General features: G+C 32.5%; 6 protein-coding genes across 8 annotated transcripts; 4 read left to right on the forward strand and 2 right to left on the reverse strand.

The window, feature by feature from the left end:
• The first annotated feature begins 20,971 nt into the window (after window positions 1–20,971).
• LOC124540719 (limbic system-associated membrane protein-like) lies at window positions 20,972–188,077 on the forward strand. Of its 2 annotated transcripts, none has more exons than XM_047118401.1 (14): window positions 20,972–21,102; window positions 49,282–49,474; window positions 176,252–176,353; window positions 178,960–179,073; window positions 180,574–180,682; window positions 181,403–181,539; window positions 182,227–182,342; window positions 183,662–183,809; window positions 184,349–184,439; window positions 185,134–185,272; window positions 185,663–185,818; window positions 186,510–186,681; window positions 186,808–186,840; window positions 187,846–188,077. In XM_047118401.1, the coding sequence occupies exons 2-14, from the start codon at window positions 49,408–49,410 to the stop codon at window positions 187,926–187,928; spliced, it is 1,467 nt and encodes a 488-aa protein (XP_046974357.1). In that variant the 5' UTR covers window positions 20,972–21,102; window positions 49,282–49,407; the 3' UTR covers window positions 187,929–188,077. The 2 variants fall into 2 exon arrangements, with proteins under 2 accessions (XP_046974357.1, XP_046974358.1); XM_047118402.1 differs by lacking the exon at window positions 20,972–21,102 and adding an exon at window positions 21,187–21,316.
• A 3,986-nt stretch (window positions 188,078–192,063) lies between these two features.
• Window positions 192,064–201,033, forward strand: LOC124540673 (proton-coupled amino acid transporter-like protein pathetic). The gene is made up of 9 exons (XM_047118342.1): window positions 192,064–192,096; window positions 192,323–192,438; window positions 192,921–193,065; window positions 193,918–194,048; window positions 195,127–195,362; window positions 195,705–195,905; window positions 196,245–196,350; window positions 197,234–197,450; window positions 200,641–201,033. The coding sequence occupies exons 1-9, from the start codon at window positions 192,064–192,066 to the stop codon at window positions 200,836–200,838; spliced, it is 1,383 nt and encodes a 460-aa protein (XP_046974298.1). The 3' UTR covers window positions 200,839–201,033.
• A 5,022-nt stretch (window positions 201,034–206,055) lies between these two features.
• On the forward strand, window positions 206,056–213,411 carry LOC124540674 (proton-coupled amino acid transporter-like protein pathetic). Its single transcript, XM_047118343.1, has 6 exons — window positions 206,056–206,135; window positions 206,848–207,083; window positions 207,460–207,660; window positions 212,137–212,242; window positions 212,614–212,830; window positions 213,112–213,411. The coding sequence occupies exons 1-6, from the start codon at window positions 206,056–206,058 to the stop codon at window positions 213,307–213,309; spliced, it is 1,038 nt and encodes a 345-aa protein (XP_046974299.1). The 3' UTR covers window positions 213,310–213,411.
• Window positions 213,412–214,685: 1,274 nt separating this feature from the next.
• Window positions 214,686–221,236, reverse strand: LOC124540770 (probable beta-hexosaminidase fdl). Of its 2 annotated transcripts, XM_047118478.1 has the most exons (6): window positions 220,717–221,236; window positions 219,182–219,354; window positions 218,721–218,932; window positions 217,888–218,187; window positions 216,702–216,845; window positions 216,495–216,635 (listed from the first exon to the last, which is right to left on the reverse strand). In XM_047118478.1, the coding sequence occupies exons 1-5, from the start codon at window positions 220,792–220,794 to the stop codon at window positions 216,817–216,819; spliced, it is 792 nt and encodes a 263-aa protein (XP_046974434.1). In that variant the 5' UTR covers window positions 220,795–221,236; the 3' UTR covers window positions 216,495–216,635; window positions 216,702–216,816. The 2 variants fall into 2 exon arrangements, with proteins under 2 accessions (XP_046974433.1, XP_046974434.1); XM_047118477.1 differs by lacking the exons at window positions 217,888–218,187; window positions 218,721–218,932; window positions 219,182–219,354; window positions 220,717–221,236 and adding an exon at window positions 214,686–214,885 and having other exon boundaries at window positions 215,295–216,635; window positions 216,702–216,818.
• Window positions 221,237–233,064: 11,828 nt separating this feature from the next.
• LOC124540675 lies at window positions 233,065–233,715 on the reverse strand. Its single transcript, XM_047118344.1, has one exon. It carries the CDS (start codon window positions 233,713–233,715, stop codon window positions 233,065–233,067), a length of 651 nt encoding a protein of 216 aa, XP_046974300.1.
• Window positions 233,716–257,956: 24,241 nt separating this feature from the next.
• LOC124540746 (GTP cyclohydrolase 1) lies at window positions 257,957–274,807 on the forward strand. Its single transcript, XM_047118447.1, has 7 exons — window positions 257,957–258,106; window positions 268,382–268,659; window positions 269,914–270,021; window positions 271,574–271,675; window positions 272,261–272,426; window positions 273,401–273,517; window positions 274,229–274,807. Exons 2-7 carry the CDS (start codon window positions 268,401–268,403, stop codon window positions 274,356–274,358), a joined length of 882 nt encoding a protein of 293 aa, XP_046974403.1. The 5' UTR covers window positions 257,957–258,106; window positions 268,382–268,400; the 3' UTR covers window positions 274,359–274,807.
• The last annotated feature ends 5,154 nt before the right edge of the window (window positions 274,808–279,961 follow it).

A 279,961-nucleotide genomic window follows, 5' to 3' on the forward strand; every position in this document is an offset into this window, starting at 1 on the left:
CCCTTCAGCGTCGTACTGAAATAACCGAGAACATTAATAGAAATGGCATAAAAAATAAAACATATGCACCTGATCAACGAATCTATGTCAGAAATCCCCTAGCTAATAGACAGAAATTAGCTGCCCGCTATACGAACGATACGGTTGTAACAGATTTACCTATACATATTTATACAAAGAGAAAGAGAGGACCCGTACCCAAGTCGCGCCTGAAACGGGTACCTAATCTCCGGAAATTTAGATTATACGGACGCACTAAAGAACGAAAATGCCATTGCTATTCTACAAAAGAACGAAAATAACTTAGCCATTGAAATAAATCATCAAATAAGTTTAAGCAAGCAGTGGGCATCTCAGAGTTCAAATGTTACAGATAGGATAGTAGAAAACCAGAGGAAAATAGAGAACATTATTAAAACCATCTTAGATAATGATGTTAGGAAAGAAGAAGATGCAATTAAGTATTTTCATTTAGCCCAGCTACTTACAATACTAGGTGATGACATAGACAATTTGTCACAAGAGTTGTCAAAACTACAGAATCTATTGGCATTCATAAGAGCTAAAAGCATCCATTATTCCGTTCTCGATTACGACACTTATATAGTTATGTTAAATAAACTAAAAGGTTTATACAATTCAAATGTAGTGCTAGATATTAATTTTAGGGAATATTTAGATCTATTAAGATTAGGATATTATTATAAAGATAATGATATAATCTTGGTAATTAAGTTTCCAATCATGAATCCCAATAACTACATCCTTTACAAATTGTCCTTAGCCCCTAATAGTAATGATAAAATTATAATCCCTACCTATCCATACGTAGCAATTCACGAGAAAGATCTACTGTATATAGAGACAGAATGTCCGAAGTACAGTCACGGTCATCTTTGCGAGGACAACTTAAACCGACACTATGGAGAGCAAACGAGCTGCATTCAACATCTTATACTCCAGCAACATATCCATGAAACCTGTCGGGTTACTCCAGTAATCTTATCTTCTCAAGCCATGGAACAATTGGATGATCGTCACTATGTTCTGAGCTTTCCCAACTTAACGAAAGTTCATTTAACCTGTTCTCAAGATCAATACAAAAACCTTCTCGGAAGCTATCTAGCTGAAATACCTAAAGGGTGTGCTCTACAAACGTCCATCTTCACCATCACTAACCACCATGATCAAGTAAAAGGACAAGTTTTGAAAATGTTGAATATAGAATATAGTAATGAAGATCCATACAAAGCGACAGCGAAGAACATCTTGAAATTGAACAGTATAGATTTGACTCACTTACATTCAACCAATACCAGGATTGCCTCTCAAGAACCAGTGACTTTGGAATTGTCGAACTTAGACACGCTCTATCACACGACTATACCTGTCTACCTACTCATCGGTGCATCAGTACTCACTATTAGCATCGTCCTCATTCGTCGCAAATGTATGCATTTAAGAAATACCAACCAGAAGGACAATGAGGCAACCAGAACACAAGAAGTCCAGGACAGCCCCAGAGATCCTATGTCTCTATCAGCACTATTTTCGACAAAAGTCTCCAAATAGCTGCTGATCCTGCGGAGGGAGTTGTTAAGAAATAATCGCAAGACCTCCCGAACATCGAGCGCTACCAAGAATTACCATACCGTGAGAAATAATCACACCATGCATTCCTTGAAGCTACCACCTGTTGCCAGCGTCGCTGCTTTGTTTCGCAAGACCTCCCGAACATCGAGCGCTACCAAGAATCACCATACCGTGGGGACCATTCAGTGATTTACCGATTTCGTATATAAATATGTAATTCAGACTACAGAACTTCACTTTTTGTTCTAACATCGAACAGACTGTCACGTATATTATAAATTAGAAATAATTAATTGTTAAATTAAATTATTTAAATAAACGTATAAGTTAAATTCGTTCGGTTTCATTCTGCATCCTCAACGGCAGCCCTACGTAATTTTCGCGATCTCAATGTGTCAACTACGAATCTCCCGCCTTTTTTTTTAAAAGGGAAGTTGTGTGACTTGACGCTGATATTGCTTGATTATTCCAACAATATCATAAATAGTAAAGGCAACTTTGTTTCAATGGGAGACTTACAACATATTGCTTATAATATATTTTTCAATTGTTCAAATATTGGACGATAAACGTACTTTATTTATTTTGCCATATAGGCTCCAAATCCGTGTGCCCGTATTGTAAGGCTGCAATAATAATAATATACACAATAGTTTATTTCAAATGAAGTCTTATATTCCGTCAAAGATGCAAACATGTAGCCATAGATAGGGTATCTATCTATTCGTCATCTCCTCGAACACCCGATATCTATTTTTATGGATTTTACTTTGATAACTTTTGAAGTTACATCTTGTAGACATTGTGATTTGCAATTGATACGCGTTGCATGTCAAAAATATTCACATCGATAGCATTTCTTTTGTACGAAAGGCAGACAAGCAAAACGGTAAGTGATCACCTCAGATGTGATGATCATACTATCACTGCAAAAAATATAAAAAATTCCAGTAGAGTGACGGGTTAAGTGCAGTGCTCCGGTCTTGCTTTGGTGGAGTTCTTCTCAAGGGGCGAAAGTGATTTCGCTGTAGGAGGTCTGAGACGATGCCTTCCTTTCCGACGGTCTTACAGAAGTATGCTACGACCCTACACGTCGGTTCCGATTTGTCCAAGATGGACCAGGATCTATCTCTCTTGATTCTACGCAGCGTACGATACGTATCTCCCTTCGTGTCCGATCTTATACAGTTATTCTCCAAAGCGTAAGGATTTTTTCAATTTCTTAAATCGTCAATGCGCCTCGAATCTCGGGAATTAAGATCTTACACCCTTGTGCCTGTACTTGCAGGTTTCAAGGGGAGTTAACCATCACCCTTTATATCAGAAAACAACAAAACAAAGTCTTGCTTTTTTGCGGTGGAATGAATAGTTGGTACCTATCCAGAGGGTCTTGCACGAAGTCCTATCACAAAGTGTCCAACGTGTGATCTAAGACTTGGATATAATTTGTGCCTCATATAGCTCACCTGCCTTTCTACTTAAAATCTGTGATATCGATTTTTTGCTTGTTTTATTAAAATTATCTCTTAAATAAAAATCATGATTTTAACTTATTTTCTATAAGCAATGGATGTGTCACCGTAAAATTGTAAATACCGTTAGATTATAATCAATCTCGCAAGGTTGTAAACCGTAACATACTGCTTACAATTTAACGCATTATTATTCGGCAGTTTATAATCTATCGAAGTAAATTTCAGATAAATTATATAAATTCTAAGCTAACCGATATATTATGAACTATGGAAATTGTATGTTTTACTGTAAGTTAAATAAACGTTCACAATCTTTCGACAAATTACAATTGCGCGAAATAGATTATAATCTAACGGTTTTTGTTTACAATTTTACAGCGATATATGTACATTTATATCTAGGAATAAAAGGAGTGAATGAATTAATTACTTTGTAAAGTGATGTACACATCCGATCGATACTACAATTCGTAATTAGAATGGTTTTTCGATTAGTATTATCGTCACGTTCTCGTACGGGACGTTGGACCAAAAATGCGTTGCGTGTTTAGAGCGTTAAATGTGTAACTAGCGTGAGTCAGATCATGGTGTCACCATTTTATAGCGATGATTAAGGTACAACAGATGACTATTTATTTTAATAGCCTATTTAAGGTTTTATTGTTGCTATCTCAAAAAATCATCATGTTTTTTTCCGGCGCGTAATTGTCGGTGATATCTTTTTTTTTAAATCGAATTTCGAAAACGTTCTTGCTTTTTTTTTATGTCCGTTTAGGCTTAGGCAGAGTTTTTTCGGGTCATGTCAAGATTTTTTACAATGTTGAAAATATAATAGTGGCTGTTTTATATGATTATGTAACAATTACGAAACGATACTTTTGAATATCAGGAAATAACTGAAATTAACGTCGTCGTTAAACAAATCACGTAACAGGATATGGGTATATATGTAAAAAAAGTGTCCACGTTTAGTTTATTATGGTCGCTCTACACTTTTTGCTAATTCACCGATCGATTCGTGACATCATCGAGGAAGCCAAATCACGATACTTTCTTAGACATCAAAGCGGTCTAGGTTTATTTGGCATGAAAATAGACGACCTGAATGGAAGGACGTCACTTAAAAATGGAACAAATAATTTGTATATTTTATTAATAGATTTTTAGGACAGTCCGCCGTGACAAAAATATTTTAGCTCTAGCAATTTCACTTGTGCTTCAATTATTCTCTTTTTTTTACTGAGCTAGTGTATTGCATTGATATACTCGTATTATACCTTTTTTTGCTGGTAAAGCTGGTTGGTACTTAGTTACTTACTGAAAAAATATTGATTCCCTCTCACTTACGAGGTCGCGGGATTGTTTGTAAATGCTATCATGGCGCCGAAAAGATGGTCCGCTTAGGCCGTCTCCAATTACGAAGTGGGTGTTCAGGATACGAGATAAGCTCCCTTGCCGTGACGCTTATGGCGGGGGCAGAACACATAGCGACGATGTCTTTCTCTCAGTCTGTGGGATATAGTAAAGATTGTAAACAGGGGCAGTATTATTTATTAATATCGGTAACTTTTTAATTCTAGATATCTGTTTACTCCTCGAAATCACTGTTGCATGCCCCTCTCATGTAAAGGCCCCAGGGCAGTTGCCCCGTTTGCTCTCCCATAAATCCGGCCCTCCTTATACATATTAGCATAGCACTATTGTTCGATAGTTTTTTGCCATCATCTCCGCTTAAACGGTTCCATAGTAACTGGGATGCTTTAATCCAAACGAGTGGCCAAATTACTCAATATTATTATTTTCTCAAACCATGATGGTATGTACAAAAAGGTGGGCCTAGCGTTATAGATACGTTTTCATTGAATATTTTGACTTGAATCTTAGGGAAAGCAAATATTCACATCATCCTCCTGCCCTTACCACAATTTTATTTGGGGTCGCCGCAGATGTCTTCTCCTTCCACACTTCATCTCACGAGTAACATTCTTTCTAACCATATTGCCTTTACAGCAAGTAGGGAAAGCAAATATTCACATTGGCGATAAATGTGTGAAATGTAAAAGAGGATATTGATATATACTATGTATATATGAAGCTTAATAGCCTTTGTAACAAATTCGTTGAAGATATGTTGTTGCTCATACTTGATTGGACATTACCGATAAATACGGTTTCTTCAAATTATGACGTTTTCCAATTCACTTTCAGATAGAGGAAGAGATTTTAATTCCAGCCTCGGAGTATCTGAGACGTAATATATTAGTGGTAAAGAAAAAAAAGCTTGAGCATTCCTCAAATTTCTCGGTCTCTTTTTCTAGGCTAGAAAGCTGATTTGGCGCCTCTAAGCCACGTTCTACATAATAAGTACACTGTCCATTGTTTGGTGAGTAATAAATCAATCGTAAAACACGTCAATATGGATACAAGCTCCATTTTTATTATGTAGCACAAGGAATGTGTTATTAGGTTAACATAGAAAATGTTTTACCGTTTAATTTAGTTTTCAACTAGCGGCCAATCCTGGCTTCGCACAGATAAAACCCTGGTGGCTTGATTTTTCCGACATGTTTAACATTTGTCGTTCTATTTCAGCTTGCTTTCTCAAAAACCTTATATACAACAACAACAACATCGGCCTGTAAATTCCAATTGCTGGGCTAAAGGCCTCCTCTCCTTTTGAGGAGAAGGTTTGGAACATATTCCACCACGCTGTTCCAATGCGGGTTGGTGGAATACACATGTGGCAGAATTTCTATGAAATTTGTCACATGCAGGTTTCCTCACGATGTTTTCCTTCACCGCTGAGCACGAGATGAATTATAAAGACAAATTAAGCACATGAATCAGCGGTGCTTGCCTGGGTTTGAACCCGCAATCATTGGTTAAGATGCACGCGTTCTAACCACTGGGCCATGACGACTCACTGAACTAATAAACTAAACCTTATATATTTTATCCTTAATAAATAATACGCCTAAACCTTTCGCATGAATCCCTCCGTCCATTAGTGAAAACCGCATGAAAGTCCATTCAGTAGTTTTGGAGTTTATCGTGAAAATACAGACAAACAGACGCAGTTGGGGGACTTTGTTTTATAATAAGTAGTTGATATTGATAAGAATTAAAAATCTAATGATTTCTTTTAACGTTTCGATGTCCATAATTTGTGGTTAATGAGAGTAGACAGATTAGTAATAGCTATAATCTTCAAGTTAAGGAATGTAATGTAGTAAATACTTAGCGGACCGCAATTACAATAGTTACCTTGGTTAAAACTTCCGTTTAAACTACGTTTAAAATTTATTGCGTATTTTCAAAATGAACAAAGTGATTTTAGATTTTCTATATATTTTTTATGTTTTTTGCGATTTGATTTGAGATTATTGAGATATTTTATGTATAATGCATGCATATTATAACAGGGAAAAGTCAAGAATTCCAAGACGTGGATGGATATAGAAGAAGAGACGATCGAAGAAAAGATAGATAGATTGTGTGAATGACGATATGGCTGGAAATAGTGTGACTTGTGAGATGACGTCAGAGAGAGAGAGAGAGAAGTATGGAAGACGAAGACATCTGCGTTGACAAAATTGGTATAAGAGCAGGACGGTTAATTTAAATAATTGTTTTAACTAACATGACTTTGTATTTTTTAAATGTTGAAAAAGAGTAACTACCGAGTGTCATGCCGGTTCGGTAGAATCTACTTTCCGAACTATTGGTAGGTCCACTTAATTGTAAAATGACGATTCAAAAGTGCTTGTAAAAGCGTACTTGAATAAAGTTTTTTTTTATTTCGAAAAAGAATGATGGTGATATTTTTGCGGAAACGAGTGGACTTTGAAGTCCGAATTAGTGTTCCTTTATAAAGTCTAGTTGCTATGTCTAAATAATCACATCAATTACAATAATTATTGGCGCCATATTGATAGTACGTGATGGTTTTAGCATACATGAAGAATGAATTGTCATACAATTTTGGTAGTCATTTGCACATTCAAACATCAATCGAGAGCCGCTTTATTTTTATTTGACATCAAATAAATATTATTTAGTGTTGTTTCGATTGATATGACATTTATAACTGCAACTTTATAGTTGTGGTTTCTTGTGATTATTTCTTATGGTTTTATTTCTAATGAGGAAAACTTATAGGAATATGTTGTTTGTTCTTTAATGAAACACTGATGCCAATACTTAACTCACAATAAACTAATATTAACAAAAATCTATACATATTTTGTAAGCTGAGCCGTTTGTTCAGACTATTAGAGCAAAAGTATAAACTCCAGTAAGAAATTGCCTAGGCTGAAAAGGGATTTTTTGGAAATTACAAATTTGAGGGGAATCATAAGAAGTAAGAGATCGGGATGGACAATTAGTTCACTACATAATACATATTATACCCATGGGAACAGAATTAATAACGTTTTAAGGCGGAGTTGCCAGTTTTTAATATTAATTACCCTAGATAGTCTTTTCAGAGACCTGTAACCTAACAAAGCGAAGTAAATTACAAGTATGTAAATGTACCACAGTTGAGCTAAGACCTCTTGCTTAGTGGAAAAGTTATGGAGCTTATTCTTGCATGTTGTTCTAATGCAGATAAGTGAATATACTGCCTGCAGGTTTCCTCCCAATGTCTTCCTTCACCGCGAGAATCATAAACACAAATTAACCACAGGATAATTCTTGCTTGCCACCAAATATTAAAATCCAGCTAGTGAGTCAAATATTATTTAGAATGCAAGTGTCTACAACCGGGCCTCGACCTATTCACGCTCATATTTATGGGTTTGAGTGGAACCGCGCGGATCAGCTTGTTATACGAATAACAATAATTGAACAATACAATACAATGCGATAGGGAAATATGAATGAAACGTTTAAATGAATGTTGAGGTCACCGGAGTCGATGTAATTAGATCATTCATGAAACGACCATAATATAGTGCGCGTCTTGTGTTGCGCAACACTTGGTTTTATCAGCAAACTACGAATGTTTACCCAGCTTTACTTTCTATCTGATGATGTCTTAAGTTTCGCGGGATGTATGTCGAGATAAATCAGGCCCATTTAAAATCTTGGGAAGGAATAAGCAATGATCAAATGTCAAAAATATTGCACAATTTATTAAACTCTTTTTAGTTTGAATTTGAAATTTATAGAAACGATAGGTTATTAGGGAAAAGCAGCTATGTGAGTGTGTGGCTCTTTCCGGCTCTTTCCGGTAGTCGGAATAATATATTGATAATTTCAAAATGCCTTATTGTAAATATGTTTTGGTTACCGCTACCGCTCGTTTAGTTTATTTTGGTTATTTTCATAGTATTATGTCATATGGCATATTACTTTGGAGTAACGCTGCAGATATTGAATCTGTCTTTATTTTACAAAAGAGAGCAATCCGGTTTATTTATAATCTTGGAGCTAGAGACTCTCTTCGGGATGTTTTTAACAGAGTAGGAATACTCACTGTTGCGTCGCAATATATTTACAACAATATCATGTATATTCACAGTAACATTGATCACTTTGTTAAAATCAGTGATAATCATTGTATATGCACTAGAAGTAAAGATAAGCTTATAACGCCAAGTTTCCGACTCCGCAAAGTCAATAAAGCTTTCTTGGGGCACGGTATCCATTTCTATAATAAAATTCCGCAGACATTTTAAACTTTGCCGTCTTGTACACTCAAATCGTTTATAAAAAATACATTGGGAAAAAAGGCGTATTATTCGATACAAGATTTTGTAGATGATAAAAAGCGTGGAATTAATACCTGTTGACTTCCAGGCAGGATATATTAATTTAAATAATTGTATTAACTAACATGACTGTATTTTTTTTTAAATGAGTTACTACTGAGTTTCTTCTCGTTAGAATCTACTTTCCGAACCGGTGGTAGCTTCACTTAATTGTTATATGACGAATCAAAAGTGCTTGAAGAAGCCCACTTGAATCAAAATATACTTTATATTTTGATTGATTTTGATTTTGATGATTATGATTTGATATTAGGTATACATATTATTTATATAAAGCTGCCACCAGTTCGATTTGTACAGTAGCTGTTTAAATTTGAATTTGAAATTTAAAATTTCACATTTTCATTAATATATTATAATTTATTACGGCCCCAAATAATAAAATAAAAACATCGTTTTCTTTCATTCTTAATAAATTGTTTCACATCTCAATTTCAAATTAAAAATATTAAAAATATATTTAGTTGGTTAGACATAAATTTGCACAGTTTTGCTATTAATAATAATATATTAATGAAAATGTGAAATTTAAAATTTCACATTTTCATTAATATATTATAATTTATTACGGCCCCAAATAATAAAATAAAAACAACGTTTTCTTTCATTCTTAATAAATTGTTTCACATCTCAATTTCAAATTAAAAATATTAAAAATATATTTAGTTGGTTAGACATAAATTTGCACAGTTTTGCTATTAATGCTTAAAAAGTTCTTTATTGGTGTATATTTTTTTAGTTTTTTTTATATAAACACAGATAAAAAATATATTTAGTCTATATGGGTTACGCCCCAGGTAAAATACTATACTACAAAATACAGATAAAAAATTAAAACGAACTAAAAATACAGAAAAAAAACGCGCGAATGCAAGTGTCAACTTTTTAGTTTGTTGTCTATTTTTTATGGTGTATATATTCGTGGCTGATTGTTAAGTCAATTGCAGTAAGGTCACGAGAGATAACATTACCAGAATTAAATGTAGGAAATGCAGTATCATTTTCAACTTCAATGATATTGTATTTTAAGTGCGTCATTGTTGGAATAGACAATATGGCGACCGTCTAGTAAAATGGCGTGTATTTTTTTTTATATTTTGCTTTTAGTGTACAAGAAATGTTTGTGAGTGAGTGAGTCGAGATGGCCCAGTGGTTAGAACGCGTGCATCTTAACCGATGGCAAACATTAGGTTCAAGCCCAGAAAAGCACCGCTGATTCACGTGCTTAATTTGCCTTTATAATTCATTTCGTGCTATGCGGTGAAGGAAAACATCGTGAGGAAACCTGCGTGAGACAAATTTTATAGAAATTCTGCCACATGTGTATTCCACCAACCCGCATAGGAACAGTGGGAATTTACAGGCTGTTGTTGTTGTTGTTGTTGAGTACAACAACAACTCTCACCTCTGGGCGGGTGCTCCCCAGTACCAGCTCCTTCCATTTGACCGCATCCAACGTAGAGCGGCTCGAGTTATCGACGATCAAGCCCTTTCCGATCTCCTTGATCCTTTGGCTTTGCGTAGAGATGTTGGATCACTCTGCATCTTCTACCGAATTTTTCACGGGGAATGTTCCGAGGAATTGTTCGGATTAATCCCGGCTGCTGAATTTCACCTTCGGACATCTCGTCAAAATTCTAAGTTTCACCCGCACCACCTTGATGTCCGAAAATCCACAACAGCGCGATTTCTTAGACATTTTTTGCCTCGCACAACCACTCTGTGGAACCAGCTGTCGCCGGCGGTTTTTCCGAACCGATACGACATGGGAACCTTCAAGAAAAGAGCCTACTCCTTTCTCAAAGGCCGGCAACGCACCTGCAAGCCCCCCTGGTGTTGCAGATGTCAGTGGGCGGTGGTAGTCACTTTCCATCAGGTGAGCCTCCTGCTCGTTTGCCACCTATTCCATAAAAAAAAAATAACTAATACAGCTTCATGTTTATACAGAGAATTCATTAAATTATTGTATGTTTTGTATTGCTGTAGATAGAGTTTCAAGGCCGAGTAAGTTTGTGTGTAAATACACACACACAAGGACAGACACAAGATATATATTATTTAATATTAAAGCGCATTGATTGTTTAAGAAGTTCGATATTTAATTCCTGTGCAGGCAGTTCCGACACAATGCAAATTGAGTCCAGCTTTTGAATTTTACGGTATGGCAACTCTATTCTACCGTACTCATAGGATAAATCACGTGACCCCACTTGATGGTAGGTGCTCATCAAAGCATAGTTATAATAATAACTATCATTTGCATCGCCTAAGGGCCACCAACCATGGAAATTATGACATTATTTCATTCAAAGTCAAATTAGTCTATACACGAACTTTTTAAATTTTTATGTTTATTTTTTACGATTAATTAAACGTTAATAAACACATATCAGTTCGTAACAAATGTTTATGTCTGAACGACAACAAAATAATCAGTCTTGCAATGTAGAACAAACAAACGCAGAATTATTCACGGAATCATTGCATTTTATGTATATAGCTATTGCTTGCATACAAATATTGCATCTTATAAATAAATATTACACAGCAAGTGATACAATGTTTTCATCACGGTGGAAATATTTTTACTTTTATTGATTAGTCATTGAATAAGTTCTAATGCTTCGGACACACTTACGCTTAAGTCAACGGAAGTAGCGGCCTTGCTTTCAATAAATCTATACTTAAATTATAAATGTGAAAGTAACTCTGTCTATCTGTCTCTTTCTCACTACCAAACCAATGAACTGAATTTGATGAAATTTGTTATGAAGAAATGTATGCTTGTAAATTTCCCACTGCTGGGCTGAGACCTCCTCTTCCATTTAGGAGAGGGCTTGGAACATATTCCACCACGCTGTTCCAATGCGGGTTAGTGGAATGCACATGTGGCAGAATTTCGATAAAATTAGACACATGCTGATTTCCTCACGATGTTTTCCATCAACGCCGAGCACGAGGTGAATTATAAACACAAATTAAGCACATATATATAGTGACGCTTGCATGCATCGATTAAGATGCCCGAGTTCTAACCACTGGGCCACCTCAGCTCTAGCTCAAGGAAGGACATAGGTTACTTTTTTGCCTAACACGTGACAAACAACCCCTAAAACTCGAACGAAGCTGCGGGCAACAACTAGTCGAACATATGGGTCGATCGATAATGGATCAAATTTAAAAATTCTTCGTTATAACTTGTTTCGAAATCATTTGTCTGTAGGTTTAAAGACAAGGACTTGAATAAACACTTGATAAAACATAGTTTTTGTGACATGACCGACGATTTAGAGAGAGCATAATATATTCCAAGAACAACACAAACGGTTAATTATAGAGGATTAACCGTAAAGTAACAGCCTGTAAATTTCCCACTGCTGGGCTAAGGCCTCCTCTACCTTAGAGGAGAACGCTAGGACCATATTTGACCACGCTGCTTCAATACGTTGGTGGAATACACATGTGGCAGAATTTCTATGAAATTGGTTTCATCATGATGTTTTCCTTCATTGACGAGCTCGAGATGAAAAATACAGACGAATTGATAACCTCCTCCTTTTGGAAGTCGGTTGATTATAAACAAATTAAACGCATGAAAATTAATTGATGCTTGCCTGGGTTTGAACCCGAAATCATAGGTTAAGATTAACAATTGAAGAGAGGAGATATAGATTATTCTACTTTTTTTTTGTCATACGTGTAAACGATCAGGAGGCTCACCTGATGGAAAGTGACTACCACCGCCCATGGACATCTGCAACATCAGTGTGGCAGGTGCGTTGCTGGCCTTTAAAAAAGGAGTACGCTCTTTTCTTGAAGGTTCCCATGTCGTATCGGTTCGGAAAAACCGTCGGCGAAAGATATTTATTGATAATTTAAAAATCAAACTGGAATGTTACCAAGAAGGTTGTATAACTTTCTGTGATAACACACATACAAAGCTCTACGTGGTTTTTCATACATAGACAATTTGCTAACCCGATAATCGTGGTGATTGACAACTATTTGAGTATAAGTAAACAACTGGACTGAAGGGCTATTTAAAGTATTCAATATAAACAATGGAATTCGAAAACATAAGAAAGTCGTTTGCCGGGGATTCCCCACATAACCTGTATCTAATGCCAACTGTGTTGTGCTTATGGCTCTAAATCCGGGCTCTGATTATACATAAATGAGTCACGTTGCTGACCTTAGGATCCTTTGATCCAAGGGATCATCATCGTGAATCATTTATTGATGTCATACGAATGTAATGTTAGATACATGATCCAGCTCCATGTTGCAGAACGTATACAAGACCGGTTTTTTATATGGAGGGATTGCGATTTGGTAGTCGATAATGTTGCCAGATTGAACCTGCGAATTACCTCTGAAAACACAATTTTTTTTTAAATGTTAAAATGAGTAACTTCTGAGTTTCTTGCCCGTTCTTCTCGGTAGAATCTATTTTCCGAACCGGTGGTAGCTTCACTTTATTGTAAAATGACGATTCAAAAGTGCTTGTAAAAGCCTACTTGAATAAAGTTTATTTTGATTTTGATTTATAATATTAATATATAGATATCTTATATTAGGGTAACACTATTTTGACATAGTTCAGTTTGAAAATAGATCAGGAAGTAAGACCAATGTGTCATGCTGTTTTACATAAAATGTGAGCGGTCGATAGCGTCTCGATATTACATTGATTAAAATTTACGCAAAAAAAATTATTGCTATTTTGTAAACAAAGGTTTCTAAATTTGCATATTTATGTATACACGGTAAATACACCATAATATTTTTTTTTTTACAATTTTTGTCTGTCTGTCTTCCTGTCTATTTGTTCTGGTTGTTTAGAGCGATTTTGACAGGATTTTCAACAACACTTATAATCCATACAAATAAACAAAATCGGTGTGTCTGTTTGTAATATTAAAATAACCGCTTTCTGCTACATGCATTTGTCTTTATATACGGTACACATACCAAAACACACATTTTTAGAATTTTTGTCTGTCTGTCTGGCTGTGTGTCTGTCTGTCTGTTTGTTCCGGGTAATCTCTGGAACGGTTGGGCCGATTTGAACAGGACTTTCATTGGCGGGTAGGTAATGTACTAAGGCGTAACTTAGGCTACTTTTTTTACGCAAATAATACAAAGTTTTGGAAATATAATGCCCAACTTAAGTTGCGCTCTTTCTGATATGGTTGTCGATATGAATTGGGGGTTAGCTTATACTGGTACTTGATCGGGTGTATGTTGCTTTGCGTTTTGCAAATTTCCCACGCTACGCGGACGTCGTCGTCTGTTTGTAATTTTTCTACTACGTGCACATGAATGTATATACGGTACACATGCCAAAACGTATAATTGTAGAAGTTTATAATGAGATGTCGTAAGCAAACAAATTCTGTAGTATGTTTAGTATCAGTATTGCACCTGTGCGAAGACGGGGCGGGTCGCTAGTAAAAAAAAATGTTAAATTCAAACGCTTACAAGTTCGCGGGCATAGCTAGTTCAATACATATATAGTTTCAAGATTTTGAATTCCAACACACGACACTTATATAAATAACATTCTTAATAAGTATGACATAATTCTTATTTTTATTTTCAGCTCAAGCTATGACTTACCTAAAGGGAAAAACCTGGATTTCTTAAAACCTAGACCACAATGACAGAACAGCTAAAATCGGGTTACTTAAAGTGAATGAATATTTATGCGGTTGTGGTCTCAATTGTATTATGAGAATATTTTCTTGAATGTTCGAATAAATAGTGATGAAATAATTTTAAAAATCGAATATATCGGTTTATTAAATTTATAATATGTTTTTGTAGACATTAATATTTCATATTCTGAATTATTTGTTAGTATATATATATAACATATGATTCATTATTTCGTTCTAATACACAAAGAGCTGTAAAGAATAAGACCTCTGTCACAAATTTTAGTCATTTTGAAAAAAAAATATAAGCAGATTTTGAATTGAATTAAGAACACTCAATACATTTTAATTTTCAATGTAGACAAAGTTTACAAGAAATTGTAATCATCATCATATCCAATGAACATTTTATCTATTTTAAAGAACCAATAACTATTAATAAATATTTCATAAAATCAAAAATCAAAATGAACTTTCTTCAAGTAGGCTTTTACAAGTACTTTTGAATCGTCATTTTACAATTAAGGGAAGTTACCACAGGTTCCGAAACTAGATTCTACCGAGAAGAATCGGCAAGAAACTTAGTAGTTACCCTTTTTTAACATTTAAAAAATACAAAGTCAAGTTAGTTAAATACAATTATTTAAATTAATATATCCTGCTTGGAAGTCAACAGGTATTAACTCCACGCTTATTTATCATCTATAAAATCATGTATCGAACTGAAAGTAACTCTGTCTGTCTGTCGCTCTTTCACGACCAAACCGCTGAACCGAAATTGATGAAATTTGGTGTGAAGCAAACTTGAACTCCGAGAAAGGACATAGACTACTTTTTTGCCTGACACATGACAACCAACACCCTAAAACACAAGCGAAGCCGCGGGTGATTAATAGTATATAAGATATAATCTTAATAATTGTATATTGACTGTTTTCTAACGTGATATTTCCCAGAGATAAATCGTTTTCCTACTACGTCTAGACATAAAAGTATTTATCCTTGGAATTAGAATTGTATAAAATATATTATGTTATGATATTAAATTAACAATTCTTGAGTATATATTTTATATTTATATCAATTTATTTCGTGTTCTCGAAATATTATATGTACAGATTTTATATGAAGCGATCCGCCCCGGCTTCGCACGGGTGCAATGATATGACATCACAGTAGAAACTTCTAAAATTATCTGTGTTTCTTCACTAAATTGTCCATGTATTATATATAAAACTCTTATTCTCAAATCAGTCTATCTATAAAAAAAACGCATCAAAATCCGTTGCGTAGTTTTAAAGATTTAAGCATACATAGGGATATAGGGACAGTGAAAGCGACTTTATTTTATACTATACTACTGATCCGCCCCGCTTTCGCACGGGTGCAATACTGATACTAAATATACTACAGAGTTTGTTTATTTACGACATCACATTACTAACTTAGTAAATTATTATCAGTGATTTTTTACTCTATTGCTATATGTTATTTACAAAAACCTTCTTCTCGAATCACTCTATCTATTAAAAAAAACCACATCGAAATTCGTTGCGTAGTTTTAAAGATTTAATCATACATAGGGATATAGGGACAGAGAAAGCGACTTTGTTTTATGCATGTAGTGATAAAAGATTATCAATTAGATGTCGTCTTTTATAAAATCAGATGAGCCGGGACAAACAGACCGACAAAAATTGTAAAATATAGTGTATGTACCGTTTATACATACATATATATGCATTGATTAAAAAGGGCTATTTTAATATTACAAACAGACACTCCAATTTTATTATATGTAAAGATATGTTACCGTGGTAAATCTATAATATATGACATCTGATCGATTTACACTTTCAATCATATTAATCAGAAAAAGATTATCTAGCGACATATATACGTGGTTTTTTGATATTTAGTTTTGGAAATACTGAGCTGAGATGGCCCAGTGGTTAGAAAGCGTGCATCATAACTGATGATTGCCGGTTCAAACCCAGGCAAGCACCAATGATTTTTCGCTCATGATCGGCGATGAAGCAATACATCGTTAGGAAGCCGGCTTATGTCTAATTTCAATGAAATTCTGACTACATGTGACGACATGTGACTAACCTAACCTAACCTAACCTTCTCAAAGGGAAATGAGGCCTTAGCCTAGCAGGGATATTTATAGGCTACACATGTATATTACCTGTCCTGGATTACTATGGATAGAATACATGGCATATATATTATGCTTATGTCATTAGGTATATAATTAGTATTGTTTGAACTTGGCGCACTCCAGTGAAACGCCTAGTCAGCATGATTTTTCTGATATCTATAATCGTCGTTATATTAAATATATCATCATTACATAGTTCAAAACATAGTCACTTACCGCTGTCTGTCCCTGTGTTTTTGATCTATGTAATTACACTACGGATTTTGATGCGGTTTTTTTCAACAGATAGATTGATTCAAGAGGAAGGTTTATACGTTTAAGACATGCACAATATAGTAGAGAAACACTGATAATTTTAGAAGTTTCTAATCTAAATAAATATTTTTTATGTGTTTACATAGCTAAGTCTGGCTGAACCATACGAGATAAATCAAAATAATGTACTACAGTATTGTACAACTTAAAAAGTTCTTCAAAAGCCCAGAATGCTATATGTCTGTCTGTTATGGATAACCCGCAATAATCATTTTTATCTTTTACTTTTTACAATAGATAATGACTTACTTTTGTAGCAATACTATAATCAAAATTAAAATTCGAACGTTTTTTTAAAGTTTATTGTGTTCACTCAAATATAGTCGTTGGGGTTGCTTTATTTTATAAATAATGTATAATGTAATATACATACACAATAAATCTGAACATTTTCTTATTATATGTCGAAGCACCAAAAAGTTTAATGAGGATTTATTTATTTTTAAACGTAGATACTGGCGACGTCAGTATGACGTAGAACACACGACAGCGAAAAAGGGGACATTTAAAAAAAATATATAAAAAAGAAAGATATTACGAACGTGAAGGATAAGACTTATATTTGTAATGTCATCATATCGGATAACGAATATATACCTGACTCGTTATATATATTAATGACTCAGCTAGGAAAGCTATAAATTGGCGCCATTTTTTAAAAAAGGAATGTTTGTAAAAAAGTTCTTGACGACTTCCCGAACTGCTAGATTCTTATCAGTCAGTAAATATGTCGCATTCGATCTCGCCTTTTATAATTCATGTAATTTCGATTTTATCTAAGAATAATTTGAAATGAATGTTATTTTATGTAATTTTAATTGATTTGGCCGTGAAACAAACTTTTTTTATATATAATAAATTAAACATTTAAATGTATTAAGAAACTAAATTTTATGTAAAGAGATTAATTGGTGTTGCCAGTTGTAATTATTTGAACATTATTTATTTCTGTTTTATTGATTTTAGGAATTAATTATTATGGAAATATATGATGTGATGGATTTAAATCAGTTATTATTTTTGAGATTAATGGATTGAGGACTGTTCAAAGTATTACAGGTGTTAAGAATTGTTATAGGGTTTTATCACAATACTTAACTAAAATTACGCATGTAGAAATCAAGATTAAGTAGGATTTTGCAAGCTCTTTTGAATCGTCATTTAACCAGTATATTTAGTGAAGCTATCACCGGTTCGGAAAGTATATTCTAACAAGAGTTACCGCCAAGAAACTCAGTAGTTACTCTTTTCCAACATTTAAAAATGCAGTCATTTTGTTAAGTAAAGTAAACGCAGTTATTAGTACACAATTAATTCAATATTATCTCCATGATAAGCAGAGAGTTTTTTTTAAATAGGTAGGCATATTTCATCACATTCGGTTCAATGATTTGGTAGTGAAAGACTGACAGACAAACAGACAAAGTTACTTTAACATTTATAATATTAGTATAGAAGCATAGATAGCACTAGATATTAAAATAATATCAGATATATCCCCAACTAAACTCAGTAAAGTAAAACGAAACGCTTCGCCCTTGGAGTAGTGGTGCAAAAAGCTTCATCAAAAGTATAACACCTCGCCTCATTGCCTCCACTGGTGACAGGAGGCTGGTTCGTTTGTGCCCAGAGGATCGGAATTGCGATTCAACGGGGAAATGCTGCTATGCATTCTTGCCACCATTCCACGCGGCCAAGATTTTTACAGTAAGTAGTTTTAATTCATATTTGTATAAATTTAAGCATTTAATGTTGTTAATTCTTATGTTAATAAAAAGCACCGCAAACCTCACTGGGGGGGTGGGGATGATATGTCAATATATAAATCATTCTTACAGTTTGTATCTTGTCTAGAAACAAACATATAAGATATATCACCCACTATAGGCAAGGGTTTAAGGGTAATTTATTAACCTTTCATTTCTATTCCTGTATTTATTGTGTATTTGGGGACTGTAGTTAAAATAACGCATTGTTATACGTTCGGTAAAGCTGAGCTTAGGATGTATACGTACATTTTTGAATGCGACTTTAACAATTAGGATGCTAAATTATTAAAGTCAACTGAGAGACTGTAATATAAAAAAGTCAATTTTGATCCTTTCAGTCATTCTGTTCTGAGTATCAAATCAGCCATCAATCCATATTTTTATATCGCTATATCTCAACTTGAACTTGTACCTGTTGGACCCAGAGCCCTTTGCGATTCGATTCTTTCAGGACTTTTTAACAATATATAAAACTAGCTGATACCCCCGGTTTTGCTCGGGTACAATAGGGTATATATATTTAAAAGTTAACTTAAAATATTACGTTGATGATTTGTATACAAAGAGGTCTTACCCCTTTGTTTTAGACTATTTGTGTAGTAGTAATTTGGCGTGAGATCGAGGCATATAGACAGACGAAGTTACTTTCGCATTTATAATATTAGTATGGGTTGTTGCTTTGCATCATATATATGTAATGAAAAACGGATAAAACAACAACAAAACTTAGAATAAAAAAAACTAAAATAACTCAATAGGCTTCTAAAAAAACCGTTTCAAAAAATTAGCAGACATCTATTAAATAATTTTGTTTTGTTCTCGACCGAATCTTACGAGATAAACGTTACTCATCTTACAAAACAGATAGCCTATATAAAAGTTATACGATAAGGCACAAGACAATAAAAATTGCTGTAATCTGTAGTCTGAAGTCATACGTCACCTACATTTAGAGACGTGCAAGGTATTATACACTTTATCGTCGAGGCATAAGTTTCAAAATGCATTCGTAAATGACTGAAGCTTTAAAGCTCTAGTTACTCAGTGTTTATGTGTGCGTGTTCAGCAAATTTGTATGTGTATTATGGGATAGTGTTCCAAAATAGGGATGGCAGGATTATTTGTCGACATTATTTGTATTTTTATTAATTTTTACGTATCTATCATGTAATATAGCTTAAATAGCTTATAAAGTAAATAATTAATACATTTGTTTGTTTAAAAGTAATACATTTTTTATGGATTATTTAATTTACAAGTATGTTGAAATTATTTTTAAACTCAATTACGAAAGGAAAACACTCTAGGTAATAAAAACATGTATAATAAATTATGTAAGCAGTATCCAGTCGAAGAAAAAGGAAAATAGACACGTATTGACGTACAAGCGATAAACACTAAGAAACTGCTTGGAAATTAAATAAAGATTTTTTTTTAAATTTACCATAACCGGTAGAGATTGATGCAATCCCGTTAAGTAGATGCTACCTATTTATTTCTTATTCTATGACTACACACGACTACTTAGTATTGTTGTAATCCGATTTGAAAGACGAGTAAGCCGGTGTTATTACAGGTCAAGGGTTATCTTTGTTTCTCAGGTATCGTATAAGCACACATAAATATATCCTGTAGATATTTGATTATATTACATTAAATACTTTTTGGATACATATTATACCTCTTCTGTGATCTAAAATATTAGGAGATTTGTTTATTCCATTACACTGCAAGTGGCAGGTATTTAAAGTATCAATTTATAATAACGTTAGATATTTTGACACAGTAAAATACACTTTATATTCATATACAAATGGTGCCAAGTCGAGTGTCATTGCGTTCGTATACTATTTACGTTTTATCCATTTAAGCTAGAACTTTACAAACCTATGGGAGAAAAATAAAAATACATTTTGCTTCCTCTATTATAAAAATATATAAGAGTTTGAGTATCTAATTAATTTTGTACTGGATTTTATTTAACCACGACACAAACAAATGCAGTTTAATCATAATATTTACAACGACGTTGTATTATAATCGTATACAATATTATTATAGTACTGAGTTATCGTGCTATTGATAACAAATGCATTTATCTATTATTACATTAAAAACGTTATAAAACAGACTGATTCGTACCATGTCTGCTAACGAAGTTATACATTTATCGATATTATCTATCGATACAGCTATCGTCCTTCACTAATCGTACCCACACAGTAACAATGTACTGTGAGATGCTATACAGTATATTCGGAACGCTCAGAAAGTAAAGCGTCGGAAATCGGGAGTTTGAAAGTAGTCTCAGTACTGTTTGCGAGCGCGGCGGAACAGTCGTGTGACAATCGCCCGGTAGGTGCCCGCCAACCTTTAAATTAAAAAAAGTTATAAATGCGTTCCAATTTTGAATAAGAAAAATTTGTGGAGATATAAAACCTTTTTTTATTTAATTTTATTTCTTGTGTCAAGTGCTGTGTTATATAGTTTATCTGTGCATTTTGTGTTGGATGTTTAGATATATAGTTTGAGTTGGTTTTATTGCGAAAACGAAAATAACTTCGGTGCGGTAAGAAATTATTTTAGAATAGATGCAGCGGCCGCGTACGAAAATATTTTATGGCCAGAGATGGTTTATTACTTACAATGAAATGCTATAGTAATAAAATATTTTTATGATAGACATATACGATAATATATTAAACCTATAAATTATAAACTTCGGATAGCCTTCTAATATGTTGTTGCTAGATAAATGCCTCAATAAGAAATTTTTATTATTATTTTTTTTTAAATTTATTTACTAGCAATGGTCAGTATACTAAGCTAAGTTAAAATTAAAAAAAAAAAAACTTTATATAATTTTATCTGGCGTGGGTATTTTTTTTTGTGGTTTTCAGATGACCTAAAAAAACTAGATATTTATTTTAGATCGAGATAAGCCGTGATTTCTGTGTGAAAGTTTTTTATCGTTAGTCTGAAAATTTCTTTATTTGAGCACTAAGATGCTATCTATCCATCCTAAATTTCACTAATCAGATAACAGTCCTGAAGTGTTTGACTTGGTGATTTAAAAAAAAAAATGTAAACTCATACAATATTACACTGCCAATTTTTTGTATTCATTTTGATTTTGATAAAACTTTAGTACTTATTCAGTAACAAAATTATTTGTGAGGTATGAACAACTATAGAATTATTGTATAAGTTATTTAAGTATGTTAAAATAAATTATTATTTAAACAATTTTATTTGTTACCCCGAGGATGAATTAAGTTAAACCATAGCCTATATAGCATTAAAAAGTAATATCTTCAAATGACATTACTTCTGTTGACATTTATTCGGCTTTTATTTTTTTTATCAGCTTTTACGAACTATTTTCTTTTTAATAAATTAGAAATTAGAATAGAATAGAAATGCTTGATTTACCAGACACTATGTGAAGTATAAGAAAAAAAAATAATAGAGCCTCATTCTTCCACGTGCTCTTCAAATCTTCGCAAAGCTTCTCCACTATATTAAGTTTTTAATTTTAATTAATACATATATAGTAAATAGTTATGGATTGAAAGAAAAAGTTTCCATTGTTCTTTTACTTCTTTTGAAAATCCACATAGAGACTTAAGTCGTTAAACTTTTATTATATATTATATATGTATACATAATCAAGGTTATGTACCATATGGCTCTGCCTGACTAATATCTTGACCGGAATTTTAGATTAAACTTACGATAAGAGCTCTGAAATAACATTAAGAGTTATTCAAAATAACTTTATTACTATTAAAATAAACTAGAGTCCCTCAGGCGAAAATTTTATTCAAAAGATTTTTAGGACACTCGTACCTTTTTTTCTCTATCTAAAATTAATTATTTGTTAAACTGTAATAATTAAGTAAAGTTCAGTGTAGTGCAATCATGACTCTTCTTTAATCCTCCAGTTCTTCAAAATGAGACCGTAACCGATTCTTGATGTGTAGCTATCGTATTATAATTACTAATAAGATATCCAGTACGAGTTCGAGACTTATTTCATAAAGTAATAGTAATTTTATTGTATGAAAATAAAAAATAAAACAATATTGAATATCGTATTACACTATTGACTTCTATAGACTAGAACTGTCTTACATCTCACTCCAATTTTTCCTGTCTTGAGCGAATTCTTAAGAGTGAGATTATTCCAGCCTTCTATAGACTAGAACTGTCCTTATATCTCACTGCACTTTTTCCTGTCTTGAGCTAATTCTTAAGAGTGAGAAGGAGAAGACCTCTATCGAGAGGTCCTTATATATAAAGAACACAAAGATATTATTATTATCACTAAGGAATTAAAGAGGCTTAAATAAATGAAAATAGACTACACTGACAGGATAACATTGACATTAAAAACTCTTTGGTTGAAAAAATGTGCGTACGCTAAAAGTTATACTTCTGCCTACTAGAGTTTTCCACCAACCCGCATTGGAACAGCGAGGTGGAATATGTTCCAAACCTTCTCCTCAAAGGGAAAGAAGGCCAGCAGTGGGAATTTACAGGCTGTTGTTGTTGTTGTTGTTGTTGTTGTAATAGAGTTCGATGCGTAACTATAAAGTACTTTTAGTATTCATTTAGCTTTCTTTCGTGGCTAACTTCGTAGTATTGTTCGAAAATAAACAATTTATCGTTGTTAACACAAATTTCTATAAAAAAAAATATCCCGCTGTGTTTCTTCCCCGTTCTTTTCAGTTTATAATCAATAAGAAAGTGTAATACTTTAACGTAAAATAAAAGTATTAGCTTGTCATTTCCGTTTCACGGTAAAATTAATACAAAACTAATAAAAAAAAACTGCCCACGTTTCAGTCCACTATAAAGTTTCGAATAAAATAAAATGTATTGTTAAAAAAATACATTATTATTTTAATGAAGGCGTTTTAAATTTTTATAATAATTAAATTTATCATTGAATTTTACCTACTCTGAAAAAAAACGTGGTCTTATCTTCAAAGCTTACGCGGAAAGATAAAACAGAACTAATTAAGAAAAAATTTAATTTAAATAATTTTACCGAATTTTATACATTGACGTAACCAGTTATAAAAGAAATGATTAGGTCATTTCTAGTATTTCCGTGTCTGTGGGTTTTTATGAATGGAATCGAATGACTGTTTCATTCACAATGTCATTCGTGTTAAATGAAATGATTGATTGAATTTAAAATTCACTGCGAGTGATTCTTTTCATGACATGACATTTCTTTTTTTTAAATTTTTTATTTAGTCTGCCTAGGATATATCAAATTGTACCTACGCGTTTTTGTCAAATGACAATTCAAAGGTGTAAGAGGTGATTGACTTTTTCATTTCTTGTTAGTCTAGTATATTTGATATCAAAATAATAACGTAAGAAAATGTACATTGTTAAAATGTCTCCACAGTACGATATATATACCTATGTAGAGCGATAGATATTTTTATTTAATTAAATGTGACTTTATCTTCACTATGACTAAAGGAGTTTTACTCTATGACGTTTCAATTTCGATTTGATAACATAAATAATTATAATCAATTTATGTAACGGTTATAAATTAATTTTAAAGCCAGTAAAATGTCCAGGTGTTGATATATTTTTTTACAATGGCAACACCATAAAACGTTAAAAAAATACCTCGTTGTGCGTACGTGAATAAGATCACGTGAAACCGTAAATCCGATCTTCAATCAAAATTTATCAGATGCGTAAAATTATCTTCAAAATATGCAAGATATGTCCTAAGATGTCACAATCTTTGATGGGGATATTTGTAGTTATTTTTTGGTTACTTATATCTAATGTATACCCTATATTAATGTAGAATTTCATCCAAATCCATTCAGCTGTTTTTTCGTGAAAGAGTAACAAACATACTTACGTCCATCACCACAATATTTAGCATTTACAATATTATTAGGATGTAGGATTTGTTCCTAAGTTAAAAAAGGCAATATACATGAGTTATTAGTTAACTAAATTTAAAAAATATATTGTATACATAAAAAAAAAGTAGAATAATATGAAACCTCTTTAGTAATTTATATCTATAGGAACATGCAAATACACGCGTCCATATTACGCAATTAGCAGATTATGTGCATTTATTTGCATAATTCCTCGCCTTGACATTCAATATTACTCAAGCTCTATGAGTAATAGCATCATTGTTTTATTAACTAACCAAATGCCATAAATCAATACTCCTCACGTAATATGGAATACGTTTCGAGTAAAACTATTTTTCGAACGAAATGTCAGATGCATAAAATTTTGCCACCATTTTATTTGTCAAAGTGACATTTATATTTTTAAACAAATATCGAATGGGAAGTTTTTTTTTTTAGAAATACACAATATAATATAATAGCACTGATCTAGTGCTCTTATTCCCAAATATATGTCAATCATAATCGTACGCAGTCGTTTTTGAGTAATCGATATTCTTATCGCAATCTCATTGATAAGTATTAGATTGACTATGGAAATCAATTTGTGACTTGTAGATAGTAACGTTAGTTCTTCGTTCTATTTTATATTCGCCTTATTGTTACACAAAAATCATTATCTATTTTACAAAATTTTTCTCAACTCAAAGAAATCAATTACAATTATTTTTTTTATTTTTAGTTCATTACTCATTTTATGCTGTTTGTAAGTTATATTAAACATGGACAAAAAATATTGACAAAAAAATACACCTGCACCGTAACAAAAAGGGTACATCCATAATTTAATAATCTGTGCCGCCCACAGACGCAAAAAGAGGCAATTTGGCCGCAAGATCATTTCTTTTGCCTGGTATTTGAATATGATTAAAAATAAGAAAAAGTAATGATATAGTAATACGATTATTATTATAAATAAACATTTATAATTTATTTAATGGAGATAATAAGTTTATAATAAATTCTCAACCTTGCTTGATCCTATAAAATAACAATACGTGAAATTACCCTTAAATATGACAGGCCACATTATCTTCTGAATGATTAAGCAATAATTATTATTATTCAAATTCCGATCATAATGGGACCCCTTTTTCAAGGTCCCATCTTCCCCTCTATTTAATTTTGACACCTTTATATTTTTTGTCATTTTCCATTGTTTTCAACCCTTGTTTGCTAAATTCGTTTTCATATTGAATATCAAGGTTAAAAGCTTTTATGTCCCACGGTTGTGAGATATATTTATATATCCTACAAGCTGCTTTGATTAGATTTTATTGAATTATTTTTTGTGCATTTCCCCTGGGAACCCTAAAACTGCAAGGTATTCAATTATCAAACGTCAAAATGGCCTTATGGAAATGACGTATTACGAATGAAAACTGGTTCAAACCGGAATTAGCACTGACATCTACTTAATAGATGAGAAGGTATTGCCCCAGTGACAACTCACTAACCTAAAATTGCGCTATTATATATCAATCAAGATACGTTTCAAGGTATCAAGTACGTCTGTGCAAATAAAGATTAGTACAAACAAATAGGCATACGTCGAAACATTTGCAATGTTCATAATTTTGCTTACAAAAACAAGGATCAATATAGTACGTCACAACTTAGATGTAGCATCGACAACCGTAAAACCGATCACATCCGAATTAAGTACGCTATCCCAAATCGTCAATTTTCTTATGTGAATATGATCTTTACACAAACGTAACAACTTGTAATATTATATGACCTAATATATTTAATTTGACACGTCGATTTAAATGCACTTGCTTTCTCGGGTCGAACTGACGTGAGAATATATAGCGACGAATAGCTTGGAATAGCGCGATAGGGGGCTGTTTCTATTGGTTGTGTAAATCGGCAGTAATCGGTTTTATTGAATTTGCTAATGCTACATCTAAACTGTGTCGTACTATACATAAATATAAGCCAATTCACTTGACATATTAAGTAAATTAAATATTATTACGTCGAAATCAAAAGTGATTGTCTTAAAGGTACCAAGTAACTCTTTGTGTTGTATCTGAATGTGTTATTGTGAGTGCATTCGCTATGTATCTTCAAATCTGTATTACACGATGTGCTAACATAATCTTGTTTGCGAACTAATCGTTCGAGTCACGACAACACATATCAGGAATATAAATAAATATAATTGATAGCCCAGTAGCTAGAACGCGTACATCTTAACTGATGATTGCGGGTTCAAACCTAATCTAGCACCGAATTTTTACGAACTTAATATGCGTTTATAATTCATCTCGAGCTTAGCGGTGCAGGCAAACATCGTAAGGTAACCTGCATGTGTCTAATTTCATTTTTTTGGCACTATGCAGTTCTGCCTTTGTGCAATAAATATAAAAAATATATTTGAAGTTTGACAGCAATTATAAATATATAATACAGCCTAATGGTTTAAGTAGTCATATTAGTATGTAAAATGTTTGTTTTATTATTATAATATTGATAATGATATAAATATTATATTTATACCGTAATCTACATAAATTGTTGACATTAAACAGATGTTTTGCAATGTTTTGTTTAACCGATTAGAATGTAGTAAATATGTATAAACATTATAAACAATCACCAATTAAAATACAAATGTAATCTATTAGGTATATACAAATTTAAAGTTCGAACTAGGTTATTACAATACTTATTACAGCTATAATCATCATCATCAATCAGCATCAGCTAGAAATGGTTGGATAATCACTCCCTGAGAGGGTTTGTGTGAGAGAGAGATAGCAGGTAGAGCATTGTATCGTCTCTTTTTGAGAAAAAGATTTCGAGGTTATTCCAAAGCGCTGTCAAAGTGACACTTTGGATGTCATGACAGTGACATTTCAAGGTCATTTCTTTTGACATTCATTCTCAAACGAGATACGCGTTGAGTAGTTGCGTTTGCGTGAATAACTGGATTAGTCTGTCCTTGTCTATGTATTAACATTAAAAGTTGAAACATCATCATTATGCAAGCAGCATTTAAATATACAAGTACTTTGCATTTCAAATACGAAACTCATATATAGTTTTTTATACTTTTAAATTAGTTTATAAGTAAATTGCGACTCGTCCCGTATCCACACGGGTGCTGACAGTAAATATACTACAGAATGTCTTACAACGTCAACAGTTTTTCAGTGTTTTTTAACTATATTGTCCATATATTATATACAGAAACCTTTTTCTCGAGTCACTCTATCTAATAAAAAAAACCGCATCAAAATCCGCTGTGTAACTTTAAAGATCTAAGTAAAAATATGGACCAACAGCGGTAAGCGACTTTGTTTTATACTATGTGATGACAATTTATTTTAGTCAAGTTTATATCCATTTTAATCCAGTTCGAAATCTGGAATATACTAGTTTGATCCAGACTTAATTGACTATTTTTCAGACACTCTATTTCGTCTGCGAGGCTAATATAGATGTAGCTAATGTTGATTTATCGATGTTTCAAATATAGAATGTGAAGAAAAATAAATATGTTTATACAGTTTTAGCTGCTATGAAGGTGGTTTGCCCTCCTTGGTTTTAGGGTAATGTTATTTAATTGTGTGAATATTTAACGACAAAATAATTTATCAAATCTTACTGTTGATATATGTGCGTTCTCACAAACACACAAAAGATATTCTTTAGCTTTATATATTAATTAGATTATAAAAACAAAATAGTTTGGAAATGTAAGATTAGATTTGATTTTAAAAGTCTATGTGAGGAAAATATATGTTTAATTTCATATTATATACCTTATGAATGTATTTTAGTAACATCAATCAATGTAGTTTTAATACACACTAACAAATGATGTTAATAAGCTTAAAAGTCGTGAGGCAACCTTCATTTGTCAATATCAATGTGATATAAAAAGGGTTTACAAATTGAAAACAATAAAACTGCAACAAAAACCGGTTCAATAAACGAAAATATTTTAGGTTAAAGGCTGTAAGGAGTGAAACTTGCAAAAATTCACTTTCCAGAGACTAAAAAGTAATGACAGACATACCGACATTTCATTGTATTTTAATTGTGCCCAAGTAATTGTTGAGAACGATTTTAATCGACGGAACTGATAGGTATGAAGGATACGACACATTCAGATGTTAACTTGCGTCAAATATGTCTTAGGACTATAAACCTTTATGAATAACTACATGAATTTGCGACTTTACTCACAAAATAATTATAAAACACAAACTTCCAAGCCCCGTCTTACTCCCTTAGGGGTGGATGATAATTTAGTAAAATTCCTTGGCAGATGTCTATACCCTATAAGGAATCTACCTACAATATTACAAATTTGTAAGTGTTGTAGTTTCCGAGATTTCTTAATTAATAAGTAAGCGGTCTTTCAGTTTTCTATATATATAGATATTGTGCAGTTTCCCGATAGACCGAGATGGCCCAGAGGTGAGGACGCACCATAAGTGCACAAGCACAAGCACCACTGAATAATCATGTGCTTAATTTGTGTTTATAATTGATCTCATACTCGGCGGCGAAGGAGAACATCGTGAGGAAACTTGCATGTGTCTAATTTCATAGAAATTCTGCCACATTCATATTACAACCGGCATTGGAACAGCAAACCAAACCTTCTCCTTAAAGGGACAGGTGACCTTAGCTAAGCAGTGGGACGTTTACAGGCTGTTTTTGTTGTTGTCGTTACGATAGACCCGATCGTTAAGATATAAGTGTAATGTAATAGTTATCGCAAGTCTGCTCTTATCTGGACGTAACGATTAGGCTTTTTCTGAAAAAAAATCTAAAATGCAAACAAGATTAAAAGTTAATCGTGTCGAATAACGGTGAACGCGATCGTGAGCGAATCGAAGTACGCACCAAAAAGTTTTCGTAACGGTCGAACAACTCTTGAAGGCATTTTAATACCGTCGATAATTAACTTCATAATCTGGTTTAATACCAAAGACTGGTAGTTCGGTAGACGCATAACGTGAACCTTTAATTAAGATCGCGTCTCTATACTTTATTCTTTTATTGTACACCACACAGAGAAAGTTCAAATAAATGCAACATAGATTTGGCTTAATAAAACATGTGTACAATTTTGGCGACCTTATCGCTACATAGCGATCTTCCAGGCAATTATTTTATTTCAACGCGTCTTATTTTGTTTATGAAATGTCCAATTGATAAGAGGACGCGAATCTATGATTGTGGATTAATAATGGATTACACAGTGACTTAACATTTTGCCAATTAACACTAATATTATAAACGCGAAATGAAGTTTGTCTATCTATGTGTTGCTTTTCATGACCAAACCCTTGAACCGAATTTAATTGGAACTTTGGTTACTTTTATGCATAATATTTGACGACCATCCTCTCAAACTGGATTGAAGCCGCCGGTGACAAGTAATCTATATATTACATAATAGCAAAATACCACTCAATGATTGATTACGAAATGTCAGTAATAATAACAACTACAAACTTGATGTTCACCCTTAAGGGGTAAAACGGTGGTTAGAAGTTGTTTTATAAAATTCGGGTAAAGCCGCAGGTTCGGCTAATATCTTATACTATGATACGACATGGGAACCTTCAAGAAAAGAGAACTCCTTCCTTAAAGGTAATGCACCTGCAAACCCCCGGTGTTGTATATTGGCAGTGGTAATCACTTTCCATAAGGTGAGCTTCCTGCTCGTTTGTTCATCACATAATAAAAGTTATCCTTTTGGGGGTCAAACAAAATTGCTTACTTTTATATTAGATACGACTATCGATTACTGATAACGATAATCTATTAATAATCGAATAATTGTTACACTGTAGGTGGTCAATTGACCTATTCTCGTGTTATTAAATCGTCCTTGACAATCTATCGACTAGGAGATGTAACGAGATAAGAATTTATTGGACATATGTTTGAAATACATAAAATTATATGCTAGAATATGAATACAAAATATTTTTATTTTAATTACAATACAATGTAAAATTTTAAAAAAGGAATGTAATATATTAATTATAAGAATAAAAACTCTTTTGTGTGTTTTGATGAATTAAAAAAAAAGCATTCTTAGGAGGTAAAAACAAGTCTGGCGAAAAAATACATGTCACTGTTTCATTTAAGTTTTTTTTTTAAATATTGAAAGCGTTCTTAATGTTCATTTATTTCCGTTTTACTTATTAAGCATACCTAGCATGACAATGAAATATTAAAAAAAATACAGTTGACAAATTCGAAAAATGTAATCGATTCGAAATCGATTCGACCTATATTATTCGATGTCGTGTATACAAAAACTTGTCCAATACTTCCTGTACACGTTTAACAATTTTAGCGAGTTCAAAGAAAATCGGATGCCTCATTCAGACGGCATTACCATAACCACTCGTACCGGTAGAACGAGATGAAGTAGCGTCAGCACAAAAAAAAACATATTTTTTATATTTAAGAAATGTTTAAGTAAATCCTATGGAACTTTAGTTTATCTCTTGACAAAACTAGACAAGAATTCGTTCAATCATAAAACAATCTATTATATAAATAGTTATCTATAAGTAGTACAATTAATAGCTTATATACACACATCAACATTGTCTAGGGATATTTTGAATTTACTCAATTATTTCAAAATTTATTAAAGATAACATGCAACATGTTTATATTTTTATAAAGCCCATTTATCTGACTATACTCCAGAATAAAAAATAAATCATATTATTTTGCGTAAAAAATTTTATCCTTAAATAAAGAAAAATCGTAAAATAATGGTAAAACTAACAATTAATGTTTGTCTCAAGAAAATGTGAAAAATGTAGAAAAGTTATTGTTTTTAACAGTCATATGAAAAATCAGTAGTCTGTAAAACTATCCAGGACATTTATATATAACGTCCTGCAACAATTTTTCATACTTTGGATTAAGTTATCCAAGTCTTGCTGCGGTATATTGTCCCAGGTCCGACTAAGATGCAAAAAAGTGGCTCATCCGTCGCAATATTTGCAGGAAAATTCCTCGAAGCCCTTCTTTGGAGTATGGCCCACGCGTGCTCTATGGGGTTTAGGTCAGGTGATTGAGTGGGACAGCCTAAGACCGATACGTCTTGTTCCTACAACCATTTCGTCACCACTCCCGCTGTGTGCGGACGGGTGCTATCGTGCATGAGCGTGAATTCTTGGCCCATTTTTAGTCTATGGGGCTAAATTATTGGCACAAGCATCTCGTTACGACATTTTTTGGCCGCCATGGTGTTTCTGATCCAAACGAGGTCTGTTCTTCCACCAAGATAAATTCTCGCCCAAACCATAATTATGCCGCCGTGGTATGAATGGACTTTCTGAAGATGTTGCAGACGGCTATCATGACCAGGGGATCGCCAAACACATACGCTACGTGTATCGGGATGGAAACCCAACCGGGATATATCGGTAAACAGCACTACAGACCACTGGTTATCATCCGAGAGCAAATTTACACGAACCCACTCTAGTCGTCGTCCACGATTTCCTCGGCGTAGTGCTGGAGTACGAAACGGCCTGCGAGTATGAAGGTTAGCTTGATGCAGCCTTCTCCTTACAGTTTGGTCACTCACAAGCAACTGGCCCTCTGGCTGGAGCCTCTGAACCAATTGAAGTGCCGTAACATTTGGTTCTCTTTTCGCGGCAACTTGCAAATATCGGTCTTGTCGTTGATCGGTTATGCGCTTCCCACCTGGATATCTTTCAGTCACTTCACCAGTAGCACGGTAGCGTGACCATAACCTAGATATGACGTTTTATCTTGTTCCAATCTCCTCAGCAATTCTCTGTTGAGTAGCCCCAGCTTGGAGCATGCCTCTTGCCCTTAGCATTTCTTCTCTCGTTAAATGGCACCGCTGCATGATGCACACAATAGGTTTAACTCGAAATTAATCGATAACTTGTTATAAAACTTAAATTTGACACAAAAAAATATCTTAATATGACGGTAGGTAAACGTAACCTTCGGCCATCGCTACCATTATGTCACGTAAAAATTTTATTTTTATTTATTTTTTTCAAATTCAAATTTAGAATCGTCCAAGAAGGTTTACAAAATAGTCTTTCATCAAAAGATTTTAAAACCGGATATGATTTTTTGAGTTTAAGAATTTTATACAAAATATCCCTAGACGGTGTTGATGTGTATATTATCTGAAATAAAGCTAGATTACAAAGTTAACATTGTAGACTTCATATCAGATATTATAAAAAAATATTTTACTTTGGACATCTAGTTTCTACATTAATTTATTAACGTTGACAATTCCGTAATATCGTTCCAAGTATAAATTAGTGATTTTTAAAAATAGCATGTTTTTTCTGACGCTACAATATTCACGGCAAAAACTTGACTTATAAGCCTTAAATTTTTTTTCTCTCGCTTTTTATTTATGCGAACGTCGAATATATACAACCTGCTTAATATATGCATTTCTGCAAACAGAATAACTAAACATAAGTTCTGTATAAAAACCTGAGATAATTAAGTTTTTTTTAATAGTATTTTCCCTTAGCCCTCCTAACTAAATTACATTCGAAGGAATTGATTGGAATACATAATGATTTTATACTTTTTTATTATTTTACTAGCGACCCGGCTACTCACGGGTGCAATACTGATCCTAAATATAACAGTTTAATTTAAATGCCTTACTCAAAATTCCAATTTGAACACATAGTACACTATAGCATAGTAGTACTATAGCATCTGTGGCGGATTTACAAATCTGCCGCTAGTAGGCTAGTAGGCTATTCAATTTTTGTAGCCCCTACCTTTCTTTGCAACATTTATGATTTGTGTTCTATCGTCCTCATTACATCGGTATTTTCCGTTATTAGTATGATTAAAAACTAGGTGATATTTCTGTCAGTTACTAGATCATTTTTCCAACCCGCTATGTAGTGACGGGTATACGGATGTGATATGTATACATATAAGTAGTTTTTTTTTTAAATTTCTGTAAGAAATAGCAGATTTGGGCTAAATTTGCCGCCCCTCTAAATCTTCCGCCCTAGGCTCCAGCCTACTTAGGCTATTGATAAATGTGCCACTGCGTAGCATTCCTTAGAATATATTTCCACAGTAACTTTTTTAAGGGGGATAAAATATTGGAACCGAAATAGCATGATTAGAAGATGATTGCGGGTTCAAATCCAGGCAAGCACCTTTGAATTATCATGAGTAAACTTGCATGTATCTATTAATCCACAATTCTTCTTGATTGTGAGATATTAGCCCAGCAGTGGGAAATATACAGACTGTTAAGGTACGTTACTTTACGTGAATATTTCTGCTATATTACGAGCGTTTCAGTATTATTCGCACTGACAGCGCGATTACTTTGTACGGTATCGATACGTTATCACTATTGCGTCAATGCCACGCTATAATAGAGCTGATTGACCAGCGGTGTAGTGGTTGATTATTCAAGAGTCTACAGTTCGATTACCGCTCTGTTTTTTTATGATCATAAACTTTAACTCGTATTAAGATTATGACAATTGTCTAATTATATCAGAAATTATTAAGGCTTCCTGATTAAGTTTACCTAGATAGCATAAGAAAATCTAAGCATAAGAAAGTATGTACGTCTGTTGCTTTTTCACTACTAAACCGCTGAACCAAATTTGTTGAAATTTGGTGTGAAGCAAGCTTAAACACCAAGAAAGTAGATAGGCTACTTTTTTGCCTGGCACATGACAACCAACATTCTAAAACGCGGGCGAAACCACGGGTACTGATTACAAATAATTATGATAAGATACGCAGATTTGAACTTATGATCTCCAGTTAAAATCTATTCGTTGAGTCATTGCGTTCTTACATAGTTATGGGTTGTGTATAAATATTAATTATCACATATACATATATAATTACGTTGAATGACTATATTTAGTCTTATCTTTTTATCGTTAAACTATTTTAAGCTTCAAAGTTGATTATATAAATGTCCATTTAAGATTTCCAATACTATTCAGCAAAAAACACTATGTACATCACTTTTAAAACGTCGTAAGTCGACTAGGTAGCATGCAATTTTGATACGTATATCCTTTTAATGCTATTATTATTATAGTCAGTGTCGTATATCACTTTATGACATTTCTTCATTGACTTCAGCGATGAATTTAGAGGTTGTTCTAGAAGAATCTCTGTTGACTTAATAGATTGTAAAAAAACCATAATATAATCTTAACATTATTTTCAATGCATTTATACACAACTATATGAAAATCCGGCTTCTCTAGGATAAAATTAATAAAACTAAACAAATACCGTAGCCCTGTACGAAATTATTATTTGGAATACAATTTTTGAACGCACCCGTAAAAATCAAACATGGTCGTCCGTTGAACTGTCATGCCATTGATGTTCATGGATTTGATATAAAAATATCTCGATTATACGAATTTTGCTCATATATATTATCTATATCTTTAATTATAGATTTCGCTCGGGTCTATCGTAGATCTGAAATTATTAATATCATAATTATAGCAGTTTTTTTGTATATCGATGAAACAAAACTTGTAAGTAGACATACTGGAAGTTTCGATAGTTTGTCATCATTTTACAGATTAAAAATCACAGCTGACTGCATCACTACAATAAAAAACCGAAATAATAGTTTTCTAAGGTAAAAAGCCGTGACACAATGAGTGACAACTTACCGGCGTCGGATTATACTTATTCAAATATCGAACACTGCCACCCTAACGTTCAAAATTAATTACGCCCTGCCCATAAGGTGCGTGATAGACCTCAATTCACTCCCTCACGGTGTCCTAACGAGCGTCTATACCCTTGGGATTAGCATAGACATTGGGCATTTCTGATACCTATATTCTATCTCATCATACTTTTGAAATCATTTTCAAGATCACTAAAACCAACAGCTTAATATATGATTTGAATGTATGTAAATAGAACTATCATCAAATAACTAAGTGTTAAATTATAAATGCCCATTGTGAGGTCTTTGATTTGGAGGTGAAGGTACCTTTAACGTATGTGTCAGATTTACATCCGACACATGCAGGTTTCCTCACGACGATCATGTCAAAGCTGAGCACGAGATGAATTATGGATATATATGTGTATATAAAACTTTACCTATAGAACACAAACCATCCCCACTTTTTATCGAGGGGTAAATTAAAAAACCTAAACATTAAACAACCTGCATACCAAATTTAATCGAAATCGGTTTAATCTTAAGCGTGCAGAGGTCAAATCAATCAGACTACAGTTGATCTTTAATATATAAATTACATAAATATAAGTAGGTCTATTATCTAAAGTAGTTGTAATAACTATGTACTATAAAGTATATGAGAATTATTTCAATTATAAAGATGTTTCCACACTATTTAATACGTGTGGATGTTTTTCTATAATTTACTTCGTGAAATGACTGTACTGTGACACGTTATTTTGATACTTGTATCAACTACATTTTATGAGTATAAAAGTCTGTGTCGTATTTTACATTCTGAAATTTGATGCCATTCTTCTGTGTTTTGTGGTGAGTGCTAGTGTTACTGAATGTCTACAGATTCTAAATCAATGTTTAAATTGAGTTCTTTGATTATATTTATACTAGCGACACGCCACAGCATCGCACGGGTGCAATATATTAGTAATAGGTGATCTGACCAACAAGCAGAATCCGTTGCATAATTTTAATGATATTATAATGATATACCTACACAGGGACAGACAGCGGTAAGCGACTTTGTTTTATACTATGTAATGATACATTTATATGAACATACTTAAATATCAATATGGATTATGGATACATTAAGATAAAAAGACTTCGATAACAAAATTTACTTCTAAAGCTGATTTTTTGAGAATCTCTTCAGACGACTTATTTCGTGTGCAATTAAGTAAAAAACACACAAACACACGAACGTTCCCATGTATATTTTTAACGATAAAGTATTTTTTAATCAAAATTCAATAACTTGTTACTAATCAAAAACATTTGTTATGAAAATACCTTAAGAGAAATGACGCCCTAAATTATATGATCAAAGATGAATATTGGAAATGGTATCATCGTTACGTTAATATAAAGTCGACAATGAGATTGCATGTTTGTTACGTTGTAACGTCCTAACTAGGACAAAAAAAATAGAATTTATAAAATATACATGAATTTATGTAATAAAATAGTAAAATTTAAACATTCGCAAAAAGTGTTTTTTTTTAAATAGAATTACTTTTATTAACTTAGAAATCTTATTTATTTATTCATAGACAGACAAAAAGAATACAATCACAATATACATTAATTACCCAGTTTGGAGCTAGATTATATATCTAAGAATGTACAACAGTAAAATACTATAAATTAAAATTAAAACTATTAAAATATTCTTATGCTTATTTTGTATATTTTTTTAAAGTATTATTTTTTAAGTATAGATTTTCTTACGAATACCACTTCCATTATTAACAATTCCGTGGTAAAAGTAATTGTGAAACAGTAGCCTCAGGTCAGTATTACTCGATATCGAGATAGAGAGCTCTTTGAGAAAATAACTGATTCATCTCGTATTGATTGAAATAATTATATGATGAATTGACTTTATTCATTAACTAGTTATTCGTATGCCTTTGAGCGTGTAACGCCCTCTGTCTTTTTTAATTTTGAGATATTAGGCAAATGTGTACGATTATACAGCCATACTCGATTTGTTTGTCGTTTTTTTTTTGTTTAACCGTCAACGATAATACAACGTATTAATGTGTGTTACATTAACTGTGAAATGAATGGGAGAGTCTATATTTCATTTATAACATATATTATAAATAACATTCAATAGTATTAAATAAATGAAGTAGCTACATGTTTTTAGTTGTCCGCCATTTTGAGTTTTGATGATGTTCCAATATATGTACATATTACAAATATCACTTTTAGTAACATTAAAACATTTTAGTTCTGAGTTGTATACTAAAAAATATTAAATTAAATTGATTTAGAATAAATTTTATTATACAAAGTAAAAAAGGCATTTTGATAACGTTTTAGCGTAACACATTTAAAGCATGTCAAAATCAACATCCTTGAGTTAACGTGAATTCGTTGTACAAATAATGGTTAGCACACCGCGTCGACCAGTCAACAGCTTTGTTGTGACCATGATAACTATATTTTTAAACCTTATATAAAAGCATCTTTGACAGATGTTTGTTTATAAAAAAAAAAAACTAAAATCACTTTTGGCGGTAAATCGAAAACCACAATGACATTTATAAGATACTGATTGATTAATTAATATTGAAATAATGCTGAAAGAATAACTATATTGTTGTTTAAAATAATCTTAATTTTGAGGTTTAATTAATTATAATGAGACTTTGAATAGTGTATGACTTTCTATTGTTTTCATTTTTATTAATTTATAATTTAATTCAAATACGTATATCTTTCCATATTTTTTTTTCACATATTATATACTAGTTATATGCAGCTTCTCTCGTGTTTAAGGGTGTGTAAGGCAAAAAAATAGGCTATGTCCATTCTTGGGGCTCAAGTTTGCTTATTACCAAATTTTACCAAATTCGGTTGAGCGGTTTGGTCGTGAAAGAGCGACAGAAAAACATAGTTAATTTCACATTTATACTATTAGTAAAAATTATTTATATACTTAGATTTCTCAATTTATTTAATCCTTAACATTTTATGGTTTTCCTACAACATGCAAACTGTCAGGCGAACAAACAACGCCTTCGCTTTCTATTAGAACGAGACAAACAATGAAAGAACGAGACAGCATGACGACAATGACTCATTCTGTTGCTATCGCGAATTTTGTGTCACTGTCATGTAGAAGAGCCGAGATGGCCCAGTGGTTAGAACGTTTGTACCCGCAATCATCTTAACCGATGATTGCGGGTACAAACCCAGGCAAACAACGCTGTTTCATGTGCTTAATTTGTCTTTATAATTCATCTCGTGTTCAGCGGTGAAGGAAAACATCGTGAGGAAACCTGCATGTGACAAATTTCATAGAAATTCTGCCACATGTGCATTCCACTAACCCGCATTAGAACAGCGTGGTGAAATATGTTCAAAACGTTCTCGTAATAGGGAGAGGAGGCCTTTAGCCCAGCAATGGGAATTTACAGGCTGTTGTTGTTATTTTGTTGTTGTTTGTCATGTAGAAGACCGTTGACAGGAGAGATGGTTCAGTGAGTAAAATGTGTCAGTCCTTAGTTTAAGATAGCAAGTCAACGTTTTAAGAAGTTTTCCCGACCATTTAATTTATTTTAATCCGAGTCTGCCATATGTTTATCCACGATACCGTGTTAGAGATGCATGACGGCATAAGCTCTTGCTAACAGCTGTTTGACATTTAAACAGTTAATTTTTTTTGTGGGAATCATTTTAGACGACGACTGAAAATCTAAATATTCTTTATTCAATTAGACTTATAAAAAGCTTTAAAATCGTCATGCATTAAATACAAATATGCTACCGGTTCGAAAGGTAGATTCTTGCGAGAAAAATCGGTAAGAAACTTATAAACTTGTGAAATGAAACGCTACTATTTCATAATGGTTACTTAACTTACACTAAATATATAGAATCTAAGTAGAATTAATAATAATTGAGTTCTTGGCTCAAATAAACTCAAATAACATTACAAATGGCGTTCGTAACTCCGCTCTCCAAGGTTGAAATAAACATTCGGTTGTGTATTACAATTGTAATTCACAATTTCAATTGCCAGATGGCTGGCAATCGTATTATATTACCGGATCAATGTATCGAATTATATATATCAAGATTAATACTAGCATCGAATGAATTTATTTTTAAAGTTTTGTAATAATGAGGTTTTATATAATTGAAAAATATGAAAGTATTTTTTGAATTTCGAATGTGTCACTAATTTTGATCGATGAAACTGTTATATGAATTTTGGAAGTAAAAATTAAAGTGGATATAAGTAGTTAAGTGTAATAGTGTTGTATTATGAATAAAGATATATTAATCATATCTTAGTAGTGCACAATATAGCTGAGTTATTAGCAAATCGCATGAAATACGTAAATGTAAGGGTTGTTTACCTTTTTTCCTACTTTCATTAGAATAGAGTATACTTTCATTCCTTATAAACGTACCTATCGATTTATCAACAAGAACAACAACAACAGCCTGTAAATTTCCCACTGCTGGGCTAAGGCCTCCCTTTAATGCATATGTGGCATAATTTTTATGAAATTAGACACATGCAGGTTTCCTCACGATGTTTTCCTCGGTGACCACGAAATGTATTATAAACACAAATTAAGCACATGACAATTCAGTGGTACTTGCCTGGGCTTGAACCCGCAATCATCGATTATCGATTTATCGAACTCAAATCTATACATATAATAAAATTGTAGTGTCTGTTTGTAATATTAAAATAGCCCTTTTTACTCAATGCATATGTACACACTACATATAACAAAATAACATTTTTTACAATTTTCGTCGGTCTGTCTGTCTGTTTGTTCCGGTTAATCTCTGGAACGGCTGGACCGATTTTGTCGGGATTTTTACTGGCAGATAACTGATATAATAGCTACAATAACTTAACTTTAGTAACTTAGGCTACAATATTTTGTTTGCGGGCACCGCTAGTTCCTTAATAAAATATCATTTGTAACCAATTATAAAACTATGCGATCTTGTGTGAAATCTATAAGAATAATTTTCGAAACGACAGCTATAAATTCGAAGAGTCTTAACAAAATCAACTCGCTTACAAATACGTTATTTATTGACGTGCTATCACGAACCTCCCTATCAACTAGGGTAGCTTTGAAATCTAAATTAACTGCTATTGTTAGGGAACGAAGTGTTGTATTATTGTATAACATAACACCTGATAGTATACCACCGTCCATAGACAATAGCTCTGTGGGCATTAACCATTTTACATTGCCAATGCGCCAATCTTTGGGAACTAAGTTACGTCCCTTGTACGTGAATTTACACTGGCTCACTCACAATTCAAATTGAAACACAACAATGCTACTGTGGTAGATTATTATCTAAGGTACAACCCTACGACCAAGTAAATAATAATTGTTACATTAGTTTCTCGAGTTGATTGATATAACTCACCCTTAATTAAAATTAATTTAGTTAATTTCTTAACGCGGCTGTACCTTAAGTTTAGATTCACCCCAAGCCAAGACTATATTATAGTTTGAAATGCTCTGATAGTGAGCCATTCAGGACATTGCCTTTTTATATGTTACTATGTGTATATCGAGCCTGATGTCATTCAGTCTATTTTATCTCGCGATAACTGTTATCATGTTTTCAACTTCTAGGAGTGCTATTACTGTGAATACTACAATATATAGTTCATATATTCGTCTATAAGCCATTGACGGAATTTAACATTCATTTAGTTAATTATATGTTTCTGAAAAAAATGTCATGTTTTTTTATATAATCTGTTCCGCGCCGTTTATAGTCTTTTAAAATAATTCCCCCAAACAGTGTGTAGCCTAATGTTGTCAATTGATGGGCTATCCAGAAATGAGTATATTCCAAATCTATAATAGTCTACTAGAGTCTGAGTCACTTTTCTGGTTTAAAGTTCAAATTAATCTAATAATTATTAATAAAACTTTGTTAGTGTATTGTGTGTGTGTGTTTTACAACAGACGCTTTTTTTGAGTCGTAGTCATATAGTAAACAATTAGCTCATCACTATTAAAATCTAGAAGATATTTCTTTACACAATTACTTTCAGATCTGATCGTTTCAACTGCGAATAGCTCAAGGATATCATTTGAAATCAGAATCATATAGTTTTAATATAACTTATAATTAACATTTCGTATGTGTGCGTTTTATAATGCAAGATTGCTATGATTATCGCTATGGTTTCACACATTGAAAAAAATTATAGTTACACACATAACTCTTATGCGAGTTAGCGTGTGTGTGTATTGTGAGTATGGTACGGTATATGTTAAAAAACCAACGCATGTTATAGATAAGATAACAAAGATTTACCTTTAGGAAAATGAATACAAAAATTTATGAAGTTATATATTTGATATACCTACTTGATTAATAACTTCTTTGTTAAACGCATTCCTTACATCGCCATTATTATATTATTATTATTATATTTTTATATATTTAATTACAAGATTTCTTTTACTGTATTGCAATCATAAGGATATTCCGTCGTATTGGCATAGGAAAAAATCGTTCAAACCAAGTCAAATATCACACATAGTTTCTTATCATGAAATGTTATAAATGTATAACCTTGAAACATGTTTTATTATTCCATTATTTAAAAAATATGCCATCAATGTCATATCAAAGTCTACGTAATTCATTCAGACTTTTACAAGCACTTTTGAAACGTCGTTTTATAATGTCTTAAATACTAGTTGCTAGTCTTGACTTCTATCGGCTTTATTTCTGGCATACAACGAGTTTAACTCCTTTTGATAGCTGATGATGTATAGCCTGTAGCTCTCCTCAATAAGTGGGCTATAAAATGTTAAAGGAATTTTTCAAATCGGACTAATAAGTCTTGATATTAGCTTTCAACCAAACAAATAATAGCTTCAATTTAACATAATATTAGAATATTATAAAAGGATGTAATCACTTCGGATTATGAAAGAGCACTTGGGTTTGCGTACATACTTGATTTCAATGTTTCCTGCGCAATTGGCAATTTCCATCAATAATAATAATAGAATAATATAAAAGTTAACAGTCTGTAAATTTCCCACAGCTGGGCTAAGGATTCCCATCCTTTTGAGGAGAAGCGTATTTTACTAAAATACAAACCTCCTCAAAAGGAGTTCGTTTGCTGGAATATTTGTAATATTAAATTATTTATAGAACTATTGATTTTTCTGCGAATACTCGTAGGTAATTGCTGCACTTAAGTAAATTGCATGCATACTTGATTTAAGTACATAATACATTTAATTATATATAAAGACCCGTGTGTGAATTTGTTCATAAAATTAAGCGTTTGGGGACTTATTTTGCACAACAGGGTATTTCAGAAAATGCTATAAAGTTAATACTAATTTTATGTAAAACTATTTGTTTAGTATTATTGTAATGGTAATCTAGCCTCAAGATTTCTCAACGAATGGGCTATAAAAAGCAAAAGTCACAATATTAAATCTCGAAATTAGCTCAGTCAAAAAAACAAAACCTTGACATAAAAGGCGTAAAAGCTTTCTTTCTGTCTGTTTGTGACTAGTTTATTTGAAAAGGAGTTCTTTTCAAATAAACTATATAGAAGTTATATATATATGTATATCTATGATACTTAAACTAGAGGTGATATATAACAATATGTATTCCAACCTAAGCTGAGGAGTCACACGTTTGATCCTCATTTGCTTTACCATCGATAATTATAATAATAAAGGATGATTACATTTTTATATGTTTTCAAAAATTCAATAATTAATATTGAGCCAAGGCCCGTTTCAATATTCTTTATTGTTTATATATAGCTTGGATTTTATTAACGGCCTGTTGAAAAATACTTATAAACATTCTGTATAAGTACATAATATTGTACATATGACATGACAATTTCCAAGCTAAGCCACTTAACACGAGGTTATGTATCATAGCGTCAATGTTAGATGATTATCGTGTTTATAGGTCAATGGGTGAGGTCCTGACCTTGGTAACGTCTGCCTGTTCACACCTGTTCTCCTGGTACATGTTGGTTAATTAAATAAAGCATGTCCTATTAATTTACGAGATCTGTAATCTTTTACTGGGGTAAACACTTGACAAATGATTTATTTTGCTGATAGGTATTTAAAATTATAAAATAATTTATTTGATATAAATGTACTTCCCCGTTTTCAAGGAAATGTTAGTAACATTACATAAAAGGACATTACTAGGTTAATAGTCCAACCAAAACCTTACAACTGTAGATTACAGTCATCTAGTAACAAATATGAGACAACATCACATACATTACACTGATCCAAATGTAAGAAGCTAAAGCACTTGTGTTAAAAAATCAGAAGTAACGACGGTACCACAAACCAGAGCCAAGACAACATAGAAAACTAATGATAATCTACGTCGATTCGTCCAGGAATCGAACTCGGGATCTCGCAGTGGCGTACCCATGAAAACCGGTGTACATATTACCCTACCACAGTCTACAATCATCTGCATTGGAAATCTTAATTGAAATCTTAATATAAATATTTTGACTGATTTGATTGTTCATAACTTCTAGGGACTGCAGACCTCAGTTTTTGGTATTAGTTTCATCTTCTGAGGTTAAGGATCTTAACTGGCTGATAGACAGACAGATGGACAACGAAGAGATCTTATAAGGGTTCCTTTTTTGCTTAAGACGTAGATACCATATAGTATAAAAGTGTCAGGATTAGACGTATTAAGAAAATCAAAATCAAATAAAATCAAAATACCCTTTATTGTACACCAATAAAGTAGCGATCTCTTTCAGGCAACCTTAAAGCAAATGAAAATTTATCAATGTTTGGACTCGAAACAGCACCCTTTGATTGTTCTAGCCACTGAACCATCGTTCTGATCAAATGTTAGATAAATCAAATAAAAGGCATTCGATACCTCGTTATATGATAGATTACGTATTAGAAAACAATGGGTTATTTGATTACTTAAAAGAATATTGGGTTAAGATTGGGCAACACTTTGCAACCTTCACTATATCAAATAACTGTTAAAAATATAATACCTCCTTTTACAGAAACTCATTCTCTTAAAATTTGAGACGTACATTCGAATTAAGAAATACTTATATGTTACCTTGGCCCTTAAGGAATGATTATTGTTCGCACTTAGTCACTTATTTATGTGAGGTTAAAGTTTATTTCGGAGATAATTAATGGGATGCTTTATGTATTGCAGGTGTTACCACATCGTGGTGGACATATATGTAGTATATATTAACATATGAAATGCTTAAATATATACAAATATGAATTAAAAATATTTACTGTATAAATCTTGACCGCGTGGAATGGTGGCAAGAATGCTAGCAGCATTTCCCCGTTGAATCGCAATTCCGATCCTCTGGGCAAAAAACGAAATATCCCTCCTGTCACCAGTGGAGGCAATGAAGCGAGGCGTTATACTATTGACGAATCTTTTTGCAGCACTACTCCAAGGGTGTTTCGACAGCAAATAGGACAAAAAGGTTTAATTTGAACAAACAATCAAACAAATAAATATATACATAGTTGGTCAATAATCTCAAGATAAAACCCTATTCACATGAAATCCAAATATCCGCTTCCCATCAAATTATAGGAATATAAATGTGTCAGGTGGATTAGTTAAATATTTATACTTTTTAAAAATATATGTGTCTAGGGTAGAGAATCAGTTTGTATTTGCGGACTGTAAGCTAGACTAAATACAATGATTTTTTATTTTATTTAATCACTAATGTTGAAAAAGAGTAACTATCAAAACCGATATTCTGTAGATTAATAGCTTGGGTGATAATTTAAAATTTAAAACCGGCTAATTTCTGGAACGGCTGCACCGATTTGGACGGGACATTCACTAGCAGATAACTGATATAATAAGGAGTAACTTAAGCTACAATAATATTTTTTTTTGTTAATTTCAAACGCGTACAATGTTACGGGCACAGTTAGTTGCTTCATATATTTGTTAACACTTAGAATAATCGATTAAAACATATTGGATACAAGTTAATAACAGTAAAACATCGTAATAAAAGTGTTTAAGTACAAGAAACTTAACGATTTTAGTTATTAAGTTTTACATTCGAAGTTTAATTTAACGTTAACGTGACTAGACAGGTTTAACTTTTAATTCAAACAATTAATGTGTTTAACCGTTCGGAAACTGTTTTTGATTGCAGGCAAAGTAATTATTTCATAAATTACGAACGCAGATGAAAAAGTGATTGAAAGTTTCGATGAATGAGGATGTTCGTGGAATCTGATGCTAAGTGGTCATTTATATTGAATATTTTTTGTAGATACTTCTCAGGTTTTAGGTTTTTTGTACGAACATATACTCTATTCCAATAATACGAGGAAAAAAGCTAAATATACTTATAACATTTCACAGAAAATTTACACGATATCATTGGTAAAGAGCGACGAAACTGTTATCGGAATTTTGGAAGCAAAATTACATTGGAAATTTGTCAACTACAAATAAGTGTAATAGTTTTGTATTGTAAGTAAAGATGTATAACGCAACTACGCATAGTAGTACACAATATAGTTGAGTTATTAGCAAATCGCGTGAAATACTTAAGTTTGAGGTTTATTTAGCTTTTTTCCCATTACCATTGGAATAGGTTATATGGTAGATTTGTTGTCAATCAAAAAGCAACTTTAACTATTTATATTGAAAAGCGATATTGGCTTGTTATAGGTGTTATGTTCTTTCTTTTGGGTATAACAATATTTTGGGACGTAAAATAAACTTTATTGCTTGTGCATTATGTATTTAATGCTTGTATATAAGTGACCAATTAACATTACTTAATCAATTCGCTTGTTAGCCTTCCTATTTGAAAGGTATTAGTTGTTAATCCAAATGGTACCATAAAATACCGTATAATAATACCATGAGAACAAGCCTCTAATTATGACTTGATAATCTTATAGCGAAACATAGCTCTGAGGCGGATGGTCAGTCGGTGGTACCACCAAATGAACTCTTGAATTATAGTTGGTAGATTCACTTAAAATACAAATTTTTTTGATGAATGAATGAATGAAAAAATTGTTAAATGACGATTCAAAAGTGCTTGTAAAATCCTACTTGAATGAAGTATATTTTGATTTGATTGATACGTTTCTTCTGTTAGGGCAAAATTTATATTTATGGTTATTAAATGTCTGCAAATATGAATAGACTGATATTCAAAAGTATAGCTATATATAAAATCTATTTTTGCAAATTAATTAATACCATTATCTTTTTCTCCAAAATTTTATTCTATTTTGGTTTACTTAATTTATACAAATTTCTTCACCTTCCGGCAAGTAGCAATCAATTACGTCGAAACCGGTTTAAACTGGTTCGGATGGCAACAAAAATCGCTGCATCTTAAAAAACTCGAAGCGCATTTGAATCAACAGACAATTTTTTCTCACTAACAAGATTACAAATGGTTAGGTCTGTTCTTCGATGTATCTGAAACATCAAAGACTCGGAAGGAAGCCGCTAGTCCAATAAATAATGGTTATTTTTATACTAACCCCTCGTAAGTACGAACATCCGTTATAGATGGGTTATTAAAAGATGCTATTGATGATTTTTTTTTTATCTATGCCAAACACTGACAGTTTGATACAGATTATAAAATCGTTATGAAACCTTCTTTGTGTTTCCGTCGTGAGATGCTGGAGCCATTTACAAATTAAAAATATGTCTACTATTTATTTTTTTCCATAATTCCGTCTATGCTAATCTAATTATTTTAACTTGGGTTAAGTCATTTGGAGGAAAATTAAAAATTGTGAAAAACTTTTTCCCAAATTTCTACTAAAAATATTTTCCCAATTACCTAATCATATAGTATACGTTTTTATATAGGTAGGTAAATTGGCAAATACAGCACCTAAACACCACAACTGTAGACATAGGCGCCGTAAGTCATTACCCTTGTGATATTACCTTTAAAATTAAAACAAAAAGTTACCTAGCCACCAGTGTAATACGAAATATGAGTTTTTCCTCTAACTATATATGTTTAGTGATACAACATATTAAGCATCAAACGTGCTTTATCGCGTCCGCGTGAGACGTCTGTTCGTCTGTCGAAAGCTGACCCGCCCTTATCTATTTTATGACTCCCAAATAGGAACACTATATGATATAATGTTACTGGTGACCCGTGGCATGTAACAGAAATTACTAAATCAAATCAATATGTTTATTGGAAAACTTATTGCTTAATAGCGAATTTTTCGAAGCTATCTTGAATAGATATCATCTAATTTAAAAAAAATATATCAAGACAAAATCAATTTAATAAATATCGTTATTTAAACAATGATCTGGGATGGCCCAGTGGTAAGACTGCGTGCATCTTTACCGATGACTTCGGGTTCAAACCCAGGCAAGCACCACTATATATATATGTGCTTAATTTGTATTTATAATTCATCTCGTGTTCGGCGGTGAAGGAAAACATCGTGAGGAAACCTGCACGTGTCTAATTTCTTCGAAATACTGCCACATTTGCATTCCATCAACCCGAATTGGAACAGCGTGGTGGAATATGTTCCAAACCCTCTCCTCAATGGAAGAGGAGGTCTTAGCCCAGCAGTGGGAAATTTACAGGCTGTAACTTTTTTTTTTAAACAAAACTTTTTGAAAATAATTTGACATTCGTCTTGGTTTAGTCTTAGTTTATGGGTGTGGACGCAAGTAATCCATGAGTTTATCTATACAGTAGCTTGATATTGAACATAGCTCTGCTATGATTCAAAATTCCTTATAAAAGCCTGCTTGAATAAAGTATGTATTTGATTAAGTAACATATAGGTAAATGTTATATATAATTACAATTAAAAAGAACTAGTATTTTGTGCTAATAATCCAAATTAAAAAAAAAAGAAAAAAATAATAATTTATTATTAATAGATAAATGATAAGTTACAATATCATCATATCTATTTTAGTTTATATATGAAAATAGCATATGAACGTAAATGACCTTTGCTTTGCAATTAATATAATTGCGTTTATTACTAATTATAGTCGGAGATAATATATCTAACACGACCGGAAATGAAGCCGCGACCTTTACCGTTATTGACATAACTATATCTCGATTCAAGCCTTGGGATATAAGAAAAATATTTATTGACTTAACCCTTTACTTACCCCCGAGTATCAAACACTAATACATAAAATTATATGATATAAATGTAATATAATATAGCAATCAGAACTAATTTAGAAATCTAATGGTTTAATTTTCGTTGGAACGAAGTAATTTTATACGGCTTTCAGTGAATGAACTTACAGAAATCGTTCTGTCTCTTTCTGTTTTCTACGTCTTTATTCTTTCTTAGTAGAAATTAGTTTGAAAACGTTTTAATTTCCTCGAAAATGTTGATAACGATTTTGATATTGTCATACACGGTTATTGCGGATGCGCCTAAGAAAAACATAGATTTCTCAGTCTTTATAATTAATTTATAAAGCATTACGGTATAATAATAAAATATGATAATAAAAAATGGACGCCATATTTTTTTTGAAACTTCTAATTCTATGTTATTATTTGAAAAAGAAATGCTGCATATGCTGTTGTCCGTTACCTAATTGGTAATGGCTAAACATTACCGGGAAATTAAGGAATCAATGGAGATTTAGATTTTAGAATTTTAAATATAGAACATTCACCAACACCAACACAAAATGCACAGATAGAGAAAAGGTTTTATATGCGAAAAATAAATCGGTAATTAATTTAACGATTACTTATTTAATGAAACTTAATAATATAATTTTTTTTTACAGATAAACGAATTTCAAGTGCCTGGCGTGGATTGTGATGTGCCTTGAGTGAGTGTTAAAAGTGCCTAATAAATATTTAAACTCATATTTTTTAATAATTTTGAAAGCAGTGATCTAAGTGCCAATACGATGGAGTTGAAGAGGCTGTCTATATGTATGGCGTTGTTCTTGCTGGCGTACATCGCGCAATGTTCAGGTAATACTCTTTATTTTTTAAAACTTAAGAACAAACTTTTCAGCCTAAAATATGTGTGTAACTCTTTCAGCCAAATGTCATTAATTCGAAACAAATATTCAAAGATCGGTGAAAAACAAAATGGCGTTCGATTTTGGCGCCAAATTATCTACTAAGAAAATTAACACTGAGATTTATAAGCCATTCGATACTGTATATAAAAGCAAGTCATTGTCTTTTTAAATAGCAGGTTATAAAAAACATCTAGATGACTAATCCACGAATCTTTCGTTCCGCTAGATCTGAAGTTGTCGCAAAAAACAAATTTCGAGGTCACCCTTTAAAAAAAACTCGATACATTCTATTTAAGATGTACTGAACAATTTAGTGTGATTCGTTCTGAAATGCAGTGATTTCTCAATACTTTTGACACTTGTAAAATGTTTACAGACTTACGTACAATCAGAAACATATAGTAGTTGTCCGCATCTTCGCTTGCTTTTTAGGGTATTGGATTCCATGTGTTAGTCTATATCCTTTCTCGGAGTTCAAGTTTGCTTTCTCATCACAGCCAGACAGACAGAGGTACTCTCACATTTATAATATTAATATATGTAGATAATATAGATTGTTTGTTTCATTTTTTTATTGTTGACAAATGAGATTAGCTTTGTATTTTATTCAATTACAACATTTTAAAGCAAAATTTATTATTTTTTTTTTTTTAAACATAACTTGAAATGGAACAACGATGTTGTTGATGAGATTTTCTTTTGATTATATTTGCTGTCAAAAATCAACAATAAGTCATTATATTTAAATATGTAAAACTAGCGTTTTAAATCAAAAATCGAAATTAAAATATACTTTATTGAAGTAGGACTTTATACTCAGTGAGATATTTAGACGACTTTGCTAATATCAATACAATTAATTACCGTAGGTGTTTCAATGTTTTTGGTAATCTTAATTATTACTTTATATGACGCTGATTAGGCCAGAATTCTAACATTACTTTCTAAGGATTATATAATTAATGCGTTCATATATCAGATTGTCAAAAACTGATAATACTCTATAATGAACGTAGGTGGAATTATCTGTAATCAAACATAGATGTGAGAGTTCAATGGAAGTTTTTTTTATTATGTAGGTAGGCGGTAAGTATTGCTGTCTGGAGGTAGAATATACAAGTTTGTGGTAACTACCCAGACGGGTTTGTGAGAATCCTACCTATTTAAATGAAAATTTTTTGAGTTAAAATTGAATAAAATTATTATTCAACTCAAGATTATAGGCTGGAAGGATATGTTATATAAATATCTGATTGTATTTAACTAACATTACTTTGTATTTTAAATGTTGAAAAAGAGTAACTATTCGGTTCTGCTCCTTAGAATCTACATATATTTCGAATCGGCGGTAGCTACATTTAATATAGTTTGTATATAGTTTGGAAAGCAACTATGCTGACCATTACACTAGACTAGTTTAGAGAGTCGAGATGGCCCAGTGGATAGAACGCGTGCATCTTAACCGATGATTGCGGGTTCAAACCCAAGCAAGCACCGCTGATTCATGTGCTTAATTTGTCTTTATAATTCATCTCGTGCTCAGCGGTGAAGGAAAACATCGTGAGGAAACCTGCATGTGACACATTTTATAGAAATTCTGCCACATGTGTATTCCACCAACCCAAATCCAAAACCTTGTCCTCAAAGGGAGAGGAGGCCTTTTGCCCAGCAGTGGGAATTTACAGGCTGTTGTTGTTGTTGTTTGTTGTTGTATATAGTTTGTATGCTTGTTAAAACTTACTTATATAAAGTATATTTAGATTTTGAATAAATTCTAAGGAAAGAAAGACACCTAAAGGTTTCCTGTCTAATTTTCTTACAGTAATTTTTAGATAATAATCTTCATGCATGTTATGTTTGTGGGTATTCCTTGTTCTAAGTTTATAAGGTACAGATTAAGCAATAATGCAAGATGTATGGCTTAATATGTGTGGGTTATTGCATTGTTTCATGAGGATAAAAAAAGATAATGTTCTATCATTAATATAACTTCGTTGATATTTGAATGTGTAGGACTTATTTTGTGTTCTGAATTAAGTGTACACGCTTTCATCAGAAATCTTTTATATAATAGTCTTTGGAATTAGTTCAATCAGCAAACGATAAAAACGATGTATCGTGCAAAGTTTTTGCATAATTATAGAAACGTTTCATTTAAATATGACCTTGAAATTTCACTCTCATCGCACCCAAAGAGGTTTTACTGTGTAAATAATTGCAATTGCAATTATTACGATGTTTTTATACGCATCTGAACACACTTGATATTTCGTATACCAGCGATCCTTTAAACCTGTTCGATGTAACATTACTAAGAGTAACCGTATAATCCTCGCTATGAACGGATTACAATACGGATTTATAATGGTTCTCGCTGACGATCGCTGTCAAAACGCCCCGTCACACCTGTCAACGTGACAGCTGTCAAAAGTTCATCGGGTCTTTTTTGTGTGCGGCTATGATATTGATTCATGCACCGTTAATTTTTTTTTTTATACAGTATTATTCCGGTCGACTTCGTATGCATAATTGTGGTCACAATAACATAAAATTTAAATCATTAATGAGAATTTCGAGGAACTATGTTGTTTTTTCTTAAAGTATTAATAAGAAGCAAAAAATAAATTGAAATTTAAACTCGAAATGATGCATTGCAAAAAACGTTTACATTTCAATTGACAATTTTAAATTCGGAACATAACGAAAAAATCTTTTTAACCTATAGTCAATTATAATATTAATGTTAAAAGTGTCTTAACGACAATTAATTGTATAAGTGGAATTGAATTATTAAATTTGAATGAATATTGGGATCAATAGGATATAACGAAGTAGTTTAGTTAGTACTATGTAATGCAAAAACTTTTTTCTAAATCTATGTCTGCCTTAATGCGTTCATGTCGTGATAAAGTCGAATAAATATTACCGATTCGCCAAATCCTACAGACTATAAATTAGTCGCACCTTAGGGTCAACGACCTTATCTATTAATTAGTCGTCTTTATAATTACGGAGACCTACAAGATGGCGCTTTATGGTAATGTTACTTAACATCTACATTTTTTTATTTAATTTGTAGATCATTATGGTAATTTTTGTTGAATAATACAAATCACAAGAATACAATTAAATTAGAGCTTTGCATAATATGCTTATCTCTTTTTTCGAATCATGTTTTCAAGGTTAAAAGAAAGAGACAAAACATTTTAGAGATTTAAATAAATTAGTTATTTTTTAGTCTGTAGCTAAGATACAAAAACCGAATCTAATTTCAAGGTTTACTTACAGAATTGCAAATCCGTCATTTTAATTTAAAAAAATAAATATAATAAACAACAACAAAACAACAACAACAACAGCCTGTAAATTCCCACTGCTGGGCTAAAGGCCTCCTCTCCCTTTGAGGAGAAGGTTTTTGGAACATATTCCACCACGCTGTTCCAATGCGGGTTGGTGGAATACACATGTGGCAGAATTTCTATGAAATTTGTCACATGCAGGTTTCCTCACGATGTTTTCCTTCACCGCTGAGTACGAGATGAATTATAAAGACAAATTAAGCACATGAATCAGCGGTGCTTGCCTGGGTTTGAACCCGCAAACATCGGTTAAGATGCACGCGGTCTAACCACTGGGCCATCTCGACTCCATATAATAAAATAAACCTCTTTTCTAAATTATTCGAATCCAGCAACTTGGAAAGGATGGAGTATAATTATGACTATTTATATTTATATAGGGACGTAGACTCCAGATGGTAAGTGGTCATCTTCCGTAAACAACGTGTGAGAAACGAGTATTCCTACCAACCAGCTAACTATGGGAACTAAGATGTTGTCCCTTTGCCTGTTATTAGTATTTATTATCTGTTTCAAGTGTCGAGAATTGCTAGTATAACTACCAGTAGTTTATCTTAAGTAGTTTTATGTGGAAAAATATCAAAATAAACTTTTTTGAACGCCACAGAAATTCGTATAGTACGTCACAAATTAGTTGTTGCATTAGTATATTCAATATAACCGATTACTGCCGACTAATGCAATAGAAACAGATCCCTTTCGCGCCATTCGACGTTATTCGTCGCTATAGATTCTCGCGTCAGACAACCCGAGAAAGCAAGTGCATGTAAATCTACTTGTCAAATTGAATATATTGGGTCATATGATATTACAAGTTATTACGTTTGTGTAACGGTCATATTCACATAAGAAATAAATCTTGATAATTCAGGATAGCGTACTTAATTCGGATGTGATCGGTTTTACTAATTTTGCCGATGCTACATCTAACTTGTGTCGTACTATACAAGAAGCCGGTCTAGGCTGATCTCTGTTTTATATTAACTTGTTCTATTCTATGGGTCATTGTACACTGGTCTATTAAATGCCAATGAAATTGGATTAATGGCTAATATAAAGTATTATAATTTGTTTCCACTGCCGCATTGTAACATTACACATTATAATTGTATTATATGGAAAAATACTTCTTTTAATATATAATGCAAACCTTGACATGAGTAACTGTTGGGTTTATAGAACAGTAATATATAATGTATTTCCGTTCAAACGTAAATTCTATATTGGGAATAATTATAGATCGGTAGGTTTGGTGTTGCAAAACTTAAAAATATTTTTCCTCAAAATCTTCATTAAAAAATTATTATTGAATTTGACGTTTTTCTATTTTATATTATTAACTAAAAATATTCTATGAAGTAATTTAATGATAATTTTATCAGGTGTTTGATATCGATATCGATATAAACTTTATTGATTTAAATTACAAGCACTTTCAAATCGTTCTTATACTAGATTATGCTTCTGGCTTGGAATGTACATTTTACCAAGTAATTTAATAGTTATTTTTATTAATAATCGGATACACGTACCGGCATTTCACAAATTCAATGAGGGTTTTCGAAGTCCCTTTTAAACCTCAATAGTAGAATTTTATTAATATAATATTTAATAAATAATGTAGCTTATTTATTTTACTATATAATATGTATATAAAGTATATGGCCGTAAAACATACTACAAGGTAATAGAGAGACAGAGGGCGGAATATACTATATAAGGCATATCATAAAATATAATTTAAAAAATATAGTAAGGAGGTCACATACAAAATGATTACAAGATTTTTGATTGTCTATGATTAGCTATGAAACTCGACAAACTTATAATAATAATCATATAGATCATATCGCTTATGTATATTATTTAGAAAAAAATTGTTTTTGTAAGAAAAAAATTTTGGCAACTTTTGCTAGGCATGCCTAAAAAAAGCGATAAAAGTTTCTCATGAAATATGTTTGATTAAATATAAATCTTACTTACATTTCATATTTTATGGAATTTAAAATAGTAAATAAACCATAGATTAAAAAACGATTTAAATTCATAATGTAAATTACGCAACCATTACAGTCGGGAACAATCGTGCACATTACAATACACACAATGGTTCATTCGCTTAATCCATTCAATCAATCAATCAATCATTCAGTGACCGAATGAACGTGATTGAATACGCTGTTGCAAATCGGTTAGGCTTCCATGTTTAAATTAACTTTTTAATGCTGTTCGCTTTCTATTTGATACATTAAAATGAGAACTAAATAGCAAAGGAAGTAAATCGACAGACAAATAAAAAAAAAAAAACAAAATTACAGTATTCCATTTTCAAACGCATGATTGTGATCATTGATAAGGCCATAAGTTGGCCAAGTGTAAGTTGATGCCCGCGGCTTTGCTTTGCGTTTAAGGGTTTGGTTGTCATGTGTTAGGTTAAAAAGTAGCCTATGTCTTTTCTTGAATTTCAAGTTTGCTTCATACCAAAATTTCATCAAATGTGATTCAGCGGTTTGGTCGTGAAAGAGCGACAGACAGACATAGTTGCTTTCACATTTATATTATTAGTAAAGATTAAGTGAACCTTCTGACTCAGCATATGATATTATTACTGTTTGTAATTATGGGCAAATATACCTGATGGTAAGTGGTCACCACCGCCCATAGACATTGGCGCTATATGTATAACAATTCCATCATCACAAAAAAATCGCGCCATTCTTGGGAGCTAAGATGTTATGTCCCATGAGTTTGTTGTTACACTAGCTTACCTTCGAACCGGTAACATAACAATACTAAGTATTCGGTGGTACCAACAATGACTGTCATACACGGAATCTTACCACCATATATATATTGTTATTATTTTGATTAAAATACTTCTTTAAACATAACAAAATACGAATAAAATAAAAATTCATGTAACGTCATTTTGTTAGCAATGACATTTACGCGCGAAAAGCAATAAAATTTAACACACAGATAAAAAAATGATACACAGATAAGATTTTTTTTTAAAAGCATAAAGATGTTGATAATATACGTAGAAGTTAAATTACCCACTGCTTACCGTAACTCGTTTGACGACATTCTCATATTATAAGCAGCTGATTGCGATATCGTTTCAAAATATTCAAATTTATTGTAATTATGTAATGTTTTGTATCGAAAATTTCGTTTAGAATATATTATGAAACGTTTCAAGGTTGAACACGGTTTTATCGAATCGTGTGTAACTTTCAGTGAGTTTATGTAAAATCCTGTGAATTTCATTACTTTTGAGAAGGTGTGAATTGGGCAGGCTTTCTCACAATGCTGTTATTTACCGATATTAAGACATATTGTAAACACAAATTAAGGACGGAAAATATTGGTTTTAGTCTTATTTGAATTCAGAGTATTTTAGTGTTCACTCATAAATAAATAAATAAATAAATATGAGACAACATCACATACATTACTCTGATCCCAATGTAAGAAGCTTAAGCACTTGTGTTATAGAAAATCAGAAGTAACGACGGTACCACAAACACCCAGAACCAAGATAACATAAAAAACTAATGGTAATCTGCATCGACTCGGCTGGGAATCGAAACCTCAGAGGCGTACCCATAAAACCGGTGTACACACCACTCGACCACGGAGGTCGTTTCAGAATCACTTGACTTCTCGAATTTTTAACAAATATATCCTACTATTATAAATGTGAAAGTAACTCTGTCTGTCTGTCTGTTGCTCTTTCACGACCAAACCGCTGAACCGAATTTGATAAAATTTTGTGTGAAGCAAACTTGAAAGGCAAGGTAGGACATAGGTTTCCTATTTGCCTAACACCAGACAACTATCACCGTCAAATGCGAGTGAAACCACGGCCTACAACTAGTATATTAAATATATTTTAATGTCAATATGTAAGGGATGAAATAAGGCCATAATCCATCTACCGCTATTGGAGCACCAAGCTGTAAGTTCCAAACATTGTCCGTACGAGAAAAACTGTCTTGTCCATATTCCGGTTAAAGAACTTTATTTCTCATAAGAATTTTACAATTCACTCAAATGAGATTACAGAATATTATATACTAGATTACAAAATTTAGAGTTCTCGTATCTTGGAAGCATGCATCACACAGATATAACTAAACAAAGAAGAAATTTAAATACATATTTTATAAAATTATTTTAAACAAAGTATAAACAAACTTACAATTTTATTATAGGATTTTTTCTTTAATATACAACTTTAATTTTTTTTTTTAAATATATTTATATTTTCCATTTCTTTTATAGTATGTGGCAAATTGTAAATTAGGGATATCGACAAATTTTTACTTTTTTCAGTTTATCAGATATTGCGTAACAAATATTCACATAGTTTACAATAATCATAATACCTGAACTAACAAAGGAAGACCTTGATACCACCTAGACCGTGAAACAATAATGGAGACGTAATCTTGGCTATTGTTCACTGCGGTTTGGCTAATACCGTATTCATTGATATTAACGGTAGCGAGATATGATATCAGTAGTGTGTATAGACACTAGCCTTTGCAATGTACTAGTAGGCGCCAGCGTCTACGCTCCTTTCAGGTAGTTGGTTGTTATGTGTTAAAGTCAAGCAAGCAAGTCAGTCAAACATCGGTTTCGAAAGATTAAAGATTAGATTCTACCGAAAACAAACCGGCAAGAAACTCTAGTCACTCTTCTCCACCATTTTAATTACATAGTATATAGTAGTAAAGTACAATTAAATTTTTATATATCCTGCCTAGATGAATAAACATACTATGTGTAGCATATCTTATTCAAGTTTATTAGTATTATACATTAGTGATAACATATATACAAATATTTTAACCCCGCGTTAGTTTATTACTCGTAAAATAATTTCAATTATAATTATAATCAAAATCTAGTTCCATTAGTAGGGTCATCGATAACAGCGTTACATCATACGGGGAAGTGGCGCAAGCAGTGGCAATGTTTGGTTAGGATTTACGAGGGAATGTGATGCAAACACACATCTTATCTCGTCGACCTATGCTTGACTTAGTTAACTATTACTGCCCTATTTGATAATACTAAGAAAGTAACAATGTGTATCTTTTTATGAGACAAATTTATATATACATTTATATATTTACTGAACCTTCGATTTTTATAAAACACAAACTTTGAACCCTTTTTTTAAACCCTTAGTCAAAATAAATATAAAATGCAACTTAAAAAGTATATTTTACTAGCTACACGCCCCGGATTTGCTCAGGTCCAATATAATAGATCAGGTTTAGCCAGCGTTTGCAATGTCACATCATTTGTTTATTTTCGACATCATACTAATATGACTAAAATTATCTTTAAATATTTACTATATGGTCCATGTATTGTATTCTAAACCCATCTTCTTGAGTCACTCTATTTATTAAACAAATCCCATCGAAATCATAGCATACATAGGTGGGAGGCAAGCGACTTTGTTTTATGTAAAGAAATTGATACTTTTTTAAAAGCAAAAAAAAATTATAGCTCATAAATAGCTCACTTTTGCATTATGCATAAAGGGGTTAAAATTATCGGCAATTATCACCCCTATTACCTGCCACGTCGAATTATCAACAACCCCCTATACGCTTAATTTGTTATTATAATTCATCTCGTTACCGTAAAGTAAGAAGATCAATGGGATGGATATGTACTTAAACGGATCACTTAATGCTAATGAGCAAAAGGTATAATATATTAAAACACCCCTAATAAAATAAAAGAGCGCTGAACTTATACGTATGAAATTGATTTTAGAGTGTGTGTTTTAATTTGTGAGTTTCTTAGGCATCGAATCAATGGTAGATATAATTTAATTTAACGTCAAATGACGATTCAAAAGGGCTTTTATAAAATTAAAAAAAATCAAAATAATAGTAGGCTTTTTCAATTTTTAATCGTCATTTAACAACTATATTAAGTGAAGCTACCACCGGTTCGTAAAGTAGATTCCACCGAGAAGAATCGGCAAGAAAAAGTAGTTACTCTTTTTCAATATAAAAATAACATAAGCTTACTTGAATAAAGAATTTTATGATCTTTTGATTTTGACGCTTCGAATGATATTTTAACACTGGTTTGATCATGAATACACGTGCTGATAATATTTTAGTAAGTCCATTAGCAAGCCCATGTAAAGGATAGTCGATAAAAAAAGAATTAATTTGATATAAAGTCATAGGCACATTGGCTTTAAATTATTATTAAAAGAGTCAGTTTCTAGAGAGTTCACAGATATTTATAAATACTAGTGTTAGCGCATTAGTCGATATTTGACTATAATCAGTCTTGATAGTTTGAGGAAAACATTAAATATAATTTTGATATTTTAACCATATTTTTCTTCGCTTATATTATTTATAGATATCACTAAAGCTCATTGAGCTTTAGTTGGTAGTTGGTATTATTGATACCAAACTCAAATAAGCATATTATGAGAATTGTGATTTTAATTTTTTTAACACTTTTTTTAATAGTATAAGCGTTATAAAATAAGGTATGGGGTGAAGTTGTCTTTTTCAAACGAGTTGACATTTGTTTAGCTAGCAACTTCACTTTCTTAAAATGTCATCCTATTCGGGCGCATTCGTCAAAATTCATTATTATTATTTTTTCAAAAAAAGAATATAAAAAACGTTTAAAATACAAAAGAGAAAAAGGTATTGAACGGGTCTTATATATTAATACCTACTTATACGTTAATGTGCGTTATCTATACATTTGTTAATGATATTTTAACATAAACTTTTAATGTTTTTAATGGGAAATCTATAAAAGGAACCGCTTACGAAATTAGCACATACATTAAGATAATTCCGAATTAATATAGAAGACTACCTGTCTTTGAAGTCGGTTAAGTGACATTTATAAAATCGACGGTATATCTTTCGAGTATTTATAAATACTATTATAAAAAAAATATATGATCGCATGCAGGTTTAATCAAAAAAAGATCTAAAATATGAAGCCCGAAGTACTAAAATCCCTTGACAGTTTATTTGGGTTATATCGCTTAAATGATTCTTTAGTTTTTAAGGGATAATAGACATAAGCCCTAATGACAATAAGTGCTATATTCATTTGATTTATGATTAAGCGATTTCACAGAAGTTGCTATCTTTTATTTTGGCATAAGTATATTAGTTTGGACGCATTAACACCGCAGTATAGAGAAAAAATGTTGCATTTTATTTGTTGTAAAGTTTTTTTAATTCATCCGGTGTGAGAAGTGTCATAATAATAGCCACCGCGGTCCGTCTGATAGACCGGGAGATGATGCCACAAAATATTAGATCATTTGGACCAGTATGGCGGTTCTACAGGGGTCTAATTACGTAAAGGCAAAAACGAAAATGATGGTCATAGCGCTCGCGTTGGCGTTAATCGAACGCGTCGGATAAATAACGAGAGTCGAAGGATTTGTTCCACAAAAATGCTTGTATTTTCAGGTAGTCCAAAAAAAGAAGTAGGTAGCGTAATGCCATACTTCTCGAGTGTGACTTACAGCCCGCCATACCGACGCGAATGCATTAAATATTAATTTATATAAAACAATTCAATCATTTGTACCAGGCTAACTTTATGATCGCTAATCAACGTCGAGTAGCCATTCACGAAAATCACCTTGCCATACTTTTCTGACAGTTTCCAATGGCCGCCATACCACTGCAAAGGCGTATTTTTTTCTTTTTCGCCATTTATGTATATGAAAGGTTGAGGGAATTGAGAGTGCTTCTGTGTTTGTGCACTTGCGTACTATAATGTCTCCTCCCAATAAGAGACGGCTTTCCATGTCGATTCTAAGAGCTGCTTAAACTTGATTCAGTATTGATCATTGTTATTATCTGTGTAAATAATGTATCAAATTACCCAGTGTAACTACAGGCACAGGGGACAAAACATCTCAGACTATAAGGTTGGCGCATTGGCGACGTAATTAATGCTTAATATTATTTTAACAGCCATATAAACAAAACTTTTTACTAATTAGGTCAGAAACTACATCAATTCAAAACGACCAGTGTTGGTTTAGTGTGATGAGGGAACAAACAGACATACATAGTTATTTCAATTCAGGGATAAAGCTAATAATGTAAAATTAGTAATGCCTTCAAGCGATTGGTGTGATCGTCGAAATGCCCCACAGACCGTGTTTGCTAAAGAAAGGGCAAGTATATTTAGACGTGCGTCACTTTGCTTAGCTTAGCTTGTTTAGTGATGACGCAGGGATTGAACGAACGGCTTTGTATACTCTGTGGGAAATTAGTTCGAAAGTGTCAACACTGTCAACAGTAGGAGAGGAACTTACTCTGTGTCAATTGTATGAAATAACTTTCAATTTCATACATTTTGACGACCTCCGTGGTCGAGTCGTGTGTACATTGGCTATCATGGGTACGCCACTCAGAGGTCCCGGGTTCGATTCCCGGCTAAGTCGATGTAGAAAAAGTTCTTTTCAATGGTGTCTTGGGTCTGGGTGTTTGTGGTACCGTCGTTACTTCTGATTTTCAAAAACACAAGTACTTTAGCTACTTACATTTGGATCAGAGTAATGAATGTGATGTTGTCTCATATTTATATTTATTATATTATTTACTAACTAACTTTGTTTAACGACAGTTAAGATATTCAATCAAATAAAAAAAAATTAAATCGAAATACAAGTCATCGAACGATTAGTTCCAAATTTAAATGAATCGTAAAATAAAAAGTATTTTATTATCTGTAAGCTGTATTTTTACGGACTGTCAATATTCATAATAAATATCAAAGTGACGTTTCTTTTTTTCATTCGATTCTAAAAAAGCACCCCACAGCTGTACATGCTAAACAATAACTAAAATTGAACGATCGTTAGAAAAAATTAAAATATGTGCGTGTAATGAAAACATTATGGTGTAGTAGGGTTGCCATATAGAATATTTACTAGGATAAGTTTATTTTCATAAAAAAATATAATTTTTTATTCGTTAAGTATTTAAATATTATACATCTTCACTTGTTAGTTTATATGAGTCAAATCGATTAAATTTCTAATTGGTTATATTAAACGGATTAAGCTATCATTTTTTAAGCTTTTTTTTTTATTATTATTTTAGTGGATGCAAGACTATTAATGGACTATTAATAAATAGAAAATCAATCTGGTTTTCAAAAACTATAAATAAAGTAAAATAACTTTCAAATTGATTTCCATATTGATTATGAATAAAATAGAAACTTTGTAATATTGTTTGCAAGGACTAATCCGCTGAAACCAACACACATGGGTCTTCTATCTCCAACGTATGCCAACTTAATGGCTTAAAATAATGTGGGGTAAAAATAACTTGTAACGTTCACCATGAAACATTTATTTAAGGTAAAATAAAAAAACACATCTCTTTAGCACAGACATCACAAAATCTTTAGTATAAAATTATTAAAATCGAATTATTTAAAACTAGCCACTCGCCCCGGCTACGCACGGGTGCATTGCTGATACTAAAGATGCTCTAGATTATTATACAACGTTCGTTCCTTGTTTTTTTATCATTATACAAGACGCTATATCTATATATGTATATTGTACTTGTACATTTAAACCTTTCTCATAAATCAATCTGTCTATTAAAAAAAACGCATCAAAATCCGCATAGGACAGGCAGGGTAAGCGTCTTTGTTTTATACCAATGAATGATGATTAATAAACCATCTCCCCTAAAAATCCAATTCCTGTATGCATATTATTAAAAATTTCAACAAACAAATATATCTTAGTCATATAAATATCTCGTTAAATACACAAAAGGGGCGTGTTTAAAATTATAATTTATAATATCTATTCTTAGGACGCTGAAATGAACGTGACACATACATATAAAAACTCCTTAACCTGTCAACTGCGGCGTGTTTCTGAACGAGGTAATTAGTACAAGTTTGACAGCTCGAAAAAAAGATGGCGGCCCGTCAGTTTTACATTGTACCTTTGTGCTTTGCATTATAATTATTGGTCTACATAGGAGTTAGGAAGACAGCGAATGCAATTATTTATATTGATATCTATTAGATGTATCATATCATAAAGAGCCGAGACAGCCCAGTGGTTATAACTCTTGTATCTTAACCGATTCCGGGTTCAAACCCAGAAAAGAACCACTGAATATTCATGTGCTTACTTTGTGTTTATAATTCTTCTCGTGCTTGTTGGTGAAGGAATTTCTGCCACATTAATAATCCGACCCGCATTGGAACAGCATGATGGAATATGTTCCAAGCTCTCACCTCAAAGGGAGAGGAGATCTTAGTCCAGTAGTTGGAAGATTTTACGGCCTGTTGTTGTTGGATGTATCATAAGTTGTGTTTTAATATTGAGAGTATAAAAATATATTTTTCTATTATAATGTGCCGCTATAGCTCATCCAGTAGTTAATACGGTCACAGATGTTAGTACGCGGGTGCCTTTCTTGTTTCCAGCGTGAAATTGATAATGATTTACGGACGCGACTTTTAGAAAAACGGTAGATTACAGTTTATGATTTTTCTATACCTTTATATTTGAAGAGGATTATTGATTTTTTTTAAATCGATTTACTGAAACTATAGAACAGATTTTAACTAGAAGTAAGAAGCTAGAAGTATATTTTATCTATAACAATATTATACATGAGAACGTAAGGGTCTGTCTGTTTCATTTTGACGTCAAAACTACCGTTAAATTTACAGCCTGAGAAAGGACATAGGCTTTTTTGGAAATAAAGGGATAACACCTCTTTGTATAACGATCGTTAACGTAATATTTTAAGTCAAATTATAAATATATTCGTATTCTACGCGAGGAAAGTCGCGAGTAACAGCTAGTAAGCTATATTTTATTTCAGTAATACTAAGATATAGAAGTAGTATAGTCAACTGACTTTTCTTAAAGCAGCTCTTATAGCTTTTCGACTATTTTTAATATTTTTGCAATATATTATTGTGTTGGTGTAGCCATATTAAAAAAATGCATATAAAAAAATTAGAATCTCAATTAAGTCAACGACACTGAAGACAATCATTGCATCATTAATTATTCTCGAATCAATTTTAATTGAGCGTGAAATTCTTAAGATTGTCTGACTCAGAGGTAGGGTAGCAATTAATGGCTAGGAAAAAAAGCCTTTAAAACAGAATCAGGTTTAAAATATCATATAATATATACTGGTTTGATTCAGTTAATATATGTGTGTAACCTCAAAGAATATTCATAGTAACATTCGAAAAAAAAAAAACTATATTGTCGTGTATTATATTATTATAATAGCTTTATTTTTTTCCATAAGAATTACAATTATAATTTACAGGAAGGCCTTAATTATTTTAAAAATATGAATTAAAAATAGTGCCTACAAATCATGGCCTGTAATGCCTGTAATGGTGGTAACAATGCTGATATGCACAGATATATCATATTATATTTTATTTTATAAATACCTACTATTTTTACAAGAAGTAAATGTTTCGGTTTTCTTTAATCTTGGACCATTGACTAGTCTATGGATATTCGGATTGAGTTAAAATGGCTGAATGTTTTTAATATTACGTAGTGTTAACCTGGGCACGTTCCAACTTGTTTATATGTTCTTGAAATCTCTTTATCTGTGCTAAAGAACAACGTCATAAACAAACCAGCAATTGGACACATTTATCTATCAACTTCAACACTAAGCCCTGCATCAGAACTGTGTCTAAGATCTAAATGTTTTCCTCAGAGAACACCTTTGACCAGAGACAAACTGTCAGACGATATATTTCAATATAGTTCTAATAGAGACAGTTCAATTAAATATGATTTGATGGCAACCCTACCAGAAGGCCAATGTCAATCGCTTACAATTATTGTGAATCGCGAACTAATAAACTGAATGGTTTTTAAATTGTTTTCCTAGTTGCGAAATCAAACTCAAGGTCGAGGAAGATCAAGGTCATTTGTTATAACAGATAAATAATTATCAAGAAAATATAAGGCAGAATAGTGATAACTTTGCCTATCTTTAAAAAAAAAAAACAAATTGAAAGATATACTAAAAATTGGAATAGTTAGATTGATATAGAATCCCGGAGAAGAAAGGCTAATTTATATTAATAATTTCAAATGTTTTATTTATAGTTACATAGCTAGTATTAAGTAATTAATTACGAGAGCAAAACTTTAATACTCTGTACAGATTTATCGGCATATTTTTGATGTTATATATTATTTATTTACACGATCGAAAAGTTACGAAACAAGACTAAGGTCATTGACACTATACATTACAAGGCATAAAAAGTAACCCTGTAGCGGCTCGCTTCATTAATTAAAAAGGTTTTTAACGCTAATAGAATGTGAAGCAAATATTACACGGCTTGTTAAACTTTAGCGTTAATACGATATACCCTTGGTTTCTTAACAACACATGATATGCTCTACAAGATCTATGATTTCCTGGTACCTAATAGAAATAGTTAGTTGGTTTTAGATCAGTTTATTACATAGTTTAGTTTAGTTTATTCTTTATTGTACACCACACAGTGAAATAAAAAAATACAAATGACAAAGATATGGCCTAGATATAACAGGCGTACAATTTTGGCGACCTTATCGCTACATAGCGATCTCTTCCAGGCAACCAACGGTGTAGGATAGGTCTTAGAATATAAGGTGGGTGGTGCTCTACTAATAAATAAAATAATATGAATCTATTAATAAAACTATGAAATAAATATAAATATAGAAAACACAAATTATAAATCCATTAATAAATTATATTGTATAATTACATAATACATATATGAATCAAAACTATTTGATATACCTTTTATTTATAGTTTCCTGGTAGGCATATAGCTATATCATCTGATGTGGAAGTGGGAATGGGAAGACTACCAAGTCCAGTCAGTAAGAATGAGCTGCACTGGTCACCCTCGCCTTGCCAAGATGCCTCTTCACGCCTCGTTTGAAGGGTCCCAGGTTATAAGAGGGGAACATGTATGCTGGTAGAGAGTTCCCTTTATGTCGGTGTGACGAAGAAAAGAGTTGCCAAATTTCTTTGTGCGCGATTGGATGGATCATTTTCGTTTTCTGTTAAATAGTTATGTTTTAGTCTTGTTTTAGTTTTTAGTAGTTTTGTTTTAGTAAATAGTCAAATAAATAATTCCTCAACCAGATAATATTAAAAAAAAAATGGCCAAGTGGGATGGCTGTCGCGTTAAATATTTATTTTAATTATATTTTATAGTTGTTATAGCACCAACAGAGACACATCATCTGCGAAAAATTCTATTGTATAACTATACATGAGATAAAGTCTGCTGGGTGAACAGCGGAGTTTTACAGTCTCAAATTACCCTTTGGGTAAGGAACTCTTATTATTACAACACCTTTTGAATCTATAATAACATCCTAACTATTTATCTTTCTAAATATTCTCGTACGCGAACCCTTTGACAGATTTAATATATGTATAGATTATAGTAAACACGTTAAGAATATTAACTTTTTTTTTATTATAATGGTTGAAAGTATGGGGTCGATAGAGCCGTGTAATCTATCAACGGGTTGTCACATTCGTTTTCACGGTTATATGGGGGTAATTAGTGAAGGGTTGACGGGTTAACCATTTGGAAGGAAGTACGGGAGATTAAGAGGGTTAGGTAATATGAGGGATTATTTAAAGGGTTTGGTTGAAATTTGAAATCTTGTGGTGACGTATGCTTTTGGAGGTGTCAAATATACGATTTGATTTTTTTTTAGTTGATGGTTTTGATTATTATACGACAATTTTAAATGGTCATATCTTACGCGTGTGCAAGTAATGTTTTGGTGGTATACCATACCTTCCAATGTTATCATTGTTCTAAATTTGACCATCATCGGAGATTGCGTGATGGCCGAGTTTTTCATATTCCCAGCCTCCTGAATTAAGACGAGCTATTTAGCTGTACTTTGTTCTGTACTGTTCTACAAATATCTTATATTGAAATCACAACAAATAGAACCTTTATAAAAACTTATTTATAGTAAAACACTTGGGTCGGCATTAGAAATTCGCATCCCGAATTTGATGATAGTAGGGGTTGTTTCTTAAAGGGGTTGTTCCCCTCTCTCGAAATTTACCACTCCCAACCCGCGGAAACCCATAGTTTTTTTATAATGTGCGTTTAAAGTTACGTGTAACGGATCGATATTTTACATTATAATTAACCTTAAATCATTATTTTTATGTTTATTAGCTTTTTTCTGTATTATATTTTAACAAATACTATATTAATTTATGGTAAAAAAACGTGTAAAAATTAAATTTAATTTTGTAGTGAAGTGATTCTTGTGTAAAGAAAATAATAATCACCCAGAAGATTTTACGAACATTATAATAGAATACAATATAACATAAAATATAAAAAAGATCCATTATTAGATGTAGTCAAGTATATATACAGATAAATGGTTCTTATAAATTTCTAAAATATACCTATTGTTGTTTCTATTTTTCACCCAAAATTAACAGCTGTGAGGGGCACAGCAGTGGCGAAGCCACTCCGGCAACAAAAATAGTAGATAGTTATAGTAGCTAAGGATAGGTTAGGTTAGGTTAGATTTTATGACCAAACGCTGCGCAAGCCGAGCGAGCGAAGCGAGCGTGCCGCGGCAGCGGCCGGCGCAGCGCCAGAAATCACATTGTATACCAATAATTGGAATTTTATATCTCTCCCCTTCCAAAATTTAACTTACAGTACAAATTTTGATGATTTTAGTATTGAAATTTAAAAATTGAAAAAAAAAAACTAATGATTTCCGCGCGGGGGGAGTGGTGGTGTAGGTACTACACCACCCCCCCTTACCGCCCACCCCTTCCCCAACCTCAAATTCGGGATGCGAATTTCTAATGCAATCCCAAACACTTTTCTACTTAAATATATACACTGAAAGTTTATTTCAAAACTACCCTAAAAAACTTCGCTGTCATTAACACTATTTGGAAGCAGAACTTATGATAATAGGTATCTACCCCACCTGGGTAGTCTTTTCGAACCGATTATAGGATTATGACAATCAATATGTACAAAAATAATTAGTTCTAATTGATTTTAGAATTAAATGAAAAGACATCAAGGTTTAACTTTGCAAATGCAAAATTTGTACTTGAATGAAATTGATACCGCGAATTTTAATATTCATTATCTGTGATGCAAATCTGAAATTAACAACCCCTACAACGTTTTCGATTATGACTTTTAGGGACACTTAGTAAAATTGAAAAACCCACAAGCTAATTTACTTAAACTAGCCTGTTCACGCGATTTTGTAATCAAACACAGAATAAAAAACAGTAACACCTCCATGTCAGCTTGAAAATTTCCCGCTGAGGAAAAGGTTGCGAGCATATTCCACCAAATGCCCCAATGCGTGTTGGTGGACTAAAAAATGCAGAATTTCGTTAAAATTAGACCCATGCAACCCTCACGATGTGTCCCTTCATCGCCGATCACGAGATGAATTATAAACACAAATTAAGGACATGAAATTTATATGGTGCTTGTGTGGGTTTGAAATCGCAATCATCAGTTAAGATGAACGCGTTCTAACCACTGGACCATCTCAGCTCTAGCCTGGTATATACAAGTGTCAGATTTTCACACAGCACATGCAGGTTTCCTCACGATGTTATCCTTCACCAAGCATGAGACGAGTTATAAACACTAAGTAAATGAAAATTCAGTGTTGAGCGAACCTACAATGTTCCAAGATTCAAATTTCCTTACTACTGGACTATATCGGACTATGCATACATTTTGTTTCTTTTTTTTTTTTTTTTATGAATAAATTAATTTACGCCGAGCGAAACAGGCCACTAATTCCTAAAATAATATTCAATAGTACGGAACTAAGTAGGGTTATAGTTCACACACGACCGGTTCGAGTCCCGGTGACTCAACAACGCGGAATGCGTGTCGAATTTGATGCGTGATCGCGAGAATGCACACAAACACATCTACAATACACATATTAGTAGATGCGCTTCGATATTTGAATTTTGTATGTTTTTTTTTTTAAATAAGCCGTTGTAACCGTAATATATACAGCCAAATAAGTTTAATTTAAATATAATACGTCATTTTTTATTATTTGAACTAGGTTACCTGAATAAATTTTGAAAACGATTTTGCATTTGCAATTTACGTTTTTTAAAAGTCTTTCAATGTGATGGCTCCATATGTCTGTACATTTGCCTATGTTAAATTAAAAAAAAAATTGGAATACTAAAACTTAATAAACAAGCTAGTAAAAAGTAAAGTTGTTTAGACGAACGGCTATCATTCATCAATGTCAAATAGTTAGTCGGTTGATTATCACGCTTGTTCACAGGTTCGGTTCCAGGTAACGTTATATCATAACCGGTTACCTTAATAATATTATTCGAATCGGTAAATCGTTTACGGTATACTAAAACACGTTATAACAACTCGTTGTATGTCGTAAAACAATATGGCGGAAAGTGTTTCGCGCGCTTTTTTTTAAACTAAATGTTTTGACGTTTGCTGTCATTACATCTACTTTTTTTACAAGCTTTTATTATAAATCTTGAAATGTTTTTTTTTTTTGAGTTCTATGACAATGCATATATATATAGCCAAAATATTTAGATTTATAAATGTATATAATAGTGTTAAAGGAATTATAAATACAAAATACACATAAAGCCTCGTTGTTAATTGGCCGGGTTTGAACCCGCGCTCTTTGTAGTTCCTTTCACTGAGAGATTTCAATTCTTAGAATTAATCAAAATTATTTTCAATGTACTTACAATGTACAATGTACGATTTTCGTCTAAAATCAGTTTTATATTTATTAAATAAATACGTTGTTTTATTTTATCTGTGCACTGAATAAAATTTATAAAGATGTATTATCTGCATTAATTAATGGCGACTTAATATATTAACAGACGAAGAAAAATAAAAGCTTATAATAAAACGAATAGAAGATTAAGATTTTTCCTCAGTCTTATTACCGCTCATTAATAACAATTAAGACAAAATTTAAAATTAAAGAAACATTTTGGGAGTAACGAAAATTACCCGCATAGCGTTTAAACATTGTTAATTATTACCCTTACCGAGCATCCGTCCTTTTCTTTATTGGAGTGTGTGAACGAGATGACATTTTGATACAGTTTTACGAGTGTGATAAAGATGTATTTTTGAACGCGTTTCCATAGTAACGGTTTTTACGATAGCCTTGTTATAGTAAATCGAAATTCGAACATGATTTCGAATCGAATGTTTGAAACGGTTTTAAAATGTATTTTTTTTTTTAAATTCTTATACTGACTAATTGGCAAAGAGAGTTCCGTCAATGGACTTAGGACAGATAACAAATATTGAAAAAGCTTTGACTGGTATTATCTTCAACCATAAATGAGCCAAGACATTTGCACGAAGCCTAGTTTAATATGCATACAGCCAAGATTGGAAATTAATGGAAACTCTCATCGTCTGTGTTACCTGAGCATTACAATACTTTCTTTATAGTAAGTGAATGAATTGACAAAATTGAAAATTGAAACGGGTTTCATCCTAGTCTACATAAGCACTTCCCTTAGGGTATGACGTCTTTTGAATCTGGATTCTGGAACGTTGGCTGTGTTTTCTTCAGAGTCATTAGTCTAAGGCTGGGGACGATTCTTTCAATAAATCCCTTTATCAAATCAAATCCAGCTAATCTTTTCTTTACCAGTCTCGATCTAAAATGTACATATCTATAATAATATTACAAATGTGACGGTAAATCTGTCTGTCCGTCGTTCTTTCAAGACCAAACAGCTGAACTGAATTTCATGACATTTGATTTGGAGCAAATATGAACTCCGAGAAAGGACAACCAATACCGTAAAACGAGAGAGAAGCCGCGGGCTACTACTAGTATAATATACTATGGATTTTTTTAAATTCTATGTTTATAGAAAAATCAACAACACAATAAAAGAATATTAATTGCTATGTGTGAAACCGTCAAACAGACGCATTAATATTTGTTACAATAAATATATCGATCTCGCTCTTTCGAGTGATGTGAGAAAGGGATATATACAAGGACGCGTGGGAAAGAATTCGTTGTTTATTGTTCGGTATTGTTTATGTTATTGTCTATGGCGGCCATATTGTTTCTAATTGGGTGTTAAAGTGACGACGGTTTTATAAGTTTATTTAAATTACGGTGTTAAAGAAGAAGTGAGAATCGAATTCCTATTGAATACAAGTAGTTAGTATCAAGGACAAAACCAACAACAGCCTGTAAATTCCCACTGCTGGGCTAAAGGCCTCCCCTCCCTTTGAGGAGAAGGTTTGGAATGTATTCCACCACGCTGTTCCAATGCGGGTTGGTGGAATACACATGTGGCAGAATTTCTATGAAATTTGTCACATGCAGGTTTCCTCACGATGTTTTCCTTCACCGCTGAGCACGAGATGAATTATAAAGACAATTTAAGCACATGAAACAGCGGTGCTTGCCTGGGTTTGAACCCGCAATCATCGGTTAAGATGCACGCGTTCTAACAACTGAGCCATCTCGACACATCGATCAAAATATCAAGGACACTAAAGTAGAAGAGAAGAGGAGAGATGGCCCAGTGGTTAGAACGCGTCCAATTAACCGATGATTGCGGCTTTAAACCCAGGGAAGCACCACTGAATATTCATGTGCTAAATTTTGTTTATTATTCAACTCGAGTTTTTCAGTGAAGGAAAACATCGTAAGGAAACCTGCATACAACCTACCTATCTATATGATACTAGTATAGATAAAAGCGGAAAGTTGACTGTTTAATATAAAACTGTAATGCTTAAAGTACATGTAAATTATGCATAATCATTCTCTGCTTCGAGGAAGGACCTCTTTGTATTCTTGTTAGTAACGTCCACCTGGCTTTATATTATACGGGCAAATACATGTATGTAGTTATTGGAATAGCTGTTTGCAATGATATTCTAATAAACAGATATGTTATATCCATACTAAACAACAGAAAAAAGTGTGTCGCGCTGTTTATTTTAGTTTATTTTTACATTTCGTTACAAGTAAAAAGGATAGCTTGATAAAAACAATAAGTAAAAGGGATAACTAGATGTTTTAATTACGCAAAACGTATTACTACATAATTATGATGTATTTTAACTACGTAAAACGACTAAAGGCAAACGTCCCAATTAGGACGTTTTCACTTTTTGCGCGTTAATAACATATCTGTTTACTAGAACATCATTGGCTGTATGTATATATGCGACTAGCTGTCGCTCGCTTTATAGGGCTTTGGTTGTCATGTGTTGGACAAGCAACGTAGCCTATGGTATTCCTTGAAGTTCAAGCTTTCTTCACACCACATTTCATCAAATTCGGTTCAGCGGTTTGGTCGTGAAAGACCGATATGACAGACAGTCAGAGTTACTTTCACATTTATAATATTAATATAGATTGCAAAAATAACGACATAACGTTGTGTAGTAACGGTTACGTTTATAACAATAACGTTGTTTAATTCGTTATCTTAGAACTTTAATGTTATATAACTGCGTGACAAAGTTGAGTGGCTGGAGTACCACTTGTGTTAATTCTTGTCATTTATCAAGTAACATTCAATATTACAATATATTATGATAGAAAATAAGGACATAGTATTATATTATAAACAATTTTATCGACATTTCAAATGGAATTACAATAATTATCGTTATTGGAATTATATAAAAGGCAGTAACTATTTTATGCAACGATAAATTAATATCAAAAATGTCCAATTTAGAGCTATTTGTATGTAAGTTTTTTAAACTAAGAAATATATCTAATTATCTATCTATTTATGTTACTGACCTGTTCTTTTTGATATAATTTACATTCCCAAATGATTAACATTTAATGAGTTCTTGTAAAATTATCATATCTTCATAAATATATATTTTTTTTATTACTTTAATGAAATAATGTTTTACATAATATGTATGATTAATTGATTTGCTCCAATCTGACTCTAGAATGTTTTACTCAAAATTATTATAATGATTAAATCTTGTATATTTTGCAATAATTAAACGAAACAAAATTAAAAAAAACTAATTGTTGACGGTCAATTTCATCTCCTACATTATCTCATATCCTGGACGTGGTAGGAACATGTCAAAAAAGTATTGAAAAGTATAAGAATATGCCCACTTAATCGTACTGTATCCGACCAACACCCTCATAGGCCATTATCATAATATTTCGTATTCGAGTTCTACAGTTTGACTTTTGACCCAGGGTCAAACCGTTAGAGCCTTCCTACCGAAGATTTCACTTTACTAAGCTCGTAATGGTTTACATTTTCGATGGCCCTTGGTTGTGGTTTTAACAAAGCACCTTACACTTTAATATGTCAAGTTATTTAGAGAAATCAGTTAAACTTCTTAAATTATATAATTGAAGCTCTTTCGTCTCGAAGTGGATAGCTCATCATTTTCTAACAAAAACAGACAATCGGTTGATAAAGAAAGGCACTAGATAATTTATAAAAAAAATCGACTTCAAAACTAAAATCCGCTAGTGAAATAAAAATAATATATATATGAAACTACTAGACCGATTGTAATGATACTTACACTGTTCCCTAAGTTGACGTGCACATAGATTAAAAATGATCATCTCAATACGACTTTTAGTTTTCACGAAATTCGTAGACAAACTTTCAAACATATATTTACGAAATTAAACACATATTTTTAAAATATTCATGAGTAACGATATTAGCGTTATTTAAGTGTGTTATGTATTCTTATCTACAATACATTTTAATTTAAATGTAGGCACAAGCAAAGTAATTATTTTTCTACGGTTTGTTGATCATGGGGAAATATGACATATCAATGCCTATGCTCATGGATACAACGTGTAAGCTATGAGACCATTTAATTTCCTGTAGTATGTTCTTATTTAATATACATGTCTTATCCAATCATATCATCATCATTATCATCAGCCTTTTTTCATCCACTGCTGGACATATGCCTCTCCAATAGCACGCCACTGTGATCCATCTTCGGCTACTCGCATCCAGCTCCTGCCAGCCGCCTTGCGTAAATCGTCACTCCACCGTACATCCAATAGTATTAATTTAATCAATATTTATGCACTTTAAGCCCCTACGTGAATATAAATGTAAATTTAACTTTTAGGGAGTCGCCCCTATGCATGACAATTTAGTGTTGCAAATAATATTGGATACAATGGAGTCGAAACCAATCATGCAACTGGTCACGAATTTGGTAAATTTAAAATTGATAACGTTAGTGTAGAACGTTTTGTAATATTCTGGATATATTATGACGTCAGCGAAATTAGGGAACGTTCGAAATTTAAAATCTAACGGTATTTTAGTTGCAGTATCGTTTTTTAAAGCCTGCGACAAATCATGGTTCGATATTCAAATGATTTTGTAGAATTATAACGGTGGTGACTTGTATATTATAACCATATCAGCTCTGTCTATTCTTAATATACTAAATCTGACTAGCAAACGCTCAAATGTGCAAGCTTTCACATTTATGAATACTTTGGATATCAATATCATCAATAACTTATCTTTATAAAACCAAAAACGAATCTGTTTCTATAAAAATTGGATATAGCACATTTTTATAAATGTTAATCTTCTATAGGTGTGTATCGGAACTCCTCCAAAGCGGTTAGACCGATTACTCTTTTTTTTTGTTTGTATTTGAGTGGGTTTTCATATAGTGTAGATAGCACCCAGTAGGTGGTACTGTGTTTAAGAAGTAAAATAAATCCTTATTTTATTTTACGGACGAAGTCGGGACATACAACTGGTCACTATATAGTATAAAACAAAGTCGCTTATCGTATTATATGTATGCTTAGACCTTTAAAATTACGCAACGGATTTTGATGCGGTTTTTTTTAAAAGATGGACTGATTCGAGAGGAAAGTTTTTGCACACAATACACGAACAATATAGTAAAGAACAACGATCATTTTAGAAGATTCTAATTTGATATATTTTTAGTAATAACGTAGATAGATAAATTTTCTATTCAATATCTAAAACAATTTAAAGTGCTCACATGAGCTTCGTATTAAATGTGATTGCATTAATATTTTATTGTTACTTTGTTTTCGGAATGATGACAAAGTGACTTTAAACGAATAATTAGACGCAAAAAATCATAAATCAATCAATTCAAAACAAACCCACATAATTTCTCATATCAAAACTCAATTAAGCCAACAATATGGCTCTGCGCGGTCATTGGTAATTTTCGCCAATCAATGGGATTGCAGGGCATTGAATTACAGTCTAACTTTTAATTTATTCGACCATATGTCTCCCATCATTTGATAGGTTACATTATTAAATCTTTATTGCTTGCATTTGGTTTGCTGTTAATGAATACATTGAATATTGTAGGGCCTAATATAGTTCCCTGTGGAATGATTTATTTTTAATATTATAGTATGATACAACTTAGATGTAGCATCGGCAAATTCAATAAAACTGATTACTGTCGATTTATACAACCAATGGAAATAGCTCTTCTTCTTGATTCTCGTGTCAGTTCAACTGGAAAAAGCAAGTGCATGTAAATCGACGTGTCAAATTGAGGAATGTATTAAGTCAATTATTTGTAAGTTTGTCATCTCCAACTTTATCTTTGCAAGTTGAATACCATTCACCTTAATAGGTAATGCATTTAGTTTTAAATTGTATTAAAATTGTATACCTTTTTACGTGTTGATGTATTTACCATTGGTGAATCATAAATAAATAAATAAATAAATAAACAAGTCACATGATATTACAAGCTATTACGTTTGTGTAAAGAACATATTCCTATAAGAAATAAATATTGATAATTTAGGATAGCGTACTCAATTCAGATGTGATCGGTTTTACGAATTTGCCGATACTACATCTGAGTTGTGTCGTACTATACATATTGGTCTTCGTTTTAATATTAAAGGCATTTCTTATAAACGCTCAAGACTTTAAAAATGTTTCGAGGAATAATTTGAGCGTTCTCAGAATTTTCAATTCCGAAATGACTTATGGGACAAGTAATAACTACTTTGTCGACTTCCTAATAACACTCAGACATCACAATTGGCAATATTACTCCAACTTCAAAGTTATTGATTGACATACACGAGGGTCATTTGATGTAGTAGCTTGATGTTTTCTTATTAAAGATATTCATTGCATTTTCAACTTTATATCAAAAAGAATTGAGTTCAATATTCATTGTACTGGTAAATTAAAAATTTGCGTCCCCAAATTACTGTCATTAATCAACGTTTCTCCTTATTGCTAAATTACTTAAGGTTCAAAGTGCAACTGAATATTATAACTATGGTTATTGTAGTTCCTTTGAGGATATTGATAGTTTATGGCACGCGGCTTACTTAAATACGGGTGGGTCTATTCCTATTTATTATTATTCTTAGAAGTAGCATTTCTGCTTGGATGGATACATAACAATTAACAGGAAAGATAATAAATTAAAATTATATCATCAATATTATTACATAATTTGGTTATATAAGAAGAATTTATGTCTTTTGACAAACCATCTTCTATAATAATTTCTACAACAATTTATCTAGTGATTATGAAAAGTCTAACATAAAAGCAAATACGTTATCTTAATAATCATAATAATGATTATAATTGGGTGTAATTACTCATATTTTTAGCAATATTATTAAGACAATATAGAATTAGTATATTTTCGGTTAACGACCGAATATTACGTCTTGAGTATCAAAAGATTTATAGTTATAATCTTTATAACAGTTTTGTTTCGAAGTATTAAAGATAGCAACACGCAAATTAATATATAATAAACTCTATTGTATACGTCATTAAGATCAAATTAACTTCTGTTAATTATAGCCACATAAGAAGAAATAAAAGAAAAAAGGTCCCAGGATGTGTCTACGTTGCTCTGACGTCTTGTTTTACTTATAAGATAGGGAGGCTAATTATAAACATTTCCTTGTTTATTGGAAGCTTTCTCTACAATATTAAAGGAATCGGAATATTAGTTGTTATATGGAAATAAATCTACAATGTTTGAAATAATATGAAGTAAATGATAGCAAAATTGTAGTGTAATGATCAAACTGATCCAAATATGAGTTAATTGTGTATAGAATACGTAGATGATAACTAAAGATCGAAGCTTGGAACACTCGTATAGCTTTTTGCTCGATACTAAAGTAAGACATCATAAGCAAATCTCATCTCATCAAAGCTTTATATTTACAAATCTACTTCAGGATCTTACAGTAAGTATTATATCGTTGGAGCAACATGGAATGAGCTCCTAACCCATATTTCCAAAGGAAAGGCCTTTGAATAATTTACTCAAATTCAATTTTGAAATATTATTCTCATCGCGTGAAGTACTTGAAAATTATATTGAAAAACAGTTTTAAAACTGAATTACAAAGTTATTCAAATATGTGATAAGCTTGCATTGATAATTTATGTTGATTATGGTATTTGTAGTGGATTTTAATTATTGGCGAGTCAATAACGCTTCATTGTGAAGTTTACTTGAATAAAATTGATTTTGATTTGACATAGGCTCCTTTATCCTGGAAATTTCCGATGTTTTCAAAGCAGTAAAGCTAAGAGCAAATACTAGCTCCAAATTCGATGTGTGCATTGATTGATGATATTTAGGTCGTGTGTTCAAATCTGTTGATATCAAATGACGATTTGAATTGGACGTCAAAGCGAATTAATCCCGCATTGGATAATGGATTCCGCATTCCTGACACGATTTCATTAATACACCCATCTATATTGAAATGCACTTAGACTACTAAAATCAACTTACAAAAATTAGGAATCTACTCGTGGTAGTCTACTTTTTAAGAGGGAGTGGAGCCAATATTCAAGTTACAGTTAAAGCTACCTCTGTTCTTAATTTGATCCTAATCCGTCCAGCTTTAATGTTGTCTTAGATTTTCGCGATTATTACACACTAAAATAAAACTAGTTTTAACGGATTTAAATTGCGAATATTAATTATTTTTATTATCCCGACGTTTCGAGCACTTTACAGCCTTCGTGGTCACGGGTAGACTCGTGGTCACGGGTAGGTACCCGTGACCACGTAGGGATGATAAAAATAATTAAGGTACGCGATTTAAATCCGTTTAAACTAGTTTTATTTCAACCGTCCAGCTATTTTTTTGTGATTGACTCACAAACATCCAAAAACAAAGTTTTGAACATTCATCACTTAACCTCAAAATTGACTGCATATCTGATAACGCTGGAATGGATTTGTTGTAATTGTATTGTTACAAAATTCTTTACCAAACAAAGTTGGCAACAAAACACTGCTTAGAATACATTGGTACCCTTAATGTCGTATCAAATTACCTTCCCATTTTTTTTTGGACAACATCACATACATTACTCTGATGCAAATGTAAGTAGCTAAAGCACTTGTGTTATGGAAAATCAGAAGTAACGATACCACAAACACCCAGACCCAAGACAACATAGAAAACTGATGAATTTTCTACATCGACTCGGCCGGGAATCGAACCCGGGACCTCGGAGTGGCGTACCCATGAAAACCGGTGTACACGGTGGAGGTCGTCATCTTATAAAAATACAAATAACGAATCGATCTCCAAACAGATGCAATCACCGTATGTTTAACGATTCGCAAGTAACGTTAACACAATTAATAACGAAACGAGAGAACTAGTTCTTACTAATTACCGTTATAATTCGGAAAGTGTGTACAGCGGTATTGTTACGAAATAACGAATTGGTGATTTTTAATCTGTGCTTTTTCCTAAATTTGAATATGACTCGCTAGATTTAAATATTAAGCAGGAATATAACTAATCGTTTTGGCTGTAGTTACACTGGCTCATTCAGAGTTTTAATTGGTACACCATAATGCTAAGTATTGCTGTTTAACAGTAGAATAAAAAAAAAAGTTTTTTTTTTTAATTTATGCAATTTTTCAAGTGTCGTAGGACTAATATTTCAAGCTTGAAAAGTACAACGTTAACTAAAGTAACGTTTGAATGAAACATTTCTGACGCCAATTAAATTTATACTATATATGTTTTTTTTAATAAAATTATTGTTTTGATTTCAGGTAACTAAAACAGACTTTACAATAAACGAAAAACTGGTAAGCGAGTATTTTTTTCACAACACTACTTAACATAAATACAACGAGACCACACAATAATCGACGCGGGTACATCACTATCACCGAACAATGCAATAGAGAATGCCGTTTTATTTTTAAACTATTCGAAATTCGAATACGAGCTGTCAGACGTGTTGTTAGCGGGCTTTTTGTCAAAGAATATATGGCCGACTTCCGACATTGAAACACGCTTACAATTTTGTTATTTGTAATAAACAATGTGATTCAGGTGAAATGGATGCATTACATAACATTTGTTATTTAAATGTATACAATTTTAAACCCGAACTTCTCAATGAATGCCTTTGACAATGAGTTTCTAGAAAAAAATTAGTTCGAAACATGATTTAGAGTTTCTGTATACAATTAAATTGTCTCAACGCATGGTTGTAATTTTTACTTTTTAGATAATTATCAATGATATTAAGTTATGTTTATTTATATATATCTGTTATCCATTTTAATTGACGTACACATTTAGATATGGCAACACTTGTTTTACCGTCATGAGTATATCAGTTTTTTTATTGGTAACAAAAAGGTTTTTTTTATACATTATATAAAAATAATATACAGCTTACTGCTGTCTGCCCCAGTATGCTTAGATCTTTAAAATTACGCAACGGATTTTGATGCGGTTTTTCTAATAGATAGAGTGATTCAAGTGAGGTTTTTGTGTATAATACATGGACAATATAGTAAAGAAACAATATATTTAGTATCAGTATGGCGTGCTACGCCAGGGCAGATCGCTAGCATATAAGAAATAAGCTTTACTTAACATTACAGAAACGTATAGAAATATGAATAATGTAATATCAGAGAGAAATTAATTCTCATACAAATATGCTTTGTAATGTCGGAGGCTTCAAAGGATCGAGACCCGAATATTGCCTAACAATAGGGAGGTCTGTGCATCATCATTCTCATTTTAACTGATTGTAATCTACATTTTATTATTTGGATAATTATATAGACATATATTATATGACTGACTAACATAGGTATGTTATTTAATTTGACTTTACTATTTTTCTGATGTCAGTGTTAAGTATATATTATTATGGAATCATAATAAAGTATCTCCACTGTCTGTTTGAGCGCAATGAAGTCAAAAATTACTGAACAGATTTTCATACGGTTTTCAAAAATCGACGAAGTGATTCACTATACAGGCTCGGGTGGATAATTCGTTAAAAATATTGTGTAAACTAACCGTGCCCGCGAATTTTTAGGAGTTTAAATTTATCAAAATGGTTATTGTTGTTTTCTTAGTAAATCCTTATTTTAGTTATCAGTTATTTGATTGTGGAATTCCAGTGAAATCACAGTCATTCCAGAGATTATGTATACAAATAGAAAGACAGACAAATATTTAAAAAACATGCGATTTTCATCAACCGCGTAAAAATACATATGCATTTAGTAAAAGCGTTTGTTTTAATATTACAAAAATACACAATTTTATTACATGTAATTATATAAGGTAGGCTGAATTTTCAAGCAGAATAATGCCGCCTAATAGCTTAGGATAAATGGTACACACGTCTTATTATATAAGAAAACACGTGAGAAGTCAGTACAGGTAGCTGGGTTAAAATAATTTAGCTGCTAGTCAATGAACATGTAACCGTTAAATTTATATTTAAACAAATAACAAAAACGATCACGCAAAGTCTAAACAAATGTATTTTTTACCGAGAACCAACGAGGAGCGATTCAAAAAATTGTTTTTTTGAATCTACATCATGCGTGGTGCTAGTGATAGCGTGTAATTGAATTAGAATCTATATTAATATGATAAATGTGAAAGTCTGGCTGTCTTTATGTCGCTTTCTCACGATCAAACCATTGAATAAATTTTGATGAAATTTGGTATGAAGCAAATTTAAACTCCAAGAAATGATAAGGCTACTTTTTTGTCTGATACATGCCGTGCGACAACTAATTAATAATATTTCAATAATCCCATTTCTTAGACTCAATTTTGAACGTTAACATTACTATTAAGATAATATAGTTTGTTTAGCTATTTAAAATTGTTCGAATGATATCAATTAATTAAGAGTTCGGATTATGTAAGGTGCAAACATAACCTGACATAATGCTATGAAAACTATTTGATTAGGTTCTATCTAAAGCAAAACAGCGACGAGAGATAGCCTATCTACCTCTCTCTTTCTATCAGTGACCTTTAATCAATAATCAATAACGATCTATTATACCTGTCTAATTGAGCACAAATTATTATCAATGCTATTTGCCAAATATATGAAAATTAGTTTGACGGTCAATTTACTGCAAATATTAGACTTCAATATGTAATAGAAATCTTGTTTAAATGCTTTAATTGTAGTAATAATTTTATATTCTTATATACACATATGTTTATAAGAATATAAAATTCTAGCCTGACATGGCAAAGGTCTAATATTAAAGAGGATGAAACAGTACAGCGTTGCAACTTATATGATAATTTGATACAATTCTTTTTCTTCTTCTTACCTTCTTAGTAATCCGAGGTGAGATGGCCCATGCACATCTTAACCGCTGATTGCGGGTTCAAACCCTGGCAAGTACCACTGAATATTCATGTGTCAATTCGTGTGTCAATTTGTGTTTATAATTCATCTCGTGGTAGGCGGTGAAGGAAAACATCGTAAGAAAACTTGCATGTGACAAATTTCATAGAAATTCTGCCACATGTGTTCATTCTACCAATCCGCATTGGATCAGTATGGTGCCTTGCGTGAGCCCAGAAGTAGGAAATTTATAGGCTGTTGTTGTTGTTGTTGTTGTAATCCGAAGCATTTTCTAATATGACGTTTATGAGTAGTTTTCTGTTATACATTCCAAAACTTTCATTAGTTTAAGGTTTATTGAATAGTTCTATATATAAATTTCTCAAGCTGCGCATCAAATCGCTGTCAGTGTGACCATACTGACACAAAGTCGCCGCTTGAATCAACAATGCTTATGTACGTGATTCTATTCCGAGACGTGGCGTTAGTTTTTTGGTTTAGTGAGATTCAATCAATTTGGAGAAATTATAAAGATTGAAATAAAACGTTGACAGTAATGAAATTTTCAATTAAATTGTCATCCAGATCAGATAATGAAAATATTTAATTAATAATTAAAAAAAATATGTAAAATATCTTATTAAAGTTATTAAGTTCGGAATATTTACCATGTTTTGTATTTCGACATTATCTGCGAATGTCTTGTTAAATAAAAATAAAAACATGGTAAATATCCCGAATAATAATAATAATTAAATAAATAAATAATAAAATAATAATAAATAAATAATAAAATATTAATAAAAATAACCATGTTAATTTAAAATCTTAAGATATCTTTATGGATTTCTTTGTCCACGCTTTTTTTATTTACATAGCAGCAAAACAATCATTTTTGCATTAGTATTATTATTAATGAAAATCTGATACTAAATTTTAATCAAATATATGTCCATAAGTATATAATTATATTTATCTCTATATTCAATACTGACCAAATGTTCTTCACTGGTTTTATGCCATAAGGTAGATAGAATCGGTTGTAGTTTTATTCAAATTGATTATCAAATGTGTGTAATTCTTGAATCAAATTTATGCAATTATAGAGTCAAAATGATCCAAGGTTTTACGTGAAATATAACCAAAAACTTTGGGTTCAAAATTGGCAAATGTTACGGAGATATTTTGAATTAAAATTATAGATATTTTATGACATACTTTGTTCAAATAAAGGTAATAAAAAATGGAATAGAATAAACTGGCGTTGGTAAGTTTTGTTGAAAGTTTATAGAATAAATAAGTACAGAACCCGGACTCTCCTAAGAGTACCTTTGAACACACATGAAATGTTTAAAAGGTGACACACCATATTGATACTTGTTTCAACAAACATAGTAGTCAATATTGCATATCTCTATTTACGATAGCATTGCAGTGAGTTTAAAATCGTATAGATTAACAAGCGATCTGCCCCAGCTTCGCACGGGTAAAATACAGATGATAAATATACTACAAAATATGTTACGACATCACATTAGAAACTAAAATTATCAGTGTCTCTGTACTATATATATTTATTTGGTGGTAGGGCTCTGTGCAATTCCGTCTGGGTACGTGCCACCCACTCACCAGTTATTCTACCGCTAAATAACAGTACTCAGTATTGTTGTGTTCCGGTTTAAAAGGTGAGTGAGCCAGTGTAACCACAGGCACAAGGGACATAACATCTTAGTTCCCAAGGTTGGTGGCACATGACGATGTAAGGAATAGTTAATATATCTTACAGCGTCATTGTCTATGGGTGATGGTGACCACTTACCATCAGGTGGCCCATATGCTCGTCCACCTACCTATTTTATAAAAACAAAAAACATATTGTCCATGTCCATTATATACAAAAAAAATCCTCTAGAATAACTTTATCTATTAAAAAAAACTTTCCTGCTTTCCTTTTATCTACGAGATCGAGTAATCTTGAACTATTCCAATCGTAACGAGATACCTTTGATCCGACATACTTTGCGGTCGACCCAAGTAATTATTAACGCGTGAACCAGACATGCTGTTTGCGGTTAAAATTAACTCGAACTCGTTATGTATTATAATGTCTGACAACTTCTTTCCCTACGACTGTCATCTTCAGAAGAATCATTAAATATTATATAAATAAAAAAATTAACACTTCAAACAAAACACTATTTTAAAACAAATAAATATACAACAACAACAGCCTGTAAACTCCCACTGCTGGGCTAAAGGCCTCCTCTCCCTTTGAGGAGAAGGTTTGGAACACATTCCACCACGCTGTTCCAATGCGGGTTGGTGTGGCAGAATTTCTATGAAATTTGTCATGAATCAGCGGTGCTTGCCTGGGTTTGAACCCGATATCATCGGTTAAGATGCACGTTCTAACCACTGGGCCATCTCGACTCAATAAAATAAATATACACTAAAAGGCAATAAAAATAATTACGTATACAACATATTTAGAGAGTCCTCCTAAGTAAAATGAAATGAAAGATATTAGACTACTTAAAAGTCGATTTACTATTATATAACGTAGTTATAGTTATTGTTATATTTGTAGCCGGTGTCAAACTTAATAAAGTCACTTACTGCTCTCTTTTCTATGTGATATCGTAAATAAACGAATTCTGTATTTTATTTAGTATCAGTCTGCCTGGAAATCTACAAGTATTAGCTCCACCCTATTTTATCATCTATAATATAGTCCTTTTTACAAAGTTATTTGATGTTATGAATCTAAAAAGTTCACCAGTTCAGTCTCCTATAGATGACCGTGACCGATAATCAGTCTTCAGTCATACTGAATGAAATGAATGAATCTAGTTCATTACCGATCAAGCACGTCAACAGTTCATTATAAATGTGTAAATGTACTTTCAAAGCATCTCCTTATAAGTCAAAGAGAAGTTACAGGTTGAGATACTTCCATCGTTAAAGATTTCCGCAATAAATCTAAACTTAGACTTAATTGGAGTTATCAGTACTTATCTTCACAATATTATAAGTAATTAATCAATTAATTATCGTTTAATTTGACGTAATCTCTAAAAGACTTAAGTTGAATGAGTTCAAAATAGTGTTAATACGTTTTGGAAACAAAAAGCGGGCTCGGCACACTTTCTCCAAAGTTTTGTTCAACGGTACATTGATTTGTAAATATTATATTGACTATATGTACTAGTCACATGACCCGACTTCACATGGGTAATAATACATACAATTTTCTTTCGGCTAGAATTAGGATTCTTAGCAATTTTTCAAAAGTTCCTTAATGTAATAAAATCAAAATATTCTTATTACAATTTTAAATTAAATGCAAAGTTACCAACAATTCAGCAAATAGATTCTACCGAGAAATGCCAAGAGCCTCAGAACTTACCATATCCACCATTTTAATTACAGTATATATGATCTTAGAACTACATAAATATGAAACAATATACATATTGTATATAATAAATAAAATTAATTTTAAAATTAAGTTATTATTAATCGCATAATCAGTCCGCTAGTTTAAAAGATCGACGTCTACAGACGGCTCTAAGTAAGTTTGTCTTCTACATTTTAATCAATTATATTTTAATATTGATTAAAAAGTATAAAACAAAATTACTTAGAAACCTATCAGATTTATGAATAAGATATTTACGTTGTATGATATTATTAACAGAACTGAAGCCACCCTTGTAAGGTACGCGACATTACTAGGTATTACCCCTAGTCTTACCAAAAGCCCTACTACCAAAAGAATCTATCTTATTTTTCTCTAACCCTTAAACCATATCTACCAAACCATGACGCTACTAGTTACTCTGCCTCTATATCACAATATTTGAACACTATTGATTTGTAAATAATATATAAAATATAAAGAAATATTTTATATATTATTTACAAATCAAAGGTTTGAAATTCCTTCGAGAAAAAGCTTCGCGTTTTTGGCGCCGAGACGACGGCATACGTTACCATGGTAACGCGTTTGGGTGGGGTGCTTGTTATTAGTTGAATAAATATTACTTATATTACATGGAATAAGATTACATACAGACAAACTATATAGTTATATTAACCAACTTGTATTAAAACAAATGAGGTTATATTAATTTGAATGTTTAACTTGCAACTCCATCCATGGAATTGGAAAATTAAGAAAATATTTTTTTGTTTGGTCTAATTTTTGGTGGTAGAGTTTTGTGCCAGTCTGGGTAGGTACCACCCACTTATTAGTTATTCAACCGTCAAACAACAGTTTTTAGTATTGTTGAAAAAATTATTCCGATTTCAAGAGCGAATGTAAACTACCGGCACAAGGGACATAACATCTTAGTACCCAAGGTTGGTGGCGCATTGGCGATTTAAGGAATGGTTAATATTTCTTACAACGCCATTGTCTTCGAGCGATGGTGACCACTTATCATCAGGTATTCCATATAATCGTTCGCCAACTTATCCCATAAAATATTTATATTATTTTCTTAAAAAAATGACTTTCTTAAGTAAAAAAAAGGTCCTATAAAGTAAAGCATTTGTCCAATATTACCAATATATTTTTCTCTTGTCTATTAAATATCTATGTAACGTTTTTTGTAACGTTTCTGAAATAAATATATTTAAATGTTGCCACGTGTATAGATATCCATACAGTATCCCCAACATATAAGCAAGTGGTTATATGTGGCCGTTAGATGATAAATAGAATATTCTAGATATGACGTCATCAACATGGCGCACATCTGCCACCCATTTGGCGGTTCATTCCATGGTATCTATTAGGGAATTTACATGTTGAATAAAAACATATATAGGGCTAGTTAACTAATTAGGGGGATTCAGGAAGGAGTTTTTAATCTTAATTGGTGTTATCTACAGGCATAATTAATATTTATTATCTCTTATCACTGTATTTCGTAGTTAAATACAATTGTAGTTATTAAATAATATTTTTAATTTACTCTGTAATTGAAGGTTGGTAAAACAGACATTTATATTGGTGTCGCAGGTTGAATTCTGACCCTTGTTGTTAGTAGTAGTGTGTAGTAGTCCCCACTTCTAGTATAAACCTTAAGCTGAATTAGAGATAAATAGGAATACCTATGAGTAGTTCTTTCAAATTCAAATTTAAATTAAAAAGACTTTGTTTTATCTTTGTAATTAATTATTTCGAACATTCTTTCATCGTAATTATTTATATCGTTATCATTATATTAGTGAAGAAAAATATTACATATATTATGTTGTATTAACATAAATTTCAAATAAAATAGCTCTCCTCAGAAATCGAAATTTCAATATTTTCATCGCCACGTGTTTTAGATAACCCACATTTGAATATGAAGGTCATGAAATACGAGTTTAATATATGTAATTAATTCATGAGAATTATTATAATTAGCAGCCCATTAACAAAAGGAAGTGTTTTTGCAAGACAGAATATTTAATAGTCCATAGTATAAAAATTAACGTCACAGCAAATAACTCTCTAGAAAAGTAACAGCCCGTTAATTTCCCACTGCTGGGATAAGGCCTCCTCTTCCATTAAGGAGAGGGTTTGAAACATATTCCACCACGCTGTTCTAAAGCGGGTTGGTGGAATACACATGTGGTAGAATTTCGATGAAATTAGACACATGTAGATTTCCTCACGGTGTTTTCCTTCACCGATGAGCACGAGATGAATTATAAACACAAATGAAGCACATATATACAGCGGTGCTTGCCTGGGTTTGAACCCGCAATCATCGGTTAAGATGCACGCCTTCCAACCATCATTGTTCATTAATTTGATCAGTGACGTACCAATACCCTTATAAGTTAGTAGAATTTCTCCCTGGTTAGTTCATCTGTATAAAATAGATTATTATCACAAAACGCAATAATATTACAAAAATTCGAACGCAGATTCGTCCGTTAATATTCACGAGTTTTATTACAAGTTTAATTCTATATAAATAAACAACAAAAACATACATTAAATTGATATGCCTGTAATATGATATTCAATCTAACAGCTGGCCGCTTGACCTAATCTGTTTGTATGCCTGCTACACAATAGATCAATACATGAAATAAAATACAACGAATTGATTCGTTCATCACATTCTCTATTTGAATTCAAATATTTCGAACGCATTCGATAAATTCTGGTTTATTAATTTAAAAAAAAAATCATGTAACTCATAACAATAGACAAATAAAACTTTTATTGTTTCTAAAATCATAGATAATGAGGTGTCGTTTTTATAATGCCACCTGCAGAGTGCGTTTCGAGTTATATCGTAAAATGTCCATTTTTTTTTGTGAATTTAAATTCCTGTGTTTTTTTGTTTGAGATATTAGTTATGTCAACTCGTAAGGGATGATTTAATGTAACTCCTTTTGGTATTAAATTTCAACACCTTTTGTTAAGGCAAATATAAACTTAATTCGAATTTAATTTATTGCATCTATACATATTGGTAAGATATTTAGTAATAGTATAAATCATTTATTTAAATTTTCATTAATAATTGTTAAATTATTTAAATATCTTATAATAAAATAAATAAATATGAGACAACATCACATACATTACTCTGGTCCCAATGTAAGCAACTAAAGCACTTGTGTTATGGAAAATCAAAAGTAACGACGGTACCACAAACACACAGACCCAAGACAACATAGAAAACTAATGATAATCTACATTGACTCAGCCAGGAATCCCAGGACCTCGGAGTGGCGTACCACTCGACCACGGAGGTCTGTAGTGTAGAGTAGTTCTCTATAACTATCATAATTACTATGAAACAACGATATTTGGATACAAACATATAATAATTATTAATAAATGTGGATAAGAACCTTAAAAAGTTCTTGAAAATTCAATTGCACTTGATTGACAAGAGATTCATTGACAGTTACTTCCGTTGAACACAATAAGTAAAGTCGAAAACAATAATTCATTTTATAATTACCCTAATAACCGAAAGTAAGACATGACGTGGCAGATATTCGCTTCTGTATTTCGATTGTCAATTGATGGCCATTTCTCACAATAGAATCTTCTAGAACAATGGAATTCAGAACAAAACAGTTTGAATTTATGGTGATATATTGATGGTAGATCCTGCAGTGCATAAGATATCATCGTATCTCACTGTTGTATCGTTGACAACTAAATCACTATGATACTAATATAAGTAGTAGCGACGACCTCCATGGTCGAGTGGTATGTATACCGGTTTTCATGGGTACGCCACTTTGAGGTCCCGGGTTCGATTCCCGGCCAAATCGATGTAGATTACCATTAGTTTTCTATGTTGTTTTGGGTCTGGGTGTTTGTGGTACCGTCGTTACTTCTGATTTCCATAACAAAAGTGCTTCAGTTACTTACATTGGGATCGGAGTAATGTATGTGATGTTGTCTCATATTTATTTATTATTATTTATAAGTATATATTCTGATAATTCACGTTCGATATCTGAAATAACTTTGGAGTTTCTTCTCAGAGAATAGTTGATCTCTACTATCCATATATATTGACGCTGTTAGAAATATTAAAAACTCGTTCGAATTCGACACGACTGTCTTCACAGAATAGGTCTCCTAAAAATTAAATTTCAATTAAAAACATATATAGATAACGTCATGTGTATAAGTCTACTAGGATTAAGAATTAAATACTCATCCTTTATCATTTTTATTGCTTAACGACCTCATTCCTGAAGACGGTTCCTTTAAAAATAAACTTACTAAATACATAAGAAAGCCATCAAGACTTTTATGAGCATTTAGCGAGGGTTATTCGTACTGTGATAACGACGAAATTTATCACCAAACTTATTTATGAATTCAAGTCTTGTGTACAGAACCTTATTGTTATGGAAATAAGGTTTAATTTCGTGTAATTTTTTGTTTAGGAAGTGTAAATTAGTACACGGTTTTTGGATAGTATTGTTTCTTTCGAGATGACGATAAAATCGGAACCAAACAGTAAAGTTTGCCCATTGTTCGTAATCTCCTCTTCACTTCGAATACAAAGAAACCGCTGTTTTTCGTTACGAGTTATTTCGTTTTTTTTTTTATACAAATTCTCTTTCGAATACCTGGTTTAAAGGTGATGTGAAATAAAAGGTTTTTACAATTAAAATTTTAGTGAAAAATGGTAAGGTCGGTTTTTGTCCGAATTTCGAGGTTTGACTCTCGAATAATGACGTTTCGAATAGTTTTGTTCGTGATAAAAAAATGTTCAGACAAATAAGTTTTGGATAACATTAACGATTAAGTACCAATTATTTTTGAATTGTGACGTAACATTTAAAAATAGAACACAAAATTCACCCCAGTATAATAGTGATATAGTTGATAAACTGTCAATTGTTTTTTGAATTGTGACGCAATATAAAAATTTAAAAACAGAACACAAATTTCAAACATATTTTTTTCCATGTCATAATTTTTTTTTAAATCGAGTGTAACCGAAAAGGCAACATCTTATACATGCAAGTTTAATGTTGATGACTTAATATATGTAGTATTTTCAACAAAATCAAAGTCTCATGTATGAGATATACGACTTAAAATATGCTCTACTAGTAGTCGAAATACAAAAGAAACAAAAAACAAAAATGTAGGTCATTTATTCAAGTAGAGCATATTTATCTTTAGGCTCTTTTGAACCGTTATGTATTAAGACCTCACCAAGGAAATAATATAGACACTCCAGACTCTAAATATAAATATATTGTCAATAATGTTTAACTGTATAAGTCATGTATGAAAATCTTCGCTTAAGTGATCACGTGTCTCTGTATTAGAGGTTCTTGGTCTAACAATTCTAGTGAATTAAAAAAAAAACTTCTAAGAAATAAGATTAAGTTGCCGATAGCACACAGTAGGTCGTGTCTCGGTAAAGGTGATTGCAAATGAAAGAAAGCTATTCACAACTACACAATGAGCTTACAGCATTTGCTGTATTGACTCCATGCATTTTAATATTTGAGGATAAATAGCTTAATGTTTTTTTTTTTTAAATTAAATATATATTGGCAAATAAGCAACCTGATAGACTTAGTATCATCACTACATCAATATATTATATTAATTTTAATATTAAATGTGAAAGTAATTCTGTCTGTGTGTCGCTCTTTCACGACCAAACCGCTGTATACAATTTGATGAAATTTATTATGAAGCAAACTTAAACTCCAAGAAAGGATAGGCTACATTATTTGCCTGACACATGACAACCAAACCCTAAAACACAAGCGAAGCCGCGGGTGACAATTAGTATAATATATATTAATAATGTAAGAAAACATTTCATACTTCGGCAATGTATCAACAACCAGAGTCTCTCCTACGATATTATATCTCTTCTACCTTTCATTCCCTGTATGAACACAACAATATCAAGTATTTTTGGTTGTAATATAAATGACAGTATGTATCTAGACAGACAGGCATACACGGTTAAGCGTTAAAAACCATTCTATGTATACCAATTCTGCAACGACAGTAATTCTTACCACAGACTTGCCTAAGTGCGATAACAAAACGCTTGTGTGCGTAAGTACAGGTGCACTTATTATACATTCATTAATATAAACAAATAGGATGAAAGTACGTCACCTTCAAAACTACAGAATACTGAAACTACAGTACTCAAAATTTCCATTAAGTTATTTTTGACAATGACAATGTTTCGGCAGATATATAGTAATAGCTTTTCGTTGTTACAACCTCGTTTTTAAGACGTTTCTAAAATACATATATATACATATATTAATTTATTACATATTGACATCTGATCCTATTAAATCATGTATTAAAGAGATGATCAAAAAAGTCTGTCTATATTTAGAAAAAAAAATTCAAACTTACAAATATATGTTAATAGCTAAGTTCAAGTCAGGCTTAGCACCTTTTAACTCTGAAACCACACCAAAGAATAGAGATGTTAAGCAGTTTAAGAATAAACTTAAAACTCACGTGGCTTGTTAGTAAACAATGACCGAACCGGTCATCGAACCTGCCTCGTTAATGCACCGAGACGAATGCATCGTTATTTTAAAAGTATATTTTACTTTTGTTATGTAATTCACGTTAACTTTATGGAAGCTGTGTTTTACATATTGTTAGGTAAATATTATTTGATATGTTGATTGTGCTTTGTGTGTCTAGCTACCATCAATTTAACAAGTAAAGAGGTATATTTACTTATTATATATAATGTATTAATAAACTAAGTATAAGAGTCATCTGACAGGGAGAACAGTATTGTCAATCACACATTGAATTCAACAAAAAAACTTTATTCAAGTAGCTTTTTACAAGAATTTTTGAATCGTCATTTTACAATTAAGTGAAGCTACCACCGGTTCGGAAAGTAGATTCTAGCGAGAAGAACCGGCAAGAAACTCAGTAGTTACTCTTTTTAAACATATTAATAAGCCACTAACTCTTTGGGAATTTGAGGAAAACATCACCAAATAATCTGCAAGATTACAAGATTTTTTTACTAATGTGATATTAATTTTTTTATTGATACATCTTCAACTAATTACTAGCTACACAACCAAAAAAATACTCTTGACAAATAGAGAAAGAGAGGTACTGTATTGTTTCGTTCCAAATTTTAAAGTACAATACTTTGGTAAAACTTTGACCAAACTCTTTGGTAAAGCTACTCTCTCAAATTTCGTAACAAATTTCTATAGAGTGATATATTTAGTTGTTATGTCTGGCTTATGAAGTTTGTTCCAATTACAGAAACGAATTTAGACATCTATTCCGGGTATCAAAGATACAGTCACACCATCTTCAAAACTGCTTGAAACAAATATTTTCATATAGTTATATTGAAAAATTATTATCTGATTTAGGTGTAAAAGGAGTTTTCATGCAATATAAAATCATAAAATTATAAAAAATCTTTTTCTAATGATATAACTGATAATTTTCCTTAACAAGCTAAGATATGTTTTTATAATTACTAACTCACAATTCAAATAAAAACAAAGCAATCTAAACTATATCTGTTTGGTGGTAGAACGAGTGCACTGCAAAGGCTTTTAATATATAGCCCCCATTCACGTCAATTCATGCGTGGATTTATACGTTGTTGATATGGAACACCAGAATTTATAGTCACCCTACATCCAAATGGTTAAAAAAAATGGCCATTTTGAACGGCACACCCGCCGCAGGTGATGTACTGACACGCGTCCTGTACTTATTATTAGTTAGCTAAGTACGATTCAAACAGAAAACACCTCTATTGTCAATGATAACTTGCATTTAGTCGTTTTTTTAGTGGGTCAACAGCACTTAACTTTTTTTATATATATTGACGACCATTATTAACAATAGTCACTGATGCTGTGAAAGATCCACTCTGAACTGGGAAACTAGGAATCAAATCAAAATCAAAATAAACTTTATTCAAGCGGCTTTTACGAGCAGTTTTGAATCGTCAATTAACAATTAAGTGCTACCACCGGTTCGGAAAGCAGATTCTACCGAGAAGAACCGGCTCAACTCAATAGTTACTCTTTTTCAACATTTAAAAAATACAAAGTCATGTTAGTTTATACAATTATTTAAATTAATATATCCTGCGTGGAAGTCAACAGGTAGGTTATGATTCTTATACCTCTGGATCTAACTTACTCTTCAAACTGTAATGCAACAACACAAAATATTGTTGATCAGCGGTATATTTGATGAGTGGAACTTATTTAATCAACCCGCATTGGAACAGCGCGGTGGTATGTGTTCCAAGCCATATCTGAATATGTTTCAAAGTGTCCTTGTGGCTGTGGTAAATTGACAGGCCGTTGATGATAATGTCAATGACTTATTTAGACAAGCTTGTATAAAGACCAACCTAATAAATACAGATGCTTAATCCAAGTGACTATTAATAAGCCTAGAACTAGAGTATGTATATAGGTATATGTATAATAAAATAAAATGTAATTGATTCAAGTAAACTTCACGATTTGAATCGTCAATATTTAAACATCGTTTTGCAAAGGAGACTCAATCGAGGAGAAATGAAAAGAAACTCGCATAGTTAGTATCATATAAACATATTTACAATGCTGTTATACACAATTAGTGTTCAATTAATTCTGTGATGTAACCTGAGCCTAAATCCAGGTGTTTTATTTCAAAACGAAGTAAAAGGATTTACATAGATATCGTGTGTAGTTATGGGGTATGGGTAACTACTTAAATGTATACCCAATACCTCGAATATACCCAACACCTATTACACATTATTAATATTATAAATTACTGATAGCATTATTGCAAAAATTCCAAGCGGTCAAGATTTGTACAGTAACTAGTTTTAGTCAATATTTGTATATAAATTATTTATTAATTCTTATGTTAAAAGAATTGGGAATGTTATAAATACGAAAGTAACTTTGTTTGTTTGTGGGTCTGTCGCTTTTTCACGACCAAACCGCTGTATACAATTTGATGAAATTTATTATGAAGAAAGCTTGAATTCCAAGAAAGAACATAGCCTACTTTTTTGCTACACACATGGCAAGCAACACCCTAAAAATCGAGCGAAACCGCGGGCGACTACTAGTAATAAAATACATTGTAATAATACGTTTATGACGACACTAAATATTTAATACCCGTATCGAATGGTCGATTCAAACATCACGTGAGCGCTGGCCCGAGACCGTAATGATTCCAAATTACAAACTATAAGGGTTAAGACCACCGGAGCGTGGGTGATCGCGCACGTAAACGCTTTGTCCGATTCCTTAAATTTTGATAATGGGTAACTCTAAATAGGCTTTACCTTTACGTAAAAAATACCTATTAAAATCTTGGGCGCAAATAAAATTGTTATGGAATCGCTGGCTCTGATATCACAATTTATATTAGTATTAGAGTCATAGGTCAACTATCAGAGATGACAATGTAAAAACCCTAGATTTAGTTATAAGATAAAAAAAACTATGTGTACATTACTTGGGTGTATCAATAAATTATTATTATTATTAGAACTCCAAATAGTTAGGCTTTACCTTTACGTAAAAATGTTGAAAGTTGTCATGTACATATATAATTATTAATGGATCTTTCTATATTGCGCTAGTGACTACTTAGTTTGTTGACGATTATGCATAGAATCTCTACATTCAGAACCGCTGGTAGTTGTGTAGTGGACGTTTTATATTAGAAAAACATCGCATCGAAAAGCAGCGTCGCTTTTCACATTAGAAAAGTTATTCGGACTCGTCGCAAAAAGGCACTCACAAAGTATCAAAAACTATAAAAAAGTCGCCTACCGTTGTCTGTTCCTATGTATGCTTAGATCTTTAAAATTACGCAACGGATTTTGATGCGTTTTTTTTAATACATAGAGTGATTCGAGAGGAAGGTTTTTGTATATAATACATGGAGAATATAGTTACCAACACTGATAATGTTAGAAGTTTCTAATGTGATGTCGTAAATAAACAAATTCTGTAGTATATTTCATATCAGTATTTCACCCGTGCGAAGCCGGGGTGGAAGCTAGTTTTAATTAAATGAAAAACGACATAGAATACGCCTGGCGTAGCAATAAATATAATTATAATTACTAGATGTCAATGTGCCCACGTTTTCATAAGCGGTCAGTTCTTTACACAAGATTCCAAATCCGAAACGCTGGTAACTCTTTACGTTACAAAGGTACTTGTGATATTCTGTTATGGGAGCACATAAATAATAACTGTCGCCCGCGGCTGTCCTAGCGTTTTAGGATTCGGTTCAGGTATAAAAAATCAACGTGTGCCTTTTGGGGTTCAAGTTTGCTTCATACGTATAACATAGAACATTAACAGACTGTAAATTCCCTACTACTGGACTAAGGCTCTCCCTTTGAGGAAAAAGTTTGGGGCATATACGGCCAATCCGCTCCAATGGGGATTTTGGACACACATGTGGCAGAATTTCGTTAAAATAAGACTCTAAGATGCGATATCCTCACGATGTTTTCCTTCACTCTCGAGCACGAGATGAATTATAAACACAAATTAAACACATGAAAATTCAACGGTACTTGCCAGGCTTTAAACTCGCAATGATCGGTTAAGATGCACGCGTTCTAACCAATGGGCCATCGGCTCTTCTTCTGCTTCGCTTCAAGCGTAATTTCTTAAAATTCTGTTTGGCACTAACAGACAGACACACAGAGTTGCTTTCGCGTATATAATATTAGTATATATTAAATATGATGAGTATCTTAAACTCGTGAATGCCAGATCGTAAATTATTGTAATACAACACGAAACTATGCGTTGACTGATGATAAAGATGTCTATTAATACAGAGCGATACTTAATCCTTTAGAAATATTACCGACCAAGCGTTTAATTTGCTAAGTAATATTATAACATACTATTTACTTATACATATACCTAAGTTGTATTATTGAAATGAAACGTCTTATATATCGAATACAGAATTATTTGAATTTCGAATGTCTAACAACGTTTTTGTAAGGAACTTCATCTCATTGGATAAGGTCTACATATAATAAAGTTGGAGTGTCTATTTGTATAGCAATAAAATAGCTCTGTCTTATTCAATGCATATGCATGTATACGCGGTACATATACCAGAATAAAACTTTTTACAGTTGTTTGTCTGTCTGTCTTTTTGTTCCCGCTGATCTCTGGAACGGCTGGACCGATTTGGACGGAACTTTCACTGGCAGATAACTGATATAATGAATAACTAAGGCTACCATAATATTTCTTTTTTTGTTAATTTCAAACGCGTACAAGGTCGCCGGCATAGCTAGTCGTATATATGTATATGCTTGTATTGTAACCACCAATCAACATTCGAACAGCTTGGAGCAGCAAAGAAGTGGGACGTTAATAATATTACTTTCAGTGGCGGATTTATTAATTTGCCGCTAGTAGGCCTTTAAATTTTTGATTTATGAAACTCAATTCGTTAGTGTAGACTCGGCCGGGAATCGAACCCGGAACCAAAACCGCTCTATCGTCTCTTTAATGCTAGCAATCATTACTAGTTACAATAAAAAGCTTTTGTTTCTGATGTTCCCGCGCGACACGTATTTACGTTTTTCAATATTACACTTATTAGTCACACGAGAGCTATGCCACGAATGAAAAATCTTTCTCTATTTTGATAAAAGTGATGGACAGGCACGATCCTTTGTAAATAATACCTCGGCACTCCATCGGTTAACGTATCGAGGTACCATTTGAATGTATGACAAGTTCAAATACACATATATATATGTGACATTTTAAAAAGTGTTTTAAATTAACATGGTTATTTTGGGTAGATGTTGATAATGATAGAAGTGTCCATATCGGACTACCTCCTTTCTCGTACGTTTGCTGCGTAAACACCGGTCACAGCTACTATTGTCACTTTCACCCCTACCATTGTCACTAGTTATATTTATTTTGTGTACACTCGACAACCTGCAAACTTCAGTTGAACAAGACATTCGTAGATAATGTCGAAATATCGAGCTCCACCGAACAAAAATAAAAAACATGGTAAATATCCCGAAATTAATAACTTTGATTTTATAAAGTGTTTTATAACTTGGATATGTTGATATCTAGACAGGATATATGTATGTATATCTAAATTAAAAGCACATACTGTGTTTCTTACCGGTTCTTCTCAGTAGAATATACATTTCGAATCGGTTGTAGTTTTATCTTTAATTTCAAACTGTAAGGTGATTCAGAAGTGCTTCTTTGAGCCTATTTGAATAAAGAATATTCTGATTTTGATTTTGAAATGTATCAAATTGCAAAGAGGTTTTATGTTCACTTAATTTTTTTTTGACAGTAGATTGTCAAATTACAATTAATTTTAAACGTTGCGTTGGCCTCGAGTTATAGGCATAACTCTGACGGTTAGAAAAAAAAAAACATTTTGGCATAGATTTAAATGAATGTGCCTTTTGTATGAGAAGATGGTCAGTTCTCAGAAAGCCAGGTAACAATGATCGTTTTTGCAATTTTTTTTAGTAACTACTTGAGGTTAAGACGATACAAAATTTGTATATTCTGATGATTATGAGGATAACATAATAAAATAAGTATTATATTTATTTTTGAACTAAATGCTTCTTACAAATATAGTTACATATCAAAAAATCTGATTCCATATATAAACTACAACATAATAATTAATTTAAAAAAATAAAAAAAAGTACGAGGTCAATATGCAGCCGATTCTCAATACACCCGAGGTGACAAATAAGCGACGCAATAAATTTCACACTTCCAAGAAACTAAGACAAAGCCCCTTCAGACTGTTATTAACGACCTTATTAAGACGATAGTGGTCCTTTATTACGTGTGAAACATGCATTATAAAACAATAAATTAGATAACCTCCTTCGAGATACAGTTTTGAGAAATCAATTAACTAGAAAAGAAAGATGTTTTCAAAGGGATCCTTTTAAATTTATTACACTTTTATTATTAATAAAACAGTTACTTCATTTAGATACTCTGTAATTAAAATGTTGGAAAAGAATACGACACAACTTAGATGTAGCATCGGCAAATTTAATAAAACTGATCACTGCCAACTTACACGACCAATAGAGACAGCTCGATATCGCGCCATTCGACGCTATTCGTCGCTATAGATTCTCGCGTCAGTTCAACCCGAGAAAGCAAGTGCATGTAAATCGACGTGTCATATTGAATATATTAGGTCATATGATATTACAAGTTACTACGTTTCTGTAAAGATCATATTCACATAAGAAATAAATATTGATAATTTGGGATAGCGTACTCAATTCGGATGTGATCGGTTTTACGAATTTTGTCGATGCTACATCTAACTTGTGTCTTACTATAACTGAGTTTCTTGCCGGTTGTTATCTGTAGACTTTATTTTTCGTACCTATAGTAGTTTTTACGAGTTTACTTGAATAAGGAATACCTATGTATATTAATTTTGACAGTTATAGTCAATGAAATTAAATTTTCAAATTTAGAACTTTTTTTTTTTTGTTTTCGACCAGCTATTTCTGTTTACTATTCCAATGAGTTATTCTCATAATAAGCGTTCATATGGACAAAAATAATACAACCATTAAATCGGAAGTGGTCGTGGTCGGGTAGACCGGTTTTCATGAGTACGCTACTCCGAGGTCCCGGGTTCGATTCCCGGACAATTGATGTTATATGTTCATTAATTTTCTATGTTGTCTTGAGTCTGGGTGTTTGTGGTACCGTCGTTACTTCTGATTTCCCATAACACAAGTGCTTTATGTAAATATAGATATTGCATATAAATATATAGATAAATAATAAATAAGTTGTCTTACAAACTAGAGGTACATGACCTTATATTAAATCTTTATTATTATATAAATTAGAATGAAATGGTCAATGTTAATATTTTTATCGTATGGTGTACCATACAACGCATGGTGGCCAGTAAACTGGTTTGTGGAGGCGTTGATTTAACTACACTATATCAGGGGTGTTCAAACTTTAGAGTAGGGGTCGCATGGATTTAACTCTATGGCTATTTTTAGCTAATTGAGCTTTTCTTAGCTACCTCATTGATACTAATATTATAATTTGTAGTCTGTCTGTTACATATTCGGTTACAACACTGAACCGATTTTGATGAAGTTCGGTGTGAAGCAATTTTATATTTCAAGGAAAGACATAAGTTTTTTCTTGTACTTGTATATTGTAGTTTCGAATTAAACGTGAGTTTTGATAATGATTATGTCCGCTAATGATAGTAGTTAGTTAAATAAGTCATTTTTTTGTCTTCATTTTGGTCTTGAAGATTTACGATACACGAACTAACTAATATACACATCACCAAATCATAACAATACAAAACATAACATATCACCAAAATAGTAACTGCCTCTTATTCTACCACCCTCCTCTATATCGAGTTGGTTGGAATATATGTGTATGACTGACTACCTCCCTGGTCGAGTGGTGTGTACACCGGTTTTTATGGGTACGCCACTCCGAGGTCCCGGGTTCGATTCCCGGCCGAATCAATGTAGATTATCATTATTTTCTATATTGTCTTGGGTCTGGGTGTTTGTGGTACCGTCATTACTTCTGATTTCCATAACACAAGTGCTTTAGCTACTTACATTGGGATCAAAGTAATGTATGTGATGTTGTCTCATATTTTATATAAAAAAAAAAAAAATATGTGTATAATCTATATACATAAATCAAGCATAAGTATTACATCTTTCAAATCCGTGATAGTTTTCGATGGACTGTATTACCAGTAGAAAATAAAGCTCGCGGACCGTTGTTTGGTAACCCCTGCGTATACGATCACTATGAACGCATTTCAATATGTTTCTGTACTATTTTGTATACTTATTACATATATAACAATAGAGTTTGGATAACATATTATTATATGTATTTATTGTGGAAACATGTTAACAATAAATTGAAATAATAATATGTTAAATTCTATATATCTCTGTGTGAGTAAAATACAAAGAAAGCGCTTTATCTTGTTTTATTAATTTACATTATTTTATGGAATATGTTGGCGGACGAGCATATGGGTCACCTGATGGTAAGTTACCATTATCCGTAGACAATGACGCTGTAAGAAATATTAACTATTCCTTACATCGTCAATGCGCCACCAACCTTGGAATTTTACGTCCCTTGTGCCTATAATTACACTGGCTCACTCACCCTTCAAACCGGAACACAACAATACTGCATACTGTTGTTTTGCAGTAGAATATCTGATGAGTGGGTGATACCTACCCAGGCGAGCTTACACAAAGCCCTACCACCAAGAAAAGAACATAGATATATCTTATGTCCCGTGATTAATGGTGTAAGAAGTATATATTTTATTTATATTGTCACTGTCTAGGCTTTGATTACATAATAATTGAAGTAAATCCTTCAAATTGCACCTTGCTAGTACTTTTCTTGAGTATTTTATTTTCTTATATTGACTTATTGTAATCGCCTAAGTTTCATGAAATTCTTTAACATATCTTTTTCTTAAATAAAGACTTTCAACAATGGCAATAGTCTACTAAATTAAGCCGTTACTGCTGATATTAAATCACATTATAAACATCTAAAATTATCAGCGTTTCGTCATTATATTGTCCATTTATTATATACAAAACCTTTTTCTCGAATCACTCTATCTATTAAAAAAAACGCATCAAAATCCGTTGCGTAGTTTTAAAGATTTAAGCATACAAACGGACATAGGGACACAGAAAGCGACTTTGTTTTATACTATGTAAACATATTAGAATAAAATTAATGTTTAACATTGAAACCTCCAAAGAAAGCTAATTTAAATATCGAAATGTCAAAAAGTCATTCGAAATTTGGTTATCAATCATCATTCAATCAATCGAACGGGAACGAATGGAAACGAGATTACTGTGTTAATCTATATTTAATGTTTCGAATTCATAGCTAACGAAGCGTGATATTGAAATCACCTTTGCACTATCATCGTTTATCAATTATCGTTGATTGGAATACGAATGGTTGATGGGTTGAGATTAAGTTATAAGACGATTTAATAAAAGAAATATATTGTGTCATTTTCATTTTGTTCATTCAATGGACTTACTTGATACAATGATGATTAAAATTTTTGTATGTCTGTCTGTTCGCGATAATGTCGAAAACTATTGACAGGGTTATTTATGAGGAATAATTAAATGTATTTATATACTTTAATTAAGAGTTAACATAAATTGACTAAAATATGACGATAAGTGTCGAAGATTTTGGAAAAATCATGCCAATTCCTTGGCTTTACTGGCGTGTAATTTAATCAAATACATAGATGTATAATGATATTGTAAATGTATAATTTACATCTAATAGCCACAGCCTGTAAAATTTCCCTCTCGCTGGTCTAAGCCATCTCTGCCTTTGAGAAGAAGGTTTGGAACATATTCCATCACCCTGTTCCAATGCTGTTTTGGTGGAATACACATGTCGCAGAATTTCCATGAAATTAGACACTCACGATTCCTCAAATTAAGCACATGAATATTTAGTGCTTGCCCGGGTATGAACCCGCAATCATAGGTTAAGATGCACGCGTTCTAACCACTGAACCATCTTGCTTCTTAGCTAGTATGTAATTTGAATTTAAATTGACAGTACAACACGAATCTTCCATAAGACGAATTATCCCGATTAGACACGACAGGATTACGAAATGTAGACTATCAGCCAATCACAGCCCTTCGTTCAATGCACGTCACGAAAGGTAAAAAAAAAATTACCGAGAAAAAGATACCATCACAATGGTCGGTGAGCTTTGATCTATTGTCTCGCTCTCAACGGGAAATGATTTTATGCTCTGTCTCTTTCTAAATTTACTTTCGAACTACAATTATTCGTGACTTATTGGTTACTAACTTGTGGGTATTTTGTTTAACGTGACGAAATATAAAACATAGCCTATTCCAGTGGAAGTAGGAAAATACATATAGGATGAAAAACCTTAGGTTTATATATTTCACGCGATTTGCAAATAACTCAGCTATATTTCGTAATAAAAGGTTTATGATTAACATATCTTTATTTATAATATAACACTATTACACTTAACTACTTATATCCACTTCAATTTTTACTTCCAAAATTTGGATAACAGTTTCGTCGATGTTCAAAACGCCATTAATTCACAAATCCATAGTGAATATCATACATTAATCAAGCTCTCGACCAATGATTTTACTTGCTGGTAGGGCTTTGTGCAAGCCCGTCTGGGTAGGTACCACCCACTCATCAGTTATTCTACCGCCAAATAACAGTACTCAGTATTGTTGTGTTCCAGTCTGAAGGGTGAGTGAGGCAGTGTAACTACAGGCACAAGGGACATCTTAGTTCCTAAGGTTGGTGGCGCATTGACGTTGTAAGGAATAGTTAATATTTCTTACAGCGTCATTGTCTATGGGTGATGGTGACCACTTACCATCAGGTGGCCCATGCTCGTCCGCCAACCTATACCATAAAAAAAATGACATGGCGTCAATTTGCTGTACAATGTTTATTTGGTTTATCTCTTATGGTATCAATACAATATACATAAACATCCCTTGGTGATCCTGAAGTAGTGTGTATACCGGTTTTCATAGATACGCTACTCCGAGGTCCCGGGTTCGAATCCCGGCCGAGTCTATGAAGGAAAAGTTTATTAGTTTTCCATGTTGTCTTGGGTCTGGGTGTTTGTGGTCGTTACTTCTGATTATCCATAACACAAGTGCTTTAGCTACTTACATTGGGATCAGAGTAATCTATGTGATGTTGTCCAATATTTATATTTGTATTATTTATTTATTAATTACATAATATACCTCTGACGTCAGCTCTAGTCTAGCTCATACTAATACTTATCATACTTTTAAACAACACTGTACTGTGTATAATTTCAATACCGCTTTTGTAATATATAATTACAGACACAGCGTTTAATTACGAAATCGAATCTTTAATTATGGCGTCACAATCGTCTGTCCGAAAATTTTATTACAACTCGGAAAAAAAATGTAATGATGATTGGTTAATATGTACTTACGAACTACGAACAATTTGTATGACAACGAATTGAACCTTAAACCATATTTATTACCTAAAGAAACTCAAAGGGTTTTTTGACAATTTATAAAAATTTACATACATATAAAATCACAAGGAAATAACCAGAGATCGTTTCAATCCCAAATGATTATCATTGAATTTATAAAACTATATAAGATTTTATATTAACATGGTTATTTTTATTATTAAAGTTATTGATTTCGGGATATTTACCAGGTTTTTTATTTATTTAGTTTTGTTCGGTGGAGCTCGACATTTTGACATTCAAATCAAATCAAAATAAATGTTACTCAAGTAGGCTTTTACAAGCACTTTTGAATCGTCATTTTACAATTAAGTGAAGCTACCACCGGTTCGGAAAGTAGATTCTACCGAGAAGAACCGGCAAGAAACTCAGTTACTCTTTTTTAATATTTAAAAAATAAAAAGTAATGTTAGTTAAATACAATTATTTAAATTATATTATATTATCTACGAATGTCTTGTTCACGAGGCTTTTATAAAACTAGTTCTTAGTTTATTCCAAATCTTTTGTATATTTGTTAATAGCAAATTATTTAAACAAATAAAAAATACGTTTTTAAAATCAATTAACTAGACGCAGAATGCATCTCCAGTTTACATAACACAGTTTTGGCTGAGTTCCATACATTGCGCAAGAACGATGGGCTTCAGACTGTCGTTAAAACGCAGCGATTTGCATATGTCTGCTGCGGAATGTACACTTTATTGGGCTTTGAAATACACACGACAATAATGCTCATTTTAAATTACATAGGCCATTGCATAATTGCATCAGAAGATAATTAGATAAAATTGATATTTATTAAGATACTTTAAAAATAGTGAATAAATAGTATTGTAATGTCACTGCTGGATATAAGCCGCTTCTTCTATTGGGTTACTAGAAATCGACTTGGGGGCTGTTTTTCATGTGAACCATATTTATTTATATGTATCAAAGTCTTTATTCGAAATAGACGTTATGACACTTTCTTATTGATAGTCAAAAATCTACCACTGGTTCGGAATTTAACATATCAGACCCGAGAAAGAGACTCAGAGGGATCCATTTTATTTTTATTTTATGTTATATACAATAAAAAACACATTTTTGTTATTTGAAACAACTTCGAGGCAATTATCTCATTCCCAAGTGTGCCGTCAAAACACCCTGTTTATGTATGTATTTGCATAGTAATAAATAATCTTTATTAATAATTGTATTTGAATTCGTAGCGATTCGCGATTGTGCACGTCGTGTGAAGGCACTCTTATAATCTGAATATATTTTCGCTTTATTAATGGCCCCGATGCTTTTCGGCTTTTCCTATTCGTTTTTCAAATATATATTTTTTTTGTTTGTTTTCTCTGTTCAGTTTTTGATTTTGACTAATGAAAAGGCGTTTTTATTAGGTATTGTATTTATGTATTTTTCTTTTACGTTAAGTATGTGGTATGGATTTCGAAAAAAATATATTTGAATGTTAGTAATTAATTTTGCAATGGGTAATAAAATGTATGGGAAATGTATGAAGGCGGTGATTTCTGAATCGCGCTTACGTTTGGTTCACCCCAATGTATAAAATATCTCGGCAAATGTATTAATTTAAAGTATAAATATATATTATCTGCAGCTTTATGCTGCTTAAATATAATGGGTAATAGTTGGTTTCTATTAGTATTTATTATTTTTTAATAGCTCAATTCGAACATAATAATATAGGTACACAATCTTTAATTAGATAGGCTTTAAGATCAAGTCTTCCTATACATAATTAATTAATAATGGTCCGATCTTCTCACAATGTATGTGTTAATACTAGGTGTTGCTCGTACTTTGCTCGTGAGGATATGGTGTTAGGCATATAAAGGGCTCAAATTTTACACCCAATTTTGAATTTTAATTTTTAAGAGCTACATACAGACAGCGTTACTTTCCCATTATAATATTAGTATACACGATGACGACATAAATGCATTTACTTACTTAGTATCGGTAGGAGGACGTATTACACAAAACAGTCATATGTTCGATTAAAAATTGTCATTTTTCAAAATCGAATGACCGGTGAGTTGATTTTTTAAGATTTTTCAACGTTCAATTGTAATTTTGTACCGTAATACGTAATTAGGTCGGCGTGCCACAAAGGTAATGGGTTCCGGTACTATCTGTGGTGTAAGTTGATAAAACTTCGCGGGTGCATTGTACAATGAGAATACACTATCAATTCAATTTAATTCATTGTAATTCTTGAATCATTTTATAAAGAACTAACTTTGGGTTACTTTGAGCACCACTGAAAATTCATGTGTTTAATTTGTGTTTATAATTCTCGTGCTCGGCGTGAAGGGAAACATCGTGACGATGCATATGTCTAATTTGTAATTTCATAGAAATTCTGCCACATGTGTATTCCAACAGAGTGATGGAATATGTTCCAAACCTTCTCCTCAAAGGGAGAGCTTAGCCCAGCTGTGGGAAATTTACAGATTGTTGTTGTTAATTTTGAGTGACTTAGAAATTTCTTGTGGAAATCTTGCCCATTCCACGGATATGAATAAAAACAAAAAATGAACAAAATATTGTCATAATAAAGGCAACAAGAAAAGGTTTTTAAATTAACAGACAGACACTTGAATGTTACTGATAAGAATACACGTGTAAACACCCTCTTTTATTGCTTTTAACTGATAGACACGTGGAGGGTTGTTTTATGTTTCAAACATTATAATCAGTATTTTGATTCATATGTATTACTAACAAACCGCCCCGGCTTCGCACGTATGCAATGATACTAAATATACTTTACTATATTGTCGATGTGTTACATACGAAAACCTTCCTCTGGAATCACTCTATCCATTAAAAAAATCGCATCAAAATCCGTTGCGTTTTTTTTAAATATAAAATTACATATGGACAGACAGCGGTGAACTACTTTGTTTTATACTACGTAATTATTTTAAAATTAAATTTGCAGTCCGATTAAAATGGAGAATAAAAATAAGTTCGTCTATATTTTTGGGCTGTAAATTTTTTTACCGTGGTGTTAAAAAAGTTGAATAAAAAAAAGAGTTTCAACATGGACCACTCAAGAGAGTCATTCAATGAAAAACAACCCGTTACATCATACGAGCGATATGGGTTAAGCAATAAATAATGCAACCGATAAAAGAGCTAAGGTTATCAGCTACCTCGTAAATTTATTACGAACTATATATTTAAATGTGTTCCAGTAGATCGGGAACTTGGACATTAAAGGATTCTATTGTTAAAAATAGGTTGTATATAATTTTTCTTTTTTAAGAATGATCCGTCAAATCTTTTGACGTCTGTAATTTAAGCTGTCTATTATTTTGATTGAGTTTAGTAGTTTGATGTTTTGCATCTTTTTAATTCCAGACAGATTCGAAATTCGAAATTTCAAGATTATAATTTTTGTTTCTTTTGTTGGTATAATTAAGAATGTATAAATGGGTACATATAATAAAAAATAAGCCGAGATGTACCAGTTTTAACGCGTGCTTTTTAACCGATGATGCTGGTTCAAACCAAGCAAGCATCATTGAATTTTCATGTCATTAATTTGTGTTTATAATTCGGAATTCTTAATAAGGAAACGTGTAATTAAATATATCTTCTGTATTTTAATCAAATTCAACCACATGCGTATTCACCAACGCTACGTATACGCTTCAAATCATCTCTTTAAAGGAAGAAGAGGCCTTAGCCCAGGTTTAGGAACTTTACAGGCTGTTAATGTTGTAACGTTGAAGATCGAAAAGGATTTAACTATTTGATTACGGAACCCTAAAACATTTCACTAGTAGTAAATGTGCGTTAAGTATACAAGGTGTCTACCAATTCAATTAAGTCTAATACATATTATTTAAACCAAATACGCAAAGCGGAAGTTCATTCAGAAAGTGTTTGTGTGTGCTCAATGCTCATATCTCCTAAACAATAGTCGAAACTTTCTGTAAACGTAAATTTAGTGAGCTTAGGGTAACCATCATTTGTAATTGTTTAGGATAAATTTAAATATCAAACATAAGATAATATAACTTAGAATAATACAGTGCAGTAATAGCTTGTAAATTTCCCACTTCTGTCAAGTCTCCTCTCCATTTGAGGAGAGAATTAGGAGTGCTGGGTTCAGTCTCCTTTTGAGGAGAAGGTTGGGAGCATATTCCGCCACGCTGCTCCAGTGCCGGTTGGTAGATTCACATGTAGCAGGATTTCGTTGAAATTAGACACATGCAGGTTTCTTCAAGATGTTGATGTTTCCTCAACCGCCGAGCATGAAAATTCAGTGGCTTGCCTGGGTTTGAAGCTGTTTCGGCTCTGCCAGCTAAGGACCGTAAAATTAATTAATCAAAATCAAAAAGAAATTAAAGTTTCATTATATTAACAGAAGATTGCGCTTTCAAATACTGTTAAAGCGCTTATGAATTTTCATGAGCTTAATGGGTGCTGTTATCTTGTGCTCAGTGGTAAAAGAACATAACGTTTGTCATCTTGCATGGGATGAAAATCTGCCACATGAAAACAAGATAAAGTTTTGTATTTTATCTTGTTGAAAACTATATAATCATATACATACTTCCAGAGAATATATGTAAAGTTGATAGTCAAGAATATAAGAGTATATTATATAGATATAAATTAAGTCTCTTTTTAAAACAAAATCGTGGTGATATTACTCTAAAATAGAATTCAGTAATGTGTCAACATTTACTGGCCTATTAACTTTCCACAATAGTCGTGCAATAGAGCGAAAATATTTAAAATATTTATCTTTCGATCAACCTATACAATTTATGAACCCCATTTGTTTTAGTTTAGTAATTTTAAAACTTCTTTATAAACACAATGGGGAAGTGACTTGTTATTTATCAAACGTACTTTCATTGTTATTCACATTACATAAAATAACACATTACAAGACATTTTTAACTTTGCCGTTTTTAAATTTAAATAATTTGTAGAAAATACATTGATAAAAACCTCAATGGTCGAGTGGTGTGTACACCGGTTTTCATGGTACGCCACTCTGAGGTCCCGGGTTCGATTCCCGGCCGAGTCGATGTAGATTACCATTAGTTTTCTATGTTGTCTTGGGTCTGGGTGTTTGTGGTACCGTCGTTACTTCTGATTTCCATAACACAAGTGCTTCAGCTACTTACATTGGGATCAGAGTAATGTATGTGATGTTGTCTCATATTTATCATATTATCATATAAAAAAAGGCATATTATTAAATACAAGATTATAAAGACAATGAAAAGGCTTGGAATTAATACTTGTTGACATCCAGGCAGGATATATTACATACATATATAATTGTATTTACCTAACTGTATTTTTAAATGTTGAAAAGGAGTAACTACTGAATTACTTGCCTGTTCCTCTCGGTAGAATCTAGGTACTTTCCGAACCGGTGGTAGCTTCACTTAATTGTTAAATGACGATTCAAGAGTGCTTGTAAAAGCCTACTTAAATAAAGTATATTTTGATTTTGAAACACAAGATTTGACTGTGTTTGAAATAGAAATACAAAAATTTAATATTGAAATTTATAGCAATAAAGTTTTAAAGGTGTATTTTAGACAACCTATTAAAGAAACCAGGTTGATGTACAAACTAACTGTGATGAAACCAATATTAGATGTTACGTCTAAATATTTAGGTTTAGCTGAAATTAGGTCTAAGTGTTTTATCTTAATTCGGATTTATTGCTTTTCAATGTTTTTCAAGCGTTCGCTGTACTATATTTTAAGTAGGAATTAGGATACATTATATTAAAGGTGTGTAATATAATTGTAATAAATACCTTGTCTATATTTTTAAAATGGAATGAAATAGAGTGATTTAAAACTTTTTTTGGTGTTTTATACAGCCTAATAATTAGTGTACCAGATTAAATAACGTTACATTTAAAGTATATATACACTGGGAATAAAGATAAATAAATTAACAAAATTAAAATAAGAACGATTTCTTAGTTTCATTTGTAACGTATAACATTTTAAAATAGTAGGTATATTTTATAATACTATAATTATTTGAAATATTATAACAAAATGAAACAATAAGCTTTTTCCACACATGTGGAATGGCAGGATTTTTTTTACCTTTATGCTATAACAGGTACCTATTAAAAAATCGTTAAAAAAGATATAACATAGATTATAAATGCGAAAGTAAAGTAAAGTAAAATAATAAGACTGTCTGTCTGTGTTTGTTTGTTTACCCTTTAGTCGGACATATATAGGTAACTTCTTTTAACGTGATAATACTGGGAATGAAGGATCGTATACACTATTGTATATTAAATACATATATTGTATACATTCTTAAAGCTTTTTTGTCTTAAACTGAAATCCAAGCAGACAAAACCGTGGTTTCATCTAGTTACGTAAAAATAGAGATCAATGACCTATATAAAAACACTCAGACGAAAAATACAAATTACCTAATGTAAATATTTGTATGATAATCTGAATTTCGCAATCGGCGATTGGTTTTATTGAAAGACGAATAGCATATAAGATTGGATTTTGCGTGATTTGTGCAAATAAATTAACAGATTTGGAATAGGGTATCCAGCCAGCCGGGTCTACGTATATGGAGTCTATGCTTCTGGTGTTTTATTTACAAAGCAAAATCAAAACATCCTGTAAACATTCCATTGCTAGGCTTATACAACAACAACAGCCTGTAAATTCCCACAGCTGGGCTAAAGGCCTCCTCTCCCTTTGAGGAGAAGGTTTGGAACATATTCCACCACGCTGTTCCAATGCGGGTTGGTGGAATACACATGTGGCAGAATTTCTATGAAATTTGTCACATGCAGGTTTCCTCACGATGTTTTCCTTCACCGCAGAGCACGATATGCTTGCCTGGGTTTGAACCCGCAATCATCGGTTAAGATGCACGCGTTCTAACCACTGGGCCATCTCGGCTTGGTAGGCGTAGGCTTCCTCTTAATTTTAAGGAGAGCGTTGGGTAATTACTCCAACACGATATTCCAATCCTAGTTGGTGGATACGCATATGAAAGAATTCTAAAATTGACACACGGAGGTTTCCTAACGTTGTTTTCCTTCACCACTGATATAGATAAATAATAAACACAGATAAAACATACATAATTGGTTAATTATATGGACTCGGGAATTAAATATCTTTCGTTCATAATATTTCTCTATGTTTGACCCCTTGATGCTGTGACGGTTAATTATGAACCTTTAAGATCTGCTCTGGTGTAGATACAGGCTGATAACAACTTTCATATTTAAATTCCCTTAATTTAAATTTTATTATCTGTATAAAGGACGAAATTAAAAACAATTTAACCATAAACAGTCTGTCATTATGTCGACGTTTCTGTTACTGACCAAATTTGGCGATTAAACTTGACCATAAAGAGGTCAGAGACCGCTCAGCGAGGCGGAACGCCATATGGACGAAATGTGACCATAGATACTAATAATAAAAAATGGATATTTTATTTTTGTTACTTTTGTTAAAGTAAACAAAGTAACAGTCTGTAAATTTCTCACTGGTGGGCTAAGGCCTCCTCTCCCATTACGGAGATGGTTTGGAACATATTCCACCACGCTATTATTATCCCGGTTAGTGGAATGCACATATGGCAGAAATTCGATGAAATTAGACACATGCAGGTTTATTTCAGGATTTTGAATTGTAAACACAAATTAAGCACAAATATATAGTGTTGCTTGCCTGGGTTTGAAGCCGAAATCATCGGTTAAGATGCACGCGTTCTAACCACTGAGCCATCTCGGCTCATGTTTTGTTTAAAGTTTTAAACGTGTTGATGCAGGCTGTATCTATGGATAAAGTATATTTTGTGTATGGAAAGGCGTGTTAAACTGTTGGATTTTTATTAGATTTGTGGTCCCAATAGATTATGAGAGATAGGAAGTACAAGTTTACACACACATTTGTGCACTAAAATCCTGTGTTAGTTAGTCCCTTAACATGATTGTCGTTGTTGAAATTGATCAGGGATTATTATAATATCATAATTTTAATATATAACTTTAATACAAACAGTTGTAAACATTTTAAAAACTACTCACCTATGATTCTGCGCCGTTTTAAGGCTGGTCGTTATTAAAAGCCTATGCCCCTCTTTTAGAGCTTGCTTTTATCAAATTTTATGAAATCCAGTTCAGTGTTGTGCTGTTGGAGAGTAACAGATTATTAGACAAACAGATTTATTTTCACATTTATAATATTAGTGTTGACAAGAATAAGAAAAAGTTTATCTGGCTCACAAATATTTTACAAAAAAATAATCGATTACTATATACTTACACATACACATATATTTTCACGACCTCCATGGTCGAGTGGTGTGTACACCGGTATTCATGGGTACGCCACTCCGAGATCCCGGGTTCGATTCCCGGCCGAGTCGATGTAGATTACCATTAGTTTTCTATGTGGTCTTGGGTCTGGGTGTTTGTGGTATCGTCGTTACTTCGGATTTCCATAACACAAGTGCTTTAGCTACTTACATTGGGGTCAGAGTAATGTATGTGATGTTGTGTCATATTTATTTATTATATATATTCCTTTTAATTACAAATAATAAGTTTACTGACCGATAACATACTTTAAATAAATATAGTCTTAAATAAATCATCGAATCGATTACTTTTACACTTGAAATTATTTACACTTACAAATCTTAAGTGTCTATGAATCATTCGTTGGAATAACTCATTATTTTTAACTCACTAAGTACTCACAATGAGAAGGAACTTATGAAAGACTTTCATTGTCAAACATTCATTTGAATTTGGAATCTCATTTCCGATATTTTTAATTTTTTTATACTATAGGCCACCTGATGGTAAGTGATCACCACCACCCATAGACAATGGCGCTGTAAGAAACATTAAACATTCCTTACATCGCCAATGCGCCACCTACCTTGGGAACTAAGATGTTATGTCACTGGTGCCTGTAGATACACTGGCTCACTCACCCTTTAAACCGCAACACAACAATACCATAATATACTATTGTTTGGCGGTAGAATATCGGTAGAAGATGAGTGGGTGGTACCCAGACGGGCTAGCACAAAGCCCTACCAAAAAATGAAGTTTAATTGATATGTGTAGCAAATGTACAAATTATTAATGATTTTTTATTTATTTCAGGTATGCATACTAAACATCAATGAGGCAGTATGTAGTAAGTTTGATATGGAACCAAAAAATAAATTACTTATAGTGTCTTTCAAGAAAATCTTGTAAAGCAGGAAATAACCGCACATCGCCCGAGTTAGTGTTCATGACACCAAAACTAAATTAGCAAATTTAGGTCTAGGTGATTTATAATTAAATTTTAGTGCATTTGACATTAATTGGGAATAGAATTTTGTACTATACTATTTCATCTCATATTAAATTGTGAAAATTTTGTTTGTGACATATATAATATATGACACAAACAAAAAAAAACCCGCTGAGTTTCTTTCGCCGATTCTTCTCAGGTCAGGGTATTTTCTTTTCCCAACCGGTGGTAGGGTTTCAATTGACCATCAATAAGAAAGTGTAATGCTTCTATATTGAATAAAGTTATTTGAGTTTGAGATGGAGTTTACTGAAGTATTTCTTTCATGATCAATGATTAAAACCTACTTTGTGTTAATGGCCTGTGGAAGCCCTGGGTAGGTAAACATTCGTAAGATGTTCTACCGCCACACAGCAATACTTAACATTGTTTTGTACCGGCTTAAAGAGTTAGTGAGTTAGTAGAGACACAACATTGTACTTCCCAAGGTTAGTGGTTAATCGGCTATGTAGGGTATATTCAATACTTCTAACAGCACCAATGGCTAGGGCCGGTGTTGTTCACGCACCATCCGCTTTTACCTATTCATATTTACTGGTCGACAGTGGTCGAGAAGTGTGTACACCGGTTTTCATGGGTACGCCACTCCGAGGAGGTTCGATTCCCGGCCGAGTCGATGTAGAAAATTCATTAGTTTTCTATGTTGTCTCGAGTCTGATTTTCCATAATGATGTTAATGTTGTCCAATGTTTACTATTATAAAAATATCCAATAATTGCAAATTGTATTACTGATTTTAGGTTAGCAAATTGTCTTGTCATGTCCTGCATTGCAAACACAAAACGTAGACACCCTATTACATCTTCATTTGACACTAGGCGTCACGCGCGGCGGCTTGAGGCGCGGTTTCGTCCAATTATCGGCGATCGATGCTTATTGTTTCTAGTTATTCGCTAATTGTATGACTCTCTGATGCGGGGCAGCCATAGCTTACAAAGGAGTGTAATGTGCAATATTTTTTCTTGATTTGAATGATACGATTTTCGCATCGCTGTGAACACAAATAAAAGTAAAAAAAGTAAAGTAACAGCCTGTAAATTTCCCACTGCTGAGATAAGGCCTCCTCGTCCATTAAGGAGAGGGTTTGGAACATATTCCACCACGCTGTTCCAATGCGGGTTGGTGGAATACACATGTGTCAGAATTTCGATGAAATTAGACACATGCAGGTTTCCTCACGATGTTTTCCTTCACTGCCGAGCACGAGATGAATCATATATACAAATTAAGCACATACATACAGTGGTGCTTGCCTGGGTTTGAACCCGCAATCGTCGGTTAAGATGCACGCGTTCTAACCACTGGGCCATCTCAGCTCAGAACACAAATAAACCTTTATGATATGGGTAGGTACCGCCCACTAATCAGATATTCTACCGCCAAACAACAGTACTTGGTATTGTTGTGTTCCGGTTTGAAGAGTGAGTGAGCCAGTGGCGATAAAGATGTACTCGACCACGGAGGTCGTCCTGTAAATATAAATAGGTAACAGCCACTTGATGGTATGTAAATACCACCGTCCCAAAACATTTCTGCTGGTACTATTTTTTGATCGATTTAAAGTTACATCAAATATAAATTGTTATACATTCAGTACAACAACAAAAAACCCAACACACTACTCAATTTTCATATGCTTAATTGGTGTTTCTAATTCATCTCGTGCTCAACGAAGGAAACATCGAAAGGAAACCTGCATGTGCCTAATTTCAGCGAAATTCTGCCACATGTGTATTCCACCAGTCCGCATTAGATTCAAACTTCCTCCTCGAGGGAGTGGGAAAGCCCAGCAGTGGGAAATTTACAGGCAGTTAATAATATTGGAACAGACAGAATTATTAATAGTATTTGTAATATTATATAGTATAGATATCACGTCTGTCTGTATCCTCTTTGAATTACATCGTATCATGGCAGTTAAAAATGTAACAAATGCGCGCAGAAAGCGTCTATGTGACCTATTTACAGCGAGCTATCTCTAATAGAACGTTTCCGTTGTTCGTACTCGTCTGTCAATGGAAATTCGACGAAGTGACGTGAAAACGTTTATGTCCCATCACTAGTCTTGTCGCACGATAAATACCAGCTTAGATTATTATTAAACTCATTGTGATGATGTACAAGCGTGACTTGTTGTCTGCGGGTGGTGTGATGTTATATAGGCAATAGATAGGCTATCTAACGAAAAACATTTTTTTAATTCGTTCGGTGGATCAAACAAACGAACTCGTTAGCTTTATAGATAAGTATAGATTACAATAAATAATTAAAAATGCGTCACATCCTTTGGTAGGTTTTATGTATATTAGTTTGGTCTTTATTTTTTAATAGGAATCACAAAAAGAACTTCTCTTTGGTTTCTATTCTATAATATTATCATATTTGAATAAAGAACACCAATAATTTCGAACTGAAAATATTATCGTACTAATACTAGCAATCACAAAAAACGTACGAGCAATGGAAACACGCTGTGCTTGCGCAACCGGTATAAAGTTTCTCACATGTGCGGATGACTGTATAATATAAATTATTTCAGGATATAAGCTTGATGCCGTTACAAAAGCGATACTGAGCGGCAGACTCTGTGAAGCTTACCAATGTATGGATCCTTACATTTATTGAAACCTGAATTTATTGAGTGTGTAATTAAAAAAGTGGTCTTACAATGGACCCCCGGGGTACACCCAGTTCAGATGTTCTTTTAAAAAATAATAATGATTTCTTGGTATTTGATGCAAAATAAGATGAATTTTAAGTTCAATGTTCGGAGTTACAATCAATGAGATGAATCTGAGGATCATGGTTCATGTACTGTATTGTTAGAGGCTTTGATCAAATCACATCAAAACTACACTTGATTCAATTAGACTATCAATTGTTATTTTGAATTGTCATTTTTAAAGAGAAGATATGTCTAAAGATGCTTTGGAATTATTAATATTTATGATTATTTAATTTAGATGATGATCATCACACTATTAAATATATAATCCATACTATATTAGTATAAATGTGAAAGTAACTATGATCGACAGATCTTGCACAACCAAACCAATGAACCGAATTTGATAAAAAAATTTATGAAGCAAATGAACTACAAGGAAGGACATAGACTACTTTTTTGCCACGTGACAACCAACTCCTACAACGTGAGCGTAGCCGCGGACAACAGCCAGTATATTTTAGTAATCCAGAATTAATGACTTCCAAATATTATAAATATCCCGATTTATCAACGATTTCAAGTCTTAAATCAATCAATTATTACGAAATTTGGCATATATGTTATTAGGGGCACAGAAAAAGTACAGCAAATTTCCCTTTTTTTCAACACGTGGTTGAAATCACGTGTGGAAATAAATCGTATAATCTTGCCATACAGATTGGGGTTGTCTGATCTTGAATGCCATAAAGATGAATACAACACCACAACTCAATAAAGACAAAGTTGACCCAGAAGAGAATACGACATAGAGTTCAATGCAAACTTTTGGACACCAATTGGAAATCCAAAAGTTCTGTTCTGTTTCATTCAAATAAAATAACACTATCATTGTAAATGATAATGTGACATAAGGTACGGACATCAAGTTTATTGATGAATAACATCATTTAAAAAATATCTAAGCTACTTATATATATGGATATTATCTTTAGGTACGTTTTGGCTATTAATACACATTCCCTTTAAATCATAATTTCTCATTGCCTTATCATTTCATTTTCCTATTAGTATGGACTTAAGAATGAATGGAATAAATTAGCGTAAATCGCTTTAAAAAATATTTGAATCAAGTATTAGTTATAACACCTCACCTCATTGCTTCCACTGGTGACAGGAGGGTTGGTTCGTTTTTTGTCCAGAGGATCGGAATTGCGATTCAACGGGGAAATGCTGCTAGCATTTTTGCCACCATTCCACGCTGTCATGATTTATACAGTAACTAGTTTTAGTTCATATTCGTATATATTTAAGTATCTAATGTTGTTAATTCATTAGTATTAGTTTATCAAGGGCTTTTTACCACTTAACCTAAATTTGAAACAGGCCAAGTTGAGTTCAATACAATATTCACCTTTACAATAGATCTGAGATTGTTTACGAAACCTTGCGTTTGTTTACACGAGGAACACGTCTGCGAGCTGGACTTGAAGCTATTTTGGACTGAAAGTAAAGAGGGAAAGTAACCGTTGAAAGCTTAACCATGAAATATTCAATTTGATACTCTGTTCAAATATGGAATTGGAAAATGTACCGTAAGTTAATCCTCGCGGTATGTTTTACTTACGTCATGTATAGATAGATACGTCTTTATTGTGGTCAAATGGTCATCATGTAAATATTTCGTATTGGTCGTATGGATTGATTGGTATTTGTAAGGGTGTATCAGCCAGTTTATTTATTCCACATACAATGGCTATATAGCTTGTACAGCTTTGCGCAATGATTCCCAGTTTGGAGTGTGATTTGCCAGGTGGAACTACAGGCACAATGGTCGTAATATCTTAGTTTCCAATGCTGACCTATCTGTTGACAACACCAAAATCCGTAGTGACCATTTACCATCTCATTTGCCCGTCAGTCTTGCTTATTATTAAAAAATACACCTCAAATGTCATGATTAGAGATGACAGTGTTGAGAATATCTTGCAGAGATAATGTCTGAAAGCGATGAAGAACGTCTTTTTAATTTGAAGTCCAATCCACAAATGGATGAACGAATTATTCCTGTAATAGAGCTCTTTACCATAATGTTTAGCCATTGAATCTGCGCCCTCTTAAACTTGATCGTTATCCATTTAGTGACCTAAATTTATAACCGCTTGACTTCAGCTGGCCTTCGTTGCGAATTTGAATTGTGTATGATCAATTGGATTATAGTATAATAGTATTGGATTGTGTTTGTACTCTGCTTTGATCTCTAGTTTTCAATTGCATTCATAACGTTCGATGGATATCTGGTGTCTTGATAGAGTTGAATCATCTGATTTAATTGTAATTTAAGTGAAATTATATGTTGGTAACGTTAAAGATGCATCTATTACAATGCCAGTTTAGTTTGAGTGAATTCATACATTTTGGTTGCTGTTGGTTTTCGTAATCATTTTACATAGTTATATTGGTAAATTGTGCCAATATTGATACATTATAAAATAGTTTTGCATGAGCCTAATTTTATTTCTAAAATCGATCTTCTAATGGAATATTAAATATTGTTAAATAAAAGTACTTTAAACCACTTTCATAACTATTGTCGATACAATAACAAGTATGAAAAACTCCCTTAAAAAATCGGCGACAGTTTAAAAGAAGAAAAAACCTTTTACCCAAGGTTTAAACACTCGGGAAGACGTTACATTTTTGATGTGCAATCTAGTAGCCCATTCATTCGCTTCCCCCTAAGGAGGATACAAAGAGCCATCACTGCAATACTATTTACGCCTTTAGAATCAACACAGTCAAACAAGACATGGCCCCTTTATTAGAATTTGCGAAAGTCTATATAAAGAATTGTGGCATGTTTAAAAATAATTAGCATTCCATTTTTAAATGAATTCAAAAAAAGAAGGGGGTTCTCATTACAGCATTTTTTTTTGTATAAGATCTCCGTTATTGATAAATGCAGTTTGATTCCATTTGAATTTGAAGATAAAGTTTGAATTTGATAAATATTAGATGATTTTTTTAAGCAAAGACCTTCGTAACAAGCTTAATGCCTACTCCTCAACGAGGATTCAGTATTTCCACGTGTTTAATCATTAGACGCTGTTCTTTAATTCGCCGATTATATTTCGAAGTGTTGATTTGAATATCGAACATGATGATTTAACAATAATGAATTCAAAAATAGAATTCCAGATTTTTAGTCAAACTAATCGTTTATATATTTTAAATAACGAATACAATATTATTATTGGTGTGTTAATTTGTTTCTTGTTACGTTTTCTTGTATAAAAGTCAGTTCTGGTATGTGGTCTCCAATAAAATTATATGAGCCCATTGAGATTATTTATTCCACACTTAAACAGGTAAAACTCGCATAAAATTCACATCGATCATGTGTTAGGAATGTGTGACTGTCGCTTTAATCACAAGCTATTCTAGTCTAGAGTTGTTGAAGTATTAAGATTTAACCTGTTCATTCAATACGAGAATATAGAAGGCATAGACAAGGATTATATTCATAGAACCAATGCCTTTGCTATTTATCTTGTAAATTATTTTATTTGAAAAACAATCATTATTACTATTAAAAGTATAAAAAATTTTTATAAACCACGTAAATTTAATAAAAACAAATGACAACTCAGATTAAGAGAAATTACATAAAGTACCCATTTATCAAATATTCTACATTTGGGTAAATACCTACCCATACCTAATTGAAAATTGAACATATTTCGTTGGTATAAAAATACCGTTTTGAATGCATGTCAGTTTCATTAATAGAACGAAAGGATGTTGAGTCAGCGACTATTATTTTCAGTGATGTTTTTCTGCGAATAATATTTGGGTCAAACTCACGACCTTGACGATAAGTATATCTTGATTAGCAAAATGTTTATCATATATAATATACAATCTGTAATTAATATCCAACAGGCTAATTTCAGTATTCAATATCTTTTATCTATATTATACTATTATTATAAATGTGAAAGTAAATCTGTCTGTCTGTCGCACTTTCACAACCAAACCTCTGAACCGAATTTGTTGAAATTTGGTATGAAGCAAATTTGAACTCCAAGACCTTTGCCTAACGTATGATAATCAACGCCTAAAAGACGAGTGAAGAGGATTCCTCGAATATTTCAATTTTAGAATTTCGAATTGAATTTTGAATTTCGAACGGCGTTGTTCAAACGAGCTCGGTTTAAATAAATAAAACGGCATGTGTTCAAATAACTGTGACGTATATTCAGTTTTAGCACCATGACACTATGCGTTTGTTTGTCCGTCGGTGTACTAATTTCATTGATTACAGCTCATGATGTAAGCTTTATTCAAACGTGGATTGTTGCCAAGTTCATTCTCAGGACGAGATGCTGCAATGTATTTTCATATATTAGCCCATAAAATAGATCAAGGATGATTTTCATTGCTCAAATTTACTAGTTTTTACCAGGGTTCGATTCAAATTGGTCCTAAATTTTTTAAACAAATTATTGTAGTTGTCACCTGCGGCTTCACTTGCGTTTTAGTGTGATGGTATATCGGCCACCTGATAGTAATTGGTCACCATCACCCATAGACAATGACGCTGTAAGAAATATTAACTATTCCTTACATCGTCAATGTGCCACCAACCTTGGGAACTAAGATGTTATGTCCTTTGTGCTTATAGTTACACTGGCTCACTCATCCCTCAAACCAGAACACAACAATACTGACTACTGTTATTTGGCGGTAGAATAACTGATGAGTGGGTGGTACCTACCCAGACGGGCTTGCACAAAGCCCTACCACCAAGTAAAAGTTCTTCCTTAAAGATCAAGTTTGCTTCATATCAAATTTCGTTCGGCTCAGCGGTTTGGTTAGAGCGACAGCCAGACAGACATACAGAGTTACTTTCAAAATAATAAAAATCAAAATCAAAATAAACTAAAAAAATAGGCTTTTACAAGCACTTTTGAATCGTCATTTTACAATTAAGTGAAGCTACCAACAGTTCCGGAAGTAGATTCTATCGAGAAGAACCGGCAAGAAACTCAGTAGTTACTCTTTTTTAACATTTATAATATAAATATAGAATATAGATTGATACTTTATCGAATCGACATTTCGAAACTTTGTGGTTCAAATGTGTGCCTATTCTACAAACGCATCGATCTATTTGCGGTTCGATGGAACATATATCGGAATAGAATCGAGAACGTGTCGTTACCGTTCTGAGTTAAGTTCCCTGACTATACTCTAATATAAATACATACAGCCTTTATAATACATATTTATATATATTTTGATTCAACGAGATATGGGTATATTGGTGATGAAATCGTTCTGACCTATTTCGATCATATTTATTTAATAGAGGTATGTGTTTCAGTATAAAAAGCTTAATGTATTACTACTACTATTATACAGCAGAAACAAACAACAACAATCTGTAAATTTCCCACTGCTGGGCTGAGGCCTCCTCTCTCATTGAGGAGAAGGTTTAGAACATATTCCACAACGCTGTTCCAATGCGTGTTGGTAGAAATCATGCTATGTTTATTCAAATTTACTCTTAGTTATATACATTTGTATATGTATGCAGGCCCGGTTATGCATTGCTGTCTGCGTTATACGTTGATTCATATTGTATGCTTAGAGAAAATCCTTTACCAAAACATACTGAATGCAATAAATTTATTTTTTAAATATTCAGCGGCTTTTTCGTGTTGTGCGTTCAAAAACATAGATTTATTTATACATATACTAAACGGCCCGTCTTGGTTTTGCACGGGTGTACGTAAGTTTTATTTTTATATATTTACCTTAACAAATTATATACCTAAAGCTTCCTTATGAATCACTCTTTGTATTAATTAAAATCACATGAACATACAGATAGACAAACGTGGAGAGACTTTGTTTTTTTTATAATGATAAATATATATAGAGTAGTAGTTAACAGCTTTTGATGTTCTAAAGCTATAGCCTTCTTTTGAATAGAGTGTTACAAGATCCTAGGCGGGTTGGTGGATACACAGGTGATAGAATTACATTTGACTTATGCAGGTTTCCTCATGAAAATACTATAAATAAATATGGTACTTATCCAATTTTGAACCTGCAATTTTGGAGTTAGATTTTAGCATTTCGACCAACGAGCAATTTCAGCTCCGTAGCTTATATAACATATGACCTATTTAATGGAAATTGCGATTTGATGCGGAAATGCTCTGAAAATTTCCGCCAAGTTTAACTACACAGTAACAACTTGTTAATTGGATTCGCTATCACGAAGAAAAATTTGTATTCGGACATTTTTTATAATTTTTGAATTCAAATTTGGAACTTTAACTTTTTTTTTTAATATATACATTATTCCCTTGCCAGACAAAGTACGAAAAGTCATATAAGCTCATTCTGCAATGCAGTTCCAATGCGGATTTTGGATACACATCTTTTTGGATTTCATCCATTGCCTAATGGTTTTATCATATAGTTATTGGCAATATAAACAATAACACCCTGTAAATTTCAAATAGCTGGGCTAAGGCCTCTTCTCTCTTTAAGGAGAAGATTAGGAGGATATTCCACCACGATATTCCAATCAGGTTTGGACAGACACGTCCAGGTTTCCTCACAATGTTTTCCTTCACCACCGAGCTAGAGCTTATAAATACATAATTAAGAAAAGGAAAACACAGTAGTGCTTGCCTGGGTTTGAACCCGCAATCATCGATTAAGATGTACTCAAGCCACTGGGCCATCTCAAAGCTCAAGGATTTGAACATCCGACTTTCAATTAACGACCACTTGAATTTTCCACTGGACTATCTCGGTTACCCAAATAGACTTTAGATCGACACTTGAAACTAATTGATCAAAGCAACAATGTTACTATAAACTGCCGCGTTTGTCTTGTCTAATCTCGTTTGGTCGTGATGAACTGACATACCATCAGATGTATATGTATGTAGAACTCATATAAGCTAGGAAGTCAATTTGTGAAACCAATACGTCCAAAAGTGAGGAAGGCCTGGTCTGGATGTGGATGGATATAGAGGTAGAGGATGACCAAAGAACTTATGGATGGATTGTGTGAAAGACGATATGATTAGAAATATGAGATAGATATTACTTGTGAGATGGAGTATGACAGAGAAGTATGGAAGGAGACGTGTGTGGAGACCCCAAATGAAATTGGGATAAGGGCAGGAGGATGATGAATACGTTAAATGTGGGTTTATTTATTCCATTTTCAAATCTTGACAATTATAAAATTCCATTTTCAAAAGTAACAATTACAGATCAATAAAAAAGATCAGAGACAATTAAAGCTTCATCCGTTTTGCGTGATGTTATTTAATTTCATTGACATTGCTTTAATGAATAAAATACAGCTTACGATACAGGAATTAAGAGTTGAACTATAAAAATAAATAATGTGAGCGCGGAGAGCGTGCATTGTTTTAATACTGTACAGAGTAGTGAAGGTTTATGTATATTGGATAATTTGTTTTTTTTTTTGAAGGAATTTAAGGCATCTAACAAATAAATTTATTGACTCAGTGGTAATGAAAGGTTAAAGATATCCCACTGTTGGACTAAACTCTCCAATGTACACTTTTTTTTTCTCTTTTAAAATGCATAACCCTTTATGTACGGTTCGCCAGCGCTGAATATTCCCTAAAACAGCAGAGGTGTCCACTTGTCTGTTTGTGGGCCGTCACGGGATCGCTTTGACATACTACCATTGCGAGGCACTCTTGATTGTACACTAAAACATAATAACAGATAGTACCAAAAACAGCCTTATCACTAAAGGTTTACTGTTATTTTTATGTCATTGATGGATTCGCAAATGGGTTACCTGACGGTAAGTGGTCATAAATGCCCATAAAAATTGGTATTGTAAGAAATATTAATAATTTCTAATTTCAACAATGCGCCCCTGACCTTAGGAGCTGAGATTATACGTCCCTTGTGCCTGTGATTACTCTAGCTCGCTCACTCTTCACACCGGAACACAATACAATTGCCGTTTGGCAAGGTATTTATAATTCATCTCTTGCTTTACGGTGCAAAACATCGTGATCGTGATCGTGATCTGCTTGTGTGAAAACTACACCATGTATATCCAAACCCTTCAAACCTCATCCAAAAATCCTTAACCCAGCAGTTGCGGTAAGCAGCATTTACAGGCGGTGACTTTTTTAACGTTTTTTTTTACACAGTTACTCTTTAAGGAAATAAATAAATATGTGTTAACTACTCTGTTGTAAATCGCCATACATCGACAATATGCAGGAATGTCTTTCTGTGACCACTTGTGTAAACATTTTATATTTAACTTCGAAGGCTAACGGCTTTGGGAGTGTGGATCTTGATGTATTTACTGATAAAAAAACTTCTTTAGAGTATTATTCCCTTCCTGTTGTTTTTTTGTCATATATCATCAATAATCAGTTGAAAGGTTAATTTAAATATATGGCAACACCATATACGATTGAATTTATTTTTATGAATAAAATTCGAGTAATTAATTTGTGTTTTAATTTTATATGAATACATTGTTTTGTATCTGGCAATGATTCTCAACGATAAGATTTTTTTTAATTTAAAATAGGCAGGCTGTCTGGCAAATGGTCAAAATCGACATTGGTGCTGTAACATTAATATACATTACTTAGATCGCCAAAGCTCTCAACTTACCAAATTAGATGTTATGAGTTGTAACTATATTTACACTGACTCACTCAAACTTAAAACAGGAACACTGTAATACTAAGTATTAGTGTATTCAAAAAATAAACCACCATTACTTTTAAAAAACATAAATTCTATCCTATTCTAACAATCCCACACATGAAAATCATCCAACCGACTTACAGTGATATGCGATTTTGATACTTACATCATTCCAATTATAACCAATATAGTTTGTCAATTTCGACATTACATGCTCTTATCGATGTTGTTCGAGACTGAACACTTCCATATAGCCTTATAGTCACGAGAATTTAATAGCCTGTTAGCAAGTATATCACAAAACCCACGTGCCAACTTGTTACAACTAGTTTTTACAGATCAATTATCATAGAAATTAATCAATCCTCATAAGGCCCGTATTCTCTTGGACTTTCATTGGCAATCAATAACCAAGAATGCCAGACAAGCTTGCCTATATACGGTTGATGAGATCACGTTTGACCTATATAGAATTGTGTCAAGCTAGTGTTGGACTACTTTTTTTTTCAATGTCGATTATAAATCGATAAATTTTCATTTGTAAAAGATAAATGTTAAAATGATATTATTGGCAATCAAGATTCTTTATTAATTATAATACTGAGCAGACGTAATGCTTAAATATATTTTTTAATAGACGATCTAATTTGAAGGCCTTTTCGGAAGTATTTTGTGAGTGAAACCTGCCCAAGACTGCCATTATGCCAAAATTGCCAAAACAATTTGACCAACGCTTGGTGAGTGGTTGAAATTGTTCTCTTGAACCGTGCAGTAATCCTCAGGCTTGACGTAAACTAAGCATTTGAAAATTTTATCAAACTACTAAATCTTGGATAAAGATTTCTACGATTTAACCGCCAAGCAATCACGACTCTCAATCATTGATAAATAACACGTATCAATCGCGACAGATCTGCACTGGTATATTATAAGAGATTATGCTATCGATAAATGTCACATCACTAGTATTCATAGGTAAAAGCAGACTTGTGTCTATCCGTAAAAGGCCGTGACACTTACACTGTGACAGACGGACGGACATCTCGATCGCTCTTTATATATATACATTGTTTTTGGTATCGTACTTTCTCTCGTTCGTAGTGACTCATAGTTTTCACTCAGTCTCCGCAAATACGGAAACAGATTTCATTTTTCTTTTCTATATTTAAAACGAAAGCTTTTATAATATGCCAGTAAAATCTGTCTAATCTGCTCGTATAATGTATTAATATATTCCACATATACTCTTTTCTTCGTTGGAAAAACGCTTTACGCGCTTCCCCCACGTGATGGAAAGTGGGGTGGTGGTACTCCCCGGTTTCCTGGACGCCGAGTGCGCCCAGGTCCACCGGGTTTACCCACTAAAAAACCAGCGGTACCCTCTCCGTCTTTCAGCGGGCGCCACGGGATCGCTTACACATGCTACCATAACGAATCAACATATACTCTGTTCCATCCCTAAGAGGAGAAAAGCCAAATATACAAACGGCATTTGACGGCAAATAGACGCGATGCCATTGGTCGGGAGCTTGATTAATCTGCGATATTCGCTGTGGATTTGCGAAGCAATAGCGTTATATATAACTGTTATCGGAATTTTGGAAGTAAAATTATAGTGGAAATAAGTAGTTAAGATATATTTATAACACAACACTTACACTTAACTACTTATTTCTTGGTGGTAGGACTTTGTGCAAGCCCGTCTGGGTAGATACCATCCACTCATCAGTTATTATACCGCCAAATAACAGTACTCAGTATTGTTGTGTTCCGGTTTGAAGGGTGAGTGAATCAGTGTAACTACGGGCACAAGGGACATAACATCTTAGTTCCCAAGATTGGTAGCGCATTGACGATGTAAGGAATAGTTAATGTTTCATACAGCGTTATTGTCTATGGGTGATGGTGACCACTTACCATCAGGTGGGCCATATGCTCGTCCGCCAACCTATACCATAAAAAATACATATATGGTTTGTTTAAATTTTTTACTACTTCCAATAGAAAAAGATACACGTCGTCGCAGATATCTTTTACAAATCTATATATACGTTCTATAACGTTTCTATAGAAATCATTCGTATATAAATCGACCTCTGAGAATCAACAATACATTGATACTGTTGATTGTTGTTGCCATGACGACGAACATTTTCAATCAAAACTTTAATAGTTAACTTTAACGAAAGCATTTATGTAGCAGCAGTAATAATGTTTTGTTTTATATTATTAATTAATTTGAGTATAATTTTATTATAATTTGTGTACATAAATATATATATGTCGAAGCATCAAAAAGTCAAGAAAGCAGTTAAATTTCCATGCAATGTTACCGTAAGGTTATAATAACAACTAAGGCCTCCTCTTCCCTTGAGGAGAAAGTTTGGAACACATTCCACCACGCTGTTCCAATGCGGTTTGAATACACATGTGGCAGATTTTTTTTTTAAATTAGACACATGCAGGTTTTCTCACCATGTTATAGTATAATCTGTTAATCCAACATATAGTATCACAAAGAAAGTCGCAAGCGCGGTACTGTAATAAATCACAAGTGGCTAATCTAAGCCATTACACAATCCACTCGGGTCTGCCGCGGCACGCGCCGTAACGCGAGCCATGAATGAGCCCTTTCAATACATATCGTACTGGAATGTACTTCGAAATAATCATATATATAGAGGCAAGTATGCCCAGCGGTTAGAACGCGTGCATCTTAATTGCAGGTTTAATCCCAGACAATCATAGCTGAATATAATTCATCTCGTGCTTGGCGCTGGAGGAAAACATCGCGAGGAAATCTGATTGTGACAAATTTCATTGTAATTCTGTCTCATGTGTAACCAACCGTCTTTGGAGGAGGCCTTAACCCAGCAGTGGGAAATTTACAGGCTGTTGTTGTTGTGTATATATAGCATCGCGATGTTTCAAAGAATTTTCTTTACAATTTTGTCTGGGTGACGAGGCTATTTACAAACCTGAGTAGAAATCTCCACTCATTAGATATTGTAACGCCAAACAATGCCTATTATTTTTGTTTTCCGGTTTAAAGGGTGAGTGAGCCAGTGTAACTACAAGCGCAAAAAACATCTTAGTTACCAAGGTTGATGGGGTATTTACGATGTCAGGATTGGTTAATATTTCTTACAGCACCATTGTCTATCTGACGACCTCTGTGGTCGAGTGGTGTGTACACCGGTTTTCATGGGTACGCCACTCTGAGGTCCCGGGTTCGATTCCCGGCCGAGTCGATGTAGATTACCATTAGTTTTCTATGTTGTCTTGGGTCTGGGTGTTTGTGGTACCGTCGTTACTTCTGATTTCCATAACACAAGTGCTTCAGCTACTTACATTGGGATCAGAGTAATGTATGTGATGTTGTCTCATATTTATGTGATGTTGTTTCATAGTGATCACTTAACATAGGGTGACCCAATCATGCTAACTGGAAAGGAAGGGTAGTTCCATAGCTCTCTGACTATTCAATAAGCTCTTCGACTTCAGAACGTTTATTTCAGCACATTATCCCAGTAATCGAACCTAGTGAAATAACCTAAAGTACAATTTCACAATAAATAAACATTACGTTGTGTAATTCAGCCAGTAACCGGGTTACCGTTTTTATAACGTCAGTTATTTCGGGAGCAACAGTCATGTTTTATTTCGACAGTGATACATTGTTCTACAAATGTTTGTGCGGTTTGAGGAAGTTATGGCCACCTGGAACCGTGTCGAAGTTAATTTTAAGCTCTATATAAACTAATATGAATTTATGTTTTGAAACTATAAACCGTTTTTGATGTATTTTAACCCACTTTGAAATATGTTCTGTGACATTTTAAGTATCTATATATTACTAGAGGTATTCCATTCCAAATTCAAATTTGCTTGATAACAAAATTTAATCAAATTCAGTTCAGCGGTTTGGTAGTGAAAGAGCCTGTTGCTCTCAGACAGACAGGCAGAGTTATTTTCACATTTATTATATAAGTATAGATAAAATACCAGATTATAAAGATTGACGACCTCCCTGGTCAAGTGGTGTGTACACCGGTTTTCATGGGTACGCCGCCACTCCAAGGTCCCGGGTTCGATTCCCGGCCGAGTCGATGTAGATTACCATAAGTTTTATATGTTGTTTTGGGTCTGGTTTATGGTGCCTTTGTTACTTCTGATTTTCTAAACACAAGTGCTTTAGCTACTTATATTGGGATCAGAGTAATGTATGTGATGTTGTCTCATGTTGTCTCCTACTTATAATTTATATACGATGCAAAAAAAATTCTGGAGCTTGTTGACTTCCAGAATATATTATATAGGTACATATTTAATCGTATTTAACTAACATAACTGTATTTTAAATGTCGAAAAAGAGTAAAGGTTCTTCTCTGTGATATCCATATTCTGTACTGGTGGTAGCTTCAATTAATATAGTCTGTAAAATAACATAATATAATTATTAACATTATGTTCTTAAATATATATAGATAGAATCATGAATTCAAAATATAATACAAATTTTGTCTAACAGTTTTGCTTCTTTGCGGTATTAAAAGTATTAAGTGGATCTGGGACCTACCCAAGCAGGCTTGGTAAAACCCACCAAGTAAATATGTCCTTTTGAATCTAACAAACCAGCTATCGACCTGATTAATGAAATTTATAGCCAAATTTACTATGTAAATCCATTAATAGTTGCATGCCTTCAATTCTTGGAAGGTATCCAATACGGACATTGTTCGCGGAAATAGATTCGGTCTACATTCTTTATAGTCTGTGGATCCGGTATTTTAATCTGTGGTTAAAATTGCAAGCGTTCTTCCTTACGCTAAATAGTATGCGTTTTTTTAATAGCGACTACGATCGTAATACGTTCAGCCTAAAATTAATTTAAATAAAAAAATATATAAAGATTTTAAGCTACTCATAGATTCACTCACTCACTCTTATTCATCTTATCAACAGCGGTTTAATTACGTATCTCATATGTTAGTATATTAATACTGTTTATTGCGATGTTTTATATCACCTAGATCAAGAAAGCAAAATAGAAATCTTGTATTTAATGCAAGCGCTTATGCATTAATGCGCATTAGTTTCCTATATATTTGTTTTATTCACTAGATTGATTGATTGATAAATTATTCAATCTAACCTCAACAAAACAACTGTAAAATAATTGAAACCACAATAACGTCGACAGGGACAGTTTGCCAGCATTCTTGCTACGATTCCACGCGGTCGTGAGTATATTTAAACTAGCGACCAGCCCCGTCTTCGCACGGATGCAATACTGATACTAAATATACTATAGAATTTATTTATTTACGACATCACATTAGAAACTTCTAAAACGTTGATTGTTTCTTAATTATATCGTCTATGTATTATGTACAAAAACTTTCCCTTCGAATCACTCTATATATTACAAAAAACTGCATCAAAATCCGTTGCGTAGTTTTAAAGATTTAAGCATACATAGGGATAAAGGGACAGAGAAAGCTACTTTGTTTTATATATGTGATATGGAATCTGTATAACATTGCCATCATCCTACCCTTATCCCAATTTACTTGGGGATGGCCTACTCCCATACTTCCCTATCTGACGTCATCTCACAAATAACATCCCAGTCATATCATCTTTCACATAGTCCATCCATCATTTCAATTGTCGATGTGTTATGTATGTATGTTGATACTTGATGTCATTCTGTATAATATTGCCATTTTATTTATTTATTTCTTAACTTTACGGAATATTAACTAGAACCGGCAAGAAACTCACACACACGTTACACATTGCGACATAGTATGCACAACACATAGCACATACACTTATCATCAGTGTAATATAAAACCTTCTTTTATACTTAGTAAGAAGTTTCTACTAAGATCAAAATCATAATAAACTTTATTCAAGTGGGCTTTTACAAGAACTTTTGAATCGTCAATTAACAACTATATTAAGTGAAGCTAACACCGGTTCGGAAAGTATGATTCTACCGAGAAGAACCGGCAAGAAACTCAGTAGTTACTCTTTTTCAACGTTTAAAAAAATACAGTCATGTTAGTTAATACAATTATTTAAATTAATATATCTTGCCTGGAAGTCAACAGGTATTAATTCCACGCTTTTTTATCATCTACAAAATCTTGTATCGAATAATACGCCTTTTTTACCAATGTATTTTTTATAAACGATTTGAGATTACAATAATTACATATATAAGTATAATTTAAGAGATTCAATGTTGCCATTAAAAATATTATGTAAATAATGATTGTGGGCGGTCACTAGTCGTCAAATGTCATCAAACATTGTGACATAAGTGAGCTAAGGACAAATGGCAACACATTACGTATTTGTGAATGTATGTATGTCTATTTAATCGTCGAGTGTTTGTTTGTAATGATGTAATTAGTGGAATTTACTGATATGAGGTAACCAGTTTTACTAAGCGACATAATACCTTTTTTAATTGTACGAAATATTTTATATTATCTTTGTTTAATTACTAGTAGTTGCGGCATCGCTCGTTTTAGGGTACCTATTGGTTGTCATGTGTTTGGATAAAAATGGCCTAAGTCCAACATATAGTCCATTACATCAAATTCGGTTTGGTCTTGTTAGAACGACAGACGGACAGAGTTACTGTCACCTTTATAATATTAAAAGAGATCTGTGCCGATTCATTTATATACTTTTTTAATATATTTAAGAAAATTTATTTATTGAATATGGCAACAATACTACCTAACAAAATGTGATACAAGTATAATCGTTAAGTAACTTGTCTATGTATTCTAAAATAAGCTTTATTTCATTCTATAAATCACCTAGTCTTACCAGATTACTCTATATATTTTTCATATGGCAACATTAATTCAAGAAGTTTCATAGAGTTCTTTTAACGCCAGACATTAATTAACAACAAAATTCAATCACCTATCCCACATAAATTTAAAAAACTAGGTTATCTAAGCAAACATAATGAAAACAGCTGGCTTTAGCGTCCACTTTATTAAGAACTCTTTCCAAGAACTACTCATTTAGCAACACATGTCAAGTTACGTTAGCTAGTTTTACTTTATTTCTTTTTGGTCTATCTCAAAGAAGTACGTCTATTTGCATAAGCGTCAAAGTTATCTTAGTAATTTCCGTTACTTTCATTAATATTACGTCCAATTTAAGTAGAACGTTCAAAATGAACTATAACTATGACAATATAGGTCAATAAATTTTATTAAATGATTATAACACCAAAAATATTAGAACCGTATTAAAGGTGACATACTTCGAAAGCCCGGGTCAAGTTTGAGTGGTTATTAAATGTTTTGTAATTCCCGAATTCATAGGTAACATAGGGCGGCACGATCTGGTCGAAACCAGTTTGAACCGGGCTAAAATAATATTTATACAGTGTTTGGGATCAATTTGGTGAGGAGTCCAATGCAATTTGTAAATGGGTTAGTGGGATGAAACGTAAAGTAGGCCATTAAACAAACGATTGGTTAGATTGATACTTTCCGCCTTTTTTTGTTTACACAGAGTAGTTACGTTTGAAAATAGTTTTGCCCTCATAGATTTGGGTAAGTAAGTCAACGTTTTTTATAGTCATGGAGCAACAAATCTGTAGATACGTTTGATGATTTAGAAAAAGGCCCTCAGACAACGAGGGCCTGAACGGATTTTTGTTTTGATTTCAAAAATCTATTTTATATTTGTGCACACGTTCATTATTGAAGCGTTGTAATTAGTAACTCACCCCCCACAAATGGCTAAAAAGTCTTTATATGTAAGAAAAAAAATGGTAAAATAAAAAAAAATGCTTAATAAAAATGAATCTGCTTTAAAGCGCTTTTTATGATGATATATTTAATATTTAAATCATTCGTTGCGTTCGAAATTCAAAATGTCATAAAATACGCTTGAAGAATTTGTTAAATACCTAATAGTCTAAACATGTCGCCGTATTTAATACCGTCACGCGCATCATCGTGTATTCCGAGTCCATGCGCATGTTAGTTAATGCATGTACGTGGCCCATATAACGTTGTGAATGAACTGTGAAATACATGTCATTTGAACTTTGCATATGTACGATTTGATGGAAAATTTATTAGGAGTAATGTGTCATGAATGTGTTTTTTTTTCTTTAGACTATTAGAATTTGATTTAGGTTCGATTTGGTCAGCCTTAGGAATATCTAAGAGTTTTATTGTTTAAATAGAAAATAAACACCGAAGCATACACCATCATAAATCGAATCTTCGTAATACACAGTTTAAAAATTGTATCACAGATAAAGAAATCCTTTTTTTTTGCAAAAATGTTGCCAATCTAACAAAAATATAGTAATGTAAAATCTTACAAAATACCTTATTCGATTTCAAAATCTAACAACAAATAGCGAATAATGATGTGGGAAAAACAAACATTAGAATTATAGTAGGCGTCCGAATAAACATGCCTGCGTCTCGTTGCGAAATTACGATGACGTAACTGACATTAAAAAAGGCGGGAAATAAAAACATTCAACTGAATTCTTGCATAGATCTGTCATTGATTATGACAGATTATATTTTACGTTTTAAAAATAGAATGGTATAGTACGACACAACTTAGATGTAGCATCGGCAAATGCAATAAAACCGATTACTGACGATTTACACAACCAATGGAAGCTTCCTATCGCGCCGTTAGACGCTATTCGTCGCTATAGATTCTTGAGTCAGTGACGTGTCAAATTGACGAATATATTAGGTCATATGATATTACAAGTTATTACTTTTGTATAAAGATCATATTCACATAAGAAATGAATATTGATAATTTGGGATAGCGTACTTAGTTCGGCTGTGATCGGTTTTATGAATTTTGCCGATGCGACATCTAAGTTATGTCGTACTATATCGATTTTCATAAGGCGTCGTGCCAACTGTCTATTTAAATAATATTTGACGTTATTTAAACGAGTTATACATTTGCATTGCTTTTATTGAAATAGTTCTTATGCAAATCCTAGCGTTGCGTATTTTTAAATAGCGAAGACAATTGAGTTGATTGGTATAAATGTTCTAATTACTTTTTTTTTATTTTCAGGTACGAACTTTTAAAAACGCTGTTATGGGCTGTAACGGTAAAAAATGGCATAATAGGCAAATGGTGAGCTTGAAGTTAGTGCTCATTGATATTTATTTTTCAAGATGCATAACATATATGTATAGATATGTATGAGTTCAAGCCTCAGCACACCAATAAATAACCATGCTCTAAAGTTATATATAGTATATATAATATATCTCATTGTAGGAGCATAGTAATGGCTCCAAAACTCCTCACGTTTAGAGGAGGCCTTTGTGATATTAAAAGATTACTCAGTTTCTTGCAATATATTCCGAAACATAAATTTCTTTTAGTATTATAACCGACTAACCTAATAAGGATATGACGTTTTCCCGTTATGGCGAACCCAAAATATTAAATAGGTGGCAGGTATGGACGAAAATAGTTATGACGAAACATGCATTGTAACGCGTAGGGTTCCACTAGCCCTTCACACGTAGAATATTAATGAGTTATCAATGAAAAATACAATAATTATTCCGCTTGTAACCGGTATTAACCAGTTCGCTTTAGCTCTGGATAAGGGATGCATTGTAATAAGCGATACAGCGAATATAGGCAGAACTAATATGCCTAAAGACAAAAAGGAGGCATTATATAGAGCTGTATAACGTTATATTTAATATATATATATATATATTTTATATAAAGGATATTATACTCTTATATATTTGTTTCAAATGCTCTGTGTGTCGAGATGGCCCAGTGGTTAGAACGCGTGCATCTGAACCGATGATTCCGGGTTCAAACCCAGGCAAGCACCGCTGTTTCATGTGCTTAATTTGTCTTTATAATTCATCTCGTGCTCAGCGGTGAAGGAAAATATCGTGAGGAAACCTGCATATGACAAATTTCATAGAAATTCTGCCACATGTGTATTCCACCAACCCGCATTGGAACAGCGTGGTGGAATATGTTCCAAACCTTCTCCTTAAAGGGAGAGGAGGCCTTTAGCCCAGCAGTGGGAATTTACAGGCTGTTGTTTGTTTGTTTAAAGGATATTCAACTCTTATGTATTCGATTCAAAGCCTTGTGTGATTTTATCATTGATCCCAATATGCCTTAATGATTATAAGACGTGAATCTTGATAAGTAGTTAATAATCTAAGTAAGCACCATGTAGTTCCATTACGTTTATCTCGTGCTTGGTCATGAAGGAAAACATCTGAGATTCATCTGCTATATACATATATCTACAAACATTTATTGCGCTAGAGTAGTTAAGTCCAAAATTTCTTCTTAAGAGAAGGCATTCCCCAGGGGGATACAATTTGGATTACATTAAATATAATTAACGTTGTAACATCTCTATATAGTGCCTCGCAGGTGATTGTTTTTATTATAAGGGTTTTTCCACACCGACCCAAAACGGAAGCGACATCATAATCGCATCAAATGGAAAAATTAAGCTCAAACACATCAACAACACGAAGATTCTATCACGATTCGACGTTGGTACAGGCGTGTTCACAAAAACAAGAGTTGTTACAAATGTGTAGTCAAAAGTAGGCTGTGCTTTTTGCCTCTAGGTACACGCACACTAATAAAATAAAGTAGTTTGCTGTTTTATGGTGCAACACTATATAGATATATAGATAATCTAAGCTTATTTTCGGTGTCGTGTATCCCTACCTATAGATAGATATAGATCCCTATATTCATTACCAACAATAATCCTTTAAGATTAGTATTTTGTATGGTTATAGGAAGTCACCCGTGGCTAAATATGATGGCTTTAATATCCAAATTATATAGAACCTATACGCTTTTAAAAAAGTATAGAATTAAAGCTCAAGTTATATTAGTTATTTAAATTTATATAGACCTCTGTTCGTATTATAAGTGTACAAGTTTATAGGTCAAATTATACTGGTTCATTTGTATACACACAAACCAAATTCTACAGAGCCATTACTTCATAGAAAGTGCTTTGAAGTATAGCTCAATTCATTTTGGATGTTTTATTCATATATACCAAATTTTAGAGACCCCGAAGCCTGCATTAAATGTGTGGTATAATAGGTTAAGTTATACTGGCCTTATTAGCGTAGATAGTCATCTATCGAAGGTGTGACCGGCGTGTTAGTCATAATAATTGTGATTACATTGGATTTCTATGTGAATATTAATTTATTTGCTTTACAATTCATAGCATACAGCCTTTGGTTACAGTTGGAATATAATGCAATAGCTGAATGTTTGAATTTTTAATTAGTTCTTTGTAGAATATTTTGTTATTATCTGTAGTAGACAGCTTGGATATATCCTTTGAAATAATAATAATTTAATAATAATTTATTTATTTATTCTCTCCCACATTACATATATTACAGTTTAAACGTATCTTAATAATAAGTACAATAATGTGTGGGAGACAGGAGCCCAAACTAGGTTGCCCTGTGCTAAGGGTCTCCTGGCTCCACCTCTAGGATATCAACAATTTGTTATATAAAATTACATGTAATATGAAAAAGACCAAACATGATAATTATAGACATTGTAAATTATGAAATAAAGACAAATAAAATGAAAAGTAATTTATGTTCGTGACTTTGTTGTATGTGCGCGCATCTGCGAATTTCCGTGTATGTGTGTGCGTGCGTGTGTGTGCGTGTGTGTGTGTGTGTGTGTGTGTGTGTGTGTGTGTGTGTGCGAGCGTGTGCGTGTGTGTGTGTGTGAGTGTGTGTGTGTGTGTGTGAGTGTGTGTGTGTGTGTGCGTGCGTGTGCGTGCTTGCGTGTGTGTGTGTGTGAATTAGTCGGATCGTGGTTATGTATAGCCATTACATTATTATTTTTTCTGTCTCGTCATAGTCAAGTGTTAATAGCCAATCAGTTAGTTTTTTCTTACATGAGAATTTAATTAAATTTGAGATTGTAAATTACGACGAATTAATCAGAAAAATCCAGTGCATTCTTTTTTTAAATCTTAGATTCGAAATTCAAAATCACGATGAATGGTAAGAATCTATCACTATTTTCTTATTTCAAATTTGGAATAAAAAAGGCGCGAAGTCTTTGCGTTACCAAATTAAATTTAAAAGAAAGAATAATTTGAATTCCGAATCACTTTCCCACACATAGACCGGTGACGGAGCAGATAAAAATTCCCAGTATCGAGAAATCGTTGCATCTGTAAAATCAATTATTTTAATTGATTCGACAAAAATAAAATGGCTTCCGAGCAACGAGCGATTGACAGCGTGATTTCGGTGTTTCCCGCTTTTATTTTGACATTGAAGTTATACATCTATGATTATGTGAGCTAATGTATTTTGAGCCTTATTAGTATGGTAATAAGGTTGTATTAAAGTTGGGTATAGGTAAATTAGACGTGAATGTCTTGTTAGATTCGAAGCGTGCGCGACGCGGTGACGCCCTTTGTGAGTGATGTGACTAAAAATAACCGTTTGATCGTATCGAAAGATCTATTGATGATTTTATTTAGGATTCTAGTCGCACTTTCACGTTTTACATTTAGTTTTATATTCTTGTCGACTGTATGATTTGAAACGTTTAAGGAGGATTTATTTATGAACGTTTTAATATATTTTCAGTACGTTTTTAGGAAAGAAACATTTGGTTTATTATTTATTGAAAGCTTAAATTTATTAGCGAATACGATATAAACAAAATACGATATATGTAGGTACAGATTAAATATAAAACTGTCAAAAACCAAATGTACTACTATTCTAATATTTCAAATTACTAATTATTAAGTTATTTAAAATATGAGTAATTGAACATAACAAATCACGATCATCCTATTACATTTAACTGTAAAAAAAAAATAGCATGATTTAAGGATACTGTACAGGCTTTTAAGAGTCATAGTCGAATTAAGAAACTTACATTAATGTATGAACCACGACAACATGACACTCTACACTGGGTAGTCGTATAAACAGATATGTAATAACATATATCGATTATTCCAAACTATTAGATCCACATCGATAAAACATAAAATAAGTATAAAATTTTAATAGGGTACGGAAAAGGTGTCAAATATCTATTTATAAAAAAAATAAAATCGATAAAACAACATCACTAGTTAGGTTAATAACCCCCTCACTAAAACAATATGGGTGCAGGGAATTTGGTAATTGTTGCCAAGCTACGATAATAACGTTCGTGACACACTGAGAACAACCACGCATAAATTTCGTAATAAAATGTGCAATGTTTATCGAAATGATTTTGAAGATGTTAAAATTAATTACAGCATTTAGGTTTTATTAGCGTAGGAAATGAAGCGATTGTATTAATTTGCTTATTTGGATAATTTAAATGAGATATCGCCCGTTGATATTAATTTAGCATACAAGGCCAAGATTGTCAAATTTACAAGACATTTCAATTAACAAAAGTTTCTCCTAAGGTAATCTTCTGATGGAAATAAAACCTTGTTGCATTACAAATGTTTGTCTCTCATAGTATTTAGTCTTACAGCCAAAAAGGTTTTATATAAGACCGTTTAACTTTATCACTACATAATAATCCGAATTGCTATCAACAAAATTTCAGTCAGAATAAAAACATTCAAATCAAAAAGAAATCTAGTGATGATGAAGACCTTATTACATATTTCCATTTTCGTCATTATTTAGGAAACGAGCGTGAGTTCTATTTCCACAGACAGACGGAACAATTTGTATAAACCTTGTTTACGACTACAAACATTTCCACCGTAAGCTTAAACACATCCGTCTACAATCGAGGGAGATTTAGTTGTCAAAACAAATCGTATCATTTGTTTAAAAAACGACTACTTGAAAGTTATTATATAGTTATTTCTTTTTTTTTATATTGTATCGATTTGTTTTAGATAAAGATGAATTTTAGTATTCTGTGCAAGCTCGCTTGAGTCATCATACGTTCCAGCTCCAACAACAACGACAGCCTGTAAATTCCCACTGCTGGGCTAAAGGCCTCCTCTCCCTTTGAGGAGAAGATTTAGAACATATTGCACCACGCTGTTCCAATGCGGGTTGGTGGAATACACATGTGGCAGAATTTCTATGAAATTTGTCACATGCAGGTTTCCTCACGACGTTTTCCTTCACAGCTGAGCACGAGATGAATTATACAGACAAATTAAGCACATGAATCAGCGGTGCTTGCCTGGGTTTGAACCCACAATCATCGGTTAAGATGCACGCGTTCTAACCATTGGGCCATCTCGACTCCAAACAGCAATCTATACTAATATTCTAAATGTGAAAGTGACACTGTCTGTCTGTTGATCTTTAACTGGCAAACCAATCAACCGAATTTGATGAAATTTGCTATGAAGTAAGCTTGACCTCCAAGGAAAGACATAAGCTACTTTTTTGCCTAACGCCATTAAAGCCGCGGGCAACAACTAATACTGAAAAAAGTCGGTCTTTCGGTTTGAAGATCGAATTAAATTAGTGTAAACTACAAGTACAATGGACATAACATTTAAGGCTTCAACAACAAATATCAAATCCAAATTAAAATATATTGTGTATTTAATACGTTTACAGATTGGAATTATCTAAATTAGAATCAACCATTTTTCTTCCAGTAAAATACTTTGCCAAAAAAAACACAACCATTTTTCAAATTTACTAAGACTTATAATTCGAATATTAATATTATGAATTACTATAATCTTGGTATATCAACAACTTTAGTAATTTGAATCAAGAACGCATTTAGTTCTATTTAGTGAATTCGAATTTCGAATCGGGTGGTCTATATTTTATTCAAACAGTCGTGTCATGAACACTTTTTTTTATTAATTGGATTCCTGACTTTTTGGGCTGTTTGTTTAATTAATTGTAAATAATTTGTTTAATTATTGTAATAAACTTACACGTTAACTAAATTTATAATTATCAGATTTTATTTAAATAGAAGTAGTGGAAGACAAATTAAGGCAAAAAAGTAGTTTATCTATTTCGAACTGTTACTGATATTTATGTTTATGATATTTTAATGAAATTAATGACAATTTAATATTTGATAGAACTGTATTGATATAATATTAATAACTTAGAAGTGATTTAAAAAAAATTAAGTTACCGGGTGATGAGATTTCAACGAATCTAAAATCTTTTTTTTTTTTAATTTTTTTGATTTTCTACAGATTTTTCGATTTTTGTTATACCTACTATTTAGACCATAGACAAAAAAAAAGTAAAAAACAAAAGAACAAGATGTTATTGAACCTATTTATAAATAATACGATATAACACAAAAATTACGAGCATTTTTATGTTTATACAAAGCCCACAATTATTGCTATAAGAGAATACCAAAAACACATACTATGAAAGCAACGTAAAGTAAGATTGTATCTACACGTGTGGGTGTAGGATTCCTTTTACTTAAAATGAATTATTCTCTAACATTATCTGCCTTAGACATCTTTAGCTTTAGCTATTCAACCTTTTTGGAATACCACAGATAATAAAAGATATTTATTGAACACAAGTCGCTACGCCAGGCGCTTCGTTTGCGTGACTTTAGCTATGTACAAATTCTTTTCGTTTTCCGATAAAAGGATATATTTCCATTAATTTGGTATGAATATATATATATATGTCGCAGCATGAGATATTTGAATACTTTGATTGAAAATACTTAGTTGATGAGATTTGATTCTGGCCAGTGAGAATCATGTTAGAAAAAAAAAAGAAATGACAGCTGTCAAGAACGATTTGACAGATATGGTGTCGCGGCTTATAAAATATGGTAAAAATCAATATACAACTCCAGCTGTAGACTTGTTGTAATATTTTGTGAATATGTATGTCCAAGATGGTGACACTAACCCAACAATCTTGCTGGCTTCTCGTCATACATATTTGACGACGGAGGTCCGTGGTGGTGGTGTTTCCGTGGTTGAGTAGTGTGTACACCGGTTTACACCGGTACGCCACTCCGAGGCCCAAGGTTGGATTCCCAGCCGAGTCAATGCAGAAAAGTCAATAATTTTTCGATGTTGTCTTGGGTCTGGGTGTTTGTGGTACCGTCGTTACTTCTGATTTTCCATAACACAAGTGCTTTAGCTACTTACATTGGGATCAGAGTAACGTATGTGATGTTGTCCAATATGTATGTATTTATAATACCATTGTATTAATTCAAACAATTATAATTTACAACATTGATTACAATAATCAACTAATTCACCTAATAAACGCCATTTTGTAATTTCGGTTATAACAATAGGTAACAAAATGTCCGCCATTGTATTTCGTAATTTACAACATGTCTGATTTGTATAATTTTAACACTTAAAGGTCAGTAGAGTGTGAAAAGAATATAATTAACCTATTTCCATTGCATTTTAGTGGAAATATTTTAATTGTGAAACATTTGGAGAAATACAGTTCGAAAGTACAAAAAAAAAATGGCCGTCATCAGATGGTCTGATGTTAACGTCACATCAAATAAAATCAAATCAATTTTATTCAACTAAACTTTACAATGAAGCGTTTTCGAATCGTCAACAATTAAATACTACCACCGTTTCGGAAAGCAGCTTCTAGCGAGAAGAAACGACAAGAAACTCGCATGGTTGCTCTTTTCATATAAAAAAATTTACAATGCTGTTATTTACAGTAATTAGTGTCCTATCAAGGAACCCGAGCCTAACTCCAGGCGTTTCGTTGTAAAAAGTATTCTTTTAATGAATACGACCGTGGAATTAATTAATATTAAAATGATATGTCATTAACGCACTAATAAATAAATAATGCAAATCTACCAACCTACATCGGAGCAGCGTGGTCCAAATCTCCTCCAAGGGAGAAGAGGTCTTAGCCCAGCTGTGTAATTTACAGGCTGTTAATGTATGTATGTAGAGTATGATTCAATAAATAGATTTGTGCTGCGAGCACAGCGCACATGTGCATATACTTACCTATATGACGAAGTGTCATACCATTTGTCGGTACGGCATACGAGTTGTCATATACAAATACTAGTAGTCGCCCACGGTTTCGCATGCGTTTTAGGTTGTTGGTTGTTATTCGCGACATCGCAATAGACAGACAGACAAACAAAGTTACTTTTACATTAATAATATTAATATAGATTGTAATTTATTTGATGCTATTTTCTTGAGTCGAGATGGCCCAGTGGTTAGAACGCGTGCATCTGAACCGATGATTGCGGGTTCAAACCCAGGCAAGCACCGCTGATTCATGTACTTAATTTGTCTTTATAATTCATCTCGTACTCAGCGGTGAAGGAAAACATCGTGAGGAAACCTGCATGTGACAAATTTCAAAGAAATTCTGCCACATGTGTATTCCGCCAACCAGCATTGGAACAGCGTGTTGGAATATGTTCCAAACCTTCTCCTCCGAATTAGCAGGCTGTTGTTGCTGTTGTTGTTGTTATTATTTACTTGAAGCTAGGTCTTCATTATGTACATAACTGAATTTGAATTTATTTATAAACATAGGAAATAAACTTTAATAGTTTCATAATGTATCCGCCATCTTGTGAAGTACAAAATAAAATGGCGCCAAAATTTTGACAATGACTAGCATCTATAAAACTATAAAACATTTAGGGCGCGACTACACGGTACCAACACAAGAGGTAATTGAATAGTTTATGGGCTATTGTAGGGAAATTCGGGCATTGTGATTATATCAACACCTCTTTTGTTGAAACGTAAAAGAATTTATTAATAAATTACTCGCGGCCTCTATGAATTTTCTCCTTTGTCGTATTAAAAATAAATGTGGCATATATCATTTATAACTTTGATATACTTCAATATAATATATGCATATTCAGTGGCTCTTGGGTTTGAACTCGCAATCACCTGTTAAGATGCACGCCTTCTAACCACTGGGCCATCTCGGCTCTTACTAGATCACCACAGAAAGAAAAAAACAAAAAATGATACTGAAAACTACTTAAATTAATCACAAAATGTAATTAATCTTTATTGCCATTAAAGCATCTATAAATCAAAACGTTAAGCAATAAAATAAGGCAATAGTCATTATGCTTTTAGTGTTGAAATTAAATAAAACAAATATGCATTGATTGGGAATCAACATAAAGATAATTAGGTTTTTATTATCTGTTACAAAGATGATTTGACATCTGACAAAGATCGCAGCCTAGACAACAAGTGATATAAAAACTTTTTAAAGACTTTATCATCTAGAACTTTTCTTAATCTTTTTTTCTCAACAGAAATCATCTAACAGTGTAACTGTTTTTAAAATATTTATGCGTGTATAGCCTGTTTATTGATGATATAATGGACTATATAACGTCACCGTATATCCTTCAGGGGAAAAACAACCATAAACGCTGGTTGTACTTAGTTAATTAGTTTCTCGTGGTTACGTTCTCAACATGTGTGTTAAATTATAATATACAAAGTCAAATTGGTCTGTGAAATTCTTAACCAAAAATCGCAGTTTAAAATTTTATATTTATGCTAGCGTTTACCTCTGGCTTTGCCCGCGTAGAATATGAAAATGTTTAGAAATTAACTTAAAATATTGGTATACGAAGAGTAGTATACAAAGAAGTTTTCTCTTTGTTTCCAAAAAAAGTAGCCTTTGTCCTATTTCAGGCTCTTTATGTACTAAGACTATTTGTGTACTAAATCGGTCCAGTAGTTTTGGCCATAAAGCAAGACAGACAAACAGACAGTTTCGTGCTCAGTAATGAAAGATAACACGTCAGGTAACCTGCCAGGATTTGTCCACAACCAGCTCTAGTGCGACAGCAATAAAACACCAAGTCTCCTCCTTACTAGAAGGTACCATTACATTTGTTAGAAGTAGTCCTACGCAATCAAAACACAGCGTTCTAAATATTTATTTTACCTGAATATAGTTCTATTAAAAACAATATTTATGATTTTTTTTTTGAAATATTTAAGACACATTATTAAATAGTTTGAGTGCCTCTCCATCCATTAACATAATATTTAAAGCACACGAAAATAACCAAATGACATTTGACAGTAACAATAAAAACCCGCATACGACGAATCGTTGAAATTCATTCATTATTTAACCAATTGAGAGTTTTTTGACCTGAAGGGATGATTTTAATCGATACAATCGAATGAATCGAGTTATCTGACGTTTAACGATTATTGAACGATGGTGTATCTTGTACTTGTTATCGAATGAGTATTAAAAAATAATTTGTTTGCCAATGTGTCGTCTGCGAGTAATATACACACATGTTGTGTTAACATGTGTATATTTCGGTTGTAAATGTGTTCTGTTCATGAAATATTAAAAATAAATTTAGTTGGTTTTCGAAATGTAGTTGTTAAATTTGAAATTCGAATTTTAAATTAAATGTCAGAACTATAGTAGTGTACTCTGTGGAAATGCCTATTCATTCTAAGTATCGTTAAAAACGTTATCTGTTATAATTATATAAGAATTCCAAAAATTTTGAGAAGTTAATCTAATAAATAACATTATTCCGAAAATTAAAATAAATAAAACAATTTTATAACAAAAGAAGCCGATTAAAACCAACTAACGGAAACTAAATTAAAAGATTATTCTAAGATATATTTTTTAATTACTTTAGACTGACGTTAACTTTTAATCTCCATTATTATTTCATTAAAAGATTAATTAAATCGGTAGTTGTATCGATACGATCGGATCTATTGTTTTGAAAATCGAATCTCTATTCGTACTGTAAACTAAAACAAACAATGCTGATAAGAACTAAAACTTTCGCGCGTAAAATATAGAATACAGATAAATAATTAATACATAAAAAAAAACATTGTATTCGATTTTTTTTTCTAATTTTGTTCTATGAAAGTAATCATAAAAAATGAATAAAGTTATAAATCTCAGTAGTGTTCTTCATAAATATTTAGTATTTTTATTTCGGAACTTTTTAGTCATAGTAATTATTGAACTACGTAATTATACCCGTTTAAACAGTATTTACATTTTTATTGTACTTTAAAAGTGTGAAGTTATTGTTTGTGTTGTGAAACAAACCGAGGTTAGAATTGAAATGGCGGGCATTCTTTCGGTCTATTTTAGCGCCATATTGGGAGCGTTGACCCGTGCGCCCGCGCATGGAACTTGAGCGTTTCGCTATAGATAATTTATTAGTTATTTACTCTTTGGTAGATTGTCTTTTAACAATTAGTTTTTATAACATAAACAATATATAATTAACCATATTATTTCAATTACAAACACAATTTATTTCAATTTCGTTTTATTATTTACCAGTTACAAATCAGAGACAACAAATACAGCAATTTGTTACAATCTATTGAATGAATGGTTTGTTGAATGAATGTCTTATCATTAATATTACTATTGAACGGTTATCTTATGTTGAAATCTTATGTTGATGAATTTACATATTTATGCAGCTAAAAATAAGTACTATTTTTGCAAATCACAAGGCCAGAGAAAAATGTGCTATAAATCTGATTAATGTAAACAAAACACAGTCTATGTAATAAACTTTCTATTAAAAACAATCTTCAATGACTGTTTACAACGAAGATCCGTTTGACCTATATACTAAATGTACTAAAATTGATTATAACCTGAATTATTTTAGATGTATATGAAACATTACCTATATCATAATATTTAGTAGCAAACTTTATTTTACGTCATATGTATTAATAATTTCAGTTAAAAGAAACAATGAAATGGACTGCGTATAACTAAATTATATGGATATTAAACTAACACTAATTATTGGTATAATGAAATTACACGTGCAGTGTTCACGAGCCGCGTGTTCTTAGAGTCAATTTTTAATTGTTGACAGATTAAAAATAAGGCGCCATTTATACCTGTCAAAGTAATTTAAAAATCGAAGGGTGTGTAACAGAATTGTCAGAAATGTTGTTAATGTTTAAATTATCACTACATATTATAAAACAAGCCCCCAGCTGCGTCTGTCTGCGTATGTTCGCGATATACTCCAAAATTACTGAACGGATTTTCATGCGGTTTTTAATAACAGACAGTGGGATTCATAAGGAAGGTATACGTACATAATTTATTAAGGTTTTTGTGTAAATAAGTTGGCAAAAATATAAAAAAAAGCTTCTGTCCATCCGTGCGAAGCCGGAACGGGGCGCTAGTTTCATATAAAGAATAAAATGTTAACAAAATCATCTTGTAGGTACTATTTTAGTTACACTGAGATTACTATTATTTAGAATTGGTTTTAAATTTTGCACTCCTATATGAGTAAGACATAAAACGTTTATAGCTCATAAGTTTTTACTTATATTAGTTTATCCTAATAGATATATATAATATACTTAAATTAGATCACATTTGTCTAGACAGTGATATCATAGACAAATTAATTAGAAATTATACAGCAAGGTCATTACATCACCCTGTATACGACCTACATTCGAGTCTAGACTTCAACAATACTCCTAGGACGTAACATTAATCATGAATAAATAGAAATTAATTCGTTCCAACATTTATTTACACTTTTATTGTCCTAATGTCGTAAGTCAATGTCATTTTCCTCTGCTTAATGACGTTTTAATGTTAGACAAGTAAGCTTTAACACAAGCTAATGCAGTATTTTTTTCTTTTTTTTTTTTGATGAATTTTAGTTGGCACAGTGCACATTTTATTCGGCTAAGTAACTTCAAAGAAGAGACGTAGGAGTTTGATTTAAATGATTACAAGGTTACCAAAAAGCATTTTGTGGTTACACAAATTGTAAAATTTAAGGTTTCCTGGAAGAGATACCTGTTTTAGGGATAAGGCAGCCTTGTGCATCTTAAACGTGACTATACGATGTATTTACTGGTGTACAATTTTGTTTTTGACTGTCAACTTAGTTGTAAGAACTTTTGAACCGTCATATAAGTTCAAATTACATACTAGTAGTCGGCCGTGGGTTCGCTTGCGTTTTTGGATGTTGGTTCTCATGTACTATTTTTTTTTATGGTATAGGTTTCGAGCATATGGACGGCCACCTGATGGTAAATGGTCACCATCACCCATAGACAATGACGCTGTAAGAAATATTAACTATTCCTTACATCGTCAATGTGTCACCAACCTTGGGAACTAAGATGTTACGTCCCTTGTGCCTGTAGTTACACTGGCTCACTCACCCTTCAAACCAGAACACAACAATGCTGAGGACTGTTATTTGGCGGTAGAATAAATGATGAGTGGGTGGTACCTAACCAGACGGGCTTGCACAAAGCCCTACCACCAAGACTAGGCAAAAAAGTAGCCTATGTCCTTTCTTAGAGTTCAAATTTGCTTCATACCAAGTTTCATCAAATTAGGTTCAGCGGTTTGGTCGTGAAAGAGAGATAGACAGACGGATCACATTTATAATATTAAATATAGATTGGAATCAGATCAAGGTTGAGTACCCATTAAAAGGCTTTAATTAAATAAAACGAAGAAATTACATTATTGATTTACTTTGTACCATCAATTCGTGACCTGATTAAGATGCATCTACAGAACCCATCGAGAAAAGGCTCGAAGTAACTTAAAAATGAGTGTTAAGTCTCTCAAGTATGCACTTAATTTATAGCGTAGTTAGAATAAAAAACTGATGACGCTGTTTAAGCGAATGGGGCAAGAGAGAACAAGGAAATGACAACTTTTTCCAAGAACTTGTACCAAATTTCCGAAAAATTTGCAATGAATAAAATGGCGTTTATTGTAAAAGACTCCGAAAATTATGACGATAATTGGAGAATTTTCAGCGTTCACACGAAATATGAATACATTTAGACATTTCGATGTGTACATATAACAATAATAATACATCTCGTCTGTTTGTACAGGACTTACGCGGTATGGGAGTTTTATGGTTACTTTATCAAGATAAGGAATGAAATGACACTGCGCCGGTTTCGTGATATCAGGAATGTATCTAAGAAGACATTTTGTTATGAAACGCCTTAGTTCGTTGTTACGTTTGTTTCGTAAAAAAAAATCCTTGGCATTTATTGGACATGGTCATAACTATAGATGAGTAGTTGTTGACCGCGGTTTCGCTCGCGTTTTATGGGTTAATTATTATCATGTGTTAAGTTCGTCTGGGTAGGTACCACCCACTCATCAGTTATTCTACCGCCAAATAACAGTACTCAGTATTGTTGTGTTCCGGGTTGAAGGGTGAGTGAGCCAGTGTAACCACAGGCACAAGGGACATAACATCTTAGTTCCCAAAGTTGGTGGCACATTGACGATGTAAGGAATAGTTAATATTTCTTACAGCGTCATTGTCTATGGGTGATGGTCCACTTACCATCAGGTGGCCCATATGCTCGTCCGCCAACCTATACCATAAAACAAGAAAAAAACAAACAAAATAAGTAGCCTATATCTTTCCTTGGAGTTCAAGTTTGCTTCATAGCAAATTTCGTCAAATTCGATTGATATGACAGTGAAAGAGCGTCAGACAGACAGAGTTACTTTCACATTTATAATGTTATTATATCTATCCTCTTTGGTATACAAATCTAGAGCAAAGAGTTACGGCTTGTGAATATTATGCAAAGGCATCATCTTCTATGGGTTCTAGAGAGCCACTACTGTGGGTTTCGTCACGATCAATATAATTTCTGAGCAGAGAGCGTAATCTAAAGTTCATCTTCAAATCTTGATTGCACAATTAGATGCTTCACGTTAAATATTTCTTCATTTTTAATGAATGATTTTTTTTGTAACTGTATCATTAATTCATTACATAGTATAAAACAAAGTCGCTTGCCGCTGTCTGTTTCTATGCTTAGATCTTTAAAATTAGGACGGATTTTGATGCGTTTTTTTTAATAGATAGAGTGATTCAAGAGGTAGGTTTTTGTATATAATATACATGTACAATATAGTATATTTAGTATCAGTATTGCACCCGTGCGAAATCGGAGTGGTTTACTAGTTGCAATATAAAGCAATCACAGCTTCTAAATATTCAATTAGCTTAAGTTATCTTATTGTATCTTAATATTTAAATGATTAAAAGTTGCATTTTTTGTTTGAATACGGGAAATACTGTTTACTTTTTTGTATTGAATGAAAGTGAAGTTAGCGTTAATTCAGCTATGAATGAAACCTCCTTACATAGAAAATTACATAAGCTAACCATCCAGACAAAAACTCTTCGCCAATCCAGCGGCCAACCGGTTGGCTGTCCCGGTTAAATAGTGTTGGGACATTAAAAGTATCGATATTTATTTTAATCAAATATTATCTATACAAAATGTTTGTGTTAGTTTAAACTTATTGTCTATGGTTTTCCAAATCTAGAAATGCATATTTTATTATAAGTATTTGTAAGAAGCATTCTGTACTCCTGCTAATATTTAAAAAAATGTATTGAAAAGTTTACTAAAAATCTATATTGTAATTTACAGTTTATTTAAAATATAATTAAACACAAAAACGATTAACTATAGGAGGTACAAAGAGCGCATTAAATATCGTTATAAAATATATGTTTATTCTACTACATATATATTTTATATAAACAGTAGCAAATGAATAAAAATATCGACAATTCACATCACTACGACAGAATGCGGCGCAGTGACTCCCTATGTGAATGAACACTTTAGACAAGCTTGCGTATTCGCCGTCCCTTTAACACTTATACAAATTACATAAGAGTGAATGAAACAGCAACAAGTCAACTAAACCTTCGTATTATAAAGCTGTAAAGTTGAACGAGTTTCGTGCGCCAAGATTAAAACCTTTTTGGTGTATTTTTTTATTATTCCGCCTTCAAAGGATAAAAGTATTACTCGTATTAATTGTTACGTCGGAACTCTTTGATGTGTTAAGAAACTGTATCAACAGAACTAAATTTGGATAAGATTGTCTCGTATTCACATGTTAATCTAGTGCCGAGATTAAAAAGTTCCATTTTTATTGGTCTGTAATGTTAAGTAAAACGTTTACTTTATGGACGAAATTTTAACTCGTGTACCAAAAAGAAGTTTAATCACATTTAAAAAACAGAAGCTTTTGAAATCAGCAGTTTATAAATACTTGCGACCGGACCCCGCTTCACACGAGTTCAATGCTGATAAATATACTACAGAATGCCTTCAGAAAGTCTAACATCATCATCATACATACAGATACATACATACATACATACATACATACATACAGTACTGTACTACATTAGGATTCAGCCAGAGTCAGCGCATAAATGTGTGTATTTATGACATTAATTTAAGAATTAGTGTCTAGCTTATCGTACATGTATCTATTATAAAAAACCGCATCAAAATCCGTTGTGTAAATTTTAAAGATCTAAGCACACATGTGTTTTATACTATGTAAAGATGTAACAAAATTAATCTGAAATAATTTTGAGCAATTAAGATTCTTTAGATTAATATATATCTAGATATAGTATCGCACTACGATATAACAAACACAAGCAAAACTTTATTATCTCTGTGTGTGTGTCAGCTACACTTGACACACGCCAATTGTCATACTGGTTTGTTTGTGTGTGTGCTTTGTAGCGAACTATTGACCACCAATGTTTTACACTTACTCACCTACACCTGTATAAACATATAAACAATCAAAGTAAGAATCAATAAATGGTGCAATTTTTTTTTAACGTTTAGGTACAAAAATATGAAGTCAAAGGTACGAGGTTATTGGAAAATAAAATAAACGTCAATGTTTTCAAGAATTTCTATGTAAACTTTATTCAATATAGAAGCATTACACTTTCTTATTGATGGTCAATTGAAACACTACCACCGGTTCGGAAAAGTAAACGCCCTGACCTGAGAAGAACCGGCGAAAGAAACTCAGCTGGTTTATTTTTTTTGGTTTGTCTCATATATTATATAAACAATTTAATATGAAATGAAATAGCCAGGAGGCGATCGTTTCATTCCCAAGGTGTGTTATCAATCATAAACTCATTAATTGTATAATAAGTAATAACCTTTTAAACACAAGCGTTCCTTAATAAAAAAACAACAGGCATTTTAAACGCTTTGTTTTTCTTTTGGCAACAGAGGCATTTTAAACGCTTTCTGGCTATACAGTTACTATTTCTACTTATCTAATAATTTATAAGAAAATATAATATTTTAATTTTTTACTTTAACTTACATTTATATTACAATGGAATATTAATATAATCTTTAAAAAAATATACAGTTACATTATAAGACTGTATGAAACTCAAATAATATATTAAGCTCGTATTCACATGCAAACAATTAACTCAAGAAGGCACTCCCACTACACACGAGTCCTTTAGCCTTCGCCAGAAGGACACTCAACGCACACACGCAAATATACGCACTGTTCACAGATAATTAAACTATAAGATATTTCTCGAATTACTTAACGATCTTTTTATGAGTGTTCTAAATTCAAAACACATAATTTTTAAATTTTATAACGTCAAAACTACTATATACATTATTTTTTCTAATATTGTATATTATTTGTTATGGATTTTTTATATATTTTTTTAAAATGAAACAAGAAATGTCAGTGTGGACCACGTTTTCCAAGAAGACGACAAGCTCGAAGACCAGCGAAGATCTGCTGATGTTCAGTAAAAATATAAAATAACGCCAAAATTTATAAAAGTCAAATGTAAAAAAAAGGTACTGGCAACTGTGAGCCTGTGGATGTTATAAATTAAAAAAAAAAATCATGAAACCTACATTAGCACAGACTTTAAAATGTTTTTAATAATATTCAAATTTAGAACGTAATAAGAGAAGAAAAATTATGTTTTAACACAGTAAAGATTATATTAAACTACACATGAACATATGGCAGAATTTGCACGTGTTACGAAAATAAACGATTAGGTTATACAGTCTGCTGAATCTCATTTGAGATTTGGTTCAAGGTTATATTTGGGAATATTCTGTTGATGAATTACATTGCTCGGTGCTATGTGTATCTGTCATATTATTTACATTCGTTTCGGAAATAGAATTTATCTGTTTAACATAACAAATGAATACAGTATCGATTAATTATTACATATATAACATTCTAAGTATTGTTCTATAAATATTGAAATTATATTTATTTCGTTTTCAGTGGCTTATTGGATTTCGACCTTTGTCTATATTATATAAGTCATTTAAAAAAAACTAATATTTTATTTAAAATTTATTTTATTACTTTAAATTTTAAGTTTTTTTTTAAATGACATTTTTATAATATCTGTGACTTATATAATATAGACAAAGGTCGAAATCCAATAAGCCTTTTAAGTTTTCTTTATCAACAAAATTCCAGTCATGTTTCAATTAATTGTGACTTCAATTATCCAGTCATAAACTTTTCTTTCAACAATATTTTATTTGATTTATATATTGCTAAGTGACAAATGTCTCGTTACAAGAGAAAGCCTATTTACTCCATTGCACTCCTAAATGCCTTGAGTTCCTCGTGATTTCGCGGAAAACTTTCTTCTTTCGGAATCGTGTCATCTTCAGTGACCAAGTGTATAATTTTTACTACTTATAATCGGGTCAGACATTTTATAATTTCGTTTTTATGACTTGTTTTTGACGGACGTCAGAACCGAATCATATTATGTAGATTCAATGATTTTATTATTTATGCAATTTTAGCGCTAGTTAAAAAGGTAACTTCTGAGTTTCTTGCAGGTTCTTCTCAGTAGATTTTATATTCCGAACCCGTGGTAACTACACTTAATATAGTTGTTAAATGACGATTCAAAAGTGCTTGTCAAAGCTTACTTGAATAAAGTTGATTTTGATTTGATTTGACTTATTATTTTTTAGAATTGGTGGGTTATAAGATGATGTATTTATTTTAGCGTTATTTATTCAGAAGCGACGAAAGCTTTACATGTAATATTTTGTATAATAAATAATAATCTTAATAATTCATATTTTAAACACGAAATTAACTAAATCTGTTTGTATGACAATACATTTTTACAAAGAAATCTTGAACCCTTAACATACTATACGATACTTTTATGACATCTGCCTTCTACTAAAACGCGAGCGAAAACTACAACTTACATCTCATAAATATTCCACTGCTGGTCGAAAGTCTCATTTCCTTTTACAGAGAATGATTGATTTGTTATTGGGATAGGCTGGTTTTCTAACGAACTACCAGATAAGCTATACCTGTATTATAATCCGAATGTAGTTCATCATAGGTCATCATAGGTTGAAAGAGTAACAAATACACTATTTGTTACTCTTTCAAACCTATGCACTAAGTTTGATATTTTTTGGTATAAAGCAAGCATTTAGTAAGCTAGTACTACGCACAGGCTTCGCACGGGTGCAATGCTGAAAACATACTATAGAATTTGTTTATTTACGATATCGCGTTAGAAACGTCTAAAATGATCCTTGTTCCTTTTCTGTATTTTACATGTATTGTATACAAAAACCTTTCTCTTGAATAACTCCATCTATTAAAAAAACCGCATTAAAATCCTTTGCGTCATTTTAAAGATCTAAGCATATATAGAGACAGACAGCGGTAAGCGACTATATTTTATACTATGTAATCTATGCATATAATAAAATGGGAGTGTCTGTTTGTAATATTAAATTAGCCCTTTTTACTCAATGCATATGTGTGTATATACGATACATATACCAAAATATCATTTTTTCTGTCTGTCTGTTTGTTCCGGCTAATCTCTGGAACGGCTGGACCGATTTTGACGGCTTTTTCACTGGCAGATAACTGATATAATAAGGAGTAACTTAGGTTACAATAATATTTTTTTTCGTTAAATTCAAACGCGTACAAGGTCAAGGGCACAGCTAGTGATAAATAAAAACCATGTATAAATTCCGTAAGAAAATCGTGCCTCAAAAATGTCGTGTTGTGAAAACAAAATGGCGTCTTCGCAAGTCCATACATAATGCATCAAGTTTTGTGATTCTGATTAGCTTTGACAAACGAGCGCTTTGTTTTGGTTCTCTGTGGCATTGAGATTAATGAATCCTGTGTTTGAAATGACATTATTTTGGATACGTTTAGTGTTTCAAGGTCAAATTTGAATGTAACGTTGTAATGAAACATATTTGAGTCAGAAATTTTACTTTATAGTATTGTAAATTTGTTCCTTAATCTAAAAACAATAATTTGACATCGGTTCTGTTTCATCTGTTTCGTTTTTTTTTTATCTCTACTGATGCATTTTTATTTGTATACATTTTAATAGTTCGAAGGAGGTTTTAGTTATCGTTCATTTCTTTCTAAATAATTCAATAGATAAATGAAATATTTGAATTATTTCTAACAAGCGTTCCGCACTGGTACACCGTCAATATATTAATAAAAAATATATATATAAAAATAAATTTAATACTCTAAATTATTCTAGAATAATGTACCGTACTACCTAAGTTTGTAATAATATCTTTATATCTCATAAATACATTCAAATATAAAATACTTACATGAAATAACAATTTTGACTTATAAACTGCATCAACTCTATCAACCGAATTAAAGCCAGACAAAATAGAAAAAAAAACTACTTTTTCCATATAGATAAATAATTACATGTTTGACGTCTAACACAAATTTATTTCATTCATTCATTCATTCACAAAGTTGTTGACATTAAAGTTTGAATATAACAAGAGGCTTAAGTCACACGCTAAACTACACTTTGTTATAAATTGTTGCTTAAAATAAATCCTCATTAATGTCATGGTCCTTTTGTAGCTATGACCCAATTGATGACATCAGTCTCATAGACTTATTGTCTATGGTTTCCGCCACACCCTGCCCTCGAGAGATTTAGCTATGACATTTAAACTTTATGGAATATTCTCGCACCTTGGTGTCAAACCGTTTCTTAACGTTACTAATATAAAAAAGCTTAGGACTATAACGGTGTAAGTACTTTGAGTCATACTCTGAGGTCATAGTATGTCGAATAACAACCTACATATAATATATAGTCCAAATCAATCGAAGCAGATATAAAAACAAACAAAATTTACATGTACGTTTTTCATGCGATTTAATAAAAAAAAAAAAATTATGGTATAAGTTGGCGGACGAGCATATGGGCCACCTGATGGTAAGAGGTTTCCATCACCCATAGACAATGACGCTGTAAGAAATATTAACTATTCCTTACATCGTCAATGCGCCACCAACCTTGGGAACTAAGATGTTATGTCCCTTGTGCCTGTAGTTACACTGGCTCACTCACCCTTCAAACCGGAACACAACAATATTGAGTACTGTTATTTGGCGGTAGAATAACTGGTGAGTGGGTACCTCCCCAGACGGGCTTGCACAAAGCTACCAAGTAAAGCTATAATAAAAAAATCAGTTATATTGTGCACTACTAAGATTTCATAAATATGATTAATATATCTTTATTTATTATACAGCACTATTACACTTAACTACTTATATGCACTTTAGTTTGACTTCAAAAATTCCGATGACAGTTTTGACGTTCAGTACGCCATTGCTTCGCAAATCCACAGTGAATATCACAGATTATTACAGACAAGCTCTCGACCAATGGCATCGCGTCGATTCGCTGTCAAGATTTCATTTGCTTTTTATCCTCTTAAGATTAGTGTAGAGTAAAATTAATAATCATTTAACTGTAATTCGAGATGGCCCAGTGGTTAGAACGCGTGTGACCGATGATTGCGGGTTCAAACCCAGGCAAGCACCGCTTATTCATGTGTTTAATTTGTCTTTATAATTCATCTCGTGCTCTGCGGTGAAGGAAAATATCGTGTGGAAACCTGCATGTGACAGGTTTCATAGGGATTCTGCCACATGTGTATTCCACCAACCCGCATTGGAACAGCGTGGTGGAATATTTTCCAAACCTTCTCCTCAAAGGGAGAGGAGGCCTTTAGCCCAGCAGTGGGAATTTACAGGCTGTTGTTGTTGTTATTGTTGTTGTAACTGTGATTCTTAACATACAGAAATTATTACCGTATCAGTTTACATTTTAATTTTTATTTAAGAGATAATCCCTACAAACGGACATACCGACAGTTGTATCGTGTAACCTTTAATTATAATAAAATTATCTGAGATTCGAATATACGTATCTTATTACAAGGTTTCATTATAAACGCAACATAATCCCGACATATATTATATGTGTTGTACAGGCTGGTATGTTCGGCTTTGTTTATGTGTACTTTAAACCCCTATGTGATAAAAGTTGTATATGTTTTAAGGTATCAATATATATTATTGTTATATTCATTGACATTTGATATATGATTTATGTCGCACACGGATTCGCTTGCATTTTCTGTGTTAGTTGTCAAGTATTAGGTATGAAAGTGTGTGTGCTTTTATGGATTCAAGCTTGCTTCGTATCAAACTTCATCAAAATCGGTCTAGTTTTTGTGTCGTGAAAGCGTAACAGAGAGTTTGTTTTATATTTATAATATGCAATAGATTTTACGAAATATAATTAGTATTTGTGTACTACATTCGTCTATTATTATAGAAATTTTTATATCAAGACTTTTAACTTTTTAAGAAAAGATTCATTCACGCCATATTTCAATGGGAGTATCTCTTTGTCTGTCTTTTTGTTACAGCTAATCTCTGGAACGGCTGGAGCGTTTTTAATGGGACTTTTATTGTCAGATAGCTAATGCGATAAGGATTAACTTAGTTACACTACAATAATGGTTTTTTGTTTCATTGAAATGCGCTTGAACAGAACTATTGACTTTAAGGCTATATAACCTACTTGATATACCAAGAGTAATCAAACATTAAAACATTTACAATACAAGATCATATAAATGATTAAAAGCGTTAGATGATATGTTTATGATTTTTATGCAGCATATATAAGTAAAAGTGTTTAATTAACATACATATGTTATTTAATTGAGTTCTTGAAGCTGTGATACATTTAACATAGTATTGTTAATTGATATTAATGTGGCTGTAATTTACTTTGTAGCTAGTACCCATTGATCATATATTCCGCCCACTAGTAAAAAGTGTTGTTGTTTTTTGGATTGATAGGTGAGTGAGATAGTATAACATGTATAAGGGATATAACATCTTAGCTCCTGGGTTACTAGTAAAGTATATAATACCTGTCTATGGGTGACCACTTACCGTCAATTTTCCCAATCATATAATGTGTGTTTATATATAAAACAAATCAGAATTTGATTATATAAATAGTTTTGTCATTCCGAAAATTTTACTATCACATTTGATATCATCTCAGTTGTTGTACGCGTAAATCAATAAAACTTAATCTAAAACCGTTTTGTTCATATAAATCTTTATTATAAACTTTTATTAGCAATTAATGACTTCACGAGAGGACAAGACTAAATTAGACTTTATTTTATGGTATAGGTTGGCGGACGAGCATATGGGCCACCTGATGGTAAGTGGTCACCATCACCCATAGACAATGACGCTGTAAGAAATATTAACTATTCATTAAATCGTCAATGTGCCACTAACCTTGGGAACTAAGATATTATGTTCCTTGTGCCTGTAGTTACACTGGCTCACTCACCTTTCAAACCGGAACACAACAATACTGAGTACTGTTATTTGGCGGTAGAATAAATGATGAGTGGGTGGTAGCTACCCAGACGGGCTTGCACAAAGCCCTACCACCAAGAAAGAAGCCATGTCATTTAAAGCCATAATTAAAAACGTCAGAGAAATGTTACACGTTATATCATTAAATAAACAAAAATATATAATTTAATTTCGGTCACATTTATATTGAGAATTATAGTCTTTCAAAGGTTTGATACACAAATGTCATATAATCCAGCACCAAGTGGAAGATAACTCCTCAATAACGTAGTCATATAAGATGATGAGAGGCAATTGAGGAACACGCTTACTGCATGAGTCGACATAACATCGTCCTGAGTCCAAGTCACAAGCGGTCGACCTTAAGGTCAAATCTTATACTTAACAAATATATAATTACTGGAATCATTTAATTTTGTTTATCGTTTAGGTATATATAATTATGGTATTTTTAATCGACTTCAAAAAGGAGGAGGTTATCAATTGGTCTGTATTTTTTTAACATTAATCTCTGTTCAAAAAGTAGAAGATAAAAAATATAGTTTATTAAAGTTCATTTAGAACAAAAAGTAGATAAATAATAACATCTACTTAATCTATGTATATCAAAGATTATAAAAAAAGAGAAAAACGGATTTCAGTTACAATGATTAACTATTTAATAAAGAAAGTCCTTGAACAGTAACAGTCTGTAAATTTCCCACTATTTACAAAGCCACCTCTCCTTTAAAGGAGAAGGTTTCGAACACCTCTACGGTGCTCCAAACCGGATTTCTGGATAAATTCAGGAATTGCGTTGAAATTATACACATGCAAGTTTCCTCACGATGTTTTCCTTTACCACAGAGCACATAAAATTTCTTCGACTTTTTTACGAAGCGTGATATAATTTATTAAATAAGAGTACAAACACACAATCAGGACCCGTAGGTATGGTATGAGGTCAACTCGTTTAAGTGCATTAATCGTAAGCGTGTCAACCCGTATGGTGACATACAAACAACAGAAAATCGTTCCCTTTATTTATACTGAATATATATTATAGCTATATATTTATTTGTAAATTATGTCCAATTGCTGTTCTAAGATTACTTCTCTTTTTAAGAAAGGAAGAAGAAAAGAGACAGACTCATTCACCATATGCTGTTTCACGATGTTTTGATGAATTCAAATGAAGCACATAAAAATCATTGATTATTGCTCGGATTTGAACCTTCAACCTTAGGTAAAAATTAACATGTTTGAGACACAACAATCTCGTCTTGGATTGAAAAAAACTAATTTAAAAAAAATCTAACCAAAACGTTCTCATATAAATAAATTTGGCTGTATATGATCAGACCATGATCGATATTTAAAAAAAAAGCATCAACGCTTTTAAATTGCACCAGCACGGACGCACTTCACGCTGTCACGCGTCAGTATTAAAGTTAAATTGTTTGAATAAAAGTGCATCAGATACAAGATGTGAGATTCGAAACGACATCGTGGAAATATGCCTCGCTGGGACACAACGAATAATATTGGACCGATTATATTAACGCTGGTAACATTAATTTTGGGGGCATATTGTGTCTATATTTCTGAACGTAATAATAGTGTGAGATGTTTATGTTATTTTTAAATGATAGTAAAAACTATAGAATAGATTTTGATCATTATTTCAAAACCAAATGTTTAATTTAGTCAAATGCACAGATTGATTTAATATCAGTGATAATAAAATTTCAACCTGTAATAATCGTATTTGTAAAGGAAAGCGAGTTAAAGCCTAGAGCTTTACCAAGCTGGTTTTAATAAATTAATGTGCCAAGAATAAAAACATTACAAAAACTAATAAATCATCTTAGTACATCAATTGAAATTTTTAATAAGTCGTGGATTCAAGTAGTAGTTAATTATACATCCTTATAGACACAATAAACACAAAAAAGAGAGCAGAGCCGCAGGCAAAGCTTGTGTCTCACAATAAGACAAATTAGATGCGTACTTTACTTTAAACAATTGACGTTTTGTTAATAAAATATTAATTTATACAAAATATAACACCATTACATGTTATAGTATATTATAAAAGGATCTAAGCTTATCACAAATTGAAGATTATTTTGTTATTGAAATATTTTATTATTTACAATTATATTCAACCAAAAAACTTTTCAAGTGTCCTCTTCTTTATTATCCGTTGCCATAGTTACATAATTAAAAGTAATTACGTGACTATGGCCAGTTATAACTCATGATTTTAAACTTAATAGTGTATATATTCCATAGTATTAAATAGATACATCAACCAACCATACATACAACCTTACAATTAACTATAAAAATAACAGATTTTGTATTCGTTGATTTTCATTCATTCATTTATACTGAGTTACTTCATTGGTTATTTTTGACTCTACATTCTGACGAGATTAATCTCCTTGATAATGAGTAATTTGGTTTTTATAACGCATTCTTATCATATAAAACCTTTGAAGAACATCCGCGTTTAATTACCTAATACCTTCAACAGATCTTTAAATAATTACCTAGGAAACATTTAAAAAGATAAACGCCTAGGTTTCCTAGCTCGTTTGTTTCGGAATGCAAAACGCAACGGAAATACGTCAATCACAATTGTAAAATAACGCATCAATTTGCAATAAGTATGTACGATTGATTCTGACTGACAATGTCGGTCTTTCATTTAAATATATAAATACGTGTTATATAAGGTTATATTAATTATTTTTATATATCTATACATCCTACTTTTACAAACTTTTCTGAAAATACTTTTTCTGAAAAGGACGCGTCAAATAGAGCGAAGTGGAGGCAAAAGACCGAGAAGGCAGACTTCACAGATGATGCACAGGAGAGAGAGAGAGAAAAGATACCTCCTACGCATTAGGTCGTAATATGATTTTTGGCAACACAAAAGTTACGACTTTATGCACGGTTGATGTTAGTGGATACGTTGTAACTGTAACTTACAATATGTCATTTCGTATTAAATAGTAAAACTATGATATTTTAATTCTAACATGCAACTTGTACTGTGCACCAAAATCACAAACTGTATTTGGAGGCTGAGAAATGAAAAGATGAAAGTTAAAAATCCCCTATGACTTCAGCTAGGTATTACAAAACACGTATATTCAATTATAGGAACAGATATTCTAAATGTATTTGCTACATAATACGTTCAAAGTCTACATCCTAGTTCTGCCTATAAGAGTCTAGATAGCCTTAGTCACGCTGCGCATGACCTAGACTGTGTATGATTGGAATACATAACCTTATCTTCGATCTCTACATGAGTTTGAAGCTCATTGAATTCTTGACAATTCAAAATTGGCGGGAATACTGATATTTTTGCATCGAAAAGAGGTTTTATATCTTTTTTATTTTAATAATTTTTGTACCGACTTAAGATTATAAATTTGCTATGTATCCGACCGTTTAAATGTAGATATTTATTGTTTATTCAAATTATTGATGATTTACAAAAAAAAATGTAGTTCTTTGCTCAAATCTACAGTGTAAAGTAAAATTAATATTCAACAGTGGAAAACTTTATTTGTCTGAACGCTATATTATCATCATATGTTTAATCAAAAATCCTTATAAAAAACTTTGTTACAAAACTCAGTGGATGCAAAAGAATAACATCGTAAACGCCAAAACGGTTAATTTCGAAAATGAGACTTAATGTCTTCACTTTACTTCAAGACGATATATAAGAATAAAAATATATGATATTATTAAAAGCTCTATATCGATGGGGTGTGGTTTTGTAACGGATCGTAAATTGGATTAAGACGTTTCACAAATGCAGCTGGATCGATTCCCGAGAGCAACTTAAGTTCTTAACCCACATGTGACCTAATTATCGGATCATGAAATTTTAAAACACTAATAAATTAAGGTTAAGCTACATTTTGTTATGTAACTAGTTTTAACCGGTTTTTTAATTATAGTTAATGGGTGTAATGTTGGTACTAAATAGAACACAAAATTTGTTTATTTACGATATCACATTACAAGCTTCTAGAATTATCCATACTATTTTATTATATTGTCCATGCATTATATACAAAAACCTTCCTCTCGAATCAGTCTATTAAAAAATACCGCATCAAAATCCGTTGCGTAGTTTTAAAGATCTAAGCATACATGGGGACAGACAGTGATAAGCGACTTTTTTATACTATGTAATGTAGTTACAGACGTCATAATAATTTGATTGAACTGTCATGAACACATTCTATTATAATTACACAGTTGAGTCAACCATGATCGTGGTTAGACGTAAATCCATTTAATTTGATAAAAAAACAATTTTCACGATAGAACTTTATATAGTCAAGTATTTTTTTATCTGGCAACATTATACTTCAATGTCACCCACGTCCGATATACGTAGAAAATGCAGATTAAACCACCCACAGACCATTGCAAATAAAAGCTTTCCACCCCATAAGCACATAATCCATGACCTAGATTGTATGGAAAAATACTACACGTGTAGTGGACACACTTAATTAGAAAAAATATATATTTAAGAATTTTAGAACCTAATTTTCAGGTCTGGCAACATTTTGAATTATATTTTAAATGCATTCTTATTTTCTATTGATAATTTTTTTTTTTTCGATATTTAAATAAATGATATATCGTATTTTTTATATTTAAAGCTTATCTAATTAATGTCTAACATTTTTAATTGAAGATAAAATACGAAAATAGAATACCGTATTCGTTTTTCAAATAGATAATCTGCTTTCCGTATCAAGTGTGACCTAGGCTTAACGTATGATGTCATGTTATTTATAGGACAATAACGGTAATGGCATTGTAGTCGTTTGTTTTCTCTCCTTGTTACAGAGAACTTGCTAATCTATAAACATAGAGATAATTTATATACTTATGGAATAAAAACTTTTTGGTCAAACCTATTTTAAAAGCGATGACAACATTTTAGACTTAACGGTTTTAAATAAATTTGAAAATTGAATTCTTTAATTTTATTAAGAATTCCATTTGATAATAATTTGGTCTCTGTTCCATTTTAATAAGAAAAATTAATGTTATTAGTAATTATAGTATTTTTTTCCTCTATTCGCGTAGTATAATTGTATTTTGCCTCAATAGCGATATCCCTAATAAGATATACTGAATGAAATCACTTCTTATGTTAGGTGTGAGATATTGAAAACTATATATGGTTTTTTGATGCCATGATCTTATAGTTATTATCTCTGATTATAAAACAAAATTTTAGTGGAGCGCACGGAACATTAAAAATGTGAAGCAACAAAGCGGGTACCAATCAAAAGCGAATACAAATTACCGGTAGTGTTTTTTTTAATAAATACGTCAATAATTAATTATTAAATTGATATGCTATAATGTATCAATTAACGTTTCACCTTTGAATTCCTTAATATATCAAATATGAGTAATGTAGATACAAGTCTGTATATATAAGTTTATAGATTGTCTGTTTGTTGATCTTTGAACTTTCAAGTGAATCAGCGTGAAATGTTCTTTATAATCGATCGTATAATTATGTTAAAGCATAATGCGGTACTTAAATCAAATGTTTATTTGTACTTCGCAAAGTAGAGTCATACTTTCCCGTAAAGGCTCTGTAGATTGGCGTGAGATTTTATATTAGTCCTAAGAAATAAAGCTGGAATATCTGTAGTGTGTTACATACTACGAGTTATTTAATAAAAGAAAAATATTTGGTATAAAATATATGTAATTTTTGCTTGTTTAAAAAAAGATTACGTCATAAAGGTATGATTAATGGTGATCCGCCTTTAATCCGTACTAGTTTGAACAAAGCAATTTATTTAGTACGTATTCTATAAGGAATATTTGTTTTTTTTTTTGTAAATTATAAGAAAGGCTATTGGACCATCTTAAACTAAAAACAGACCATGTGCTGTCTACCACCAGATCGATTGATCCTTGATTCTGTAACAACCTCGCTCACCATTCAAAATTCATGGGCATATAAATTGATGTTTAGTAAACATATTTGTGAGTAGGTGGTACCCTAGATGATCTTAAGAATGGCTTGAAACAGAAAAAAAAACACTTTGAAAATCGAATGACGCTGAGCAATTTTCAATGATTCACAAATGTTGCCATATTCAAAAACGCTTTACTTACCAAAAATGTACACAGTATTATTTTAATAGAACAGTTAAAAGAAAATAAATCGTTTAAGGGGCGAAGGTAGCAATAAAATCTATAATTATCTCCGAACAAGGTGGCTATAAAAGCTAAAAGCGAGCCATATGCTTTGGGCGAGGAAAATGTATAGCGATCGTTAATCACGGAATGTCTGATAGATTTGATGTTTTAATAAGACAGGGTACTAAAAATTTTATTAAAAATAATTAATAACCAATAATGTTTGCCATTAATCAATATATATTCTGGAAAATTCATACGTTCTCCGTCGCGGTATTTGAGAGAAATTAATTCACGTTTTAAATTTACAATTAAGAATAGAATTTAAGGCGATGTATAATGTTTTATGCGAAAAATAGTCCGATAGAATTTGTGTGAAATTTATCTTGTTACGATGCAGAGAGAATTGGATTTCAAGGATAAACTTAAGTACTGTATATCCCTGTAATATTGTAGTGATATGCTTAGAACTAGAATAAACAGTTTTTTTTTTCACACAGTTACGTTGACATATAAAGTCCAGAACATTCATTCTCAATATTTATTATCTATGACAAAATATCGGACGAATTCATAATAGTACTTAATTCCCAAAGCAAGACTAACCTAAATGAGAGATTTATTATACTTTCGCGTTTACTGGGTCAGGGTGTGGGAAGAATGATAAAATTATACTAAGCTCACGATACAAATGAATTTTTATTGGGAACTACAATTTATGGTATGACAACATTGACGCTTCTATTTTGGCGCGCAATTTTTACGTCTAACAAAAATTATGGGCACAGCTTCCTACTATTATATCTAGCATTGTTATAACCTTTTTTGGCGTTTTTATCAGAGAATTGTTCTGGAATATCTATTTAATTTAAAAATTAATATAGTCATTTATATACAGCTATTGTTTATGGCTGAATGGTCAAATACCTTTGTCATAAATAGGAAAAAATAAGTTCTTGTCAACATGACAGCTGACAAAAATATGTCATTCCATATTCCATATGACATTGGCATAATAGTCTTTCTCGTTGCCATAACTAAAATGCATTATGTGACTAAACAAATTTTGCATCAAGATTACCTGGACTTATTAAAAATCTTAATATCCCTTTTTAATTTCCGCTGTTTCGTATCTAGATATTTGCAATTTCCTTAAACATCACATTAAAATTATTCACATCAATGTCAGCAATACGCAATCACCATTATTTAAATAAAGCTTAAAGAATACATTTTAAAATTCGAACGTTATTTTTTTTTTTTAAATAACATTAGACCAATGATTCACAGCACATGTACGTAGCTTATCGATCTGTCAGTCTGTTTTATTTGTTTAATACGAAACGTTGAATTTATTGTAATACCAGTAAGTCAGTCAGTTTGAAGTAACGATATTACAAGGATTTCTTGTAACAACACATGGATTTGTATTTGAATAATATCGCGATTAGTATTCGTAATGCAGTTTTTCTTTATATGTGAAATTATATTTACATAGTTCACGTTTCGTTACACGTCAAATTGTAAACAATATGTTTTTGTTTTATTTTTCTTTAAACTATGATAAAGTTTATTTTAGTTGTAGATTATGCTCAATGAAACTATTCATATATCTGTTTGTAATATCATAATGACTGTTTTATACTGCACTGCTGGGCTGAGGCCTCCTCTTCCATTAAGGAGAGGGTTTGAAATATATTCTACCACGCTGTTCCAATGCCGGTTGGTGGAATGCACATGTGGCAGAATTTCTATGAAATTAGATACATAGAGGTTTCCCCACGATGTTTTCCTTCACTGCAAAGCACGAGATGAATTATCAATAGAAATTAAGCACATGAATATTCAGTGGTGCTTGCCTGGGTTTGAACACGCAACCATCGGTTAAAATGGGCCATCTCGGCTCCTTTGTACTAAATAACACTAATATTTGAAGTCTTAACTTGATTGCGGCGTCGCATATTTCATATGAAATATTTTTGAGTTACAAGTACTGTTAGATTATTAAAAAAAACATTGCATTCTTTATTTAAAACACATTACAAATAACATCATATCTTTTAAGTGAGATTATTTTATGTGAATATATGTGAGTGTTGAAACAAAACGCATAGACAGTAATTACTATTATTAAGATGATTAAAATCTTAAACGATCTTACGAGAAACACCCTAATGACTTCATAATCTCACAGCTTTAATAAAACGCGATGTGTTTCTTAACAATCGAGTAAAATCTAACAATTAATCTAAACTCTTGCGCAACCGAAAAGAAGATATGACTTTTGAATCGAAGCGTTAAGCCTTACTGCTTTTTTGTTATATTTATAATTGTTATCAGTATTAAGATGCATTAATTAAAGTCGCTTACCGTTGTCTGTCCCTATATGTATATGATTAAATTTTTAAAATTACACAACGAATTTTGATTCGTTTTTTTAATAGATAGGCTGATTCGAGGAGAAAAAAATGTTTTTTTTATATGTATGTATATAACTACATTGACCATATAATAATGAAACACTCATAATTTTAGAAGTTTCTAATGTGATATCGTAAATAAAGAAATTCTGTATTATATGTATAGTATCAGTGTTGCATCTAATCTATACCTACGTATAGGTAATCAAAGATCGTAATATCCAAATTTATATATTCATATAATGCAAATGAATGTAAAATAAACAAACATAATTATTATATATCAAATGTACATTGAAATAACGTTTCTAAAATAATTGCAATCGTTTCAAAACGTTCAAACTTGAGTTCCTCTCACTAATTACAATATTCGCAAGGTTAAAGGTTTATAGTCATGAGAGTCTTGCTTATCATATTAGAAAATTCCGGGAAAGTAATCATAAAACCCGTGAGTCATCTCAGCATCTCGGTTTAATAAAAATAATCATAACATCCGTTCTCAAAGATATGATGTCATTTGTGTGATGTGTGTTTCATTACTTTCGCGAACGTCTGTAAAGTTTTACGCGCGAAAATTAAATGTTAAAATCGTTTGACATTAAACAAAGTTGCGAGTATAAAATATAATATATATTTTTTTATTATATTTTAAAATGTTTATCTATACATATAATAAAGTTGGAGTTTCTGTTTGTAATAATAAAATAGCCTTTTTGTACTCAATGCATATGTATTTATATACGGTACATTAACCAAAATAACATTTTTTTACAATTTTTGTGTGTCTGTGTTATTGTTCCGGATAATCTCTGGAACGGCTGGACCGATTTTGACGGGACTTTATTTAGGGATTAACTTAGACTACAATTTTTTTTGTTAAATTCAAACGCGTTCAAGGTCGCAGGCACAACTCGCTTAAAATAAACATTGTGTGAAAACTCCTTGGAAAATTATGTTGTAAATTGTAATCGAAGCTGACTTTGCAACCGATGACGGAATCGAATGTATCGGATATAAATAAAACATTATTACATTTTAAAGACTTAGCTGAAACTATAATAATTAACCTAAATTAACGCGTAAATCCGGTACGTTTTCCTAATTTTAACATTTACGATCTTTTTAAACGGTTAACAATGTTTTATGTGGTGTGGAAACTTACCCACGCGTCATGTATTATTAATAATTTATGTTCCGGAAATATACGTAATATATTATTTCAGTACAGATTCTGACTCTCAATCAATATAACTATATGTCGCCCGAGACTTCGCTTGCGTTATAGGGGTAGGGTTGTCATGTATTAGGCAAAAAAGCCTATCTATAACTCCAAGGAAGGACTTTCGTGGAGTTCAATTTTGCTTCATACCAAATTTCATCAAGTTTGGTTAATAGGTTTGGTAGTGACAGTCAGTCAGACAGAGTTAGTAACAGCCTGTACATTTCCCACTGCTGAGATAAGGCCTCCTCTTCCATTACGGAGAGGGTTTGGAACATATTCCACAACGCTGTGCCAATGCGGGTTGGTGAAATGCACATGTGGCAGAATTTCGATGAAATTAGACACATGCATTCCTCACGATGTTTTCCTTCACCTCCGAGCACGAGATTAATTATAAACACAAATTAAGCATATATATATATATATATATAGCGGTGGATCTTGCCTGGATTTGAAACCGCAATCATCGGTTAAGATGCACGAGTTCTAACCACTGGGCCATCTCAGCTTAGTCGGACAGACAGAGTTACATTCACATTTATAATATTAGTATAGGTTAAATAATATACATAGTATAGTACTTAACACCAAGGGTATATTGAGGCGTTGAGCGTTTGAAGAAAACAAGCGTTCAGAAATAATAAATAATTTAAAAATATTGCAATATTTTTAAGACAGACAATGTATTGTATCGCATTGTTAATGCAACATATAAACATACTTCACGGGAATCTGTGTCAAGATCATAGCTATCGTTTATTTGTATAATATTGGTTTAGAGAGGATATCGAACAAACGTGCGGTTAAACCATTGATTCCACCTGTTTTGTTATTCTTATTTATGGTACAAGTTCATAAGATTAACTATTTAAATTCTATACGAAAATGACTACATATTGTATTTTCTATAAGCCTGTGATTGACGAAATACGTCAATAATCATTATAGAATTAATTCAGGTTTAATAAATGACTAGGCTAGTGTAATTGTTATATTAGTAATATTTCTTACACCTCAAAAGTCAATCGTAGCGTTCTATTCTCTATGAGAAAGAGTTTTAGCTTATGAATTCATTGATTTAATTGGTATTTATGACTAATTATGATCAGAATCATGATTAGTTGATGAAACGGAAAATATAGATAAATATTATGACCACAATAAAGAAACTATGTTTCTTGAAACCAACAGATTGTATGTCATATATTTGTAGGTAAAAACACGTAATTTGATGACTAATAAACCTTGTTTTTTAATTATAAATAAACGGTTCCTAGCACACATTAGTAACTAAGTAAACCGCATTTTTTTCAATGTTAAACTATGCGTGTTGAATTATAATAGTGTTCCTTATTTAAAAAATCGATACCATCAGCAAAACAAATTATAAAAAATATTTTAGAAGTAACAATCGTGTTCCTTATTTAAACAATCGATACCGTCAGCAAAACTAATAATAAAAAAATATTTTATCTGTACTTTAAAAATCCTGAGACTTACACCACGCGGAAACTTAAAATAAACATTTGAAAAACATTCAATGCTATCAAAACACCGCTCCTTATACCGCTTAGGTATACAAATCATATAATTTTCATTGCTAACGGTAGAGATGAGTAATATGAATAATATAATAAGCAATTTCGATTGGTACATATGACTTCATCAAAGCCTTTTCGCGTGGAAATGTCAGAGTAATGAGCGTGGCTGGACCATTTGTCTATCTAAATTAGAACGCAAGTATATCCAGGTGTCTTGTATAGTTTTATATCTCACTAAGTGAGATTCCACATCTTTGTCAATATTTTCAACGTACTGGACGTCAATGATTTTAAAAGCCTGAATTTCAAGTGATTTTGGGTTTCAAATCAGTTCTACTTTTTGTTATTAAAGATGAAATATCGATTTTGTAATCAACAATATTATCACTAGTTATCGCCCGCAGCTTTGCACGCGTTTTAGGTTATTTGTTGTCGTATGTTCGAAAACCACCACCACTATATATGTGTGCTTAATTTTTGTTTATAATTCATCTCGTGCTCGGCGGTGAAGGAAAACATCCTGAAGAAACCTGCATGTATCTAATTTCATCGAAATTCTGCCACAAGTGCATTCCACCAACTCCTTAATGGATGAGGAGGGTTTAGTCTACTATTATTATATTTACTATTGACAATAAATGATTACATCCTTCTTTAGAACAATTGGAATATTTTTATATTACTGATTTATATAAAGGTATAAAATACGGTTAAATTTAGATTCAATCACTAACCAGTAGTTACGAATGTTCATCTAAAATTGCTATAAGTACGTTTAAAAGCACTCGAATTTAAAAATAAAACGAGTTCAATAACACGCCTGTAATGTTTGAAGCGGACTTCCTTTTCGGTTATCGATGAAACAAAATAACTTTACAAGAACATATACATATATAATCTAACAAGAAAAAGCCCATTGCTATATATTACTCTAACTATATAGTCAATATAAGATAACATCACATACGTTACTCAGATTCCAATTTAAGTAGCTAAAGCACTTGTGTTATGGATAATCAGAAGTAACTTCACAACAAACACCCAGACCCAAGACAACATAGTAACAACATAGTAACGTAAGGTACTTTTTCGACATTGACTCGTCTGGGAATCGAACCCGGGACCTCGGAGTGGCTCATGATGTAAACCGGCGTCCTTACTACTCGACTACGGAGGTCGTGAACACGTACCTTACCTTTAAATATAGTCGCTATATATTATGTTTTATGTTAATATTATGTTATTAAGTGATGGTCATTTTTTTTAATAATTCTAAATTTAAAAGCATCTAAAGATTCATATCTAGACAGAAAATATTCATTAAAAAGGGTCTCCGGTTCTCAAAGTTCTTGACACTGCGTTTTGTAAGTCCAAGTATTAAATAAAGTATATTTCAAGACATAGTCAAAGAGCCTTCGCAATAGTTCCCAAGGGAACAGTCAAAGAGCTTTATTCAATCCATGTGATCACAATCGTCGGCTCATTAGCTCTTTAGATAATAAACTATAGTCTATGATCTTCGTTAATTGATGTCATTAATGTGAAAAGAAGACGTATTAGCTGATAATACTCTTTTATTTAAAACATTAAACAAAGCAATGAAAAATGTACAGTCGGGGTAAGAAAAGGTTCGTCACCTTAAGATCTATATTCGTGTGCTCAGTATGACCGTCAATCTGCTTAACCGATCGAGAATGACGTATTGCATCGCAATGATTTGATGTTTAGATTCAAAAGGTACTAAGAGTTTAAGACTTGATAAAGGAATTAATTTGAAAACTGACGAAGGTTTTCTTACTCTGACTGTACATTCAGAATAAGGTTTTCTTTTCTTTGTTAATTTAACAATTCTCTATGGATTTATTGTTTGTCTGTCTATGCTATTGTCTGTCGCTATGTATGTAGAAATTTTATATGTATGTATTTATTTCGAGAGATGGAAAGTTCTGGAAAACTTTTTGACTTTTCAACCCATGATGTTGTGAACCAGATCTTCCTTGTAGGTTGGTTAATATCTGGTGGTGGTGATCACTTACCATCATATTATCTATTGTACCATTTAGCCAACTATATCGATTAAGAAAACATCAAGTTATTTCTTAGCCAGTCTGCCTTCCTTGAACAAAAAAGACAAAAATGATCTTGAAGAATATTTCTTAGGAAGGATTCTCTTGACTTTTTAATAAGTAAATGAAAATATAAACTTTAGGATAAGTTGAAAATTTCAGTATTTATTAAATATATATATTGATCTGACCGTCTGTGCGTTCCAATAATAACCAATAAGAAATATTTGACCAGCTGCATCTGTGAGTCATCTAAAAATATAAATATAGTCAAAGGGTGGACTTTTGGCCGGTTTTAAGAAATTTAGACTCTATTCCTCTAAAAATAAGCTCGATATTTGAATAAACGTTGTAACTATGCATTTCAAATATTTCTTTCGTTAACTATGACCTTATTTCTTAATCGTTTGAACAAGAATTCGTTTCCTTACAAAATAAATTAAAATTATTAATAAAATAAAACTACAATATTAATTTCGATACTCATAACGAAGCTTTCATGCGCTTAAACTAATTGTTTTACTTCTGTTTCTAGTCAAATAGATAAAGATAAATAAAAGGTAAATATATTATTTGAAATCCGTTTTGACAGAAATGAAATTGTTCAAATGAATTTGTAATACAGGCATTACGAGCCCCGCTTGATATACAGCCTTTAAATACAGTCGTGATTACTTAAAGTTCTTCAAGGTAAAAAGTTATTCAAAAAAACGGTCTTACGATACAATTTTAAAGGATATATATTTGCTTCTGCTAGTTTATAGGTACAGGACCTCTTTGATGTAAACAATAGTAAGTACTTTACTTTTACTTTAATAGTAAGTAATAATAGTAACAGCCTGTAAATTTCCCACTGCTGGAATAAGGCCTCCTCTTCCATTAAGGAGAGGGTTTGGAACATATTCCACCACGCTGTTCTAATGCGGGTTGGTGGAATGCTCATGAGGCAGAATTTCAATGAAATTAGACACGTGCAGGTTTCCTCACGATGTTTTCCGTCACCGCCGAGCTCGAGACGAATTATAAATTAAGCTCATATATATAGTGGTGCTTGCCGGGGCTTGAACCTCATCATCGATTAAGATGCACGCGTTCTAACCACTGGGCCATCTCAGCTTAATGTAAACAAATAAAACTTTATCATTATTAAAATATAAACGAATATATAAGTAAATTTCCTTTCGTGCTTAAGTGTGCTTAGACGAAGCACCGTGGGATCGATTAACTTAATGCACTAATAAATTAAGCATTTTAAATACACTAGACGACCTACATGCGTCCTAGTCTAATTGGATCAAGGGTATGGTCTTAATCTGGCTAATTAAAGCGACCGTTTTATTCAGTACCACTGTGCCTACATGACATGACATGACTGGTCGTGTCAACAAGGGATCTTTGGGGAACTTTTTCACGAGTACTTTTGCTCTGTGTTCAATACTGCGTACTGTTGTTTAGCGTTAGAAATTAATTTAAACTTTGTATTGTAACATAGCGTTCGTCATTTTGGTTACGTTCCTACCACAGGTTTGGAATCGAAAACCTTTAGGATCTAGCGAGAAGAACCGGAAGAAACTTAATAGTTACTCTTTTTCAAAAAACAACGCCGAGTTAAATACCATACACCAGTTAATCAACCCCCATCGATTTTTAATTTTTTTTTGACATCATCCTGCTGATTTATATGAGTCATACCTATATGAAATATTTCAAACCATTCTTTGCTTCAATTCGATCCATTCATTCGTGAAACTCATCAGGAATTTATGATTAAGTTGGGCAAAGACAAAAACCACAGTTAATATATTACATGAAAAAGCAAATATGTCAAACTGACGTAATGTGTTTCTAATTGCTTTTATGTAATTAGTATTAACCTAAGCACAATGGAGGTCTAGCCAGATAATCGAGTATAGAATGACCTATTATATTTATATATATGTTTAGATGTTGTCTGTCCGTTGATTAGAATTAATTGATACGACCCGCTTCGCCGGTTAGCTTACTTCCTTATACAAGTTACATTGAACTAAATTACGTGGCGATGTACTTTTTCATTACACTAAGCACATTTTGATTATGCTTTAAAGCTGAATTTTTAATGTTAATTAATTCAACATTAATTTAATAGAAAATTATTTTTTAAGTTCTTTGAATCATTTTTTTTTTTAATGTATAGGTTGGCGGACGAGCACATAGGCCACCTGATAGTAAGTGGTCACCATCACCCATAGACAATGACGCTGTAAGAAATATTAACTATTCCTTACATCGTCAATGTGCCACCAACCTTGGGAATTTCTTAATTTAATTTGAGAACATTCTTAAAATGTGTAACGCTTAGTAACAGATTTTACGAATATCTAATAATGTCTAATATAATATATCTAATATGTCAAATTCTGCTCAAGATTTATTTACTGGGTAGTAGAGCTTTGTGCAAGCCCGTCTAGGTAGGTAACATCCACTCAACATAACTCTACCGTGAATGAGCAATTCTCAGTATATTTGACAAGCAAATGACATAAGGGATTTAAATATGTTAGTTGCCAATGTTGGTGCATTGGCGATTTAAATAAAATACACATATTTCTTTCAGTGCCAATTTCTATAGACGATACTCTATATTTACCAACAACTGTCATTGGTGGCCAATCTGCCAATACGCCAACAGATATATAGAAGAATTGTCGAAATTTGAATTTGGAAATTACATAAATTAATTTTTCATTAATTTTAAAGATGAATTTCTTTCGTGTTCTATATTTAAAAGTTTATTATATCTTATTAAATATTAAATATTTGCAAGATCATACTTGTATAAAGTGTTTTGATTGGTTGAATTATTTCGTACCGGTTATAACTGGTTTTTTCAAACTTCTAAAACCTCATATATAGATATCCATGTAACATTACACTATGTAATAATCTTTAATGTATATTTTCAAGGTGATTAATTATAGCTAATTATCTCGACTATATGTATATAATTTTATTATTATCTTACTAGGCCTTGATGACCTAACAACAATTATAATTAAGTAGGCACTTAATAACTGTAAGCAATTAATAATAATTTCTATCGACTATTTATACAGATAATTATCAAACAAAAATCAAATATACTTATATGAGAAGTCCAATTAACAGGTTATAAATGCAATTCTATATTTAAATTTGCTTTTTTTAACGGCATAATAAATTTATACCCTGTATATTAAAACATCAAACTCTCTTAAAAAAAAAACAAAAGAAATTTAAATTCACTACTTCAATTATTTGTCAAATGTATATTTAGCTTATAACTTTTTTTTTATTAGACAACATAACATACATTACTCTGATCCCAATGTAAGTAGGTAAAGCACTTGTGTTACGGAAAATCAGAAGTAACTATCACAAACAGTCAGACCCAAGACAACACAGAAAACTACTGATAATCTACATCGACTCTGCACCTCGAACCCTGGACCTCGGAGTACCCATGATTCCGGTGTACACACCACTCGACCACGATGCTTGAATAACTATAACTTGATGTCATTTAAATAAATTGTTCTCAAATACATTGGATCACTTAAGTTCAAATGCGAAAGAAGTCACCTCAAAGCATAAGTATTATTCATGAGTTAGCTCATAGCATATAAATCATTTGATATTATGGACGAGGAAAGACTGCGTGTCGGTTTGTCTGTCACACCGTGCATACTGATCGAGTTGAATAGCTTCGAGCTGGAACAAATGATGCACTCTCTCTGACTTTTTATGTGTGATGTAATTTATTTATCTGAGAGTATTAGTACTATAATGTAAAAATATTAACTATTCCTTACATCGTCAATGTGCCACCAATCTTGGGAACTAAGATGCTATGTCCTTTGTGCCTGTAGTTACACTGGCTCACTCACCCTTCAGACGGGAACACAACAATACTGAGTACTGTTATTTGGCGGTAGAATAACTGATGAGAGGGTGGTACCTACCCAGACGGGCTTGCACAAAGCCCTACCACCAAGAAATCTATATCTATATCTTTACATATATATACCAGCTATTTAGCCAGCCAGGGTTTGTTTTTCATGTGTTAGCAAAAAAGGCCTATGTTCTTCCATGGAGTTCAAATATGCTTCATATGAAATTTCATCAAATTCAGTACAGCGGTTTGATAGTGAAAGAGCGACAGACAAACAGAGTTAGTTTCACATTTATAATATAATATTAGAATATAGAAGTATAGATTACTCTGTACAGGTACTGATTAATTATCATCAGAAAAAAATCATCTAACTGAAGTCAGAACTTCTAGCGTTATAAGCTTAACGATACAATCAAAACAAATTCACACCTAATACCATTAAAAAACTATTATCGAACGAAATACACCATCAATAAAGCATACATAATATTTGTAAACAGAACCTTTGGAGGTATTCAAAGCTGAACTATAAAAGGTAAAACTAAACATATTGTATCAACATCCAATCGAGGAACAGTTTTAGAATTATTACCGGCTTGAAAGACAAGCGGACATGCTGGTCTTAGCGTTTGGTGCAAGTGTGGAAATTTTAATTTCATAATCATATTTTATGTGGCATAAAATATTAATTGAAATTGTCTTATAATTTAAAAAAATTATAAAATGAAAGAAATTCTAAGCTACTCCTTATTAAATAAACTATCTGCTAGTGAAACTCCCGTCAAAATCAAACAGACAGACCAAAATTGAAAAACACGTTATTTTTGTATATATGTATACCATGTATGGTTGGTTACTTTAATATTAGAGACATATATTCCACACACCACCACATTAAAAGGCTGTACATGTCGTTAGGCTGTGGATGTCGTATTAAATAAGATGTAACTTATATACACATCAATGCTGTACTTATTTAATTATCTTTTACATACAATATTAACGTGCTATTAAGCTAAGGAATAGTCGTATTAAGTAAGTAAGGTTATAACTTGAACCAATCGCTTGCAAGCCTGAGGTATTTGCTTAAGCATTACAGAAGTGCTATTATATCAGGCACTCTTTATGGTAGTGCCTTCTACCTCAATGTCCTTATAAAGATATGTACAATAGCAACGGAATTAAGCAGTTGTAAATTAGAATTGTAAACAGATTAATAAAGATACAGAGGCATACAAGTGCCTTTAAGTTAAACAAATCGTTGGATGTTCGATGTTATTTCTACATTATATAAATTTTGTATTGTTGTTCTGTTTTCAGAAATCGAATATGTTCTTAATTCAAATATATTCTTGTAACCGTTTTATGTCGTTATTTTATATGCAGACTAGTTGTTGCCATATTTATGTTAGGTAAAAAAGTTCGCCAATGTGCGTTCTTGGGGTTCAAGTTTGCTTCACATTGAATTTCATCAAATTCGGTTCATTGGCATTTTCCTGAAAGAACGACAGACAGACACACAGAGTTACTTTCGCATTTATAATATTAGTATAGATGAGAAAGCTTGTTGGTAATGTAAATGTTATTGTATGGATCGGTGAGAAACTTAACAATTATTCGGTCAGAAGAAACATATTACAATATTTTATTATCTATATTGAAACTCAAACTCAAAATTAAATTACTTTTTTCAATATAAAAGCATTACACTCACTTATTGATGGTCAAATGAAACACTACCACCGGTTCGGAAAAGAAAACACCCTGACCTGAGAAGAACCGGCGAAAGAAACTCAGCGGGTCTTGTTTTGTCTAGGAAGTAGGTGCATATTAAATGTCATAATTCGATGACCTCCGTGGTCGAGTAGTGTGTGCCAATCCGAAGTCTCGGGTTCGATTCCCGGCCGAGCCGATGTAGATTATTATTAGTTTTATATTTTCTTTTGGGTCTGGGTATTTGTGGTACCGCCGTTACTTCTGATTTTCAATAACATAAGTGCTTTCGCTACTTACATTGGGATCAAAGTAATGTATGTGATGTTGTCTCATATTTATTTATTATAATTTAATATTAATAATATAATTTCTATTACAGAAGCCCGACACTCGAGGGATCGTCGTGAAGTCGACGACGTCCACTACGAGGACGTGCTGGCTGATGAGGCGACTGATGATGAAGCACAAAACGACGCCGAAGGTACTTTAGCCCTTAATAAATCTAACAACCAATAAATACTTTTTACTTGGTGGTAGGGCTTTTTGCCTGGGTAGTTTTTTTTATGGTATAGGTTAGCGGACGAGCATATGGGCCACCTAATGGTAAGTGGTCACCATCACCCATAGACAATGAAGCTGTAAGAAATATTAACTATTCCTTACATCGTCAATGTGCCACCAATCTTGGGAACTAAGATGCTATGTCCCTTGTGCCTGTAGCTACACTAGCTCAGTCACCTTTCAAACCGGAACACAACAATACTGAGTACTGTTATTTGGGGGTAGAATAACTGATGAGTGTGTGGTTCCTACCCAGACGAGCTTGCACAAAGCTCTACCACCAGGCACCACCCACTCGTCAGATATTCTATACCCAGCAACAGTCTCCAAAATTTTTGTGTTCCGATTTGAAGGACGATAACTAGTATATCTTAGTTCCTAAGGTTTGTCACCCATTGGCGATGTATGGAATGGTTAAAATTCCTTACAGTGTTATTGTCTATAAGCGCATCTTAGTTACCATCTGAAACCTATCGAATCTAAATTTCTATCTCTCTTCTACGTGTTATGTTTGGAACGGCTATAAATTGTTCTCGAAATATTTATCATGTTCTAAAAATCTGATTTCTGCATCATCCTCACATCGCTTCTTAATCATCCTGTATATTACTGGAACTTATCTTTTTACGATAAAAAACTCATCTAATTACTACATTGCACACATACGTACCAACACACACACAAACACAGCTTGCGGGCTCCGCACGTAGAAACATTAAATTTATTTTAAAAGACTAAATTAAAGCGATCACAGCGCTGAATTATCGATAAACTTAACTTTATAAATTTATTGCTAATTGCTTCTTGGAATCATCTTCTCGAACCGGTTGTACCCATGGAAGTACCATGAGAACGGAACAAACTTTAATGAACAAGATGCCGATGGAAATTATACGCAGTATATTGACCAAAATACAAAAAACACAAATATTTTTGCCACCCGTATTAACTTTCTCAGTTCCAATGTCAAAAGGTCATAAGTACCATAACGTAGAAGATTTGTCGATAGAATTGCGCACAATGACTATTGTGTTGTTAAATTTCTTCCTAAATATATCAGATACTGTTTTTATCGCGTTTTAGAGGATAAGATATCATGTGTTAGACAAAATAAAATTTTAACAAAAAGAAAAACCGACTTCAAACAAAACACTATCTTAAAACAAATGAATATGCACTAAAAAGTAATAAAAATAATTGCGTATTCATCATATGTTTAGAGTCCTCCTAACTAAAATGAAATGAAAAATATTAGACTACTTAAAAGTCGATTTATGATTATATAATGCAGTTATAATTATTGCTATAGTTAAAGTCGGTGTCAGCCAAGAAAACCCTATGATATATCTATCAAAAAACAACACGAGAATACTTTAACAAATATGTTTTTTACAAATTACCTTTTATACGATAATATACTGAATCAATCAAGGGGCTCGTATCGCTTCTTTCTTTTGATTGTTGGGGCAAGGGCACCGTGGCTGACACCGGCTCCAAATATAACAATAACTATCACTACGTTATATAATCGTAAATCGACTTTTAAGTAGTCTAATATTTATCATTTCATTTTACTTAGGAGGTCTCTAAACATATGATGAATACGCAATTATTTTTATTACTTTTTAGTGCATATTCCTTTGTTTTAAGATAGTGTTTTGTTTGAAGTCGGTTTTTCTTTTTGTTAAAATTTTATTTATTTATGGTATAGGTTCGCGGACGAGCATATGGACCAGGTGGCCCACTTACCATCAGGTGATGGTAAGTGGTCACCATCACCCATAGACAATGACGCTGTAAATAAATAAAATTTTAACAAAAAGAAAAACCGACTTCAAACAAAACACTATCTTAAAACAAATGAATATGCACTAAAAAGTAATAAAAATAATTGCGTATTCAACATATTTTTTAGAGTCTTCCTAAGTTAAATGAAATGAAAAAAATTAGACTACTTAAAAGTCGATTAACGATTATATCATGTAGTTATAGTTATTGGTATATTTGGAGTCGGTGTCAGCCAATAAAATTTTCAAACTCGGTCCACCCAGTGAAAAGTTATGAGGTAACAAACATAAAAAAAAAAAAATAAATAAATAAATACAGACGAATTGATAACCTCCTCCTTTTGGATGTCGGTTGATAAGTAACCTATCCTTCCTTGAACTTCACATTTGATTAATATCAAATTTTTTCAAATTCGGTTCAGTGGATTGGTAGTGAAAGAGCAACAGACAGACAGACAGACAGACAGAGTTACTTTCACATTTATAATATACATATATATTAGTATAGATATGATATAATTAGATGATATTAAATTACATTCGTTATTTTTATTATTAGTTTTGACGCTAGTGTTTTAGGTCCACATTTTAACTGGTCACATACATATAAAGTATACACATATCGTGAGATAATATATCATCTGATCCGATACTTGTTTATCTACTAGGACAAATTGGATTGACTGATAGTAGTGGAATAATAAAGGGCTGTTGATTTATTCTTCTTATATAATTCCAGGAAATGACGCTGATGAAGAAGAAGAAACAGATGCTATCATATTGACGCAACCGACCAATTACAACGCTACACTCGGGAAAGATATAAGATTGGAGTGTAAAGTTTCACCAGCAGGTACGTTTTATACAGAATCAATTACAGTGTATTTTTTTTGTATTTAAATGTGTTAAGAAATAGAGTAACATTGCTTTGTTGGCGAGCGTTAATAACTGCACCACAGTTTAACATTATCGAAATTATTATCATTCACATCTTGTTAATGATACAACATGACGCTTGAATAAATTATTATTATTTATTAATAGTCATTATATCATGCTGAGCTGAGATGGCCCAGTGGTTAGAACGCGTGCATCTTAATCGATGATTTCGGGTTCAAACCCAAGCAAGCACCACTATATATTTCATTTCGTGCTCGGCGGTGTAGGAAAACATCGTGAGGAAACTTGCATGTGTCTAATTTCATCGAAATTCTGTCACATGTGCATTCCACCAACAGACATTGGAACAGCGTGTTGGAATATGTTCCAAGCCCTCTCCTTAATGGAAGAGGAGGCCTTAGCCCAGCAGTGGGTAGTTACAGGCTGTTACTTTACCTTAATTTATTATATCATATTAATCATATGAAAAGTAACAATCATCATAAATCACATCTAATAATAAATTGATTTACGTACGTAAGTGGACACGCTGTCTGTCACTTCGTTACCGTTAGGCGGAAGTTGTTTTGGCGCCACCGGAACGACGCCATCTTGTGACGCAACACAATTTATAACACAAGTGCGAGACTATATTTATGACAGTCATGACGTGTATCAATTATAATTAAAATGTTTAGCGAGTATGTAAAACAAGCATTAAAATTTAATTGCCTAACCTAACCTAACACTTTTATTAGATGTCAACTTGTTTTTATCAAGTACGTAGTTGTTAGTCGAGAATTGTGGTTTCAAACTTGGCCAATTACTTTATATATACTGAATTTTCATGTGTTTAATCATTGTTTATTTTATTTATTTTGGCTTTTATTTGTGTCCAGAGGGCACAGATTATTTCGCTAATGTCACGTGCGCTGGCGAAGATAGAATGGAGATTGAATCTTTGTTTATACCTAAGTGTTAGGTTCCTGTCAAATTTATATCCACAAACCCGCATTTAAATTTTCACACTCTCAAACGTAGTATCAGTTAAGGGTTGCTCCTTACTCAAACGCAAACTCCTTAATTCTATATAGAAGCATTACACTTACCATCAATAAGGTCAAATTAAGAGCTACCACTAATTACTTTTATGATTCTAGTCAATTATTTAAATTTATTCAATTAAGTATATTTTAAGTTTATTCTTAACTAGCAATCCGCTGCGCCTTCGTACGTGGGCAATGCTGATAGCCTGATACTATATGCAGAATGTCTTACAACGTTCACTTTTTCAGTTGCTAACGAATTACATTAGAAACTTCTAAAATGATCAGTGTCTTATTACTATATTGTCAATTTATTAAATACTAAAATCTTTAAAAATCTTTAAAGATCAAAGCATACACAGGGACAGACAGCGGTAAGCGACTTTGTTTTTATACTATGTAATGATAATATATTTTGTTTGTTTCAGATGGTGTCGTTGTTCAATGGACGAGAAATGACGGCAAGTTCTTCATTGGAACGCAAAAGTCAATCGATCAAAACCTCACTTCTTACGGAATTGAGAATAGGTTTTCGATGTGAGTTACCATAATATTTATATTCCTTGATTGGATTCGTTGGTCTAGATAAAGTCGTAGGACCCGTGATAGGTTCAAGAAAGGGTTAAGGTCTAAATCTAAGTCTTTTAAAAGATATTGGGTTTTCCTATAGAGATATTCTCAGAAACCCGGAATCATGAGGTAGGCAGTGCTAACAAAGAAAGCACATTAATTTTGGTCCTGGACCAGATCTCATGCCATCGACATCGCACATACGATCGACTTCCCAGATTTTTTTTTGTACAAATGGAATTCTTCTTTTACCATTACATTACTTTACAAAGTATGATGAGCTGCTTCTACCATTTAAAAGTTATGTTTTGATTTAATGCAATAAATTTTTCTACACACTGGCTGGAACTCAAAACAACCATCTTCCACGACCTCCGTGGTCGAGTGGTGGTGGTACACCGGTTTTCATGGGTACACCACTCCGAGGTCCCGGGTTCGATTCTCGGCCGAGTCGATGTAGATTATAATTGGTATTCTATGTTGTCAGTGGTACCGTCGTTAATTCTGATTTTCCATAACACAAGTGCTTTAGCTACTTACATTGGGATCAGAGTAATGTATGTGATGTTGGTGTCTTAGCTTTCGTCCCATAATCACTGGGACAAAAATAGCCACACACTTTAATAAACAAGAAGATATGTATAATTATGAAACTGCCTTAAAAGTGTGTTGTATATTATTTTCCAGCCCCGCGAATTCAACTGACCTCTTGATAAAAGATGTCAAGTTATACGACAGCGGCGCTTACAAGTGCGACATACTGCAAATGAACCGAGCGACCATTGAGCACACCGTAGTTATATTCGAACCGCCTAAGATTATCAGTAAGTATTAATTACTACTATAATTCCAGCATTTACTACTTTTTTTATGGTATAGGTTGACGTACGAGATAGGCCACCTGATGGTAAGTGGTCACCATTACCCATAGACAATGACGCTGTAAGAAATATTAACTATTCCTTAAATCGTCAATGTGCTACCAACCTTGGGAATTAAGATATTATGTCCCTTGTACCTGTAGTGACACTGGCTCACACACCCTTCAAACCGGAACACAACAATACTGAGTACTGTGGTTTGGCGGTAGAATAACTGATGAGTGGGTGGTACCTACCCAGACGAGATTGCACAAAGCCCTATCACCAAGTGCACATAATTGTATAGAAAAAACGATTAAGTACTGAATTTCTTGAACCGGGGGTAGCTTCACTTAATATAGTTGTTAAATGACGGTTCAAAAGTGCTTGTAATTCTTGTAAAAGCCTACTTGAATAAAATAGCTGTAGAGTAACAATTGTAATCTGTAGTTGAATTTTGTGCTAAGTGCTAGCCTATCTGGGTAGGTACCACATATCATATATTGTACCTCTATCAATACTTCGTATTGGATGGTGAGTGAGCCAATGTATCTACAGGCACAAGGGACATAACAATCAAGGATAATTCAGCGAATAATGGTAGTATATTAGTTTTCGTGACTGTATTTAATAAATGGTCTTCTTTTAAAGGGTTCACGGCAAGTCATGATGGTCAAGTCGTCGAAGGTTCAGATGTTCAGCTCACTTGCGAGGTCTCTGGATCACCCCCTCCTCAAATTGTTTGGTCAAGAGATGGTGAGAATGGGGTAAGTTAACGTAAAAACGATTACTCAAATATAAGATTGACAGATGTCAATACTAAGCTTTTGGACATATTACACATAAATGTCCAAAAATACACAACAGCTTTGACAGGTAGTTTTTCTTAACCAATACGACTTGAAAATCAAGAAAAGAACGTACCTACACGTTTCTTAAAGGCTGGTAATGCATACACAAGACTTCTATTGTTGCAAATGTCCATTATGTAGATAATCAAGTTCCATCTTGTGTGTCTCCTACCCATTTGACAGCTTTAGTATAAAACGTTCGACAGCCTCCGTGATCGAGTAGTGTGTGGTTAGGTTCCGAGTCAATGTAGAAAAAGTCCATTACTTTTCTATGTTGACTTGGATCTGGGTATTTGTAGTACCGTCGTTACTTCTGATTTTCCATAACACAAGTGCTTTAGCTACTTAGAATGCGATCAGAATAATGTATGTGATATTGTCTCATATCTATTATTATTAATTAATAAAATTCTTAATAATTTTCACCTAAAAAAATGTAGATTTAAGGCGATCTCATGCATCGTTTATTTACGTATTCGCGTCTAAATGTGTTATAACAACGTCAAGTTCAACAAGCAACTTCCGTTATTGAACAAATAAACATCACTCGATATTGACAAGCTGATATGTCATTTCAACCTAGTTATCCCGGACAAGGAAACATACCCCGACCACCGGATACGCGGCGCCTCATTGCGTAATTAATTATTACGTAAATAGGAAATATTGATTAGAAATAAACAAAACTGATATATAAAATCGATTGTCGGTTTGTGATTTAAATTTTTTTTTTTTGTGATTACCTATGATAAATTTAATTGACTTACCTTACCTTTCAAAAGATTACTCAACTCTCAATATGTACCGATTTTTATATCATGTTACTATTGATCATTAAATAAATAAATAACTACACATCCATAGGTCCATAACATTTTTATTTAATACTACTATTGAAACGCTTATAATAATTATTAACATTTTTTAATATCAAACTAAGTCTAAATCTCTACATTCAATAAAAATGGAGTGTCTGTTTGTACATATGTACTATATACGGTACAATGTACATATACCAAAATGCCTTTAAATATAATTTTTGTCGGTATGTCTGTTTGTTTGTTAAGGATAATCTCTGATACTGCTGCACAAATTATGATGGGACTTTCACAGGCAGAAAGCTGATGTGCTGAGGCATAACTTAGGCTACAATAATAACCTTTTTGTTAAATACAAATGCGCAGTATTACAAAGAAACATTTCTAAATGTATTTTTACTCTTTTACTCATTACAGAACAAGCGTCTGGCAGAAAAGGACGGAGAGTTCACTGTCAACTCCGTCTTTATCAAGAACGTAAGGCGCGAGCATTCCGGCAAATACTACTGCTACGCTTTCAATGGAGTCGGCTCAAATCAAGCTGAGGTCTACATTACGGTGAAAGGTAAGTTTTTAATATTTATATTATTTAAGGTAATATAATTGTGTCTTACCTTAAACGTAAGTAATGGAAAGGTAATATCGTGAGATTACCTTTCATTCCTTGGATGTTTTTTTTTTTTTAATTCTAATAGATGATTTAAATTGTAAAGATTATTTTGAGTTTTTTTTTTGCAAGTAAATTGTCAAAATATATATTTAATTGGCAATACTAATGTATTATTTTCTATATAGCATAGTATATCAAATTAATTTTATCCGATTGTGAGTTTTAAATGTATTAATAGTAATTCGTATTTGTTAATAATAATAATAAAATAATAATAACATAAAACTAAAATAAAATAAAAAAAAATCCCGCTGAGTTTCTTTCGCCGGTTATTCTCAGGTCTGAGATATTATATTCCGAACCGGTGGTAGATTTTCGACAATCAATAAGAAAGGGTAAACACTTCTATTTTGAATAAAGGTTTTTGACTTTGACTTTGGAATATATGTTTTTTAAATGTAATATATATGTAATTGTGACAAAATCCTTTGCAGGCAAGCCTCGCGTTCACGTTCATAAGACAGTCGTGAACTCCGCTATCAACGTGGAAGCGGTCTTACAATGCGCTGTACACGATGAGCCTAGGTAAGTTTTATCTATACATATAATAAAATTGGTCTGTCTGTTTGTAATATTAATATAGCCCTATCTTTTCAATGCATATGTATATATACAGGGTACATATACCAAAATAACATTTTTTACAATTTTCGTCTGTTTGTTCCGGCATATTTCTGGAACGACTGGACCGATTTTGACGGGACTTTCACTGACAGATAACTGATATAATAGGGAGTAACTTAGGCTACAATAATAATTTGGTTTGTCAAATTCAAACACGTACAATATCGCGGGCACAGCTAGTTACTACATGTTATAAAACAAAGTCCCCCGACCGCGACTGTTTGTCTGTATGTTCGAGATAACTTAAAAAACTACTGAACAAATTTTTATGAGGTTTTAACTAATAGATAGAGGGATTTGTAAGGAAGGCTTAGGTGTATAATTTATTTAGACTTTTTTGTAAATAAATCGAAATAGAATATTTTTTAAATTTGACAGTAAAAAGCAACTAAAAATATATAGATATAAAAAATAAAACTTAGTTTCACACGTGTGAAGCCGGGAAAAGTACACAGTCACTAGTATTAAATAAAGATTATTTTTTTATATATACAATCTGAGTAGGTATATGACTCTACTCCATCTGATGACTCAACTCCTAAAATTCGAGCAAGGCCGCCTACGACAATGATGTCTTCATCTGTATCTTCCCTAGTTCCCACATCCGCTGGTACAAGGATGGTCAACGTATCAAGGAGTCCTCGACCGAGTTCAGTATCAGCACGAGAGGGCAGCACTCCAACCTCACTGTCACCCCAGACGACGACCAGGACTTCGGTACATTCACTTGTGAGGTAAGTTTCATTTATGACCTTTTTTATATTCACTTGCGAGGTAAGTTTCATTTATGACCATTTTATGCTATATGTTGGCGGACAAGCAAATGGGCCATGATGCTATAAGAAATATTAACCATTCCTTACATCGACCATGTACCACCAACCTTGGAAACTAAGATGTTATGTCCCTTGTGCCTGTAGTTACACTGGCTCACTCACACTTCAAACCGGAACACATATACTAAGTACTGTTGTTTCGCGATTGAATATCTGATGAGTAGATAGTATCTCTACCCAGACTAGCACAAGAACCTATCACCAAAAATTTATAGATTTTTAAATCATTAAAACTTATTGAATATAATTTATAATTGCAATAGCTAATCAATATTAAATTTATTTCAGGCTGAAAATGAATTTGGTTCACACAACAGATCCATCGACCTGGTCCAAAGTCCGGTAGTTGAACATCTCGAAGTAGATGGACCGAGGTTATCATGGACCATTCACTCCCACCAGCCTGTCGAACAGATTGAGATTCAACTCAAGGACATGTCTGGGGTAAACATACATATATAATTTATACACTTTATTGGTAATGGTTTATAACTTACGGAGCCGAGATAGCCCAGTGGTTAGAACGCGTGCATCTTAACCGATGATTGCGGGTTCAGACCCAGACAAGCACCTCTGAATATGTGTTTATAATTCATCTCGTGCTCGGAGGTGAAGGAAAACATCGTGAGGAAACCTGTATGTGTCTAATTTCATAGAAATTCTGCCACGTGTGCATTCCACTAACCCGCATTGGAACAGCATGGAGGAATATATTCCAAACCCTCTCCTTATTGGAAGAGGAGGCTTTAGCCCAGCAGTGGGAAATTTACAGACTGTTTACTTTTACTTATTTTTTATGTTTTATTGACAATGTACAATTTGCCTCTTGTCTAAGGAACACAACAAAAGTCAAAAGTCAAAAGTCAAAAACCTTTATTCAAAATAGAAGTGTTTACACTTTCTTATTGATTGTCGATAATCTACCACCGGTTCGGAATATAATACCTCAGACCTGAGAAGAACCGGCGAAAGAAACTCAGCGGGATATTTTTTTTTTTTTTATAATGTCAATTTATAATTTACAATAATAAACATATTCCTGTTATTTGAAACAGCCTGGAGGCGATCATCTCATTCCCAATCACATATTGTTCCTAAGTGCCTGTTACATGACGCATTATTTCCGGATTTACAGGAAGGCGAGTGGAGGACGCTGAGTGTGCCGGTACCACAAGGCAGGAACCATGAATATGATGTCGTGTACACCCTGGACGACCAGCTGCAGAGCGGCAAGTACGAGGCGACTGTCAAAGTAAAGAACGACAAAAGCTGGAGCGCACATACGGACAGCGCTTTCGTTGAAATAGGTATTTTATATATATATATAGTTGTGTAGATAAGCTTTTATTATTTTGAATTGATTTCAATTTTTCTTTTTTTTTATTATTTTCTTTTTTTTAATATTTTTCGTTTTTTTGTTTTTTTCTTTATAGAAGCCCAGCCGCAGTATATTCAACACGCTTCAGGTAAGCATAGTTTTTAAAATAATTTTATTTTCCAAAACTGTTTTCGTCCAATGGTTATTTTGGTGATTTCAATAATACAATTTGGGTTCACAAAACTTTTTACTGTATCATCAAATATAAAATACACATGAGTGAGCCGGTGGAATTATAGGCAAAAGAGACTTAAAATCTTATACCGTGAGAGGTTTTCCTTGCCTTGTTACCTTGTTTTGAACGATACCAAAAAATATTCGAAGACTAAATCAAAATACATTTTATTCAAGTAGGTTTTCAGAAGCACTTTTGAATCGTCATTTTACATATACATACATTACTGTATTCTGTCCGTCTATCGTCTGTCTGTCTGTTGTTCTTTCACGACTAAACCGCTGAACCGATTTCGATTAAATTTGTTATGAAGGAAACTTGAACTCCAAGAAAGATCACAGGCTACTTTTATGCCTGACACGTGACAACCAACTCGCTAAGAACCAGCGCGCAATGGTGATTTTTGTCACGGTGACTGTTTCGTCACTCTTGTCGTCACTCGTCACAAATGTCACCCAATTGTCACGTCGTAATGTGCGCGCAACTCCATACATATTCATGGACTCGACAAGAGTGACGAAACAGCCACCCTGATAGAAATCACCAGTGCGGGGGTGACTTTTAATATAGTATATGCAAACAACAATAGCCTGTAAATTCCCACTGCTGGCCTAAAGGCCTCCTCTCCCTTTGAGGAGAAGGTTTGGAACATATTCCACCACGCTGTTTCATTGCGGGTTAGTGGAATACACATGTGGCAGAATTTCTATGAAATTTGCCACATGCAGGTTTCCTCACGATGTTTTCCTTCACCGCTGAGCACGAGATGAATTATAAAGACAAATTAAGCACATGAATCAGCGGTGCTTGCCTGGGTTGGAACCCGCAATCATCGGTTAAGATGCACGCGTTCTAACCACTGGGCCATCTCGACTCTAGTATATGCAAAATTGTAAAATAAATCTATTTCCATTCCAGTGTACCGAGACAGCGCGCATTCGATGACGTCATCGTCCCTCGTCCTCGCCGCCTCCATAATGTATCTCCTCGTGCGAATGTAAAGCGACGGAATAGCTTAATTATTTATTGCTAGTATCAAGTATAAGACAAGTATATACATTCGCTGTTTTGATTATCGTTTTTTTCAAATCTGTCGATGTTCGAACACCGCTTTTTGTATAAATGTTGGTGATTAAAAAGTTTATTGAAACAAAAAAATATTAAATTGTCGACATATGCATTTTGACATTTGACGTATACTCATTTTAGAGGCTTTTTGACGTTAATATTAATTAAAATTATATGCGTTTGTTTCCGATATAGTATATGCAAAAACGAAGTACAAAATATTCGATATGAAAGGTAACTTTTAAAAGACAAAAGCCAAGTTACTTAAAAAATACGTTTTCTGATTTTCATCACTTTCAATTATCAATAAATTATGTAATTAAAATTATCTAAATATCATTGTATTTAATTATTTTATTGTAAATATTATACAATTATTTTTTAATTAAATTAATGATTCATTCGATCGGTAAGTTTCGTTAATTAAAATTGTATGTCCTTTTTATTATAATGTAAACTTTCTCACAAATAAATAATTTTAGTTTTAATGTATTAAAAATATAGGTAATTATTACCAAAGTGTATTTAAGTTAATCACAATAAGTGTTACAGTTTTTATTTAAATCGTAATGAATTGCTTTTTTTAATGTTCACTCGGCCACAGGTAAAAAATATTCAGCCTAAAAAGAAACGAAAAATTTTAACAGCTGCCATTTTTAAATTTAATAGTTATTTAAACTAATACCAGTTATATGTAGTTATAAATAATGTGCCTAATATACAATAGTTCCAAGAGGTGCTCTACCTTATTAATGTAATTGTAATCTTCCAGTTCACTGTACTTTAATGAAAAGACATTGCGCTATCAAAAATCTTAAAAAATAATAATTAAAAGTTACTTTGACATCTGTCAAACTGAAAGTTTTAGGACGATTAAAAAAAATTGACGTTGACATTTAAATGAAAGATTTCTGACAGTTCAATGACTTACCAGCTAGTCTATAATATTAAAAATCGCTTTTTAAATAAATAAGTGAATATTTCGTTTAAGATATAATTAATAATGTGGCGCTTTTATATATACATAGGTTTTTACATTATAATGTCTTATGTAGAAGAGATTACATTAATTATATAGTATAAAAGTACAATTAACTATACAGATACACAAAGAATTAACATGACTTAGTTTTTTTTTTTCTTTCAAAAAAAGAAGTGATACATTTTTATGAAGCAACGATCATTATTTAATTGTATTGCTTTTTATTATCCTTATTGTAATAATATATATAACATAACAATTGATGAATAATTGAAAAAACCGTTAAAAAAATTACAAATTAAATTTAAATTTCAAAATTTATTCCAATTTTTTTTTATAATTACCAAAATTCCGAAAACCCTATATTTAATACCTTTGATTTTTACGTAACATAAAAAAAATATTCCGGTTATATTAATTGTAATTTTAATGCAAATAATTTGTGATTATGTAACTGTACTAATTATATTCATACTGTTGTACAACTAGCTGTTTGTGCCTTCTATTAGAAAAACGGAAGGTGATATTTTTGATCTTAAATAAACAATTAATGTTTGTAAATAATTATATACAAGAAACATTGTTTTATTTCATCCAATAAAATTATTTGATCATCCTCATTATGTTATCCTTCTGAATGATTTTGACACAACCAACCAACGAGACACATAATAGTGCTTGTGTATTTTTTTTAATTATTTGCTTATGTGAATAGTGAATTTGAAATTTGAATTATCAAAATTAGCTTGAAGTGCAACAGGCTGCCTCATCACTAAAGCAGCATTCTCTTGCAAGTAATCTTTCTAGCAGGTAGATAACTGATGATGATGATGATGACTAAATTTGTAAAAGTGGAATACAATATAATAATACACAATACACATATAACAATAAGTATGTAAATAGCTACATCAAGATATCTAAACCTATTTAAGAACCGACATACGCATGTAATATACATATACAATAAGCTGAGTTATCAACGAATAAAACATTGTGTCAGCGATCGCTTGCTCATAATATTAAAGCGACAAATATGTCTTCTCTAATCAATTAAAAAAGACCTTTAATGATTGAGTGCGCTTTAGTTTTAAAGGTTATGTATTCAACAAATTCGAAAAACTTCAACAGTAGAGGGACAGAGTCTAAAAATAGTAGAAACAAACGTGGGGAGGAACAGTGAGAAAAGATAAAAGCGAAGATTCGTCTGAGTCTCTTAAGGAGATGGATAATCCCTTCTTTTCAATCGTCTCTCGTCGATGAATCAAAAATAATTGTAAGTTTCAATTTTTCGTTCGAAGGCCAATAGGTCAACTTGAGTTTTTTACTGTATGAAAACTTTCAACATACATATAGCCCAGGCAACAAAGGTAAAATAAAAATAATAAATATGACAGTTTTGAAAATTGATGACAATATTCATTCTAGCTTATTACTGAATGTATTAAAAGTCCTGAACAATTGAAGCTCCGGAATCGCCGCCATCTTGAAAAATGGTGCACTTTTATGGTTTTTGCTAGCTCCTCAATTATGATATTTATTGAAAAATAGTTATTATAAAATTTGGAGAGCATTAAATTTCCTTCAAAAAAGGTTCAATTCATTTTTCAGTGAAACTGACATTTTCTCGAATAAATGTACGGTGCACGACCTACAGAAAAATCTTTAAATAAACACAGATTTCATTTTTTCACGAAATCTATGACAAAAATTAAACCGGATATTGCATTTGGCCTTCGTTGACTGGGATAATGTGCAACGTTTCATAACACTAGGAAAGCAACCTGTAAATAGTTAGCTGTCTAACTTATCCAGCCGTTCATGCTGCGTAATTGATTGTTCCTATTAAATTAGATAATGAGATTACAGCGAAAGAAACAAATGTACTTTTGTGTCTAAGATACATGGTTATTCGCCCTTGCGGCCCAGGATCTGCATCTCTGCGTCCAACATTCTAGCGCACTTAGAGGGGAGAAAGAGTCCCGCTTTCACCGTTCTGACAGAGGACGCGAGTCTTTCAGGACATTCCGGCGGTTTCTTCCTCTAAAACTTTTAAGGACCATCGACGTGGCGGGCAGGTACTGCACCACGCTGCACCAACATGGCATATTATATTTACACCAATTTCATGTATTAGATTAAAATTCAGTAGTGCTTGACTTTGTTTCACAACAGAATCATCGGTTGCGATACATATTTTAAATATTGGTTTCTTTATTTCAATAAAAAAAAATGTTTTTTATATTAAATATTTTCAATAAAAACTCCATGCTTTTCTTCTATCACAAATGATCTTTAATTTCTTCTTTACGTTAAAATTATGTCACAGTAATGTCAAAATTAAATCATCTCATTAATAATTTACGTTTTTCAAATCAATATTAATAAAATTTGTGTACATTAAAAATATACATTGGTTATGTAAAATAGAATGGTCCGGACGCCCGTTAGTATGATGTTAATAACATATTTGTGTTTATTGAATTTATATTTATTTATTTAAATTTCACGTCTTATTTTTTCTTTTAGGATGGACGCCTAAGTGAGGTAAGATTTTATTCTTTAACGTAAATTTAATTTAATGGGCGATTATAAATGACAGTTATACATTTTAAGCCAAATTATTTAGTGCAATAAAATTTAATAAACTAAAAAAAAAATATAGCAAATCTTTTCAAATATTTGACAGCCATGAAATAAATGCACAGCCCAGGGTCCCTTTAGCCTTATCAAATTTTCTAAAATATTTAAATTTATTAAATATTTTCTACTTGATTTACACAAGTTTCAACAATATGTATTTAGTGATGTAGCTCTTTTTTTTAAATAAAGAACATGATTTAATGTAATCATAATGTTATACCCTGGAGCACTCAAGAATATTAGTACTAATATATATACCTAACTATTTACGAGTTTTTTTATAATTCAATGATTTGTTTTAGAGCTTTACCTTTATATATCAACAAACACATTTTACCTCATTTTATTATTTAATATTAGTAGAAATAATACGTCGAAGACATGGAATAAGACCACGCTTTTTATTACGTATTTAGGCGCATCAACAGTATAATTTAGCGGAAATGAGGTCAAAATATGACATTCTAGTAAAAGAAGTAAGAACATACTTTAACTAATTTAAATGTACCATGTAGGTACTCATCAAACTGATGTTATATACATATATGAAAGCAAACCCGTACTGTGAAGAAGTATAACTTTAAACGCGTATATATTTTGTTGGTCATACGTTTTATTGCTCTTCATTTATTGAAATATTTACTTAACCCGATCAAAATTTACTGCTGTTTTTTTATTATGTAACATTGTATTTTATTTAAGACCACTGACGGAAGGAATTTTCGACGTGGTCACCACAAATACGAACTGAAAGCGACCGGCGATGCTGCTAGAGCTTACGACTTCCTGAGCGCTCGACCTCCTGGCAAGAGAACCAAGTATGTACTTTTAAATTTAAATATTTTTGTACAAACGATTATTGTTTAAGCAAGATACTTGGTGGTAGTTCTTTGTAAGCCCGTCTGAGTAAGTACCATCCACATATCAGATATTCTACTACCCAACAGTGACATCCAAATGTTGTGTTCCGGTTAGAAGGGTGAGTGAGCCAGTGTAACTACAGGCACATGGGACTTAGTTAACAAAGTTGGCGTATTGGCGATGTAAGGAATGGTTAATACATCTTACATCGTCATTGTCTATGGGCGGTTGTGGTGGTGATTGCATGTGTGTTGCCGAGGAAAGATTACGCTCTTTCCTTGGAGATTCCCAAATCGTATCGCTTCGGAAAAACGCTGACAAAATCTGAGGTAGAAAATGTCTTAAAAATAGCTGCACTGGATTTTCGGACATCAGATGATAGATAATTACGTTCAACTTTGACAGCAGCGAAGAAATATAATATTAGTAACGGTTTCAGCGTGATTGAATCAATCGGCCATCTCGTCAAGAGTTGCCTGGGTGGTGGTGTCGTCGCGATACACGAATCTTATAAACAATGCGGGCTGTGGACGTCTGTCGTACTCACTGTGGTGCTTGGAGCCTTCGTCAGCTATTGCATGCTGGTGAGTATACGAGATTTTATTATTTGACCTTGAAATGAAAACTATACCTCGTAAAAATTTGCTTCCAAGTTGTTCCTTCAGATATTGAAGTGTGACATGATAGTTGTTAAATCCTTGCAGAATGTAATAGCAAAATCGTCGAACAATAATATTGCTAAGCATATTTCATAAACGTTTGTATCTGCAAAACTTAGACTTAATATTTATAACAACAATATATTTTTATAAGCGATTGGATAATGAGTGGTCACTTTCAGACGTGATTATGGTTAGTTGCGATATATTATGTAGTATATTAGAAAAAGTAAATATTATGAGTGGAAAATTTGATACTCATAGCATTGGTACAAGGAACAAACACAAACTTGTTTCTCCTGTTACTCGACTATATAGTCAGTACATAAATCAGACATAGAGTCAGTAACTCCTTTGTGGGGCAATGTGTACGGTTTTACAACAGGATCTCAGAAAGCGTTCAAAATGGCTCTGTTGCCAAATTAAAAAAATATACATAATATTAAGGAATGCTTGTGTGCAAAAGGTTATTATACAATTAATGAGTTTATGATCGATAGCACACCTTGGGAATGAAACGATTGCCTCCTGGCTATTTCATTTCATATTATATTGTTTATATAATATATGAGACAAAAAAAACCGCTGAGTTTCTTTCGCCGGTTCTTCTCAGGTCAGGGTGTTTTCTTTTCCGAACCGGTGTTTCAATTGATCATCAATAAGAAAGTGTAATACTTATATATTGAAAATTTAAAGTAATTTGAGTTTGAGTTTTGAGTTTTGAAATAAAGGTAGGGTTCTTAATGTGTATATATTTTACTTTATTAATATGTCCAGATTCTCGCGAGGTCGGCTCAGAAGATCTACGGTCGGGTACAAGTGCCTGTTATGTCTTACCCGGACTTGGCTCAGGCGGCTTTGGAGACGGGTCCCTTCGTCAATCTTAGAAAGTACAGCAAATGTTTTAGGTGGGTGCTATTTAAAAACCCAAGTCATAAATTCCTCTGTAATCTCACACAGGAACTGATAACTCGATGTGACGTAGATTCCGACGTCGTCAGTTCAAACTCCAGCTTGAGCTTGTAGAAAATGCTTGAGGTTATCTGCCTAGAAATTCTTAACATGTATTTGGAAGAAGGAAGTGTTAGTCTCCATCTAATCCATTGTTCAGATTTTTACAAAAAGTAGCTTACTAGAACGAAACTCTGACAACGGTGGTGTTTTTTTTGACATGACATACATAAAAACATATATACGAGTACGTTACAAATTAATTTAAATATTTTTATTAATAGCGACCCCGAAAGCCTATTTTGAAGGGGTGCATAGAATTTTTGCAAGGGATATAATGGTTATAAATAATATGATAGAGACACTCGCCCTGATTTGCTCTTACTCGTAGCGCCTTAAAGTAAAAAAAGCAAATGTTTAGCAATGAAAAAATAAATAAAAAGCCAGGCGTTCAAATATATCAAATCATTTTCTTGCTGTGTATTTAAAACACTGATTAGATGGCGTATAAAAGCAGAATAATGTAATACAATTGCATGTGAATTTATTTACTTGGTGGTAGGTTGCAACCCCCAAAAAGGGTAGCGACCACCCACGAATTCTGTTGTAGATGTTTCACCATCAAACAACAATACTCATACAATACAACAGTATTGGTTGAAGGGCACTGACCCTGAGCCAGTGTTGTTGCAAGGACAAGGCATAACATCTTAACTTCAAAGATTTTTGGCATTGGTGATGTAAAGAATAGTTTCTTAATAATTCTTACTAACTAGCAACCCGTCCCGGCTTCGCACGGGGGCAATAATATGACATCACAGTAGAAACTTCTAAAATGATCTGTTTTCCTTAAAAAAAATCCATGTATTATATATAAAAAACCTTCTTCTTAAATCACTATCTATTAAAAAAACCGCATCAAAATCCGTTGCGTAATTTTAAAGATTTAAGCATTCATAGGGATATAGGGACAGACGAAACGACTGTTTTATTCTATTAAATGGATGTAGTGATGGAATATTTTACAAAATCCAGGTACGCTGTGGACTTTACAATATGTGTGGATCTGTTCGGTTCCTGCTGCGTGTATCAGATTATGATCTCGAAAACCATCAAGCAACTGGTCGAGGGGACCGATGAAATCACCACAGGGGGCAATCCACCTTTGAGGGCGTATATCGCGATGCTGTTGATCCCATGCGTTCTTATCTGTATGATAACAACTCTCAAATATCTGGCGCCTTTCTCAATTGTAGCTGATTTTTTTATTGGTAAGATGATTTCTCATTGTGAATTTGAATTTAGAAAACAATTGTAACGTTAGGAATGTGAATCGTCAAAATTTTAAAATATTATTCTGTGACAAACGGCAGATTTTTGGACTGGTGGTATACCATTGAAGTGGTTACCACATTCCCATTTATATGATCGATATCATGACTGACGAGCAATTTATTACAGATAATCTAACTCTGACACCTTATTAGCATTATGAATAATACCATTACATTTTAATTAGCATTAATTATTTTATGATTTTAAAAAAAGAACATACATTTGATTTTTTTGTGATAGAATAATTCGAATAAAAACTCCTTTGTTTTATATTTCAGTGACAGTAGCAGGAGCAACAGTGTACTACGCTGTGAAGACGGCTGAAATGACACCTTTAGAATTTCCAATATTCAAAACAGTCGCTGGACTCTTCGAGTTTGTTGGAGTTTGTGTGTTTAGTATGGAAGGGGTCGGTGTCACATTAGCGATAGAAAATTCCATGGAAGAGCCTAAAAAGATACCTATTGTATTAGCTGGAGGTTTGTACCGAAAACTTTGGGTACTTATTTTGTTAGTAAATATAAAGTCTGTAAATGTCCCATTTTTGAACTAATGCTTCCTCGGTATGGGAGTATCTCATCCAAAATATGCAGATTACATGATGACATTTTCCTTCAGCACCAAGCATCATGAATTACATACAAAGTATACGGTAGTTCAGCGGTGACTCCTCGAGTTTGAACTCGCAATCTTCAGTTAAGATCCAAGCCTAACATTATTTTTGACATGTATTTTCAACATACAGAATACTTTGTATTTTCTAGCATAAGTTTTTCGCATATTGGTTTAGTTTATTGTTAAGTGATGATATCTTTTAGGGATGTCCATTGTGATCAGTATTGTACTAACCGTTGGATTCTTTGGATACTGGGGTTTTGGTGAGAAATCGAAGTCACCGGTCACCCTCAACTTTCCCTTAGAACCGTAAGTTTTATTCCAATAATAATCTGTAAAGCAATGGTCTACAAATACTGGACTAAGATATGTCCTCTAAAGGAGAAACTTTGAATCACTTTCCAGCACGTTCCAATCGTGTAAAACGATACACGTGTAACAGTTTTCCTTACGATATCTATCTACCAGTGATCGGCAGTTTAATTAAAAACGCAAATTGAACACGTGAAATTTCCGCGGTGCTTCAGTTCAGTCCTTGTAATTCACGTGGTCTAATCAATAGTCGATATTAGATTATTAATTACAGTATAACTTCAGGCATATTGGACATAACCTCTCAGTTCTCAAAGGTGGAACTTTGGCGATTTATGTGATCTTTTTATGGTACCATCACGTGGCTTATTGCTTGCATCTAATGGTAGTCTATTTACGACAACAATTTTTAATATGAAGACAAAAAATGTACATGAAAACAAAGATGTTATCCGTATCTGTAGTTACATATTTCACTTGGTGGTAGGGCTTCGTGCAAGCCCGTCTGGGTAGGTACCACCCACTCATCAGTTATTCTACCGCCAAATAAAAGTACTCATTATTGTTATGTTCCGGTTTGGGCGAGTGAGCCAGTGTAACTACAGGTACAAGGGGCACAACATCTTAGTTCCCAAGGTTGGTGGCACATTGTCGATGGGTGATGGTCACCACTTACCATCAGGTGGCCCATATGCTCGTCCGCCAACTTATACCATAAAAAGAAAAAATCCTCTCAAACTTGAACAAAGCTATGTTTTGCTGTTTTGCGGTAGTAGAGTGGCTTGTACGTACCCAGAGTTATATAGCCGTAGAATTATGAGCGCGTAGTAGTTGGAGTAGTTGGAGGAGTATAAAACCATTTTATTATTATTATTTACAGATTTCCGATAGCTCTGAAAGTTATGATGGCACTAATGATCTACGTAACGTTCGCACTTAACTTCTGGGTTCCATTTGAACTGGTCTGGTATTATATTAAACAGAGGTATGAACCGTCGAAGTACTGGTTTTGGGAGAGAGTGTACAGAGGATTATTTGTGTTCGTCATCACGGTGATAGCTGTCATATTTCCAGCTGTGACCAAGTTTATTGGATTGGTAAGAGTTTAAGATATTTTCAAGAAAATCTTATTTAAAAAGCAGTTCGACGAGTAATAGATTCCTTTATTTATTTATTTATTAAGGCAAACACAACAGGCTACAATCACATAGAGAATATTTCTTAAGCATTAGTAGTATCGAACAGATTATAACCCTAAGGGTGCATGCACAACATGACGGGATTGCCAATTATTACAGTTAACAAATTCCAATACAGAGGATAACTATGTATTAGTACTAAACAATAACAACAGTAGGTATATCAAGAACATGATAAAATTAAATTACACGGACTAAACAAAAAAAGATAAAAATAAAATATTAAAATTGATATTCAATGAAGTTACACGAATTAAATTTACAAGAAGAAAATAAATAAATGGTATAATAAACAATTTTGGTTTGAATTTACAAAAAAGACAAAAGAAATATAATCGTTAAAAATTACAATTTTTTAAATTTACCTAGTTATAAAAAAAAGGATTTTTAAATTCGAAAAATAATCTGATTAAATTTACAGCTTAATCTCCTGCTTTTGTTCTGTACTAGAAATAAGCCATACAGTTATTTCTATTTATCTTTGCTACTCTTACCATTTAATGGTCCATGAAATCATTTTACCTAAATCCTCTCCGGTTACGGATGCCAGAATAAAATAAAGTCGTCATTATAGAGTGATATGCAAAATATGCAGGCCCAATAAAATGACCTTAATTAAATTAAAAATAGAGTCGAGATGGAGATTATTGCGGGTTCAAAGCCAGGCAAGCGCCGCTGTTTCATGTGCTTAATTTGTCTTTATAATTCATCTCGTGCTCAGCGTTGAAGGAAAACATCGCGAGGAAACCTGCATGTGACAAATTTCATAGAAATTCTACCACATGTGTATTCCACCAACCCGCATTGGAATAACGTGGTGGAATATGTTCCAAACCTTCTCCTCAAAGGGAGAGGAGGCCTTTAGCCCAGCAGTGGGAATTTACAGGCTGTTGTTGTTGTTTTTTGTTGAAAATTAAAAATATAATTAACAATAACAGATGAAAAGCATAACAAAATTCTCAAATAGCTAACACGTCACAAAAAACATAACCAACTATTAATTTAAACTAAACTATGTATACTAGAGATATTTTGATATGAAATCCATGAAATTCAATGACATGACATTTCAACGGGCGGCCATGTTTGACGTTTACGGGTGCGTTCAGAAAGCTGTGTAAAGAATTATAATTTTTATTTTTTACCACCTAATTTGAAAAAATATATATTTGATAATCACAACGTTTACAAAGTGACACCGATAGCCGAGAAGTTATGTGGAAGGCGGCTATCATAGTATGGGCACGTAATGCGTAGGTATGAGGAACACATTGTGAGGAAGGCCTTGAGCATGGATGTGGATGGATATAGAGATAGAGGACGACCAAGGAAACGATGGATGGATTGTGTGAAAGATGATATGGTTAGAAAGAATGTTACTTGTGAGATGCCGTCTGACAGAGAAGTATGGAAGGAGAAGACATGCTGTGCCGACTCCAAATAAAATTGGGATAAGGGTAGGAGGATGATGAACGTTTATAAAGAATCTTCTAATCTTCTTATATGAGAAGTAAATTATGAACCGTATTTAAATAATTTTATTTATTTCATCCGAGCGCAGCTGGGTTTTTATTTAGTACAGTAATATGTTCAACATTCTTCTATCTTGAAACAGCAATTTGACCTCCGTAATGTCCTGAACTAATTAATCATTCAATCCGAATAATTTTCCCGTCTCCAACTTAATTAATTATTAACACATGATAACTGTCAGCTCAACACAACACGGAACTTCTATATCCGCAAGTTAATAAATAAGAATTCTACGTGTAGTGCGACACAAGTTAGACGTAGCATCGGCAAAATTCGTAAAACCGATCACATCCGAATTAAGTACGCTCTCCCAAATTATCAAAACTTATTTCTTATTGGAATATGATCTTTACACAAACGTAATAACTTGTAATATCATATGACCTAATATATTCGTCAATTTGACACGTCGAAATACATGCACTTGCTTTCTCGTGTGAAACTAAATCTATAGCGATGATTAGCGTCGGATAGGGAGCTATTCCAGTCGAGATGGCCCAGCGGTTAGAATGCGTGCATCTTAACCGATGATTGCGGGTTCAAACACAGGCAAGCACCGCTGATTCATGTGCTTAATTTGTCTTTATAATTCATCTCGTGCTCAGCGGTGAAGGAAAACATTGTGAGGAAACCTGCATGTGACAAAATTCATAGAAATTCTGCCACATGTGCATTCCACCAACCCGCATTGGAACAGCGTGGTGGAATATGTTCCAAACCTTCTCCTCAAAGGGAGAGGAGGCCTTTAGCCCAGCTGTGGGAATTTACAGGCTGTTGTTGTAGGGAGCTATTTCTTATGGTTTTATAAATCAGCAGTAATCGGTTTTATTGAATCTGTCTGGTTTTACTGAATTTACATCTAAGTTATGTCGTACTATATAAGTGATGTGCCGGATCGTTTAAAATGTATATCCACGGTTACGGATACAAATGTAGATCATTAACTAGATCCGCAAATACTTGTTTTTCAACGTTATAACTAAAACGCTTTTAGAAGTTTTTATAATCATAACACAAAGATTTGATGTTTGATTTCATTATAAATACAGTTTCATTAGTTTCAATTGCTGTCTGATTAGAATGTTATAATCAAAAGCCAAAAAGAAAAAAAGAGCTAGGATGGCCCAGTGGTTATAACGCGTGCATCTTAAACGATGATTTCGGATTCAAACCCAGGCAAGCACCACTATATATATATATATATATATATATATATATATATATATATATATGTGTGTGTGTGTGTTTAATTTGTGTTTATAATTTATCTCATGCTCGGCGGTGAAGGAAAACATCGTGAGGAAACCTGCATGTGTCTAATTTCATCGAAATTCTGCCACTGTGCATTCCACCAACCCGCATTGGAACAGCGTAGTGGAATATGTTCCAAACACTCTCCTTAATGGAAAAGGAGGCCTTATCTCAGCAGTAGGAAATGTACAGGCTGTTACTTTACTTTACTATTCTAAAGCCAAAAAGTTGTTAATGTAGATTGGAATGGCAGGGCCATCTGAGCATTTTGCACCAAAAAACTTATCTTCTATTTTATTTCCAGCTGGGTTCCTTCTGTCTGTCAAACATGGGCTTCATATATCCAGCGTTCATCGAACTGAACCTGGACTGGAACGATCCAGGTCTCGGTTTCATGATGTGGAGACTCTGGAAGTTTGTAGCGATATTAATCTTCGGAACGATTCTTTGCATCGTCGGTACATACAGCAACGCCAGAGAACTAATTGCGGAAGTATTTTGAAAATTTGTCCCGCGTTTGAACGCTGTTTGTAAATTTTCAGTTGTGTAACGAATTTAGCATTTTAGTACGGTCAGACGTGTAGATCGAGTTGCTAGTGATATTTGTATTTGTTTGAATATTGTGTAATTGAGTTTGTATAATTTTGTTTTGTTTTTTGTTAATTTTGTTTTGTTTTTAAATAATAAATGCTTTTGTTAAAAATTGTGAACATTGTGTGTATTTTTGTCGTTTTTTTTGGGGCTGAATAATTGTCTGATGTTTACGAAGATGAAAATGGATGGTAGGGCTTGCAGGCTTGTCAGGTACAAGATAATCTTTCTTCATTCTATTCAAAAACAGTAATAGAAATAAGTGTGGTATACTAGAGAGATTAATTACATATATGGAACATTTTTTATCTCACGGTTGGCGTTATATTGAGTGTAAGGCTATACTTGTATTAATCAATTTAAATGTCAAAAATATTATTTATTCAAATAACTTGTTATTAGCACTTGAGTCCTTATACAATACTGAATAAAAGTACAGTCGGTACTTTAGACATACTAACTGTGCAATGTAGATTACAGTCAAGATATTTGGTAGATACTCTTTTCTACCAATCAAAATTCATTAATTTATCTAGTACGATTACGCTTTACTTTTTCATTATAGTGTAACGATGTACAGTTATTTTTTATATAAAAAATACATATATATTCGGATAAAAATAAATAAATAAAAGTTAAATAAACATACATTAAAACGGCACTGTCTGAAGCCCGTCATCCTGGGACCATCACGGAGTACCAGCGGGCTATAGCGGATTTCGTCGCCACGCCCTGACGACGTGTCTCACCTGCACGACTCCTGGATTACTCCCGAACGACCAGCTGCGGGACAAGCAGGGCAGTACCAGCACGGCTGCCTTCTCGGATTTTAAAATTGAAAGGCCCTTCCGAACCACGCCCAATAAATTTTATGTTGACTGAGGGTGATGTATCTTTTAACGCCCTCGGTTCAATAGTTAGTACATGTATCTAGATAAAGAAAACAAGGAAACACAACTAATTTATCTTTCTTAAAGAAAACACATTTTCTGCCTCGCCTCGATATTACTTGAGATCCATCAAAAAAGTACCCAACTTCTTCCTTAAAGGCCGACAACGTACTGGCAAGCCTCCTGGTGTTGCAGATGTCCATGGGCGTTGGTAATCACCTTCCATCAGGTGAGCCTCCTGCTCGTTTGTCCCCTATAAAATAAAGATATATATAGTATTAACAAAACAAAATTACTTTTATAATAAATTTATTGCAAGGGTAAAATAATAATCATTTACAACAAAATACTTCAATCAATTTCTGGTTTTCATATATTATTACAAAAACAATGATAGGCCTGACCGTATTTCGCACCACCTCCCGCCAAAAAGAGAATGAATTTTAAAAGCCATCTGTCAGCTTAACGTATGACGTTCGGAAAGTCACACTAATTCTCCTTATAACAGTATATTTGAATCAAGCAAGAACAGTGGTATCAGTAAAGCCCATCACACAATGAAAAAATAAGGGATAAGAGATAAGTAATAAGGAACAAGGAATAAGGAATAGCGGAATCCAGATGGCAGATGGCTTTAATCAATTCATTATTCAAAAATAATAAATAAGAAATAAGAATAAAATTTCCGTCACGGTGGGAATTTGTTTCTTATTCCTTATAGCCAGCCAATCGCAGGGAATTTTTTCAACGAAGTGTCGTAACAATTAGGTTAGTTTTTGACACTCGTGCTTCGTGCACACACCAGCATTACAGTATTCAACCGCTGTGATTGGTTGAATATCGCCTATTGTGTTTTGGTTGCTGTGCTATTCCTTATTCCTTGTTCTAGTTATGTGCTGCTATTAGCTTTACATTGTGTTTTTTTCTTATGGTATAGGTTGGCGGACGAGCAAATGGGCCACCAAATGGTAAGTGGTCACCATCGCCCATAGACAATGACGTTGTAAGAAATATTAACCACCACTACCAACCTTGGGAATTAAGATGTTACGTCCCTTGTGCCTTGTTTCTTATTCCTTATGCCTTACCTCTAATTCCTTTTTTTTTTCATTGTGTAATGAGCTTTAATACCCTTAGTACGCCACAGATAAGTGAGTAATCTATATAAAGATGAGCCCTCTCTTACATATTTTTTTTCCATTTTAACATCTTATAACTGGTCGAAAATATAACAATCCATGTGTGTCTCTGTCAAATTCAATAAACCAATTCAATGTGCCATTCCTAATGTTTCATTGATGAAAAAAAAATGCTTTTTCTCTGTTATTTTACGTACAAGTGTCTACATCGTCGATTTAAATTAAAATAACGATAATATAATATCGTTATATTCAAAATGAATCGCTCATCTGTGAGTAAATATGTGTTTCTATAAGTAATATTCAGTTTTGAATACGTGTGAATATATTAGACCGTTGGTATAATTTTGGTACTATAATACTCGACCATATAAGAGTACCAAGAAAGGACGATAACAAGGACCGATTTTGGGGCTACCAATAAGGCCGTTATGACGTCATGACTTGGCACAATGTACCTTACGATATCGTTACGTGAAAATCAAGATGGAGCGTTAAAATTTCGCATCACGATGTCTTGAGATATTTACTTGGGGTTATGTGTAATCTTCACTATTCGAGAGATACTTTTCGTTTTCTGATGAAGATAATTATTAATGTCTGTCTGTCGTTTGATTCTTCATCAGGACCGTTCTAGGACCACAAAATTTTATGTCAAGTTAATCGTTTTTCGTTAATAATTCTACAGAAAATATTTATAACCAAAGGGTCTATCACAAAGGTTTGTCAAACTCGTTCTGTCCTAAGATTACGACGATTATGTCAAAGGAATGTCGTACGTAACTATGACAAAATAATCAAGAGTATATTCAAGAGTCCTAGCGGCACAAATATAAGCCACAAAAATAACCACTATTATTCATTTAGAATATCGCATTAAAAGTACAACTTATAATATTCGAATAAAGATTTGAGAATTTGCTAAAAGACCATGCTATTTAGCGACAATGTACCTTTTAATATTTTCACTGGTACTGTTTTTGTGTTTTAAGCATGCTATTTATTATTTAATTAATAGTTAAGATTGCCTCCTGCGTTTGCGCTGAAGGATGTATTAAATGAGCATGTATGCTATCTATATGTAAGGTAGCACACATGTTGAGCCAAATTATTCAAATCAGTTCAACCATTATTCTTATTAACATTGCTCTTCGGTTCAGTTAAACACTGTATCTCTCTTTCTATCACCATTGATTCGTCATTTGAAAGAAAAAGAAGACCACTCTCAAACAATGTTCTTTTTAATTTAAATGTTTAAATTTACTTTTGATTTTTCATTCACATGATAATATGTTATAATTATACTGCAACAGAGTCGATCTCCCCGCCGCAGTGGTCATCACAAATATGAAATAAAAGCAACTGGAGAAGCTGCTAGAAACTATGATTTTAAGGCTGCTAGGCCACCGGGCAGAAAAAGGACTAAGTATACAATGTTTTCCATTATATTTAGTGCACTCTGCTCTTGTTATAAATGCTATTTTAAATAGGTCATATTAAGACGTTTATAACAGGTCTAATATTAATAGATAAAATATATGGTCAGTTTACATATCGTAATTTTATGATCGCTAAAAATCAACAAAATTCTAACTAGTTTTTGAGCTGGGATATAACAGACATATACATTCCATGTTTATTAAGCGTGAATATAAGACACAAGCTCAGACACTAGCTCGGACTTGATAATACATAGATCAAGTATTAATCTAATACTGTACACAAGCTCGGACAATAGTTCGGACTTGATTATTGATCAAGTATTATAAATCACGTAGTATTTTACAAGCACTTTTGAATCGTTAGTAATCTTAAAGATACCACCGATATAGAATTTGTCTTCGAACGATAAGAACTGACTGAATTTTCATGTGCCTTATACGTGTACATAAGTCACTTCATGCTTAGCATGAATGTGTAGAAATCTGCATATGTTAACATAAGTGTACTCCAATACAAATTGCAATTGAGAAAAAACCTCCAAACTTTATCCTTCAAAAGAGCCTTTAGCCGACTTACAGAAAACTACATGATACCATAGACAGACATCATTCATCTAAGATCAAATAACAGTTCAAGGTCAACTTTTTATCTTTTTAGCCGAATAAGTTTTTTTTTATGGAATAGGTTGGCGGACGAGCATATGGGCCACCTGATGGTAAGTGGTCATTATCACCCATAGACAATGACGGTGTAAGAAATATTAACTATTCCTTACATCGTCAATGCGGCACCAACCTTGGGAACTATGGTGCTATGTCCCTTGTGCCTGTAGTTACACTGGCTCCCTCACCCTTCAAACCTGAACACAACAATACTGCGTACTGTTGTTTAGCGGTAGAATATCTGATGAGTCGGCGGGCAGGCGGACAAAGCCCTATCACCAAGAAACTTTTACTATTTATACTTTCATGATTAATGATATTGTTTCTTATGTTTCAGTTTAATTGAAACAATTGGTAACCTCGCGAAGAGCTGCCTAGGTGGCGGAGTGGTAGCCATTCACGAGTCGTACAAAATGTGCGGACTGTGGACTTCTTTTGTATTGACTATTGTTTTTGGATTTTGTATCAGCTACGCTATGTATGTGAGTATATATTTGTGATATTTCATGAACATATTATAATAATTTACAAGGGACACAAGTAAGTTGGTAACATAATAGTAATATTCAATATATCTTAATAAATAAATAAATATTAGACAACATCACATGTATTACTCTGCTCCCAATGTAAGCAGCAAAAGTGTTATGGAAAATCAGAAGCAACGAAGGACGTCATATAAAACAAAGCAGAAATACTTTCCATTAAGTAGCCTTTTTGTCAGCCTGCCTAAATATTCGATATAAAATAAAATAAAATGAAATTAAAAGTTTAGTTTTTCTTAGTCCAAAATACTAGATGTTACATTATAAGAGAATCGAAGTTTAAATTCATTCACACGTTGAGTATTTTTTTTAAGTACAAATTCTTTAGCACCCCTATTACTAGCATGTTAAAGAAAATCATTTATAATATGCATGATTAACGTAAAAGTTTTATGCAGATGATCGCTCATTCAGCCCAACGAATTTATGGAAGAGTACAAGTACCTCAAATGAGTTACCCTGATCTTGCTGAGGCCACACTGGAGACTGGGCCGTTTGTCAGCATAAGGAAATATAGCAAATGTTTCAGGTATACATACTACAAATTAAAGACATTCTTTAAATTAGGAAAAATTGGAATTTGAAATTTGCTAGTATTTCTCGTACATGCTTAGAAAGTACTAAGTCCTGTGCCATAAATTTAGTTGTAGTTGGATAGTCTTCCCTTGGAATTTACTATACAGTCGAAATGTACTATGGACCTATAATTCGCAGCATAATTTGTCAATTAAGCAATTGTTAAAGAGACATTAGGTAATATTATTGTGTACTAGTATTCGCCGCGTCCGGTTGGATTTTAGTGCGGCAATCGTGGGTTTTAGATATAAAAAATTAGCGAATGTCCTTCCTCGGATATCAAGATTATTTAATATCAAACGTAATCAAATTTGTTTCTATGGTTCCGTTAAAAAGTGACCGAGTGACCGACGGTTAGTCGTAGCTACGTTCGCATATATTATAGTACAGATTACTAATTTTCTTGGTGGGTTTGTGTAAGCTTGGATACATACCAACCAAGTGACTAACTAAAGGCACAAGGGACATAACATCATTAGTTTCCAAGTTTGGTGGTGCAATAGCGATATAAGGAATGGTTTATAATTATTCTTACAGCGCCAATGTCATTAGGTCTCCCATATGCCGTATGTCGCCAACATATGCCACAAAAAATAAAAATACTTCCATTTTAACAATTCTTTGAATCAAATTTTAACGCAAGGTTTGCAAAATTTAATCAACAGGTACCTCGTGGACTTTACTATCTGCTTCAATCTCTTCGGTTCCTGTTGCGTCTATCAGATCATGATGGCGCGTACCATCAAGCAGCTCGTGGAGGGGACGAATGAGGTCACTTTGGAAGGGAACCCTCCTCTCAGGGTGTACATAATTTGCCTTGTTGTGCCATGTACGCTTCTTGGCATGATCACATCTTTGAAGTATCTCGCACCATTCTCTATAGTAGCTGATTTTATTATATGTAAGTAATTTTGTTTGGACTAAAATTAATGTCTAGAGATCTAGTGATTGTTAAGTATAAAATTTTGATTTGGACGTATTGACTTTTAATATGAGGATCATTCAACTATAAATGTCCACCTATAAATTCACTTATAAATGTTACTCTGCGAATTATTGTGGTATCGCTACGAATGCTATCACACCTATTTATAAAATCGGAGTAAATACCTATTATTATATGCATGTTTTTTATTGAGAACGGGTTAATCGGTACCTGATGGCAAGTGGTCACCACTATCATATAAGAAATATTAGCCGATTATATCAGATTGTTCATTTGTCACTTTCTCAGAATCATTTAATAAACGTTACTGATTATGTGTGGTATTTTTTAGTTACCGTCGCATGTGCAACTGTGCACTATGCATCGAAGGTAGCGGAATCAAGTCCTTTGGATATGCCTGTATTCAAAACTGTCGCGGGCCTCTTTGAATTCATGGGCGTCTGTATATTCAGTATGGAAGGTCTTGGTGCGGTGATGGCTGTGGAGAACAACATGGAAGAGCCAAGGAATATGGGTCTTGCGTTATTTGGAGGTACCTATACGTTGATACAGTGGCGGATTTACAAATTTGCTGCTAATAGGCTACTCGATTATTGCCACCACTGCTGACTTTTAAAATTCGATGCGTTTGTTCACAACCACAATTTATTCCGAAAATGAAAATTTATGATTTATTTTCTATCCCCCATTACATGGGCTTTTTCCCGTTATTAGTATGATTATGAACTAGGTGATATTTCTGTCAGTTACTAGATTATTTTTGCAACCCATTATGTAGTGACGAGTATACGGATTACGGACGTAATGTGTATACATATAATTATAAGATTTTTTTTATCAATGTAAGATAAAGACAATTTGGGCTAAATTTGCCGCCTTAGGCTCCAGCCTACTCAGCCTATTGGTAAATCCGCCAGTGCGTTGAAAAAGTATTTTATTTATTTTTTATTTATTTATTTAAGATCCACCAGTGATAATTACATTAATACAATATTGGGTAAAAAGAATTACAGTGTAGCTTAGTTCTAAATGCATTATCTTTTAAGGCAGATACAGCATGCAAATATTAGGAAGTTTATAAAACATTTATTACATTATATTAAAAATGTATTAACTTATTGGTAAAAAATTATTAAAATCTCTATATATAAAAATTAGGTTACAGGTGGTTCAAAAACTTATAACGAAATGTTTTAAGTGAGTCCCTAAAAGGGTCCAAATGTTTACAACTATCATTTAGAATTTTAGACATCCTGGAAATTGGTGAGTTATTGCCCAAAACAGTTTTTCGAAAAGGTCTTGTAAGAGGATTAATTGTTTTGCGTGGATATCGAGAGGGAACATTAAATTTTATCTTACATACTAAATCTGGATTATCATAGATATTGTTAAGGCTTTTATATAAAAACATCAAATCCAACAAATCTCTTCTTTGGCTCAAGCTATGTATCTTAAAAAATTCTAGCCTTTCATTATACGAAGAGAGTTCTTTAGCCTTTCTTTGAGAGAACGCCAGATGGTAGAGAAAACGCCTTTGTATCCTCTCTATTCTTAGGCAGTGTGTTGCATAATGTGGCCTCCAAATGACACTACCATACTCTAGTATACTTCTTACTAAGCTATTATATAGAATTATTTTGGTATGTACATTTCGGAATATTTTGCTGTTCCTCAGGACAAAACCCAACATCTTTGAGGCTTTGGTGACTATATTATCTATGTGTGGAATAAATGTAAGCTTCTCATCGAAAATCACACCAAGATCCCTGATTGTATTAAGGCGTTTTAGAGGTACATTAGCAATGACGTATGGGTAATAACTGGTGTTAACTTCAAGCTTATTCCGAGTGAACGATATACAAGAACATTTTTCTGTGTTGAGTACCATTCCGTTCACCTTACACCAATGATACAATCGATTTAGATCCTCCTGTAAGCGACTAGCATCTTCAAAATTTTCAATAACCTTTAGGAGTTTAAGGTCATCAGCGAACATGAAAGGTGTTGAGTGATGAAAACTTTTTGGTAGGTCGTTGATAAAAATATTAAAAAGTAAAGGACCTAGGTGTGAGCCTTGAGGGACTCCGGATGTTATGTTGAATTTTATAGATTCATATCCATTTGCAACTACATAGAAACACCTATCATAAGGATATGATTTTTACCAGTCCAATATAGATCCAGTCATACCAAATACTGATAATTTTGTAAGGAGAACTGAAATGGGAACCAGGTCAAATGCCTTGCTAAAATCTGTATAGACTACATCAACTCTTTTTCGTTTGTCAACAGACTCGATTAGTATTTCAGTATAGTTATTATATACTACTAACACGAATTTAGTAAACTATATTATATATATAGTTTACTAAATTCGTGTTAGTAGATCTCCCAGATATAAAACCGTGTTGATGCTGACTAATACAGGTGGTATTTGTGGTATATATTAAACTGGGCATATATATACGGATAAACTAAAGACTCAAATACTTTGGCGAACACCGAAAGAATAGATATAGGCCTGTAGTTCTCTAATTTTTCGTTATTACCACTTTTAAAAATGGGAACCACTTTTGCCACCTTCCACTTAGTTGGAAATGCTCCCAAACTTAGTGATACATTATAAATTATTCTTAGAGGTTTAGCAAGAGATGATGCGCAGTTAATTAAATAAATTGGTGGTATATCGTCCGGTCCTGCACCTTTATGCGGATCTAGGTTCTGTAATTTCTTCAATATTTCGTGTTCATTTAGCTGAATACATGATAAGACACAGCTTTTGTTAGCGTCATCAAACATATTAGCTAGGATATCATTGACGTTGTATTGGGTAGCTGTATTACTATTGTAAATTTTAGAAAAATGTGAACCAAAGTTGTTGCAAATGTTACTGGCACCTGAAATTTCGACATAATTTCTCGTCATAATAGATGGAAATGCACGAGAATTGTTTTGTCTTTTTGAGTTCGCAAATGTTCAAAAATATTTAGCATTAGTTTTGATGTTATCTTCTGAGCGTTTTATATAAGAGTTGTAACATTCTAATGATAATTTCTCACATCTCTTTTCTAGAATTATGAAGGAAACCTCTTCCATAGGATTTTTATATTTTTTTGTATCTTGTTCTTAGTTTTTCTTTTTCTTTAATTCTTTTAATAAGAGTTTTGTTGAACCATGGAGGATATTTAGTTTTATTTCTGTGTGTCTGTTTGGGTACGTATTGTTCTATTGAAGACCGTATGACAGGATAGAATATTTTTACCATTGTATCGACGTCATTGTACACTGAAAGTTTTTCTGCCCAGTTTACATGATTGAGGAAACTATTTATTGCTTCGAAATCAGCCTTAAAAAAGTTATATTTTACATATTTGGAGTTTGACTCTAATAATTTTGCTGTATTGTCATCCTTGTTGACGCTAATATCTAAAGGTGGATGAAAAGGGTCTATTCGACTCAATACATTTGATGATGAGCTAACCGTAACTTTAAAATTATCACTATTAAAGAAAACGAGATCTAAGATTTTGTTTTGTTGATTTTTTATGTGATTCATTTGACAAAAAGAGTTCATTTGAGAAAAGTCTACAAGAGATTGAGCCAAAGAAGGTAAATTGCACTTGTTACTAGCTTTGCCTACCAAATCCCAGTTTATGCAGCTTAAATTAAAATCTCCAATGATAAGCGTATTGTAATGTGTAAATTCTGAAACACGATTAACATTGTCTATAAATCTGTTCAATACGGATTTATTGACCGGTGGGGGGATATAGGCAGCACACAAAACTATTTTATTATTTTTGTGTATGTCTATTGTGATCCATAAATCCTCACAGGAACTCTCCCAGGATTCCATTCGCCGAGAGTTAAGTTTAGTACTTACAGCTACCAATACTCCCCCACCATGTTTTTTGCTCGAATTGAGTCGGTCTCTATCTCTTCTGTAAACATTATAGTTATCGCTAAATAGTTCCGCACTTAAAATGCTACAACATAGCCAAGTTTCAGTCCATACAATAAGATCATAATTATTACAAGAACACTTTTCTATGGAAATCAAGTGTTTTTGTACGAAAACCTTTAACATTTTGGTAATATACATTTAATGCCAACATTTTTGCAATGAATCAACGTATTTACATGCAACATATCTTAGGTCTAGGTTAATTTGTTGAGACATTCCACACTATTAATTAATTTGTAGTCGGAGATGTCCGTTTTTCTCATAAATATGCGCCCGTTACGAACCCAAATGTGTTTGTAGTTTAATTCTTTAGCTTTTTGACGAGCGGCAGCGTGAAGAGATTTATTCGATGCGGATAGATGTTCACATACATATATGGGAGCCTAGTTACCTGCTATGCCAAGATGGGATGTATTTAGTTTGTTGGAGGGATTATTTTTGTTGAATTTTATAACTGCCGCTAATAGTTGGTCGCGAATCATAGGTGCGCTGAGTTGTGCTATGATAGATCTGGGTCTTGTAGTTTTTGAATTCATTTTAGCGATACGTGTGCAGTGAACTATTTCATTATCTTTTATATTGAATCCTACAGATTTTGAGAGTTGTTTTATAACATTATGATAATACTTCAAATTAAAGTATTTTGTTGATATTGTAGGTACCAAGTTAAATATGTTGTGGCTATTGTGACTGTACAATAAAATATACTGCGGCTATTGGGCCTACAAAGTGTAGTAATTAAAGTATATTGTGGCTATGTTTATCGCAATTAACTATATTAATACTATAAATGTGAAAGTTATGTCTGTCTGCCGCTGTTTCAAGATTAAACTGCCGAACCAAATTTGATGAAATTTGGTATGAAGCAAACTTGAACTCTAAGAAAGGACATAGGCTACTTTTTGTCTAATACATAACAACCATTCAAAACTGTCGCGGGCCTCTTTGAATTCATGGGCCTAAAATGCGAACAAAGCCGCGGGTGACTACTAGTGTAGTAATAAAAGCTTCATCAAATTAATTGATTAATATATTTGTTAATAGGCATGTCTATCGTCGTAAGCATCGTCGTTACCATCGGTTTCTTTGGTTATTGGGGTTTTGGGGAAATGTCCAGATCGCCTGTTACACTAAATTTTCCGTTAGAACCGTAAGTACAGTTATCTCATTCCATCAACTACTTGCATCCTTAAAATACAATTTCGGAAACATTTTAACAATTCACCTTTATCACATTAAATGCTTGTTAAAATGCTGACACCGCCGATTTTCGCGGAATAATCGGCAAGTGATCAGTGTTCTCCTGACCTTCATACCAACAGCCTGATGGAAGGACTTCAAGCCTATTCCATCAAATCTCCTCCAAAGATTAGAAAGTTCTGGTCCAACAGTGAAATTTTTAGAGGCTGTTATTTTATATCATGTAATTTCAGAACAATATCTTCTAAATTATGGCTAATCGTTTTAATGGTGCCTTTATAAATATTATTATTATTTATTGACCAGTAATTTATTCTCCAGGTTCCCGATAGCACTAAAATTACTACTCGGCTTTATGATATACGTGACGTTTGCTCTGAATTTCTGGTTCCCATTCGACCTGATGTGGTATTACATCAAGAAGAACTATGATCCATCGAAATATTGGCTGTGGGAACGGGTGTACAGAGCCATATTTATTTGTGGCATAACGTGTATTGCTACTACGTTTCCTAATGTATCCAAATTTATTGGTGTGGTAAGAATAATTAATAGTAAGACACAACTTAGATGTAGCTTCGGCAGATTTAATAAAACCGATTACTGCCGATTTCCACAACTAGTAGAAATAGCTCCTTATCGCACCATTCGACGCTATTCTTCGCTATAGATTTTCGGGTCAGTTTAACTCGAGAAAGCATGTCTGTTTGTTTGTTCCATGAACATTATGTAAACTTAATTCATTGCTTTCATTTGTAAATAGAAAAAACACCCTTTTAATATGATTACTAATTTGGTGTTTCTAATTAATATTTTCAGCTGGGTTCTTTCTGTATTTCCAACATGGGCTTCATATATCCAGCCTTTATCGAGCTGTGCCTGGATTGGACTGATCCCGGTCTAGGTTTCATGATGTGGAGGTTTTGGAGGTTCGTCCTGATTGTTACGTTTGGTCTCGTACTGTGTGTCGTCGGCACTTATACTAACGTTAAAGGTCTTATAAAGGAGTCCTTCTGAATAAATTTCCTTTATACCATTATAAGAATTGTAATTATCGTTATTACTTTTATTTGTGTAATATTGTCAACATTTGCTTCGTAAATTTTTGTGATTTTCTTAATAAATGTGACTGTTTTTTGAACATAAAAATAATTTTTTTTAAATAAAATTAGTATGTAGTATAATTTCATGATGAAAAAACTACTGCTTCTAATATAAACCTTATTTAGTAACACCGACTTCTTCCTTGATCATCATTAATTTTAAATTCAAAAGAATTGCTCATATTCAAAATAAACATTGTTTTACTAATCGAACCCCAAATGTTTTTTAGGTAAAGCCGAAGAATTTTTAGGCATAAATCCAATGAAATATTATCATTTCTATATTTTCAATGAAACACATTACATTACATAATTAATAATAATCTATATAGTTAAAGATGTATACTGTTCCCAACATTCAAGGAACTTTTTTAAGGCAAGTATTCGGGTTGTAACTGCACCAAGCTGGCCATATTGGTTGAGTCTTTATACCGTGTAGTAGCATTCGTGACCTGTTCAAATTTCAATTATAATCAAACGTAATGTACAAACAACAACAAAAACAACAACAACAACAGCCTGTAAATTCCCACTGCTGGGCTAAAGGCCTCCTCTCCCTTTGAGGAGAAGGTTTGGAACACATTCCACCACGCTGTTCCAATGCGGGTTGGTGGAATACACATGTGGCAGAATTTCTATGAAATTTGTCACATGCAGGTTTCCTCACGATGTTTTTCTTCACCGCTGAGCACAAGATGGATTATAAAGACAAATTAAGGACATGAATCAGCGGTGCTTGCCTGGGTTTGAACCCGCAATCATCGGAGCCATCTCGACTCTTGTACACCAATGATAAATAATTAATCATAAAAAGGAAACTATGCTTAAACTACTGTGACTGTTCACTTTAGGGATACTAAATATTGTATTCTATCGAACGGATAAGTTGTTTTCTTATTTGGGCAATACCTTTGCAAATCTAGACGCAAATATACAAATTTGTTGGCACTTGAATTGGCAATCACATCTGACCACAATCGTTCTGCAACTGCTGCTGCGCGCGGCCACAAATGGAAATCTAAACTACCTAGATAAACAAACGAGAAGAATATAACACCATTTCTTAGATTTCAATGAAATTTGTCCAGTCATTTTGACGACCTCCGTGGTCGAGTGGTCTGTACACCGGTTTTCATGGGTACGCCACTCCGAGGTCCCGGGTTCGATTTCCGGCCGAGTCAATGTAGATTATCATTAGTTTTCTATGTTGTCTTGGGTCTGGGTGTTTGTGGTACCGTCGTTACTTCAGATTTTCCATGACACAAGTGCTTTAGATACTTACATTGGGATCAGAGTAATGTATGTGATGTTGTCTCATATTTATTTATGTATTTAGATGAGAATGATAATATAAGGCAAAAGAGTCAATTTCTAGACAAAATCTCGTACTAGCATCAACTATATCGGTCCATAATATGGATTCGCCGCCTTCAATAGTAAACGCATCTACATTACGCCAAGCTGTCCATGCGTACATTTGTTGCCAAGACCTTAAAACAAACGAAAAAACAGAATTTCAAACAACGATAATTTGTATCAAAAATCAAAATCAAAATAAACTTTATTCAAGTAGACTTTTACAAGCACTTTTGAATCGTCATTTCCCAATTAAGTGAAGCTAACACCGGTTCGGAAAGTAGATACTACCGAGAAGAACCGACAAGAAACTCAGTAGTTACTCTTTTTCAACATTTAAGAAATACAAAGTCAAGTTAGTTAAATATAATTATTTAAATTAATATATTCTGCTTGGAAGTCAACAGGTAATAACGCCACGCTTTTTAATCATCTATAAAATCTTGTATCGAATAATATGCCTTTTTTACCAATGTATTTTTTTTAAGTTAAAAATGTCTGCGGAATTTTTATATAGAAATATTTATTGTAATCGTCTCTTACCTGTATTTGGAGCATCTTTGTTTTATCATTTCACACGATAAATCCCATTTAGACGAATGTATGACCCTAAACTTACTTAAATTATCTTTAGATGAATTTGGATCCCAATTGCTTAATTGGACCCCGAGCCTATTCCAGGTTTTAGCTTCGTAGTCTTTATTTAAATGAGCTGTGTACCATATTATAGGTAATCTTGGAAGGAACCCTTTATTTGCCATCTTTAGACGTATCAGCGCTTTTTCCAAAAAACCCTCTCTGTCATCTATTAAGTTGTAGCAATTGGTAAACGAAAACAAACTATCGCTCAAATGAAAAACGTCATGTACGTGAGTCAGTTTAATGATTTCTGAATAAATCGTTTGGAGTATGTTGAAAACTGGCTCTTGCATAGACAATCGTAAGCAGAGAATATTTTCGCATGTCAAATTACTATTTTTTCTTGGACAGGTCGCTTCAGGTAACCAAGACCAAGGTCTTCCAACTGGTCCTGGCGCAGCAACTTCTATTAAAATACGAGTACCTCGTACGCCAGCTCTTTTCACCAATAAATTGACATCCTCTCTCGTATATACCATTGATTTATCGTAAGGTCCATAATTATTTAATTCAGGTACTTTTTCTATATGTAAGGGAAAACTGGTAACGTCAGATATTCGCCAATGAAAAGTGTTTAATTTACAAGACGCCATTGCGTCAATGGTTCTCATTAAATCGATTGTTGGAATAAAATTTCTTGCAGTATCTACCATAAGGCCTCTGTACTTATAAGTAGGGCCATCTTTTATAATGATATTTGAGAGAGTTATCAAGTGACCTGTACTTTGATCTAATAGAATCAGCTGACTCAATGTTTCAAGTCCGTGACGTGCCCCACAAAACGATTCAGAAGTTATTTTAATAAAAACCTTATTTTCAATTGTTTCAACATTTAGGGCAAACGTTTCGTCGGTATTTAAACGTAATCTTGGGTCAGGATCGCTTTCAATTATAATTTGTATATTCATTTTTTTAACTTTAGAATCAACGCTAACATTTCTGGGTTTACTTTTTTCAAGTCTAATCAGATATTTTAAGAATAAATTGAAACCATCAGATAAGTATTCTTGAACTGCTGTGGACGGTACAGATTTAAATTTATATTCAAGTTTCTTTGTCGATATATTAATGATAGTTTTATTGTAATATGTGTAGCCAATCGGGTACGGCCATAGCGGTAAACCTGTGCATAATAATGTACAGCGACTTATAGAAGAATAAGTAGTTATATTGGAAGCTGAATTAAATACTCTTTGGCAGAAGTTATCTTGACAAATCCACGTCCAACCCGAATTCTCTTGAAAACTAAAAGTAAAATTTTAAAGTTATTTCAGTAAAACAATAAATATATTATCTTTGATAAAACAATACCTGTTCAATTTTAGTGTTCTCATATTATGTAATTTACTGACATTCCTTTTCATCCACCAAAGTGGTATTGCAGAGAGAATTATAATGATTACCAACAAAGCTATCGAACCGGATATTATAAACCAGCGCCTCCTAACACTTTTCCTAAAAAAAATGGAAATCACTTTGATATATAAAAATGACACATGCAGATTTAAGACCGAAGATAAACTAGTAGGATACTTCATCAGCAATATGATGAGTTATGAAGTTAAATGTAACGTTAGTCAATACCTGTGGTCTACCAGTATAAGACTTATCATAATTACCAGGTGCAATAACACTTTTATCTTTTTAATATAAATCAAATCAAAATATACTTTATCGAAGTAGGCTTTTACAAGCACTTTTAAATCAGTCATTTATACAAACTACCTATATGAGTAGTTTTCTCAAGTTAAGAGTTCTACTTCATTAACCATTCTCAATTAGACTTCACCAAAGTAATTTAATCTAGAAAAGATACTAAAAAAACTAAAAGAAACTGAAGAACTACACAAAAAGAAAGAAAAAAGGCATTGCATCTTATGACTAACGTATTCTTTGGAATATTGTCACAAAATTCCTTGGTGCTGCCCGGATCACCACAGTTTTGTTCACCGGTGGTGCATTTCGTACAAGAGCAGTTTGACTGACAGAATTGGTGGTCTGAACCTTTTATTAAAAAACGATTATTGACAAAATTCATTAAGCAAAACTAAAATGAAGAAATAGAAACAAGTATGTAGATAGAAACGAATGATTTATAGAAGCTACGATTCCAAAAAGTTGTGAATACCGTTTACAAAGCACTCATAAGTTTTACCCGGTGGTAAGGTTATGGACCCGTTTGTGTAAGCACCACATACTCATCAGATATTCTACTACCAAACAGCAATACTTAGTATTGTTGTGTTCCGGTTTGAACTGTGGGTGAACCAGTGTAGTTACAGGCACAAGACATAACATAGCTCCATATAACTTCGTAACTCCATAGACGTATTGGGTGGTGACCAACCTGGGAGCTCTGCTGTATCTTGTGCCTTGTGTATTTGCGATGCAAGGAATGTTTAATAAATTCTTACTGAGTTAATATCTATGTATGGTGGTACTGCTTACAATCAGGTGGGTTATTAAAATAACTGGATTATTTATTTAAAACCATTACCTTGCTGCTCTGTTGTATTTCTTTCAGACGTTGAAACAATATTCTCTCTATCCTGCTTAGTTCCCAAATATCCAACTTTAAAATCAGATTCATCAGTGAATCTCTCTAATGATGATTTTGATAAAGACGTTTCATTGACTACTGATGGCAGGACAGTTATTGAAGACTTAAACTTCAGTATCTGAACTTTCTTTCGATCATACAGTGAAACACTGCTATAATCTTCGGTCTCTGAATCAATTTCATTTGCCTCTTGCAACCATTTGCCAGTGTTCTCTTTAATGGATGTTTCAAATGCACCTACAAACAAATTTATAGCTTTGAATTTTGCGTTTCATAGATTGTCAATTTATTTCAAATTGAATAAGGCATTTCTCACAATATAGATTTATTTGTTTTTGTATGGTCTTTTTGCATGCCGTTTTAGGTAGGTACCAACATTCTACAGTTGAGCAAGTTGCGGTCATCTTAATTTTTTTAATTTTTTTTTAGCATATGGTGGCGGAGGAGGGGTCACCTAATGGTTACTGGCTACCACCATAGAAAATGGAAATATTAAGTATTCCATACATGGCTAAAGTGTCACCAACCTTGTGAAGATGATATGTCCCTTTTACGGATCACAACTATACTGGGTACTGCTGTCTGGCGGTACAATATCTAATGAGTGATAGGTACCCATAATGGTTTACACAAAGCCCTACCATCAATAAATTTAACAAGTTGTGAGAGACGATTAATTTTTTGGCAATGGCTGACCACTTTACAATGAACTAGTCCATTTGCTATTACGAATATGTCTAACTATTTAAACAATTATACAATTATTTTACCTTTTATAGCTCTTTCAATATTATTAATAGTGACTTCCATTTCAGCTAAATTTTCGCAGAAGCTTAATATTTTCGCTTGTTCTTCTTTTGATAGATTTTCGCAAATATCAGCATCGACTTTGCCGTGTTGCGAATTCACACAGAAGTAGTATAAAAGCAATGATGTCAGTATGTATGACTTTTTCTCATAATAATTTTCTTTAAAAAGATTCCTGTTGATTGAGTAAAATTATATTTGTTTTTACAAAAGGTAATAGAATAAAACACTTAATTTTGATCGTCAAGTTAAACAGTACCGCCGGATTCGAAAAGAAAATATCAAAATAGCTTGACTTGAAGAAGACCGACGAAATCAGTGGATTTTTTTTTTAATAACAAATAATGAAAAAAGAAAAAATTAATACCAATAAAAAATCTATATGTATTATTACAAAAAAAAAAAACAAATAAATAAAAATTACCAAAGTCTCAATATAGGAAATTTGTTCTTGAGAAAATAATCGATGTCATCCGAATGTAAGGGCAGTTTTTCCAATTCGTCGAGGCTTATATCGTCTCGGTATTTGTTGATAATGCTCATAAATATATTCGAGCTCAGTTCTTGTACATCTCTATATTGAATGCATTTGCTAACCTAAATTGTAGAAAAACTTCTATTAATGTTGTCGTAATTTTCGCGACTATTACACATTTAAATAAAACTAGTTATAACGGATTTTAATCGCTATTGATTGATTGAATCGTCGTCGGGATGTCCAAAATAATTAATATACGCGATTAAAATCCGTTATAACTAGTTTTATTTAAAACTTCTATTTTTTACATTGACAAATTTGTTATATTTACCCTCACATATACACACACGCACAATTGATAAAGTATTTATCTTGTTTAGTCCTTTTCCTATTTAATGTAAAATTAAATAAATATACATTTGGTATCCTAGAACGGGAGCCAGGAGACCTTAGTACAGGGTACCCTAATTTGCGCTCCTGTCTCCCACACACAATTATACTTATTAAGATGCATTTAAACTGTTACCTATGTTATGTCTCTAAGTATATGATACATACATAAATTTTCTCTGTATATATATACAACATTTTCTCTATTTGTCTCTCCCATTTCTCTATTTATTAAAATTCATAATTAAATAATAATGTCTATGTGGGCATCGTCTTTCAAGAAGACAGCTAACTTGAAGACCAGGGAAGATCTGCTGATGTATGCTATATGTATGTTCAGTAAAAATGTAAAATATAAAACGCCAAATGTGTTACAGTTTAAGGTAAAAAAAGCACGGAAGACCGTGGATGTTGAAAAATTAAACAGTAGGTACGTACACTTGTGTGTGTATACTAAAATTGAAATGCTATAGCTTGGAATAATATTAGTTAAAAATAAAGATTAATGAAACGAAATGGCGGCAGAGACAAGGAAATCTGAGCGTCTGATGGATCCGTTGGCAAGATAGCTAAACAACATTATGAAAATCGCATTGAATCAAGATCTAGGCAGAGATGGCTAGTACAGAGTGATGCCTTTACTAACCAGTGGAGGGACTATGGATGATGATAAACATACTTTATACGAATTTAATTGTCACTATTGAAATGTACTTTAGCTATTTTTATAGAATAAAAACCCATTTAAACAATAAAGCGCTTTTTTTGCTTCATGGTGCTTTCTTCAAGCTAATTACAGGATAAGAAATTTAATTTAGAATGATGGCTAAATGGTGCAGTACATATATCATAATCATCATCCCCTTATCCTAATTTTACTCGGGGTAGGACCAGCATGTCTTCTCCGTCCATATTTCTAAACTAAATTAGCTCTTAATGTGGATCTCGTTTTTAATTGATAGTCCAATTTTCGATTTGACACAACTTGGTCACTTATTTGGTGGGTTTATAATATTATATTTTATATTGGTTTATAAATATTCTTCTCTTTTGACTGAAACGGAATCATACATACAAAAGGACATACATACCCAATTTAACAATATTTGGTTCCATTTTTTCTCAATACTCTCCAAGTAACACTCGGAACACGATTCATCGTCGCTCATTTTGTTTGTATACCATTTTTTGACAGCATCATAGCGGATAAAATCACTACGACGTAATAAGTCAAATGTTTTTTTTTTTATTGTATTGTATTTTCAATATAATGCTGCTTAATATTCTGCCACACATGTGTTCTCTAAACATGAAGGTTGACTTAAAAGTTTGGTCATCTTCTAAATGTAAGAATTTCTAATTATTGCTTAATTCTAAGTGCCTACTAGAAGGGGCAGTAGGTATATGTTTGTAAATAAAGGTATAGGTACAATTACATTTAATTAAGTTTGACTTTGATTTGAATGAAAAAGCATTTCATTGTATTTTGTGATGATTGTACAGTCGGGGTAAGAAAAGGTTCGTGACTTTAAGATCTATTTTCGTGTGCTCAATATTAGCAATCTGCTTTATCGAACGAGAATGACATATTGCGTCGCACTGATTTAATGTTTAGATCAGGGATGTAACGGAGGTAGTTTTATCGGAACCGAAATCGGAATCGGAGTTTTCAAATTTGGTTTATCGGAATCGGAATCGAAATCGGAGGCAGGGTTAGTTTGTTTAAGGACAAATAAAACATGATTATATTTTGTAAAAAAAAAAATACTATAGTATTTTTTTCTATAAAAATACTATAGTATTTTTTTTTACAAAATAAAAAAACAACTGGGAAAAAAATTGACATAATTCCAAATAAACGAAAGATAAAATTAATGAATTTAATTAAAGTTTAATTAAAATTAAAACCCAAAGTAACGTGTTACATTTGGTTACATTAGAATAAATGAACAAAAGCTAAAACACAGCACAGGCCGTCGCGCACCGCCCGCTCTGCTTCGTTAGACCTCCGATTAACATCCGATACAAAAGTATCGGAACCGAAGTCGGAACCGAAAGTGTAATAATAATCGGAAGTTCCGACTTAACGGAACCGGAATCGAAGCTCTGATACATCTCTGGTTTAGATACAAAAGGTTAGGTTTGAACGAAGAGTTTAAGACTCGATAAAGGAATGAATTTGAAAACTAACGAAGGTTTTCTTACTCTAACTGTACATGTACATACATGTAAATGATCTTTCAACAATACCGAAATGGCTTGGCTGCTTTTTTGCGACGCCATGTACCTACGTCCATAAAAAGCTTGGCTTATGGACGTAGGTTTGAAATATCATTCGATATCTTTTATTAATAAACAATGTTATAAAAAAAACTCTTTATTATGTGACATTGTCGAAATAATTAACTCAGTAATAGCATTACACTTTTAACTACAAAACATTTAAGATTAATGAGTCAGTATCTTTATTAACGGCTGAAATCGATTGGCAAATTTAGCTCTTACTATTGGAGATGTTTATCATATAAAACCACACTATACTGAAGTTTTTGCAAATTTCAAAATTATTTGTGTTAAAATTTGGAATGAGTACTTTAATGAGAGATCACTTCTTAAGGGGATTTGGTACAGGGTATCCGAGCCTCCTCGGATACCCTGTACCAAATCCAAAGTAAGTTAGTCGTAGCAATTAGACTTAGATCTGGACACATGCCACTAGGCAAGTTTAAGCATCTCATGAGGAAAAGTGACACTCCCAATTGTGAAGTATGTGCTGTATTAGAAGATGTTTCACACTTGTTGTCGGCATGTGTCCGTAACCACAGTTTGAGAGAAACACTAATGTTGGTGTTTTTAATTCTATTCTTAATAAGCCTATAAATAAAATTTTTAAATTCTATTTCAGCAATCTAAATAATTAAATAAATAAATATGAGACAACATCACATACATTTCTCTGATCCCAATGTAAGTAGCTGAAGCACTTGTGTTATGGAAATCAGAACCACAAATACCGAGACCCAAGACAACATAGAAAACTAATGGTAATCTACATCGACTCGGCCAGGAATCGAACCTGGGACCTCAGAGTGGCGTACCCATGAAAACCGGTGTACATACCACTCGACCATGGAGGTCGTCAAATAATTAAAATAAATATATGAAATTGTTAGTAATTTTCACAAACTGATTTACTCCTACCCTTTTTGTTTGTATTTATGGGCCGACATATAGGCTACCTACAGAGGCCCCTTAAAAATACAAGAATAAAAAAAAGCAATACATTTTAGCTTTACTAATTGCGCCATTAGAAATAATATTTTTGGATGATATGTATGTATGGGTATTATCATTCAGAGGCAAATAATAACATTCTGTATAGCAAATGATTAGACAAAACTTGGTGGTAGGGCTTTGTGCAAGCCCGTCTGGGTAGGTACCACACACTCGTCAGTTATTCTACCGCCAAATAAAAGTACTCAGTATTGTTGTATTCCGGTTTCAAGGGTGAGTGAGCCAATGTAACTACAGATACAAGGGCATAACATTAATTAGTTCCCAAGGTTGGTGGCACATTGACGATGTAAGGAATAGTTAATATTTCTTACAGCGTCATTGTCTATGGGTGATGGTGACCTATTACCATCAGATGGCCCATATGCTCGTCCGCCAACCTATACCATATATATGTACCATAAATAAAAAGATTTTTTGCCAAACAGGTGATACTAAAATGGAACTAATCATTACCATTTTAAAAATCATCAGATCTGAAAACACAAGAATTTGATTCATCAATGACTGATCATGAATCATTAAATCTACCTACGAAAGTATAAAACAGTCCGTTGCGACGCATTTATCTTCTCATTGTCTCATATCTGACCACATATAAAAATTTTAATGTACATATATAATAATCATAATGCACCAATACATAATAAATAATAAAACACCAACCGCTAAATGCATTTTTATATTCATTCTATATGTTTGTATGAATACTATAGAATATTTTGTGGTTAGCTTGAAACAGCTCTAAACTTTTGTATATCTGTATACAACACATAGTATATGCATAAATAATTAATATTCTCACATATCTAAGTTTTCTGTGTTTATACTAATACTACTTGCAAACCCAACTTCGTTTGAATAAATGAATTAAATAAATATGTGTTGTGTCTACGAAATTAAAACTATAGAGGCCGCTAATTCCTTATAAATGTTAATAATCAATCTTATTAATAATAATATATGGGAATTCCACTTAGTGTGTTTTATCAGCAGTAGTGAGTTACTATCAGGTGGCCAATTTGTCAGGCTGCCTACCTATTCTAGAATAACCAAACCATTTATAATGGAAGTTGCCTTCAGAATGCTATTTGATCCTAGGACATCAGAATTGGATTATAGATAATCTCTTCAGAAATCGTCTTTCGGAGAAAATATTTCATTCCGAAAACGGCCCTGTTATTTTATTATATCTATAAATAAAAGGTCAAGAAGTCTTGTCTGAACTAACCTTCAAAATAAATATAAAATACATTCTATTTTCATGACATCCACGAGCTGACTGAGAGTACGATCGATATAAAGTACTTGTTTTATCTATTGGATTTACTGAATTTACAGGATAAAAATTTGGATTGCTTTTAGTATTATAGATTAGCGTGTTAGTTATAATGGGCAAATAGTCCATCTACACTACAATATAAAATAATAATTTATGATATTCAATATGAAATGAACAATCCTGTACCACACATAACGCTGTCGTACCGAACCTTCTATTTAAAAGACAAATCATAGAAACAGTACAAACAATGAATATGCAGATATAAATGGTCGCCTGAAGCTACCAGGGTAGACCTTCAGCGCCATCGACTTCAACACTATGGCCCAACCCAGTTTCCATAGAACAACTCTGTTCAAATCGGTGAGAATGTAAACTTATCTTTACAAGATCTGGTCTATCTTCTCGTAACCCTGGCTGACGTTCACCTAGTTCAAAGAAAGTTTGATATTGTCATTTAATAAGAGTGGCATAGATCTGACTCTAATATCATCAAAGATTCAAATCCTTTGCTCTAAATTTTTATAAAAATACTATTAAGCTACTCTTGATCAGAGAAAGTTCGTTGCGCGTCCGTTTGTCTGTCTGGCACTTAAGACCCTTTTTCTTAAGAATGCGTTTAGATATAAATTAATACCAAATGTTGAGCACTACGGTTCCTAGAAGCAGTGACATTGAAACCTAATACCTAATAATTAGAGAGTACATTCGCAAAGATAATTAAAACATACGAGTATACGGGTACTTCCCAATGGCCTTTAATCATGATATTTTCCAAGAAGCAAAAATACAGGAAAATTCCAAATTTGTTGTTACGTGTGTGTCTTTTTATCTGTCTGGTAGTACGAAACCTACAGTACATGAGTATGAATCCCACTTGCCAGGTCTTTTATCGGCATCTTCTACCTATCCAGGTAAAAAGAGATTTCAGAAAGTATATCTGAAAGACAAGAGAGTTTACAAACATTTGTCAAGGTAGTGTCTATAAATAGAGCCCTAATTACTAATATTAGTAGGCCATATACCGCCTTCACGGATAACCTTATAAATAATTCCAAATACTTTTTAAAAATCGAATCCAATAAAAAAAAGCACCCAGCACATAGCGAAGAATTAAAAACCGTATATTTATTCAAGGTCAATATTATTATATAATAATCGAGTGAATATTATCACGAAGCACAGCTCACGCTTGACCGACATAATCACAATGAAATTGACAATCACTTTTTGTATATTGTTTAGTTTTCACGGTCAGTAATTATGTAATGTAAAATGTCTGATATTGTCAATGTAACCCGTTTTTAAGGTCAAGCAAAATTGAATTACATTATATCATGGTAACGTCTGGGTAATAACAAATATATATATGTTGCTATATCTAAGCAGTCATGCTTTCTATTCGAATTCCGGTTTGGAGCAGTAGTTTGATTTGAAGGGTGATTGTGGATAATCTGTGTTTATAATTAATCTCGTATTCAGCGGTGAAGGAACACATCGTATTCCTCCATACCGCATTGGAACAACATGATGAATATGTTCCAAACCATCTCCTCAAAGTGGCAGGAGGCCTTAGCCTAGCTGTGGGAAAAATTTACAGGTTGTTGTTGTTGTTGTTTTTGTTGTAAGGGTAATTACGGGTGATATAACAATGCTTGTATATTGTAAATTGATATTATAAAAAAAATAGATCCCGCTGAGTTTCTAGTTCTCTCTTCTCTTCTTTCTTCTCAGGTCTTAGGTATTATATTCCGAACCGGTGGTAGCTTTTCGACAATCAATAAGAAATTATAAACACTTCCATTTTGAATAAAGGTTTTTGACTTTAACTTTGTGTTATCTTAGTTCGTTTGATTTTTGGCGGATTGGTACTGGCCGCAAATTACATTTATCAGTAGCTGACCCTTGCTCGTCTACTACCCTGGAATAAGATGTTGTTAGATGTTTATATAGCCAATTTTTAATCACAGCATAGTAATACAAAGTTGCTTCAAGATTTTTTTAAGATAGGCATCGGATTTTGATCAATAAGCAGTATGATTCATATAATACATATAATACATGTATCACAGAATTTTCAATTTGCCTAGGCGGCAAAAAAAATGTTTATGTTGTTCTTTCACCTAAAATTTGTATATATACACATCGTGTTAAGCCGCAATGGGTAACTAGTTTGATTTACATAATAGAAAAATAATACTATTTACACAAAAATGAAAAAAGATCGATTGTATTAATTTCCTAAAAAATGGCTTAAATTGTATGCAAAATGCAAGTTCATAACTTATATAATGTATTCCTGTGAAAATGTTGTCAAAAGTGGTCTGAGAGATTATAAATCAATGCAAGAGAGATTGTAGAGTGTAGATGAATAAAACGTCGAAATCAAAACACAGGTCCTTACAGTCTGATGGCAGAAAAACCGTAGTTACATCAGCAGGACAATCAGTTCAACCTACTCGTTGAAGCACGGAAGCGTACTGCTTCCTAAATCCGGGCTGTTACCGAGAAGACCTTGACGAAAACCCTAGATTAACGATACGGTAACTTATCAAGTTGTATTAAAAGACAGATATCCTGATTTGTAAGTCTAATTAAACGATCATTATTAACTTTTAACCGACGGTTAAGAAAGGAGGTTAACAGTTCGACATGTATGTATGTATGAATATAGAATTGAATTATACTTTTGATTATGATGATCCTTTTACTTTCCTTTTGATTCCTTTTACTGATTATGATGATCCTTTTAGACTTCCAAGCACGTGTGCTAAATTTCGTAAGTTAAAATAAAATAATTAAATAAATATGAGACAACATCACATACATAACTCTGATCCCAATGTAAGTAGCTAAAGCACTTGTGTTATGCAAAATCAGAAGTAACGACGCCACCACAAACACCTAGACCCAAGACAGCATAGAAAAGTAATGGTAATCTACATCGAACGGCCGGAATCGAACCTCGGAGTAGCGTACCCATGAAAACCGGTGTATACCACTCGACCACGGAAGTCGTAGAAAATATGTACTGGCCCCCAAAATATATTCCTAATTTAGAGTATTAGGGTTTGTTTGAAAGTATGTTTATTTAAATAAAGTTTTATGTAACTTAGCGCCCAAGCTTTTGATCTCGTTTTAGGGCTTAGGGTATGTTAGGTGTAAAATGCCTATGTTCTTTAAGGTTTCAGCTTCGTACAAAATTTCATCGAATTAGATTCTGTGATTTTGGCCAAGAAAGATGAACACGGAGATAGACAGATACTGTCGCATTTATAATATTAGTATTGATTATTACTTCTGAGAATCACACGGCATAGACCTCAATTCCTACCGACCTGAATATTATTTTTTTTTTCACAAAGAAAATTGCATTTTACCTTTTAAATACAATAGTGATTGCGGTTTTCCTCACAATCTTAACAATCAGAGAATATTCTTGGAAATTTATTAAGTTCCTCCGTATTTGACTGGGTTTTTTACAATGTCAACTCGATTCGAAGATTCAAAAATCGTGTTTGTCCAAATATTAACAGCTAGGAAGTGATTGAATAGATTTTTTTGTGTTTTAAATGAGAATGCGTTGTAAGTCAACCTATAATATCATAAAATATATTGGCTACATTATTTTGTTGGTGAATGTGTGTCAGTGAATTTCATGCTATGGTTCATTTAGTAGCTTCATTAGCGTCATTTAAAAAATATGTTAGCTTCACTTAATATAGTTGTTAAGTGACGATTTCAACATGCTTGTAAAATTCTACTCTAATTAAATATATTTTGATTGATTGATTGATTGATTGATTTACATACTTTTCATAAGTACCAATGGCAGATTAAGTAAAGATGCACCTCAAATTTACATATTCAATACGATTTGCTAACATTTCTTCTATATTACACAATTCAAACAGTTCTTAAATAAATATTTTAATTTATAGCAAAACACTTTTCAACTTTCATTCAACTGAATACCTCAAATACATTGTAAATGCTTTAATTAATACTTTGTAGAAGTCAGTCTAGGTGGCTTGTCTTATATAATAGCACCAAACATTTGTTGTGTGGGTAAGGAATGGTATAGTTTCAATGTACCAATGTCTATCGACATTGGATACCAATCACACATCTGTGGACCGAATTGCCCAGCCATAAAAGACATAGGCAATCAAGCCCAACTGAATTAAGAATTTATTCAGTATGGAAACATTCCACTTACTTATTAAAATCAAATTAAACACTATCGATTCGGAAAATAAAATATCCTGACCCAACAAGAGCCGATGAAAGAAACCCGGATTGTTTACATTTATTTTTTTATATTTAATTTAAATTTTGATTGGTTGGTCCAAAAATATAAACTACACCCAACATCACCAACACGTCACCAACCTTGGGAACTAAGGTTACGTCTCTGTTACCTTACTACTGTAACAGTAACTCACCTACCCATTAGAAAAGAATATGTAGTATTCTACTAAAACTAAGAATTGCTACTCCGTAGTAAAATTGGGTGTTACCTACCCAAACGCATGCACAAAACCCTACCACCAAGTAACTGTACTATGTACGTATATTATCGATTTTCGTTTACATAAATCACGTGTAATCATTAGGTTTATATTGTTATCTTGAACAAAAACACGTTTTGATAACAATTCAGCAAAGATAAACTTAAAGCACTTTACGTAACATTTTTATCATCTAATTATACTAATATATATTAAAAGGGGGTAATTTTGTTTGTTTGTACATAGTTCAACGCATGATAACAGGAACTGTTTATCCATATATCCAACATTACTCGGTTCAATGCCGAGATGGCCCAGTGGTTAGAACGCATGCATCTTAAACGATGATTGCGGGTTCCAGTTCAAGGTTCAATAATTCATTTCGTGCTAAGCGGTGAAGAAAAACATCGTTAGAAAACCTGCATGTGTATAATTTCATAAAAATTCTGCCACATGTGTATTCCATCAACCCGCATTGGAAGAGCGTGATTGAAAATGTTCCAAACCTTCTCTTTAAAGGGAGGGGCTTTAGCCGAGCAGTGGAAAATTTATAGGCCATTATTGTTGTCATTGTACCCGGTCCAGGTTAAAGTGGCCTTAGGAGGCACGGGATGTAGTGACCTTCCATGCTGCATACCCTCAATACTGTGCTCTACACACATCGTTCTTCGATCCCGCTGCAATTACGTTGGCTATGTAAACCAGCTCTGGAGTCTAGTCCTTGCGATATAATTCCCACCCCTGGTTCAATTAAAAAGACCACCGAATGCATTTCAAGACCGGGGCACCTAGATGACTAAAGATGATCCTGCCTGTATACATAAAATTAAAAAAACGATAAATTAACCAATGGAATTGGTTCTATCCTCTAATTGGTTATATAAATTTCTAAATGAATACATTACATCAAAACTATATTCAAAAATATTTAAGTTAAAATAAATTATTTTCTAATCAGTCCTTAATTATCTTTTTAGTTTGAAAGTGACCCCCTCAGCCATATCTACCATTTAAGAGAAATTTACAATAACAGCGGATAAGAGAAGAAATTCTGTAACATTGAAGCAGCGTGGTGAAATATGCTCCTATCCTTCTTCTCAAAGGGAGAGGAGGCATTAGCTCAGCACTGGGAAATTTACAGGCTACCGTTACTATTAAGAGAAGTTTGCACTATTGAATCCTATGCTCATAGTATCTTCAAAGTATAAAACAAGAATAGGAAAAACCAAAGTTATTGAAGCTTCAAAATTTGTTAAACCAAAATGTTTTGAGTTAACTTAAATGTTGCAGGGCTAACAATCCTTTGAGGAGTCTAGAAATAATCAGTTGCCTAATGAGCTGAAGAAAGAAGCAGGTCTTGACAAGATGATAAAAGTGGAGAAGTAGTAGCTTTGGTGCAACTTTGAGAAGGCCAATATCCAGTTGTAGATTACGATGATGTTGATGAGAGATCCTGACTTCAGCACTTAGCTTAGTAAGCAATACTAAAAATGTCTTATTTTATAGATTAAGTTTTACGTTTTATGAATACTAGATAATTTTAGCTCTTGCTACTTCATATAAGAAACTAGATCCAAGACGGTGAACAAGAAAATTAAAGAATTTTTCAAAGGTTTCACACATATAATCAGAATATAACATTGAAAAATTACAACTAGGCGTTCGTTTGTTACGAAACATTGTTTAAACAAACAGATCTAACATTTAGATAATAACTTACACTTCGAGGAATAATTAAGACGAGGCTTCATTACATAATTTAAAATTAGATAATTTTGTAAACACATAATTCTTATAATATAAACACCTTATTTCTACAGCAAAACTCATCGCCAAATATTCAAAAATCCAAGCCCATTCCAACCCATTTGAGTAACACTCATCATGTATTTTACTGCAAATAGCAATACTAATATATTTGAGTTCCATTGTCAGTGAGCCAGTTTACTATAGGCACAGGGGACATGCCATTTTGCTTCTCAATATTAGTAGCGATGTGAATAATATTTAATATTTCTTATATCAATATCATATCTTATACCAATTATCATACTTTCCTAATACACTTTTTTTATTTATGTAAATTAAATAACATCTGAAATTTGTACATTCTAATATTAAATAAGCTATTTGTATAATAATAGAAATATAGAGGGGATCGGTTTAACATTGTAGAAGTTGAGTCCTGTCGCGCCATCTAGTATCGAGTTACGACAAACTGAATAGTATTAAAACCTATTTGGACGATAAAATATTTTTTTCGACATTTCCTTATCGGTCAATGACTGAGTCTTTTATGTGCAAAATTATACTTTAATACTGGAGACTTTGATTTATCAGCTATATAAGCTCAAGAATTTCTAATCCGTATTATTTTTATGTAAGATAATCCATTTATTAAGAAAAGCTATATAATAGGTTATACTCACCTCGTTGGTAGGTCTGGGTAGGTACAAGCGACTCATCAAACATTCTACCATCAACCAGAGTACTTTACACAAATTATTTCTGTAATGTTGGTGGAATTTAAGGAATAACTGAAATTTCTCACAGCGCCAATGATAATTTATATAACATTAATGTCTATTTCACCAAAGGGCAATTATCATACGCCTAAATATAACATAAAAAGGCTATATATCTTCAAATTATTATTTCAAAACAAGTTACCAAAAGTCATACTAAAAATAATAATTTATTAACTATGCAAGTGCAAAAACTATATAATTTTCGAAATGAAATTAACAGCGAGTAGAACCGCGGAACACACATTGTATACAATACAACAAATGGAAAAAATTTAATGTTATTAATATTTCGTTCAAGTTTTTTTTTATAAAAGACAGATAGCACAATATGTACTATTAAAATAAATAAATACATATATCTGTTCTTAGAAAGAGATATATATTATAATTAGCTATAGACAGCTAATAACTATATTCTTTTATATATGTATATAATTTTTCCAGTCTTTTTTGTTGCGTACCATTTTCCGAAAGTTTGCCTTAATTTGTATCTTTTCGGCCCGATAATTTCTAATACATCATAGATCTTATAAATTACATCTAAAGTTATTCTTATATACTATAACAATGTTGCGTCTGTGTATCAACTGCAGAAGCTTACATTTCTAGGTAACACATAAATCCTGATGATGATCATAATACACAATACAGTATGAAATAATTAATACCTATTTTGTAACAATTACATCCGTATAGCAATCATCGACTTTGGCAAACTTAATCAATCTGCCCTCTGACACGGACCTCTTTTAAAGTTTGCCAAAATTTTCTGTTCAATCCATGTGCCAAGTTGTTCCAGAAAACTCTTCTGATTTTATTTATTTGACGTACTTTCCTCAATTTTCGATCACACAGGTCATTTATTTCTTATATTTCTTATCTCTAGCTCTCATCTTCTTATTTAATTTTTCTCGTATCGTGAGCCGAGATGTCCCAGCGGTTTGAACGCGTGCATCTAACCGATGATTGCTGGTTTAAACCCAGGCAAGTAGCATATTCGTGTGCTTAGTTTGTGTCTATAATTTATATCGTGCTCGGCGGTGAAGGAAAACTTCGTGAAAAACACGCATGTGTCAAAAATCACAGAAATTCTGCCACATGTGTATTCCACCATCCTTATCTGTATTTTTCTTGTACATTTTCATGACAGCCGAGATTTTCTTCTTCGAGATTCTTCCTGAATTAATTGTTTTGTTGAAGTTCTTGAGTAATTTATCTTTCTCTCAGGGCTTCTTTCGTGCTAATTATAATGACCAATTAGTGATTCGTACTGAAGATATTTCAATCTTTGAATAAGTTCATTAAACGTTTTTGAAGTACGTCTTGGTTTCTTCTCCCTACATAGGTTATCCAGCATCATTTTTATTGTAGTTGAAGAAGCTGTTTAAAACATTTAGGTTATGTAAATTATTTGGATAGATTAGTCTGCCTTTTTCTTTTATCGATCCTAAACTAAGCAAATACATCTTTATATTCTAGTCTTTCGCCAGTTTCGTCGTGGCTGATATAACTTACGAGAAAGACAATTTTGTGATAATTTCAAATTCGTCTTAGTATGATATATAATCCTTTAAGTCGTCAAGTGCAATCTTCGTAGGTGCATATATTCTCTTTAACAAGTAAACTAACAGCGAGAAAGTTTGGTATATAACCAATGTAGGAGAAAAAATAATTTGAAATTTATTCGAGATTTTTATCTCTTTCCACTTCACTTTAGTCTCTCTCTCCCTCTCTTTATACAACAACAACAACGACGACAACAGCCTGTAAATTTTGTTGATTTTATATATACAAATGGGCATATTTAGTTTTGCCAAAGTTTTTTTAGTAATGCCAGTCACATGTTAAGGCTGCGGTGTTGCAAGCAGACATGATGATCCTTTTCTTGTTTTTATTTCCTTTTTGTTTCACCACAACTTTGTTATTCTTTATATAAACGTGGTTCCCCCTTTCTCTCTGTAGGTGGAGCTCGTTTTGTAATTCCTTGCGTTTCTGCAGCGTTTCTTTGGAATAATCTTCGGTGATGTAAGTTGATGGTGGCATTTTATTTTTATTTTTGAGTATTTCCATCTTTTTGTTGTAGGTCGTAAGAGTTATTATTATCGGTCTCGTTTTCTCCGACGTCTGTTTCCCAATTCTGTACAATTTGCTTATGTCGTGATCATCGATTTTTACGTCCAACTCTTGGAGTAGCTGTGTAACATTTATAAATAGTTGATTATAACTGGTTTCGTTTTCTTTGAATCCGTGTATTATGATGTTGTTTTTCTTGATCACATTCTCTAGAGTATTTATTTTTTTGTACAGAATCTTTATTTCCGATTTAAGATTCTCGTTTTCTTCCATTATAGGTTTAATTTTATCGTCCATGGTCATCACGGCGTTTACTGTTTTGTCTGTTATTAAATTAGCTTGTTTTTCCATTTCGATTTTCATCATAGAATAGAGAGTTGATATTGTCATTTCTTCAGCCATTGTGATTTTTAAGGTTATTAATTCGTTGCATTAACAAAACGTTTGCTGAATGCTTGAATTGGAACGCAATAGTTACCTGTTATGTTGGCTGCACCGTAGGTATGTATTGATCTCAATTCGATGTGTCAACACTACGTTCTTTCGTTATGTTGTCGGCTTTGTTATTGGAATATTATATTGATATTATATTTATGTATATTTTCGTTTCTTTTTTCTTGTTGTTTCGTTGCAATTTTAACGTAGAGCGTTGAGTTTTTAATTTAATCCATGTTTATTTTACATTAGTTTATTTAGCAATTTGAGTGATTTTGGTTCGTTTAGACTGAATTTATTATTATTTATTTCGGAGAGCACTGACAAACGTCTTCACTGTTAGAACGCCGGAACCGGAAACATATTTATTACATAGACACAAGCTAGCAAGCGACATGTGTTGCAAGGACTCTTTAATTTTTTTTTTCAATATTTACTAAGTGTCATGCGCCATCTTTTACATTGAAGATAATATGTCAAAATCTATACCCAAGCGTTCTCTAAGTCTTTCCAAGTACAAGGTTTGAACTAAATCCGATATGATTAACCGTCCTTGTACATGAATTCCTCCAAAGGAGATGGACCGATTTTGATGACATTTTTTGTGTGTTTGACTGAAAAAATATAAAAATTAAATTAAATTTAAAACTTAATTCAAAAATTAAAAACCAATTCGCAATATATGTTGACCGTCCAGCAATTATACACAAAATATAGAGTAGCAGTAAGCGTGGATATATGTATATATGTGATTCGCGTCATTTTACATGAGTAAGCATCTTGAAGAGATTAACTCCAAATTAAGTTTATATAATTAAATTTAGATGAAATTTGTATCTCATTTCCGTACACACTTGCTGTGTTTTTGTTTAGCTATGAGGGTAGGTGAACCAGTGTACAGACACTAGGACAACTTTTTATCATTCCTTATAAGACCTATAGTCTGTGATGACTATAAGCCATCAGGCACATTTACCATACCGCCTTAGTAGGCGCTATGGTAAACACATACCAATAGAAGAGGGGATACTTTTCAAGTGACAAAATTTAATAAATTTTCCGCATTGACATTTTCATCTAGATTATTTTGATATTTATTTATAAGCCCAATGATAAAATCAGGATGATTAATATACTGAACAAGTTCAATAGTATTATTGGAAATCAACAAAAAAAAATTATAGAAACAACATCACAATTAAATCGAACACCACCAATCGAAGCGGGAAAATTATTACAATGGTAACACTGACGATAGGGGGTCTCATTTAATTGACGCCAAATGTAATAATGATAATGAAAGATTTATAATAAGTGTTTTAATTAAAAAAAAAATAGATGTGGGCACAATATAATATCACAAAATGAACAATTATGTTGTCCAATAATACTCAGATGTGTGTATGTATAATAATGTATATATAATAGAACAAGAACGTAACTTGGTTCCTAAATGACAAAATTATATTTCCTATAGTAAAAAGGCGAGACGATAAATTATTTGCGATAACCTTTACACCTAGTATTAGAATTGTAACATTCCTAATCGTAAATAATAGTTATACAGTTGATAATAAGCGTAAACATTTTTTTTTTTAATTTTAAAGAAAAAAATATTTAAGAGTTAACAATTCACTTCAGTGTAGTTTAAAACTTAGTTAAAATAAAAAACGACTAAGAATTTAAAATTATTCGAATCTTACATACGTAGTCAACACGGGTCATTTAACAGATAATATCCTGAACTATTTTGTATTCATAAAATTAAACTGAGGCATTTAAATGAATTAAACTGAGAACTAAATATTAAAGTAATAAAAAAAGAAGCAAAAAAAGATCTAAATATTAGTGTCTTGTGTCAAATTACTTTTTTGTTCCATTTTCTGTCAACACACTTGGCCCTTGGGGTAGTGCTGCAAAAATATGTATTAAAAGTATAACACCTCACCTTATTGCCTCCACTGGTGACAGGAGAGCCGGTTCGTTTTTACCCCTCGTGGTTAATCAGAATTACGATTCAACGGAGACATGCTGCTAGCATTCTTACCACCATTCCACGTGGTCAAGATTTATACAGTATAATATTTTTAATGACAATTAATGCATTTGTTTATATTTAAGCACTTAATGTTGATAAAATATATTAAAAAGAAGAGATGGTGAAACATTAAAACGTCATCATTGTTGTATACCAAAAATAAAAAAGGACCCAAAATGAACCTTAGGGGAACACCAACTTTGGAACAGAATGATCTTTGTCACGTTTATAGAATACTTTACAAAAGCTCAGAGCTTCTTTCGTATCTGAGGAATTCACTATGAGCCTGTGGAATTTAAGCTTTCATACAAAATCATTCATCAAATTTGGTTTAGTGAAAAAGCAACAGACAGATAGAGTTAGGTTCGCATATTTAGTATATATACAGAAGTAAGTTCCTCGATAGGTTTGAAGCAATTATATCAAGGGCTTTTCCTTTAACACCATTATTGAGCTGATAAAAAGGATTACAACAATTGTCAAATCTATATGATTTATTCTCCTCTTGAAAGGAGAGCTTGAAGCATTTCTCTATTTTGATAGTTATCCTTTATAGAGATAAATGGAGAAGGTCATAAGCTTTCCTAATTTTAAGTGTCTAAAATGCTTTTATAATATCCGTAGAACTAACTTGTTTAAATGATAATTCAATACTACATTCTGAAACATTATTTGTTAATCATTCAACATGCCATGATGATGCTCGATTTAATTGTGTTGTTTTAACATAATATATGTATTTATAATCAGCTATTGCACTAACATATAGTGGTAAGTCAAGGCTGTCCACAGTCATTGGCATTGTAGAAAAAATTACTACTCCTCCAACCACCAACGCGCCACCAACCTTGGAAACCAACTTCAAATTAGGAGAAAAATACTGTGAGCATTGCTTAATAAATGTTGAGCCTATCCTACCATTAAGTGGTAAGAAAAATAATACGACCATGGGTACGCCACTCCGAGTTCTCGGGTTCGATTTCCGGCAGAGTAGATGTACAAAAAAGTTCATTAGTTTTCTATGTTGTCTTTGGTTTGGGTGTTTGTGGTTCGTGGTTACGTCTGATTTTCCAAAACACAAGTGCTTTAGCTACTTACATTGCGATCAGAATAATGTATGTGATGTTGTCCAATCTCTTAAATTACATCCACTTCTTGGATTTCCGTATTCATAATCATCTTTGTAAGTCTCGTGTTAATCTTATAACATTAATTGATAACTTTTAAAACATTCAAACAATCGAACAATATCTATTCAAATATAGAACTAATAGTTTCTCCAGCAACAGATCACGAACTCGGCTAGTGTTATAATTTAAAAAGTATAAACTCGCTTTTTTATGATTAGAAAAAAAAAAACATGACGCAATCTATACGATTTTTTCCTACGTACATATCATCTAATTACGGCGACAATCACTATAACATAATAGAAAAATATACAATAAAATATATTTTTATATAATAATATTGTTACACAATATTAAACAAGAAAAAATTAGACGCTTTGCGCTTTATATAAATAAACGAAAAATCTTGTTGCGTGCCATTTTTCTGTCGACCGCAGACTAGGCACTATATTTTTTTTAACTGACCGCGTGGTTACAATCTCGATACATACAGCCTAATAATCACGCGTAATCTCTTAATACTGTCCTTATTGTGTATATATTTTTTTTAATTAATTTTTATCGCGATCGCCTTGACCGTAACATAAGCGAACAGGTTTCCCGCTCCAATTACCGGTACCATTGCCACTCGGTTGTAATTTGCGCTGTCAAAGTGACGTTGGAAAGCGCGCGAAACGCTCACAACCCGCGCGTTCGACTTTTGAATTTAACGTAAAAAGTGAAAATGAAGGAGCTTGTAGCTAACGAGTGCAAAGAAAATGGATCCATGATCGTGGCAAAGAATGGGAAGAAAATTGAAAAAAGTAAGTTTGTCTTATTTAAAAATAGAATTAAGTTTTTTTTTTCAAACAAATTAAAAATATTGTGTTTCGGACTTATAATTTTGGGCAAAGTAAGAAATAATGTTTTTGTATTTTTACGTGTTTAAAATATGAAAAAACATATTTAATTTTCTTTATTAATATTGAAAGATTTTTAGGGAAATATTTATACATAAATATAAAAATATTAATATCATTTATGTTAGAAGAGGTATATAGTATACTTCCTCCTATTTATTTATATACAAAGTATATTAAGATGTATTAGCTATTTAATATAAAAGATACAATAAATATGGAAAAATTACAATAATTCAAAATATGATTTATGGTCTTCTTTTAATAATATCTTCGAAATTTGGCTTAATACAATTCCACATTAACTATAATTTCTAGTTTCAATTAATTCATTATAATCCTCAATGCTTCCAAAACATATTATAACATAGTAGTTCCTACTATCTAAATAACCCATTAATTTAACAACAGTTATAAAATATATTCCTTATACTTCAATTTATTATTAAATTTGATTTTCAAGCAAACTAAAAAAAATCTTGGTCTTGATCAAATTTAAGAGTTCTCCATCACTGGACTTATATATTGCTGAGCTAAAAAGGTTTTATATGTAGAGCACAAAAAAATATTTATAACTTTTTCCTTTGACACAAAAAAGAATTAGAAAAAATTGATTAACCTTGCAACGACCTTGGGATGTGATTCGAGGTTTTTTATCCATCAGGATTTGATTGACACAAATGTAATTAGTGTTATATTTGACAAAGAGTCTGTGTCATTCTAAATTTAAAACTTTTATTATTATATATATATTTACCATTGAGAATTATTACAATGATCAAATAATTTCTGCTGTTAATTACTTTATTAGACTGTGAATTTTGTTACCTGATACAGGGTGGTAGGGCTCTGTGCAAGCCCGCCTGGGTAGGTACCACCCACTCATCAGATATTCTACCGCTAAACAACAATACACAGTATTGTTGTGTTCCGGTTTGAAGGGTAAGTGAGCCAGTGTAACTACAGGCACAAGGGACATAGCTTCTTAGTTCCCAAGGTTGGTGGCGCATTGACGGTGTAAGGAATAGTTAATATTTCTTACAGCGTCATTGTCTATGGCTGATGATGACCTCTTACCATCGGGTCTCATATGCTCGTCCGCCAACCTTTTTCATAAAATCAATTTAAAAAAAACAGACTAATCTATGAACTTTCATTATTAAATAAAGAGATAAACTAATATCTCGATAAGATCTAGGCAATGGCAAGCGAAGTCACGGAAAACGGCTTGATTAATTATAAAACAATTAAGAAATCGTTTTATTGAAGTATGACAATTGATTTGCGTAAAAACCTATTGAATTCAAGGTTATATAAATATTAATAAACAATACGTACAATATAAATACAATATTGTCATTGATTGGAGTTTTTCATAAATAATTGATATTGCTTATAATGCGAAACCTTCATTCGTTCGATCATTTCGATCTTCAACTGTTTTCTTAAAAAAAAAACTATTCTAAATTCGTAATTTAAATTCCTGTTCCATTCATATTGACTACTATCGCAATGCACAGGAGACATATTATTCTGCACAAGTGTGTGCTGAACACACACAAACACAGCTGCAATATTTATGTTCTCACAATCATAATCCAATAGATTGGAAAGCCATCATAGCCAAAGATATACACATACTATTACGTACTCTTCGAGACTCCGAAATATAATACTGAAATAACTCTGGAATCTGGATATGTCTTGAGATTTTTTTATCAGTAAAACAAACTGTTACTAATTAGATCTGGGTAATTGATATCTGCAGCTTCGTAAGCAATGAAACCTAAACGACAATTATAAAATCAAATCAAAATATATTTCAAGTAGGCTTTTACAAGCACTTTTGATTCGTCATTTAACAACTATATTAAGCGAAACTACCAATACGAAAAGTAGATTCTATCAAGAACCGGAAATTAGTTTATAAATCATTTTCTGCCCCGAAACAGAAATAGGGGTCTACAAATATACCCACCAAATATAATTTAATATAAAAAATGCCCGACAATGAAGGTTAAATAAATAAAATAAAACATAAACGGAAATATATAGATTGCTAGCTAGCGCTGTCCGCTAGCTAACCCTGGGGATTTAACCGCCCGACTTCAGCTATATCACCTAAACTGTCATTTTATGTTTATTTATTTTATTTATGTCTTTCTTAGGGACTAAATCATTAAAATGTGGATTAAAACTTCCAGAGGAATTTTATTCTAGGATATCAAAATCCTCGAAAATTGTACTGTTTTATAAAAAAAATAATTGCAGGCATTTCCTATATCCGCAACACAGCTACATATAACTGGTTTTATCCGGCTAAAATAAACATATTCCGTTTTAAAGGCTAATGCATTGATAGATTATATAGTCTGTGGGTCAAATCAACTTGTGTTATAAGCGAAATCGTTAAGTTTCTATTGTAGAATACTGATTGTCAGTTTCTTATGCGGTCCCGGAACTATAAGGGCCTTTTAACGAGCACAACCGCATGCGATAACTAGTTAAGCGATCCTGCGGCCCCCACCGACAATACGGAGAGGCTACCGCTGGTTTTTTAGTGGATATTCGAGTGTACCTGGGTACACTCGCCGTCCACGCCATCGGGGAGTCCCATATACCCCCCACTTCCATCACTTGGGAGAAGCGCGTGACGCGTTTTTCCAACGAGAAAAAAAAACGGTAAAAATAAAATAATAATAATAATATACGCAAAGTATTGTGTTTATTTTTTGTCTTATTTGAGAAATCCGAGAATTAAAATATGATACAATATATAGGAAGAATTGCGTAATACATTTTTTAACGGTACATTAATATATCTGTGTATATACGATATTTTTTTATTAGACAAAATGGCGCATAGTAAAATTATACTAACTATGATTAAAATTAAAAATATATTAATTCTAAGTATCTTTGATGATTTTTTTTATACATACATGCATAGATACCATCATATCCCAGAAAGGATAGGTACGTATGTATGTTAGGAGTATTTACTATTTAAGTGATTACACATTTTGATAAATAAAGGACTATAACCTCCAAAAGACGCAACGTACACAGTAATATGCCACGCGGGAAAAATCTTAAACTATGTGGCTCGTGTGAAATTACATTTATACTCCTTAAGGGTTTGTATATAAAAAAGCCTATGTTCTTACCTGAACATTCAAACCTTTTCAGAAGTTTCAAAGGTAACAAAGAGATTTAATTTCGCATTTAAAATATATGTATCAAAAATGGAAATAATTAATCTTTACTTTAGTATAAAACAAAGTCACTTAGCACTGTCTGTCCCTATGTACGCTTAGATCTTTAAGATTACGCAACGGATTTTGAAGCGGTTTTTTTTAATAGATAGAGCGATTCGAGAGGAAGTTTATTGTGTATAATACATGGACAATATAGTAAAGAAATGCTGTCAATTTTAGAAGTTTCTCATGTAATGTCGTTAATAAACAAATTCTGTAGTATATTTAGTATCTATTGTATATGTGCGAAGCCGGGGCGGGTCTCTAGTAATATATAATAATTAAATGACATAACCCATTTATTTTGTTACTATGTTATGTAATCGTATGTACCTACTATATTTACTGATAACCAGTTCTTATTTGTATGCCCATGACCTATGTCTGGTTCATGAAAAAGATCATAGATAACATTTATATACGACGTATGGGAGGTAGAGGCAGGGGGTCCGTTGGAGAATTACTAATGACCTTGATTTTTAATTTAACTTTCATTGAAGTACATTAAGACGTTTTTGCGTAAATAACTGACAAACATTACACTTCATTTATAATACAGATTACTCGGCTTGACCTAAGGTGGTATGGGAGAGGGGGTATTTATAGTACCATTTTCTGTACCATACAAAGATTATGTAAAAAAATTGTGTTTTTGATGGTAAGTCGTCACCACCGCCCATAGACAATGGCACTGTAAGAAACATTAACCATTCCTTTCATCACCAATGCGCCAACAACGTTGGGAACTAAGATATTACGTCCCTTGTGCCTGTAGTTACACTGGCTGACTCACCCTTCAAACCGGAACACAACAATACCAAGTACTGTTGATTGGCGGTAGAATATCTGATGAGTGGGTAGTACCTACCCAGACGGGCTTGCACAAAGCCTTACCGTCGAGAAAGAAATTCATGACGATCGATTGATAAGTTACAATTTGAAAGCATTGCCATTATTAATTTTAGATGATACGCTGGATATATTAAGCCTAAGTCCATACGTGATAGAAGCAAGACCTTGCTCGACGCTCTAAATGTCGCACTAAGACTCGACCTTAAAATGCTCTCAACGAGTACAACGACGGCGCACTTAAAATATAGCAATTTTGTAAAACATTTGCTTTCAAATGAAAAAGGTATTAAGAGAATGCTAAAGTCTTACAAATTAGATATAAAATCCACCTTCGGGGGATAAAGTACTTCACCGATTTGGATCTCAACAATTGGAGACTCAACAATTCAATATCGTAAGGAAGAGTGCACTTATAAATCTATATAGTAAACTAGTAGATCTATTAATACATGGACATTTTTTTAAATATATTTTTTTTTGTTTTTTTGCTGTCTGTACCCTTAGTCTCACGCACACTAAGACATCTTATAACAAGCGTCATTCACACTAATGCACCCTCAATAGTTTAATTTAGAAGGGCGCGTCTTCGTGAATGAATGTATAGTATATACTTTGATGTGCTGAAACCTACAAGTTACGACATATATATGTATGTATATGTGCAATTTTTCACGGTCATCGGTTAAACATATTTTTATTCCCAAGCATATATCAACGTAATTATTTTATACATAAGCAAAGTAAATAAAACCGATTACAATAAAAACTCACCTTGAATAAAAATTTAATGCAAGTTGATGTAACTGTAATAAAAATCACTTAAAAATCGTAATTATTAACAAACATTTGATATTAAATATATGAAATAATGTATATAAAAGATTATGATTTGCAAATTTCCGCTTAGTTAGATCTTAGAGAACGCTATGGTCTAATTAACATCAAGGCTTCATTGAATAGCGCTTGTAATGACTGACTGATGTCCTAGGGCAACCATGATTAATCATTCCTTAGGACAGTCTTGATTATCTGTACTTCTATACTAATATTATAAACTTGAAAGTAGCTCTGTCTGTCTGTCGCTCTTTCACGACCAAACCAATGTACTAAAATTGATTAAATTTGGTGTGAAGCAAACTTGAAGTCCAAGAAAATATATAGGCTACTTTTTTGCCTAACATATACAAACGCCTGCAACGCGAGCGAAGCCGCAGGCAACAACTAGTAGTAATAATATATTTCAACTAGTTTATTCCAGCTTTAACCGCTTGTAAAAGGGCTTAAGTCCCAACTACCCATGTAGATTTTTATATATGTATATACTTTATTCAAGTAAGCTTTGTTACAGCTGTTTTTAAGCGTTATACACAGAAAACTCGGCACAAAACTCAATGTGTACTATTCTCCAGTTATATCATAATGTATGTTAATTAAATACAATTAAGTTATATATCCTGCATCAAAAACAACGAATACTAATTTCACGATTTTTTATAATATACATAATATTGGATTGAGTAATACGACATATTTAAATTAATAACACTAACTATACAGTTATTTATATCTTATATATCTATACATATAATAAAATTGGAGTGTCTGTTTGTAATATTAAAATAACCCTCTTTTATTCAATGCTATATACATTGCTCGGTACATGCATGCTATTGCACGGTACATATACTATAATTTTTGTCTGTCTTTTGGCTGGACCGATTATGACGGGACTTTCACTGGCAGACAACTGGTATAATAAAGAGTAACTTAGGCTACAATATTATTTTTTTTGCTAAATTAAGGACTAAGGTTATACAAATAAAAATTAAAAATAAGATATTCTGCACATCACAGCTGCGTCAAAGGAAGGCCGAATGCTAGCAGTGTTTACGAAAATGATTTATCCCATCAGTACTTACCGTATAGTTTCATGATGACATCCATAATGTCTATAACAACAGAATAAAATAAAATAAATGTATATATTTATATAATCAATATTAGAAGATGATATTGCCGTGCGTCAATAGACACTCATTGTAAACAATTTTAAAATAAGAGTTATTAATAATTAAAAAAAAATGCTGTGCGTGCTTTTTAATCAGTAAGCGTTATATATAGATAATTTTGCTGTCAAAAAATAACTACTTTGTGGGGCAATTTATACTGTTTTACAAAAGAATACACTTTGCGAATGCAATTATAACTACCGGACTATTTCTTTTAAACAATGAAAACAATACGCTGAGCTACTTTCATCTCTCTTCTCGAGTCTCGGTATTTTATTTTACTTTTATATTTGTATCATGAAGATCAATAAGTAAGTAAAATGCTTTTAAATCAATGAATTGAATTTGTTCTATTAGTACAAAGTTAATAAAATTATGTAATACCTATAATACAAATTTAAAAATCCTGTATAGATAATAAGATATCGCGATCAGCTAAACGTCAGGCCTTTGACCTTTTGAAGTGATAGTCTTTTAATCATTGAGAACATTTTGTATTATTACAGCCTTTGCTAAACATTACTATAATTATTACCGTTTTTTAGTTGACCTATAACTTTTGATTTTTTTTTTCACATGCTACTGATAATATAAGAAAACAGAATTAAATTAAATTACATGTACAGTATATGTGTCCTATATATATTCATCTCGTTTACTCAAGGAAACTTGCGTATGTCAAATAATATTCTGCGACGTGATCTACCAATCTACACTGAAATAATTTTTTATCTAATTTAAATTTCGAATTGATACACTCAAAATGGTATCAAAATATTTCTAATTGGATTGAAGTTAATAAAGGAAAATTAATCGACTGACATAAAAGATCAAGTTAGGACAAGTTTTATCAGTAAAAAAGCAAATTCATGAAGCGTAGCCAAAAGATGATTTGAAAAGGAAAATATATGTATAAACATTAACAATGATATGTGAAATTCACTAGCATGACAACTACTAAATGCTCATTGGTCAAATATTACGTCATCCAACGATTGACCAAATGACAATGCGAATTTATTAGTCTAACTTAGTACAATGCTACAAAAAATGGTCTGTAAAATCTTTCGAACCATAATATTAATTGTCATATAAACAAGACATATATAATTGATTAAAAATAAAACCCTGAGGCTACGATAAATACCTTGAGATATATTAAATTAGTTCCTTACATAATAAGTCACGACTATGATCTTCCATTTTGATTTTACAAGGTCAGAACGAGGTCACTGTTCGCAAAGCGAATTTGCCTCCGACCTTTGATATTATTTTGCACTTTATAAATGAAAATAGAAAGTAAACAGTTCTTGAATCATGTCTAATGACCTTTTGTCAGCTAAGATATATTTTGCGCTAATACTACGTTCACTTCGAAATTCAATCGATCGACTATTCAAAATCAAAACAAAATTATATCTTATTGGAGTTTGATTAATCGTGTATGAACTTATTTATATTTAATCTAAAATAAAATATAATAAATGTACATAGCTGAGGCAACGTTTTTCTTTATAACCCTGCAAACACTTTTTTTTTATATTAATAGATGACTTTACTAAAGTTATTATAAAAGTTTTGACTAGTGTATACTTCATGTGTATAATTCATCAGCTTAAATGGCCTTTTTTTAAATTTAATAACGCATTAATCACACTAATTTGATATCCATAAAATTATTTTTTTTCTTATAAATGTTTGTCACTTTTCGATTTCAAATACATATAACCTTCTTCTATAAACCGCATATATCTTTTTTACTTTTCCAAATATCCTTTTCTCAATAGCGTGTACACGAATTAAGGGTCAAATATAGCTAATCTATAGAAACTCTCTTTTATTTTGATGCACCTGTTCTGTGATGTTACTAAAAGTATTATGATCATTATAGTCAGTGTCGTTTCTCACCTTTTGATATTTGACTTTCGTGCGGTAACTTTTGAAATTATTTTTAACAGCGGTTTTGTTACTAAAATTCAAAATCTTTTGTGTATTAATGTATCATGTCAGTACAATTATGTATTATTGGAAACTGGTTGTGTATCGAAAATTTTCTCAAAAATAATGTATGATACTGTTTTATTACTTTTAATTCCTAATAAATTTCTTATATTCTTTCAAAATATAATAACGAAATGAAAATTATATGATAAAAAAAAATGTTTAAATTTATGAGAAGTGTTTATTAATGCAGGAATTATCCTACAAAATCAAACAGCACGGTCACTCTAATTGAACTTAATTATAGCAATAAAAAACAATGATTATTTTCAAATTAACAACTTTATTGTATTTTAAATTAAATATTGCGAACGGCCTTCACAAGTTCTTTACACCTGACATTAAATTATATATTATTTATATAAAATCTTTAAAGCTCAAATAGGCACAAGGACGATCATATTTTTGGCTTTTCGAAACAATTAAATGAAATAAAAGTTCAACTACATTGATAAATAAGGAAGTTAATTTGTTTGTAATTTTGCAAAAATATTACAAAAACAATATTGATATACAAGGGTGTATAAACCATTAGTTGCATTAAAATAATCATTAAGCAATTTAATTGAAAATACGGCTAGGTTTATATAAAGGCCTTAGATTATTAATATGTAACCAGCTGATATCGACCCGCCCCCGCTTCGCACGGGTACAACACTGATAGTAAATATACTACAGAATTTGTTTATTCAAGACATCACATTTGAAACTTCTAAATATATCAATGTTTGTTAAATATAATTTCCATGTAATATGTACAAAAACCTTCCCCTCAAATCATTCTATCTATTAAAAAAACCGCATCAAAATCCGTTGCGTAATTTCAAAGATCTAAGCATACATAGGGACAGACAGCGATAAGTGACTTTGTTTTATACTTTGTTATGAAAATGAAGATAGTAGAAATTAATTTATATTTTTTTATTGTTCAACACAAAGAGAAAATAGTGAAATAAATCATAGATAAAGCCTGAATAAAAGAAACGCACAATCTAAGCGAAAATAAATCAAAGTAAGCCAAGTTTATTATCTCGGCGTACATGACAGCTGCACTTGATATTCAACAACAACAACAACAACAGCCTATAAATTTCCACTGTTGGGCTTAAGGCCTCCTCTCCCTTTGAGGAGAAGGTTTGAAACATATTCCACCACGCTGTTCCAATGCGGGTTGGTGGAATACACATGTGGCATAATTTCTATGAAATTTGTCACATGCAGGTTTCCTCACGATGTTTTCCATCACCGCTGAGCACGAGCTGAATTATAAAGACAAATTAAACACATGAATCAGCGGTGCCTGCCTGGGTTTGAACCCGCAATTATCAGTTAAGATGCACGCGTTCTAACCACTGGGCCATCTCGACTCTTACTTGATACTCGCTTAACGTAACCTTCCAGTGCGAGTACTTAGTTAACAAATTTTGGGCAATATACAATTAATGATGACCTCCGTAGTCGAGTAGTAGTACACCGGTTTTCATAGGAGCCTCCTCGAGGTTCGATTCCCGGCCGACTCGGTGTAGAAAAAGTTCATTAGTTTTCTATGTTGTCTTGGGTGTTTTTGTGGTACAGTCGTTATTCTGATTTTCCAACACAAGTGCTTTGGCTACTCACATTGGGATCAAAGTAATCTATGTGATGTTGTCTAATATTTGGGTACTTTTTATTTTGGACGCGTTCCGAGCTTTGTGTGTCTAAATAAATATGAAAATAACCAAAGGAGGTGGAAACTAAGTTTAGATATTCATATACCTTGTGATTTGCTAATAACTCTTCTATATACATAATTATTTTGCTGTACAAACAATAACAGAATTACAATAAGAGCGTGTAAATGTCCCACTGTTGGGCTAGAGGCTTCTCATCCTCTTTGCAGTGGCGGATTTAAAAATTTGCTACTAGTAGGCTAGTAGGCTATTTAATTTTTGCCGCCCCTACTGACTTAAAATTCAAATTAATTACCTACATTTTATTATTACTTTTTGATTTTTTTTCTATCGTCCTTATTACATCGGCTTTTTCCCGTTATTAATATGATTATGAACTAGGTGATATTTCTGTGAGATACTAGATTATTTTTCCAACCCGCTATGTAGTGACGAGAATGCGGATTACGGAAGTAATGTGTACATATAATTATAGGTATTTTTTATTTCTGTAAGATAATAACAAATTTGGGCTAAATTTGCCGCCCCTCTAAATCTGCCACCCTAGCAATAGTTGAAATTGTCAATATTTCCGAAGTGAGGTGCGAAGTGATTCTTTACAGAATACGGCTGTTGTAATTATAGCAAATACGTTTACGTTTCAAACCCGTTTTATTCAAAAGCTGAATTATATTCGATGAAATAGAAAATTGTATCATGTTGATTTTTTTTTAATTTAATTGCAATGAATGGTTAATTTCTTATGCCATTTTCTATACCGCCTAAACAAATCATTAAAAACAAAATTTAAGAATGAAAATAACGTTGTTATTTTAGTTTATATAACACACCGCGCAATCTGTAGGTACCTATACGGATTTGTCATTGATCTTAATATCAAATAACGATTTCTTAACACGAAACACTAAACTTCAGGCTAAACCACTAAAAATATATATATATGGTACACATTCCAAATATGTTTAACATAACTACATAGTATAATACAAAATCGCTTTCTCTGTCCCTATATCCCTATGTATCCTTAAATCTTTGAAACTACGCAACGGATTTTGATGCGGTTTTATTTAATAGGTAGCGTGATAAGGGAAGAAGATTTTGTATGTACATGGACAATATAGTATAGAAACACTGATAATTTTTGATGTTTCTAATGCGATTTCGTAAATAAATAAATTCTGTAAGTGCATTTAGTATCAGCTTTGCAATATATAATAATCAATACTTTACGTGTATGAATATACAGGATATTATATTTAACTACTAAGTTTTTTTCCGGTTCTTCTCGGTAGAATCTACTTTCCAAACCGGTGGTAGCTTCACTTGATTGTTAAATGACGATTCAAAAGCCTACTTGAATAAAGTTTATTTTGATTTTCATTATTAATAAAATAATACTTTATTGACCAACTGCTCGGCAAATCAAGTCCGATTGAGAATACCCATGTAAATTATGTTCAGTGCTGTAAATATGTATTAAGCTAAGTATACAAAATACTGTGCACAAAACATGGTATAATAAGCTTAAAGTTAAACATACTTTAAAAGGCCGTCGTCCTCTCGATTTTGCGCGATATGTTTAAAGCCAGCTATATATTATAAGACAATGTCCTTTCGACTTTTCGAGTAATCTATATTATATTTTAATATTATAAATGTGAAAGTAACTCTGTCTGTCTGTGCTCTTTCACTACCAAACTACTGAACCGAATTTGATGATATTTAGTATGAAGCAAACTTGAACTCTAAGAAAGGACATTACACCTTACTTGGTGGTAGGGCTTTGTGCAAGCCCGTCTGGTTAGGTACCACCCACTCATCAGACATTCTACCGCCAAATAACAGTACTCAGTATCGTTGTGTTCCGGTTTGAAGGGTGAGTGAGCCAGTATAACTACAGGCACAAGGAACATAACATCTTAGTTCCCAAGGTTGGTGTCACATTGACGATGTAAGGAATAGTTAATATTTCTTACAGCGTCATTGTCTATGGGTGATGATGTCCACTTACTATCAGGTGGCCGATATGCTCGTCCGCCAACCTATACTATAAAAAAAAGGACGGAGGCTACTTCTTCTACCTGACACATCACAAACAACCACCTAAAAGGCGAGCGAAACCGCGAGCGACTACTAGGTTCTCAAAAAATGATCGACTTTCATCCAATACATGTAAGTTATCTCACGATACCTTCAACACTAAGCACGAAAGAAAATATAAATACAAATTGAGTATATGGAAAATAGATCGTACTTGCCTTTAATACAGTTAGTTTTCATAATATAACCTGACGGTATGTGGTAGCCAGCCTGTAAGAAATATTAACCATTTTCACAGCCAATACGCACCTTGGAAACTAAGATGCCCTTTGTGTCTGTTGGTACACTGGCTCACTCACAAAATTTATTTTAACAGAAGTTAATATCAAATACAATTTCTTTCAAATTGGAATGATTTGATTCCATTTTTAAATTTACGAAGTCTTATAACTCCCCGATATTAAAAACAGAGTTGAGTAGGGATAAACTTTTCCCGGCCTTAAATCTATAAATAATTTTCTAACAGGAAATATGCACGGAACTTTTTCGATGGGAAGTTTTATTGGGAGGAGTTTGGGTGGAGGGAGGTACGTTTTTAAAGTGGGTCATAATATAAGGAACTTTATTTATTTATAGATATGATTTCTTGACTTCTTATATGAATGAATGAAACACGTAAATTTTACAAACGTAATATTCTATAAAGAGCGCTTGAAATAACTAAATCTATACGATTAAATAAAATTGAAGTGTCAGTCTTTAATATCAAACAATTTGCTTTTTTTAATTAAATATAGTCTTAAATTTTTTTTAGTAACTTTACCTCAAACTACAATTTTTTTTTTAAATTTTATTAGTCATCACTGTCTATTTGTTCGGACATACAAGCTATCATTTAGCATTTATTTAATCAAAATCGGTTCAGTCTAGCTAATGTTATAACAACTTATTATTAAGTTCACATACGAGCATACGGTTGTAAAGTTTACGCAGAAAAACCCCGATCACACTGCCCTCGAGGTATTTCCATATAATTAATTACAATTATTCTAATTAATAATTGTAAAGAATTCCTAGATGACAATATGCAAATCACCTATTTTTAAATGCTGGTATTTCCAAATTGCGCTTAGACGAATAAATTATCAAATATAATGCTATTTGTTTCGCAATTATTAATGTTATAACTGAGTGCTATTAATAGTATGTATAATTAATAATTTCATGAACGTGGGCTGAGATGGCCCAGATGATTGCGGGTTCAAACCCAGGCAAGCACCACTATATATATGTGCTTAATTTTTGTTTGTAATTCATCTCGTGCTCGGCGGTGAAGGAAAACATCGTGAGGAAACCTGCATGTGTCTAATTTCGTTGGAACGTGAACGTCCACGATATAACCGACCGAAATCTTTCACAATTACAGATCGTTAATTATATTTAATCAACAACATATTATGGCAAATTCATCTAATTGAGATATTTAGATGTTAAATCCATAATATATGTATATTAATTTCTTTTCTTAATAAATATTGATATAGATAGGATTTTTTTATATTATATTTATTTATTTATTTATTTATTGCTTTAGAAATACCATCGGCATATTCACAAATCATATTTAGGAAAAACAACAAAAGAAAACTTGTACAGTGTGATACACCATTACAGGTATTTACATTTTACATTTTACAACTTACATGTTAACAAAGGTAACTAAACACTACACTCAAACATTTAATAAAATCTGTGAGACTAAATTTTAAACAAAAAAAAAATATCAATACAATAGGATAACAAACAATCTTTGATAACAAAAAGGATATTATAATTATTTGACTTACCAATAACACTAATATTTTTAAATATTAAATATTAATTACTAACTAAAACAGTATTTAAATTTTTCTTAAAACTATCACTACTTAGTTCGTATATGTCGATGTTGGCTTATTAACCATTAAAACAGATACATATACAAATAATAATAATTGATGTATTCCTGTTATCAACTATTTATAAATGAAAAACCAGTTTCGCTAGGTTAAAGTACATAAAACTAAATATAAATATGCTATATACCGTAACTGTTAAATTATAAGTTATCTGTATCCAACTATGTATACTCTGTGGTAAATTTCGCGCCTTTTCTTTCTTCTTAGCATTATTCCGCTCTGTGACATAATAAATACTTTTCGTTGTACTTAAAACTTTTATTATAAAAAAGCAAATCCACTAGGTACTGCACGAAATTATTATTTGGAACACGTTTTCTGAACGCACCCGTAAGCCAACATAACCGCCCGTTGAACTGTCATGTCATTGAATTCCACCAACTTGAATTGGAACAGCATTGTGGAATATGTTCCATAGCTTCTCCTCAAAGGGAGAGGAGTCCTTAGCATAGCACTGGGAAATTTACAGGCTGTTGTTGTTGTTGTTTTCTAGATATCCCCTAAAAGAACAGTACGCTCTTTGTTACATATAAAAGTTTATTTAACACTATATTTATAGAAACACTCCGTTTAACCTAATCATAAATATAGAGTTATAATATATATATAAATATGAGCTACAGCTATAGTTACTGTACAAATCTTGACCGCGTGGAATGACAATTCAGATCCTCTGGGCATAAAACGAAAAAAGCAGTGGAGTCAATGAGGCGAGGTACTATACTTTTGATGAAGCTTTTTGCACCACTACTCCAAGGGCCTATATAATATAGAGTTTGATATACGAAGCTATGGTTTAGTGGATGAACAGCCTAACACTTAGCGTTGAGTTTAAAAGCCACTCGGTCTGTAATTTCATCCTGGAACTAGACCAGGATTTAGATACCTTACAGTGCTTTAGGCTTACAAGCAGATCTTATAATGTGTCTATTGTAATAACAATTATCCTATTGTTTTATGTTATTTGATGGGACATATATTAACATATGTTAAGCTTAATAGAGGATATATATTTATATTATAAATGTGAAAGTAAATCTGTATGTCGTTCTTTCATGACCAAACCGCTGAAGCAATTTTGATGAAATTTGGTATGAAGCAAATTTGAACTCCAAAAAATGATATAGACGTTTTTTGTCGAACACATAACAACTAATCAACAACCCTTATCCTACCACCTCGTCAGTTATCAAAAGATAAACGATTTTGTAAGTTTTTTGGTGGTTAATTTGTGTAATCACTTGGATACCATTTCAATGGTATTGTGGTCTGGTCACTTAGTTAAACATCAGCTTAAAAGGTGACTGAGCTTAGTAATTACGGTAATTAATGTCTTAGTTACAATGTAAGGTAAGGTGAATGACATCAGGTGTTCTATAGGCTCCTATATACATGACGTATAATCTACGTTGTAATACAGAATTACACTTGTAGTCTGTGTTTAAGTCTTAAGGCCGTTTTGAAAATTATCACGTGGAAGGGCAGTATTTTAGTAGCAATCTACAAACCCAAATTCCTTTATTCAATATGGAAGAAAACTTATTAATTGATAGTCAAATAAACACTAGTGCCGGTTCAAATTTTGGTGGATAAAGATTTTATATTTCAAGGCCATAGTTTGAAAGGTACTTTGGAATAAGAGATGAATCAACACAGCTATTTCGGTTCTTAAGATATCCCTGATATCAGGTCAACGTGTCAACATGTAGCGTCCCATGTTAAAACATTTGATTATTAAAAAAATAAAGTGTTTCATTGGCATACTGTAGGTATTACACCGACTCGTATGTGTAACGGGAGACGCTCTAAAAATGAAGCTCTTTTATTAGGTCATTTTTTTAAATATCTATTGGACAACATCACATACATTACTCTGATCCCAATGCAAGTTAAATCACTTGTGTTATGGAGAATCAAAAGTAACGACGGCACCATCATCCAGACCCAAAACAATATAAACTAATGAATTTACAACGTCGACTCGACCAGGAATCGAACCCGGGACCTCGGAGTGTCATACCCATGAAAAGCGTGTGTACGCACCACTCGACCACAGAGATCGTCGTGAACCTCTTGTGCCGTTCTCTACTCATTCGTGAAAATTTCGATGATTTTTTTCAAAGATTTTTTTTATTGTAACTATACATCTCTGAAAACGACAATATATTTTTTTATCTATTTCCTTCTTTGTCATCAGATACCATGAATAGTAAAACAGTAGTGTATCTGTGACGTCACACACTTCACAAATTTATTTCCTAACTAATGATAATCATTCATTCTAGTATTAGTCACGTGATCACAAGTCTAAAACATATGACGTATTTCATACAAATAAAGATTTCCCCGTCTCCGTTCTGTACCGTTTGACAGTGTGACGTCATAATGACGATTGCGCACACGCATCTATTTGCAATATAGATCGTTACATTAGCATACGTCAAAGATGATTCAATATATAAATCACTATACAAAACAAACTGCTCAATGTTTGCTTATATTTTAAGCTAATATAGATAATCTGGTGGGTAGTACTTTCCAATTTTGTCATTTTTTTGTTCTTATAAGTAAAATACTTAAAAAAAAATTGCTACAGAGTCTGTCTTTACTTCTTCTTGATAGAAAGAATTTTGTAAGAAGAATTTAAAAGTAATTAATGTACTTTTTAAAAGCCTATTTTTATCTCCTTACGGAGAGGATTTGGAACATATTCCATCACGCTGCACATATGGCAGAATTAGACACATGCAGGTTTCACAATTAATGTTTAAGTTTACACAAATAATTAGTTTTATTATAAATAGCTAGCGAAACGCCATGACTTCGCACGGATGCAATACTGATATTAAATATACTACAGAATTTGTTTATTTACGACATTGCATTAGCAAAATTCTAAAATTGACAGTGTTTCTTTACTATTACTATGTATTATATACAAAAGCCTTCCTCTAGAATCACTCTATCTATGTATTATAAAAATTAAAATTAATTTTGCATAATTTTAAAGATCAACAAACATAGGGTCAGACAGCGGTAAGCGACTTTGTTTTATACTATGTAATGCTTTAACTTTTAATATTTATTAGTCTAATCTTCATTCCATAAAACGATATTTAATTGACATTTAGTATCGATTACTAGCAATAAAACTAAGTACGTTAAGGTAAAACTTTCTTCTGATCGTAAAATAATCACAGGGTTTTACCTGTTCGGTTTCATACCGGTTACCTTACCCGAGGGTTTCCCGCATATGATCGCATTATACAAACATACGGACTGGGGTTCCCCGACTAGGTTCAAGTAACACCTATTCCAACTACAGGAGAAAATAAGTCAAATAAATATTTAACGTCTAATTAACCATCGTTTAACGGAAGTTTAATTAATCTATACTTGTATACTAATATTATAAATGTGAAAGTAACTTTGTTTATATGTATGTCGCTTCTTTACTGTTAAGCTGCTGAACCGAATTTGATGACATTTAAAGCAAATTTTTCATTTAAAGCAAGAGTCGAGATGGCCCAGTGGTTAGAACGCGTGCGTCTTAACCGATGATTACAGATTATTACCCACAGTAAGTTAAAATTTGCTTTACAACAACAGCCTGTAAATTCCCACTGCTGGGCTAAAGGCTTCCTCTCCCTTTGAGACAAGGTTTGGAACATATTCCACCACGCTGTTCCAATGCGGGTGAGTGGAATGCACATGTGATAGAATTTCGATGAAATTAGACACATGCAGGTTTCCTCACAATGTTTTCCTTCACCGCCGAGCACGAGATGAATTATAAACACAAATTAAACACATATATGTGTACCACCACTACGTATATATATTTATATATATGTAGTGGTGCTTGCCTGGGCTTGATCTCGCAATCGTCGGTTAAGATGCACGCGTTCTAACCGCCGGGCCATCTCATCTCTATAATATAATTATTTATGTAAACAAATATAATTACAGATGTCAAAGATGATACGTGCAATCTTTTTTTTTATATTAAAAGCAATTACATTAGAGATAGATCTTGGTAACAAATTTCATTTTATAGTGTGGTGTGGCTATGCGGAAATAATTAATTTGAATAAACAATTTTAAATCATAAGTAACTGCTTGTAAATCTCCCACATCTGGACCGAGGCGTCAATTATTTTGGGAAAAATTAAAACACATTTTTCCACTTGCAAGTGCAACACAGACTTGTATCCTCAGGATGTTTTCCTTTGCCTATAAAAACGAGCTGAGTTATAAAATGTTACGCTAAATTAGACGAATACATATACTTGTGTATATTTTATAATATATCCATTTGTTCATCAATAGTGAAATATTCTGAAAAACTCTGAAAATACTAAACCGATTTTAATAATTCTTTCGCTATTAAAAAGTTACTTTAATAAGACGTAATATTAAGCGGAATTGTATTCTAGTCTGCAATCATGTTATTTTTAAAACAAGCCAACAGACAAAGCTGTTTTATTGTGCTTTAAGGGAAATATTTAACTATTTCCTTTCTAACTCATAAACTCTATGGGATGTTTTGACTCACTCTCTCTTTCTGTTCTTACTGACTTGGTATTCGTTAGAAGGAGACACAAGATTGTTTAGCAATTCATCTCCTGTGTGATTATAGGTAAAGTCGATATGTAGAACTTTTTAAATAAAATCAATCAAATCCATATTTTGACATACCTATAGGTATGTACAACGGTATAGTGTCTTCTCTTTCTATCAACTGACTTCTTCTATCTCTCTCTCTTTTTATTATTTCAATACAATTAAAAAAAACAAATTAATTGTTTCCCGTAATAATATATAAATTGTTTTTCCTGATATTGGCACCAAATCTTCCATCCAATTTATTTCTCAATAGTTTTTTTTTCAAATGATTTCGGCAATAGGACGGTGTCGACCCTCTCCCTTATACATACACCCTTCTCAATTAGTGTTAGCGAAAGTCGGCTAAGGGAATTGACATAAAATTTTAAAAATAACATGGATTCTAAACATCTCTTCCTGAATCCATCATCAAGCCTGGGTAGGTACCACTCATCAGATATTCTATCGCGAAACTGCACTTATCAGTATTATTGTGTTCCAATTCCGAAGGATGAGTTAGCCAGTAATCACAGAAACAGGGGCATAACATCTAAGTTAGACATAAGGAATGGTTTATATTTCGAACAGCGCGATGTCTATGAACTATGGTGACCTTACTGACTTACCATCAAACGACCTACTGACTCATCCGTCTAGATATACCATAAAAAAACATTTTTATTATGTTATTTATAGGTTGGCGGACTAGCATATGGGCCACCTGATTGTAAGTGGTCACCATTACCCATAGACAATGACGCTGTAAGAAATACTAACTTTTCCTTAAATCGTCAATGCGCCACTAACCTTGAGAACTAAGATGTTATGTCCCTTGTGCATGTAGTTACACTGGCTCACTCACCCTTCAAACCGGAACACAATACTGAGTACTGTTGTTTGCGGTAGAATAACTGATGAGTGGGTGGTACCCACTCAGACGGGCTTGCACAAAGCCCTACCAACAAGAACTGTTTTATTTCTTCTTTAAAGCAAAGTTATTTATTACATACTTACATTTATCTATATAAAACTTCTACTACTACTAACTATATAAAGATATATATAAAAACTTTGATACTATTTGCACAGACTGACGCCGGGCCATTTCTATTGACTATCAAGTGACTAGATCGATTCCTGGTTGATGCAAATATTGGTCTTAAAGCTTCTCAGTATTGGCTTGTGTATTATGCATATTAAGTTACAGTCTTATTCAGAATATAAACATTTGAAACTATTTTATCTAATAATAGTATATACTTGAAAATACTTTTTTTCATATACTTAATTTGTATTTATTATCTTTGCTAATGCTATAAATGCAAATATGTCTGTCTGTTGCGATCCACGAACTACTGATTCAAATTTGATGAAACTTTGTATAACGCAAGTTCGATATAATCCTAACATCTGATAACACAAGCAAAGCCGCGAGTATAAAGTAGCAAACTAGTATGTCATATAAGTTTTATTTATATGATTTTATTTAATTAGGTTACATTATTATAATGTAGTACGAAAAAGCATGTCTAGTTGACATGCTTTTTCATTAAATAATCGTCATATATCAAATATTTTATTTCATAATCAATCTCATCCAATCGATGGTTATTTCTGACGTCACTAGCAAAACTTTCCACAGATTAAAAAAAAATCAGCAATGTCATTCACTTAAACATCTAATTATACACGTCAGTATAATTGTCAAAAAAAAACCCGCGAAACTCAACAGGTCCTTACAAAACGGGCGCCATATTGATTTTCCAGTTTTCACACAAGCGCATAAGGTATTACAAAAGTCATCTGTTAAACGCTTTATATCCAGTCAGCCAAACAAGTCCAACGCGTGTGCACGTGTGTGCCATAATTTGTTTATTTTTTTTAAATCCAAGGAACCTCGTAAGTAGATGCCGTAAGTGGATTGCGCGGTTAATTTTTGTTATGTGCCAGTGTCTTTTTTAAAGGATAAAAAAAAGTAAGTAAGGAAGAGGTCTACTTTTATACAGCCTCGAAAAGTGAGAGAAAACTACATGACCGTTTACTGAATGAATGATTAATTTTCAATGTCAGTTTAGTATTTTTTTTTTTTGTATATGTTGTCTGGATTTATGTTATATACATATATTCTAGCGTTCATGTTCTGAATAATATAGTTTTTCTAAAGCTTTTCGAATACAATAACAATAACTGCTAACATTGATAATGTTACACAAAATAAGAATTCTAATTTCAAATTACAATTTATAGTTTTTTTTTTTTAAATTAACAACACAGATAATTAAAGGCATAACCTGTACAGCCAAATATAATTGGTTACAATTTCCACATTCTGTAAAATATAAATTTAAAAAAAAAATGTAGTAACCGGTATAATATAAATTTACAAGGACATAAAAAGTTTGAATTCAGCTAAGAGTTAAGATTTCAAAATATAACATTTCGTTTCGTAAATAAATATATACAATACTTATAATATATAGAATAAACAAAAAAAACTAGTAATTTTATAAAAAAAAACAATAACAATATTTGAGATGTGTAATTAAATAAGGCAGAAAAAAAATTATTTCATAATCTGTATTTCCAAAATCAAAACATAACCAACCTCGTCGTACAAGGTTATTAAAAAAAATATTTAAAAAAAAATTAAATCTCTATAAATCAAACAAAATTATCTTTCCAACAGTACTAAGAAGAATAAGGACAAACATTCACTTTTCGTGAGGTCATTTTGTACTTAGAACTCGTATTAATTACTATAGTTGCGATTTGTTTATATTAAAAATATTATGAAATATTTTACAATGTGTTAAATTTATTCGTTTATATAAAAATTATGATCAATTCGTTCGCTAAACAAAACCGTCGTCGAAAAGTATGCCTTCGTCTCACGCATTTAAAAAAAAAAATAATACATTTTTCAACTAGGCTCTAAATATATGACACGAAAATGCAAGTAAATCCATAGTTTATTAAAATAAAAAAATATTCGAATGAAATTAAGTCTCAGCTATTAGAAATCCTGTATATAAATCAAGGAATGCTTCATAATTATACATATTATATATCCATAAATCCTAACATAGTTTTCGTCCTACCCATCATGATAATGACATGTATTACATTAAAAAAATATTAATAGTAATGTAAAAATATTAAATTCACTATTGTTATACATAAATTTATATAATACTTCACGTACCTCGAATATTTTAAGTTTGCCTATATCTTTGCCCTATAATAAAAAAACACAATACACCAATATAGTTTGGTTTGGAAGCTTACCGTCTAGGCACTTGGCTTTTATTGCGGACGTGATATCAAAAAGGTTTTAGCTGCTTTTGCGATGACATTTTTATACTGTGTCTTATCTTAACTATATTATGTATACAAACAATCTTTAACTCAGTTTCATTAACCGATTTCCGTTATAATTTAAAATTTTATCAATTGTTTTCATAGGATTACTAGAAAAATTATAATCATACATTGCTTATAAAAGCCTACTTAAATACCAAGTTTTATAGTAGATGGTACTACCCGAGCTTGCACAGAGCCATAAAATCAAGCGCAATTGACGTTTTTTTAAGGATATATATATTGTGTATATTACACACAAAAAATAAACATAACACAAAGGCTTTATTTTATAAATCTTGGAAAATTAAATATTATATATGTAAAAAACAGTTAATCATACTAACAGTATATTATATCTTGTTAAAGTTGTTTTGGGTAAAGAATAGTAGGCAAGTTTTTTGCTCTCTCGTTTCTTATATATGACGTTGAAAAGGATAACAATGTTTAATACTGTCAAATTAGTTAAGAGACAACAGAATTAAAACGGCTAATTTGAATTTAGAAAATTAAATAAGGTACAAATGTGTACAGCCTAAATAAATGTTGTATAATAAAAAGGAGGTTTTAATGATATCTCGCTTCATATTAAAACCGAATAGTACTGTATGTTCTACTTTTTTTCGTCAGTGTCCTTATAAAGGATGAATCACGAACCTCACCTTCCAATGTTATCATAACTTGTGAAATAGCAAAAAGTTAAATTATTTCCTAACTAACCGTGACTTCGCACGAGTGCAATACTGATACATATACTACAAAATTTGTTTATTTACGACATCACATTAGAAACTTCTAAGCTAAAATTATCAGCATTTTTTTACTACATTGTATACAAAAACTTTCCTCTCGAATCACTCTATCTATTAAAAAAACCGCATCAAAATATGTATATACGTTGCGGAATTTTAAAGACCTAAGCATACATAGGAAGAGACAGCAATAAGTGGCTTTGTTTTATACTATATAATAATAATAATAATAATTAAGAAAACTTTACAAAGCGTTGGTTAAATAAATTTTTAACACTCTTAAAACTTTTAAAACAGGAATTCAACCAATCAGAAGAACTATTTTATACGTTATACGTCAAGTTTAAAAAAATATTAATTTTTGGTGTCTTTTAACGAACTAAAGAATGCGTTCGGTATTTAAAATTAATTTGTATTCAGAGCTCGAAATTCGAACCGATTAGTTTATAACAGTATGGTGATCTACTTTCCTTATTTTACTTTCTATTTTTATTAAAATATCGTAACATACAATATACTTAAATGACAATTCGAAATTCGAATTTGAATTTAAAAAACGAATTTCGAATTCCACGCCGACCTAGCTTTAACAAATTCTTACGCAATTAGACCGATCGTACCTAAGACCTCTAGATTTAATACTTTTACTTATTTAGGAAAAAACCGTAACTTACAAAACATATATTATTAATTAATGCAATAATAGAGCTTACTTTCATATGTTTAAAGAACAGAATCGCATGCAAAAATCAATAGATCACGTGTAATTTTTTTATAGCCCGCGTTAGTAGAATTCACAGGAACATTACGTCTTTGTTATTTAATTTGTAGCATGTACGGTCGGCAAAAAAATGTTTTATTTTTAAATAAAGGTAATTTAGCAGTTTTTAATCTGTGAATTGATTAATGTTATCTCATTTATTTTTAATTAATACAAAACCGGTTTTAGGCTTTTAATTAAAAATACAATCAAAACAACCTTAAAATCAAATTAACTTTGATTAGATGATATAACATAACTTGTGATTTATATGACTATAAACATTAATTATAATTATATAATAAATACGAAAATAATTATGTTCAGATAGCTAATTAAAAAAAATAATAATAATACCGTTATCCAATCCTAGCGACATCAAGCGTCCAATATAGTATACCGTACAGGCAAACACAAACACACACACACACATCAAAAACCAAATTCACACGTACACACATGAAGAACAATTATGTATATAAAGCATGTTCTATGTATGTAAGAGTATCTGTCATTGTCACATATGTGAGTGTAGGTTCTTTTTGATTGGCTGCTTCTGAATGCTTATGATTTCTTTACCAACAATTAACGTGACAATATGGATGTGTGACACTTTTGTGTAGAATCATAAATATTTGAAGTTTTTTTTAGAGTTGAGATGGCCCAGTGGTTAGAACGCGTGCATCGTAACCGATGATTTCGGGTTCAAACCCAGGCAGCACCACTGTATATATGTGCTTAATTTGTGTTTATAATTCACCTCGTGCTCGGTGACGGAAACCTGCATGTGTTTAATTTCATAGAAATTCAGCCACATGTGCATTCCACCAACATTGCATTGGAACAGCGTCGTGGAATATGTTCCAAGCCCTCTCCTTAATGGAGGAGGAGGCCTTATTCCAGCAGTGGGAAATTTACCGGCTGTTACTTGACTTTTACTTTTTTATTTCGAAGCACAAAATCCTCATTCAAAAGTCCCAAAATTAAATAAGATGAAATAATTCCATATGAATTTGTTCAGCTAGGTACATTTTTTTGCTGTCTGTACGAAGTAAGGTCAATCATCAACGTATCGTTGTGATATCGTTGAAATCAAAACAGAGTTTCGTTAACGTCCACCGAACTATCGATCTTATTACAATGACACAAAGATCATATTTGCATATACGTGTCGAAAAATTGTAACAAATCATTCAAAACGTTTATCCTCGTTAAAAAGACGGTCAATGTCAAAATTAAGTGAGTTAGTTATAAAACTCGTTTCGGAAACCGTATACCTGAGTTCAAAGATTATTTAATTAATAATTAATTAATTATTATTCGTATATCTGTGTGATCTTCAAGATTTGTATTTACAACTGTAATATAAGTAGGCAAAAGAGCAAAGTGTATATATGTCAAATCAAATAAAAAAAAAACTAATAAGGAGATAACTAATTAAATTAAAAAAAAAATTATTAAGTAAGTTAATTTAATATGAATATTAGTTGCAACTATATGGGTATAGTATAAGAGCTAGGTCATGTTTGAACTAGGTAGTTTCCCCGACTTTCCATAAATTAATTCCGTTTAAATAGTAAGAAAATATAGAGACACGTTGAGCGATATATTTTTCCATTCATACGTCATATATCTTCATTTACCGTTCGTTTTATCTATACATATAATGTAATTGGAGCGTCTGTTTGTAATATGAAAATAACCGCTTTATACTTAACACTCGCTATATATACAAAATAACGTTTTTTACAATTTTGTCGATCTATTTGTTCCGGTTAATCTATGGAACGGCTTGACCGATATTGACGGGAATTTCACTGGCAAATAGCTCATGTAATAGAAAGTAAATTAGGCTACAATATTTTTTTGTTTAATTCAAACGCCCCGAAGTCGCGGGCACAGCTAGTCATATTTATTATAGTAGTTGAATCTGCGGTTTTACACGCACGAAATTAAATAAGTACCTTATATAGCACACAAACCAACTCCAATATATTTAGTATATATAATTATGGTACTCATGTAAAACATAAATTTGTACACGAATCTTGTCCATATACAGCTTCTTTCCTGAAACTATAGCCTATCAGGAAATAAAAGTTGCATCAAATAAATCGATCGCGTAAATCCACGACAAACAAACAATTTAGCTTTATATGTTAATAGCGTGGTTGAGTAACACAGACGGCGAGCTATGAACGCGATTGAACTATAAATAGAAATACTTTCAATTTCAAAGCTCTTTGTGTTATACATACATATATATACATAGGTTCTACGTATAGTGAATTTTATATAGTACCGTTTGATATGCGTAGAATATTTATTAGGTACTGTTATGGTAAATAAAAATTTTAACGAAAAGAAAAACCGACTGCAAACAAAACACTGTTAAAACATATAAATATGCACTAAAAAGTGATAGAAATAATTGCGTATTCAACATATTTTTTAGAGTCCTAGGTAAAATGAAATGAAAAATGTAAGATTACTTAAAAGTCGATTTACGATTATATAACATAGTTATAGTTATCGCTATATTTAGAGCCTTAAAATATATTATTTATTTAATGACCACCTCAAAGATAATTAATAAAAATTACCAAAAAACATACATTATACATACAAACTTAAATGTAAAACTATAGAATAGAAAAACGTTTACATACAGACACATACAGTATACATAATATGTTATGTTTTATTTGAGTTTTGAGTTAAAGGCTTTAATATAGTTTAATAATTTCTTGGTGGTAGGGCTTTGTTTAAGCCCGCCTGGGTAGGTACCACCCACTCATCAGTTATTCTACCGCCAAATAACAGTACCCAGTATTGTAGTGTGATTTTGAAGGGTGAGTAAGCCAGTGTAACTACAGGCACAAGGGACATAACATCTTAGTTACCAAGGTTAGTGGCACATTGACGATGTGATGAATAGTTAATATTTATTCCAGCGTCATTGTCTATGGGTGATGGTGACCACTTACCATCAGGTGGCCTATATGCTCGTCTGCCAACCTATACTATAAAATAATAATAATAATAATAATATTTCTTTGTCCGTTTGTTATACTACACATTCATCAGATTCAGATTTTATTAGAACTGTGCTATTGACAGTTATTTGAAGGTACTGTCATAACAACGTGAAACTTTCCACTGGTCTATATTTAATATAATAAATTCGTAACGATATCTTCATCCATACTATTATTATAAATGTTTTCCATATGTATGTTTGTACACAGACAAACAACTGAATCAGATTTTATAATATTTTGTATAAAGTAAGCTTGAACTCCAAGCATATACATAGGGTACTATTTGCCAGCCATTAAATTACGAACAAAACCGCAGGTGATAACTAGTTATATTGTAAAACTAATATCTTTACTAATAAATGAAGATTCGTTTCTTAAACTTGTACAACGGTTAACCTGCCTGAAAGCGTTTTAATTTTGCTGTTATAATTATACTTATTGCTAGTAATAAAAGTAAAAAAGTAAAGTAAAGTAACAGCCTGTAAATTTCCCACTGCTGGGATAAGGTATCCTCTTCCATTAAGGCGAGGTTTTGGAACATATTCGACCACGCTGTTGCAATGCGGGTTGGTGGAATGCACATGTGGCAGAATTTCGTTGAAATTAGAGCACGAGATGAATTATAAACACAAATTAATCACATCTATATAGTGGTGCTTGCCTGGGCTTGAACTAGCAATCATCGATTAAGACGCACGCGTTCTAACCACTAGGCCACCTCAGCTCCCAAGCAATAGTAAGCCGTATTCTGAGATTTAAAATGTAAATTATGATTTTTTTATATGACGTTCTGTAATTTATTTAGTATTAATATTGCGCCTGAAGCCGGGGTCGTTAGTAATATATAAAAAGCTGTAACAAAAAATATATTCTAGTGTATAAAAGGTTAATTTTATAACTATGGATATTATTAGAGTTTATTCTTGATCTTATTCGTGACGACTACGACCGTACACTGACTGGATTTCTAGGTCACAGAAATAGTTAACCTAGCCGCCTTGTTCTAAAACACTTGGATTAATATCTTAATATATAAAAAAGAAAGATTATTTTGTATGTTCGTCCTCTGTTGATTTGCAAACTTTAATATTGATGTACTGTATTATTTCTCTGTTAACACTGTTAATCATCGCGCTGACATTTCTGAACCGATTTAGTTATTATACTTAATTTACCTCTGGTAGAGATAACATTGGTAAGGTTTGTGTACTCTACAAGTAGTCTTATAAATATTTCGCGGGTAAAGACGCAGGTTTAGCTAGTTATTAATAATGTAAACTTAACATATGGATAATCGCATGATCGCAAATAAATAAACATACAAGTCTGAACTTATATATCATTGATTAATTATTAATCATGTTAACATGTAGGAAATAAATAACATATTAATTAATCAAACCAAAACACACGCACACATACATATACACACACACACAAACGCGATTAAATAGATCATGACTTTCATATATAGTTTTGGTTTTACTCCTAGACCCGACATTGTTAATAATACACAAAATTACTAAATAAACGCTACGGATGTGTCGTGGACTTTTATAAAAAAATAAAAATAAAAACAACGGATAATCTAAGGGTTATGTGATGGTAAGTGGTCAGCAGCACCAATAGATATTGGCGCTGAAATAAATACACCGTTCCTTAGATCCAAGACTGGTATCACCAACTAAATAAATATTCTATCACCATACAGTTACTTAGTAATATTCTATCACCATACAGTTACAGTTAATTTCCCGTTTGAAATCTGAGTGAGCCAGTAAAATTACATGCACAAATATACCATCTTAGCTACCAAGGTTGGTGGCGCATTGGTGATGTAAGGTACGGTGACTATTTCGGACGGCCAACATTTGCCATCACTTGGAACATTTGTTACAACTATACAATAAAAAAGGCGCACACAGATACGCTGTGACCGGGAATACTCTAGATCAGAACAGACCTTAGTTTGGTCTATAAACAATATAACTAGTAATAATAAAACAAGATTAAATAATAAAAAAAACAATTGAAGTCAAGAACAGATTAAAAATAACCATATAATTAAAATATAGAAAAAAAATAGGCACTTATCGACATTGTAATATTAAAATGACCACTTTATGTCATAGTAACACGAACAATGCTTGATTAATATGGGATTAAAATTACAATAATAATTATTATCAATCAACTTTGCGCGATCGTGATTGGTTGAAATCTCGAGCCAACATCCGCTCATTGGTCGAGACATTAAAAGCACGTTGCACGCAATCAGCTAAAAACCGAACTGGTTACAACTGCTGTATTATAAATGACAATATAACTTAACCTAAGCATAAATAATATCATGATCACTTAGGATAGTTTAGTTCCGGTTTGAAGGGTTAGTGAGCCCGTGTAACTACAAGCACAAGGGGCATGACATCTTGGCTACCAAGATTGGCGTGTGGTATTCAGAATGTTTAATACTTCTAAAAGCGCTATAGCCTCGATTGTTAATAACCGAAAAGGCCCGTTTGTCCGTCTGTGTACCTTTATCATAAATGTAAAATGAAACGTAATCATATTATTGGATTTCGTCAGTGCAACTTTTACTTCGGCCCCAATTTTTGTCGCATCATAGTATCTTAGATCTCCTTACCCTCAGATAATATATACTAATATTATAAATGTAAAGGTCTGTCTGTTTATCTGTCTCTCGCCCTTTCACGAACCGCTGAACCGATTTTGATGAAATTTGATCTGAAGCAAATATGAACTCCAAAAAAGAATATAGGCTACCTATTTTGCCTGACACACTTACCAACACCCTAACATGCGAAGACGCGGGCGAGTACTAGTTAATTATAAATGCAACTTTATGTAACCTTCCAATGGAATATTTCCATCACTGTTTCATTTTCAACTCATGTTATGTTCTTTCTTAGAAACCAGATCAGAGAACTGTGTCTCCATGATAGGAAAATTAGTATAATTTGATAATTTAACCACGTGTCAAATATTTGGCAAAATTTTCCACAATTGTTTTGTAATTTACAACAGCTAATGTTTTTATGAGTACATAATTATTGCTATTCTTATTTCATATTCATTGTTTTTTATTTTTAATAATAAAAAGTACAATAATAACAACTTCTGCGAATATTAACCCCACCTTGGTAGGTGTATTATAAATGCGAAAAATTGTAGTTTTTTATGTATGTTTGTTACTCTTTCACGAAAATACTATAGAACGAATTTGAATGGAATTTTACAGCAATATAGTTTTTACATCAGAATAACACATAAGTTATATTTTATGATTATTTTATGTAATATAATGATACATATCCAGTGCGAAGTCGGGGCGGGTCGCTAGTAATATTATATGATAATGTAAGTCTTATTAATCAATGAATTTTTAACACAATACCTAAATGTCAGAAACGCCACAAGATCATCGATACAGCATCCGTTGTTTTGACGCATCATCAACTCGTGTATTCAAACGAACGATATCGTTAATTAATTAATTATTAATTAAAATATATAATCTCGTGTATGGAATACATAATAATTCTTATCGTTGCTTTCTTAGTATGATACAAATGTAGGAAAAATTGCGTAACATGTGCGCAGATAACAGTTCAATGAATTGTTGTATAATCTTTATTGTTTATTTTAAATAACTATATGTTCTTAATTTAAATATTTTAATTAATTTTATTCTCGCATATTTAATAGTAAAATTAATATATTTCATTCTATTTCATGATATGTAATAAAAGCCAGTTTCAAAGGCGCTCATTGGTCAGTGTCAGCCAATGACGCAATAGACGACCAATGAGCGATGAGTTTGAAGCCAAATGAAATCTGACATTGACGTTGACGTTTGACACTTCTAATTACGAGTACTCCTAAGCATTATCTGTTATAATGAGAATATAATAAAAGCTTAAAAAAAGGTACCAAAATATTTCAGTAAGACATTCATTAAGTAATTTCACATAAAACATACAAAATTATTAATTATATTTCTATATATCAACCATTAGTAAAAGATACTGGCATATAACATGAAACATTGTAACATATTAGAAAACAATACTGTCCCCTAGGAAGCGTGTAAAATAGGTTATCAACAAACAAGTCGTAAAATAATTACAGATAACCTAAAGATACACTAATAAAACATCATTCCTAAAGTTAATCGACGCAATCCGCACGTTTGGACGACACTCGCTCAAATAAATAAAAATTAAAAAAAAAAAACATTTTTTAGACTTGATGATAAAATAAAAATGGCCGCTGTCAATGGTAAAGATCTAACCGAACAACCGGTACCGCCATCTTCCCTAATACGCCGCGTCAGTTCGCGCTCGATTCGAAATTCGATTTCGGAAGACAAAGAAAATGGCGACGTTTGCGCGGGAAAGGGATCGTTTGTAAGCAAGTACAAGAAGACACCGGAAGCGTTGAAGAATTTCCACATGAACGACGCTGAGAGCGAACTAGAAGTACCAGGGACACCAATGACACCGAGGACCTCCACTACACCGGGTTTGTTGATTTTTTGGACTGACGGTTTTTCAGAATAATTATTTTTCTGGCAACATTTTTATTTCTTCCTTCAAATCTATCCACGATATAATCTGTACTGTTCAAGTCTACATTACCATAATTACGGAATTTCCATCAGAAAAGGTACTTATCATTTACAACGGTAGGTATTTATTTCCTTTAGCATGGAAGTGTAGATATATTCAGCCTGTGAAATGAGGTAATCCATTATGCAGGGTACCCTATAAATAAGTTTCTACTAAGAATAACTTAAATACGTACGATGAGATGGGCTATTGCTTAATCTGTTTCCCAAAATATCTTCACCTATTTGTCGACAAATTTTCGATGGCGGATTTCTTTCCGCAACTTTTAATTTCAAATTCTTTAAACACGTTTATTAGGGAAAAATGTGTTGCATATTATGTTATACTTATAAACGCACATACCTATCGTATGCCTCATTTTGTTACATTTTCATTTTCTAAAAACCGAAACGTAAGTGACGATTTGGACCATGCCTTCAGATTTTGCAAATTTGCTCATTAAAATTATATGAGTAATACAATCCTAATACAAATTAAAAATATTAAATAAATTTTACTGGTTTATCACAACTGTTAATGATCATGATTTTTTTTATATTCAAGATTAAAAACAGACTACTGTTATATACGTATGGAAGAGAAACTTGCAGATGTAAATTTACAGTAATACAATGTAAGGAAAAATAATGTTGAATAGTTGATAAAAAACGTGATAAAGTTACATTGACATCTGTTCAAGACATTTATCGAGAGAGAAAATCCTTATATAGTCGACGTCATAGTCACGTTTATGCTCAGTGCTTCTTATTGGACCAGAAATATATTTTAATAGATAAATCTTTGTCAAAAAAAAAGCAAAGACGAATATATTTTGTCCTATGCGAGATTACTACACCAAAAAAAAAGTTGAATTTGTGAGTGTCACAAATAAATTTGAATTTTTAAATAAAACCTCCTTGGAATTCTTCCATCATTTCAATTATAAAAATATATAGTTATTAAATTGCATTGTTTTTAATTAAAAATATATATCCACGTTACAATGTAGAGTTAATTATTACAAACACATTATTTCTGACTGCCCTTGATTTTAGGTCAAAGATACTTAACCCGCAACATAGTAACTACAATATTAATTAAACCTATATTAATTGCAATAAAGTTATCTTAATAACGATCCCAATATAAAATTATTTTTTTATTCCAGGCCATGAGAACTGCACATTCCATCACGACCTGGAACTCGACCACAGACCTCCCACCAGGGAAGCCCTGTTACCTGACATGGCTAACTCCTATAGACTACTACTGACAGGTAAGATCTAATTTGAACGTTGCAGTATAGTACGACACAACTTAGATGTAGCATCGGCAAAATTCGTAAAACCGATCACATCTGAATTAGGTATCTCATATCATCGATAATTATTTCTAATGTTACATCTAAGTTGTGACATACTATACGTATGTTAGATGAAAGAAGGATTCTACAAAGGTTTTACTGATATTTAAAGGTCTTTTGATAGATGTAACCAAACAGATACAAAGATTTCAACTTACTTTATTATTGATTACTAGTATTCGCCCTCGGCTTCATTTTGCTTCATAACAAATTTCTTCAAATTTGGTTCAAGGGTTTAGTTGTGACAGGGCGACAAACAGACAAAGTTACTTTCACATTTATAATAGTAATATTGAATTTACCTTAAAACTTTATTACAAATTATCAATTGTATGTAACCTAATCGAACTCAAAGGTATTTGATAATAACATTTCAAAAATGTCTTGTCACAGAATTCAGTAGCATTACAATTTTGGATCACAATCTTATTTCTACTATTTCAACTCACGCTTTACTTTGTATTTATTCAAAAGATTTTTAAGAATTTAGACCTAGAATCTTATGACAGGATTGATTTAGATTTCATTGTAAACTCTTGCACTTATCTACATTTGGCGCCACATGATAACCTTTTTAAATTATTTATTTAAATGACAGTATCGGTATTTAGTGTCGGACTTTGTCGTAAACAATTAATTTTAATTTTTTTTACTGTTTTCATATTTTTCCTATACCTCCATAGTGCCGCCCCAGGCCAGTAACTTTTCTCAAAAGAAATTAGTTGATATTTCATAACAATTCCAACAATAATCCTATTAATTTTCTTCGCATCTTTTAACATCAGGAAGGCTTAAGGCTGAAGCTCTTCAAAATGAAATCGTAACCGAATTCTCTAATGCAGTTACAACAACAAACAACAACAGCCTGTAAATTCCCACTGCTGGACTAAAGGCCTCCTCTCCCTTTGAGGAGAAGGTTTGGAACATATTCCACCACGCTGTTCCAATGCGGGTTGGTGGAATACACATGTGGCAGAATTTCTATGAAATTTGTCACATGCAGGTTTCCTCACGATGTTTTCCTTCACCGCTGAGTACGAGATGAATTATAAAGATGAATTAAGCACATGAATCAGTGGTACTTGCCTGGGTTTGAACCCGCAATCATCGATTAAGATGCACGCGTTCTAACCACTGGGCCATCTCGACTCTCCTTCTAATGCAGTTATCACCCCATAATCACTGGGACAAAAATCCTTACACTATTTTATATGTACAATATTTAAGATGCTGTCTGTTTATATTGTGACTGTCTTGGGGACTAGTTTACATCGAAGATGTTTTCTCTCCATCTTAATCTACGTGTGTATCTAAAATTTAACTAGGATGCTCTACTTTCTCTCAAGTGAATAATGAATTATTTATTGTATAATTTATTTTATTACTTTATTGTTAACCTAACATGTATCTTATTATTAATATCTCAAAATGCTGTTGTAATAATCTTGGATCTTTTTAATTACAGGCTTAGGCGAAGATCCCGAGAGACAGGGTCTTCTGAAAACACCAGAACGTGCCGCCAAGGCAATGTTGTTCTTTACCAAAGGATACGATCAAAGTCTCGAAGGTAATAATTGATTCTTATATATAAACATTTTAAAAACAATCAAAAAGATCAGTTTTAAGACGTATTTGATTAAATGGCTTGTTTCAAAAATTGGTACAAGAATTGTATTATTTCTTGGCATTTTTAAATATTATGTAATTGAAGATGTTAACAGTATTGAAGATATATAAGATCACCATTTGAATTCAATGACAATTATTTTTAACATATTCTCTTATCAAAAAATTACGAACATTAACATTTTAGTAAGTTTAAGTGCTTTCTAAGGTTGGTTTTCTTTTTTGGCGTCACACGATATTTATAGACGTCAAACAACTTCATAATGGGTACTATTGTTCTCCAAATTTCATTTATTTTTACATTGCCTAGATAAGGCTGTGTTATGACGATATAGCAAGCATCTAGGCAAAAACAAGACTTGTTTCTCTCTCGTCTTGTTTCAAATTTTATCATTATTGTATGCTATATACATTAATGGTGAAAAAGAATTAGTAACTGATTTGAATCTACGTATATAATCTTTGGTAAATTTTATAAGTGTTCGTTGAAGTCTAGTTAAATAAAGTACATTTTTATTACTTACAGAGGTCCTTAACAATGCCATATTTGACGAAGACACGGATGAAATGGTCGTTGTTAAGGATATAGAAATGTTCTCAATGTGCGAACATCATCTCGTTCCGTTCTACGGCAAGGTTTCCATCGGTTACCTACCCCAAGGCAAGATTCTTGGGCTCAGTAAGTTGGCCAGGTGAGCATTCATTTTTCTACCGTTGTAATGTAACTGTTCCTGTGAGTAGTGTAATATTTCCCGTACCTTTAATCCTCTCGAGGAAAGCTTATAAATCTATTACTTTAATGTCATGAGTCAAATTTCTTCCGGTCAAATTTCTGTACATATGTGGACTTTTTGGACTGGTACATAAAAAAAAACTCTTTGGTCATCAGATTAGATATAAAGTCAGAAACCTTGAAAATCCAATAAATTTTACTCTTTTTGTCTAAAAACTCTCATAATCGCCCGGAGCATTTGATTTGAAAGTTTCCACTATAGTATTTCGGAAAGCACGTAAAACCTTACGCGTAATTTATTTCCGGTCATCTTTGACGCATCACATGTACAGTATGGGTGAGAGTAGAGAATATATATGTAATAGACGAAATAATCATTATTATCATCCATTACACAGTATAAAGCGAAGTCGCTTACTGCTGTCTGTCTCTATATATGCTTAGATCTTTAATATTAAGCAACGGATTTTGATGCAATTTTTTTCAATAGATAATATTAATACATTGACAATACGGTAAAGAAACACGGATAATTTTAGAAGTTTCTAAAGTTATTTTTTTATTGAATAGGTTGGCGGACGAGCATATGAGCAACCTGATGGTAAGTGGTCACCATTACCCATAGACAATGACGCTGTAAGAAATATTAACTATTCAATGCGCCACCAACCTTGGGAACTAAGATGCTATGTCCCTTGTGTAGTTACACTGGCTCACTCACCCTTCAAACAGGAACACAACAATACTTCGTATTGTTGTTTAGCGGTAGAATATCTGATGAGTGGGTGGTACCTAACCTACCACCAAGTGATGTCGCATATGTACAAATTCTGTAGTGCATTTAGTACCAGTATTGCACCCGTGCGAAGCCAGGACGCTGGAAGATAATTCCAATTCCAAGAGAGACTTCAATACGGTTCCGTCTGTCGGTAGGATCGTGGAGATTTTCTCGCGCCGGCTGCAGGTGCAAGAGCGCCTAACAAAGCAGATCGCGGTGGCCGTCACGCAGGCCGTGCGCCCGGCCGGCGTCGCCGTCGTCATCGAGGGAGTGTACGTATTCACGATATTTCCTTAAATTTACGAGTGCGATTACTTAAGAAGCTAAATTTTTCTGTACTGCTTATTATGAGCTGAGATGGCCCAGTTCACACGGGCCTCTTAACCGATGATTGCGCGTTCAAACCCAGGCAAGCACCACTGTATATATGTGCTTAATTTGTGTTTATAATTCATCTCGTACTCGGCGGTGAAGGAAAACATCGTGTGGAAACCTGCATATGTCTAATTTCATCGAAATTCTGCCACATGTGAATTTCACCAACCCGCATTGGATAAGCGTGGTGGAATATGTTCCAAACCCTCTCCTTAATGGAAGAGGAGGCCTCATCTCAGCTGTGGGCTATTACTTTACTTTACTTTACTGCTTATAATTTGTAAATAAACTCCAAAACTACTAAACCGATTTTCGTACCGTTTTCATTAATATACAGAGAGATTCATAAGGAAGGTTTAGATATATAATTTATTGAGGTTTTTATATAATATTCGAAAAAAAAAACAGTATAAAACATATGTCCTTCGCTAGCTAGTATGTCAAAATTGCAGCGTTGTTATTATACAAATTTATGAGCGCAAGGTCACTAAATAATGGCCTATTTATTCTATATATTTTAAACATATGTCAATAGCTCGTAGAGACCAAAATAAGTCCTGGTGAACGATTTATCTTCACCATCAGTAAGTTTGTGTTTGTACCAACAGACACATGTGCATGGTGATGCGCGGTGTCCAGAAGATCAACAGCAAGACCGTCACGTCGACCATGCTGGGCGTCTTCCGCGACGACCCGAAGACCAGGGAGGAGTTCCTCAACCTCGTGCACTCCAAGTGAGGATCACACCGATTAATTGTTATTTCATGTTTTGCTCATTCACTGTAAATTATTTTTACTTAAAGGAGTTTTTTTTGTATACAAAGGAGTTCTTTGCCTACTATTTCGTTCTTCGTAACATACTAGAATCGTTTTTTCTTACTGAAGACTGTAACTTTACAGTGGCACTTTTAAATAGCAAGACTATTTAAATTCGCAGTCAGTTTAGTGATGGCCTTTTAAGTAACCCACAAATCTATTAAGTAATTACAAATTTATTTTATTGATTTCGGAATAACGTTATTTAACTATTTTGTTTTACGAGTCATTTTTGTTGAAATTTATATTTCGACAAAAACATGGCTTACAGTGACATTTACAATACTAAAATATATATAGTACAATACAACTTAGATGTAGCATCGGTAAAATTCGTAAAACCGATCACATCCGAATCAAGTACGCTATCCCAAATATAATCTTTACACAAACTTAATAACTTGTAATATCATATGACCTAATATATTCGTCAATTTGACACGTCACTGACTCGACAATCTATCTATAGCGACGAATAGCGTCTAATGGCGCGATAGGGAGCTATTTGTTTTGGTTGTATAAATCGGCAGTAATCGGTTTTATTGAATTCGCCGACGCTACATCTAAGCTGTGTCGTACTATATTTAAACATATATTTTTAAATTATTTTGTTCCAAATTTAAAAACAATAGTCCTAATTTCAAAGTTCCTTAGTTAAAGTTCATATTATAACATTATAGATTATCATAAGTGTTTGTGTTCAAATTATTTACAAAAATTTACAAATATTAATTACGGATCAGCAATAACTTATTTTTAAATAAAATTAAGTTTTCTTTTAATTCATATTTTAAGTAGATTATGATAAGTTTTTAACTATAAAATGAATCAGTAAATGTTGCCATTTACAATCATATATTATCTGTTTTTATTATATTATTCAATTTTTAAACACAAAATGAAAATTAGTTTTGCTTCTTTCTGATTCATCTCTGATATTTTAATATTAAATGAATCAAAATAATATAAGCTCATTATTATTATAATGAGTTTAACATTACATTTAATTTTATTATAACTTGAGGAGTAATTGAGTTACAAATGCAAAGAAAGAAGTAATGAGGTCTATGTTAAGGTCTTTTTAAAAGCTCTAAGTTTTTTTTCTTTGTATTCTAATATAATATAATAGGAGTTCTGCATTTTGTTGATTCATTTTTTTATGTTAAGTTAGTTTTTCGCTTTTCTCATTTTTGTTCTTGCATTGTTTTTGTTTGAACAAGTTTTAAATTCAAAAAAGGAATACTTTGATTTCCATACACGCTTTATTTAATATTTTTGTAACACGCATATTTTTATATTTTTTGATTTTCTAAGAGTTATATAATGCGTGCCAAAACCTGTTTTGTAAATATTGTTTTTTTTTTTTTGTTAAATGTATATTAATATAAATATTTGTTTTTATCATTTTTTTTTCAAATCAAACTGCCTTAAGTAATCATATGCATGTTCAACTTAGTTAATTATGTTAGTAAGAAACACATTCCTTTTTTTCTTTTAATGTTGTTGACAAATGAATATTTTTTGTGAGATTCGATGGCGAATTTCATTGCCCAAAAGTCATCGCTTCTCTCAAAAAAAAAAAAGTTCGTTAGTTTAAAAATCGAATACGATGAGTACAATGTATTGTCTATAAGTGGACCAATGTAAAAATCTCAAGACGTAAAATGGCTGACGCTTGACATTTTTACGATATTTTTTTTTTTAATACAATGTTGATTCCATGACGATGCCTTAAAAAATGTGAATATACGAATTTTATATTTAATATTGTAAAGTGAGCATTTGATTTTTTAAATAAATTTTTTTATTTAAGTTCAGATTTTGGTTTTTATTTGATATCCCTATATATTTATTTTATTTTTTCTATAAACCACAAAGTTAGACCAATGATGTAGGTTTAGTGGTGATTCTAGTTTTGGTTGTTACCTGTGACTGATTGTCGAAGGTTTCCTCACGATTATACTTCACCCCTTGGCACGAGATAACTTTTAAGCACACTTAAGATGAAATTAAAAAAACAACTTCAAATAACAACTACACTACCAAGCCCAAGAAATAAAAACCAATTTCTTCACATAGATGAAGAATTCGGATTCTCGGAACTCTTATAGAAGAGTGCTTTTTAAATTTAAATGAGACCAACTAAGAAACATTAAGCATAAACGAAAAATTATATATTTAAATTTGAAAATTAATCAATCTCCGGAGTCAATACCGTAAGTAACAAAATATGAAAATTGAATTGAAAGTACAATTTTTTGGAGTCAGTTAATAAAGAACCCTACTTACTTCAATCATCGGAACCAATGGGTCATCTCGTGCACTTGTAGGTGATCTAATATGTATATAGAAATCGATGTCCTTGTCTGTTTGTAAGTGATACATTTCGACGCTGTATGATAATTGGCACTCATATATGTATATTTTTCAAACAAGCTTTATAATTTGCTGTAACTCACCACTAGATGGCGCTGTAAAATAAAATTTTAAATATTTATTACCACTGGATCAGAATAAAAAAAGCACTGCTGTCACCTGTGAGTAATTATTGATAGGTAAATATTACTCGGCCTATTAAGCCCTACTAGGGCTTTGTGTAAGCTTGTCTGGGTAGTTTACCCATCAGATATAAAATACTCTGTTTGTTTTTGAGGCGCAAGGGTCATAACCTTGCTAACAAGGCTGGTGGCGCATTGGCGATGTAAGGAATCCGTAATACTTCCTACAACTGTCTATGGGCGTGGGGGACCCACCATCAGGGATCCATATGCTTGTCCGGCCATATATAATATGAAAAACGAAGATTATTACACATTATACGTACGTATTGACTGGTGACCACAGAACACCAGCGTTGTAACTCATTTTACAACGATTTCAACATAAGCTGAGTGGTTTACCAATTTGAGCATCACATTCTCTGTTTATTTTCTTATTTTGTATGTATATATTTCTATGATCCGTAAAATGTGTACGTCCAATTAAAGATTTTTTTGATTTTGACATTAGGTCATAAGGTTAGTAGAGCGTCGAGTCGTATACAAAGATTAATGTACTTACAGAACTACGTAATTTATTGCCAGTCCCTATGTATCATATGTATTTACAATAGATGTTTTTCAAACTGACAGTGATACACTGGCTCACTCAGGTCAGTGACAGTGACTTGAGTGAGCCAGTGACAGTGACAGTGACTTGAGTCAGTTAGTGTCACAGTCAGTTAGAACAGGCACAAGGGACATAACAGCTTAATTCCCAAGGTTGGTGGCATAGTGACAATGTAAGGAATAGTTAATATTTATTACAGCTTCATTGTCTATGGGTGATGGTGACCTCTTACCATCAGGTGGCCCATATGCTCGTCCGCCAACCTATATATACCATAAAAAAAGTCTTTAGGCATGAGCAGTTTGGATAGGGGGGGGGGGGTTGTTACTCTAATAACCAGTAATAACCGGTATTTATAAAAGTAATAATACCCAGTTACCGACTTCGCAAAGAATCCTTTCCGGACACGAAAATCGTTTCTATAATAAGATTCCAAAATTATAATAACATTGGAGCTGTGACAATGTAGTCAATACGGTCGCATGGGGCCCCGTGATACAGAGGGGGCACGGAGGCCCACAATGTCAATTTTACTTCAAAATCTTTTCGCAAGGGGCCCTCAAAAATGTTATATAAAAACACAAGGAAAATGTTTATAGTTTCGTCATATACGCTTGAAATCCCTTTATTTACCGAGTCAGCGGAATAAGTCACAACTGTTATAAAAAATGAATGGTATGAAAGTGTGTGTGAGTGCTTAAACTCACCTTTATTTACCAAATTTTTACTGTTTCTGTTCTTAATTATTTCTTTTACTTGGTGGTAGGGCTTTATGCAAGCCCGTATAGGTACGTACCTCTCACTCATCAGTTATTCTACCTCCAAACAACAGTACTCAGTAATGTTATGTTCCGGTTTGAAGGGTGAGTGAGCCGGTGTAACTACAGGCACAGGGGACATAACATCTTAGTTCCCAAGGTTAGTGGCGCATTGACGATTTAAGGAATAGTTAATATTTCTTACAGCGTCATTGTCTATGGGTAATGGTGACCACACCATCAGGTGGCCTATATGCTCGTCCGCCAACCTATACTATAAAAAAAATTCACGATATGTTTCAACATTTTAGATTTTAGTTGCCTTCTCTGTCAAAACCCTACAATGAGTTTAGTAATGTTGCATCAGGATGCATAGTCAAGGTCATCAGTGTTGACACACTCCAGATTTCTTGCATTGGGGCCCGAAAATTATATTTACGACTCTCGATAATAATACACAAAATTTATTAATGAAAAATCGTTAACTTAGGATTTGTTAATTACCTATAATATTTTAATTATTTTATTTGTCTTGATTAGTATTACTAATCATATTAACTATTTACTTATCTCGACTTTGTTTGTACAAAAAATATAATTAACATAATTTGGTTATGAAACAACAAATATTCTTTGTTCATTAACAACACATTATGATAAATCTAAGTATTACATTAACTAATCTAATGGAGAGCATATTTAAATTAAATAATTTTTGGGCTGCATATCATTCGACGTTTACATGTGAGTGAGTGAGGGTGAGTGTTCTTTAACATATTTTAAACATTTTTATTTTAATTCACTTCTAAGTGTTCTTTTTTCAAAAGTTTTTCTTTTTAAGCTCCATTTGAATCTTTATGTAAGGCAATCATTTCAAAAACTTACATCGTTCGGATACTCGTACTGTAATAAGATAGTATTTTTCGCGATAACTAAATAATTTAGTAATTTTCAGTGCTTTTGAGGGCTTTTAAACGAATATACAATGTAAAAGTTTAATATTGAACTGTTTTCATATGTTATTATATGTGTATATTTTGGGCAGAATGAAAAGTACGTACGTATTTTGCCTAAATGTATTAATAATATCTTTAAAAAAATTTAAAGTTTACAATATACATAGCAATTTCGTTTCACAAAGTTTCACAAAGTACCCTCTGTTTAAATTATTTTTCGCTGTATTCTTCGAACCTATCTATAACAATATATTATAAACCAATGATGTTGTAGTAAACAGATATGTTATTAACGCGCAAAAAGTGAAGACTAGAAAACGTCCTAATTGGGACGTTTGCCATTAGTTGTTTTACTTGTTATAAACATAATATATTTACATTAATCAATATATAAGTTTTCAAATGCCTGTTAAATCAGTGCGGAAAGAAAGGTTGTTTTTAACAGAACAATGGCACTTTTCTTTGAGGTCTGTGATATGACCCAAATTTATCACAAAATAGAACAAGGTCAACAACGTAAATCCCCCTCTTATAGGGCAGCGTATCTCAGTAGGACATTTAAGGGCTGATACTTATATATCTGTATGTTTTTATATTCTAACTTAATATATATCATATAGAATTACAATTTAAAGATTCGGTAAGACTTTATATGAATTGTTATTAACATACTTATCAATAATAATAAAATATAATTTATTTT

Source organism: Vanessa cardui, chromosome 26, assembly GCF_905220365.1.
Source record: "Vanessa cardui chromosome 26, ilVanCard2.1, whole genome shotgun sequence".
Lineage (NCBI taxonomy): Eukaryota > Metazoa > Arthropoda > Insecta > Lepidoptera > Nymphalidae > Vanessa > Vanessa cardui.

Coding starts and splice junctions, on each gene's coding strand:
- LOC124540673 (XM_047118342.1), top strand. CDS start 192,064: ATGAGGTCAAAATATGACATTCTAGTAAAAGAA. Junction 194,049..195,126: donor AAGTACAGCAAATGTTTTAG/GTGGGTGCTATT, acceptor TACAAAATCCAG/GTACGCTGTGGACTTTACAA. Junction 196,351..197,233: donor CTCAACTTTCCCTTAGAACC/GTAAGTTTTATT, acceptor TATTATTTACAG/ATTTCCGATAGCTCTGAAAG.
- LOC124540675 (XM_047118344.1), bottom strand. CDS start 233,715: ATGGCTGAAGAAATGACAATATCAACTCTCTATTCTATGATGAAAATC.
- LOC124540746 (XM_047118447.1), top strand. CDS start 268,401: ATGGCCGCTGTCAATGGTAAAGATCTAACCGAACAACCGGTACCGCCA. Junction 268,660..269,913: donor GAGGACCTCCACTACACCGG/GTTTGTTGATTT, acceptor TTTTTATTCCAG/GCCATGAGAACTGCACATTC. Junction 272,427..273,400: donor GGGCTCAGTAAGTTGGCCAG/GTGAGCATTCAT, acceptor GTCTGTCGGTAG/GATCGTGGAGATTTTCTCGC.
- LOC124540674 (XM_047118343.1), top strand. CDS start 206,056: ATGAGTTACCCTGATCTTGCTGAGGCCACACTGGAGACTGGGCCGTTT. Junction 207,084..207,459: donor AGTAGCTGATTTTATTATAT/GTAAGTAATTTT, acceptor GGTATTTTTTAG/TTACCGTCGCATGTGCAACT. Junction 212,243..212,613: donor CTAAATTTTCCGTTAGAACC/GTAAGTACAGTT, acceptor TTTATTCTCCAG/GTTCCCGATAGCACTAAAAT.
- LOC124540770 (XM_047118477.1), bottom strand. CDS start 216,754: ATGAAAAGGAATGTCAGTAAATTACATAATATGAGAACACTAAAATTG. Junction 216,636..216,701: donor AGAACACTAAAATTGAACAG/GTATTGTTTTAT, acceptor TTTTACTTTTAG/TTTTCAAGAGAATTCGGGTT. Junction 214,886..215,294: donor CAAAGATGCTCCAAATACAG/GTAAGAGACGAT, acceptor GTTTGTTTTAAG/GTCTTGGCAACAAATGTACG.
- LOC124540719 (XM_047118401.1), top strand. CDS start 49,408: ATGGAGTTGAAGAGGCTGTCTATATGTATGGCGTTGTTCTTGCTGGCG. Junction 181,540..182,226: donor CGAACCGCCTAAGATTATCA/GTAAGTATTAAT, acceptor CTTCTTTTAAAG/GGTTCACGGCAAGTCATGAT. Junction 186,682..186,807: donor CAGCGCTTTCGTTGAAATAG/GTATTTTATATA, acceptor TTTTCTTTATAG/AAGCCCAGCCGCAGTATATT.